We start from the raw sequence: 288,358 nt of genomic DNA, 5'->3' as shown, positions 1-288,358 counted from the left end.
GTATTACTGTATCTCCTAGGAGCCCCATTCATGGTCCAGGACCCCACTCTGCTAGACACTGTACAACTACAGAACAAAAATATGGTCCCTGCCCCAAGAAGCTTACAGTTCATTAGTGTACTGTTACACTATTACAGAGTATTATTAGTGCCTCACTTCCATGAGCACTAAATTCACTCTCAAAGTAAAAATAAAGTTATCAAGGTGAATAGGAGTAGCAACATTTTGGGCAGAATGGTGGCTGTCCCAGTAAAGGGTGCATAAAGTGGCAGGGGAGAGCACTCCCCTTCTATGCAAAGGGACTGGAGCCAAGATTTTCAAAAGTGACTTGTGATTTTATGTGCCCTATCTTTTTCATGCTGAATTTGAGACACTTTAAATGGGCTTGATTTTCAGTCTCTGCATTTTCTGAAAATGAGACCTCTTTAAGGTGCCTCAAGTTGGGCACCCAGAAACTGAGAAATGCATGCATCCGATGAAGTGAGCTATAGCTCACGAAAGCTTATGCTCAAATAAATTTGTTAGTCTCTAAGGTGGCACTTTTCTTTTTGCGGATACAGATCTGAACATTACCAAACTGTGAGGACATTTGTTCAGTCCATCAGACAGACAGGGTTGGCTATGAAATTCACTTCCCCAAAAATCCTGTGTTCAGTGGCTGGAATAAAATGAGTCCATCTTCTCAATCAGGTTCTGAGTAGCCAGATGACAGTATCACAAAAACAGCCATACCAACTGACAGTCTTATTATAGATGCTCAGGGCTGAATGGGCATGAAGACTAAACTATCTTCTCACCCCAAGTGTTGACCGTGCAGCTCAGATCTGAGGCACATTGGTGGGACACTACTGTTGCTCTCCATGCTAAACTTGTTCTGTGGATAGGGAGCTTCAGTCTCTAGCAGTATCAAATCTTCCATGAATACTATGTTCACTTTACAAAGAATAATACCTTGATTCTTGCAAGCCCTTGTTGTTTTGTATTAATTACACACATATGTATTTCCCAAGTTTGTCAGTAAGCCCCTAAAGTATGCCATAGACTTAGTTTTAGAAACATTTAGTAATAATAAGTGGTTCTCTACAAGCCATTTACAGATCTTGTTAGTGTGACTGCAGCATCTGCTTGCTGTGTTCTATACATACATGTAAGTTTGTTTTTCCATGCATATTCATGAGATAGGTTATTTATATACAGGATAAACAATAATAGACCAAGGCCTCTGTCTGCTGGACCCCAACAAAACTAGGCTGAAAAGAAGATTTAGTGCCTTTAGTAATAATATTTTCTTGGCAATTTGACAGCTTTGACCTACGCCAAGTGACAGCTTTAGGTTATACACAGCACGCTGACAACTTATTACATAAAGAATCGCAGTTGGCTGTCAGAAGCTTTTTTGGAATCTAGAAATATAACTCTGGCCAATGTTTATGGTAGTGGAAATGTGTTCAGCAATTTCTAGCAGGGCAGTTCTTGAGTGGCGAGGCTGAAAGCCAAGACTGATGGAGTTATTTGATTAAAAAAAAGTTGTACGCCTGTTAGGGGGCAGGTTTATCCATATGCTTTTGTATCCCTGGCAGCAACTCTACATTATAACTTATGACACAGCATGGACAATTATCAGTCTGTCTCTCAGGGGAAAACCAAGATAATGTTAATCCCAGGCAGAAATAACAGACTAACACTACCTGTTTTGTCTGAAATCTAAAAGTTTACAGGCATGGTGTAAAGAAATAATATGACAAGTTCTCATTCCTTGGGAGCAACTCAGGCACGCAATTGCTTTTTCTGTTGTCCTGTCACTGATAGCTTCAGAGACCAGCACAAGGAAGTTTCTCTGAATCACCATGGAGGATTTAAACAGAGAGGCACACGTCACTGAGGCTACACTTGACCAGAAATTCCCAAATATGTTTAAATGCAAATCACATTTAGCACATAGGATCTCTAGTGGAACATGGGCCTTCCTATTCACAATGCCTTAATCTGGCTGTGGCAACTGCTGTAATTGCGCACGACACTAACATCAGTAAAATATATTTTAGCTTCTTCTAATGCAATGTACTAATTTGAAATAAGGAGAAGGATTCAGCACAATGTGACTAGCTACCTCTCCACATGCCACCAGCAGATGCTCCCCAGACCACAGTTTTGTAACTCTTGTCTTGAAAATTACTTGTCAACTATAGTTATTGTAGAACACAGCAAGAAACTCCCTAAAGGTTTATTTGGGAACTGGTGGCACCCATTCTCCACAAACTGTATTGGCTGCCTATTGCTTAGCAAGTGCAATTTAAGGTATTAGCATTTATGGCCTTGAATAACTCAGCTGGTTGCAATTGTTGACGCACAAACTGAGCAGGGCAGTGGTGGTTCAGTGGTAGAATTATCACCTACCACGCCGGGGTTGTGGGTACAAATCCCAGCCAATGCAGTGGTGCTCTTCACAGGGCCCTGGCTATTCTTTTGTGGGTGTGGTTGGCTCGCAAGCCACTCCCTGACCTAAGAATTTGAGCACCAAGGTGTGTTTTACTTGCTGAGGTAGTTGAGGGAGCCTTTTGGCAGGGGTGCTGCTGGTCTTTGCCTCTTCCGACCTTTCTGAGGAGCAGTGGCAAAGGCCAGGAGCAGCTTCCTGAAAATTGTGCTGTTTCAGGTGGAGTATTAAGCCCCTTCCTGCTTTTAAGCTGGGGCCGTAGGATGTGCAAACATGGACTAGGAAAACTCCGGCCACCAGGTCAACCCACATGTACAATGGTGGTTAGGTCAAACTAACTAAGTTGCACAGGGCACAACATATTTCACAACCCTGAACTACGTATCTAGGTCAACCTAAGTTTTAGCTTTAGACAAAGTCTTCATAGCATCTTGACTTTTGATCTTCAGCTAACAGGCTGGTTTCCCGAATGTCTAACATTCCAAGAAGAACATAAAAAGCATCTGTTTAAAAGCACAAAATGAGACTGAAAAAGTGAGATTTGATATTTAAAATATGTGAGCCAGATCCTTAAAGTGTAAATTGTTGCTCCATTAAGAGCATTGAAATAAAAGTTCTTTTGAAACCCTGCACAGACTACATGGATCTTAGGTCTAACTAACCACTCAGAAATGAACTTGTCACCTTGCTCCTCCCACACAGGACAGAGAGGCCTGGGGATTAGTTGAGTTATGACTGCACTTAGCTCTAAGTGGTGGGTCTCCAGAGATTTTTATTTCTCTGGTTTGTAATAACAGCTTTGCTAGCATTTTTTTGTGAACTTTATAATTAGCTGCTACCCAACCACAAAATAGCAGTTTACTATCTAGGGACCTGATTTTCTTCCTGCAGGAGATGGGAATTTCCCATTGACTTCAGAGGGAGACCACTCACCTCACATCCTGAAGGGGTGAGAACTGGACCACATGTGTCTGTCTGATGTTAGGAGGATTTAGATGCCCAACTCCAGGTAACATTACAGGAAGTACTGTAATATGTTATCCCACTTAAAGCCCCTATGTATGTGTTAGGAAAGCAGGCACTTTGCACTCTGAATAAAAACAGAGCTTAAAATGGTACAATAAAAAACTTAAAATCCAGGAGCCAAAATCATCATATCTGTGTAAAGATGACCCATGCCTGCAGATGGGGGACGGTGGGGGCACAACCTCAGAACAATTGCCACCCCAGGCAGTCCCCACTCAGAAAGCAGTGGCCCCTCCCTGCAGCTCCCCACTGTTCCTCCACTTCTCCTTACAGAGTTAAAGCAGCTGCCGCTCCCTGCCCAGCGCAACTCACTCACCAGTTCAGCTGTCCCACAGGGAGGGGGCCCGGCTGCACTATGTGACTGAGCAATGTGTGTGGGGGGGAGGCACATGACCCTGCCCCCCATGCATTGCGTCTGACTGAGGACTTGCAGCTACAGCTACCCACTCTCTGGGCAGCCTATGAGCACAGCTGAGCTACAGCAGGACTACTTGATTGGTTGAGGAAGTCAGCCCCACAGCAACATCTGATCTCTGGCTGCTCAAGGCACATGTCCACCACTGTGATGTCTTTTGTGCCTGCCCTGTTCCTGGCTGCTGACTCCAGCTGCAACCACCAGACATGACTGCCTCTGCTCTGACCACGAGGCAAGTTCCTGGTTTGTGACACATTGATATCAATACATTTAATTCAGCGGAGTTACCCCAGGGATGATTACTGGCTCCCTATGACATTAAATAATATAATAATAATTAGCAATACTTAGGTCTTATATAGTGGTTTTTGACAATAACAACTTATATATTTATATTCAGAACATGACTTCACTATTTATATTGACTGCTTCCTTTTTGCATTTCTCTCACCATGAGCAATGAAAACAATGAATCAGTTTCACTTTTGTTATCATCTGTTTCACTTTCAGGATCCCAGAGCTGCCCTGCTGGGGTTACAAACATTACAAGGGAAACTTTATTCATTTTAAAACATCTGCTTCCATTTAAAATATTTTTAAAAAATCAATGAAACATATGTTTGTTTTAGAATCTGTAAAAGCTTGCTTTTTAGGAAATCTAAATTTTGTGACAAATTTAAGTTGACAGTATGCTTTCACATGGGGTGACTTTGAAAAAGAGAATAATATAAAACACATTTTAAAACATTTTTTGGTGTTTGTCCTGCTGATTGTACAGTTACTTATGCTTTTCTTCTCTTCCCTAATACAGGTTCTCTGTGACCCTGCAGAGAAGTATTTGTTAGCCTACAATTCTGATAGTAGTACAGTCTGTTTTGACAAATAATCATGATGTTATTAATTGAGGACAATGTTGCAAAATGAGGGAGACAAAGTGAATATTTATCAGGGGCACATGTTAAGAATGCCCACGTTATTATGACATGTCAAATTTGTAACTTGATTGCACATATAAAAAGAAATTCTAAAAAATCTGTGATTCTAGAGTAAGTTACTTTGCTAATGGCATAATAAGCAGTGTAAGGGCCTTATCCAAAGCCCACTGAAGTCAATGGAAGGACTTCCATTGACTCTAATGGCAGTACTGGATCGGATTCTAACAGTCTAGGACAACTTGAAATTCAGCCTTTTGAAGTCATAAAGGAATCCACCGTTAATGCAAATCAATGGGAAATTATTTTTCCAAGGATGTACCTGTGCTATACAACCTTCCACCTCTGATAGTCTAGGAGGAGGAACTATGTCATGATGCAATATAAATTGCCTAACATGGAATAAGAAAAGGAGTACTTGTGGCACCTTAGAGACTAACAAATTTATTTGAGCATAAGCTTTCGTGAGCTACAGCTCACTTCATTGGATGCATTCAGTGGAAAATACAGTGGGGAGATTTTTATACATAGAGAACATGAAACAATGGGTGTTACCATACACACTGTAATGAGAGTGATCACTTAAGATGAGGTATAACCAGCGGGGCGGGGGGGAACCTTTTGTAGTGATAATCAAGGTGGGCCATTTCCAGCAGTTGACAAGAATGTCTGAGGAACAGTGTGTGTGTGTGGGGGGGGAGGGGAATAAACATGGGGAAATAGTTTTACTTTGTGTAATGACCCATCCACTCTCAGTCTCTATTCAAGCCTAAGTTCATTGTATTAATTTGCAAACTGGATACAATTAACTTGAATAGAGACTGGGAGTGGATGGGTCATTACACAAAGTAAAACTATTTCCCCATGTTTATCTCCCCCGCCTCCCCGCCCCCCCCCCACTGTTCCTCAGACGTTCTTGTCAACTGCTGGAAATGGCCCACCTTGATTATCACTACAAAAGGTCTCCCCCCCCGCCCCCGCTCTCCTGCTGGTAACAGCTCATCTTAAGTGATCACTCTCGTTACAGTGTGTATGGTAACACCCATTGTTTCATGTTCTCTATGTATATAAATCTCCCCACTGTATTTTCCACTGAATGTATCCGATGAAGTGAGCTGTAGCTCACGAAAGCTTATGCTCAAATAAATTTGTTAGTCTCTAATGTGCCACAAGTACTCCTTTTCTTTTTGCGAATACAGACTAACACGGCTGCTACTCTGAACCTAACATGGAATGTTTCATAAAAATTATAGTTGGAAAAGACCATCTAGTGTTGCCTGCAGTGTATTAAATGAAAACAAATGGAGAGAAAACACATCTTTGACAGCTAAAATAGTAAGAGGAGTTAATTCAAATACCCGAAATAAAACTGGGTATATGTTCTGTAAGTCTGATGAGTTGGAAAGTTTCCCTCAGTGTGCAAGTTCCCCTTTGGCTTAGAATATTCACGTGGACAATTAAAACTTCCACACTTGGAATTCTTTTGAGGTGGCTCAAGGTTTTTTTGGTTTCCTGCTTAAAACTATGGTGTTTACTCTTATCTGTTGCGTAATTAGGGAGGAATTATTGAGTTCCTTCAGCTCCTTCTCTTGGATTAATTTGGTCAAGTGGACCTTATTGTCATAAGTTGTGTTTTTTGGTTACCTCTGTACCTATTAGCCTTCAGGCCAATGCTGTTTTGATGCATAGGGCCACTAGGCCTGCACTTTTGAGGTGAGGATAGGAATAAAAAGGGAAATGAGTTCTTTTGTTCCTTATTTTAAATCATACAACAATATATTAACTTCAAATAAATTAGAAAACTATGTTCATGATCACTTCCATATGATTGTAAGGAGGGTGGCATTGACAGACCGTGGTCTTTCCTTTATTCCATGATGCAAATCAGTGCATGTATACCGCTTTGGCAGGCACTATATAATAAACATAGACAAGCCATTTAAAATTGTCTTCAGCTGATCGGACATACAGCGCCATTTTTCTCCCATGTCTGTTACATTCCTGACCCTAATTATGAAATGCAGGAATCAGAGATGAAAACAAAGTATCACATTTCACATAATATGAGAATCTTTATTTCATCCAAGTTCAAAGTAACTATTGAATACAAAATGGGCAATATCTTCTCTTTCCAGTGAACAGAGCTTCAGATGAATTAGAATATAAATTGTATTGTGAGTTAGTATCTTTTCTGTTTTGAGGAGTCAGGGTTTCCTTAGAAACAGGAAACAAGTAGTCTAGCAGCAGACGCTGATGAGGACGAATATGTACACTATCAATTAACACCTTGTTTCTTTCACAAGTTCAGTTATATTTACAACACTGCTCTGCATCAGTGAAAGCAGATAGTTTTGTATATGCATCAAGGCTGTGAGAGATGCATTCTCTGTGATACCAGACAAACAAGAATTCATACCATATGTCTAGTTCAAGAGTTTTGACCGATTTAGAGCAAATCCATAGTAATTTCCCACTCGGCTGGGTTAGAGTGAATATTGTCAGTGACCAGAAATAACAAAGGGGAAAGTGGGCAAAGTTTGCCTCTATATTAGATAACCCCAAACCCACAATAGTTGTAGCAAATAGCAAAGCTGTTTTCCTGGCTTGGTTGATTGTTTGCACCTGAATTCTATGATGCTTGTTTAGGCAGGTTTTAATAAATCCTGCTAAATATTTCCAATTCCAAGTGGCAGATCATCTGCTTGAATCCTAATATTTGATGCCCAAAAGAGTGCATAGCTTGAACATGTTTAAAATGCATCACCAGCAACAAAAAAGCAAAATCTCAAAATCTAACAACATCTGGGGCTGTTTCTACACAAGGCCTTTGTGTCAAGGATGTGCCTTTGGCCATCCCTGTGAAAATCTGCCCAAACTGGCCAGATTAGAAGTCTTTAAAAAAAAATTGCAGTTTGCACATGCTCAGTAAAGACATCCTAGATCTTCACATTTTAAATCCCCAAAGCTTCCATCGGCACTGAGCATGCTCCAGCCCAGGGCTGCAGGGGTCTGAGCAGAATTTACCCTGCAACTGCAGTTCCCAGCTGCTCTGGGCTGTGCCAGATCTAGGTCCAGGCACCAGGCAGGGAGCCTGTCTTTCTTGTGCTCTCAGTATCCCCTGCTGATGCCCAGGCGCTGTGGAGGAGAAAGCTGATTGATTCAAATGTAGAGGGGACAAGAGACAGACCTGGTGGGGGGAAGCAGATTGAGAAAAAGAGCCTGGTGGGGGAGACTGAGTTGGAGAGACTAGGACTGGTTGGGAATGGAGACAAGGACTGGGAACTACATGTGGAGAGACTAGGATTGGCTGAATAAGGATACCAGAAATGGGAGCCAGGGATGGAAATATGGGAGTCTGGGAAATTGAGCTGGGGAAGAGACTCGGATTAGCTGGACAAGGGAACCAGTAGGGTGGGAAGAAGGAAGCTGTAGGAAGGGAAAGGAGGCAGAGCTGACAAGGAGCCAGGATTCAGGACTAAAAATGGGATTGGCAAGGCAAAGAGTGGGACATAGAGATTGGGTGGGGGGCGGGGGAATCTTTGCAAGCATAAAGGTCTGCCTATGCTAGTCCTATTTCAGGAACAGGCCCCTATATGCTTTTTTTTTTATCTGACAATTTTTCAGTAGCTCTGGATAAGTTAAATATCCTTTACTTGCCACATGTGTATCAAAAATAACACTTGCTATGCTGTCTTCCATTTTGAAATCATCTAATCTAAACCATTAAGTACTTTCACATTGGAGGGGGGCGGTGCAATGTACATTGTCTTTATTTGGTGATGCAGTTCTTCTTGCTTGTTTGATTTTCCTTTTAATTTGGTTTTTACTTTAAGCTTGGATGCCATGAAATTGTCACATAAAACCAGAAGCATATAAAGGCCCAATCCTGAAATGGGAGCTGTATGGGCAGATGCTTACGCCTGCAAATATCCTTTTGCAGGCTTGGGTCCTCAGTTTTTGACACTTAAAATCCAACACTTCAGTTTCAGTCCAGCTGGAAAATAATTCATTGATTGAAAGAATCTGTTTATTGATTGGAAGCATACTTGCTCAAATTTTGAACATTTCTAATATGTTGGCGGGGGGGGGGGGCAGTTATTGTTGATGTGCACACATAAATGCCAGTATGTTTAGCTGTACTATAGCTTCCAGATTTGTTTGGATATACACTATAGTATCAAGCTAAAAAGAAATGGAAGTGATATCATAGTGCCTTCAGCAGCTTTTAAACATTTCAGAGAATGAGAATTTAAGGACTTGTTGATAGGCAACACTATACAGTTCAGCAGGGGGCACATCTGAGTAGAGCAGTAATGCAACTTATGTGACTCTTCACCTGGTTTATTCCACTCCTATGAGTATAATTGATGAGGATTTAGTGTTGCATTTAAATGGCTTCAAATTGTAAAAGGACTGGCCTTCATATTTTTTAAAGCAATAGAGATATTGGATAGTATTTGAAAGTCTGAAAAATGGGAAGTACTATGGATGAAATCCTGGCTCTAATGAAGCTTTGGAATGAAGGGAATGATACAGTAAATGAACAAAACTTACATCAAATAATAAAATAATCTTCCATTGTAAAATAACACTTATGAGCCACATTCTTGGCATAATCTTATAGGTGAACAAGGAATGGAGGGCCCAGGGGCAATCAGAGTCTTGGTGCTACCACTTTCTGAGCACAAGTGGTGAGGGAGTGTTGATTCTGCCAGCATCTGTATATGTTTTAAATAGGCAGAGGTGGATCAGATCGAGTGCTAAGAGAAAACACACCATTTAAAGGGTGCACTAATTGTTGCTCCTCTGTGTGCTGCCCCAGCAGATTCGGTGTCTATGTTCTCTGCAGGTTGAACGTCTGTGGGAACTTTCACAGTAGTTGGTATTTTTTTCTCAGAACGCTCTTTCTTATAGTAGTAAAAAAGTTCAACAAAAGTTTCAAAAATATTAAAATACTTTAGCCAAATCATTTTATTAACAATGTAAAATTGTGATTTGTGAGTTAAAACTACTGAATGAGTTAAAACAAAATTCAGCATGAAAGATTTCACATCAGTTTTTACATTTCAAAAGTCTTGTCTCTAGAATGACCCATCCAATATTCTTAAGGCTTTAATTAAGAGCAGGGAGAAAGCTAGGATTTTGGCTCAGGATAAATATTCCAGACTTGAACAGAAGATGTTGCTTTAATGGCCTGGACAGTATCCAGGAAGTATGCAAAGGCTAGCAGGCAACTCTGACAGCTAATATATCTGACAGGAAAGAGCATTCCGGCCAATTAAAGAACTGGGACAGAAATAATGGTTTGTCACTGAATGTGTAACTGAGGCCAATTGGTTCAGATTAACCAATGGGTTATCTTTTGTAAGTGAATTTAAAGGTCACAATGAGCAGCATTTAATGGGTAAAAGATAAAAATGTTAAATTAATACGGAGGCAAAAGATTTTCAAATGCTAGACATGGAGATAAAAATTAGCTTGGCAAATCATACAAAATCACATAGAGTGCACTAAGCAAATTGCTCTTATGGCAGAAGGTCATAACTAATATATGTGTGGATAAAGGTATGAATTTCTAGCCATTATGAGAAGCAGGAGGGATGATCAAGTGCTCACTGGCAAATGTTCTCCTGAAGGCTTTATTGATGTAAGCAGAGTCAGAATGAGCTCTACCCAGACATCTGGTGGTGAGCTGTGGAAAAGGACATCAGGGGCTGATCTCATTTGCATGGGCACACCCACCCTGTCTAACATGGTGGACTGCCTACCCAAATGGTCACTTTGTCTCCTGTGGGATCTCCAGTCTCTTTGTTAGACTGGGGCAGGAGTAATAAAGGGTTGCTATCCTGGTTATGTGAATCAAGGACAGTAGAACTGTATTTGGCATTTTATGATGGAGGGATTCGCCCTCAACTAAGTAGCACTCGCTACGCAAGGGACATGGGTTTCAAAACCCAGTGAATTGAGAGAGGCTGGGGATAGGTATATGTAGCTGGTAGTATGGGCCTTTTCTGAGGGCTCTAAACACTACTTTGATCCCTCCTCTCTCTACTGTGTAATAATACAGCTAATTTTAAAAAAACAAAAGGAGGAGGACTAGTAGCACCTTAGAGATTAATAAATTTATTTGAGCATAAGCTTTTGTGAGCTACAGCTCACTTCATTGGATGCATTCAGTGAAAAATACAGTGGGGAGATTTATATACACAGAGAACATGAAACAATGGGTGTTACCATACACACTGTAATGAGAGTGATCACTTAAGATGAGCTATTACCAGCAGGAGAGCGGCAGGGGGGAAACCTTTTGTAGTGATAATCAAGGTGGGTCATTTCCAGCAGTTGACAAGAATGTCAGAGGAACAGCAGGGAGGGGAATAAACATGGGGAAATAGTTTTACTTTGTGTAATGACCCATCCACTCCCAGTCTTTATTCAAGCCTAAGTTAATTGTATCCAGTTTGCAAATGAATTCCAATTCAGCAGTCTCTAATTTCAGCTAATTTTGACTCCATTAGGAGTCTTGTTACTTACTGCTAAGCTGAAATCACTGATACCTAGGTCTAAGCATTGGGCCTACTTTGGGCTAGTGGTACACCAGTATTGAGGCTCCTCTACTACCAGCTAAACTCACTGAGAGCTGTGTTAAGGGGGGGGGGAGGAGGGGCCGGGCTGAAAACAAGTTGGCAAGTGGCTAGCAGGACAGCTAGCGGAGAGGTGTGGAGCAGATAGCAGGATGGCTTGCGGGGAGGAGTGGACAGCAGGATGGCTAGTGGAGAGACGTGGGGAGTGGAGTGGAGCAGAGTGGATAATACGGCGGTTGGCGGAGAGGTGCAGCTGGCAGTGAAGACTGCAGCAGACCCCCATGGAGAAGCATGGCACTTGGCCATCAACCCGAGCCACGGAGCATACCTCCATGGAGGTATGGACCCCCCATACCTCCCTCTACTTCCACCCAGGCTGGGAGGTAAACTCTGCAGATGAACTTCTGAACTCTGGGGGCTCAAGCCAGTTTTGCATTGTGTTATTGAAATGGAACCCCTAGATACTGAACCTGGCCCTTGTTGCTGCCAACTCTGACAGGCAGAAGGGTTACATTATTAACTAACAATTGGAAGCATATAGGCATATGGCCAACCCACCACTGTGTACCTGGGGAGTGTGGGGCTCTGTTAGGTGGTTCTAACTTCCAGTCTTACAGTAAAACATCTGTGAGTGCAGTTAATGGCTGATCAGTGGCAATGCTGACTGACCTATGAAGAGATTATTTCAGAACGGATGGTTATAATTTAGATGTGCCAATCAAATCCCTCTGAGGGAATACATGTTTATGGATCCCTCAAGGTGTTTCTTCTTCATTTCTTTCATTGGTCAGAGAGAGATAAGGTTTGCCATTTTCATGAATGGAATGCAGCCGCAAAGTCCATGATCCTCGAACACCTACTGGAAACACAGGGCTATTTATATGGAGGACTTGTGGCTCTGTATTGGCTCTAGGAGCCCTGAGGCTCTGTCCACTCTTCTTGGCAGTTCTGATCCACTGATACAGTGTTGTCCAGGTCTCTGTAGCTGGAATCCAAAAAGTGTGGCGCATTATCTGAACCATATCCAAACCTCACCTCACCCATTGTTGTTGGCACTTTCTTCCTAATGTGAAATGGCTTTTTGTTCACCCACACCCCTCACATAGAGGTTCTGGATTCTTGTCTTTGCAGATCCGTTGCTTGAGTGTGTTATGCTGCTGGGAAGCCAGCTTGATAGTCTGCTCCCCTCCACTGGCAGCAGTTGCTCCTGGGGGTTGCAGTGCTATGGCAACTTAATTCAAGTGACTCTTTATGCTATTACTTGAGATAAGGTTCATAGTGGATTTGCATATAAGTAGGGCTTAAATTAGGTCGGAACTGTCAGTAGCAAAGCTCTGGTAAATATTTTCAAACCTGTGGGGCTGAAGCCCCAAGCCCTGGCACGCCCCACAGGGCTGAAGCCCCAAGCTCCAGTGCACCCCACAGAGCTAAAGCCCTGAGCCCGACCACCCCGACACAGGGCAGAAGCTCCGATCTCCCCCGCACAAGCCCAGCGTCTGAAGCCTAGTCACCCCCCATGCTGGGCCCTGGAGTTTTTATAGCATCTTGGGGTAAGGGGATAGGGAGGATTCTGGGAAAGACTCTGAGAATTTAAGCCTGCATATAAGGCGATAAATGCCCATAGCGGATGTTGTTTTTTATCTCTTTATGAAGGAACCACAGAGGTATGATGGTGTCCAAATAACTATAAATAACACGCAAGGTCTAGCTATATACATACATGCTGTTCTGGCAGGGTTCTGAAACATAAAAGACAGTGAGGGCCACTAGAGGATTCTCAAACTATTTAAAGGGATACTAACCAATTCCTATTCACTAGAGTATGTAATTAAATACTGAAGCAAAGTTTTGAAATGTGAAAACCACAAAAATTGGTTCTTGCAAGTATATACCCCGGTGCTATGAATATCATTCTTATTACTTTATATGACTCAAATAAAATGCTGAAAACACACTAAAGTATCTATTGTTTTTTTGTGGAGTTTTTGATATTCTGTACTTCTCAAGAGACTGACCTGTGTGTGTAACGAGTGATGGAGTAAATTGATAAGTTGCTGATTCTGAGCCAAATTTTCAATAGGTGAATGTGAGCATATTAAAAAAACACGTGCATACATCTACAGAATTGCACGCATTTACCACATCGGTTTGTGCAAATAAGGTAACTATGCATGCAAACATCTATTTGACCATGCCGGTATCTATACACATGCACAATCACTTAACTTTTTCATGCACAAATTCAGCATTTTTTGCATACTGTCTTTAACTTCCACCCATGTGATTAAAGGTTGAATTGTCATTTGTGCGAGTATAATATTTCACTTTTTTGGGCCAGGGTTGCCAGCAACCTTTTTCTTGTTGTGTAATAATAGGTTTGTTCTCCCATTTATGGGCACATAACTTTCATTAATGCTCATGAGAGGTTGTGCTTGTGCATCTAGTGGAGAATTACTTCTACATGTAAGGGAGAAAAACCTTTAAATAATATTTTCACCCCTTGATATATTAATTTTTTAATTAAAAAAGCAACAACAAAAATATCTTGTTAAAATTTTTCTGAGATTTTTTCTAACAACTCTTTAGAAACTGAAAACAGAAATGATCCCTATGATTCCCACACACTTCACTCCAAACTCACTGGTTTAGATTAAAACATAAAATAAATGTATTAACTACAAAAGATAGATTTTAAGTGATTATAAATGATAGCAAACAAATCAAAAGAGAAATAAACAAAAACACAAACTAAGATTAACCTACTAGAAAGATAGGATTTGAATTAACAGTCTCTCACCCTCACTGATGATACAAGATTGCAGATTCTTAAGGCACAAGCTACACTTGCTTTGCAGCTTGGAATCCCCAGGTGTTTCATTCACAGGTTAGAAATCTCTTTAGCCTGGATCCAGCACTTCCCCCAGTTCAGTCTTTGTTCCTCAAGGGTTTCCAGGAGTCTTCTTGTATAGGGATTAAAGAACAACAGATGATCTCACTCCCTGCCTTAAGTAGCTTTAGCATATAGCGGGAACCCTTAGTTTCAAAACTTGGTTCCCAGACCGGTTTGTGTAAAAATACTGACATCCCAAGCTGGCGTCCAGAGTCATGTGGTCTGGTCACATGCCCTTGCAGTGTTACAGCAGTCATTATTTACAGGCTGGACTTAACATTCACAGGAAAGTTAAGTTATTCCACAGTCCATTGTCTTTGTTGATGAGCCATCAGCACTGTCTGGCTTCTTCATTGTTGTATCTGAAAGGCTGCCTTTTTGTGTTTTCCAGAGTAAGCCCATTTGAAATACAGATCCATAATCAATATTCATAACTTCAGATACAAAACTGATATGTGCATACAAATAGGATAATCCTATTCAGCAAATCATAACTTTTCCAATGACACCTCACATGACTTATACAAAATGCATAAAAATTATGCCATAATCATATCATAATAATATAACTATGACAAATATGGGATGCAGTGTCACAAGGGGTTTAAAGGGAGGCTTGATAAAGCCTTCAAGAGCCAAGTTAAGGTTCAGCTTGGTGATGGGATTCCTTATTATGAGCTCATGGGTTAAATTATTGAAAGTGTCTAAGGATATGTCTCCACTACAATTACAAATATGCAGCTCTCCCCTGCCAGCTGACTCAGGCTCACAGGACTCAGGCTAAGGAGTGTTTAATTGCAATGTAGACTTTGGGCTTTAGGACTCTGTGAAGTGGGAGGGTCCCAGAATTGGAGACCAAGCTGGAAACCTCTACATCACAATTAAACAGCCCCTTAGCCCAAGCCCCGTGAGGGCCAGCCATAGGTGTCTAACTGCAGTTGAGACATACCCTAAGTCCCATTTTCAAAGGTACTTAAGTGCCTCTTTGCCTCTTTAAGCACATAAATCTGCCATTTGGGTGCCACTGACTCTTTGAAAGCCACTGCTCAGCTGCTGCCTAATCTTGTAGGTGCCTGAGTTCCTGCTGATCAGCATTCACAAAGCTGCTAAGACCTGAAACTGCCTCACTGATAATTAGCTGCTCAGTGGCCTAGCACAAACTGAAGCCCCGAATGCTGCAGAGTGGGGTTCTCAAACGAGGTGGAGAAATGCCTATCTTGCCAGTGGGGCCTGATTCTATAAGTGTGCTCTGAGCCTGTCTAAGGCCTGGTTAGTGTCAGACCCCTGCAGCAGGAGGGCCGCATGCAGTCCACCGATATATAGAGTTCCCACCTCTGAGGGCCAAAAAAACCAGGACATCCGGGATGATTTGAGCCCCTAAAATAGGACAGCTGACAGAGTGTACTGAGAACCCTTACAGATTCCTAGGACAGCTACCTCAAAAAAGGGATGTTCCTAGGAACCTGGACAGATGGCAACCCTACTGATGCAGGGATAAGGGGCCAGCACAGCATTCATACAAAAGACAGCTGGGTGCACAGGAAATGGAAGGCAAGTGTGAAAGAGGTATCAGGTCTGAGCAGAGGAAAGAGTTAGGGGTTTTGGCTGCTAGGGCATGGGCCACCTGAACAGCTGACCTGGCTTAGGTGCCTAACTCCAAAAGAGGGTTGAGAGCTGAGGATCCTGAGCAGATGGAGGTGCCTATGTCTGGCCTAACAACTAGATGCATTAGTTCAACCACAGAGCTGAGTCTAGGGGCAGGCAAGCAGAGCCTTTGCCCTGGTGCTGCTGGGCTTTCTTTTTTTCTCTCTCTGATTAGATTGGCCAGCTGTTTTTGCTCTGCTCTAATTGGCTGGCCTTTTCCCCCCCTGCCACAGGGGAAGGTGGGGACACCACATTTTGCACTCTAGCCAGCAAAACGGCTAGGGCCACTCCTGGTCAGCCACTTAGGTACCTGAGCCCCTCTCCTGTCTCCACTCCTTTTCTTTCCATTTTACTCCTTGGCAAGCTTCAGTGGCTCTCCATTCAGTTTGCTGGCTTCTGAAAATTCCTGCCTTAGGTGCCCAACTCCTCTCATGCATTGTATGGAGAGCCTGGGCACCTGCTTGGGGCTGAAAATTAAACTGGGCAGCCGGCTGCCTAGGGGTTAGGTGTTTCAACACTGAACAGAGCAACACCTAAGTACTTTTAAGGATCTAGGTCTAAGTACCTAAGTCCCTTTTGAATATGGGGCTTAAGCTCCTAAGTCATTTAGGAGCTTTTGTAAATTTTCCCCTAAGTTTCTTTGTCACCACTCAGAGGAAAAGAGGAGTTTGTGTGAGTGAGAGAGACATGAAAACACACAAAAAATATGTATTTAACCTTTGCAGTTTTATGCAAAGTAATCATTCTGTTTACAAATGATACTGTAGGTTTGAATGGTGGGTGTATTACATTTAAGGCACCTTGTCTTAAATATATGGATTTTACAAAATCTTACCTGCATCAGCAATCAGAGTAGTCTTTCATGGGACGCAAAAACAGAGCTCAATCAAAAAATATGATACTCATTGGAGGAGGAAAACGGGTAAAAAGAAAATCATAATATTGAAAAAACAAGTAGCATCTTCTTGACCCAGCTGTCCTTGCTAGTTGGTGACTTGTTGTTTTCCCCTTTCCTTAACTGTCATTGTATCACTGCTTCTGTAAGCAACTCAGTCTGATTAAAAGCAATGTGGTGAAACTCGCCACCTCATTACACTCACTTAGATTGAGTTCTGTTAGCCAGCATTTACTGTTCTTAATAACTGCCACTTAGGATTTGTGAACCCCCTATTGGCATCTTGGTATTTTTTTTGTCTTACTTTGAAATTTACATGTCTTCAGAACAACTAAAATTCACAAGAACAAACTAATTAATGGATTCCAGTTTTGACAGCTACAAGAAGACAGATGAGAAAGTAACATGCTCCTGGCAGCATGTTATCAATTGGGAGGCAACAGTGCATTCCCTCTATGTGGTACAGTGAGCTGGAACAGACACTGACAGATGACACAGCTCTTGACAGTGAAGCCTGTACAAGCTGACAGCTCTGCTTGCAGTCAGTCAAGTCCACATTTTGCACTGGAACTGAACCAACTTGATTTGCAGAATATGCTTTCCTTTATCTGCTTTCTGAATGTACAGTAGGTGAGAGGAATAACATTTTCAGGGCATTTACATAGAGCAGTGGATCCCAGGACCTACTGTACTACACTAAAATAAATAAATAAAATTTTAATATGAGTAATAAAGAAATAAAAAATTTTTTAAAAAAATTAAGAGCCTAAGAGACATGCTTTGTTTTCTTTTTTTTTTTTTAACCTTTTGTTTTTGGGGGAAAAAAAGTTTCTGTCTTCATAATAGGCTGTCAGAGTTTGTTAATTTGTAAGGTAGATCTACAATCTGAGGATGAAATTCAGTCCCAGGGCAGAGGGCCTGACAAATTCTCGAGCCTTACTTAACCCTGTACACTGAAGGCATAAGTGGAGCAGAGACTTGCATGGGTCCTTCATGCAGGGGTGAATTACATCCTTAGAGCAAACTTTTCCTCTCAGATCTACATGGTGTATCTTCTCTCCAGTATTTTGCTCTTTTCAACTGTACCTATACAGAAGTATACCTAGACAGAGTCTGCTTCTAAAGAGAACAAAACAATGAAGTCAATATCCACCTTATTGATTAGAATTTTGTCCTAATGAGGAAACAGTGTAGGTCATGAAGGACTGAGAGTTCTATTAAGGGAAAATTCAAGTTTTACAGGTCTGGTGACACAATATTATGACATGCTATGACACCTCCTCCTTTTTTCGCATACAGAAAGCCACTCACACTAAGACGTAAACTGATTACCAAATGAGGGGACATGAAAAATATGAGAATATGAAAAAAAGCTGAAGGATTCTGAATGACCACACAGTTGCCCTACACACTTATGTTTGCCCAGGTTTTGGAATATGATACTATGCATTGGAAGTATAAATTTATACTGCTTGTATGATATACCCCCTATGTTCACCTACACATAATCCCACACACACCATTAAGGCATGGTTGAATGTTAGAACTGCAGACATAATCAGCACATTCAGGATGTGATTTTTTTTCTTTTATCCCAAATAAAATAGCAAAGAGTCGTTTCTGAGATAAGATAAGGTTTATTTATCCTTAGACTAGGCCCTGACCCCTCAAGCACATGAGCAATTCCATTAACTTCGATGGGACTATTCACATGGTTAATATTATGCATATGCTTAAGCGTTTGGCAGGATCAGGGTCTAAGTGCACAATTTGTGTTTTATGTTTCTTCACCTTGATTCTTTTGTGCTTAAGCCATCCCTTAGTGCCATTATCGAAAAAAAACTAAATAAATTCATGGAGGATACATAGGTCCATCAATGGCTATCAGCTAGGATGGGCAGGGATGGTGTCCCTAGCCTCTGGTTGCCAGAAGCTAGGAATGGGTGACAGGGCATGGATCACTTGATGATTCCTTGTTCTGTTCATTCCCTCTGGGGCACCTGGCATTGGCCACTGTTGGAAGACAGGATACTGGGCTGGATGGACCTTTGGCCTGACCCAGTGTGGCCGTTCTTATGTTCTATGTTCTTATTATTTAATATGGATTTGCATTCAGTGTACCTGCATTCAGTATTGTTATGTAACTTGCTGCATTTTCTAAACACACAATGTGTTTTCCACTGTTTAAAGCCTGAAAAGAGAGAAAAGTTCATAGACAATTATAGCTGTAGACAAAGGACACATATAGAAACCAGACACATGAATTCTAAGTTCTTGTTTTCAGTTGCTTATTGAACTTCAAATGTCTATTTTAGCCTAGAAGCAAACTAGTTTGGAGGGAGGTAGCTGAACATAGAAAAAACCAGTGATTTTCAACATTTGTTTTTCCCTGACAGGAACACAGGATTTACTGTACTGAATCAGATCCTTGAACATCTATCCTGCACCTGGGTGTTAGCTAATGGAGACAACCGATAGAAAAGGCAGGTTATGCACGTATGACTGGGTTGTTCTTTTTCTCTAAAATCATATTAATGAAAAACCTTTTAAAAAATGCAAACAGTAAATAGATGTGAAGTGCAGCAATAACATTCTTAATTTGTAGTTGTTGAGGATGAGATGGGGTCATCTAAAAGATAATGCAATTGGTTTATACATTTCCCAAAAATTTCTATGGCTATATACAAACATTCTCAGGGAACTGGAAAGGAGGCTTTATAAAAAGGTTTTTTGGGCTTTCTTCAGGATGGTATCCTAGAACTGGCTATAAAAATGGCTCTGTATGATAAGTTCCTCATTTTATTCCCACACATGTGGAATTGAACAGCTAATTGACTATAATTTATAATGAATCTTTCAGAAAGAATCCAAAGAGAAGTTGGAATGTTCAGAGTCCTACTCAGACAATTGACAATATAGTCATGTAATGATTTTTTTAAGGAGTTTGTTTCTATATTGACCATGAGAGTCACAAATCTACACACACAAAATAGAGCAAGATCACTAAGCAAGCAATTTGTGAACTCTGCCTGTGTAAGTAAGGAGCTGAATCCAAATTCAAACTAGAGCCAAATGAAATATTTATGAGTATGAGTAGACAGATATTTACACAGAGAGACATGGATGTGGACAAATTCAGATATCTGGGAGGTTTTTTTATGATCAGAATCTTCCTGGATTTCTCACTTTAGATATATTTTAAATGGTTTATATTTATATTTTTGCTGGTTTAGATAGATTTTAAAATATCTTGAAATTTCACATTGCCTGATAAAGTCAGATGGCAAACTCTTCCCAATAAAATGACACATTGTATAACATTGTAAAGGGCTATAGAGCGTAGTCTCTTAACTTCTTTAACTTCATAATTGCATGCACGGTGTTGTTTTCTTTGATTCTTAGGAGCAGGTTCTCTTAAAGACACTACAACCATTTCTTTCTGAACCCTAAAAGACATTCAATTGTTATTTAGAGCCTAGTTACCAAGAGAATCTCAGTGAGATGAAGATACCTCAAACCAAATCCTCTGCTAGTGTTTTAAATGGGTACAGCTCTAGTAACTTCAGTGGAGCTGGGCCAATTTAGGCAAGCAGACAGTTTGGCCTCTTTTCTCTTTGTGCATTCAGATTACAGAGATTAACTGAATTTATACTTCAAATTTTAGCATGCAAGGGAGAAAAGGAGAGTGAAAATAGTGAAAGGAAAGACAGCACTTACCCCCCTTTGACTCTGTACCCTCCTTTTTTAAAAATAATGTTTTATTGATTTTTTTCCCAGTAATAAACAAAGAAACCAAGCACATTATAGAACATGCCCAGTATACGAGAAAAACAAATATGGGTATATGTAGCGAGGAGGCATGGCCACCTTCAGAGGCTGATGCGGAGGGAACACCGCAAGCCTCCTGGTGAGCAGAACCAGGAGAGCCATGCCCCTCATGCCGGAAGCTGAGGAGCGGAACAGGAAGGAGAAGTATAAAAGGCCGGACCAGCAGCTCAGTTGGAAGAGAGCTGCTGAGGGAGATATATGCTTCTTCCCCACTGAGGATCTGCCTCAGCTTCCAAAGCGCCCTGCCACTCCTGATGCTGAGGAGCTGCTACCATTACCCAGGGGTGAAAGTAAGTTAGAGGACTTACCGGTACGCTGGAGTCCTGATCGGGGGCGTGGCCTCAACTGGAAGAGGCAGGGCCTTAAATCCCCGGGTCGTTTGAATCTTGATTTAAAGGGCTAGGGCTCCAGCTGCGGTAGTGGCGGCTGGGAGCCCGGGGCCCTTTAAATCACCCCCGAGCTACCAGCTGCAGAGGTGGCTGGGAGCCCCGGGGCTCGGAGGCAATTTAAAGGGCCCAGCGCTCCAGCTGCCGCTGCTGCAGCAGAGCCCGGGGCCCTTCAAATCACTGAGGAGCCCTGGTGGCTCTCGGCTGCCACCGCTACCCCGGGGCTCTGGGCTCTGGCAGAGCTTTAAAGGGCCTGGGGCTCTGCTGTGGTAGCAGCTGCCGGAGCCCCGAGCCCTTTAAATACCCGCCTGAGCCCTGCTGCCCGAGCCCTGGGGTAGCGGTGGCCAGGCTCCATCGGGGATTTAAAGGGCCTCAGGGCTCCAGCCGCTGCTACCCCAGGGCTCTGGCAGCAGGGCTCTGGTGGGGATTTAAAGGGCCAGGGCAGTAGCGGTGGCTGGAGCTCCGGGGCTCTTTAAATCCCCGCCAGAGCCCCCCTACCCCTACCCCAGGGCTTAGGCAGCAGGGCTCAGGCAGGGATTTAAAGGGCTTGAGGCTCCAGCCCCCGCTACCGCCCCGGCCCTTTAAATCCCTTCCAGAGCCCCACGGCTGCTACCCCAGGGCTTGGGCAGCAGGACTCAGGCCTTTTAAATCCCCGGAGCTCCAGCCCCCACTATCCTCCCGGGGCCCTTTAAATCCTCGCCTGAGCCCTGCTGCCGAAGCCCTGGGGTAGTGGCGGTGGGGCTCCGGAAGGGATTTAAAGGGCCGGGGCAGTAGCGGCGGCTGGAGCCTCAAGCCCTTTAAATCCCCGCCTGAGCCCTGCTGCCAGAGCCCTGGCTGGAGCTCCGGGGCCCTTTAAATCCCTGCCGCAGCCCCGCTGCCGCTACCCCAGGGCTTTAAATTGCCCTCTCGGAAAGCCGGTCCTGGTACGGCGCACCGGCTCTTACCAGAGCGTACTGGCTTACTTTCACCTCTGCCATTACCCTTGGCAGTGTATCCCAGAGAGACTGAGGATGACCCTTGGATTCAGGTAAACCTGAGGGGGAGACTAGAAAGGAGCCCAGGGGAACCAGACTACTGTCTGCCTGTGGTGACACTGGAAACATGGTCAGTATGTTGCAGGTGGATTCCCCACTGACCCAGTGGCAGACCATTCTGCCACTGTTAGGGACTTGGGCTGGGATGTTGCAGAGTTGGGCAGGCCTGTGTCCCCCTATCCTTGCCACCCCAACCCTGGAGTGGCAGTACTCCCCCTCCTTAGGCCAGGAGGCCTGTGCTACTCAGTCATCCCTGCCAGAGTCCCATAGACTGTGTTTGGGTGCTTGTCCCTGCTGGAGCCCCATAGACTGGGCTGGTGCTACAGCTCTGCGTGACTGCAGGCCAGAGACCTCGCTGTTTGCTGCCCCGCCCTACTTGAAGCCTGGGCTCCTAAACTGCTACAGCTCTGCCTGACTGCAGGCCAGAGCCCAGACTGTTTGTGGCCCCATGCTGCTTGAAGGCCGGGGCCCATCAACTCCTGCTAATTCCCCCCTTTTCTTTGTTTTGAGAGTACTCTAGCAGACCAAACTGTGAGGAGGTGTGCAGTGGCGTAGCTAGGTGGAGCGAACAGGGGCAGCGGACATAAAAAAAGGTGCCACCTGCTTGTACTCACCAGGCGGCACTCCAAGTTCTCGGCAGCACTGAAGGCCCCCGCCACTGAAATGCCGCCAAGGACCCGGAGCGCGTGAAGGCCCCCGCCGAGCCGGAGTGCATGAAGGCCCGTGCCGCCGAGGAGCTGGAGCGCGTGAAGGCCCCCGCCGAGCTGGAGTGCATGAAGGCCCATGCCGCCGAGGAGCTGGAGTGCGTGAAGGCCCCCGCCGAGCCGGAGTGCATGAAGGCCCATGCCGCCGAGGAGCTGGAGCGCGTGAAGGCCCCCGCCAAGCCGGAGTGCATGAAGCCCGTGCCGCCGAGGAGCTGGAGCGCGTGAAGGCCCCCGCCGAGCTGGAGTGCATGAAGGCCCATGCCGCCGAGGAGCTGGAGTGCGTGAAGGCCCCCGCCGAGCCGGAGTGCATGAAGGCCCGTGCCGCCGAGGAGCTGGAGTGCGTGAAGGCCCCCGCCGAGCCGGAGTGCATGAAGGCCCATGCCGCCGAGGAGCTGGAGCGCGTGAAGGCCCCCGCCGAGCCGGAGTGCATGAAGGCCCATGCCGCCGAGGAGCTGGAGCGCGTGAAGGCCCCCGCCGAGCCGGAGTGCATGAAGGCCCGTGCCGCCGAGGAGCTGGAGCGCGTGAAGGCCCCCGCCGAGCCGGAGTGCATGAAGGCCCGTGCCGCCGAGGAGCTGGAGCGCGTGAAGGCCCCCGCCGAGCCGGAGTGCATGAAGGCCCGTGCTGCCGAGGAGCTGGAGCGCGTGAAGGCCCCCGCCGAGCCGGAGTGCATGAAGGCCCGTGCCGCCGAGGAGCTGGAGTGTGTGAAGGCCCCCGCCGAGCCGGAGTGCATGAAGGCCCGTGCCGCCGAGGAGCTGGAGCGCGTGAAGGCCCCCGCCGAGCCGGAGTGCATGAAGGCCCGTGCCGCCAAGGAGCTGGAGCGCGTGAAGGCCCCCGCCGCCGAAGACCCAGAGCGCCGCTGGGTGAGTAAAAATTAAAAAAGGCGCCACTTGTGCTCAGAGGGGGAGCAGGTGCTCCCCCCGCTCAGGGGTGAAAGTAATTCTAGGGACTTACCGGTACGGGGCTGGGCTGAGCTGGCTCTGGCCCCCAGAAGGGGCAGGCCTCGGGCAGCAGGGGCGGGGCTGGGGGCGGTCAGAGCCAGCCCCGGCCCACCCTGTATCGGCAAGTGTCTCCTTCCCCCTCCTCAGGATAACAGCAGCAGCTGGGGGCTCTGGCAGCGGTTTAAAGGGCCCTGGGCGGTAGCGGCGGCCAGAGCCCTGGGCCCTTTAAATCGTCCCCAGAGCCCCGCCGCCGCTTCCCCAGGGCTCCAGCAGCAGGGCTCCGGGGACTGGGCTCCGGCCACCACTACCGCCCCGGGCCCTTTAAATCGTCCCCGGAGCCTGCCAGAGCCCTGGGGAAGCAGTGGCGGGGCTCCGGGGACGATTTAAAGGGCCCAGGGCTCGGCTGCCACTACCGCCCCAGGCCCTTTAAATTGCCACCCCAGCCCAGCCGCCGCTACCCCAGGGCTCCGGCAGCAGGGCTCTGGCACCAATTTAAAGAGCTGGGGGCTTCAGCCGCTGCTGGGAATCGCAGGCCCTTTAAATTGCACCTGGGGAAGCTGATCCACCCCGTACGGCGCACCGGCTCTTGCCGGTTTGCCGTACCTGGGCATACCGGCTTACTTTCGCTTCTGCCCCCGCTCCTCCCCCCCCGGCTACGCTACTGGAGGTGTGGCCTCCCTCAGAGGCAGATGCGGAGGGATGGCCATGCCAGCTTATAGTATATTTCTACATATTTTTAAAGGAAAGGTATTTAAAATAAAGATTGGATGTTCAAGGAGACATGCTGTGGTTCAACCAGGAATCAATTCAGGGAAGTCCTAGGGCTTTTGTTATATTGATGGTCAGATGATCACAATGGTTCCTTCAACTCTTATAATCGATGAACCTTTTAATTCATCTTTGAGTGATTGCAGACATGTATCCCATTCAGGTGTGTGCATGCCCAGCACCAAAGCCAGAGAATTTTGCCTAGTAGTACCTGTCAAGGCAGTGCTCATGCCCTTTCCCTCAGAGCCCCTCCCATGGCTACATAAGGGTGGGGCCGCCCCATCCCCTAGTTCATTCTCACCACCTATGGCTGGAGTTGGAGTGTTCAGTGTGATTTTATCTCACACTTACCTTCACAGTTTGTATATAGTTCTAGTTAGTTAGTAGGACCTTTTAGTCATAACAGTTAGTAAGTTGTGGTAGTTAGGTAGGTAGTTTCTGCTGGTGGGATGCCATCACTGGGTTTAAACATTGTTCTTCATGTGGGGTAGTGTCACCAATAGCAACCCATACTCTTGATATTTATTTTGCATGGGGGAAGGGCATGATAGAGAAACGTGCTCCATCTGTAAGTCCTTTAAAAAGGCTTGTAGAGACTTAAGATTAAAGCAGCACCTTCATGGCCTGCTTTGGCACCGGGGACCACTATGGAGTGTCAGGGCCCTCAAAGGGTGCCTGAGCCAGTATGGACTGGGACTCCTTGCCCAAGCTAGGATTACTTTCCCAGAAGGAAAAAGGATCGCTCTCCTTCATCAGATCCCCCAATAAAACCCCATAAAAGGAACCAAGGCCGTTCCAAAGCTTGGAGGGATTCATCTTTTCCCTTGAGGGGAAGTATTGACCAGCACAGAGAGTCTTTGGGTACATGGGATAGACCTGGGCCATCTTCCCAATTTCTGGTACCAACTCCGGCAGTGCCTCAGAGGCATCTGTTGAGTCTAGTGCTGACGACAGAGATTGTGGCATCATCGGTTTCCACTCCGACTGCATATCAGGTAGCAGCAGATTTGCTCTGTTAGTCCCTGAATTGCTGCATATTCAGGCAGGGGCTTCTTCCTCGGTGCCCTCAGCTCCTCCTGGACTAGTGGCAGACTTATCGTTGTTGCTGGCACCACTGTCCGCAGCACAGTTTACGCCGGGTGCAGGTATGCAGTGAACTTCCTGTCAGTGTTACGGGGGTCGCTAAGGCAGATGGACCCTTTGGTACCGAAGCCTGTTCTGATGCAGCCAGCATCTGCAGGGCTGGTGCCTGATTTTCTTCAGGACTGGTGCCTGTTCCAGGACAGAGTATGAGTTCAATGTCGGTACCAGTATTCAAAGAGCCAGTGACTGTTCCTTTGTTGGTACTGAAGAGACCATTGGCTTGGATCATAGATGATGCAGGGCAGTTAGTGGTCCCATCAGGAGCAGCTCCCTGCCACCATCAGACTACTTGGAGGGTTCTTCAAGTGAGCTCCGATGTATCTTCGTCACCTTCTGGCTATTGTGATCAGTCTCAAAGTTGACCAAGGCACAGCGGGGGTCATAGGCATGACCAGGACTGTTCCCACGCTAGAGACAAGGGCTCCTGGCCTAGCTCCTGCTGGCCACTGCTGCCGTATCCTTACCCTCAGTGGCCTCTTTGGAATCCCTGGGAAGTTCCTCATTTGGCTAAATCCTAGTCGTCTGCTTGCCTGCCTCTCCTATCGTCTCCTCATGAGAACCAGCAGTCCTTCAGCCACAGGCAGAGGGTGCTCCCTCTGTGTTAGAGTATCCTGAACCCTTGGGACTGTTGGAGGTGAAACCACAGGAAATCCCTTTGGTTCTACCTCCATTGTTCTCCTCCTCCCCAGACAATGCTGCAGTGCCAGATTCCTCCTATCTGATACCAGAAGATTTCAAATCATATAGGACCTTCTAAGATAGATGATCTCAGCCTTGGGGATCCAGGCCACGTTTGTTCAGGAGAACATTCATAAGTTCGTGGATATCCTCCAGTTGTCAGCTCCTAGGAAAATTGTTCTCCCTATAAATAAGGTGATATTAGAGACTACCTCATTAATGCCTATGACAAAATATATGGACAAAAGACACATTGTGCCTATGCAGAGCTTCAAATGCTTTTTCTCTCATCCACCACAGAATTCCCTGGTTGTCATGACAGCAAATGAGAAAGTGAGGCAGGGAAGATATAAATCTACACCTAAGGGCAGAGAGTTGAAAAGGCTAGATCTGATGGTGAGGAAAGCTGACTCCAACTCTCCCTTGCAGATGCACATTGCCAATGAGCAAGCACTAAATATGACTTTGTGAACTGGGATGCTATGTCCAAATTTGTTGATAAGTTACCAGAATCCTCCAGGGAGGAGTTCCAGGTTTTTGTTGCAGAGGGCTGCAAGAGGCCAATGTCAGCTCTGGATATAGTGGTTGCTTCATCTAGGCTCATGGCCTCAGCCATTATGATGAGAAGGATCTCATGGTTGCAAAGCTCTGGCATAGCTCCAGAGATCTAGCAGAGCAGAGAGGACTTGCCATTTGAGGTTGCCTTTTGTTCTCTGAGAAAGCTGACAAGAAAACTGACATTGCATTCCTCTATTGATTCCTGAGCCACTCTGTGCTTCTTGGGGATTTATTTCCAGGCCATAAGGGAAAAAAAAGCCTGATTCAATTACATCATGTAATGGGAGACAGCTAAAAAGTGACAAGTTTTTAAGGTGCTTATATACCAATACTAGAAGTCGAAATAATAAGATGGGTGAACTAGAGTGCCTCATATTAAATGAGGATATTGATATAATAGGCATCACAGAAACTTGTTGGAAGGAGGATAATCAATGGGACACAGTAATACCAGGATACAAAATATTATTGGAAGGACATAACAGATCATGCTGGTGAGGGAGTGGCATTATATGTGAAAGAAAGTGTAGAATTAAATGAAGTAAAAATCTTAAATGAACCAAACTGTACCGTAGAATCTATATGGATAATAATGCCATACTTGAATAATAAGAATAGAGCAGGAGGGATATATTATTGACCACCTCACCAGGATGGTGATAGTGACTGAAATGCTCAGGGAGATTAGAGGGGCTATTAAAATAAAATCTCAATAATGGAGGATTTCAGCTATCCCCATATTGACTGGGTACATATCACCTAAGGATGGGATGCAGAGATAAAGTTTCTTGACACCTTAAATGACTGCTTCTTGGAGCAGCTAGTCCTGGAAACCACCAGAGGAGAGAAAATTCTTGATTTAGTCCTAAGTGTAGCACAGGATCAGGTCCAAGAAGTGAATATAGCTGGACCGCTTGGTAATAGTGACCATAATATAATTAAATTTAACATCCCTGTGGCAGGGAAAACACCACAGTGGTCCAGCGCTGTAGCATTTAATGTCAGAAAGGGGAACTACACATAATGAGGAGGTTAGTTAATCAGAAATTAAAAGGTACAGCACCAAAAATAAAATCCCTGCAAGCTGCATGGAAACTTTTTAAAGACACCATAATAGAGGCTCAACTTAAATATATACCCCAAATTAAAAAACACAGTAAGAGTACCAAAAAAGAGCCACCATGGCTAAAAACAAAGTAAAACAAGCAGTGAGAGGCAAAAAGGCATCCTTTAAAAAGTGGAAGTTAAATCCTTGTGAGGAAAATAGAAAGCACCATAAACTCTGGCAAATGGAGTGTAAAAATAGAATTAGGAAGGCCAAAAAAGAATTTGAAGAACAGCTAGCCAAAGACTCAAAAAGTAATAGCAAAAAAATTTAAATACATCAGAAGCAGGAAGCCTGCTAAACAACCAGTGGGGCCACTGGACAATCAAGATGCTAAAGGAGCAGTCAAGGACAATAAGGTCATTGCAGAGAAACTAAATGAATTCTTTGCATCGGTCTTCACGGTTGAGGATGTGAGAGAGATCCCCAAACCTGAGCCATTCTTTTTAGGTGATAAATCTGAGGAACTGTCCCAGATTGAGGTGTCATTAGAGGAGGTTTTGGAACAAATTGATAAACAATAATAAGTCACCAGGACCAGATGGTAGTCACCCAAGAGTTCTGAATAAACTCAAATGTGAAATTGCAGGACTACTAACTGTAGTCTGTAACCTATCATTTAAATCAGATTCTGTACCAAATGTCTGGAGGAGAGCTAATGTGATGCCAACTTTTAAAAAGAGATCCAGAGGTGACTCCGGCAATCACAGGCCAGTAAACCTGACTTCAGTACCCAGCAAACTGGTTGAAACTATAGCAAAGAACAAAATTGTCAGACACATAGATGAACATAATTTGTTGGGGACAAGTCAACATGGTTTTTGTAAAGGGAAATCATGCCTCACCAATCTACTAGAATTCTTTGAGGAGGTCAACAAGCATGTGGACCAGGGAGATCCAGTGGATATAGTGAATTTAGATTTTCAGAAAGCCTTTGACAAGGTCCCTCACCACAGGCTCTTAAGCAAAATAAGCTGTCATGGGATAAGAGGGAAGGGTCTCTCTTGGGTTGGTAACCAGTTAAAAGATAGGAAACAAAGGGTAGGAATAAATTTCAGAATGGAGAGAGGGAAATAGTGGTGTCCCCAAGTGGTTTGTATTAGGACCAGTCCTATTTATCATATTCATAAATGGAAAAAGGGGTAAACAGTGAGGTGGCAAAAGTTGCAGATGACACAAAACTACTCAAAACAGTTAAGTCCCAAGCAGACTGTGAAGAGCTACAAAAGGATCTCACAAAACTGGGTGACTGGGCAACAAAATGGCAGATGAAATTCAATGTTGATAAATGCAAAGTAATGCACACTGGAAAACATAATCCCAACTATACATATAAAATAATGGGGTCTAAATTAGCTGTTACCACTCAAGAAAGAGATCTTGGAGTCATTGTGGATAGTTCTCTGAAAACATCCACTCAATGTACAGCGGCAATCAAAAAAGCAAACAGAATGTTGGGAATCATTAAGAAAGGGATAGATAATAAGACAGAAAATATCACATTGCCTCTATATAAATCCATGGTACTCCCACATTTTGAATACTCCATGCAGATGTGGACGTCCCAGCTCAAAAATGCTATATTCAAATTGGAAAGGGTTCAGAAAAGGGCAACAAAAATTATTAGGGGTATGGAACGGCTGCCATATGAGAAGAGATTAATAAGAGTGGGACTTTTCAGCTTGGAAAAGAGATGACTAAGGGGGGATATGATTTTTTCACACAATGCACAGCCAAACTGTGGAACTCCTTGCCAGAGGATGTTCTGAAGGCCAAGACTATAGCAGGGTTCAAAAAAGGACTAGATAAATGTATGGAGGATAGGTCCATCAATGGCTATTAGCCAGGATGGGTAGGGATGGTGTCCCTAGCCTTTGTTTGCCAGAAGCTGGGAATGGGTGACAGGGGATGGATCACTTGATGATTACCTGTTCTGTTCATTCCCTCTGGGGCACCTGGCATTGGACACTGTAGGAAGACAGGATACCAGGCTAGATGGACCTTTGGTCTGACCCGTATGGCCGTTTCTATGTAAGGAGACATCACTTTGCGAGCCAACAACAACAGCAGCAGAAATATTACTCTCAGCAATATTTCCATCAGTCCCCTTTCCCTACAAGGCAGCAAGATTTCCCCAGAAAAGTGCACTGTCTGGGTCTAATTTTAGCCATGCAGCCTGCCCTCTGCCATCTTCAACTAGACAGTCTATTGGACTTGAGTCCTGAGATCAAGCAATCTATTTGGGAACATCACATCCCCATCCTTTCTAATCTGGGACACGTTGTCCTGCTTCTACAGAGCTTGGGCAGCTATGACTATGGACAGATTACGCCACTGTTTTTATCCATCCCCCGCCTCCTACCCCATCCCTTTACAGGGACCCAGCAGGTGCAAACCCTGTGTGCTCTGTGACCACAGAGGAAGTTTCTCATCATCTGTGTATAAAAAGATTACACTCCTGGTATTTCCTGATTCCCCAAGTCCAAGGGAGGAGTTAGACCTACTCCCAATCTCCCTGGTCTCAACAAATACATCAAGTATTTGAGATTCTGAATGGTTACCCTGACTATTTTCTTCATGCACTGAATCACAATGACTGGTTTGCTGCTCCAAGATGCTTATTTCCTTGTGGGGATCTTCCCAGGCCAGAGGAAGTTCCTGAAATTCTTTGTCACTGAGCAATACTACCAGTACACGGTTCTTCTCTTTGGCCTATCTTCAGCCCCATGTGTCTGTACCAAATGCATGATCGTAGTGGTGGCCTTTTCCAAAAAGAGAGGGGTTCATGTCTTCCCATAGTTGGACGATTGGCTTGTGATGGGCACATCCAGGGAACAGGTTCTAAGTTATGTCCAATTCACCTTGGACCTTTTTGATCTGCTTGGTCTGATCCTGAAAATCAACTCTGATTCCAACTCAAAAAAATCAGATTAACTGCGGCCATACTAGTCTCTCCAAAGTTGAGGGCCTTTCTCCTATGTGAACAATTCTTGACAATTCAGTGCCTTTGTCTGGATCTCATTCTTTGATCGAGGTCTGTGTATGCCTGAGGTCACAGGCCCATATGGCCACATGCCCTTATGTGGTACAACATGCGAGGTTGCGTCTTTACATTATTCAGTTGTGGTTTGAGGTTGGTCCATTGCCTAAGTTGCCAGTCACTGGACATCTTTGTCCAAGTGCCCCTAGAGATACGGGACTCACTACAATGGTGGACAGCAACACGTGTCATAGGTGGGGTACCTTTTACCCACCCTCCACTGACTAGACCAATACGTTGGGGAGCACGTTTGGAATTGTTAAAGATTCAGGGTTTGTGGACACAGCAGGAGGCCTCCTGTCACATCTATGTACTGGAACTTTGAGCAATATACAGTGCCTGTTGGGACTTTCAGAATCAGGTCCAGGGAGCCACATACTCATGGACAATGTATTGTGTGAACAAGCAGGGAGGAGCCCTCTCCACCCAGCTTTGTCAGGAGGCAATAAAGTTCTGGCACTTTTGCATCAAGGGAAACATCATACGCATGGTGGCTCACTTTCCAGGCCCCCATAACCAGCTAGCTGACGAACTCAGCAGGGCTTTATCAGACAATCATGAGTGGTGCCTAAAGAACAGTGTGCTGAGGTCCATTTTCAGAGAATGGGGCATGCCTTCAATCAACATATTTGCAACGATGAGCAACAGGAAATGTTATCAGTTCTGTTCCTGGGCATGGCTCAGCCCTGGATCTCTAATTGATGCTTTCCATCTGAATTGGGGAGTGGACCTGATGCATGCCTTCCCCTCTATCCTTCTGATCCATCCTGTTGTTCTCAAATTGAATCATACCAAATTGATTCTGATGGCACCAGCCTGGCTAAGGCAATATTGGTTTTGCAGCCTTCTTACCCTATCAGCTTGACCTCCCAAGTCTCTCCCTGTTCTGCCCAACCTGCTAACTCAACATCACGGCCAGGCTGTTCATTGGACATTGGGCAATCTGCACTTACTGCATAGATTTTGCATGGCTAGATGAGGAGGAAAGGCAATGCTGAGAAGCAGTTAAGGAAATTCTGCTTAGTAATACAGAAGACCATCTATAAGGTCTGCCTACTTGGCTAAGTGAAGATGTTTTTTTATTTGGGCAAAGATTAAGTAAATTCAGCCCATGTCAGCTTAGATTCAGGATATTTTGGACTATTTGCTTCAGTCCTAGCTCTTAGCTCCCCAAAGGTTCACTTGACCACAGGCTCAGCTTTCTATCTTCCCATCCAGGAAAAGCTGGTATTCTCAAATCCTATGATAGTGAGTTTTCTGAAGGGTATTATCTGCCTATTTCTACCAGTGAAGGAAATGGGGTTGTGGGATCTTAATATAGTGTTGGTGGCACTCATTCATCTGACTTTTGAGTTAATAGCAACATGTTCATGTTCTCTTTTCTCCCATAAAACAGCTTTCTTGATGGTTACAACATCTGCAAGATGAGTCAACAAATTGCAAGCCTTAATGGCAACTCTCTGTATACTCAATTTTTCAAAGACCAGGTGTCATTGCAACCACACAGGAAATTTTTGTCTAAAGTGGTGTCTCATTTTCACCTTACACAGGTTATTTACTTACCTATATTTTCCCCCAAGCTACACACAGGTGTGGAGGAGCAGCATCTACGTATGTTAGATGTAAGGCTATGCTTAGCATTCTACTTAGAAAGGACTAAACCCTCTCAGTCTGCACCTCAACTCTTTGTCTCCTGTGCTGATTGGATGAAGGTCAACCATCTCTGCACAGACCATTTCCAGGCAGATATCTTCCTGTATTACCACTGCTTCTGAAGAATCTCAGATAACTTCTCCACACTCATTAGATGAGGAGCCAAGCAACACTGATTGCATTTCTTAGCGATATCTCAGTCATGGACATTTGTAGGGCTGTGACATGGTCTTCTGCACATATTTTGGCTGCACATTATGCTATCACTAAGACATTGAGATTGGATGCAGACTTTGGGAAGGCACTTCTGTAATCGCTATTTAGATAGACTCCAAGCCCCACCTCCTATGGAAACTGAACGCGAGTCCCCTGAATGCAACCACTCGAAGAAGAAAAGACAGTTTCTTACCTGTATCATAACTGTTGTTCTTTGAGATGTGGGTGCAGACATGTATTCCATGACCCACACTCTGTCCCCTCTGCAGTTGAGTCTCCAGCCTGAAGTTTCAGTGTGAAGGAACTGAAGAGGGTTGGGGTGACACTGCCCTTTATAGCCATAGGAGGGGCTATAAGGGAAAGGTCATGAGTTCCCTTACATGTACTGCTAGGCAAAATTCTCTGGCTTTGGTGTGCTGGGTGTGCACACACCTGAGTGGCATGTTGTCTGCATCCATATCTTGAAGAAAAATAGTTACGATACAGGTAAGTCACATTCTTTTACATTTCCCCCACTTTTTAGCCCCACTGGATTATGCTGCATTATACCAATGAAGTTACAGGTAAATCTGGGGTCTGTGATCTCAGCGCCTAGCTCCTATTATGGAGCCCAGTGAGCTAGGCAGACAGTGGTGTAGTTGCCGCGGTATGCCGCGCCACACTGGTGCACTGTCGGGCCCAAACAGGTGTGCCGTAGAATTTTTTGAAAAACTACACACAGGATGGGGGAGGGGGTATGAAGGGGGAAAGCTGCCTTCTTATTGGCCACCTGCCTCACTGCCCCACCTCCTCCAGTGGCAGAGCAACCAACTGGAGCTCAATCTCTCTCTCCTCCCCACTCCATTCCTGTGAGCAATGGGTGGGCTCCTCTGCCCCTCCCTTTCCCTCCTGCGGCCGCCAGCTGGGGAAAGCGGGAAGCATCTGGAAGGGGAGCGGGGACTCTCCTGCAGCCCCCCAGGATTGGTAGGGGCGAAGAACCTCAGGAGAAGCAGAGGTGGGGGGGGGGGCTGAACTGGTGGGTGGGTGCTGAGTGTGAAGTGGGGGAACTGGAGGGGCAGAACTGGTGGGGCATGGGGGGGGGAGAATTGGTGTGAGGTGTGGGCTGGACTGGTGGAGGGTGAGGACAGAACTGATGGAGGCTGGGGCAGGAGTTCCATTTAGGGAGGGCAGAGGCTAGGTGGGGGTGGGGGAGCAGATTTCTGCCTTCCATTTGGCCTTGCACCCTGCCATGTGGGGCCAGCCCATGTCCTCCTAGGGGACTTGGGCCAGCCAGAGTTTCCTAGGGGCACGCAGAGAAACGTTCCTGGGGGGTCAAGCGGTGACATCAGGTACTCTGTGTGTCTAGGTCCCCATGTGGGCTTGGTAACAACCACCGCGCCCTCCAGGCTCAGGTATGTAGTCCATGGTGCCCGCGAAGCACTGGGTGTTAGTGGCCACAGTGACCATGTAGAACGGCATGGCCTGGTCCAGCCCAGTGCACACACAGCCACAAGTAGTGGAGCTGCCTCCAGTGTGCCAACTAGAGAGTGCACAGCCAGGCCCTGTAGCAGCAGCAGCACCCCACACAGCTACTCCCTGCACCCTGAGCTACACCCCTCCCAGCACACAGCCCCTAGCTACCCCCTCCCTGAACCCTGACCTACCCCTGCCTTGGTAATTTTAGCCTGTGAATGTGAAGCTTCAAAACATGGATATCAACTAGGCTATTGACAATTTTGCCAAGATGAGACCATGGTGTTATCCATTGTTTTAGCTTATATCTGGGGTGTGTTTTGTTTGTTTTCATTAGTTTATTTACCTTTAAACATTCATGGAACAAATTCCATGCATCGTTGCATCCGATGAAGTGAGCTGTAGCTCACGAAAGCTTATGCTCAAATAAATTGGTTAGTCTCTAAGGTGCCACAAGTACTCCTTTTCTTTTTGCGAATACAGACTAACACGGCTGCTACTCAGGTACCCAAGTAGCCCCTGGAATCACGGTTAAAGTTGTCCCCCCCTCACCAAAATGTTAAATGGTGCCCCTGGCCAGGGTGCGGGGGCAGAAGAATTGATCTGGAGACTGGAGGCACAGGATTGATTTGAAGGTTGGGGGCCAGAATTCATTGCTGGGCAGGGGATTGACAGATGTGGGGGTGAGCACTCCTGCAGCAGGGGCCAAAATCCTCATACCCAATACATGTGGCAGCATGGGCAGCACTAACACAATCTCTCTCTGGGGTTGGGCAGGGGCAGTTCACCAATCATAGACAGACTAAAAAACCCAAATAATTTGTAAATAACCACGTTTTGGGGGCCAATCTCCTGATTTGTTGGGATCTGACTCATCTATTTTTTGATCTCTTGAGGTTGGCAATACTCTGAGTGGAACTTAATTATATTGCATTTAAAAAGAGCAGAGAAAGTTGCACACACTTGGGAAGACTATTTTGGGAATGAGAAAAAATGATTAATTATTAATTTCTTGTCATCCCAAAATATTATTCTCAAGTCCTTTTCTCCACTGAGCATGCTTTTGTCCAGAGTTCTCATTTAGCTTTAATGTTAGCATCCACTCTGTTGAAAATGTTAATTCTGGCACAAAAGATCATGGTCTAACATTTGCTGCCATGGTTATTTTGATTTCAACCCTACTAGCCTTGTTCTGGATTGGCTTGTGAATATTCATCAGTTCATTTGGAGACAATATGAATCATAGAATCACAGGGTTGGAAGGGACCTCAGGAGATCATCTAGTCCAACCCCCTGCTCAAAGGAGGACCAATCCCCAATTTTTGCCCCAGATCCCAAATGGCCCCTCAAGGATTGAACTCACAATCCTGGGTTTAGCAGGCCAGTGCTCAAACCACTGAGCTATCCCCCCACCCCCATATGGTGGTATACCTCAAAATAATTAAAGGTATCAAGGTGTGCCACGGTAGAGAAAAGGTTGGGAACCACTGGTGTAGTTCCCGATCAATTTTGGCTAGAGAAAGTTGAGAAGGGTAGTTGATGTACAATAGTGAGAAAACTTTCAAAGTTCTCATGAAAGCCCTAGGGTTCAGATGTACTTCATACATATGAATTCTATGGCTGAATGTTTTCCTATTACATTTATATTATGGTTTTTATTTTCACTATTGTCAGGGTTCCTTCCCCACTCTTAACTCTAGGGTACAGATGTGGGGACCCGCATGAAAGACCCCCTAAGCTTATTTCTACCAGGTTAGGTTAAAACTTACCCAAGGCACAAAGTCTTTGCCCTTGGATTAGGTAAATCGCTGCCACCACCAAGTGATTTAACAAACAAACAATCAGGGAAAGGACCACTTGGAGTTCCTATTTCCCCAAAATATCCCCCCAAGCCCTTACACCCCCTTGTCTGGGGAGGCTTGAGAATAAACAAGATGAGCACAGACCAGCCTTGGATTTTTAAGACTCAAAAAACCCAATCAGATTCTTAAAAAACAGAACTTTATTAGAAGAACAAAAAAAGATAAGAGAACAACTCTGTAAGATCAGAATGGAAGATAATCTTACAGGCAGTCAGATTCAAAACATAGAGAATCCCTCTAGTCAAAACCTTAAGTTACAAAAAAGACACAAAACCAGGAATACACATTTCCTCCAGCACAGCGAATTTCACAAGCCAAAACAAAGAAAACCTAACGTATTTTCTAGCTAGATTACTTACTAACTTTACAGGAGTTGGAGGGCTTGCATCCTTGATCTGTTCCCGGCAAAGGTATCACACAGACGGACAAAAGCCTTTCCCGCTCCCCCCTCCAGATTTGAAAGTATTTTGTCCCCTTATTGGTCATTTTGGGTCAGGTGCCAGCCAGGTTACCTGAGCTTCTTACCCTTTACAGGTAAAAGGATTTTGCCTCTGGCGAGGAGGGATTTTATAGCACTGTATACAGAAAGGTGGTTACCCTTCCCTTTATATTTATGACAACTATACACATTGATTATAAGTCTTTTTAAACACATCTACGTATTAACGTTAGACATCAGTGAGTATAAATTAGAGGAGCCAGGAGTGGGTGTAACTTATGCTAATTTAGATTCCTGAATGAATTTATCTGATTATGTGTTGTAAGTAGAAATGTTCACTATATTCAAACTGCATTAAGAAACATAAAAGCAGCTTTTTGATAAAGATAGGACATGTCTCTTATACATAACCCTCTATTTGCTAGGTAAAAATGGCAGTTTCCTTCTCAACATTTAAGATGTGCAACAAGACAAAGAGGTGTTAAAAATACAAAATCCACTTGTCCCTCCAGAAAGGAATGAGGTGGAGTATTATATTTTGTGGTGCCTAGGCTGTATGCTGTCCCTCTGCAGAGGATGAATTTTACCCTGGAAGAGAATTCAATACTAATGAGGAAATCAAGAAACTCAGCTTCTCTAAAATGTCTGTTATTCGAAGCAGTATGTGTTAGACCACATGTTGGAGGATGTGGCTTGTGGTTAAAGCACTGGATTGACACTCAGGAGATGTAGGTTAAATTTTTGTCTGCCACGGTGACCCTGGGCAAATTGTACATGTCTCTGTATTTCAGTTCCCTATCTTAAAAAATTAGTTAACATTTCCTTTCTCACACCCTCTATCTTATCTAGTTACATTGTAAACTGTTAGTCAGAGACTCTTTTACTATGTGCATGTACACCACCTAGAATAATGGGGCCCTAATCTCACTTGGAGACTGGGCACTATTTTAGTACTAGTAAATAATATGGCAGGCTCCCTGCTGCACCCATTCTGGATGTAAATACAGGATTTTCCATTACAATCAGTCTAGTGCCTTTTAGGAGCACTATGGTATTTTCATTCTAAAATATATATAAGAGGTCTGTTTCAAGAAGTTTTCCACAATTTGCTTAAATACAGATCTTTATTTATTGTGCTTGTTCTCTATAATATGCAGTGTTGGAACTGCTATCTGTAATCTCTTTGTTGATTTTGATTCTCCTGAAAAGAATTTTTCTTATAATGAAAAATAACCAAAGGGCTTTCATTCAGGAAAATATGACAGGCATTTGAAAGTTTGGTATACGTAGGAGTAATATCCTTTTGTACTGCTGTGTTTAGAGAAAATTGCATTTAACTCTTTTATTGCTGTATCAGACCTTAATAATCTTGAACTAAATGTGGTAGACACTATGGTTCAAATTATGGATGCAGTAGTGTAGGTGCACTGTGGGAAGGAGGTGCCTATGTACACCCCCTCCAGTGCTCCCACAAAAAGGCAGCCATTATAGAGCTGCCTGCTTTCCCAAAGTGTATGGGGGTGAGGCTACTAATAAGCAGTGCTGAGCCAGCAGTGCTCAGTGCCCCCGAAGAGACATGGCTAAGTGGAGTGAGAACCTCTTCATAGAATCATACAATCATAGAAGATCAGGGTTGGAAGAGACCTCAGAAGGTCATTTAGTCCAACCCCCTGCTCAAAGCAGGACCAATCCCCAACTAAATCATCCCAGCCAGGACTTTGTCAAGCCGGGCCTTAAAAACCTCTAAGGATGGAGATTCCACCACCTCCCTAGGTAACCCATTCCAGTGCTTCACCACCCTCCTAGTGAAATAGTGTTTCCTAAAATCCAATCTAGCCCTTCCCCACTGCAACTTGAGACCATTGCTCCTTGTTCTGTCATCTGCCATCACCGAGAACAGCTGAGCTCCATATTTGTTGGAATCCCCCTTCAGGTAGTTGAAGGCTGCTATCAAATCCCGCCTTACTCTTCTCTTCTGCAGACTGAACAAGCCCAGTTCCCTCAGCCTCTCCTCGTAAGTCGTGTGCCCCAGCCTCCTGATAATTTTCGTTGCCCTCTGCTGGACTCTCTCCAATTTGTCCACATCCTTTCTGTAGTGGGGGGGCCCAAAACTGGACTCAGTACTCCAGATGTGGCCTCACCAGTGCCGAATAGAGGGGAATAATCACTTCCCTCAATCTGCTGGCTATGCTCCTACTAATGCAGCCCAATATGCCATTGGCCTTCTTGGCAACAAGGGCACACTGCTGACTCATATTCAGCTTCTCATCCACTGTAATTCCCAGGTCCTTTTCTGCAGAACTGCTGCTTAGCCAGTCAGTCCCCAGCCTGTAGTGGTGCATGGGATTCTTCTGTCCTAAGTGCAGGACTTCGGACTTGTCCTTATTGAACCTCATCAGATTTCTTTTGGCCCAATCCTCCAATTTGTCTAGGTCACTCTGGACCCTATCCCTACCCTCCAGCATATCTACCTGTCCCCCCATCTTAGTGTCATCTGCAAACTTGCTGAGGATGCAATCCATCCCATTATCCAGATCATTAATAAAGATGTTGAAAAAACTGGCCCCAGGACCAACCCTGGGGCACTCCGCTTGATACTGGCTGCCAACTAGACATCGAGCCGTTGATCACTACTGGCTGAGCCTGACAATCTAGCCAGCTTTCTATCCACCTTATAGTCTATTCATCCAATCCATACCTCTTTAACTTGCTGGCAAGAATATTGTGGGAGACTGTATCAAAAGCTCTGCTAAAGTCAAGATATATCATGTCCACTGCTTTCCCCATACCTACAGAGCCAGTTATCTCATCATAGAAGGCAAATAGGTCGGTCAGGCATGACTTGCCCTTGGTGAATCCATGTTGACTGTTCCTGATCACCTTCCTCTCCTCCAAGTGCTTCAAAATGGTTTCCTTGAGGACTTGCTCCATGATTTTTCCAGGGACTGAGGTGAGGCTGACCGGTTTGTAGTTCCCTGGGTTCGCCTTCTTCCCCTTTTTAAAGATGGGCACTATATTTGCCTTTTTCCAATTGTCCGGGACCTCCCCCAGTTGCCACAAGTTTTCAAAGATAATGGCCAAGGGCTCTGCAATCACATCAGCCAATTCCCTCAGCACCCTCAGATGCATTAGATCTGGAGCCATGGACTTGTGCATTTCCAGCTTTTTTTAAGAACCTGATTGCTTTTCCATTGTTCTTAAGATCCAAGGGTTTGGGTCTGTGTTCACCTATGCAAATTGGTGAGGATTTTTATCAAGCCTTCCCCAGGAAAGGGGGTGTACGGTTTGGGAGGATTTTGGGGGGAAAGACATTTCCAAGCGGGCTCTTTCCCTGTTATATATTTGTTAGACACTTGGTGGTGGCAGCAATAAAGTCCAGGGGCAAAAGGTAAAATAGTTTGTACCTTGGGGAAGTTTTAACCTAAGCTGGTAAAAATAAGCTTATGCAGGTCCCCACATGTGTACTCTAGAGTTCAGAGTGGGGAAGGAACCTTGACAGATTGACAGAGCCAGAAGAGTACCCAGAAGTCACCTACTACAGGACAGGCCCAACAAAGAAAATAACAGAATGCCACTAGCCATCACCTTCAGCCCCCAACTAAAACCTCTCCAACGCATCATCAAGGATCTACAACCTATCCTGAAGGATGACCCATCACTGTCACAGATCTTGGGAGACAGGCCAGTCCTTGCTTACAGACAGCCCCCCAACCTGAAGCAAATACACACCAGCAACCACACACCACATAACAGAACCACTAACCCAGGAACCTATCCTTGCAACAAAGCCCCTTGCCAACTGTGTCCAATATCTATTCAGGGGACACCATCATAGGGCCTAATCACATCAGCCACACTATCAGAGACTCGTTCACCTGCACATCTACCAATGTGATATATGCCATCATGTGCCAGTAATGCCCCTCTGCCAATAACATTGGTCAAACTGGACAGTCTCTATGTAAAAGAATAAATGGACACAAATCAGACGTCAAGAATTATAACATTCAAAAACCAGTTGGAGAACACTTCAATCTCTTTGGTCACTCGATTACAGACCTAAAAGTTGCAATTCTTCAACAAAAAAACTTCAAAAACAGACTCCAAGGAGAGACTGCTGAATTGGAATTAATTTGAAAACTGGATACAATTAACTTAGGCTTGAATAGAGACTGGGAGTGGATGGGTCATTACACAAAGTAAAACTATTTCCCCATGTTTATCCCCCCCCCCACCCCCCACTGTTCCTCAGATGTTCTTGTCAACTGCTGGAAATGGCCCACCTTGATTATCACTACAAAAGGTTCCCCCCCTTCCCCCGCTCTCCTGCTGGTAATAGCTCACCTTAAGTGATCGCTCTCGTTACAGTGTGTATGGTAACACCCATTGTTTCATGTTCTCTATGTATATAAATCTCCCCACTGTATTTTCCACTGAATGCATCCGATGAAGTGAGCTGTTGCTCATGAAAGCTTATGCTCAAATAAATTTGTTAGTCTCTAAGGTGCCACAAGTACTCCTCAGCTTTTCTAAGTAGTTCTTAACCTGTTCTTTCACCACTGAGGGCTGCTTATCTCCTCCCCATACTGTGTTGCCTAGGCCAGCAGTGTGGGCGCTCCCCTTGTCTGTGAAGACCAAGGCAAAAAAAGCATTGAGTACTTCAGCTTTTTCCACATTATCTGTCACTAGGTTGCCTCCCCCATTCATTAAGGGTCCCACACTTTCCCTGACCTTTTTCTTGTTGCTAACATACCTGTAGAAACCCTACTTGTTACGCTTCTTGTTACCTTTCACATCCCTTGCTAACTGAAACTCCAGTTGTGTTTTGGCCTTCGTGATTACACCCCTGCATGCTCAAGCAATATGTTTATACTCCTCCCTAGTCATCTGTCCAAGTTGCCACTTCTTGTAAGCTTCCTTTTTGTGTTTAAGCTCACTGAAGATTTCACTGTTAAGCCAAGCTGGTTGCCTGCCATATTTACTATTCTTTCTGCACATTGGGATAGTTTGTTCCTGCACTCTCAATAAGGCTTCTTTAAAATACAGCCAGCTTTCCTGGACTCCTTTCCCCCTCTTCCCTGCACAATAGCTTGTGCTATTGCGATCGTGAGGTATCCAACTTTTCCAAAGGCATAGCAAGGATAGCTTGTGAGCATTCTCCTCCGTGAAACTGGGAAGCCTTTGCAGGCATAGAGGGGCCAGCTCCTCAACTGCTGCACATCAATCTAGCTTCATTGATGTCAGCTGAGAATCTGGCTGAATGTCTCCAGTAACTTTCTTCATAATACATCAGGTCTCCATCCTTTTCAGCACAGTCCTAAATCTAAGAGGTCTACTAGAGTTCTATATCTAAAAGTTTTAGAAGGAATGGGACACTGGGCCATTAAAGAAGATAAACAATAGGGGACTCTTTGCCTCCTTTACACCTTCTTTATTCTGGCTGCTCTATTGGCCATCGTGCCCTCCAGTGTAATTTAGAGCCATCTCAGGGGCTGTTCTAATGTATGACAGCCTTGCATGCTGCTTATAGTCTTCAGCCCAGGATAACCAGAGTACTGTGAACATCAGCCCACGTTCTCCCAGCCCTGATCCACCATGTCCTGCCTCCACTTCACCCCTTGCATGCCCCTACACTGGAGGCTGCACAGAAGGGTCACATAGGACTGCCTACATCAGCCTTAGTCATCCCTGTGCTTGGGGAGTTCCCCAGGACTCACTGAAGCCTCTTTACACTGCCAGAGTGATGTCAAGGGGCAACAGTAGGGACCAGAATTTGGCCCATCATCAGAAAGAGCCCAGGCCAGTTAACTGAAGGATGTACCATGAAGGAGTCAGACAAAGTCTTTCAAATAGGGTCTCTTTCCACTAGAATTCAGTAGTTTATTCCAAAAATAGGGGTATTTTAGTATTTATTTATTAAAAGCACACTTTCAGATTTTTTACATCTAAAATAATGAATCCCTTCCTGGATTTCAGCAAGGATGAGTTCTGTAGGATGGTCCTCAGACTTTCAGACTCATACGAGGACAGATTTCCCATTTCCAATCAAATCCCCAACAACAAAACCGTTATGGCTTGCTTAAGCAAAGAAAAGGTGGGTTTTTTTAAATTGTCACTGTGTCTCAGACCATAAGACATGGTAGCTTGTTTATAACAAGGTGGTAAATCACTTTCCAGTTGCCTCTGGCCATAAACATATATCATTTGCAAAAAAAAACCCCTCCCATCTTGATTTGGAAAAGTTTGTTTCCAATGTGAGCCACAATCTCCTGTTTTCTCACTTCCTGTGGGTAAATCTCACCAAAGAGGTCATTTGAATAGCCTGAGGGTCTAGAAAACTGAGAATTAGTCAACACACTTACTGTATTCAGTATTCTGAGTGCTTTCTGGAGAAACTAAACTTATTGCTACAGGAGAACCAGAGTGTTCAAGAAAAGGTTGTACTGAAAAAATAACCTTTATTTTAGAATGTGAGTATCAGACAAATAGCTGGAAGCACAGTAAGGTAAGTGATAGACCAATTTGAGCTTCATAAATTCTCTAGCACCATTGCAAACTATGACCGTCCTCCATTTAAGATAAAACAGAATACAATGGCAAATGTCTTGCTTTTGGGAGTAGAAAAATAAAAGGAAGTTACTAATTTTCTAGTTTCAGAGAGCTGCTTTCTAAATAAAGATCAGTTTATTGACCTAAAAATTGACTCACCTTAACATTCATCTCACAGCATGCAGTAGCTCATGTCTTTAAAGCCTCAACCAGTTCTTGCAGCACACTGTGTATGTGTGTGTGTGTATAATTGAAAATAGACTGATGTATGTGCCCCATATCATAATAGGAGATTGTCAGACAGATCCATTCTAATGAAACTCTGTCATTCACCCTAATTGGGGGGTTTATATTATACCTGGAATTTAATTTCACTAAATTCTCCTAATCCCTTTGGGAAAAGATTGCACAGAAGATACTGTGGTGTAGTTTGTTGCAACTAAAAGTGAAATGCAATGTCTTGACCATATGACATCTAATGCTTTGAACACACCATGAGTGAAATCCTGACCCCACTGGACCCAATGTGTTGTTCATGCTGGCAATTTCCTGTGAAATCTGCTACATTGTGGAACATTCTGCCTATATCTACAAAATTAAAAATTAATGGCACATTTCACTTAAAAATTAAATGTATGCCAAACTTGTTCAGTAGTTTCTACTATAGCATATTACAGATCCCAAACAAACATCTTTAAATGGAAAACAGTGCTTTTGGATATCACTATATGATAACATTACATGCTGGTTATCATTACAGCTTCATTAAAATGCAGCTTGAAAGAGCCTGAATTAAATTATTTAAAAATGGCAGTTCTGATATGGCAGTTTTAGGGTACTTTGCAAATCTAGTTTTAATTAACTGATTTCACTACAGATATTATAACTACAAGTAAAACACGTTTACAAAAAGCTGTTGTCTTTTAAATTTTAAATCTACTGGTAAAAACCTTGCCAGATCTTTGGATAAATAAAACGTTGCATCTTCTTATATAGCATGAGTGTTAATTGGATTTTTCTTGTCATGATTAAGAGTAATAGCAGAAGCTGATCTAAAACAGCTCCTTACAATGCACCTTACTGGTACATTGATATGACACTTTCACTACTACTGCTGGCCTGATTTACTCTTTCCCCTAGGTTTGCATAGTACTGCTATGTTTATCTGTTGCAGAAACAAAGACCAATGATAAATAATGCAGGAAGTATCCTAATTATGAGGGCAAAATACTGATGGAATTTTAAATATTATTTTTACCAGTGGACTGTAGCCATGTTAAAGTGAGGAGATGTAATTGCTTGATGAACTAAATTATGTAGTCTAAGCAGAACATAGTGAGCTGGATGAATAACATGCAAGTTATTTGAATAAATAAATATAGTTCAATGACTAAAACTTCTGAGGCTAATGGCAGGTAGAAACAATTATTATTTTATTTAAAGGGTATTACAAATACCTGACTTTTAGTATCTACCAGTTTTCAAATAGAGACAACTAAAATGTACAATCTCTGTGGGTGTTTTAATTGGCAATTATCTATGGGTATATAAATCTGATGTACCATTTGGGCTTCCTATTAAGGCACCTGTGTTGAAAAGCGGGCTCTGATTATTTGCATTATCTCTTGATAATTAATAGATTTTACAATTTAAGAAATGTCCTTTTTGCATTACAAGTAACACCTATTTTTAGCACTTTTTACTGAGCCTGATTCTCATGTGCACTGAGGGCTCTTTACACTATGGAAGGTAAGTAATTTATGCTCACTTTGAGGCCCTTTTACACTGCCAGATTGGTGTAGCGGGACCACAGTGTAAATGAGAATCAGGACCATATTGTTTTAGTTCTGCATGAACATCAGGGTACCGAGATTCTTTGGTCAGTTTGAGATGGTTGCTATTGTCGCCCCCTTCACACTATATATAACTACTAAATTTGAAAGTGAAGCAATGTAAGAAGCTGTTACTAACCTGTTCTGTAACTGTTGTTCTTAGAGATGTAGTGCACACATCCATTCCACTTTAGGTGTGTGCTCGCATAGTGTACAGCTGTCAGATTTTTCCCTCAGCAATACTTGTCAGCTCAGCATGAGCAACCTCTGCTGCCTTGCAGCACCATCTGTAGGCTGCCCCCAACTTCCCCTCAGTTCCTTCTTCCAGAATAGACTCTGATATAGAGAGTGTCAAGGTTTCTTCCCCCATACAAGTTCAAATGGTGAAAACCCTAAACTAGGATGTGGTACAGCTCTATAGGCAAAAAGCAACTGCTGCAATGCTAGGTCCCAATCATTGGAGTGCTCATTTACAAATTTACGTATCATGGCCCCCAAAGTTCCATTAAGCTTCTCCACCAGGCCATTTGTTTGATGGTGGTAAGGGGTGGCAGCCAAGTGATTTACCCCATGAGCTTCCCAAAGGCTTTCCGTAGTTCCTGCCAGGAAATTAGTTCCTGCATCTGTAAGGATGTCGGAGGGCCAACCTACCCTAGCAAAAATGTCTGTTAGTACCTGGACACACTTTTAGCCCTGGTGTTGCTTAGAGCTACTGCTTCCAGCCATCGAGTGGCAAAATCCATGAAATTCAGTATGTACTGCTTTCCTCTGGGTGTCTTTTTCGGAAAAGGACCCAGAATAGCCACAGCTACTCATTGAAATGGAACCTCAATGATGGGGAGTGGCTGGAGCAGGGCTTTGACCTGGTCTTGGGGTTTTCCCACTCTTTGGCACACCTCACAAGACTGGACATAGGTAGAAACATCCTTGCTCATTCCCTCCCAGTGGAACGACTTTCCCAAATGGTCTTTAGTTCGGTTCACCCCAGCATGGCCACTAGGATGATCGTGGGCCAAGCTCAAGAGCTTTACCTGGTACTTAGTTGGAACTATCAACTGTCTCTGAGGATGCCAGTCTTCCTGGTGTCCACCAGAAAGAGTTTCCTTGTATAAAAGTCCTCTTTTTACAACAAACCTGGATTGACTAGAAGAGCTGAGAGGCGGTGGGTTGCTCCGGGCCACCATCCAAGCTCTCTGGAGGCTTTCATCTGCTTCCTGTTCGGTCTGGAACTGTTCCCTTGATGCTGGAGACGTCAGTTCCTCATTGGATTGTGGACCTAGGCTTGGTCCCTCTGGAAGCAATGCAGGTGATGGGGCTGTTTCCATTGACTGTGAACCACTCTCCACTGATGTACTATGTTGGGTTCAGGCTCTGGCTGAGCCTCTTATATAGGGTTATCTGCTGCTGCCAGTGCAGGTTCGGGGGGGCCCTCTGGTGTTGGGGTTGCAAGTACTGGATTCAGGGCCAGCAATGCTTCTGGAGCTGGTTGTTCCGCCGGTTCCAGTTCTGGGACTGGCTCTGTCTGGGTCTCTGTGACTGGATACACTACTGGTGTTGCAGACATTGGCATGGGGTCTGGTTCCATCACCTCTGACCGAGTCCTGGTAGAAATTTCCGGAACAGAGCTAGGTGTGACAGCTTGCTTAGCCTGGCTGCGGGTGACCATTCCCACCCTCTTGGCTAGCTTCACATGATTGGCCAAGTCTTCCCCCAACAGCATGGGGATGGGATAATCATCATAGACTGCAAAAGTCCATGTTCCTGACCAGCACTTGTACTGGACCGGCAACTTGGCTGTAGGCAAGTCAAAAGAGTTGGACTTGAAGGGTTGAATTGTCACTTGGACATCTGAGTTGATTAAATTGGGGTCCACTAAGGAAGCATGGATAGCCGACACTTGTGCTCCGGTGTCCCTCCACGCTGTGATCTTCTTCCCGCCCACACTCACAGCTTCCCTCCACTCTGAGGGTATCTGGGAGGCATCTGGGCCTGAGGACCTCTGGGGTGATTCTGGTGCAATGATCTGTAGTCTGTTGGGGTTCATGGGGAAGTTGGCCTTTACATGCCCCGGCTCGTTACTTTTAAAACATCGCCCAGCTGACGGGTCACTGGGGGGAGGTGCGTTGCTGGAGAATGGTGTGGTGGGACAATAAGGTGTCTGGAGTGTAGGTGGGGCCTTGGGCTGCCCCCAGTAGTAGGGTGTGGTCTGAGGGCGTCCCTTCTAGTATCCGCTCCAACTGTGACCAGGGTTGTTTCTCTCTCCTCCCTTCACCCATTTTGTTCTGGTTTGCCCTGCCTCTCTGGTGGTCTGGGACTGCTCGTATTGATCAGCATAAGAAGCAAGACTTCCTGCTGAGTCCATTTTCTTATCCTATAAACACTGTTTTATATCATCCTTGGACATATTCAGGAATTGCTCCTGTATCATCAAATCCCACATTCCTCCAAAGTTAGATACAGCCCGTCCATTGAGCTATTCATCAAACAGATCTGTCATCTGTTTTACATAAGCCACATTACTTAGTCCAGGCCCTCTCTTAAAGGTTCGAAATTTTACTCTGTAAGTTTCAGATATAACTTGAAATTGCTTTAAAACCAAATCCTTGAATTTATTATAGTCAGAAGCCTCATCAATAGGCGTCTTATTGAATATGTCCAGAGCTCTTCCAGTCAATTTTGCAACCAATGTGGTCATCTTGTGAGCTTCAGGAATTTTATGGAGTGTGCACAGTCTCTCAAAGGTGAGAAAATATTCAGCAATATCACTGGATTCATCATACTGCGGACATAGTCGCTCCCATTTGTGGATTGTTGGGGAAGGATTGTTAGGGTTATCCGGTATATTCTGCTGAGCCTTTGCCTTCTCTATCTCCAGTGCATGCTTCCTCTCTTTTTCCCTCTCCTCCATTTCTTTTTCCTTTGCCTCCATAGCTCTCCTGTGGGCAGCCTCCTGGGTTTTCTCTGCCTCCATAGCTCTCTGGTGGGCAGCCTCCTGGGCTTTTTCTTTGGCTTCCAGTCTGGCTAACTCCAGCCTCTGTTTGTCTTGCTTTCTGTCATCCTAGCCCGTCTGTTTTTAACCTAGTTATTCCCGAGAGTTAGAAAAAGAAAAAATCCTGGCTTTTAAAATTTTGCTGTGCTGTAACCTGATACCTTTTGTCTCTGATGACTGTTCTCAGCTTACAGAAAAATCCTTTGTTATGGAGCTGCTCTGTCCCCAGGCAGAGACACAGAATCTGCAGCTGCAATCACCTTTAAGAAAACCTTTTAAAATCCTGCTGTGCTTCTGGTTCAAAATGATCTCTGGTTCAAAATGATCCCACCGCTCTGCCATCATGTCTAGGTTCCTTCCCCACTCTGAACTCAGATGTGGGGACCTGCATGAAAGACCCCCTAAGCTTATTCTTACCAGCTTAGGTTAAAAACTTCCCCAAGGTACAAACTTTGCCTTGTCCTTGAACAGTATGCTGCCACCACCACGCGTGTTAAACAAAGAACAGGGAAAGAGACCACTTGGAGACCTCTTCCCCCAAAATGTCCCCCCCTGCAAGCCCTACACCCCCTTTCCTGGGGAAGGCTTGATAATAATCCTCACCAAGTGGTACAGGTGAACACAGACCCAAACCCTTGGATCTTAAGAACAATGAAAAATCAATCAGGTTCTTAAAAGAAGAATTTTAATTAAAGAAAAGGTAAAAGAATCACCTCTGTAAAATCAGGATGGTAAATACTTTACAGGTAATCAGATTCAAAACATAGAGAATCTCTCTAGGCAAAACCTTAAGTTACAAAAAGACACAAAAACAGGAATATACATTCCCTCCAGCACAGCTTATTTTACAAGCCATTAACCAAAAGAAAATCTAGTGCATTTTCTAGCTAGATTACTTACTAATTTAACAGGAGTTGTAAGGCTTGCATTCCTTATCTGTTCCCGGCAGAAGCATCACACAGACAGACCAAATCCTTTGTTCCCCCCTCTCCAGATTTGAAAGACTCTTGTCCCCTCATTGGCCATTTTGGATCAGGTGCCAGCGGGGTTACCTTAGCTTCTTAACCCTTTACAGGTGAAAGGATTTTGCCTCTGGCCAGGAGGGATTTTATAGCACTGTATACAGAAAGGTGGTTACCCTATCCTTTACATTTATGACAGAGGGAAAGGAGAGTGGGTTGTGAAATGGACATATGCAACATATCTAAAAGAACAAATAGTTACAGAACAGATTAATAACCATTTCTTCTTCTTCGAGCGATTGCACACGTCCATTTCACAGTAGGTGACTCACAAGCAGTTTAAAATGGAAACAGACTCATGGTCTAGCTGAATAAGGATTGGAGGGCCACACGAGCAAATCTGGCATCATCTCTGGATTCTCATTCTCTGAGAAATGGCATAGTGGGAGGCAAAGGTACAGACTCATGACCAAGTTGCTGCCCTGCTAATGTCCAAGATGGGCATGGGAATCAGAAAGGATGCAGAAGCCGCATGAGATCTGGTTGGATGGGCTAATATCCTACTTGCGGGTGTTACTTTAGCCAACTGGTAACACAAATGAATACAGACAGAAATCCATGAAGAGATTGTTTGGGAGGACACACGACAGCCCTTCATTCTGTCAGCAATTGCAATGAGCAGCTGTGAGATTGACCTAAAGAGCTCAGTCTGATCCAGGTAAAAAGCCAAAGCCCTTCTAACATTCAGATTATGGAGCTTTTCCTCATCTTTTTGTATGAGACTTTGGAAAGAAAGTTTGTAAGTGAGTTATTTGATTTAGTGTGAAAATTGGAAACCACCTTCATAAGGAACTTTGGGTGAGGGCGAAGGTAAACTTTGTCTTATAGAAAACTGTGCAGGGAAATTCTGCTGCCAGAGCCTGTAACTCCCCCACTGTCCTAGTTGAGATAATGGCTACCAAAAAGGCTACCTTCATTGCAAGGTGTAGCAACAAACAGGATGCCAGCGGGTCAAAGAGTGGACCCAGCTTTCTTAGCACTAGATTGAAGTCCCATGGGGGGAATAGGCTCTTCCATCTGTGGGTACAACCTGTCTTGTAAATCCAATAGACACTTAAGTGGAAAACAGAAAGCGGTGATCCACTGAAGTGTGGAAAGCCAAAATCGCTTCCTGATGAACCCTGATGGAACTAATGACTAACCCGTTTCAGAATTAACAGATAGTCCAAAACATGATGACTAGGATCCTGGAGCAGGGAAACACCTTTCTGATGGGACCAGATGGAGAACGTTTTCCATTTTGCCAGGTAAATGCTGCTAGTAGAAGGCTTTCTATTTAGAAACATTTCCTGCACCTCCCTTGAACAAACCCTTTCCAAAGCGGCTAGCCATGAAGCATCCAGGCTATTATAAGGAGAGAGAATGTACCCATGGTCCTGGGATCTCACATCTGAATCTAGGGGGAGAAATAGTGGAGGTTTAACTAATAGGACCATCAATGCCAAAAACCAGTGTTGTCAAGGCCACACTAGAGCTATTAGCATGAGATGAGCCTTGCCTTGGTTGAACAAGACTCTGGGTTGGAGAGGAATCAGAGGGAAGGCATACAGTAGGTTGGTCAACCAGAGAAGGAAGCCATCTGTCAATGAACTGGCCTGTGACCCCTTGGGAAAAAAACAGATGGCATTTTCTGTTGACTCTTGTTGCAAACAGATCTACCTGGGGAGTCCCCCCAGGGCTGGAAGATGTATCTAGCCACATCCAGACAAAGAGACTACTTGTGGTGATCGATGCATGACCTGCTTAACTGATCTGCCAGGGTAATCTGCACTCCTGGAAGGTATGCAGCTCTCAAGTGAATGGAGTTGGTTATGCAGAAACCACAGGAGAATTGCCTCTTGGCACAATCGAGATGACTGGGCTCCTCCCCGTCTGTTCACATAGAACATAACTACTGTGATATCCATGATATGGAAGGAAGGCCAAACAAGCTAGATGGATAGCTTGCAGTTTCCTGATGATTATATGTGTTTTCAAATGTTGAGCAGACCAAAGACTTTGAGTCTGGAGGGATCCCAGGTTGACTCCCCAACCTAGGGCCAATGCATCTGTAACTAAGGTAAGGTCTAGCTGTGGGGAAGCAAAGGGGAGCCCCATGCAGACATTCACAGATCTGTCCATCAGTCCAAGGAGAACAAAACTTGCTCTGATACTTGAACCACCATGTCTAGAGGGTGACAGCTCAGGGAATACACCGAAACTACCCATCCTTGAAGTTTTCTGAGGTGCAGTCTGGCGAGTTCAACTACATACGTGCATGCCATCACATCCCCCAGAAGTCTGAGGCAGTTGCACACTGTGGTGACAGGATGTGCCTTCAGGAATCTCAGCTGTGAAAAGAAGGCTTTGGTCTTTGTAAAGTCGATAACCTCTCTGATGAATTCTATTTTCTGCACAGGCATCAAAATTGACTTTTTCATGCTGATTATAAGTCCTAGAGCAGGGGTCCCCAACGCAGTGCCCACAGGTGCAATGGTGCCTGCCAGGGCAGTTGTGTGCGCCCACAGGACACCGTGCTGCCGAAATGCCACCACCGAGCACGGCCACCAGAGAACCATCCGCCTAAATGCCACTGAGAAGTGTTGCCATTTCTCAGTGGCATTTTGACGGCGACACTTCTTTCCACTGCTGTTTCTTGGCGGCATTTCGGCGGCGAGGTGGCTGGCGCCCACCACAGTCTTGTGGGAATAGGAATGTGCTATTCCCAGAGAAAGGTTGGAGACCACTGTCCTAGAGTATCAAAGGTTGACTGGATAAAGGCCACATTGGACAGTACTTGAGACCTGGAACAGCCTCTGATCAACCATTTGCCCAAGTAAGGGAACACGTGGACTCCTGACTTTCTCAGGAATGCTGCTACCACTGTCGTGCATTTTGTAAATATGCAAGGTGCTGCTGACAGCCCAAATGGTAGCCCTGTGAATTGATAATGGGACCTGTTTATTACAAACCTGAGGAACATCCGGTGACTCTGATGGATTGTCACATGGAAATGCATATCTTTTAAGTCGAGGGCAGCATACCAGTCCTCTGAGTCTAGAGAAGGAATAATGGAAGCTAGAGTTACAATCTGAAATTTTATTTTTTTCAGTAATTTGTTTAACACTTTTAGATCAGGCCCTCTTTCACTTTTGGGATGAGGAAGTAGCAGAAATAAAAACCTTTCCCCTTAGATATTGGGGAACTTCCTCTATGGCCCCCACATGAAGGAGAGATTGGACCTATTGCATTAGCACTAACTTTTGAGAGTGGTCATTGAAAAGGGATGGGGAACCAGAATAGGAATGGGGAACAGACACAAACTGAAGGGGGTATCCCAGTTCCACTGTGCTTAAGACCCACTGATCCAAGGTGATGTAGGACCAAGTGTGACAGGTTGGATCACAGAAACCCCCTTGGGGCTACCAACTGATTGCCAAGACTACTTCTGTCCCTGCTTTCCCTGCCAGTTTGGGACTCCAGCACCCTGTCTTGTTGAGCCAGACATGCCAGTCTGCTTCAGCCCAGACCCAGGGTCTGAACTACATGCCCCAAAGCTGCAGACTAACTAAAAGCAACTTAAGAAGTGTTCCTGTCCTTGACACTCAGATGCCCAACTCCCAATGGGGTCCAAACACCAAATAAAGCAGTTTTACCCTGTATAAAGCTTATGCCCCCCGCCAGGTATTAATACATACTCTGGGTTCATTAATAAGTAAAAAGTGATTTTATTTAATACAGAAAGTAGGATTCAAGTGGTTCCAAGTAGTGACAGTCTGAACAAAGTGAATTACCAAGCAAAATAAAATAGAACACACAAGTCTATGTCTTAGAAAACTGAATACAGATAAAAACCTCACCCTTAGAGGAATTCCAGTAAGCTTCCTGTTACAGATTAGTCTCCTTCTAGTCTGGGTCCAGCAATCACTCACACACCTTGTAGTTACTGTCCTTTGTTCCAGTTTCTTTCGGGTATCCTTGGGTTTGGAGAGGCTCTCTCTTTAGCCAGCTGAAGACAAAATGGAGGGATCTCCCAGGGGTTTAAATAGACTTTTCCTTGTGTGTGGAGACCCCCTCCTCTCTCCTATGCAAAGTCCAGCTCCAAGATGGAATTTTAGAGTCACATTGGCAAGTCACATGTCCATGCATGATTCAGTTTTTACAGGCTTATTCACGTGTTACCTTGAACGTCCTCATGTAGACTTCTTATGTGGATTGGAGCCTTCCGATCCACTGTCCCTTAAGTGCTTCTTGATTGGACACTTAATTTGCACATTCCTTTCTCAAGAAGCTGACCAGATGCTTTACAAAGGCTATTTAAAAATCAAGCAAGTACACAGCCAATATTCATAACTTTGAATACAAAGATGATACATGCATACAAATGGAATGAATAGATTCAGTAGATCATAACCCTTACAGAGATAGGTTACATGGCATATGTAGCTGTAGTGGGGTGGTCACCTGCTCCTGCCCTGAAGGGCTTGAAATCAGCCCTGGGAGAGGGCTGTGACTGGGAGCAAGCAGTTCCCAGGCTGATTGGGGGACGCAGGCTTAGCTGTGGCCATGCCCCAATCTGGGCTCAGCTGGCCCTTATAAGAGGGCAGTGGGCCAGGAGCAGACAGTCTCCTCTAGCTGTGGAGGGAGATGGGCCTGGCTGCTGGGGAGCTTGAGAAGGTACTTGGAGTGGAACAGGGCTGAGGAAGGCCAGAGGCCCTGGGCTGCTCCAAACTGGAAAACCCCCAGGCTGCAGGCTTGGCAGATGGCCTAAAAAAGGGTACTGGGGTTGCAGGGGGCAGCCCACGGGTAGGCAGAGGCAGCAGGTCCAAACCCCCCTTGCCTGTGATGATTGGCTTATGCACTGCAGTCCGCCCCAGTGTGTGGGGGCTCAGTGGTGACTGGCAGTAGCCAAAGACTGAGGCGAGGTGGGGGTAGTGGGTGGGGGTTCCCCAGGGAGGGGAGACCCAGAGACTGTGGGGGTACTGCCAGGGGGAAGCACCCTGGGTAAAAGGGGCACCGGGGTCCGGGAGGGACACAGGGGCCAGTGGCAAGCAGGACACCGGCCTGCAGAGGGTGGTCCAGAAGCTGGAAGAGATAATTCCCTGAGAGACCAGCAGGAGGTGCCGCAAGGGTGAGTCCCACCCCTTGACAGTAGCATAAAACCTATTCCAGTTTTTTCATATATACATTCATAAGCATATTTCCATAAAGCCTAAAGGGGGGCACCATCACACCAAGCACTTAGGAAGTGGGATAAACAGTTAGCAAATAAAAGGGAAGGAGAAGACAGTACTCTTAGTACTGATAGTCTGTCCTCAATCAACACATCAAAATGTTTGCTTAGACACGCTAGCTTGTCTAGCTGAACTGGTAGCTACAGAAAAGGAAGGTGGTGGTTGTTGTCTCCTGTAACCTCTGCTTTTTTTCCTTGGATAGGTCTTGGGAATGAGGAATAAACCATGGGTACCATTGCGACTGTTGCAGTCAACACTGCTTCCTTTTTGTCTCTAGCATATAGATACCCAGTGACTTAAGCATCTCCCTTGAGTCTTTAAGGCTATGCAGCCTATTATCCATCGTCACTGTAAACAGTGATGGACCCTCAAATGAGAGGTCTTGGATGGTCTGCTTGACCTCTTACTCCTGACAGGATTCGGCACCCCTGCGGGAGTGCAGAATTCAAATGGTCTGCATATTTCTGTGCCTCCTTCCCCCCTGCCCCCGCACAGAAGTATGCAAAAAAAATCTGCAGGGGGACATGCACCTCTTCCCAGGCAGCGCATCTGTTCCCGCATGCCTGGAGCAGCCCAGAGATGCAAATCACTGTAGGGGGAGGGGGGCTGGGCGTGTGTGCCTGAAGGGGAGATGTTGATCATCGTCATGGGGCGGGGCAGGGCATGCGTGCCTGCCAACAAGTGAGAGACTGTCCCTCTCGCTTGCTACTGTGGCTCTCAGGGGCCCGTAGCGGATAGGATTTTTTATTATGCACAAGGCAGGCTCTGTCCCCGAAGCATAAATGTAGCAGCCTGCCTGCATAGTAACATTGTTAATGTTGCTATTGTTAGTTAACTGTTCCCATTCTCAGTCAATTCCCCCAGGAGCATAAAACCTATAAAAGTTTTAAGGCCCCTACATTGCCACAGTGATGCAAAGCCTTATACATGACAGTAAGGGAATCAGCTAGGAAGATCTATGTGCTTTCTCACTTTTTCCCTGTGCCAAAGTGGCACAATGGGGTTAGATTACAGCTCAGGATTTATTTTATTTACCCATTTTTTAAAAAAAGACTCTGAGGGCAAATAAAACATTTACCAAGCAGTCAATAAAATGTCAGGACAATCAGAAGCAAGCACTTCCCAAAGTACCCAGACCATCCAAGACCAGGTCCAGGACAATGATTAGCAAAACTGTATGACTTTCATGTGTGAAAGTCTGAGCAATTTAGAATAACATTCTAATTTTTTTTTAGTTTTGCTGTTTGGTGTTCTGTAATGTAATTTAAATGAAAATCCAGGATTATAATTGGAATGCAAAGTATTAGTTGTCAAGTGTTTGTAACTTAACTTTCATATGTTTCAGAAATGCTGAATAGTTATTGTGACTTTTTTCTGTATTGTAGTTTAAATAAATTACCAAAACAATTGAAACTAGTGTGATTATATTGCATTATTTTGACAAATATACAAAAATATGCAGAATTTTGCAGAATTTTTAAGTTTTTGGTGCATAATCCCCCCAGGAGTAACCTCTGTAGGGAGACTGTATGACTGCAGTCAGAAACGCTGCTGCATAGTAATGGCCAATGCCATATCATAGGCTGCAGAGACAACTGCATCCAAACTGGCCTGGAGAGCTGTTCTGGCCACTAGTCTGCTGTCCTATATCACAGCAGCAAATTCCAGCCTCACCTCATCTGTTAGCCTGTCCTTGAATTTAAAAACATTATCTCACACACAGGGTAAAGTTGTACCAACCCAGCAGAGCCTGCTAGTTTTCAATTCTATAAGTAGAAACCCTCTTGTGGAATAACGCTTCCTTCAAAATAAGTTCAGCTTTGTTGATTCCTTCCACCTTGTCATCGACGTCTGGTGATCCTGTCTCTCTCTCTTGTTAGCCATTGAGACCACTAAGGAGCCCCAAGAGAGATGACTATATAGGTGTTCAAATCCCTGAGAGGAGATGTAGAACTTCTGTTTTACTGTCTTTGCGGTAGGCAGAAGGGAAAACAGGGTCTGCCACAACACTTTGACAGGCTCAAAGATAGCCTCATTGATTAGGAGAGCTACTCTGGAGGGTCCTGCTGTGGCTAATATATCTATCAGCCTATGTGACTTTTCACAGACCTCTTCCACTTGAATATCGAGCACCACAGCCATCCCTTTCAACAACTCCTGATTAGTCTTATAGTCACTGGGTGGGGGAGAAGCACTGTTCACTATCACTCTCTCATCAGGTAAGGAGGAAGAGGAAGCCAAAGGCTGTTGAGAAGTAGCCTCCCCTAATTCCTCGATGGGTGGACCTCCTGGGGGAACTTCCTCTGGACTGGTATTGGTCTTGGTACTCAGAGAAGGCAGCTGCTGACTCTGGCTTGGATGCTTCTGATGCCTATCCCAAGAGGCAGATGGCGGGAGTGTGGGGGATGAACTGCATGCCAGTGGGAATGCCTAATTCATAAAGGCCACTGGTATGGTACTGGGATCGCATTATGCTTAGGCCACTGGTCTTTGTGCAATTGCCAATTTGTGGCTCCAGTGGGTACATAGGCACCTGGCCTGAAGGCACTGTCAGTACCACATGGTGTATCAGAGCCGGAATATTAGGCATCAGAAAAGTAGATACCAGTACCAGGCATGAAGCACTCTGAATGGCTGGGGAAACCAGCACCAAAAGGATTAGAAGTTCTAATGCCACTGCATATGGCTCCAGCGTTGATGGTACCGGGATCAAGTCCTGCACCAGTGGTTGGACATTTAACATGGCTGCCTTCCCTTCAGGGTTCAGTCTTGATGGTCCCAGCTTAGGCTCTGGAGTCAATGACCCTCCCTTGATCCAAGACCTGCCTCAAGGAGTACTTCTCCTTTGAGTGCACTCCAGTGTCTTGAGTGCCCTTGTCTCTACTAGATCTTGGTGCTGAAAATTTTGAAGATTCTGGTACCTAGTCCCTGAAAGTCATGTAGTGTCACTTCAGGATCACCAGGGACACAGAATGGCTTCTTGGCTCTGTCAAAACAGGGGAAGCACTCCTCACCAACTCGGACGTGCTTGGTGCTCTGTCTGCAAGAAGGCTCTGGAGGTGGATGAAGAGCCACGAACATGAAAAAATGTTTGAGCCTAGTTGCTCTGTCTTTTTTAGAACAGGGTTTAGCATCCCTACAGATGTGACATCTGTCACTCATATGAGATTTCCCCAGGCATTTGAGAAAGCTGGGGTGTGGGTCACTCACAGGCATAGACTTAGTACAAGAGTGGCAAGACTTGAAACCCAAAGACCTATGCATGATCACAATACTGGCCCTGGTACCCATGCAGGAACCAGAGAAGTCACAATCTTAAAAGCTAACCAATCTAATCTATTACACTAATCTAAAAGAGACAAAACAACAAATGGGTACTATATACCCAAACAAACAGGGAAAGTCTTTCCAAGGCAAGTACACATGCTCCAACAATGGTCACAGGCGATAAGAAGGAACTGAGTGGAGTGGGGGTCACTAAGCCCTGTATACTTGTTCAAAGTGGCACAAGGCAGCAGAGGGTGCTCACGCTGCCCCAACGGGTACCACTGGTGGAAAAACCAACAACTGTGCACTAGGTGTGCACACACCTAGAGTGGCATGGACAAGTGCAATCACTCGAAGAAATTTTTTAAGCTGGGAGAAAAATGTCTCCCTTTCTATTGACTATTTCTTTGCAGCTAAGAGATGTGTACAATGTGCAATTTAATCCTGTTTAATCAATCTTTGTTACAATTGAGATATTTGTTAGCTTTAAGATAATATTTTCAGACACATACGTGCACAAACAACACCACAATGAAAAGGAAACACATTCATACATAGTATGATATCCATAATATATGTGCATACATTGCACCAATGCAAGTTTTTAAAACTTTCTAAATTATGCATGATGGAATGGGTGTAAAAAGATGATAACAGGAACTCCTGCCTGCCTAGTGCTATGCATTTGGCAATGCACTGACATCATGCCTATTGCCATGCACTATAGAAGATGATAGGGTATAATTGTTGCTTGCTCATTTGACTGAACTCCAAAACTATATCAAATAGCACTTAATTATATATATAAATACCATGACAGAAGAGAACTCACACTTGAACAGCTCAGTGTAAGCAAGGACATTTAATAATTATACTACTGCTGTAGGTGCAAACAGATAAGTTGCTGCTGTTAATTAGTTTGGAGTTTTATGCTTGTGATATCAGAAGTAGATCTGACAAAAATTTGTTTGGAGTTTGGGTATGTAGTTTTACTCTAGCTCCATCTGGTCCATGCCCTCTGATTAGCCAGAACATTGGCTGGTAGTTTGAGGGACACATTTGATAACTGGCCAAGTATAAAAGTCTATTGGAGGTAAAACAATGCCCACCCTTTTACAAGAGGATCATTGTTGCTTAACAAAAAAGCTCTCTAGCTTATTTGAATGTCAGCAATTCAGAAAAGTTGATGTTTGGAGCCATCAAATAAAATGTTTTTGTGAAACAGTTTATTATTTCAGTGGTAATTATTCGAATCATTCATGGTAAAGGATGTTTGCTAATGAGAGCTTGGCTGCTGCAAATTCCAGGGAGACTGAATGCTCTTTGTGCTGACAAAAAGGCCCAAATCACTGGAGAGCGACTGACTGGACAAATCATTCATCTATGCAAATGCCAGCTGAAATGGTCAGACGCATTTATTACCCTGCTCATTATAGTAAACAAGGCAGGAATCATGACTGGCAGTTATCAACTTGCCCTGAAGTATGATTTGTTCTCCTACCACTATTTAAATGAGAGGAAAAAAGGCATGCCACCAGGGACTTTGTCGGTTTATAAAAGAGTAAATGTCACATAGCCCAGTGCTTAAAGACTTTTGATTGACAAATGTTTTATTTGACATATCAAACAATGATGGTTTTCATATCTAATAGTCCATATTTGTTAGCAAAATCTTAACCCTTTGAGGAGTGACAACTGACTTCTCACGATGCTCCAAAACTGAAATCCAGGTAAAAAGTTAAAGTACAAGTAAAATTAAATAACTCTGCACCTAATGTGAAAGCAACTAAAAATACTCTTCAGCTGGTGACAGGAATGACTCAATGTTTTATCACAACACATATACAGTACTGTAAAAAGTTGTTCTTAACAGAGGCATCAAATAAACTGTTGACCTACTTTAGTAAGTATACTACTGGTGTTAATGCCAGAAAAGCTAAATAGCATATGTCATAGTGAAATGTAAAACAGCTGATCTTTTTTCCTATAAAAAAAAGATATAAACGCGTTAATTTATTCATCATCTAACCATATACCACTGAACAAATATCTATAATTTACTCTCCTAACAAACAAATACTTTCCATAGTTAAATTCAAAAAGGTCTAGAGTGTTCTAAATAGGCCCTATTCTGTCCTCAAACTGCATAAGAAACTCTACTAATACCATTGGGAATTGTATGCATTTACCAAGGGCAGTATATGGCCCAATGTGTAGGAAATTTGTGTTTCTTCAGTGACTACTTATAGGTGTTACTGTGAAAAAAATAAAAATAATAAATGGAAAAATAGAAGTCAAGGAGTATAGAAATCACTAAACAAAAGAGGTCTTGAATTTTCAATATTAGACTCATTTGATTACTATATGTTGTGTACTCAAGTCTCTGCAATGATAGCATTACATAGTAATAGCAGTGCACAAGCCAACACATTACATGCTACTGTGTTGGTGATTTGTCATTATTGTATTTTGGCCTCTTTATTACATGAGTGGTTTGAAGATCATTTTTATGCTTCTAAGACCCTTTTACATGTTTCCAAACTGATACATCCCATGTTATTAAATGGGAATGAAATGCCATGTAACTAAATGATGTACAGCATATCATTCAGTTACGTTATATTCACCCATTGTATATGGCACAATGGTCATGTGGGGAACACTCTGTACCTCTGCACCGCCTTTTAGCAGGCTGGTGCTTACTTCCCATGCTGAGGGTGTGGAAAAGTCTGCATACTACATCCCTGAGAGGAAAGAAACCTTTCATCAATTCAGAAGTGGTATGACAGACTCCAAAGAGAGCCCATCAAAGTGATATACATGCCCAAAGTCAAACAGGAAAACTGGCAGAGCCAGGAATTAGCACCCAGATCTTCTGATTCCCAGATACATGCTCTGTTCACTAGAGCATGCTAGGACCATTCTGTCCTCTACCTACAGAGAATTTGCTACATACTGAAAATGGCTCATCATAGCATCTAGTTGTTAGTATTTATCTATTTTGGGACCAAACTTCTGTTGGTGAGAGAAACTAGCATTTGTGCTTACACTGAACTCTTCCTCAGTCCTGGGATGCACTCAGAGAGGATGTCAACACTGCAATTAAAAACCCTGACTTGGCTGGCCTGACTTGGATCGGGGAGCTGTTTAATTGCAATGTATACATTTAGACTCAGGCTGGAGCCTGGGCTGAAGGACCCTGCAAGGTGAGAGGGTCCCAGAGCTCATGCTACAGTCCAAGCCTGAATGTCTACACCTCAATTAAACAGACCCTTAGTTCAAGCCCCGCCGTAAGCCCAAGTCAGCTGGCACTGGGCCATCTGCAGGTGTCTAAGTGCAGTGTAGAGATATCCAGAGTGTCACCGCTAAATACAAGGTGGAACAGATTGTTTAGCATAAGTAGTTAACATATTTCAAGGGACCATTCAAAGTGAAGTGGCCTGTTAACACTCCTCCAGTCATGGGGGGGGGGGGAAGGAAAAAATATATATCTATTTTAGTTAACTACTGGAATAGGTTACCAAGGAAGATGTGGAATCCCTGTCATTGGACGTTTTTAAGAAGGTTAGAAAAACATCTGTCGGGGATGGTCGAGGTATACTTGGTCCTGCCTCAGCAGGGGTGGGGAGGTTGGACTAGATGATCTCTTGAGATCCCTTCCAGTCCTACATTTCTATGATTCTATGCTGTCATAATTTGAAGGCCCCTGTTACCATAACAGAAAGGATTTTTTTTGCCATGTTAGCTATCATCATTATGGTTTGGAATATAGGATTTGCTATTCCAGGCTGAACCAGTTTTCCATCAAATCTAGTATTCTCTTTCCAGAGATGGCTAGTCCTGATGCTTCAGAGGACAACCCTAGTAACCTACTTGGCCAGTCAAGCAATACTGCATTTTACGTGGGAGGAAACAATTCCTTCCTGAATTCTGCAGCAATCAGCACACATTCTGAAGCATGACATCTGATTATACCCATGTTAGTATATAGAACTACAAATGTTCTCCCTGATCATAAAAAAACCACAGCTGAGTATTTTGCTTTCTAACCTCCTGTAGTGGTGAATTTCGGAGGCTGACTACTACCAGTGTGAAAAAGTATTTCCCTGCATTGGTTTTTAATGTAGCTCCCATTTACTTCAAGTGATTTTCTTGTTGTGCTATGGGATCCCATGATCTCTTATCATCATCTCTTGTTCATTGGTGTACCTAGAGTATCCCTTTAAATTGTCGACAAACCATTTATTTACAGGAGTTCCTTCACCCCGCTCCTTATTCCCCTCTTGCCATCACCCTGTACTCCATTTTCCTCTATCTTTCAAAAAACAGGCAGTGTTTAAATATCTCCATCTGTCCATCCCTGCTGGATGCCATCAATCTGCTTCAGACCTGCCACATCATTCTAGAGCTGCAGCTTCTACAAGTCTTGAGGTGCTGTCATAGGTTGCTGATTTAATAGAGTGGGAAAGGCAGACAAATGGTGGTTAGCAGCAGAGGTAGGACAAGGCAACAGAGCCCTGTAAAAACTATAAATAGCATTCTTGGCATCAAGGATTTTAAAAGGAAAAGGAAAGGTACTAATGAGCCTGGGAGAACCACCTGCTCTTCAGTGACACTCCTGGCCTCCACCTTCTTCACTGGAAAGAAAGTTAAAGGAGCTGATTATTATAGTTCAGGAAGGTTTCAGGATTAATTTTCAGGGATGTGAAGTAATCAACATTTTCTCAAGCAGTTAGTATGTTCAGTCAATAACAATGCCACCTTCAAGACTAACTGTGTGCCCTGAATAAGTGATAATCAAGAAGGCAGGGACAGAACAGCCACTCTTATACAGGATTATGATATGGGGGTGGGGGGAACTCAGCTAGCAGGCCAGTGATGAATACCTTTTAAAAATGCGTTTTGCGGCTAATTGCAGACAGTAAAGAATCAGGGCCTTTGTTGGTTAAGTGGAATGTCTTGGTGGCCCCTTTATGAAGGAGGAAACCTGAGTTCAGATACAGATAGGCAAGCAGTCCATTTTGGATCCGGATTCAGCTCTGCTCATGCAGGGACTGCAGAAGCTATTGCATCTCTAGGGCTGCAGTCTCTCCTAAGTATGTCCTCCTAAGGAAAAGAAAGAAAATGTCTTTGCTTAGGAAACACTAAGATAGAACAACCCAGCAAGACACACACAAAAAACCCCTATTCCTTTAGTCTTTTGGTAAATTAATCACAAAACCCTAAAAACTAGGCCTCTAAAAATAAATTGTAATAATCTTTGAATGGAAAATTCTTTAGCTTGGTTCCTTATTTTGTGCATTAGCTAATTAAGCATAGCAACAGTACCTGACTTTTGAGTCTTAGGCATGTAACATGTTGGGCGAGGTGGGGAAAATTACAGGAAGAACTGACTTGACTATGATCTTGCTTACACAAATTTTACACTGGTGTAATATCCATTGCTTCAGAGGGGTTACTTCTAATTTAGATGGATATAAATGAGATCAAAATCAGTTCCTTTCTCTTTGTGTTGGGAAACCAAGTAAAATGTTAAAACTAGTCATGATTATGTGAAATCCTTGGCAAAAGTGTTGAATAGCCGATAACTAATGGTTTAGGACTTGTTACTTTGAGCACTAAGATTTAGTTTTTTGAGGTGTTGCATCAAAGTAATATGTCCCAGCCATGAGTTAATCAAGAAAACTATACATAGGTCTTCCCGAACATATCAAGAATGAATCCACAGAAAATGAAATAATAGAATACACAGATTTATAGGTGCATGACTCTGTCCTACTTAACTCATTCTGAATACATCAGAATCTTTAAAGTTTCACAAGAATGGCAGTTTTATAGATAGGACACAACCGCCAAGCAATATACCAAGTCCCCCTTCCAAAATGATGATGATGTATTCTAAGATTAGATGGAAATATGATATTCAGATTTTATAACCAAAGTAGAAAACTCCAGTGTAATTAAAAGCGATAGCGTAACAAAACAAGGTACTCTATAGTTTTTAAGATGGCATGGTTCCTTGGCATTTATGGTTCAATTTTTTAAATGTGCGTGATAAGTTGCACCCATACATGTTACATAGGTCTGTACAAAACAAGTAACTGGCCATTGTTGTTCAATGTATATATGAAGCCACGTAACAAAATCCTTGCTAAACACAGAAAGTTGATGATACCCAACACTGGGCCAGATCCTTGGATGTGTTGTGCCCTCTCTGCACCACACCACTAGTAAGTATATTTATTAAATAGCTCAGGGAGGCTTATCCTGGCACAGGTATGATCCTGCAGTGGCATACATCTGATGTAGGCATATATACACAATATGCCTTTAATGCTGTTGGCATAGCAGGAAAATGGGCCTGGTCACAAAAAGGGGGTCTAGTAAGAACATGTGTACAAAGATGCAGCTAACTCTTTGGCCCCTTTTGGCAATTACAAGCATATATAATTTGGAGCAGTGCCTGCTCTATCACACAATACGTAATGGTGGAAACCAGAATCAGGGCAGCACAGGTTGGAGTTGCTTGCCAGTTTTACACAACATGCCTAAGGTATGTCCTTGGATATAATCCTGTATCTTTGCCCTATAGATCCTTCAAATTGGGTCTCTGCTGTAGAGGAATACTTAAATGACACAGTCTCAATTCGTTTCACTTGACAATCTTATCCTCAACTGGAAAGGCCAAACTCTTGCTTTTGGATAGAGCTTATCTCGCTTGAGTCTCCGCTTGTTAAAGAGCTTTGTTCAGAGGAAATTAGTCATGTTTTTGGTTCTTAGATGCATCTGAAGGGGTAGGATTTCCATGATTGTCTCTGAGATCACAGGCAATCACCATTTTGCTGTGGTTGGTCATATAGTGTGGAACTTGATCCCCCTCTCTAAAATATCCCTCATTTCATCCCTGAGGGATGTGTGCTGCGGTGAGCAGCTGCGTGTGTTTGGGGTTATTGTATATACTGATTGTGCTGTTGTGTGGGTGGCCGTGTTGATTTTTGTCTAGGGGGCTGTGCTGGGAGATTTGTGTTGATTTGGGCAGGTAGCTGTTGGGCCAGGCAAGTTATCATATGTGCAGTCTCCCTCACACAACAAATGAAATTAAGGCATGCAAATTAGCTGTAGAGCAAGGGTGGTGATTGGTTGAGTAACCTCTGATATCACAGTAGTCGAGGAGGCTTGGCATGCCATAGATACATGCCTTACAGTTGTAATTTTGTAAAGTCAAAGAGGCTGAGAACTTAAAAACAGGATGGTTACAGACTGTGAAACCCAGTGATGATTCAACCTGGTGATATTCTGAAGAAAAAGAGCCCTCAACCATGCTTGTAGCTTTTTCCATCACTTTACACTGACTTTACAGCCATAATAGGCTCCCGTGTGACACACAGTGACAAACATGGAATCTTATTATATAGGTGTCCAAATACTTCCTAGACAAATTACAGGGCTTATCTATATGAACAGTTAGTGCTCACTAGCCTGTCATGTTCTAACTGACTGTGTTCCTGGGGCTGCACACTAAAAGTTCCCTAGTGCACTTTGATCTACACTGCTTTGAAATAGGAGTAGATCAAACTTTCAGTGCACAGTAGCAGGGTCCACACTGACATTTAGTGCACAGCAGGCTAATGTGAGGTAGGTTTACCCTCTAACTTGCCATGAACTTTTTGTATAGACAAGCCTACAGAAGTCAGAGCAAGATGTGGGCCCTGCCCCAAAGAGTTTATCATCTCAATTTTATATGTGACAGAATGAGCAAGGGAGACAAGCAGTGAGGAGGTGGTAGAAAGCACTAGTGTTCAGCAATATGATCAGACACACACTCAGTTTAGGCACATGCCCATCTTGGTGGTTCTGTTTTCTTTATTTTTAAAATAAAAATACAAACTAAAAGACAATATAGTGAATATTACTGATGGCACAATGTAAAATAATTGAGTATTCATAGGAGAGTAGCAGCTTGACCACCAGAGTAGCAAGAGAACTCCATGCAAAAGGGGTGGAAAGAAAAAACAGACATATCTCTGGAGAAACAGATGAATGGAGATAAATACTTCTCTTTCTCTAGCTGCAGCTTGTCATAGAAAACCAGTGACTTTTTAGGCCCTGATCATTAATACTTACCGATATGCTTAACTTCACTCAGTGAGTAGTCCCATTGATGTAGCATATTATCTCTCATAAGAACGGCCATACTGGGTCAGACCAATGGTTCATCTAGCCCAGTATCCTGTCTTCCGACAGTGGCCAGTGCCAGGTGCCCCAGAGGGAATGAACAGAACAGGTAATCATCAAGTGATCCATCCCCTGTCACCCATTCCCAGCTTCTGGCAAACAAAGGCTAGAGACACCATGCCTGCCCATCCAGGCTAATATCCATTGATGGACCTATCATCAATGAGCTTATCTAGTTCTCTTTTGAACTAGCCTGAAAGAATAAACCTGATTTCACATATCAGGCCTAATTTAAACTGCACATGTTGGTGCAAGAAGTAGTGAGATGCTGGGTTAATATCCTGTATTCAGTTGTCAGTGGGGGGAGAAAAACATGGCTGTGAAGGAAGTTGAAAACAACTCCCACCGATGTCAACGATTCTGAAAACACACACGTTACTGCATTAGTGTTATATCAAAACACTTCACTGTGTTGACTGTATTTAAAAAAAACACTGAAAATGTAGGATTTCATTTTAAAATATAGTGCTTTGCTGAGCAATAGCACAATTTCAGGCTTTGCAGGTCCTGTTTGGAGCAGAAATCAGTGACTTGGAGTTGGGTATTGTTTTAGTGTAATTTCACAGAAGATGCAGAGATCATAGAAACAAAAGGGATGGAAGGGACCTCAGGAAGTCTAGTCCATCTCTCTGTGCTGAGGCAGGATTAAGTGTACTAGACCCCCCCGACAGGTGTTTGTCTAACCCATTCTTAAAAACCTCCAATAATAGAGAGGTTGTGAAATTCCCAGATTATCTATTCCAGTATTTAACTATTCTTATAATTAGAAAGTTTTTCATGATATGGAATTTAAATCTCCCATGCTGCAAACTTAGCGGATTACTTCTCGTCCTAGCCTTGGTTGACACGATCACCACCCTCTTTATAATGTTACATATTTGAAAACTTATGTCCCCTCTTAGTCTTCTCTTCTGTAAATGTGCTCTTTCTTTCAACTTTTCCTCCTAAGTTATGTTTTCTAAACCTCTTTTCATTTTTATTGCTCTTCTCTGGATTCTCTCCAATTTGTCCACATCTTTACACTTTCTTAAAGGGTGGTTCCTAAAACTGGGCATAGTACTCCAAATGAGGCTTCACCAGTGCCTAGCAGAGCGGGACAATTGACTCCTGTGCTTTTCAATAGGCACTCCTATTAATACACCCCACAACGACATTTGCCTTTTTCACAACTGCATCTCATTGTTGACTCAGATTCAATTTGTGATCCACTATCCCAGAGGCGATGCGTTGGGAGACATGGGGGTCAAGTGCCCACCCAGATTGGCCGGCCGGGGGTGGGGAAGAGAGGGGTTCTGTCCTTCTCTCCCTGCACTGCTCCCTCAACACATTTGGCTGCTCTCCCTGGCAGCTGGGTGGGGAACGGGACAGAGCCACTTCTGCCTGAGAGAGCGTGGCTGGGAGGTGTGTGTGTGTGTATGTGAGAGTGAACCTCCCAGGCAGGCTTCCTCAGGCAGAAGCGGCTCTGTCCTGCCCTCCTCCCGGCAGAGCGGCCAGATGTGCGGGGATGGGAAGCGCAGGGAGAGAAGGACAGAGAGCCCTCCCTCCCTACCCCCGCAGGTAATGTGGGGTGGGGAGAGTGTTGCAGCCCAGGGCTGGGCGCAGGGCGGGAGGGGTCACTGGGCAGGGGAGATACATGGGGTGGTCACTGCCCCGCCCCAAACTATGGGGAGGTACCAGTCGGCTATGCTATCCCCCAGATCCCTTTCTGCAATACTACTGCCTAGGTAGTTATTTTCCCCATTTTGTAGTTGTATATTTGGTTTTTCCTTCCTAAGTGCAGTACCTGTCTTTATTGATTTTCATCTTATTGATTTCAGAATAATTATTCAATTTAATCAAAATCATTTTGAGTTGTAATCCTGTCCTCCAAAGTGCTTGCAAACACCCTCTGAGTTCAGTGTTATCCACAAGTTTTATAAATGCACTGTCCACTCCATTGTCCAAATCGTTAATGAAAATATTGAATAGTACTGGATCCAGGATAGACCCCTGTGGAACCCCAGAGATACTCCCCCCACCTCCAGTTTGACAGCAAACCATTAATGAAAAACCAAACTCAAAGACTAGTTTAACCAGTTTTGCACCCACCTTACAGTAATTTCATCTCGCCCCCACTTCCATACTTTGCTTATGAGAATGTCATGGGAGATTATGTCAAAAGCCTTACTAAACTCCAGATATATAATGTCTACAGCTTCCCTCCTATCCACTAGGCTGGTTACACTGTCACAGAAGGAAATTTGATTGGTTTGGAATTATTTGTTCTTGACAAATCCATTTTTGCTATTACTTATCCCCCTATAATCCTCTAGATTTGAACAAATTGATTGTTTAATGATTTATTCCAGTTTTCTTCCAGGTACTGAAATTAGACTGACTGGTCTATATTTCCCCAGGTGCTTCTTTTCCCCACATTTTGAAGCTAGGTACTTTATTTGCCCTTTTCAAGTTCTCTGGGACCTCTCCTGTCCTCCATGAGTTCTCAAAGGCAATCACTAAGGTTCAGAGACTGCTTCAGCTAATTCTGTAAGTATTCTAGGGTGAATTTCACCAGGCTCTGCCAACTTGAATACATCTCTTATCAAAATATACTTTAACCTATTCTTTCCCTATTCTGACCTGAGATCCTCCACCCTTCTTAATATTGTGTTAAGCATCTGCTGACAATTAACCTTTTAAATGAAGACTGAAGAGGAAAAAAGGCATTCAACACTTTACCCTTCTCTGTGTCATCTGTTACTTGCTCTCCTTTCCATTAAGTGATAGACATACACTTCCCTTATCTTTCTCTTACTTCTAATGTATTTATAGAACCTCTTCTTAATGCCTTTTATGTCCCTTGCTAAGTGTAACTCATTTTGTGCCTCATTCTTTCTGTTTTTGTCCCTATATGCTTGCATTATTCTTTTGTACTCCTCTTCAGCGATTTGTCCAAGTCTCCATTTTTTGTAGGATTCATTTTTCAGTTTCAGGTCATTAAAGAGCTCCTGATGAGCTATGTTGGTCTCTTATTATTCTTCCTCATTCCTCTGCATTGTGATAATTTGCTCTTGGGGATTTAATGTTTGTGCCTCCATTGTTGTGCCTAATAATATTTATGTATTTACACCATGTACAGTAAAAGCTGTTTTATCCAGCATGTTGGAGGAGTGGGGGGTGCTGGTAAGTTAAAAATGCTGGTTAACTAAGACGGAGGGAGTTTGGGTGTGTGTGTGGAGCTGCGGGGGGTGCAGGAGGGGGTATGGCACGTGGGCTCTGGGACGGGGCTTGGGGTGCTGGATCTGGGGAGGCGCTCACATCGGGCAGCTCCCCACAAGTGGAAACCTGTCCTGGCTGCTCCAAGAAGGAGATGTAGAAGGAGGCTCTGCGCACTGCCCCTGCCCCATCATGAGTGCTGGCTCCGCAGCTCCTATTGGCCAGGAACTGCAGCCAATAGGAACTGCAGGGGTGGCACCTGTGGGTGGAGGCAGCATGAAGAGCTACCTGCCGTGCCTCTGAGCAGCCGGGACAGGTCACTGCTTATGGGGAGCTGCCCAAGGTGAGTAGTCCCCAGATCCTGCACCCCCTCCCATGCCCCAACCCGCTGCCCCGAGCCCCGTCCTGCACCCAAACTCCCTCCCAGAGCCCACACACCGAACCCCCTCCCGTGCCCCAATACCCTGCTGGCCCCACGCCAACTGGACAATAACTTGGGCTTTTGATGAAGATCAGAAATGCTGGTTTATAGAGCTTTCCGGTTGGTGAAGAGCCAGATAAAACAGCTTTTACTGTACATAAATTCTGTTTCATTGAACAGGGTGGTAACAAATGACAACATAGGCGATTCCCTTTTACACAAATCTTAGGTAAGGCAACTCTGCCCTGTCTCCAGAAACAGCTGTCTTGTGTACTTCTCTTTCGTCTAGGCCTCACACAAATCTCACTGCTTCACAAGCAGTTTTCTCTTTCTGCCTCCATCCCTGAGTTTTACATCAACTGATTTTATACACACCACAGAACAACCATCTGATGAGGAAGAAAGGAAATTTTGTTCTTTTACTATCACTGGTTGAATCTGAGACAGCAACCTGGATATGAAAGTTCTGTAACCCATTAGCAATCCCATGATCCCTCCAGTACTTCTGTCAAGGTTCCTTCTCCACTCTGAACTCTAGGGTACAGATGCGGGGACCTGCATGAAAACCCCCCTAAGCTTATTCTTACCAGCTTAGGTTAAAACTTCCCCAAGGTATAAACTATTTTACCTTTTGGCCCTGGACTTTATTGCTGCCACCACCAAGCGTCTAACAAATATATAACAGGGAAAGAGCCCACTTGGAAATGTCTTTTCCCCCAAAATTCCCCCCAAGCCCTACACCCCCTTTCCTGGGGAAGGCTTGATAAAAATCCTCACCAATTTGCATAGGTGAACACAGACCCAAACCCTTGGATCTTAAGAACAAGGAAAAAGCAATCAGGTTCTTAAAAGAAGAACTTTAATTGAAAAGAAGTTAAAGAATCACCTCTGTAAAATCAGGATGGTAAATACCTTACAGGGTAATCAGATTCAAAACATAGAGAATCCCTCTAGGCAAAACCTTACGTTACAAAAAGACACAAAAATAGGAATATACATTCCATTCAGCACAACTTATTTTATCAGCCATTTAAACAAAACAGAATCTAACGCCTATCTAACTAGATTGCTTATTAACCCTTTACAGGACTTCTGACCTGCATTCCTGCTCTGGTCCCGGCAAAGGCAACACACAGACAGAGAGAACCTTTGTTTCTCCCCCCATCCAGCTTTGAAAGTATCTTGTCTCCTCATTGGTCATTTTGGTCAGGTGCCAGTGAGGTTATCCCAGCTTCTTAACCCTTTACAGGTGAAAGGGTTTTTCCTCTGGCCAGGAGGGATTTAAAGGTGTTTACCCTTTCCTCTATATTTATGACAACTTCTTTTAAAAAATACTAGTTACATCTTAGTTTTAAAATCATACCTATAGATTGACAACTATCATGAATACTGGTAAAGTGAGTTCTGTACCTGGTATAGCATGGTAAGCATTTGTGTGTATGTAATACTAGCAATCCAGATGTTGGCAATGATACACTATTTATATGAAGGTATTGAGGAAATGACTTGCATCTTTCAGTCTTTTATTCAGAAACTGGTGTTTGAACAAATCCACATATTACAGAAATCATAGTTAGCAATGGAAATAACTTTGTTGCTTCACAGATTATTCAAGCATTGCAGTGAGTTACTCTGATTCTTGCAGTCCATGCTCTTTTCTCCCCCTACCTTTAGGCTTTCTTTTTCTTCAGGCTATTAAAGACGAAGGACCCAATAACTTACACTTTCTTCCAGCTTGTAACTTACATCAGTTTAGTCTCTTACTCCCTTAGATTCATTTCTGATTTGGTCCAAATATTCTGACATTCTCCCAAAGTAATCTAATGTTCAACACCACTACTAACAGGCTTTCTTCTGTCCAAACAGAGAAAGAAGAAAAGCAGGGTGCTGAGAATCAGTGGCAACACTCATACCAGATTCAATTCAATAACAGCATCTGCAGGAGAAGATTAAAGAGATGGTAAATATTTTGTCATTTCTATCAAGAGTTTAACTTGTTTTGCAAGATATCATATAAATATTATGTTGTGCCAAGTTATGCTATAACAGTATAACAAATATAAATTGATTATATGTTATGAAAGTGAACCCAAATTTTGTATACTGTTTATATATAGTAAGTGTCCTAGTTTACTGGCAACTGAAATTCTAGGATGCTTTAAATACATTTCAAAACCCTTTGGTACAATCTTTATCTTTCTACATAAGTATTGTATTGAGAACTGTTTCAAAATGTAGGTCACTAATGTTTTCTCAATATTCTGAGATTCTTGTTTCATTAGTTAGCCAGACAATAAAAATATCAAATTAAATTATGCAAAAAAAATTTTAAAATGTAAGCAGGGTCAGAATGAGCTCTATCCTGACATCTGGTGGTGAGCTGTGGAAAAGGACTTCAGGGGCTGATCTCATTTGCATGGGCACTCTCATTTGCATGGGCACACCCACCCTGCCTAGCATGATGGACTGCTTGCCCAAATGGTTACTTTGGCTACTTTGGGATCCCCAGTCTCTCTGTTATTGGGGCAGGAGTAATAAAGTGTTGTTATCCTGGTTATGTGAATCAAGGACAGTAGAACTGTACTTGGCATTTTATGATGGAGGGACTCGCCCGCAACCAAGTAACAGTTGCTCGGCAAGGGACATGGGTTTCAAAACCCAGCGAATTGAGAAAGGTTGGGGATGGATATGTGTTTCTAGTTGTGTGGGTGTCAAGCACTACTTTGACACCTTCTCTCTCCACAGTATAATAACAGAGCTAAATAAATAATTTTGGCTCCATTAGGAGTCTTGTTAAATGCTCCAGACCTGAAATCACTGATGCCTAGGTCCAAGTATTAGACCTACTTTGGGCTGGTGGTGCACTAGTACTGAGGCTCCCCTACTACCAGCTAAAAAATCACTGAGAGCTGAAATCACTAAAGAGCTGTGTTAAGTGAGGGGGGCCTGACGACAAGTTGGTGAGTGGCTAGGACAGCTAGTGGAGAGGCACAGAGAGTGGCGACCGGAGTTGGTCGGATAGCAGGGCAGCTGGTGGAGAGGCATAGAGAGTGAAGCAGATAGGTGGGCAGCTGGCAGAGAGGAGCAGACAGCAGGACAGCTAGTGGAGAGGCACTGAGAGTGGTGAGCAGGGTGGCGTGGAGTGGATAGCAGGGCGGCTGGCAGAGAGGTGCGGCTTGTGGTGAGGACTGCAGCAGAACCCCATGGAGAGGCATGGCACTCGGCCGTCGACCTGAGCAGCGGAGCATGTAAGATGCCCCCCATACCTCCCTCCACTTCCACCCAGGCTGGGAGATAACCTCTACAGATGGACTTCTGAACTCTGGGGGGCTGCACTGACCAAGGACAGAAACTGTGTGTGGGGGGTGGCTATTGGGTTGCTGGACTTAAGACCCTGAGGGGAAAAGGACACTGCCAAACTTACTTGGGGGTGGGTCTTTTGCTGATGGTTGGTGTTATGAATCCTGTTTCTGGTGTTTCCCCAACATAATGCCACATTGTTTCCCTCCTTTCTTAAAAGGCTTTTGCTACACTCAGACTCTGTGCTTGTGAGAGGGGAAGTATTGCCTCTTAGAGGTGTCTAAGGGGGTGGTATGTAATTGTCCCAGGTCAATGGGTGAGGGGTCGAGCCAGTTTTGCATTGTGTTATTGAAACAGAACCCCTAGATACTGAACCGGAACCCCTAGATACCCGGCCCTTGTTGCTGCCAACTCTGACGGGCAGAAGGGTTACAAAAATATAAGTTTAGGGTTTCATTTCTGTTTCCAAGTTATATGCACAATCTTATTTCAACCTCAAATATATGTCCTCTATCTCCCTTAGTTCCTTGTGCACATTTGGGAGTTCTATAATTGACTTCAATGGGAGCTTAGATCTGCTCTGCCACCAACCAGCCTATTTCAAATACTGAGAGTGCAACCTCCCCTCTCTCTATGAGTGGTCGTGTAATCAACTATAAATAAAGTATAGCTTTGCTGGACAATGCAGGGGACGCTGGGCTGTGGCTTTGTCCTCTCCCCACCCAAACTTCTGTGGACAGTCTAACAAAACTATCTGCACTAGATAGCCCCACTCCTTATGAGCCACCTGTACAGGGGATGAAAAGATCAGGGGAAAGGCTCCTTACAGCATCTCTCGTGCATCAATCCACACAGGGCTCGGCACAAACTAGATCTTAATATGTAGATGCTTTTTTAAATAAGAGAAGAAACATTGCTATCCCCAGTAACCTCAAAACCTCATCAAGGGGAAATCAATTCCTCCTTATAGGTTCTGTGGAATCACTAGTAGTAAGTTCGCTGCCAAACTGTAAAGATGAACTTCATTCCTTATGGGGTTCTCTATGTCTCTTTTCTAGTATGTTCGTGCTGCCGCAACAGAGGAAGCACAAAGTTAACCCACAAAACTTATTCTTAGAATTATGAAGCTTTGCCGATCTTTTTTTTTTTTTTCAGACTAGGGAAACTACAATTAACTGTGATTCACGTTGGCTTGTTTCCCCATAAGAATTAAAGGAGTACTTTTGCCGAATGGAAAAAGATAACACCAGTAGGGAAAGAAATATTTGTAAAGCTTCCAAGAAGGTATTACAAATAATATAATAACCACCTCCCCATAAGTACAAACTATGGCCCTGATCCTGCAATTTGTTACATCATTGGGTTCTCTGCTAAAGAAGCAGTCTGCCCATACACAATGAATTTCAGGATCGGGACTTATAAAGATACTTGGCAATGTTCTTTATGTAGATATTCCAGTTTCACAGGTAACATAATACATTAACATACATTTGCCATTTTTTGTTCATTTAACCTTTGATTGAATAAACCACTCTTATTAGATTAAGAGCCAGACAATTCATGCTAGATTTATGTACAATTATGTAAGGGAAAAGGAGAACTGCACCTTTGTTCTTTTTACCTGCTTTGTGTTAGATATAGGTTTGAATACCTTACATCTCCTGACTCAGCAGTTGTCCATAGAGATCAAATGGAGTAGTTCTGTTAACATTATTTTAAATCTTAGGCCTAATTTTCCACTATCTTGTATGTGAAATGGGTCTAAAATGTCATTAAATAAGAATTCTCCATTCACACTAATGGTAGTGTTTTATGCCCGCTTTGCACAGGTGCAAGTAACTACACAAACTGCAAGGCATAAAAGAACCAGATCCCTTATATTTTCACCCTTTACAACACTTGCATGAAATTTCTGGAGTTGCTGGGTTACTTGAAATGCACAATGAAAGTAACATATAAAAGGAGACATGAAGATTCAGCACCTGTTAGGAACATGTGAGGATGTTGTTGGCATTGATTTACTTCTAGGCACTTTTAGCAATGTTCTAGACCAGCACTTATAAGGATCTGGGGACTAGAACCCATATCTGGGGCAACTGATATTCTCATGGGGAGGCTATGCAGAGGCACAACCAGGAACACTGTGGAGAGTATGTGCTGCAAGAAGTACGGCCCAAGAGACCCAGAGTGTCAATATCCTGCAGCCCTCTGATTGGCCAAGTGCCCTTGCTTAGCTCAGGAAGTTGGCCAACCACACAGATTTTGGCCTACTGCAACACCAGATTTCGCTTTGTTTCCTGATCTCTGATTCCATACCACACAACAGAACCACTAACCCAGGAACCTATCCTTGCAACAAAGCCCGTTGCCAACTGTGCCCACATATCTATTCAGGGGACACCATCACAGGGCCTAATAACATCAGCCACACTATCAGAGGCTCGTTCACCTGCACATCCACCAATGTGATATATGCCATCATGTGCCAGCAATGCCCCTCTGCCATGTACATTGGTCAAACTGGACAGTCTCTACGTAAAAGAATAAATGGACACAAATCAGATGTCAAGAATTATAACATTCATAAACCAGTCGGAGAACACTTCAATCTCTCTGGTCACGCAATCAGAGACATGAAGGTCGCTATCTTACAACAAAAAAACTTCAAATCCAGAGTCCAGCGAGAAACTGCTGATTTGGAATTCATTTGCAAATTGGATACTATTAATTTAGGCTTAAATAGAGACTGGGAGTGGCTAAGTCATTATGCAAGGTAGCCTATTTCCCCTTGTTTTTTCCTACACCCCCCCCCCCCAGACGTTCTGGTTAAACTTGGATTTATGCTGGAAGTGGCCCACCTTGATTGTCATGCACATTGTGGGGAGAGTGGTCAGTTTGGATGAGCTATTGCCAGCAGGAAGTGAGTTTGTGTGTGTGGGGGGGGGGTGAGAAAACCTGGATTTGTGCCGGAAATGGCCCACCTTGATTATCATGCACATTGTAGGGAGAGTGGTCACTTTGGATGAGCTATTACCAGCAGGAGAGTGAGTTTGTGTGTGTATGGGGGTGGGGGAGTGAGAAAACCTGTATTTGTGCTGGAAATGGCCCACCTTGATTTTCATGCAGGTTGTAAGGAGAGTGGTCACTTTGGATAGGCTATTACCAGCAGGAGAGTGAATTTGTGTGTGTGGTTTTTGGAGGGGGGTGAGGGGGTGAGAGAACCTGGATTTCTGCAGGAAATGGCCCACCTTGATTATCATACACATTGTGAAGAGAGTGGTCACTTTGGATGGGCTATTACCAGCAAGAGAGTGAGTTTGTCTGTGGGGGGGCGGAGGGTGAGAAAACCTGGATTTGTGCTGGAAATGGCCCAACTTGATGATCACTTTAGATAAGCTACTACCAGCAGGAGAGTGGGGTGGAGGAGGTATTGTTTCATGGTGTCTGTGTATATAATGTCTTCTTCAATTTCCACAGTATGCATCCGATGAAGTGAGCTGTAGCTCACGAAAGCTCATGCTCAAATAAATTGGTTAGTCTCTAAGGTGCCACAAGTACTCCTTTTCTTTTTGCGAATACAGACTAACACGGCTGTTACTCTGAAATCTGATTCCAACCTGACTCTGATCCTGATCCTTGCCTTTCGATTCTAACCTAGTGTGGTCTCCAGTCCCCAACCTGACTCTTGTTTAGGGTTACCATATTTCAGCTTCCCAGAAAGAGGACACTACGAGGTTGGGGAGGACTGGGAGCTGGAGTGGGTATTTGGGGTACTGGAGGGGTGTGGTATACTGAGAGGGGTACCTGGGAGGTGCTGAAGAGGGTACCTGTGGCTTCACTTGTGAGGTGGGGGGCAGTGTCACTTTCTCTCATGGTGGCAGAGCAGCTGGAGCAAACCCAGGACACAGCAACAGCTGTCAGTCAGCGCCTCCCCGCGGGACTCCCTCCCAGGGCTGGCAGCTGGGCCCTGGATGTGCAGGATCCGGTAGCTGTGTCCACAGGGGAATGGACCAATCAGCTGCAGATACAGGGGAGGGACCAACTGGGAACTGGACCAATCAGGGTTCTTTCTGAGCTACAGCATCTGCTCTGCAAAAATCCAGGACATTTCCTGTTATTTGAAAAATCCGCCAGGATAGAGGACGAAGGTGCTCTCTCTCTCTCTCTCTCTCTCTCTCTCTCTCTCAAAAAAAAAAGGCAATGTCCTGGAAAATCAGGACGTATAGTAACCATATTCGTGTTTACAGGACCTGTCCTTGCTATTCCTCCAACTCCTGGCTGGAGACTCCTTTCCCTTGTGGGCAGACAGCAGGCTGACTGCTGTCCTGACTGCCTGGTCCCTTACAACACTGCTGCAAACTAAAACTGAAAACAGCTTACTCAAGTTATTTAAATTTTTAAAAAAATCTTCAAAATGGTTCTAGCATGTATCATGTGATTCTGTGAGTTTGTTCAAGAGCTCTTGTAAAAAAATTAAAAAACATTCTCTAACTAAATTATTACAAAAATAAATCTGTTTATTTAGAAGTACGACAAGAAATAAGTTACTCCCATAGACTCATTACTCAATGGTCAGAACTTTCAGAGGTGTACACTGGATAATAGATCTCTAAGTCCAAAAGTGCCAGATTCCCTAGTGTACCAAGCAGCACTCAGCACATCTGGAAACAGGAGGGAGACATATGTGGCCTTCCACCACTCTTCTCTGACCTCTTCATGAAAGTTGGAGCAGCCTCAGGAAAGCAGCCCATGGCTGGTAGTGTGATCTGGAGGAATGATCACAAAGTAGAGACTAAGAAGATCTTGGCCCTGGGCAAGTTCCTTCATCTTTTGGTCTTTTTTCCCATCTGTAAAATGAGGATAATGGTACATATCCACCTACCTCAGAGTCGCAGTAGATGTTATGGGGATCAAGTAGTTAAGAAACATAAGAATGGCCATACGGGTCACACCAATGGTCCATCTAGCTCAGTATCCTGTCTTCTGACAGTGCTTCAGAGGGAACGAACAGAACAGGTAATCATCAAGTGATCCATCCCATGTCGCACACTCCCAGATTCTGGCAAACAGAGGCTAGGGACACTTCAGAGTATGGCTTTGCATCCCTGCCCATCCTGGCTAATAGTCATTGATGGACCTATCCTCCATAAACTTATCTAGTTCTTTTTTGAATCTTGCTATAATCTTGGCCTTCACAACATCCTCTGGCAAAGAGTTCCACAGATTTATTGTGTGTTGTGTGAAGCAATACTTCCTTTTGTTTGTTTTAAACCAGCTGCCAATTAATTTCATTTGATGACCCCAGTCTTGTGTTATGAGGAATAAATACTTGTTTTACTTTCTCCACACCAGTCATGATTTTATAGACCTCTAACATATCAGCCCTTTGTCGTCTTTTTTCCAAGCTAAATAGTCCCAGTCTTATTAATCTCTCCTAATATGGAAGCTATTCCAAACTCCTAATCATTTTTGTTGCCCTTTTCTGTACCTTTTCCAATTCCAATACATCTTTTTTGAGATGGGGCGGCCACATCTGCATGCAGTATTCAAGATGTGGGCGTACCATGGATTTATATAGAAGCAATATGATATTCTCTGTTTTATTATGTATTCCTTTCCTAATAATTCCCAACATTGTTAGCTTTTTTGACTACTGCTGGATATTGAGTGGATGTTTTCAGAGAACTATCCACAATGACTCCAAGATCTTTTTTTAGTGGTTTCAGCTAATTTACTTTATATGTATAATTGGGATTAAGTTTTCCAATATGCATTACTTTGCACTTAGCAACACTGAATTTCATCTGCCATTTTGTTGCCCAGTCACCCAGTTTTGTGAGATCCCTGTGTAACTCTTCACAGTCTGCTTTGGACTTAACTATCTGGAGTAGTTTTGTATCATCTGAAAATTTTGCCACCTCACTGTTTACCCCTTTTTCCAGATCATTTATTAATATGTCGAACAGTACTGGTTCCAGTACAGATCCCTGGTGGAAACCAGTATTTATCTCTCTCCATTCTGAAAACTGACCATTAATTCCTAGCCATTGTTTCCTATCTTTTATCCAGTTACTGATCAATGAGAGGACCTTCCCTCTTATCCCATGTCAACTTACTTTGCTTAAGTGTCTTTGGTGAGGGACCTTGTCAAAGGTTTTCTGAAAATCTAAATACACTATATCCACTGGATCACCCTTGTCAACATGCTTGTTGACCCCCTCAAAGAATTTTAGTAGATTGGTGAAGCATGATTTCCCTTTACAAAAACCATGTTGACTCTTCCCCAACAAATTGTGTTCATCTATGTGTCTGATAATTCTGTTCTTTACTATAGTTTTAACCAATTGAAGTTACGCTTACCGACCTGTAATTACCGGGATCCCCTCTGGAGCCCTTTTTAAAAATGGTATCACATTAGCTATCTTCCAGTCATCTAGTACAGAAGCTGATTTAAATGATAGATTACATACCACAGTAGTTAATTCCTATACAGAACTTTGAATATACTGTGTTATATAAAAGATATTATTCTTGCTTTTCTGAGACTACTGAGGTTGAAATACGCTCTCCTGCATTTAAAAGAACACAGTGGAAGATTAACATGCAGGTGATTAATAAATTTCATCCTGAACAAATTTTCCCTAAGGGTGTCTCTCTCCATGTCCTCCCAACCTTTAATCTTCAGGTTATGTTACCTTTGCAAAAATCACCTTATAGCTTCCTCAAAGTTATCCTTTTTATGGTGGACAGGATGGCATGCTGTCCCATAGGTGGAGTCATCATAGGTGTGACAAAGGCAGAGTGTATATCCATAAGTATGCTGGGGAATTGTTGGGAAGAGGACACAAATAATTCAGAGTAGGGGGATCTCAACTTTCCCTTCCCCCGCCCCCCGTCCTTCAGACTGCTATGGAATAACCTATTTTCCTTTCTGTAGCTCCCAAACCAATCACTTTCTTTTCCCTTGCCCCCAAATCCTTTCATATTTTAAATATACATTAAATAAAATGAATATGTACTTTTGAAAATGTCATGAATTATACATTTCCTATAATTATATATGGCAACTATTTATATTCAGATTTCCTCAAGTAGAAAATCATATGGGCTCGGCCCTATATATGTATAAATGGAACTGTCTTGATCATAATGTGTGCAGATGTTCCAGCACGTGCTGATAGGTGGCTGCTTGCTTCTTGCTAGGTCCCACTAATTGGTGATTGCTCCAAATGTTTTCAGTTTTTATGTTACCAGTCAAAAGCATGGTAATAGATATTGGCTCAGAAATCAGTTTTAGAGCAATGACACCCAACTTCATATACTATACTCTACCATAATTTCTTAGGCCCCAATCCTGTAAACTGCTATGGCCACAGATGTTGGATCATATTAAAGAAGTTCTGTATTAAAATCACAAATGAGTTTGATTCCCCATAGTTTAAATTCCAGGGTATTACTAATTAAGAGGTCTCCTGGTTTGTGGTACTGTTTCTCTCCCTCTGTGTGTGAAACTTGCAAGCTGCTAATTGCGTTAGTACATTCTAAGACAGAGTCTGTTCTCAAAGCAATTCACAGAGAGAGACTCAAAGCAATACTCTAACAACAGAAACAGCACCCAGAGACTCCCCGCCCTTTTGTTGTATTAACAATTGTGATTAAAATAGAGATAGAGGATGGATGTGGATGGATGCTTGGTGTGGATACGAACTGAATGATCAGGGAGGTGCCAGCCTAAGAATCCAGTGTCCATCGGCTGAAGAAGGCGTCAAGTGGAAATAACCAGAGGACCCCCGGAGGGAAGACTGGAATCCACCCAACAGCCTCAAGAATGGGAGAACCAAAGAACAAGATAACATCTTGGAGCCGTCAGGAATGTGCTATCTGCTGATTGATTCAGCAACAGCATGATGAAGCAATTCCCATAGACTGGCATAGGAAGAAATTCCTATAAAAATAGACTCTAAAAAGTGAGAACTTTGGGATCTGATTCTGCAAAGGAACTTCCAGGAGCATCAGATGAGCATCTGACAAGGCCCTGCTCCCTCCTCATGTCCAGGCCACCTGGCCAGTGGCTTGGCATGAGCAACTCTAAGGCTGGAAACTATGATAACAACCTTGCAGAACCTGTGTGTGTGTGTGTGTGTATATGAATGAATGTGTGAATAAATATGAGATTGAATGGAATGTTATAGCTGTAACTAACTGCTTACTATGATTCTTTCTGTATTCAGAATAAATGTGGTATTTTGCCTTTTCCTCTTTAATAAGATCCTGCTGGTTTTTATTTTATTGGTATAACACAGAGAGCCCAGTGCAGTCAGTGCTATACCTTTCCCTCTGAGGATGATTTTAGGGGGTCTCAAAATATGCCTCACAGAAGTCCAGAGTTAGCTAGGAATTAACTAAGACTAAATCTCAGCAAGATGAAAATTATGTTGATTGGTTTGTGTAGAAAATATGAGAGAGCAGTATTTCACTAGGCCTCTCATAGTATCTCTCACTTCAGGTGACTTATGCAGGTCACAGTCTAGACACTGATCAGAGCTGATATTACACAGGATTTGCAGGTAGTCACAGCTGCTTATGATCATCTTCAGAATATTAAACTATCCGTTTCTCCTACATGCTAATACAATGACTGTGGTGTATGCCTTTGTAACATTTGTGTTGGACTACTACAGTATACTGTAGGCTACAAAAGTAGGTTGATTAGATGCTACAGCAGAATATGGCAACTTGATTATTCAGAGGAACAGGAAGGCGTGAGAGGAGAGTCTGCCAAGAAGTTTCTGTATTCACATCACTTGCCTATTTGGACCCAGAATGTGTTCAAATGTTGGCTTTAAATTTTAAAAATGGATTGGGACCCAGCTGTCTCACAGAGCTTCTGGCTCCCAGCATATCATTTCAATGGCTAAACTGCACGGGGTGGGGCTGATGGATGCATTTTTTGGCCATGCAAGAGGACATATTGTATTTTTGCTGCTGCAATCCCGAGATTATAGGATATCTTCATGTTCCACCTAAACAGGCAGGACTGCAGCTGTAGCAGCTCCTTTTAATTCAGATTTTAAAATCTTATGTTTTAAAATATTTTACATGGTGCTGTTATATAAATATGATTGTATATTGCTTTTATTTAGTTGTTTAAGATTTGTAATACATCTGGTGCTTTTTCAGATTTGTAATACATCTGTAATACATTTGCTGGTGCTTTTGCAGACAAGCAATAAATAAAATTAAGAATAAAAACTTGTTTCCTCACTTATTAAAGCTCTCTTTTGATCACCTGTTCAAAACAGAATAGGTTATCTGTCTCTTTTCTAACATGTCTGACCTCAAAGCAATTGTGCAACCACTTGCTTCTAGAGCTTTGCATTACATTTCTTCACACAATTTTCAGCTGTCAATTTGTTCTAGTCGCTTGCATATGAAATGAACATATTTGTTCACATTAAAAAAAGGACTGATCTGTTAAATGGATAACAAGTATAGCCAATTATAATAGTAAAGATATTTTTAATTTTTTTTTTGTAGAACATAGACTCCCAAGCTTCGCTCTATAAGCCAATCTGCAATAGGGGTCAGGAAGAAACTTCCCTGCGGGCAAGTTGTCCCATAACTGCAGGGTTTCATGTACCTTCCTCTCAAGCATCAAGTGGCCACTGTTGGAAACTAGATATTGGTCTAGATCAGGGATTGGCAACCTTTGGCATGTGGCCTGTCAGGGAAATCTGCTGGCGGGCCAGGACAGTTTGCTTACCTGTAGCGTCCGCAGGTTCGGCCAATCGCAGTTCCCACTGGCTACAGTTCACCATTCCAGGCCAATGGGGGCTGTGGGAAGGGACGGCCAGCATATCCCTCGGCCTGCGCCGCTTCCCGCAAGCCCCATTGGCCTGGAACGGCAAACCCAAGCCAGTGGGAGCTGCGATTGGCCAAACCTGCGGATGCTGCAGGTAAACAAACTGTCCCAGCCCGCCAGTGGATTTCCCTGACAGGCCCCATGCCAAAGGTTGCCAGTCCATGGTCTAGATGGTCACTGGCCTCATCCCACATGGCAATTTCTATGATCTCTCCTTCGCAACTTAGAATTAGCAACAGCTAATTCTAAGTTTTCTAAGGAAAAGAGACACATGCTTGGCATGCTACCAAATTCAAGCATAGGGGAAGCAAACCATGACATTTATTGTATAATCTTCCACACTGAGACCCCAAGAGAGGCACATCCAGTCATTGGTGCATCTTAATGAGTTCAAATCAGGGCTGGCCTTATGACCCCTGGGGCCATAGGCGCCAACTCCATGGGTGCTCCAGGGCTGGAGTACCCACAGGGAAAAATTAGTGGGTGCTCTGCACCCACTGGCAGCCAAGCTCCCTGCCGCACCCTACCTCCTCCTTTGAGCGCGCCGCATCCCCGCTCCTCCACCTACCTCCCAGCGCTTGCTGATGCCAAACAGCTGTAGAGAGCTCCGGGAGGGAGGGGGAGGAGCGGGAACGCTCAGGGGAAGAGGCGGGGCCAGGGCCGGGATTTGGAGAAGGAGTCAGAATAGTGGCAGGGAAGGGGAGGAGTTGGGGCGGGGACTTCGGGGAAGGGGTTGGAATGGGGGCAGGAGGGGGTGGGGCAAGGGTGGAGTCAGGGCAGGGCCAGAGGCAGAGAGGATAGAGCACCCACCGGCCTCAGTAGAAGTTGGCGCCTATGTCTGGGGCCACTAAGCAGCAAGATAAAACAGGCCCAGGAGGGCCTGTGAGCAGCTCATGCCCAGTGAATTTGGCAGGATTTGGGAAACCACGCCGGGGCTGCTAGAGACACACAGGATCCCCACAGTTTGCCCAGTTGCAAACCTCCCTAACGTTGTCACTGGTCTGGCAGGGTTTGGGGCTTCCCTGGAGGCTCGACCCCAGCGTCAGGTCACCCCACCAGACTCCCAAGAGCTTCCACCTCACCGCAGGATGGAGAAAACCAGGAGCACATGACCCAGCCCCAACAGCAAATAACGGGACCTTGGACGGGACGGTCGGGACATGTTGGGGCCAGAACAGGTCGCTAAGCGCTCGGGGCAAGAGCCTCACACACCCCGCCCGCTGCTCCAGCTCAGGACCTAAACACAGAACAGCTTGAGTGGCCCCCACGTCATCACTTGCGTGGGCGGGAACAACCAGTCAACGGGCTACCCCGCCATACAGGCCTGATGCCCCCAAAGCCATGGAAGAACGAGGTGAACACAGCTGCCCCTCGAGTAGAGGTCCCGCATCTCCACCTGGGGTGGGACGGGGTTGTTCCTCGTCGGCTTCCATCCACTGTAACCCCCGCGTGCCCCTCTTTCAATCTGCAGTAGCCAGTACCAGATTTACCACGGCACTGGGCCCACAGTCCAAAGGGGGCCTGGTCCGCTCTTCTCCGCTCCCCCCATGGGGGCAGAAGCTTGGTGCTGCCAGATCCTTCTGCAGTAGGGCAGGCTCTACTGGCAGCAAAGCTCCTCCCCCTACATGCTACGTTCCCTCCCCCCGCCCCCCTGCTGCGGATCAACTGTTTGCCGGCAGGAGGGAGGGGGAAGAGCCGAGCCTCAGCACATTTACTGCTCGGGGGAGGAGGCGGAGAAGAGGCGGGGGTGGGGCCTTGGGGAAGGGGCTGGAATCAGGGCATACCCCCTCTAGCTCTCTGCCGTGAGAACCCCCACGACCCCAGCCCACACCCTCAGCCCGCTGCCCACGCTGACACCTGCACCCCCCTCACACATCCCCAGCCCCCTGCCATGACCCCTGCACCCCCCACACCCCTCCAGCCCCCTGCCATGACTCCTGCACCCCCCTCACACACCCCATCCCCCTGCCCACCCTGACTCTTGCACCCCCTCACACCTCCCCAGCCCCCTGCCCTGACTCCTGCACTCCCCCAGCCCCCTGTACCCCCTCACACCCCCCCAGCCCTGACTCCTGAACCCCCCCACATCCCCACCCCCATCCTGAGTACCAAACAGGAGCTCCTGCAACCCCCCCCTTCCCACCTGCACCCCTTGCACCAAACAGAACCTGCCCCAGGTAAGCACTCCACACCCCAACCTCCTGCCCCAACCCTGAGCTCACTCCCTCACCCTAGCTCCTGTCCAGACCCTGCACTCCAACTTTTTTTACAATATTTGGAAAGATCATTAAGTGGTTCGTCGAGACCCTCCGTGATTTTCAAGTGGTCTGTGGAAAAATAAGTTAGTATACAAGAACAATCAAGGTACCTCACTTTATTTTCATTTACTTGCTATTACTTATAGGAGGAGGATGAAGAAAAAAAGAAATGAAAAATGGGGGTGGGGGAAGATAAGAGAGAATGTTCTTTTTCTTGGCTGGGTCCCAAGGAGGGGCCCCCAAAATGAAGCTGAGCACAGGGCCGGGGGCCCCCACTAACTCTAAATCCACCACTGGTTGTCATGTCACCTGGGCTGGGGATACTGTGTCAGCTGATCCCCACAGTCTTCAACCTACCTGGGCAGTACAGCAGACATGGCCCTGCCCATTAGCTCCCTTCCACTCCCTAGCCCACCACCCCCCCTTGCTTCCCACCACTTAAGGCAGTGGTTCTCAAACTGGGGGTCAGGACCCCTCAGGGGGTCACGAGGTTATTACACGGGGGGTCGCGAGCTGTCAACCTCCACCCCAAACTCTGCTTTGTCTCCAGCATCTATAATGGTGTTAAATATATAAAAAAGTGTTTTAAACTTATAAGGGGGGTTGCACTCAGAGGCTTGCTATGTGAAAGGGGTGACCAGTACAGAAGTTTGAGAACCACTGGCTTAAGGCTTAGCCCTCTCACTTTTAAAAATGATTGCTTGCTCCTCCTCCGGCTTTTCTGGCAGCCCTGTTGCCAGGTATCCAGTTTTAGACTGGAAACTTCAGTAGAAAATGGGACCTGGGTGTTCAGTTAGCAGTGCTGACTGGAAAATAAAAGTCCAGTTATAGGAATAACCACATTCGTCTCCGCTCCTCCCACTCCCAACACCCACCCCAGAGGGCTGGAAGAGAACCTGTCCTGCTGCTGCTGGATGTCACAGAGTATCATGGAGTGTGGGGGAGTCAGTGTCCTGCACACACCCCTCCCCCACCCCCCTACTTCCTGTGATTCACTGTGACTCTCAGCCAGCCAGTAAAACAGAAGGTTTATTAGACGACAGGAACACAGTCAAATCGGAGCTTGTAGGTATGGAAAACAGGACCCCTCAGTCAGGTCCGTCTTGTGGGGTAGGGAGCCCAGACACCAGTGCTGGACCTCCCTCCATTTCCCCAGCCAGCTCCAAACTGCAACCCCCTCCAGCTCCTCCTCTGTCCTTTGTCTCTTTCCTGGGCCAGGAGGCCACCTGATCTCTTTGTTCTCCAACACCTTCAGTTGGCACCTTGCAGGGGAGAGGCCCAGGCCATCAGTTGCCAGGAGACAGGGTGTTGACCATTCTCTGTGCAGACAGCATCACATCTGCCTAGGGCTCTGCAACAATCACACACCCTTATCCCACCACCTACCCGTGGGACGCTCCTACCCGGCCCCTGAGCTCCTAGCCCAGGAGGCTAGCCCCAGACCCCTCCCCTGCTGTCCCCCCTCCCCCGCAACCTCAGCTCACTGTGCCACCGGTGCAATGCTCTGGGTGGTTGGGTGGCGAGCTCTTGCCGAGCAGCACAGCTGCAGAGCCGCGGCCTAACCCGGTGCTCTGTGCTGTGCGGTGGCGTGGCTGGCTCCAGCCAGCGGCACGGCTGCCTGTTCTGGTGCTCTGGGCAACACGGCCGTAGCGCCACCAGCCACCGGTGCTCCAAGCAGCGCGGTAAGAGGGCAGGGAGCAGGGGGGGTTAGATAGAGGGCAGGGGAGTTCGGGGTGGCGGTCAGGGGGTGGGGAGGTGGATAGGGGTCGGGGTGGTCAGAGGGCGGGGAACAGGGGGGTTAAATGGGGGCAGGGGTCCCGGGGTGGTAGTCAGAAAGGAGAGGGGGGCGTTGGATTGGGTGGTGGGGGGCAGCCAGAGGCAGGGGTTCCGGGGGCAGTCAGGGAGAAGGGGTGGTTGGATGGGGTCGGGGCCGGGGCAGGGGCGACAGGGGGGTTGGATGGGATAGGCGTCCCTGGGGGGGGCCGTCTGGGGGCGAGAAATGGGGGGTTGGATTGGGGGTGGGGGCCGGGCCATGCCTGGCTGTTTGGATAGGCACAGCCTCCCCTAACAGCCCTCCATATAGTTTTGGAAACCCAATGTGGCACTCAGGTCAAAAAGTTTACCTGCCCCTGACCTATGTACTTGAGAAATGCATAGGGGAAACTGAGGCACCCACACAGTATTCAGAGAAAACATTAAGAACATTCCCACTTTGTCATGCTGCAGGAGGGGCAGCTCAGTGCAGAGAGAGATGAAGAGACTAGGCTAGAACCAGGGAGACGATAGGGACCCGCTCTTTGTGGGCAGGAGTGGGGGGGGGAGATCCTGTTTACCCCCATCCCCAGCCCTGCTGCACTTGCCGTTTACCCCTGGCTGGCCCCTCCCTTGCTCCAGGGACCAACCCTAGCTTCCGCCCCCTTGTGCTTTTGCCCCCAGCCCCTTTTACAATCATTCCCCGGCGGGGGGGGAGCCACAAAAAGCGAATCTGCCCTTGGCAGCGGCAGCAGCCCCATCTGGAGCGCCCGCGGTAGAGCGCCCCGCCCAGCCCGCGTGACCGTTATTCTCCGCCCACGCCACCTAACCAACAGTCGAGTGCCCCCCGCGCTCTGGCCACACCCTTTAGATCCTCCCCTTCCCACGCAGGCAGAACGTACGGGGACCATTTCGTGGCCCCGCCCACCACGCTCTCCCCTCCCCACCCTGCTACCCAGCGTGACCGCTCAGGTCCTGCGGCGGCTTCTTCCCGTTGGGACCCCGCCTTCGCCCCGCCCCTTCCTCGATTGCGCGCGCCGGGACTCGCGTGTGGCTGGTGTCAGCGCGCGACGCGGGCCGCTCCGCCCTGCGGACGGGTACGGTGACTTCTCTTCTCAGGCAGGGGCGGAGGGCTCGGGCGCGGCCTGCTCGGCTGCCGGTCCCGGCCGTTGTGTCTGTTCGGGGCCCCTCCCCTCCCTGTGCTCGGGCTGGGCGGGGCCCGGCCCCGTGATCAGTGCCGCGCTCGGCCTCCGCCAGCCCTCCCCTGCCTCGCTCTGCCAGCCGGGACCCCGCGCCCCTTGGCTTAGCCCTGCCCGGCCACTGCCACCATGTCTCCGTCCTAAGGCTGCCTGCGGTGGGCCCGGACTGGCCCTGCGCTTTGCCAGCGATGAGTCCTGTGTCTTCAGCCTGGCTGTGCCCCCTGCCCCGGAACAGGCCCTGCCACGCTGACCCCTGCCCGAGGCCCATCAGTGATAGGTCCACTCGCCACCCCTACACCGTGCACTGGCTGTCTCAGCTGCCCAAACCCACCTACTCCTCCCAGTGCCGAACTCCTATCCCCCCCGCACCTTCCCGCTGCCCACCCCACCTAGCGCCCTCCCCGCACCTTCCCACTGCCCAACCCACCTCTCCCTCCAACTACTGGACTGGGGTTGCCAACTCTGGTTGGATGAATTCCTGGAGACTTTATCATGTGACATAATTAAACATTAATCTGTAATTCCTGGAGATTTGGCAATCCTGCCTGCCCCTCCCAGTGCTGAACTCCTACCCTGCCCCCAGGATCATAGAATATCAGGGTTGGAAGGGACCTCAGGAGGTCATCTTGTCCAACCCCCTGCTCAGAGCAGGACCAATCCCAATTTTTGCCCCAGATCCCTAAATGGCCCCCTCAAGGATTGAACTCACAACGCTGAGTTTAGCAGGTCAATGCGCAAATGACTGAGCTATCCCTCCTCCCCTCCAGCTTCCAAACCCATCTTCTCCCCGCCCCCTCAAAGTGTTGAACACCTACTCCTCCCGCTCTTTCCAGCCACCAAAACCATCTGCTCCTCCCAGTACTGAACATCTACTCCCCCAGACTCTTTCCAGCTGCCCACCACCTTACTGCTGAACATCTACCCCACCGTGGCTCCTTCCAGTCACCAAACACATCTGCACTTCCCAGTGCTGAGCACGTACCTACCCACCTAAGTTCTTTCCATCTGCCAAATCCATCTGTATCTACCATTGCTGAACCCCTACCTACCGAACCTCTATCTGCCTGCTGTATTTACCCACACGTACCCGTGCTCATCTCAGTAACCCCATCTTTTCCTCAGGGAAAGCTAATTCTTGCATTACTAATACAGGACATAGTCAAACCTAATGTGCTTTCTTCTCCTGATGTGATGCATCACCTTAGGAGGCATGTGTACGTTCCATACTGTTAATGAAAGTAGATCACCCTTCCATAACAGATTCCATGGAGAAGTAAGATATGGCAAAATGCACATTGTGTTACTAGTGTTCCAGTGAATGCTAGAATTTCATAGATCTTCACACAACAGCCGTGGGCAGTAGCAAAATGGTTAACCTGATTGCTCAGAGTTTGATTTTTTTTTTTTTTTATAGTACATTGATGCCCAGAGGCCCAAGCTGGACGCACATCATTCAGGGGTACAAACAGCCAGTGAAAGACAGTCTCTGCTCCAAAGAGCTTGTAAGCTAAGATGGGACCAGGAGTATGGAACACAACAGAAAGAGGGGACGTTAGGAGGAAGATGAGTTTGACAGTAATAGGGATATAAGATTATACATATTCTTAGCAATGTGTAGAACTTGGAAGCTTCACATTTTTTAATTGCTGTAAAAAGACTGTAGATTAGTGGTCCCCAAACTTTTAATGTCATGGTCCCCCTTACCTGTAATGGAATCTCTCTGCGTCCCTGCCCCCTGCTCAGGGGCCAGGGCCATGGCCGGGAATTGGGCTGTGGTCGAAGCCGGAGCTACAGCTGGGGCCATGTCCAGAGTCAGGGGACTGTGTCAGGGCCGAGACTGGAGCTGGAGCTGGGGCTGGGGCTGGGTGGCACTCCCTCCTCGTAGCCCAAGCCCTGCCATGCCCCTCCAAACTTTCCTCCGTGTCTCCCTAGGGGGCAAGTCCCACAGTTTGGGGACCACTGCTGTAGATTTTAAAGTATTTGCTTTTTGCTAATTTAATATAAAAAAGGATTTATCCAGTGTAGGTGGTTATTTGATTATATATAGGTTTTTTAAAATAGCCAAGTCACTTTTATATATTTGTGTACTTCACTCTATGTGAATTATTATTTCTTATTTAAAGGTCTGTTGGTCTACATGTTGCTGAATGAACAGTTCCCAAGAGCAGTGAGTCTGCCCCTGAGAGCTAACAATCCATGAACTATGCAAATACGGTGCTACTGAGCAACAGGTAAAGATATCCAAAACATTAATTCACAAACTAACTACAAAGAAAAAGCAATGCAATAACTGGAAGAAAAGGTGAGGACATAATTGTGCTAGGCGTTACTTGTTAAAAGAAGTACTGAACCAGATTTGGTGAGTTTTTTGTTTGTTTGTTTGTTTTAGTGAAAGAGAGGGAGATTTTGTTTTGCAGTGACTGGGAGGATATTCAAAAATGAAGGGTGTTGGTGTGTAGGTAAACTTTTAGGTCTTGTTGAGGATAGAATAAAAACTGTTTAACCTAGTGTAGACAGGGCAAGTTATATTTTAACACATTAGGTGGTTGAGGTAAACATTAAGAAACAAGCTTGGGTTTACCTTGACCAGATAACACATGTTAAAATACAACTTGTGCTATCTATACTTGAGTGTTAAAACATATTTAATATCCAGTCTTGCCTTAATGGGAGGAGAGAGTCAACCAATACAGAGGTTTGAAAAGAGGGATGTGATAGAAGTTATACACTCTGACAGTTTGACACTACAAATAGTAACCCACACACTTCTGAATAGTTCTTGTCGTGTTACATTTAGGATTTTAAATAGTTAAGATTGTCATAATATTGAATGTTTAAATAGTTTTTAGGATGTGTGAAACAGCTGTTTTTTTATGCCAAAACACAGTATATGAAATTACACAAATGCTATCTGAGTTTGAAGTATTTAGTATGAATCTGTTATACACAGTTTTTGATGTCAGTATGTTACGTTTAGATGTTCCTGGAATCTATGTAATTAACGTTAGGTGATGCTAATCTGTGGTACGACTTTAGTATGGAAGGATTTAGTGTCCCCTCTGTGCATCCATGTGTAATGATAATTAACAGATTTCCCCTTTGCCATCTTTTATCTAAGGTGTACGTATTAAGGTCCATTAATCTTTCTTCATAGGTCATGCCCTCCATTCCTGTATATTCCTTGTAATTTATCAGTGTTGGTAGGGTTTTTTTTTATAGCGAGCAGAACAAAACCCTGCATAGTACTCCCCAGTGTGGTATTAGCAAGGCTGGTGTAAAGAGGAGTTATTACTTCTCTGGCCTTAAAAAAATTGTGTTTTTCCCCCCTATATGTACATACTAGTATATATAGTATTCACTTTTCTTGCAATAGTATCACTTCTCAAGCTCATGTCTAGGAAATATACTGTAGGGAGCAATCCTGCCCTGGCACTGGGATGAACTAGATGACCTCATATTTTTTCAGACTCTAATTTCTGTGATTTGTTGTGTGCTGTCACTCCAGACCCTTCACTTTACTGCTCTCAAAGCAACAATATTCAATTTTTTTCTTTTGCGTGTTGTTCTGATGGGTCAGTGACTCATGTTGCACTCATATGACCTATTTTCCCCTTGTACAACAAAAATGATTTGAAGGACTGGTAAACTGACTTTGAAAGATTAAGTGAATTAAATAGATAAATTGGTCACTGATATGGGAGGTTGGTCAGAGGCCAGAAAATGACTGTGTATATGTAAACCCCAAAGAAGGGGCTAACATAGTCCAAAGGAGTGTAACTAACCATAATGATCTTGTCTGGGGTGAAGACTGGATGAAAATTATTATTGTGCATCAGTGACTTATTTTCTCTTGAATGCTCTGTTTTAACCTGTTTGTGATTCATACTTTCTCTATAAAGTTACTGGAGTACATCTATTCTAAGGGAAACAATAAATTCCACACTGAAATGGCATTCTCTGCAGAGAATTCTGACTTTACTAACTCGCTTACACAGAATGATTTTATAATAAATGTAATGGTTCAAATTACTTAATATTAACACAAACATTTAGAAAATAAAGGATTTTGCATAGAAATTGCATTTCACATACTGTTTGAGTAGTAAAGATTAGGAGAACCAATAAAATCAATAAATTGTAACATGTTATTACCTCCATCAACCTGAATGGTTATCCAAAAATTTGAGGTCTTGAGGGTTGTTCCAGTTATGAGGAGAAATGGGTGATGAAATGAAGTATTTTTTCGATGCAACTCTGTCTACTTATAAAGAATATGCGAAGACCTTTTTTCCCTGAGTACAGTAGGAATCGAAACTTTGTCTTGTGTTTTGCTTACGGTTCTAAGCCTCTTTCAGCCAGCACTGAACTGAAAAAGCTTTCTCTCTTGTTTTTTTCTAAGGGCCATGCTCCCAGTGCTTTTGCAGTGTCCTTGGATTTCTGCTCCTTCTCTGAGTTCTTCTCTGGTGTTTGTCTGTCTTTCACAGACATACAAATCCTCACAAAACAATAACCAGCAAAACCCCTCAGTGCACACACAACTTGCCTGTGCCTTTGTTTTGGGTGGTGACATATACCTGTGTTTTTCGTGGAGGCTGCTATTGTTTGTTATGTTGTTCCATAAAGATGCTTAATGGCTGATTAGGACTGTCCTTCAATGAAGGGCGGTGATTATGCCTAACCCATAACAATATTTTGCAGTAATACAGCATCTCTCATCTAGGGATTTCAGAATACTTTACAAGGGGAATTGGCTCTCAAGCATCTTCAGTAGAATCTCCATTACAAACACCTCAGGAATGGAAGTTGTTCGTAACTCTGAACAAAATATTATTGTTGTTCTTTCAAAAGTTTACAACTGAACGTTGATTTAATACAGCTTTGAAACGTTACTATGCAGAAGAAAAATGCAGCTTTTAACTATCTTAATCTAAGTGAAACAAGCACAGAAACAGTTTCCTTATCTTGTGAAATCTTTTTTAAACTTTCCCTTTATTTTTTTTTTTTAGTAATTTACATTTAACACAGTACTGTACTATATTTGCCTTTTTTTCGTCTCTGCTGCTGCCTGATTGCATACTTCTGGTTCCAAATGAGGTATGTGGTTGACCGATCAGTTCGTAACTCTGGCGTTCGTAACTCTGAGGTTCTACTGTATTCTAATCCAGGAGTCTTGATATCTGTTTCTTGCTCTAACCACTAAATAACGCTTTATCTCCACAGAAGCATAGACCCTCCCTATTAACAGAGTCTTTCTCTTAAGGTTCTATTCCAAAATTTTAAATCACGTATTTCACTAGTGTTTTCAGGCTTTATAGGGCACATGCTGTACATCGCTGTTATTACTAAATTCTGTATTTTTGCTGTATCCTCTACAATGTTTCCAGTGTCTTTCTAATCTGGTATTATAGGAGAGGGCTACAAAATTGGTTCCAAGTAGGCAACAACTAGTTAGGACAAAGGCAGTTAGGCAGTAGGACAAAGTAAAAACTGACATAGGCAGGAATTGATTTACACAGAATCTTAAAGGTGGGAATGAAACTTACTGTCGAGAGCAAGAGGAAGCTAATTGTAGGAACTGAAGAGAAGAGCGTTGTTTCAAAGCAGTGGATGATGTGAAGGATGGTGAAAGAATTTTGGAGAAAGGAGGGAGAAGGGATGGTTTAGGAGCAACACGTAGAATTCACTTTTTGGTTATTTTTGGTTGATGGGGAATGGGGGGGGGCGGATATCCGAGGTTAGGTATGCAAAGGATAGCAAAAGGTTTTAGATTGAAAAGAGGACAGGAAAGATTAGGGAATCTAGCAATCGATTATTTGTATAGGTGGTAGTTGAAGGCCTGAGAGTGGGTGAGGTTAAAGACCTTTAGGATACATAATTGATCTATATACAGTAACTCCTCACTTAAAGTCCTCCCGGTTAACGTTGTTACGTTGCTGATCAATTAGAGAACATGCTCGTTTAAAGTTGCGAAATGCTCCCTTATAACGTGGTTTGGCAGCCGCCTGCTTTGTCCACTGCTTGCAGGAAGAGCAGCCTATTGGAACTAGCTGGTGGGGGCTTGGAACCAGGGTGAACCGGCAGCCTCCCTATCAGCTCCACTTTCCCCTAAGTTCCCTGTGCAGCAGCCGCCCAGCAGGCTACCAATTGCCAGCAGTTCAGCTATCCCTCCCAACACTGCCATGTGCTGCTCCTGCCCTCTGCCTTGGAGCTGCTCCCTGGACCCTCCTGCTTGCTGTGCGGGGTGGAGGAAAGAGGGGGGCTAATCAGGGTGTCCCCCTCCCCCCTGCTCCTTCACCCGGCTTACCCCATTTCCATAGAGCGGTGTGGGGATGGGGCACCACAGGGCTCTGGATGGAGGGAGCTTCCTGGCAGCAGCATCTGTCTCAACTTGCTGATCTACTTAAAAAGGCAGTGTACTTAAAGTGGGGTCAGCGTACTTAAAGGGGCCTTGTGCATCTCTCTCTCTCTCTCACACAGGGTGTGTGTCTCTGTCTGCTCTGCTGTCTTGCCTCCCTCCATTCCTGTTGCCTTGTAGAGTGTGAGGCTACATTAACAACAATGGGTTAACCCTTGAGGGCTCAGCTGATTGCTAGTTCATCATTTAGCAGTAAGGCCTTCCCTGGGAAATATCCCATCCTCTGACTTCACCACCTCAACCAAGCTTCACAATCATCATCACTGTGTACCAGTATTAAATTGTTTGTTTAAAACTTATACTCTGTGTGTGTGTGTGTGTTTATATATAAAAAATATAGTCTTTTGTCTGGTGAAAAAAATTTCCCTGGAACCTAACCCCCCCCATTTACATTAATTCTTATGGGGAAATTGGATTCGCTTAACATCGTTTCACTTAAAGTTGCATTTTTCAGGAACATAACTACAACATTAATTTCAGAGTAACAGCCGTGTTAGTCTGTATTCGCAAAAAGAAAAGGAGTACTTGTGGCACCTTAGAGACTAACCAATTTGTTCGAGCATAAGCTTTCGTGAGCTACAGCTCATTTCATCGGATGCATACTGTGGAAAGTGTAGAAGATCTTTTTATACACACAAAGCATGAAAAAATACCTTCCCCCACCCCACTCTCCTGCTGGTAATAGCTTATCTAAAGTGATCACTCTCCTTACAATGTGTATGATAATCAAGGTGGGCCATTTCCAGCACAAATCCAGGGTTTAACAAGATCGTCTGGGGGGCGAAATAGGTTACCTTGCATAATGACTTAGCCACTCCCAGTCTCTATTCAAGCCTAAGTTAATTGTATCCAATTTGCAAATGAATTCCAATTCAACGGTTTCTCGCTGGAGTCTGGATTTGAATTTTTTTGCTGTAATATCGCAACTTTCATGTCTGTAATCACGTGACCAGAGAGATTGAAGTGTTCTCCAACTGGTTTATGAATGTTATAATTCTTGACATCTGATTTGTGTCCATTTATTCTTTTATGTAGAGACTGTCCAGTTTGACCAATGTACATGGCAGAGGGGCATTGCTGGCACATGATGGCATATATCACATTGGTGGATGTGCAGGTGAACGAGCCTCTGATAGTGTGGCTGATGTTATTAGGCCCTGTGATGGTGTCCCCTGAATAGATATGTGGGCACAGTTGGCAACGGGCTTTGTTGCAAGGATAGGTTCCTGGGTTAGTGGTTCTGTTGTGTGGTATGTGGTTACTGGTGAGTATTTGCTTCAGGTTGGGGGGCTGTCTGTAGGCAAGGACTGGCCTGTCTCCCAAGATTTGTGAAAGTGTTGGGTCATCCTTCAGGATAGGTTGCGAGAAGTTACTGTACCTCTTGTTGAAGTTTTTTTACCCTGCTTGGAAGCCTGCCTCTGCTGTTTAGGATTCTGCCATTCTCCCAAGGACCACTCCAGTCCAGAAAAATCACCCCCCTGAGTGCAGCAAGTCAGAGTGCTTTTAAGCACTAGTGTAAAGAGTGCGGCTCTCAGCGCTTGGAGCTAATCCCCTCGTGGAGGTGGATTACCAGGAGCACTGGGAGAGCTCTTTTCCAGCACTTGCGCGTGACCATGCTCGCACTTCAAAGCACTGCCGCGACAGCGCTCCTGCGACAGCGCTTTGACGTTTGCAATGTAGCCATGCCCTTATTCTGGAATAAGTCTCCACAGAAGGAGTTAATTCAGGAATACCTGTTCTCCTTTAAATTCACACCCCACGTTAATCCAAATTAGCTTCCCAGTGTGGACAAGCCCTTAGACATGATTCCCTTTAATTGGAAATAAAACATATCCTAGGTTTATTCCTGGACTGATAACTGCATATCATCTGTCCCTGCTGATTTACATATGATTAGTGTAATTCATTCATTAGCTGCTTATCAATCCTTCACACCACCATGACCAAATTTTCATTAGCGTTTAATGCTGTATGATTCTCAGTCTTTTAAAAGTGAAGCAGAATAGTTACTACAGCTGTCTCATAGTCCTCATACTTGATTAATTCTACTCTATAATAGTGATCCCTTCTTCTCCCTTTTTTCTTAATGAAGATTAATTATGAAATCTCTTATTTAACTCTTTTGGAACTCTCTTCCTTCTCTAATGTCTAGACTAACACATTTTTATGAAATTTATCTATTCTGTGGCCCTCTGTAGTATTACTGTAGTATCTCAGTGTTGTCACAAACTTTAATATATTTACCTCAATATCCCGCTGAGGTAGGGAATGCTATTATCCCCATTTTACAGATGGGGAGGTAAGGCACAGAGAGACTGAGTTGTCTGAGATCATACAAGGGTGTCTGGTGGAGCAGGGACACGAACCCAAGTCCTAGGCTAGTGCCTAACCACCAAACCATCCTTCCTGTCCTGTTGCCTCTCCTTTTCCCATTTTTTCCCCATTCCTTATGTTTGTATATTTACTTTCTAATTCCCTACAGTCCATTCACATTGTAATCTTGCTTTTCAGAGATACCTATGGTTTGGATCTTCTCCCTTCGTTTAGAGCACTGGTCCCCAAAATTTTTCTGTTGCGCCCCTCCCTTACCCAGTCTGCATCCCCCTGGGAGTTGCAGCCGGCGCTGGGAGTGGGGCCGGGAGTAGGACCAGAGCCGGGAGCATGAGCCAGGAGCCATAGTTGGGGCTGGGATTGAGGCCGGAGCTGCGGCTGGGGCCGTGGACAGGAGCGGAGTCACGGCTGGGTCTGGAGGTGGGGACCGAGCGGAGCTGGGAGCAGAGTGGGGCTGGGTGGTGCTCCCTCTCCACCGCCCATAGGGGCTGACTCGAGCCTCGCCGCATTCCACCCCCTTCCCCCGAACGTTCCTCCATGCCCCACTAGAGGGGGCGTGCCCCACAGTTTGGGGATCACTGGTTTAGAGACTGGATGGAAGATTGGCATATTTTGTGCATCAGGGATTCTCAACCTTTTTCTTTCTGAGCCTCCCCACCTTCTCCAAAAGGCTATAAAAACTCTACGGCCCACCAGTGCCACAAGAACTGCTTTTCTGCACATAAAAGCCAGTTAAGGTGTATCAAGCAGGATAATTGCCCAGGGCTCCACACCACAGGGGTCCCTGCAAAGCTAAGTTGCTCAGGCTTCAGCTTCAGCCCCAGGTGGCAGGGCTGGGAGCCCCAGGCTTCAGTCGAACATAGCAGGGCTTCAGTTTTCTGGCCTGGGCCCCAGCAAGTCTAACACTGACCCTGCTTGGTGGCCCCCCTGAAACCGGCTCACGGCCCCTCAGGGGGCTCCGGTACCCCGGTTGAGAACTGCTGTTGCACATGACACATTTTCTCTGGGGAGTGGTCTTTCCCATCAGTGATCACTTTTGTTAAATCATCCTATTTCATGGGGTTGATAGCACCCTTGAATGATTGCCTGACAGCCCTGTTTTAGGTTGTTTTTTGATGGTCCAAATGAATAAATCTGTCAGGAGCCACTCAGACTACTTCAGTAGAAAGATGTGATGTTGTACATGCATGACAAACTGAAAACTTATGCAGATTAAACTGACGTTTTATAAATAAAGATAAGTAGTCAGAAAAGTTTATTTTAAGAAGTTAACTTTTACTCAACAGATCTGTTCTCATTGTATATTCTGAATCACATAGTTTCTTTTGTTGATAATACTTAGTGCTTTTTACTCTGTTAGTTTTCCAGAGCTAATAAAGTAATGGGTGAATGGCTAGATTGTTTCTAGCTTACACATTAACAGAATTGTTAATTAAGTTCCACTTGCAGAATCTTTCTTGGGGACTAGCTAGAAAGGACAGGGGGTAACATTCAGATCATGGACTCAATTTGCACAGTTGGCAGTTAAAAAAAAAAGTGTCTTTGTACTTAAACTGAAGTGTGCATAATTGTGGGGGGGAAGGTACTCTAATATACCTTTTAAAAATAATTATTCATTTTAAGGTTTTATTTTAAGGTACCCTAATATACCATTTTAAAAATAATTTTTCATTTTAAGGGTTTATTGCCTGATAGTCAACCAATCAGGCTCTAGTGCTTGTGGCCCCCAGTTAATCAATCAGGCTTCTGTGCACCTGGCCCCCATCGTTCTGATTAGTTTGCCTCTAACCTCCATCAGTCATACACAGGCTCTACATTATAATATAAATAATGTCTACAGTTGACCCTATATCCAACATTTGCCCCAGATCTCTTACAGTTTGTCTCTTTATCGAGTCTGATGTGTCTCTTTTAAAAGATATCGGTCAGCAATGAAAAGTAGGACTAATAAGAAAACTTTTTGGCTAGCGCCCAGATTCAAAGGCTTTTATTCAAAAATTTAGTTTATTAAGAGAAACAAAGCAAAAACTACATTGAAAATTCAAAGGACATAAAAGCTAAACCTGTGTGAAATTTGGCCACCAAGTTTTAGAGAAAAATTAGGAATTTATTTTATTCTCATTTTAGAATAAACGCCTACCTATCGTGCTTCCAAAAGCATTCTGTTTGGGTCCTTATACCATACTACTTCTTTAAAAATTTAAATTATTCAACTGATTTTTTTGATAGAGGAATAGAGGAATGAAAGCTGTGCCACGTTTCTGGAGAAGTTATAGCCAAACATCTACCAGAACACACATCCTGTTAATGTTACAAATACAATCACAACTATGGTTTTGCAACTCTTATATAAAAGGTTAACTCAGTCTTTGTTTCTTTTTTGGTACAGTATATACTCATTCATAAGCTGAATTTTTTTGGTAAAAAAGTGAAGAATTAAAGAGCAGGGGTCAGCTTATCAACTGATCTACACCAAAATTTGACGATTTTAAGCTCTGTTGAATTATTGAAATAGATATCTAATACATTGTCATTTTGTTTACCGGGAGCATTTGCAGGCAGGGAGCCCCTCAGCTCCCAGTGGCCGCGGTTCGCTGTTCCCAGCCAATGGGAGCTGCGGGAAATGGCGGCCAGCATGTTTCTTGGCCCGCACGCTTCCTGCAGCTCCCATTGACTGGGAACAGCAAACCGTGGCCACTGGGAGCTGAGGGGCTCTGTGCCTGCGGATGTTCCAGGTAAATAAAACATCCCAACTTGCCAGCAGCTTATTCCGATAGGCCAGGAGCCAAAGTTTGCCAAGCCCTGAAATATAGGGTCGACTTATGAAAGGGTCAGACATTTTTACCTATCCATCTTGGGGGGATCGGCTTACAAACGAACGGGCTAATGAATGAGTATATACGGTATGTCCACTCTGCAGTCTTTCTGTGGCTGAACTGTTTGCGTGCTTACTCCCACCATGCTACCTAATTTTGTTTATATCAGTTAATTCTGGGAAAATCTGGACAGTTATTCCATACTGCCAAGTGACCAGATAGCGCACACATGGATCAGCACGGATCCACCAGCATCTGGTAAAAATTCACTCTTGGATGTCCTACTGCACAGAGAGTAGGACAGAAAGAGGAGCAGTCAAATATTTTTGTATATGATTTTCTAAGAGATATGCTCTAGCGCAGTGGTTCTCAAAGCCGGTCCGCCGCTTGTTCAGGGAAAGCCCCTTGCGGGCTGGGCCAGTTTGTTTACCTGCCGCGTCCGCAGGTTCGGCCCATCACCGCTCCCACTGGCTGCGGTTCGCCGCTCCCACTGGCCGCGGTTCGCCGCTCCAGTCCAATGGGGGCTGCGGGAAGGGCGGCCAGCACGTCCGTCGGCCCGCGCCGCTTTCTGCAGCCTCCATTGCCCTGGAACGGCGAACTGCGGCCAGTGGGAGCCGCGATCGGCCAAACCTGCGGACGTGGCAGGTAAACAAACCGGCCCAGACCGCCAGGGGCTTTCCCTGAACAAGTGGCGGACCGGCTTTGAGAACCACTGCTCTAGGGTTATTTGGGGGAAGGTCTATGGTCCATTATAGAGGAGACCTAGATCAGTGGTTTTCAAACTGCAGGTCGCAACCCAGTACTGCGTCGTGGAATGTAAGGCACTGGGTTGTGACGGCTCTGGTCAGCACCGCTGACCGGGCTGTTAAAAGTCCCGTCGGCGGTGCTGCCCAGTTAAGGCAGAATAGTCCCTACCTGTTCTGCAATCGTGCTGCGCCCCAGAAGCAGCCAGCAGCAGGTCTGGATCCAAGGTGGGGGGGCCACGGGCTTCCGCATGCTGCCCCCTCCCTGAGCACCAGCTCCGCACTCCCATTGGCCGGGAACCAGCCATTGGGAGCTGCAGGGGGCAATGCATGAGGGCGAGAGTTGCACGGAGCCGGTTGTGCGTCTTTGCCTAGGAGCTGGACCTTCCAGGGCCCAGTGCGGTTTGCAGTGCCAGGACAGGCTGGAAGTCTGCCTCTGCACCCCGACTGCGCTGCTGACTGGGAGCTGTTGGAGGTAGGCCTGAGCCCTATCCTGCACCCCACACCCATCATCCCTGGCCACACCCCAGAGCATGCACCCCCAGCCCAGAGCCCCATCCCACACCCTGAACCCCCCATTCCCATCCCCGCAGCCCTCACCCCCACACCCTAACCCTCTGCCCCAGCCCTGAGCCCCTCCCACATCCCAAACCCCTCATTCCCAGTTTCGTTGGGTCATGGGCATCAACAGTTTTCTTCAACTGGGTCGCCAGAAAAAAAGTTTGAAAACTGCTGATCTAGATGATCATAATGGTGTCTTCTGGCCTTGGAATCTATGAAATCAGTTACACAGCCATGATTATAAAACTGTTTGAAAAAGAAAACTGTGTTGAAAAAGAAAACTTTATATATATTCATATGAGTGACCCATTGATCAGCCTCAAATGCAAGTCCACATACATATATTATGAATTATGATTGCTAGTGTTATGTAATTTAATAGGAAAATTATATATACAACATTATCACGAAGTAATTATAAATACTTAAACAAAACATTTTTTTTGATAAATGGGAATTATTACCAATAAGTACATTTAAGAATTCTTTAAAAAAAAATCCAGGTACAGAAATTGAGATAACAAATGCATATAAATACCCAGCAGTCCATTGAAAAGTTGATGTGATGAAATACCAATTTTTTTATAATTGATAAGGATGTTTGTTTACTATTGGCATTGTAAAAACTTATGTTAACTGTTAATGTCCTTGGGGTTTTGTAAATTACGTAAATAGTAAAGTACATTGGTGCTTAGCAACCTAAATTTGTTGGGCGAAGCAAAGATTTTTTTTTTTGTAATTCTGGTATGCTCATTTTATTTTTGTACTTGTCTAAAAAAGAAAATATATAAAATAATATTTAATTGAATCCAAACTGAAGACATTATCTTTTATCTGAGGTGTTACTGACTGGCGCACAAGAGAAACTGAACTCTAAAAGGCAAAGACAGTTGGCGATACTGACTTTTGTCCAAGGTCTTGGGCATGGGGGATGTGGTGTGACTGCAGCTTCCCTCTTCAAACAATGCCATATGACTGATGAGGGAGTTGTCAGAAAACCAACTGATCTAGAAGGCATGTGGAAAGTTTGTAATGTGAATTTTGCTACATTGTTCTAGAGCATGAATACCAGACAATTAAACTAGCTATACCTAAAAATGAAACTGATTTATGTATTTTAATTAGGGCTGTTGATTAATTGTTGTTAACTTACACAATTAACTAAAAAAAAATGAATTGTGGTAAAAAAAATTAATCTCGATTAATCACAGTTGTAATTGCACTGTGCAATTCATAGAATAGAATACCAATTAAAATTTATTAAATATTTTTGGATGTTTTTCAACATTTTCAAATATATTGATTTCAATTACAACACAGAATACGAAGTGTACAGTGCTCACTTTATATTATTTTTATTACAGATATTTGCACTGTAAAAAAAGATAAAACAAGTAGTATTTTTCCATTCGCCTCATACAAGTATTGTAGTGCAATCTTTATCATGACTGTACAAATTACAAATGTAGATTTTTTTGTTACATAACTGTACTCAAAAACAAAACAATCCTAAAACTTTAGACCCTACAAGTCCACTCAGTCCTATTTTTTGTTCCGCCAATCGCTAAGACAAACAAGTTTGTTTATATTTACAGGAGATAATGCTGCCCGCTTCTTATTTTCATCCCCTGAAAGTGAGAACAGGCATTCGCATGGCACTTTTGTAGCTGGCATTGCAAAGTATTTACATGCCAGATAAGCTAAACATGGATATGCCCCTTCATGCTTTGGCCACCATTCCAGAGGACATGCTTGCATCCTGATGATACTCATTAAAAAAATGTGTTAATTCAATTTGTGACTGAACTCCTTGGAGGAGAATTGTATGTCCCCTGCTCTGTTTTACCTGCATTCTGCCATATATTTCATGTTATCTCAGTCTTGGATGATGACCTAGCACATGTTCGTTTAAAGAACACTTTCTCTGCGTTTTGTGAAATCTGCAGTGAAAAGCTAACAATGTGAGATTTCTAAGGATAGCTACAGCACTCGATCCAGGGTTTAAGAATGTGAAGCGCCTTTCAAAATCTAAAAGGGTCAAGTACGGAGCATGCTTTCAGATGTCTTAAAAAAGCAACACTCAGATGTGGAAACTACAGAACCCAAACCATCAAAAAAGAAAATCAACCTTGTGCTGGTGGCATCTGACTCAGATGATGAAAATTAACATGCATCAGTCTGCACTGCTTTGGATCATTATCGAGCAGAGCCTGTCATCAGCATGGATGCATGTCCTCTGGAATGGTTGTTGAAGCGTGAAGGGACATATGAATCTTCAGCACATCTGGCATGTAAATATCTTGCAATGCCGGGTACAACAGTGCCATGCAAACACCTCTTTTCACTTTCAGGTGACACCGTAAACAAGAAGCAGGCAGCATTAGCTCCTGCAAATGCTCAGACAGACAAGTTTGTTTACGATTGGCTGAACAAGAAGTAGGTCTGAGTGGACTTGTAGGCTATAAAGTTTAATGTTTTTTATTTTTGAGTGCAAAATTGTTTTTTTTGTACATAATTCTACATTTGTAAGTGCAGCTTTCATGATAAAGAGATTGCACTACAATACTTGTATTAGGTGAATTGAAAAATAATATTTCTTTTTTACGTACAAATATTTATAATAAAAAAAAATAAAGTTAGCACTGTACACTTTGTGTTCTGTTATAATTGAAATCAATATATTTGAAAATGTAGAAAACATCCAAAAATATTTAAGTAAATGGTATTCTGTTATTGTTTAACAGCTCGATTAATCACGATTTATTTTTTTTAATCGCTTGACATCCCTAATTTTATTTGTCCAAGTTGTGTAAAATGCAAAAATAAAAAACATAACTGGTGAAAATGATGCTTGTTTGAGATATATTAAAAATTATTCTATGATATTAGTCATATAGGTAATAAGGGATTTTTCTAATATATCTGGAAACCTTTTAAGATAGCAGGAAGAACTGCAGTTCTAGAGGTTTTTTTTTTTTTTAAAAATCTTCAACTTGTGCTTAACAGACATTTGAAATAGAAGTAAATGATTAAGAATGATGAGGGAACACCAAGATGCGGTTTTATGGAACTATTTTAGACAGAAACCACATTATGATTAAAGCCAGAAAAAGCACTTTGGGCCCAATCTAAAGCCCACTAATCAATGCAAAAACCAAGGCTTGAGCCTTTTTTCATCAATTCTAAGGCCAGAAGGGACCATTGTGATCATCTAGTCTGCACACACAGGCCACAGAACTTCCTCAAGTTAATTCATAGAGCATATCTTTTAGAAAAATAACCAATCTTAATTTTAAAATTGCCTGTGATGGAGAATCCACCATGACCTTTAGTAAGTTGTTCCAATGGCTAATTTCTCTTAAAAATGTACACCTTATTTCCAGTCTGAATTTGTCTAGCTTCAACTTTCAGCCCTTGGATTGTGTTACACCTTTTCTTGCTAGATTGAAAAGTCTGTTATTAAGTATTTGTTCCCCATGTAGGTTAATAACTTTATACTTGGCTGGCTTTCACTTTACGGGGGGTATGTTTACATTGCAATCTGAGGTGCAATTGCAGCATGTGTAAACATATTCGAGCTAGCTTTTATATAGCTAGTGCAAGTACCAGTAGCAGGGAAGCCACAACAGCAGGGACTTTAGTGTCTGCTAGGCACTGAATCATAGAATCATAGAATATCAGGGTTGGAAGGGACCTCAGGAGGTCATCTAGTCCAACCCCCTGCTCAAAGCAGGACCAATCCCCAATTAAATCATCCCAGCCAGGGCTTTGTCAAGCCTGACCTTAAAAACTTCTAAGGAAGGAGATTCTACCACCTCCCTAGGTAACGCATTCCAGTGTTTCACCACCCTCCTAGTGAAAAAGTTTTTCCTAATATCCAACCTAAACCTCCCCCACTGCAACTTGAGACCATTACTCCTTGTCCTGTCATCTTCTACCACTGAGAATAGTCTAGAACCATCCTCTTTGGAACCACCTCTCAGGTAGTTGAAAGCAGCTATCAAATCCCCCCTCATTCTTCTCTTCTGCAGACTAAACAATCCCAGTTCCCTCAGCCTCTCCTCATACGTCGTGTGTTCCAGTCCCCTAATCATTTTTGTTGCCCTTCGCTGGACTCTCTCCAATTTATCCACATCCTTCTTGTAGTGTGGGGCCCAAAACTGGACACAGTACTCCAGATGAGGCCTCACCAATGTCGAATAGAGGGGAACGATCACGTCCCTCGAGCTGCTCGCTATGCCCCTACTTATACATCCCAAAATGCCATTGGCCTTCTTGGCAACAAGGGCACACTGCTGACTCATATCCAGCTTCTCGTCCACTGTAACCCCTAGGTCCTTTTCCGCAGAACTTCTGCCTAGCCATTCGGTCCCTAGTCTGTAGCTGTGCATTGGGTTCTTCCGTCCTAAGTGCAGGACCCTGCACTTATCCTTATTGAACCTCATCAGGTTTCTTTTGGCCCAATCCTCCAATTTGTCTAGGTCCCTCTGTATCCTATCTCTGCCCTCCAACGTATCTACCACTCCTCCCAGTTTAGTATCATCCGCAAATTTGCTAAGAGTGCAATCCATACCATCCTCCAGATCATTTATGACGATATTGAACAAAACCGGCCCCAGGACCGACCCCTGGGGCACTCCACTTGACACCGGCTGCCAACTAGACATGGAGCCATTGATCACTACCCGTTGAGCCCGACAATCTAGCCAACTTTCTACCCACCTTATAGTACATTCATCCAGCTCATACTTCTTTAACTTGCTGACAAGAATACTGTGGGAGACAGTGTCAAAAGCTTTGCTAAAGTCAAGAAACAATACATCCACTGCTTTCCCTTCATCCACAGAATCAGTAATCTCATCATAGAAGGCGATTAGATTAGTCAGGCATGACCTTCCCTTGGTGAATCCATGCTGACTGTTCCTGATCACTTTACTCTCGTGTAAGTGCTTCAGGATTGATTCCTTGAGGACCTGCTCCATGATTTTTCCGGGGACTGAGGTGAGGCTGACTGGCCTGTAGTTCCCAGGATCCTCCTCCTTCCCTTTTTTAAAGATTGGCACTACATTAGCCTTTTTCCAGTCATCTGGGACTTCCCCCGTTCGCCACGAGTTTTCAAAGATAATGGCCAATGGCTCTGCAATCTGGGTACTGAGTAAGTACCCAGAGTCCAGGACAGGCTTGTACAGTAACTCCTCACTTAAAATCGTCTCAGTTAACGTTGTTTCATTGTTACGTCGCTGATCTATTAGAGAACATACTCATTAAGAGTTGCGCAATGTTTCCTTATAACGTTGTTTGGCCATGAGGGCTTGGAACCAGGGTGGGCCGGTAGCCCCCCTATCAGCTCCCTCCACCCCTCAGTGCCTCCCACCTGCCTGCAGCCCCGCAGATCAGCAATTCCTCCCTCTCGCAGCAATTAGCTGTTTTGCAAGTGTTCAGGAGGCTCCGCAGCGAGGAGCGAGGATGCGATGCGCAGCCTCCCTCCTCCCTTCCTGTGCCTCCCACCTGCATCAATCAGCTGTTTTGCGGCATTCAGGAGGTTGGGGGAGGAGTGAGGACATGCTCGGGGGAGGGAGTGGAGTGGGGGCGGGCAGGCGGGCCTGGGGCAGAGCCAGGGGTTGAGCACCTGCCGACACTTTGGAACAGCAGAGAGAGTCAGCCATTCTGAAAAAATAGCTCCAGTTATCCATGCCTTCTTACTGGATCTCCAAATGACTGGAAGGTGTTCCTTTGAAAATCCCTTAAGAGCTTGTGGTGTTTCAGGTTGGTACCCTGCCAGCGGTTTCATCTTCATGTCTCCAGCAGCATTACCACCTAGAAGGTATACATGGAAGGAATACCGTGCCAAGGAAAATCTTGATTTCAAGATTTTCTTACTTATTGATAATGCACTGGCTCATCCAATCAACCTGGACAACCAGTGTGAAAAAGTCAAAGTTGTCTTTCTGGAACCTAACATCACTCATCCAACCCATGGACCAAGGAGCCATTGCTGCATTTAAGGCGTATTACTTACGCCGTACTTCTGACCAGCTCATCAGAGGCACCAATGGGGAAGGCAAGCCTATGATTCAGCAATTTTGGTGTGACTACAACATCCGCAAGTGCATCGATAACATCGGTAAGTCCTGGGCTGAAGTCACTCAAGCATGCGTGAATGGTGTGTGGGGGAAGTTGTGGCCTGACTGTGTCGATGACTTAAAAGGATTTAAAGATGTTGTCCCCGCTATGAAGAAAGATATCCTCAGCTTGGCCAAGAAAACAGGTTTTGATGAGGTGGAAAAAGCCTGTGTTACACAACTTCTGCAATCACACGGAGAAGAGCTAACCAATGAAGATCTGATGCAACTAGAGGTGATGAGAGCAATGGAAGAAGACAGCCAAGAAATAAAAGAAGAACCAACTCATCGAAATTTGACTGCCAAACATCTTTCTGAAGCTTTCCAAATGATTGAAGCTAGTTTACAAATCCTTATGATGACCATCCTAACAGGGAACGCATCTCCAAGTGGTTAGGAAATGAATTACTATAAAGACATTTACCAAGAAAAAAAAAGGAAAGCAAAACAACAATCTCTAGATGTATTTTTTTGAGTTGGGAAAGTTCAGGAAGAGGAGCAGCTGGACGATCCACCCTCTGATTCCACCTCCTCAACCAAGCTTCACAATCATCATTGCTGAATACAGTATGACATTATTTGTTTAAAATTGTTTAAAACTTGTACTGTATATGTATATAATGTCTTTTGTCTGGTGAAAAAAATTTGCCTGGAACTAACCCACCTTGTTTACATTAATTCTTATGGGGAAATTAGATTTGCTTAACATTGTTTTGCTTAGTCTAATTTTTCAAGAACATAACTACAAAGTTAAGTGAGAAGTTACTGTATAGTTTGCACTGAAGCTCATGCTGTGGCAGTTTCACTGCTATTGGTAATTGTACTATCTCTGTTAAAGCTAGCTGCCATATGGTGCAGTCACAAATCTAGTTGCAATGTAGATATACTCTAAGTCTTTTGAAAACTTTTAAATGGTTGTTTCTCTGATGGTCCATTGAAAATAATCTTTCTGTCTTTCTTTCATCTATTTTGGCCTTCCGACTGTGTGCTGTCTCTAGTAGCCTGCACCCCTCAGTGACGAAACCACGTTGGGATAAGGACTGAGCATTTGTCGTCCTACTTTATTTACCAAAAAAAAAAAAAGTGTCTAACAGTTTGTCCAATTAATAAATTACCTTTGCTTATACTTAATAAAAAACAGAGCCCTTGAAATTAGGACTATCGAATAGAAAAACTGATTTTTAAAGACATCAGTTGTCCATTTTGCAGACAAATAATAAATCCTTAAACTTTAATCTGCAAAGTTACAAAATGTTTTGGTACGTAACAGTAACACGTAGTGTCTAACACAGTGGTTCATGACTAGGGCTGCAAGGCGCTATAACTAATATAAATAATAATAGATGTACAAAGACACTTTTAAAATTTGCTTAATTTTTTGTGGAATACGCACTTAGCATATAAAACGAACAGCTGATTTTTTTCATGCCAGTGCCTAGAACTAGTGTGTCATTATCCATTATGTTCACTGATTTTTCAAATAATTTATGGGCACTGGTTCATAGTCTTCTCAATTCCCAATCTACAGTTTTCCAAGGAGCAGTGAATATAGAACTGGGGTGATGATTTGCAAACTGCTGGGGAAATTGGGTATGGTATAGGATCCTACAGAGTGGTATTACACTCACAGGTAGCTGAATCTCATTGCAACTTCCGGCTTCCGCTTTAAAACTAGAAACAAAATATGGGGGGGGGGGTGGAATTTGTCAGAAGTAAAACACAAAACACTAGTTAGAATCAAATTTTGGAATTTGCACCTGAATTCTAATGATTTTAAAAATAAAAAATACGCTTTTTTTTAATGACGTTTCCTCATCGGAGGCATCTTGTAAAGTGCTTTCCTTTCCCTTGGGGTGCTGCGCCACACAGGTGAGGCTTGTGGAGGAATGAAGGGTGCAGATCTGATGATCTATTCTAGCACTTATTTCCTTTTTTAATCTTTAAATAAGGCATGTTAGATCAGGAGAAAAGAATCCAAAAGAAGTGTTTTTTTTTACGTAGTCCTAGTCTTCAGTTAAACTTTTAATTCGCCCCAGTTGAAAAAGAGAGAACAGCAACTTGTTGCTTCCTTCCCATGTCTCTTCCAAAGGCCAGGGCCTTTAGAACACCTTTTTGTTTGGCTTTGGCTTCCCTACAGACCTCAGGGCTGAGCCAAGACAACTTCTTATGTTTTCCCTGCTGTGGTAGGTGCCAAATGTAGTTCAAGTTGCGATAGCGAAAGCTGGTGTAAAATCTGATTTTAAGGACAGAAACTAGACCAACAAAAATTGTAGGAGGAGGAAGAAGAAAGAAATAGTGAACAGTTCCTCAACATATGTTTTCTCACTGTCAAATATAGGAGCGGAGGCTGCAGCCTGCCTTTATCTTACGAAACCTGCACTGTCAATTGCTAATAGTATTCTGACAAAAAGGGGGCTCAGTGGATGCTACCCATATATGTATGGGTGTTGATTTTTTGGGTTGTTTTGTTTTTGAAGTTGGGGTGAAGTGAGTTACACCAGAAAAACAAAGGTTGTATGACTAAACAAAGTATAGTCCCAACTGCGACTTATTTCAAATGGTAAATGTGCAGTTGGCCCGCTAGAACAGCAGAGGCATTAGGTTAATGATTTGTTAGTGTTTGTCCTGAAGTAGAAGTGCAGCCACTGTACGCCCCAGTGATTAATACAGTACACGCCCAGTAAATGTCTGCTGCAGAAACACTTCATCTATTTTAGGAGATGCTTAGTCATCCTTTCTCCAGACTCCAGCACTGCTCTCCTCTCTTTACCACTGAAGCCAGTGAGCAACAGTTAAACAAGATTTCAGTGGAGCAACAAAGTTAGTTGTATTTTTTTATTATGGTGGGAAGATTAATTTTGGTATGTCTTGCTTCTTGATAAGCTGTAAGGAAATATTTTGTTACTAACAGAAGACTGATTATATTGGTAAATCTAACAGTTTTTGCCTTATAGTTGTTTTGTGCCTGCTAACTTTGCCGTGGGGTTTGTAAGATAATCTTTATTTGTAGGAAATCTAATATGGACATACCCGTTTCGTTAAAGTGACAGATTAAAAATTACATGTTTTCAAACAAATTTCTTTACTTGAAGAACTTTTAAAACCTAACTCTTCTACCAGTTATACTAATTGTTTACTTTTTGCATGCCAGTCAGTCTGGACAGTGAAAACGTACTCCACTTTTTTAGTTATTGTCAGATTTTAGTCACCTTAACTTTATGGTTCTTGTGTGCTAGTTCAGTGTTTTCTCTTCATCTCATGCTCTCTTGTTAAAGCTTACTTTTCTAGGATATATCTTATTTGATTAGAAAGTAATCCAGAATAAGCATACAGTTTACATAAAGTACGCTCTAGGATAACTGCTGAAATGTGGTTTTGTTTGATAGATTAGACTATTGCTGTAGGTATTATACTTGTTTTTTGTTTTTATATTTGTTCTAGTTAGAAATAGTTTTCATGGCTGCAGTGTCCAGGTTTAGCAAATTTTGAATCTAATACAGTAAATATATGAACCAAAATGTCTTCTTTTTTTCAGATGTAAAACACCGTGCATATAGACTTCTGCTTCTGACACTGTCACAGAACCCTGAACGCCTACCTTGTGTCATGGCTGTATAGAAGACATCCTGCTGATATTATTAATGGACTCCAATGAACATCATTTTGGAGTCCACTGACTTTTATATCAGGGGTGCATGCTCTCATGGACAACATGAAAGGGTAGTGCTGAAAGTTTTACATTGAAAACAACATTTTTGTTACTACTGCAGGCTGATTATCTAACATGGAAAATAGTTAGTTTAGTTTTTGGCTCAATTTAACTTCCAGAAAATGGCCTTTTTTTTTATTCAGTGGCCCTATAGAAACCACTTGATTTTAGATTTTTAATGACAACGTTGTCTTAAGATGACAAATTAGAATGAGTAAAAGCAAATAGGTTTCCTACTGGAAAAATTTTCTGTGTTGACCATGTTTAGCCATTCTGTTTTATTCAGCTATTTTTTTGAAACATCCCCCAAAGAGTTAATGCATCTTATGTAGGACGCCTGACCTTTTGCAGCTTCATAATTCATATCTAGATGTCACCGGTGTTTCCCATGTTAACAGTTCTCAGCATGTTTTACTATATCTGCCTTCGGCGCCGAGCCAGGACAGCTACAAGGGGAGAAATGATGAACAGCCGGAGAGCTATTGAATCAAACAGCCGAGCCTTACCTATCAATGTTGAAGTAGTCCAGTATGCCAAAGAAGTGTTGGATTTCAGTTCTCATTACGGTAGTGAAAACAGCATGTCCTACACCATGTGGAATTTGGCAGGTATTCCAAATGTGTACCCCAGTTCTGGTGACTTCACTCAGACTGCTGTGTTTCGAACTTATGGAACTTGGTGGAATCAGTGTCCTAGTGCCCAGTTGCCATTCAAGAGGACTCCACCTAACTTCTATAGCCAGGACTACGTAGAGCTTGCTTTTGAGGAGCCAGTTTATCCCACAGCAGTGCATGTTCTGGAAACATATCACCCTGGGGCTGTAATTAGGATTTTGGCTTGTTCTGCAAATCCATATTCCCAAAATACACCAGCTGAAGTAAGGTAAACTTTTACTGAGTATCTCTCTCTAACTTACTAAATAGTGCAACCACAAAAGAACGTTTAAGTTGGGTTTCAGTCTTTACTTTCAATGTCTGAGTACTTTATATCAGACCCACAAATACGTTGTTTACTTCAGTATATGTTTGAAGCAGTTTTATTTAGGGTACAAGTTTTGGTTTCCAACATTGTTTAATATCAATATTGTAGTGTTAGATTATTTATTGAGATCATTTAGGGTCAAAGCTCATGCAGGTTTCATTTGTATAATAATCGTTCTTCTAACAAGCCAAACCTACAAATAATCTATATGGAACTTTTGGTAAAAAATAGTTACTATGCATATACAGTAACTTGTTAATTAAATGACGCTTCTCTGGAATTTTTACTTTCCCCCAAATAGTGAATTGTTTATACAGTGTTCCATTTTGAGGTGAAGATTTTTGGAGTTACTGTGTTGTAAGGCAAAATGTGCCTATTGCTCAAAATTTATTTTTAAGTTTTGAATGTAATCCTTATTTGCCAAAACAACCTAAACTAAATTTGAGAACAAACAAAATAAAAGTTTGCTTGTGAGGTGAACCTTTGTATGCTATGTTTTATCTTAGAGTGACTAGTTAGGCTAAAGTAATATGTTCCTGAAAATAGCTTATAATGGAAATGCAGGAATAAATATGTCCAACTTCAGAGTATTAACACTAGCCAGTTCCTCCAACATTTTCATATCTTATGATATTAAAAACTTTCATAGATGTGTATGTACTTCCTTATATTTAAGATCTTGAGCTAATTAAATAAGTGGAAACTGCATGATTCTAAGTGAGGGCAGCACTTTCAAGGTATTGACTTCAGATTCTGTGGCGTTACAAACTTGTTAAGCATTTCTAGTAAGTCTTTTGCACTAATGTAGTTACAGATGTTTGTTCCTTACCATTCAGTGTGGCTCACTAGATGGGGCATTGGACAGGGAGTTGGGAAACTTGGGTTCTTTTCCTGGCCATTTGACTGGTCTGTTTGATGATCTTGATTAAATCACTTAGTTGCTGTGCCTTCTGTTTCCCCATCTATAAAGTGGGGATGATACATAGCTCCTTTGTAAAGCATTTTGACATCTGTGGATGAAAAGTGCTATCTAAAAGCTGAGGGTGGTAATATTATATAGCAAGAATGAAAAGGAAGAAATTCTATCCTCAGTGTTTCACGTGCAAGCTCAAAAAAAATATCAACTGTATGAAGATGTAGGGCTAGATTTTCTCTGGTGTCAAGAACCATTTGGCACAAGGGTGGGAGTGGGCCACCGGCTGGTCAGTTATATTTCCCTAATTTTGAAACCGTAGCTTCTTCAGCTCTGGCATAAATTAGAGCAGCCTAGTGGAGCACAGCTATGCCGATGAGCATAGCCTGATTGGGAGATGCGTGGCGCAGGAGCCAGCTCAACTGGCTTTATGCTAGCTAAGAGTCTCTCCCCTTTCCTGAGGTAGTTTTCAGAGAGTCAATTATGACCAGATTCTAGCATCTTTGAGCCACCAGGGATTGCAGTAGAGAATCTAGCCTCCAACCATCTCTAAAAGCAGCCATGTTAGACAAATGTTAGCCATTTACAAGTCTTGGAAAAATCCACTCCCTGTTGTGAATAGAGCAAGAAGCTTTCCTGGGCAAGTGCCATCAGCTTCTGTAGAGCTGAAACTTTAATTTTTTTTTGGGGGGGGGGGACCCTTAACCTCTAATACTCTGTGATTGCAAAGATAACTTTCCAAATGAGAACCTAGTGCAAACTGATGCAGTCTGTTGTTCCTAAATGTTCAGACAGATAGTTTGTGTGTCTGCTGTTATTTATAGCTTTGTTAAACACAGAAGAGTGAAAACTAACGGGAATCTTGTCAGTTTTCACTCCCACTATTAGGAACTCTGGGCAACAATGAAATTTACAGTCTGCTTCTGGAACTTTTAAAAGCTATGTGTGATAGTAGAATTGGCACCATGGCCTTTGATGGGGGAGGTGGACCCAAAAATAGAGAGTAGGATGGGATGGATTAGGTGTGTGTTTGGGGGGGTCACCACTCGTCTCTATTTTTGGGTTCACTCCCCAGTGAAGAGATACAATGCCTGATTCTGCAGTCGTTCATAGTTTTTAAAAACTTAAGAAACAGAATAAAACTGACCTATTTTTGCAGATTCACTGCTGCACTCAGAGTTCTCAATTACAAGACCTAAGGGTGGAGTGAGAGGTTAAGGGGGAACAGAAAGAGAAACAAAAAAATATAGGGGAGGAAGTAAAGCACACACTTTAGGGGAAAATAGAAAGGGTGTAAAGGGCTAGAGAAGGCGAAAAAGATAAGAGGAAGAAAGCACTGAAAACAACATGGGGCAAAGCTATATAATGATCAGTATAGGATAGAGAAAAAGTGGAGGTGGGCCAGGGCTGGAAAGAAGGCTTAACAAAAACAGAGTTACTGTAGTAAGTTCATTTTAAAAAATGCATTAAATTTAAAATAATACATTACAGTCTAATATAGTACACAGTAAATAGTACACAATATTTTATACACTGTACCTCTAAATTGAGGACTTTGGAGGGGCCTGGCCGTGCAGGTAGTCCTTGCGTTAGTAGGTTTTTATGTCCTGGCTACTTAAGTGATTCAGTTAACCAGTACATTTTGGGGGCTAATTGGTTCCCCAAACTCCCTAATTAAGACTTCTTATGTGGGTGCATAAACTGTAAAAGGTAGATGTGTGTGTGTCATCATGATGTGTTCAACTGTCACAATTTATTTTGTGTTGTTATATCAGTGTGCTAATGCAATTGGGTGTAGTTGTTTATTTAAATTTTCCCCGTTTATTGAATAAATATCTGTATACTTGAAAAGTAAGAAATTTGAGTTCAAAGAACAGCAGTAGGCCAAACAGTTAACATTTAATTCACTGCGTTTCTAACCATGAGATGAGAAAACTCAAAGCATTGTAATGTGCAAACCATTTGTGGGCAGGTACACTGAAAAATCAGCTTTCAGTCTTCATGAATTTGGGATCCAAACTAGAAGCCATTCATGGTCTATCAGTTTGTGTTAAAATATTTTCAGTTGTCTGCCTATGCACTGCTGATGTTTACAAAAGTAGATTTTTCTTTATCTCTCTTTGTTTTAATTACTCATATATGTCACGCCCCAAAATTGGTTTACTAATTTGTTTGGCAATATTGTGCTATAATAACAATATCTAGGATAGTAATGAAAGGACTGAAAGGAAATAATGATATTGAGTGTTTTTATTGATGTAAAATACCATTAGTTTATATAATAACATCTAAACTTTGAATCCATTTAATTCCTTTGCTCATAAGAAATAATATGCCTTTTAATTTTAAAAAATCTCTTTAAAAATTCTCTCTTGAAAGCCTATTACTTGATCAGATTGATCTTGGCTGAATAAGCTAGTTACTGAGGTAGATTGACATAAAAGGAATGAAAGTTGCCTACTAAACTAAAGGAAGTTATAAAAGGAGAAAAAAATAGTGAAAATAATTTACTCAGGCATAGCAAACATTTAATGATAGGTACCACTTTCCTCTTGAGTTTATGGCATATTCAACAGTTACTTCAGTTTGGTGAATTAGGGTGACCGAGGAGTGATTTTCTTCTCTTTCCTCCACCTCCCAAAAAGCCATTCAGATGTGATCTCCACAAAAATAATTCTTCTAGTTTTCTCTGAGACAAACCAATCCAGGCCTGTTTACTCCAGAGGAATCAGAATTAAAATATTGGACTAATTATTTATTTTTATTGTAAATCATAATGAAATGTGTTTGTATAAAAAGGCAGAATGGATTATGGATTGTGCCTAGTTACTTCATTAACTATAGATTATTGGACAAATATAAAAGTTTATAAAGTTGAAACATTGTTCACTGAGGTAGGAAAATAAGGGCCTGATCCTGCAAGCGCTTGCTATCAAGTGTAGTGCTTGGTTTCAGGGAGACTACTCAAGCAAATAACCTGAATTTTTTTTTAAGATACAGACATACCCACACGCTGATGAAATGCCTCAAGTACTGCTAATTGAGGAAATTATAGTAAAAACTTCCAAGTACTAAGCTCAATTTTTTTTTTTAGAATTTAATTGGTAAGCATTCATTTGTGCAAAGCCAACACCAAGAGTAGCAAAGTGTTGGCAGGATTGTACCTTAAGTTTTGGTCTGTTTTATTTGATTTTTCTTCCCCAGATTTACATAAAATGTATTTTGTCCTGTGTGGGTATCCATTGTTCTCTGACTATTCTCTTTGGACCAGTTTCCCCATCTGAAAGGAGATAATGATACATACCTCCTTGGTAATGGACTTCGAGATCTCTGGATGAAAAGCTCTGAACAAGAGTTAAATATTATTTCTGTTGGAAATTCCCTTCTTGGAAGTAAACAGAAGATCCCTCTTCTGATATATATCTAAAAATATATATCTAAACATAGATATATATATTTTTAAATCAAGCTGCTTTTTGGCTCCACTTCTGGCATGTTTGATATATTGCAGTGACATTGACAACCTAATCTTTTGCCTCTGTGGAAAGCTGATGACAATTCCTCAGGACTTTGTGGCCCTCTTTTTTTTCAGGCAGGAATCTCCTGGGTTTTGGCTTCCTCCAACCTAGCAGCAGTTTGGTAACTAGAGGGCAAGTCCTTCTTTAGGATATCATAGGAATTAGAGAATTTCCTTGTTTTAGAATTCCTTACAGCTAGCAGCAGCAGAAGGAAGGAGGCAGGGCACTAAAATCACAGATATGTGGGGCTGGACCTCAAGGTCATTTAATCTAGCCTCTTACACTGAGGCAAGACCAGGTATACTTAGATCATCCCTGACAAGTGTTTGTTTAAGATGGTCTTGAAAACCTCCAGTGATAGGGATTCCACAATCTCCTTTGGAAGCCTATTCCAGAGCTTAACTATCTTTATAGTTAAAACGTTTTTCTAATATCTAACCTAAATCTCCCTTGCTGTAGATTAAGCCTACTACTTCTTGTCCTACGTTCGGTGGACATGGAGAATATTTGATCAGCAGCCTCTCTATAACAGCCCTTAACATATTTGAAGACTGTTATCAGGTCCCCCCTCAGTCTTCCTTTCTTAAGACTAAACGTGCCCACTTTCTTTAACCTTCCCTCATAGGTCAGGATTTTTAAACCTTTTATCATTTTTATTGCTCTCCTCTGGATTCTCTCTAATTTGTCCACATCTTTGTTAAAATGTGGCACCCAGAAATGGACACGTTATTCCAGCTGAGGTCTCACCAATGTCAAGAAAAGAGGGGAAATTACCTCCTGTGTCATATATACAACACTCCTGTTAATATATCCCAGAATGATATTAGCCCTTTTCCCAACTGCATGACCAAGTCTTCAATTTGTAAAGGTAGTTTTGAATTCTAATCCTGTCCTCCGGCCTCTCCCAGTTTGGTGACATCTGCAGATTTTATAAGCATACTCTGCACTCCATTATTCAAGGCAGTTAATGAAAATATTGAATAGTAGCGGAACCAGGACAGATCCCTAGAACCCCACTAGATACTCCCCCCCCCCCCCCGTTTGACAGCTAACCATTGATAACTACATAAGCTTTTAAATGGTTGTGTTTCTGATGGTTCATTGAAAATAATGTCTGTTTCTTTCTTTCCATTTTGGCCTTCTGTCTGTGTGCTGTCTCTAGTAGCCTGCACCCCTCAGTGATGAAACCACGTTGGGATAAGGACTGAGCATTTGTCATCCGAGTTTATATACCAAAAAAAAAGAGTCTAACAGTTTGTCCAACTAATAAATTATCTTTGCTTATACTTAATAAAAAAATAGAGCCCTTGAAATTAGGACTATCCAATAGAAAAACTGATTTTGAAAGACATCCATTGTCCATTTTGCAGATAAATAATAGATCCTTAAATTTTAATCTGCAAAGTTACAATGTTTTGGTACTTAACAGTAGCACATAGTGCCTAACACAGTGGTTCAAGCCTAGGGCTGCTAGGCGCTACAACTAATATAAATAATAATAGATTTATCTTAGTTGTAGCGCCTGGCTTTTCAGATGTACACAGCCAGTTTATCACCTGCTTTCTTTTAAATGAGACTAAGCATGACTGCAAGATCCAAAGAACAGATCTGTGTGAGCAGAAGTAACGCTCAAGGTGTGGGGTCCCACCCAACTGCCACTTGTGTTGAATTTTTTTGCCCGAACTGTACAAGGGAGTATGAAAATCTCTGTAGTTTGGTCTCTCTTCTGCTCAGAATCTCAGACCCATGCTGTCTCTCTTTATAAGTTTTCAAAGATGTCATCCAAGGGTTCTCTTTCTAGGAACAGTGCTCTTAGGCATCCATCCCTAAAGCCTCAGATTATTCTATTATTTAATTGAACCTTTTGAGCCCCATCCCATACTCTTATACAGAACAGTTTGTCTCAATTCCTCATAGGAAAAAAGAAGCCCTGCTTCTCCCTCTCCCTGCCCTGTGGAACTCCTTAGGCATCCAGATCTTGTGACTTACAAGTGTTTCTGGCTGCTTTGTTTTTCATTAGTTACCCTGGGTCTCCTTCTTTCCAAGTACAATCATAAGAAGGGAGGCATTACAAAAGTTCCAACCAGCCTCTTATCTGAGTAGTTGTCCAACTATCACCAGCATTTGCCCAAGTTATTAGTGGGGAAGAATGAACTGTCCTGTCCATGTCATACTTGGACCTATCCAGGTGATGAGGGTTGCCTTTTTGTGCAGAGTAAGGTGGATGGGCTGATGGATCTAATTTTCTCTTCCCTATACTTTTCCCCAGATCCTAGTTGGTTAGAACCCTTCCAAGATGTAAAGATGGAAGATAGTTTCTTTTGACTTTTTCTTATACCAGAGGCTATGGAGAAGATTGTGCACTCTGAATGGCCAAATCCAGAGTAAAAAGATCTGCTAGGAGAACCGCTCAAAAATGCTATACTAAGTGTAGCTAGGCCAAATGAGTAAATTTTTCCGCCTCTTCACTTTTAACACCACCTTCCTTCAGTTTCTCCAGGACCACTCTCTGCACTGGAAATTTCTAAGCCCAAGGGCCCGTAAGGATTTTGTGGACCAAAAGATTAACTGTTTGTTCAAGAGGGGCTTTGTGAACATAGGACCATCTATGCCCGGAGTAGTTAGCTCTGTAAACAACTTTGTGCTTCATGCACTGCTAAGAAGTCCTGTAGTTGTTTAGAGAGAGTTCTCATCCAGATTCTGCTGCTGCTGCGCCGCTGCACACTGCAGTAAATTGCTGCTTATACCTTTTAGGCCCAGACACTGCTGCTGGCGCTGTCTGCTTCAAGCTCCCTTTGATGGGGACAAGCTTTTCAGGGAGTTGCTTGAAAAGGCACTAAACGGCTCTTCAGATTTGAACATGATCATACCTAACCATTCCTCAGCCTGGAACTCGAGCAAATTTCAAGTCCTTTTATCATAACTGCAACTTCCAGCAATTCCAGAATCCTGTATCTCTTCTGCTCTACTAGATCCAGAAAATACTTCCTAAAGTATGAAAATACTTCCTATACTTGTCAGAGGGTTGGGCAGTTTCTTCTTGGACAGTGAAGCCCTGCTGGCTAAGGAGGAAGACTGAAGAATTTTTTCTCCTCCTGGATCAGACCAGGTGTTCTACATTAAAAGTCCCCTTAAAATATAAAAAGTTTAAACATTTTTCATCTTCTGTGGGTGAGCTATTTTCCACTAAAGACTGTTGTTGATATTTCTTGCTGCTCGCTACTCTCCATCAGTATTAGTGTGACAGAGCAGCATGCACTATTTAGGTGAAATTAGGTATCTTACCTGTGTCTTTTCCTAGTAGGTACCCACTACTTTATCAGAACTCACCATGTGCTTATTTATTACCTAGTTTTTCCTTTTTTTTTTTGGTTTTCTGGGAACTGGTACAGTCTTCATTTGTTTATTAAGAGGTCTGGAGAATGAGAAAACATTGTAGCAAAACTTTTCAGTTCATTTCTTATTAAATAATGGAGGATTTTCCCTCTGCTTTCTTGGTTGGACAGTTGTGGGTTTTTAAATTATTTTTATACTCTGTTAGTTCTTAGTCTTTAGAGTGCTAATCCTGCACTGAGATCTACTCATCCCCAGGTGGGGCTCCCCAAAGACACAGAGGTCCACCCAAACAGAGCTCAGTGCGAGACTCTGCCTTTATCTCCTTAATCAGCGCTCTGTCTACGTTCTCAAAATGGCTGTAATAATTCAAATGTACCAGTAGGGCAACTTGGGCCTCTCTACCTACCTTCTCCTCACCAAAACCAAACAAAAAAATTTCACACAATAAGGATCTTCTTTATTGCCTCCCTGTTCAATTGAAGGAAACTGGGAGAAACATTTGTAGCCGAGGAAAAGAAGTTTACCTTTTTTCTCCCCTCCCAGTAACTGTGCTCTAGAGATGCCACTAGTTTCTCCATTTGAATCAGTCTCTTAAAACTTTCCGGTTGTTTGCATTTTGTTGCTGTCAGACTGGAACATTGTCTTTGTACTTAAAGGGGAGCTGTCATCTCAGAAATCACTTTTTTATCTGAAGTTTTTTAACTTAACTCCTGTTACAGTAGCAACTTTGATTACTAAATCTGAAAGGGTAAAAAAATCCTCCATTTTTCGATTGTTTTGTGGTTGACAGTTTCACTTTCCATGCACTAGTATGGTGACATTCCACTTCAGTTACTGCTCTTGGAGTTCATGCTATTTCCCAATCAGTCTGACAGTGTGTAACAAGGAAAGTGTTAGTACTTCACAGTATATTTGGTGGCTGCTATGCAATTATTTCTCATTTAGTAACTTAGTTTGTTATGCATTTCTTCTTCATGCTAAGGTCCACAGATCCATTTGTAGCTTGTGAGCAGAATCAGACCTCTAGGTCACTGGCAGCAGGGGCATGCCATGTCTCCTAATGTTCCCTCCTTTTTTTTTTTTCCTGCCTCCCCAGTGGCTGGCAACTCAGCCAGGCCTCCCAGATGCAGAGCTTTCCTGAGGGAAATTCCAAATATTTTTTCAAATTGTTAGATTAGCAGTTTGGCTCAATAATGTGTCTTTAATTCTCAGCGGTGTCCGAGGGCTTCATTTGATTTTGGGGGAGACTGCCCTCTCATCTCTGCTTCCCCTTCTGAGGTGTTTGCCGCAACTGGTATTCCTAGAGGTTTCAGGGAGAGAGCTAGACTGAGGATGCCAGAGGCAAAAGGAAGGGTGTGAGTCTCCTGCTTCACTCCCTTATCTGCTGTCTCATTAGGAGAGCTCTGTGACAATGTGGGTAGAGTGCAGTTTCTCTCACAGCCAAGCCAGGACAGGGTCCGTTCTCCCTAAGTAGGAAAGGTCCCAAGCAATATTGGAGAGGTCAGTTGTGCTGGGAAAGTTGCAATCTAGGCTGGGCAAGGACACCTTGATCCCCTCCCTGGTAAGTGAGTGCTGTGCTCGAGAAGTGCTGGATATGCAGTAAGAGGCCATTCCGGCTTCCAAAAAAGTGCCAGAACAGTTTCTGGAGCATTCCAGTAGGACTCAAAACTGCCCTCCCCCAAGCAGGAGAGCAGGCAGGCAGGCAGGACTGGAAAAGAACTGAATTGTTCCCAGCCTCAGTTGTAGGTTGCCATGCCTTGCCACTATTCCACCTCCTGCCCCGAGCACATGGCTATGGAGTGATAAGAGGGAGGGCAGCCCAGGCGCTGAAGAACTGCTAGGCAGTAAAGGACCTCTTAGCCCACTATTTCTTTCTATCCTGGGCTCCATTTCATAAGGCCAGAAGGCTTCTCAGTATGCACCAGCCAAAATCTAACCTGGTATCACTACCGAAGAGAAATGTGACTATTTTCCCTGGTGTTCAGGGACTTGGCCCTTCTAATGAGGGAAGATTTTATCTGAAAACAGTGGGCTCCTCACTGTATAGGCTCTTCACAGTCAGGCATCATGTCAGCCTCCTCCTTTGGGCATAAAAACCCTCAGATGGCATCAGGCCAACAAAAATAAATATATGACTTGTCGTCTGACACCCTAAGTGCCACTGCATGCTTTCACAAACAATGCTGACATGGGTGGACAGTAATGCAAATATTGTGCTTCTCAACTTAAAAATTATATGGCCTAAGAACTTCTCCTGTGAGGGAAAGAGTGGGATTCAAATTTGTTTCATACAAGTATATGAGGTTTGGTCCTTTGGATCAGAAGCTCAGACAAATCAGTTCCTAGCTATCTTAGTGGTACGGTGGGAAACTATGGAGAGCTGAGGCAGAAAAATTAAATTCATAATCCTAACATCTGCCAGATACTATAGACAGGAATGCAGGTCATATGGGAAATTGAAGCAGCCCATGAAGGACAACAGGAGAAAATACCTCTTTGCAAGTGGTAGCTAGAATAAATGATGACATGTTGTTCATTTTAAGAACACTTTCACTGCAGATTTCACAAAACGCAAAGAAGGTACCAATGTGAGATTGCTAAAGATAGCTACAGCACTCGACCCAAGGTTTAAGAATCTCAGGTGCCTTCCAAAATCTGAGAGGTATGAGGAGTGGAGCATGCTTTCAGAAGTCTTAAATGAGCAACACTCTGATGCGGAAACTACAGAACCCGAACCACCAAAAAAGAAAATCAATGTTCTGCTGGTGGCATCTGACTCAGATGATAAAAATGAACATGCGTCAGTCCACACTGATTTGGATTGTTATTGAGCAGAACCCGTCATCAGCATGGACCCATGTCCCCTGGAATTGTGGTTGAAGCATGAAGGGACATATGAATCTTTAGCGCATCTGGCACATAAATATCTTCCGATGCTGGCTACAACAGTGCCATGCAAATGCCTGTTCTCACGTTCAGGTTACATTGTAAACAAGAAGCTGGCAGCATTATCTCCTGCAAATGTAAACAAACTTATTTGAGTGAGTGGCTGAACAAGAAGTAGGTCTGAGTGGACTTTCAGGCTCTAAAATTTTACATTGTTTTATTTTTGAATGCAGGTTTTTTGTACATAATTCTACATTTGTAAGTTCAACTTTCATGTTAAAGAGATTGCACTACAGTACTTGTATTAGGTGAATTGAAAAATACTATTTATTTTGTTTTTTACAGTGCAAATACTTGTAATCAAAAGCAAATATAAAGTGAGCACTGTACACTTTGTTTTCTGTTGTAATTGAAATAATATATTTGAAAATGTAGAAAACATTCACAAATATTTAAATAAACGGTATTCTATTATTAACAGTGCGATTAATCGCAATTCATTTTTTTTAATCGCTTGACAGCCCTAGTTTTTATTAATGAATAAAATACATTTATTTAACTACAAAGAGATATTTAAAGTGAGTACAGGTATAAGGCATTAAAGTGAGAAGTGGTTACAAGAGAAATAAAAATAAAACACTTTATAAATTTAACAAGCTAGACTTGGTTCAAGGTGAAGTTCTTACCACATCTTCCCAGAAACATTTCTGACCAAATTCTCAGGCCAGAATCTGCTAGCAAAATCCAAACACTGTTTCTTTTGTTGTTTTAGGTGAAAAAGAGAGATGGAGAGGGAGAGAGAACTTGGGGTGTTTTTGCCCCTCACTGTTGTAGTTCAGTCACCCTGGGAAATGCATTTAACTTTCCTAGTTATAGTTCATTTGAACAGTAAAGAAGGCAACATGGTGTCTGGTGGTGAAAGAGAGTGTGCATGCTGTTTCTTCTCCTCTGTTTGCTGAAACACAGATTTTCCTTGTCTCCTGTCTTAGGACCCTGTTTACAACTTTTATATAAATTGAGATGCACACATTTCTGTGTTTAGGACTTTTCCTTGTGCAGGACTGTGTGATTTTTGAACATGAGCTAGTAACATCATACAGGGGGATTTTATAACTTAACACATAATGTTGCTACATATGTTTCACTATGATATTATTGACCAGCAAGTTGTTAGTTTTCAAATGGTACATTACAACGGATATTTTGTACAAAGATTATTGCAATGGTGTGTAGGGTGTGAATACAAGGATGCATTCAATCACAATAATCTACCATGTTTTAGATATCCATATTTAAAGGATGCTGCTGCTTTCCATCCTGCAGGCACACTTCTATGAAATCCTGTTGTGACAGCTCTGTGGACCTTAGCGTGAAGGAGAATAGAAGAATTTATCCATGTTTATCTGAAAATTTCCCTTTGGGTAATAAAATCCGTAGACACAGCCCACTTTGAAGACAAATGGATCATTCAGAATAGAGATGGAAATTAACATCCAAGGATTTGGATTTGTTGTCATTAGGTAGAATTTATCATGCTCTGCAGTAGGAGAAATTGTATATTTAACACAATCTGTAATTTTAAAAAGTAGATATGAATTAACCTGGCTGGAGTAGTAATGTCAGGGGAACGTCAGGAGGTGGGGCATTCCCCCACTGCCAGTGACTGCCAGGTCTGGTTCTGCTGCCAAGCTGAAAGCAGGTTGAAGTACCCAGTGTAACTGATCTGTTGACCTTATTATTGAAGGAAGGAAATTTTCCTGTAAGCATGGATACATGTTCCTATTCTGGATTTTAATTTTGTCAAGTGAAATTTTCAGGCCTTATTTGCACTGAGTAATTTTTTTTAGTGGAAACGTTGCTCACATTTTATTTTCTGTTTAGCAGGACAAGTTAATTTTCCAGTATTGGTATGAGTAAACAATATTTTGATTTGTCTAAATATTCAGAAGTAGTTATCATCAGCATATACTTGTTACAGATTCAGAGTGCTGTTAGCTTCTATCAGAAAGGAAGCCCAATTACTGCAGAGTCAGTGTCAGGTATCTGAGACCAGTGTGACAAAGCTGAGGTGAGATCTTTGAAGCCAGGACAAGGATAGTCAAAGGTGGGAGGAAGCTACAATTGGTGAAAGTTAACTGGATTTATATATAGGATGCTGAGAATGCTGCAGATACAATGCCACAGGAAACAGCAGCAGTAGCTGTTGTAGGTTTCCCTGTCATCAGTCTACCTGTTCAAGGAAGCAGAAGGAGTGGGAGCGGTGTGAAGTAGCAGCTGTGGCTGGAGCACCTGTAAAACCCCTCCCTCTGACTTGGAGTATGCAGAATACATTTAAAGAGCAGACCTCTCTCCATTCCCAGGCCTGTCTACAAGGCTGGGGAGCACTGCAGGCTTGGTGGGGATAGGGCTTCTCTTCTTTCTCTAGACTACTCCATGTGTGGTTTGCTGCTGGTGACACTGCCATTCACTGAAGGAGGTGCATCAGAGCGGATGTATGAATGGGAATTCGTGCATCTCCTGGTACTCCTGTCATTGGGCCCATGTACTAGCAGGGGAAGATAAAAATGTTCAAAAAATGCTTGTTACAAAAAGAAAAACATCAAGAAATTTACAAATGATCAAAGATGACTTGAAGTTTGTGTTTTTAAATTCTTATCCGTAACATTGCAGTAATGAGTAGGGCTCTGCCAAATTCATGGATGTGAAAAATGTGTCATGGACCATGAAATCTGATCTTTTGGGTGGTTTTACCCTATACTATAAAGATTTCATGGGAGGGAGGAGTCCAGTGTTTCTCAAACTGGGGATCCTGACCCAGAAGCGGGTTGCTGCCTTCAGAGCTGGGTGGCTGGAGAGTGGCGGCTGCTGGCCGAGGACCCAGCTCTGAAGGCAGCAGCACAGAATTAAGGGTGGCATGGTGTGGTATTTCCACCCTTCTGCGCAGCTGCTGGTGGGGTGCTGCCTTTAGAGCTGGGTGCCTGGCCAGCAGCTGCCATTCTCTGGCTGCCCAGCTTTGAAGGCAGCACCACGGTCAGCAGCAATGCAAAAGTAAGGGTGGCAATACCGCAACTCCCCTAAAATAACTTTGCAATCCCCCCACAGTGCCTTTTGGGGTCCAGACCCCTGCAGTTACACCACCGTGAAATTTCTGATTTCAATATGTGAAATCATGAAATTTACCTTTTAAAAAAAATCTATGACCATGAAATTGATCAAAATGGACCATGAATTTGTTCCCTACTAAAGAGGCATTTCACAATGAATGACTTCGAAGAGAAATTCTTGCTTATCTGCTAAAAAGTCAACAAACTAGAACTTAGGCACTTTAAAAATTGTCATTATCTGGATTATTAACTACTCCTATTTTAATGACTTTATGCTATAATCTTTAATATATAGTTTTTTGTTAAAAATGTGCTTGTGGGGAGGGGAATTAGGAAGAAGTTTTGGCTAAGTATTTGTATGGTTCTTCATGTGACCCTCTGTTCTATATTTAGTATATATGTACTAATATATGGAGTTTACCATACAAGGTTATTCTCCTTTTTACCACACTTGCATAAATTGTGATATGTTACAAGGATTTGTATGTTTGTGTTAGTAAAAGAACACATTTGTTTGTTCATGAGCACACATCCTATCAGTCACTAGTGCAAAAGAAGTACAGTAAGTGTAAAATCTTAATATGTGATGAGCCTGTTAATTTTTTTCTTTTTCAGATATTTATGGAAGTCTGGGGAAATAAAGCAACCTTAACTGGCCTCTCAGCCAAGTTCCTAACTTACTAAATACTTGTACTTTTGCCAGAGTAGCACGTTGTGCGTAAGTTCAGAACTTACATTAGTAACACATCTTTTTGTATTAATCACTGTATTATATGTGCAATTTTTCTTTTGTAGGTGGGAAATCCTTTGGTCAGAAGCACCTACCAAGGTGAATTCTCCTCAGGCTCGCCAGTTCACACCTAGTATTAAACAGATTGACTTTCCCACAAATCTAATTCGATTGGAAGTAAATAGTTCCCTTCAGGACTATTACGCTGAATTAGATGCAGTAGTACTACATGGTGTGAAAGAGAGACCTGTACTTTCACTTAAGACTTTGATGATACATATGAATGATTTGGATGAAGATGATGATGATGATGAAGAAAAGAATGACTGTGAAATGGATAGTCTTAATAAACAGTTCAGCGTTTCAGCCCTCAGGGAATGGACAACTAATGGGTATTTTGATAAACTGCCTTATGAGGTAAGGAAAAAATGCTTATTATACTAAAATGGAATTGTCTCAACCAGAGGGCAGAAATGCTGTATAGTTACTGATCCAAAGCTATTTTTTTTTCCTCACTGATTATGCAGTTCCTTGCATTCTGGTTGTGGGTGTGTGATTTACATAATCATTGTATAGTTATTTCTCAATAGTCATATAATAAGTGACTCCGTATACTTTTGGTGGTTGTTATTAGCCAGTCAGTGTTCAGGTAACCAGACTGTGAGCATGTACATTTGAACTTAGCTATTACAAACCCTCAGTTCTGCCTCTTGAACTCAGAATTTTTCATCTGTTTCCCAGTAACATGCACACTGCTGTGGCTTTTCATTCCTTTCATTTGAAAAATTCCAAACTGTACATGAAAGAGAAGGAAAAATACTAAAAATCAAACTACTGAAATAGAAATCATTTTAAAAATAGTTTAAACCCTCCATCTTTCCCCTTGTCCCTGTCTACATAGGGCATCAGGACTCTTGTCCCTAAAATAATTACTATACAACATATTTGTATTTATTGTTTGTATTGGGGAAAATCTCGGCATCTTCCACCCAATTCAATGTTGAAACACAACACAAAATACACTAAAGCCACGATCTCCAACCTTTTGCATATTATTTTGAAAAAGTCAAGAGGTCACAATCAGAGTCTGTCCTGTTCTAGTGCATTTGCGGATCCCCTCCTCTGCAACACGGAAGACGCAGGAACCACCTGTAAGTTCTATGGGAAGAATACACTCAGCATGGGGAAGTCACCAATAGCTTTAGGGCCAGCAAAGACAGCTCTTCTCCCTTCCTCCCTGTAGTCCCCAATGCAGAGGGTATATTGGCCGTGGGGAGTGGCTGGAATACACTGTGCTCAACTGTTAGTACACTGTGTTGGGGATTATAGCCTTCTACTCAGATGATAGCTGTCTGTAGGCTTCCCTTATCTGTAGTAAGGGAGAGAATTGGGGAATCATAACTGGTACTGGTTTCCAGCTTTTCCTTTTTCTCACCTCGCTTTGGATGTGCTGGCTGGTTGGGGGAGGGCGGAAGGAGCCATCCTTTGCTAGGCATTCCCCGGGACTCAGGCAAGCTCTCCTTGGGCTTCCCAGACCCTGGCAAGGAAGAAGGCAATAGAACAGGCAGTTACATTCTCCTTCCCCTGCAGTGCAACAGCAGCTACTGAGAGTGCTTCTAGCTGGAATCGGAGCTGCTCTTGGTGTTAAAGGGGAAATGCTGGGAGGTGGTGTTCTCTTCCACCACCTCCCCAAGTTTGGAGCTGGTTCAATCACTTTCCATTTTAAAATTGCAGGGCGTGGCTCAGAGAACAAATTTTTAACTCAGAATCAATTACAAAGTTTTTTTTCTTAACACAGTCACCCCTGAGGGCCAATGTATAGAATCTAAAGGGCCAAGCTGGGCACCAGTGCATTATAGCTATTCTGGGAAGAACCTGGCTGAAGGGAATGAGTGGGGACGGAGGAGATAAGAGAGGATGTAAGAGGAAAGTAGTGGAGATTGTGGGAAGGGGAGCAAGGAGGAGGGGCCAAAAGGGTTGAACTTTTAAAAGAAAATAGTTTTCCTTTCAGCTCACTTTGGTTTCTGTAGTTTTTCTTTTCATTTAAAGTTTTTAGTATTAAAATACAACATTCAGTGTAAAGCGGGTTCTTCATAATAATTGTGTGATATTCAAACTCTGGGCCCCATTCCTCACTGTTTCCTTATTATAATCAGCTCAGTATTCAATCTGAATTAATGGGGAAATAGCTGTATTCCGGCCTAAAACATTTTCAGGCTGTCACACAGAATAGTTTAGTTTTATATAAATATTTTGTTACTCCTAATATCTCAAATGCACAAAACCCAGGCAAAACATTTTATTGTTTTGAGTGTACTCTGGGACACAGACTGCCCCGGAAAATCTTGTCATGTATTATTGTGTTCATTATTTTTTTTGTCATTTAAAGAAAATACTTCTTAAACTAGGAAAAATGTGTTTAAAAATAGGTCTGTTTTAGAAAGGATGAGCAAACTGATTTGCAGTATACTAGTCCGTTGGATTAACAAAAGGCTTCTTTTGGTGGTCACATTCTTATCTAGGCCCTTAAAGGTATCAGCAAAGAAATGTTTTGGATCCATTTCTGTTGTGCCTATGAACTCCTGTCTCATATTTGTGTGTCTCCATTTTTCTCTCCTTTCAGTGTACTGCTTTTACCTGTTTTTTACCCATTTTTTTTTAATATGTTGGGTTTCATGAATGCATTTATATGGTCTCTCAGGTATCAAGGACTTTTATGTTTGTGTGTGTCCAGCCCCTGATCCATCGAACACTTGCAGCGTTCACAGATTTGCTGCTACCAACCAAACAGAACACCCCAGCTTACCGGTTTCACCTCAGATCACATCTCTCTGCTTGACTTACATTTGATTTTACTATATACATATCTAAGTTTATTTAGCAAAGCACAGAGATTCCAGTAACAACAAGTAGAAGTATTGGAAACAAATGGTTACATATAAAATAAAATCACAGCAAGCATTCTAGAGCCTAGACTTAATTAACAAGATACTCTCATGCCTTGTAGAGTATTGTACATCCAAAATCCATGTAGCACTTTATAGCCAGGTTATCTGTGACCATCCTTTCAAGACAGTCCATTTGCCTCCTACGTGAAGGGTACCATGTGTTCCCTTGAACCCCAAGATATATGAGAACAGTCCTTTTTCTTTATTAATAAACAGGACCCCTCCCTCTTGCTCTTTGTTTCCTCCTGCAAACTTCCTCTCTTGCAGATTTTGCAATCTCTCAGTTCACCTGACCTAATATGCAGATAGACCTATATTGTGAGACATATAATACACACATGACCAGACAGGGAAATAGGTATCGGTTACCTCTTGCCTGAAAATAACATTTCCAAGCTATTTCACCTCCTGGTGGTCTGCCTTAACTCCAACACCTTGAGAACATAATTTTTAGTATAAATACATAACTCTTTAAATATTATCCAGACACACATTTCTTCCCCCCCCCCCTTTGTGTACTCCATTCTTTAACTCTAGAAAAGACACTGAAAATTTTGCAGTATGTCTTTTTCACGTCGGTCAAAGCCTGCATCCTGAGGCACATAGGTGATGGAAGTTGCTTGCTCAGTAAGAATGAAAGCCCACTCCATCTGAGTGGCTTTGGCAACTTGAGTAAAGAAAAACATCAGTGGACAAATTTTGCAAAGCAGTCAGTTGACACTCTCTCCACACATTTACTTCGCATTGAATGTATGTGCATTTGCTTATAAAACCTTTAGTCACATGGTACTTAGGGCTGTATATTCCCTCTTAAGGAGCCATTTGCTATAAGGATAGAGAGCTGGAGTATACTGTCGCCCCTTCCTGTCTTTTTTTCATCAGTGCTTCTAGTACACACTTTTTTCTTGATAGCTTGTCCATGCTCCCTTTTTCACAGCTTAGGTGCTTGCTGATGTACTGCTGTAGCAGACCTGGTCATGGAGATGGAAAATTATAATGCCATTTACCTGATAATTTCTTTCTGGCAACACAGACTCTCACCCAGAGGAACTTTGTTCTGAATAAGGAGCTAATGTAGAATCCAGAGTCTGTGCAAATTTGACTCAGTCTTGGAAAGGAAAATATTGGTTAAACGAAATTGTAATTTGCTTTTGCTCAAATTAAAATGCTATTGCTGAATAAATTTACTGTAGATAAACACAGTACATTTAAGTATCAGGGGGTAGCTGTGTTAGTCTGGATCTGTAAAAGCGGCAAAGAGTCCTGTAGCACCTTATGGACTAACAGATGTATTGGAGCATAAGCTTTCGTGGGTGAATACCCACCTCGTATCTGAGAAGTGGGTATTCACCCACGAAAGCTTATGCTCCAATACGTCTGTTAGCCTATAAGGTGCCACAGGACTCTGCCGCTTTTACAGTACATTTAGTGGTTACAGTATTGTTTAAAGATATATTCCAGGCATTGAAGAGCTAAACAGTCTGATGCGAAATTGGTTCTTACCTGTATGAACCAGTAGATTTTCATCAGCTCCAGGGAGTTCAGAAGACAAACACTAATGTGACTTGGCCCTCCAGCTAAGCCCCAAACACAGCTCCAAATGTTACCAAGTCTGATGAGCCAGGATACCTGACCACCACCAAAAGGGTGGTGGTGGGGAAAGGGTACAAAAAATAATGTAGGGATACATATAAAGGGGCATATTCGTAGTTTATCATGATCGGCACCCAAAGTTTTAGTCCCATTTCCACATAAGTTCCCTTACCTTTCTGGCAGGTCCACAATTTCCTTGGGAAGCAGTCCTACCTCTGACACCAAAATGTGAAAGTGAACTCTCAGGTGGGGGGAAAAAAGAAAATCCAGCTAGTTGACTCCAATTAACCAGTCCTCCCAGAGGATGCTGGCAGCGAGAGGGGCCAAGGGTTTTATATAAGCCCAGACCTAGCTCATTCCATGGGGGAGAGAGCAGAGTCAACACCCAAGGAGACTGGGAGTCTGAAGGAGTGCCACGGGAAAAACAGCTCCAGAAAGGGGTAGGAGGAGAGACTATCACCTTGGGGAAAAGATTCTGAGTTTGGCTAGAGTTGAGGCATGCCTTCCTAGGAAACTGGACTTGCCTGAGAGGTAAGAGAAGTTATTGGGAAATGGGACTAAAGACTGGGTGTAGATGATGATAAAAGGTGTGTATCAGGTTTTTAGTTTATAAGTATTCTTACATTCTCTCTGCTGTCCTTTTCCCCCTCATCCTTTCTGGGGTGGTCACATCATTCTGGCTTACCCGCCTCGGTGACATTTGTAACTGCAGAATTTGAGACTTAGCCAGAGGGCCAAGTCATGTTAGTGATTGTCTGATGAACTCCCTGGGGTTGGTGAGAATCCGTCAGTTCATAACTTTATAAACACCCTGTGCCTTAATGGAGGAAGGGAAATGTTATATACTGTATTTCTGTAATCTTGTATATACATCTTGAGCTCATCGCAAACAACTGAGTTGCTGCAATGTGAGAACATGGGATATGATGACAAAATGGAGATGTAGGATAGATGATTATCTTTACTGTGTATAAAGAGTAACCTTTTCCTTTTTTTCTTTTTGAGTTTGTTCACTGATAATTCTTTAGAGCTGTGAGTGGAGACTTCCAAACTGGTGCTTTGAATGCAGGTTCAATATTTGAATGTTCATGCTGTTGTTCGGCATATATTGGTCTAACGAGTTATCCTCTTTAAAAGCAGGGTAATCTGTACTTTTTCATTTTGGAAAAGAGAAAAAGTATATATCCGATTTGTTATAATTTTTTTTCTGTCTTATCCTAAGAAAACAACTCTCTTTTTGTATTCTGTTTCCTTTCCGTTGAAATCATATATCGGTTTTAAATACCCTCTGTTGTTTTGCTTTGTAACAAAGATGGCAGCTGCCATAATTCTTCATCAGTGCATAGTAAAACAGTTTGAAGGAAACTCCACATGTCATGAGATTAGTTTTCAAAAGCAGATATTCAGTTCAGCTGCGTTCTGGGAGTTGTCCTGAACACAGAATAGTATAGCACATCACATATTCATTATAGTATCAAATTGTACTTTATGCTAGGATACACACACACACACAGAGCAGGTTTTTGACAGACAGCAGACTCTAGACTAGCAATGATTAATGATGGTTAGCCTGTAGGCTTAGGACCTGTTATTTGTTTAATCAAAAGTGAGCAAAAAGTATTTACATCTCAATGTCATAATCTTAGGCGTGGGCTACACGGGGGGAGGGGGCGGGGTTCGAACTAAGATATGCAACATCAGCTACGCTATTCGTGTAGCTGAAGTCGAAGTATCTTAGTTCGACTTACCTGGCCATCCTCACGGCAGCGAGTTGAGCGCAGCGGCTCCCCCGTTGACTCTGCTTACTCCTCCTGCCGAGGTGGAGTACAGGCGTCGATTCGGGGGTCGATTTATCGCATGTAGTTGAGAGGTGATAAATCGATCCCCAGTAGATCGATCGGCGGATAGTGAAGATGTACCCTAAGTGACATTTCATTATCCTTTTTTTTCATTTTAGATATTACAAAATACTCTAATTTTAGTAAATAAAATAAAATGTTGGGATTAACTTTTCTGGTTAAGAGACTGATGTAGTAAGAGATTTCATCTCAGGTGGTATAGAGTTAGTGTTCTGTCAGTTAGGAAATACTTTTAAAATAATTAGTTTAAAGGGACATTGGTGAGCTTTTCATAGTCTTGCCACTGTTTGTCATGCTCAGAAGTCAAAGTATTTTTTTCCATTTAGCCAAACTTTGATGTTCTCCATCTCCAGTTTCATTACAGTTGAAATTAATGTTAATTTATCAGAAATTATGTCAGCATAATTCTGGAAGTAGGTTTTGCTGACTTGTATTCCCTTTGTTGGTCAGGTTGCCCGTTCAACAGGAGAGCACTATAACTCACTAAAGATCTTAGATGAACAGTGGATATTTTACTGCAGTGGAAAAAAACTCGGAAGGAGTGTGACTATTCAGAAAATATATATTTATGGTGGATTATAAAAAATGGAATAGGTGAAAGCTTACAAGCACTGCTATAATTTTAGTGAAAGCATATGTTTTAGAAGTATAATAGAAGCACACAAAGAACTTTGTTGAGCAACTGTAGCTCTAAGTGCATTTCTTAACAATGCAGAAATCAAGGAACTTTAGTTAAGCCAATATTAATGTCATGCTACCTCGACTCCCATGAAGTTATCATTCGTATATCACAATACCTAGAAGCACTAACTCCTCAGCTGTGCAATATATTTCCTTTCTATTGCAACATGTAACCGACCACAAAATGCATGTTCAGTTCTTCACAGTCTCATTGAAATGCACAACCTAAACTCCAACCTCAGCTAGTTAAAAAGAGTTTCCCTGTAAACGTGTACTAGTGAAGTCTGTTGTTTGTACATGGAAGAACATTAAGACTGCAGTTAAAGTTGTGTGGTTGTAAGGAATTGAATGTGTGCACAAATTGTATTGTTTGTATGTTAGAAATTAAAGGACGTGTGAAGCTGAGATTGAGTTTGTGTTTATTATATCTGAGTACTGAATCTAGAGCAGGGTGGGAACCAGATGTTTCATTTTGCAGGGAATTTTGTGACTTAGAAATTTCTTCCATTCTGAAACAGAACGCACAAAAGTGTTGAAATGTCCTGTTAAATGAAAATCTAGTGGGGGGGGTTCATTTTGGGTTCATAGAAATATTTTGTTTTTACAAAATTGAAATGTTTCATTCCTATTTTGATTTGATTTTGTAATATATAAAATTTAAAAAACTGAAATAAAAAAACATGTTCAGTAAAGGTTAAATGGAGCAAAACATTTATTTCAATTTTTGTTTTTAAGCAAACTTTTTTTGTCAAAACTGGCACATTGTTTCTAAATGTTTCGCATTCAACAAATCTGTGTTTAGAGGTCAATAAGTATTCTGTTGGAAAAAATTTTGACGGTCTCTAAATCATTTGCCTTTATGTGTTTGTGTGTGTTAATGTTGACGTAACTGGAGATTTCTTTAATTGTTAGTGAGTGTAATGACTGAATGTATTTTCTATCCATCTTTAATCTAACAAAAGTTTTTGTGTGGTAGTTTTCCTTCCCCCCCTTTTTAAATGAGTATCCATATTTATATTTAGCCATGTTTACAAGTGGAACAAGGTAGGGAAAGCAAGAGTAATTGAAATAGGGCATTATAAGGTGTGTAGTAGGGCTCGGGAGGCAGATTGGGGAGTATTTTGGAGTCATGGCTGTTTGCTTTGGTACTAGCTAAAGAACTTGTGTTCAGAGTTACATCTGGCACAGGGAAGGGATGAACCCCAAGCACAAAGCAAGAATATGATTAGTCTAGGTCTAGGAAAAAAGAGTCAGAAAGTGGGAGTTGTACACTGGTCACATATACTTAGTTGGACTTCAGCCAGAACCATGGGGCCTGGGAGGTGTAGGGCTGAGGCTGAAGCATAGTTGAATCTTACAGCAGGGAACAGAGGGCTAATCCACGGAAGATCAGGGAATGGGGAGATTGGAGCAGAGCAGGGGTGCTGGAACTATTTGTATAGTGGGGGTGCTGAGAGCCATTGAACCAAACTGTAAACCCTGTATATGACGGGAACCACTTCAACCCCGGGGGTGCGGCAGCACTCTTAGTTCCAGCACCTATGGAGCAGAGTCTAATTGTTGTCTGTTGCAAATGTGCTACTAGTTGAAAAACAAATGCAGGGAAGAAGAGAGAGGATGTCAATTCAGTCTCTGATCAACTCAAACAGCAGACTGTGAAGGAAGCTATGTAAACATAGGGTTTACATTTATACAACTGTTTCAATTAGCTTGGGTAAGAAGCTTCTTAATAGTCAGAAAGCTTCTGTTTCTTTTATATGCTGAACTGCTTTTCCTCTGTTGCTTAATGTTATCTAACTGATAAGGTGGTGATTTCTTATTTAATTGTTAATCTATGGTTTATTTGAGGCACTACTTGAAATAAAAATATTAACTTTGTAATTACAGTATATTTTCTTACTGCTTTGCAAGTTTCCCTTCACATTGTGAATTCTGTGATCTGTTTTTTGTGTTTTTAATGTAGCTCATTCAGTTGATATTGAGTCACCTTACAGTACCAGACCTGTGTAGACTAGCACAGACTTGTAAGCTACTATATCAGCATTGCTGTGATCCTCTACAATACATTCACCTCAGTTTACAACCCTACTGGGCAAGGATAAATGACACATCTCTGGAATACCTACTGTCTCGCTGCACTCTCGTCCAGTGGCTGAATTTATCTTGGACAGGAAACAGGGGAGCCATATCTGTTTCTGGATTTAGCAGGTCAGTGCTCAAAATACTGAGGTATTACAGCAGGCTCTGTTTTCTGAGATGCTGTTCAGTAGTTTTGTTATTAAATATTTAAAAGTCTTTAGACCTCATGCTTGTAGGAAAAGGCAGGCATGCAGCTTCTTTGTGTTTTACCATGAAGGGCAGGATTTTTTGATGTAGGAAAATATTCACTTCAATACATTTTCCAGCTAAAACAATAAGAAATTGTATACAACGATAGAAGCCATATATATATATATATATACATATAATATATCTCATCTGCGCATGCCAAATGGTACATACAGAAAAAGTTTCTCTTAATAAGACCTCATGTTAACTTTCTTCTGTAATATTGAGACTCCTATTGTAATTATGCTATAAAAAATCTTTCACAAATAATACATTCAAAATTGTCCTTGATATAGATGAAGCCATTAAATGTCCGTATTTTGGAATTGCTGTGATATTGAACTGATTATATTTCTCACTGTGTACTGTATGAAAGAGAACTGTCAAAAAGAGGTCCTGTAAATTACTAAAGCACAAACTCAGATATATTACTGAAAGTCTGCTTTCAGCGAATTGATAAATTTAGTGAACTAGCTCATGGACAGAGCTAGTAAGTGATGTATGGGATTATATTTTCAGATCATTCATTAGGCCAGGATCCAGCAAACTGCTTCATATTGGGGGTGAGTCCCTGAGCCTATGAAGAGTCTCACTGAAGTAAATGAGTCTCCGTGTGGGCAAATGAGTCAACCCATGTGGAGCAGCTTGCAGGAGTGGGACCCTAAGTAATCACTGGAGTGTAATGTAAATTAAAATATTTTCACATGCACCTTCATGCCAAACTGGAAAAAATGACTATGTACTGGTAGTAGTTCATTAAAAACAGCTAAATTGCAGGGACACTTTTCTGTACAACCACTATGTTCCTGGCTTGCTAACATGTATAATTCTCTGCTTTTTTGCTCATTTGCCTTAAACAGTATCTATCAGGGCACTTCACTGTAAACAGAAAATGACTTCTTTAAACAAAAGATAACCAGCTGATGAAAGCTGAACTTCACTGATAAAACAGAAATGTTTAGTCTAATGTAACTTTTTTTCTGTATATTCTCTCTACTCACATATATTCATTTCTGATACATTTTTGCACTACTGCAAACCCTTTTCCCTTTCGGAGTACAAAATACACTGAAAATTCCTCTTTTTTGCTAAATATCATTCAAGATGCATGTCTCCTTATATGTAGATTTATAGGAAACAAGACATTACATAATTTAATATACAAAAGCATCTCCTAATGATGGATGTGCGGTTAGATACATTTGGTTTCTGCTGTCATATAGATTCTCAGTAGTGTCATTTCTATTAACTCAGCTTGTTGAAAACTAGAAGTGCGTGCAAGTTCAAGCTTATATAGATAAACAGTACAACTTTCTTTTTTTTTCATATGCAGTACAGATTAACCTCCGAAAATCTAATGCATGATATTTAACTGTATTAGTTAGACATTGGTGTTATTGGTAGTGGAATAACTGCCCAAATTCAAAGGATTACAAACTCTGCAAAATAACAACATGACATTATTGGTCTAGGATAGGGTTCATTTACTGATTGGCCCTTTTACTTGTCCATGGAAGTGATAGCTGCAGTGATTTCTAGTCAGCATTCCCAGAATAAACACTAAATATTCATAACTTGATTAATGAATAATCTGAATAAGCATAGCCTATTTATGTTCATAAGTGAACAAGATTTATTTAGAACAATTTTAAGAAAAAAGTGTTCTCTCAGACGATTGCTAAATGATCTGTATTTTTAGGAGTTATGCAGAAAAAAGGCATGCAGCCAGTTGGGTTTTTGGGAGGTTTTTTTGGCCGAGGCTTGTTAGTCATGCATTTATACCAGACCCTTAAGAATCAGGACTAGTGAACTAAATTATTGGTTTTATTTAAATATACCATTTACGCAGGATTTTCACTCTTGAGTAAAAATGTTCTATCTTTTTTATGTTTTGGCCAGTTTTTTGAAAGATTTTACTGTGAGGACACATATCTTGAAGTGCTCTCTGTTTTATCTCTTTTGCTCTGTAGAGATGTCTTTCTGTTTTTATAAACAATTTTAAAAAGACAAAGTTTTCTGTTTCATCACTGGGCATTGACCGGTTTCTGTCATTTTCTGGCACAGAGAAAGGGAAGTCTGCTTCCCATTTGGTTATTGCTAAATGAATTTGAGTGTGTTTTAAGGGAGCATAGATGGTAGAGGAGCTCTCATTTCTCATAGGCATTAGTGTGAATTCCTTTTGTAATATGGCCACTTCCTAGGTAAAGGTGGACCTTCCTGAACAGAGGAAATCTATCAAGTGGCCTTTTAGCATTCCACATACAGCTTCACGTGCCTCCATTATCTGGATGTTGGACCTTCCTCTGATGCAGTTTAAAAATCATATTGTAAACAAATTACATTCTCTATCAATTTTACTAATACTACCTCAGATAACTTAAAGTGAAATATATTTTAAAAATCAAATATTTTGCTAAGTGTGGGTGAAATTCTGGCCTCATTTCAGCCAGTGGCAAAACTCCCATCAGGGTGGATTTGATTTAAATCAAATTGATTTAAATCACTAGTCAGGAAGATTCGATTCAATCATGGATTTCTACATAAAAGTGCATTCTTGTTGGTTGTTTTAACCTTATTACATAGTCTTCACAACTCAGAGATAGATGTAGGTTTCATTTTTAGAAGGTACACACTATATATTTTTAAAGTGATTTATTTTGAAAACTTTTCAGATTAGTTTTACAGCTGTATCAGAAAATGAATGATTGGTTATTTTATTTACCAAAGGTAGTTGAAGCAGATATTTATGAAATCACTGGGAGGTGAACTATCTCCAATTCAACAGGTTAATCATTAATATTTGGAGGATTTTCTTGCTATGCTGTATTAGGAGGAGAACATCACCAGACAGACATTTAAATTGTTTTATTCAACTACGTTATGTATTCTGGATTTTTTTTCTTCAACACCAAACATATAGTATTTTAACAAAGCAAGCCTATGAATTTTTTAATTTAGTTAAACATTCAAGTTTTTTAAAATCAGGTTTGTTTTTGTTAAAATTGCTTTTAACTAAAATAGTTAAATGAAATATTTAAAAAAAATTAAATCGACTTCGTGTCATCTAGGTCAACATGAGAAACTTAAAATATTGGCTTCCGCAGCTAACTCAGTCGTCTTCACCTTCATTTTCCTGTTCATAATCTGGAAAAGAAAAACAAGCTTTCCTGCTTTTTCAGGTCCCACACGATTTCTCAATTTAGAATGATTAGTTCAAAGGAAGAAAATATTCTTTCTACACCGACAGAAGAAGCTGCTGCTGTTAAAAGTGAGATTATCACTTCAACACTCTCTGAATCCAAATGCTAAAGTGACTTCCACCAGTTCACTGGTGTGACTTTCTTTAAAACATCATCAGCAAACCTATTTCTTGAATGGTTCACCCTTAGCTCTGAAGTTTATTATAGTTAGCATTATGGAGGGATGACTGCTGGATGTCCATGTCATAGCCAACTCCTCTTCTTCAGCAGTTAAGGTCTGACCCTGGTACCAAGTATTGAGAATATTTGCAAGAAAATGAGCTGGAGATAGTGCTTGTCCCATTTGTTTTTTTAATACTTGTAATTTAACTCTGTCATTACATATTTCTCTTTTTAAGATCTCACTCAGTTCCTTCCAAATTTCAACAGCGTCAGCAATAGAAGAGCTATTTCCCTGCATTTTGTTCAAGGCTACAGAAATAGGCTTCAGGATACTCAGCATATGTTCAACATTTCTCTTAAGCCCAATGTTGAGAACTTTGGCTGTGAGAGTGCCATCTATTTTTTCAGGATTTTGTTCACAAACTGTCGTCAGATTAGGCCAGTTCTTGATATAGTGCTCAAAACAGTCCACTGCTGAGTTACATCACAGGTCTTGTAGGAGACTTAGTTTGTTTCCTCCAACTTTTTTCAGAGCAGCTGCTGCAAAGTTGTTGTTATGGAAGTATTTTGCAACTTCAACAACATTAGGCTTATTTCTGAAACACTGAAGTCTTTGGCTAGGAGGTGCACTGCAACCATATGTTATTAGCTTGGGACTCTCTTCTAAATAATTTTGTCTCATCTTGGATGCATTTGCAGCATTGTCTGTGACCAAGCTTCATATTAGACATTTGAATTTTTTTTCACAGTTTCTTATAGCTTTTACTGCTGCTACTTGTAAGTTTTCTGCTGTGTGTGCATTTCCTGATGTCTCAATTGTTTCTGTAAGGAAGACATTCCCTTCTTCTATTGTCCCACAAGCACATACAACAGGATCATTGTGGACATTGCTCCATGCATCAAGACTCAGGTTAATAATTTTACCGTCTAGACCTTTTGCACACTGCTTAATTCCTCTTTCATACACTTTATCCAGCAGTTTGCCTGCGACATCTGCTCTGTTGGGTGAACTGTAGCCTGGTCTTAATGACTGAACCATGTTAATGAAGTGTGGGTTCAACTTCTCAATCATACAGAAAGGAGAGTTTGTTGCATAAACAAACCGGGAAATTTTTTCATCAATTACCTCTTTTTGTAATCTGCTGGTTCTTATCACAAACTTATCTATGGTTGTTTCTGGATGATGGAGATTTTTTTTTCTTTTTGCTACAGTTGATATACTGTGGCTATATGACATACATGATGTAACTGAAACACTATCATTGGCAGATAACTCTGAAACTATAGAAAATAATGGTGATCTTGAAAGTGGATAGTCTTCAGAATCCTATATGTTGAGGATGGCTTCTCCCAAACAAAATAAGTCAATACAGTTATTTAGTTACGATTACCATACTGCTCATTTAGTATTACTCATTGCATTCATTGACACTCAGTAGTACTTTAAAAGTAAAATTGTAAAAGGAAGATCTGCCTATTTCAGCTATTTATTTTTTATCACAACTGCATCTAAAATGATAGAACCATAGAGTAACAACTATATTTTTTGCTCAAACATGAGAAGTCAAGAATAGTCCAGAAGGAAGACTGGCGGTCCTTAAGAAAGAAATATGAAATAAAAAAGTTTACCAACCTGAAGATCCTGCATGTTCAGACATGTTCCTTTCATCATCTTCAACGCAGTTTCCTCCTGAGAAGGAACACTTCTCATGATGTTGTTTCATTCGGCAACCAAGCCTTGCATTTCTTTGTTGCACTGTTTGCATTTTGCACGCATGCCTGTCTTACCCACAGGTAGAGGAACTTCATTAAATTATTCCCAAACCGAGTCTCTTTTACAGCTTGCTGCCATTATAGGTTTTCCCTTCTAGTGAGAGAATGGTATGATAGATCGCAAATCAAAGAAGGCTACACTCAGAAAGACCTCAAGACTTCTGGAATATGCTGTTCAGACAGTTTCACTTTTGTTTCTACTGCCTGTCCCTCCCTTCTCACATTTATCTGCAGACTTCTTTTCCTTGTCCAGGTCTATTCCGCCTACAACAATCTTCTATTCATTGAACTTTTTGAAACTTTGCACTTTTAGAGAAAGGTAAGGCACTTTTTGACTCTGTACACAAATTTGCAGAGGGACAATAGGGTTGAGGTCTGTTATTTCTATATATATTATTTATTTAGTTTAAAACATTTTTGCTGTTAACAAGCATGTTATCTCTGGAGACACAAATCATCAGTTTGAGAAATGCAAAACTAAGCATCTCTGATGGTATCTTCTAGACTGAGCACTGAGTCCCATTGGGTAGATGGAAAGATTGACCTAAATAATCTATACAGAAGCCCCTGGAACCCCACAAAATTGGGTCCCTAATCCATGAACTATTGGAACTCATTTACAAAACTTTTCTTAAACATTACATGAATATGTCTCATACTGTAGAATTAGAATTTATAATCCCTATTCCATGATGAGATGTTTTGAGCTACAATGTAGCTTAATTAAAACTATCTTTAGATAGGTTTTTTTCCTCAAAAAGCATTTTATCAAAAAAAAATCCAAATTAAAAAAAAAAATCAGATTTTTTTTTTATTTAATCATTGCTTTTTATCCACCCTGACTCACACTGACTTCTGTGGGGCCAGGATTTCATCCTATGTAATTTAAATTGACAGCATTCCTCTAAAATAACCATATGTAAATGACTTTTAAGAAACGTTCTTTGTTTATACTTTGATCAGTTAAACAGGTAAGTATTCTTGGAAGTCATTATTTTAAAATGTAAGGGTCTAGAAAAAATGGAATAATTTAAGAAATCTGACTAAAATAAACTTTGTCATGAGATGATAGAATGCTTCAGGCACGTGAACATCCTGAGGCAAAGCTGACGGTAATTTAACTTATTGATAATGTCCATTAGGGTTACAGAAGAATATCATAACTGTTTCACTTCAGAGTATTACAGAAAATAACTAAACTCCTATAATTTGGGTAGAAATAAAGGGGGGAGGGGAACTGAAATGGAAAAAGGAGACATAGCAGGTATTAAAAAGTGAGATGAGTATTTGAATAATCTGTGATGTATCTATGCCAAAATGACAAGTATGGAGTGTCAGCAGGAAGAGACTATGAGAAGTCTTATAACATAAATAACATTATTATTCAGTTGGTGTTAGAGACGTAGTAGATTAATTCACACAACTGGAATGTCCGTGTAGATGGACATGACCTGCTCAGGAAAGTAAGGCAAGGGATCAAGTGATGCTGTGAAATATATCAAGACTCTGTACAAATGAACTGAGGTGAAAAAGGAAAAATCCCTCTGGATTAAAGGGACCTTATCAACTAAAAATTACATTTGAAAATCGGTTACTTTATCTTTATACATTAGATTATTAAAGTGAAACAATGGAAATATCCAATTTACATATTGGCCTTTATGCTCTTTGTTTACTTTTTAAATTTGTTTTATACAATGAAAATCATTAAATTGGTTATACTTTCAGTTCTTAGTGTTGCCATGTTTACGTTTCATGTACTGAAAAAAGGCCCACCAAATTGCTGACAGATATAGGGACAGTTGTAGTACCTGAAATTACTTTTAACTTGCTTGTAAACCTAGCATAGCAGAACACAGAATTGTCTGTGTTCTTGAATTCTAGGGACAACTATTTTTTGTTTCAGAGGGTAGAGGAAACATCTAAGGCTAGCTATTTTAGAGGTGGTATTAATAGCTTGGAAATGGTGTATTAGTTACCTTAATTGTGTGGAGTGCAAGTGGGTTTTTGTTTTTTAAGGAAAAAAACAATCCAGTGAACTTTTTTCAGCTTAATCCTGTTTTAAAACCTTAATGACACTCTGAAGTATTTGCATGAATATAAGGTATGCAAAAGTTTTTTGACTCTAGAACATTCAGGATTTTAATTACAAATCTGTGAATGAAAAATTTATTAACAGTCAGAACAGAAATGACAAGAGTACCAAGGTTCTACCATGCCTAGTATGAAACAGCGTTCTAAAACTCTGGAAGCCAAGAGAGGAGTTGAAATGGGTGAAGTCATTGGTAAGGGTACATTTATGTCGCGGAGATCACAGAAGTCATGGAATCCATGGTTTCCAGAGACCTCTGTAACATTTTCTGCTTCAGTCCCAGGCTGGGGCACTGGAGCCCTCAGCCAGTGAGGGTCATGGCAGGGTTCCAGCAACTGATGACAGCCTCCTGAGAGGGCCCCCACAGGGCTCCAGTGACAGGCGACAGCCCTCGCTCGGGTGAGCAGCTGGGGATGTCCAGTTTTTTCTTCGGGAAATATGGCCACCCCGCAGTGCCCAGCCACCATAGGTGGGGGGAGGGGTCCCCCTGCAGTGCCCAGCCACCATAGGTGGGGGGAAGGGTCCCCCTGCAGCTCCCAGCCAACACGGTGGTGGGCAAAACCATGGAGCCGCAACAGCCTTGGGTGCTGGATCCCCCACTTCTTCGAGTGTTGTCCCTGTGGGTGCTCCACTTCAGGTGATGGTGCGTCCTGGTGCTATTGATCAGAGATTTTCAGTAGCAGTGCCTGGTCAGGCCGCACGTGCGCAGCAGCTGTCTCGCGGTGCCATTTGAGTCTCTTCAGTGTGCGCATGGCCCAACCCCCTCAGTTCTTCTCAACTGTCCTCGGCTGAAGACAGAGCTCAGGGCAGTGAGACAGCTTCTTCCCCTAGAGATAGAAAAATAGATAATTAGATAAAAATTGCTCAGTTAAAAATATTTTTCCTTGGATAAGTTAGTTAATTGTTTGTTAATTGGAAAAAAAACTTTGTTTTTCTTCGTTTCCAAGTTCACGACTCCCTGTGGAGCACGATCCATTAAAAAGGGTCCTGAGTGGACCAAAGCTTACTTTAGCCATGTCAAGCTCCCCTGGCTTCAAAAGTTGTGGCTCTTTCAAGGAGGCTATGCCACGCTCTGGGCACTCCCTCTGCATCAGATGCCTCACGGACACACACATACCATCCAAGTGCATCCACTGCAACAATTTGAAGGCGAGAGCCAGGCGCGACTGGGATCTACGCCTCAAAATGATCCTAATGGAGAAATCACTCCAACCTGGATCTGAGAAGGACACCCAGAAGCCTTCTCCTAAGTGCTCTCCAACTCGGTTTGAACCAACCATGAGCACAGCTCCACCCTCTCAAGAAAAGAGGAAGCGAGTCTCTACCTCTCCGCAGAGGGAACCTCACAGAAAGAAATAGTCCCCTGTGAGGTCATTGCTAGTGGTGCTGACGGTCCCGAGAGTCAGTACCTTCAACTTTCCCAGCACCTCCACCATTGGACGCACCGCTCATAGGAACAAGGAGTCGAGACCGCAAACATGCTATGTCTCCTCCTTGGCACCGACAGTACTGACGCCCATGTTGGCGATGGTGCCGGCCATACAACCGCCACTGGTGTCGACGCGTGTCTCAGCGCCACCACCTTCCTCGGCAGCATCGCCTCCCCCAGCACCCACAGATGGCACCGCAGTGGGGCCACCGGCCCTGACAAAGGCGAAAGAGAAGATGCCTAGACACCCAACGTCTACTACTAAGATATCGGTACCGCACTCACCAGCACTGCAACAATTCCTGACTCAGAGGGACATCACTTTTGCGTTGGTGCCAGAATCACCTCTCCTCGGCACTATCACACAACCAACTTCGGCTATGACACCATCAATGTTTAGTGACAGTGATGATGAGGACCAAGAGGAGGGAGTGTTTTCACCATAGGGCTCGCCCACACCTCAACGAAAACCTACTGGAGGCACAGTGCGGCATAAAATCCACCAGACACAACCTTACTATCCATGGTATGGACCCCCATGGATGGGTACTCATATGGCATTCCCAATGCAATGGCCACCATGGGACCCCTGGGCAGCATACAAAGCCCAATATGCTCAAACCTCCTCACCGCCTATGGTATAGCTCCGGTCCCCTTCTGTATCCCCAGGGCCGACAACATCAGTAGCCACGGAGGAGATGGGCAATGAACCAGAGGAAGAGACTGCCCCCGAAGCAGTGTCACCTGAACATAACTCTTCCTCTTCTCCAGATGAAGCCATCATGCCAACTCCACCTACCATGGCTGACAACTTTAAACAATTTCAAGAGCTATTCAAATGCATAGCGGTCAGCCAAGACATCCCTCTAGAGGAAGTCCAAGAGTACCAACACAAACTATTAAAAATTCTACAATCATCTTCTGCGTCAAAAATTGCCCTGACCATAAACAATACCATCTCCGAGCCTGCAGAAACAGTATGACAGACCCCAGCCACCGCCCCACCAACATGCAAATGGGCGGACCTTAAATATTATGTTCCAGCCAAGGGCATAGACTTCCTGTTTGTCCATCCACAACCAAATTCTCTAGTGGTGGAAGCAGCAAACCACCAGGACAAACAATCCCAACACCACTCTACGTCACAGGATAAAGACCACCAGCGTCTAGACCTCTTAGGTCGCAAGGTCTACACCTCCTCAATGCTACAGTTCCACATTGCCAACTACAGTGCTCTCTTGGCTAAATGTGACTTTGACAATTTTGGGAAACTCTTTGGGTTTACTGCAGACATACCAGAAGACAGGAGAGCACAATTTAAATCAGTCCTGATCGAGGGACAATTCGTGGCCCATGGCCTTACAGGGCTTCCTGGACAGCACCAATTCTGCAGCCCTTACCACAGTTACAGCGATAGTGATGCGCAGAGACTCATGGCTGCTATCATCTGGCATACCAAAAGAGCTCCAAATAAAGGTTGAGGACCTACTTTTCAATAAGGACAAACTGTTTTCAGTTAAAACCGATGAAGTCCTATGAAGGACTCTCTAGCGACCCTTCGTACACTTGGCATATATACACCACCCCCAAAAAAGAAGCGGTACCAACGAAACAAAGATACTCAATATACCCGCCCTCAATCCAGGCCGTACAAGGCAGGCAGACACAGAAATAGACCACCTCAGTGCCAGCAGACACAACCACAACAAGCAGTGTCCCAACCATCAGGGAACAAACCACAGTTTTGAAGGCTTGGTTGAGGGTCTGAATGACTTCCCCTTAACACCAGCACCTACCTGCCCATTTGGTCACCGCCTACAGCATTTTTACCAAGCTTGGGAGCATATTACACACGAGACCGTTGTGTCTTAGAAGTAGTTCATTCAGGCTATTCCATCCCTTTTACTTCTTGCCCCCCTGCCGTCCCTCTTCAGGGACCGTTCTCGCTAGCACCTTCTAAGACTGGAAGTAGATCGTCTACTACAGCTAGGGGCCGTGAAATCAGTACCAACGCAAAACAGAGGAGGAAGACTTTTTATTCTCACTATTTCTTGACCCAGAATAAAAGTGGTGGATGGCGACTGATACAAGACCTATGAAAACTCAATAAATTTGCACACTCCCCAGAATTGAAGGTGGTTACCTTAGGTACAATAATCCCAGTGCTGGAACAGGGGGACTGGTTTTCAGCTCTCAACCTGCAAGATGCATATTTTCACATCTCAATACATCCGGCTCATAGACAATTCCTCCAGTTACAGTGGGACATGACCATTTCCAGTACAGTGTGCTCCCATTTGGACTGTCCACGGCACCCAGGGTGTTCTCCAAAACTCTTGCAGTAGTTGAAGCTCACCTGCACGAACAATGGATCATATTTTTCCCATTCCTAGATGATTGCCTTGTCAAAGGACACTCGTACACAGAGACAGAAACAATCACACGACTGATCATCAATCTCTTCCAGAGACTGGGGTTGCAAATTAACTTTCAGAAGTCCATATTGATATCCACAACTAGAATTCATCGGGGCACACCTGTACTCAACTCAAGTCAGAGCTTCACTACCTCATGCCAGATTCCTAGCCATCAAACATCTCATAGAACCATATCCATCTGTCCATGAATTGAGGCACAGACATGCCTACAATGACTAGGACACATGGACGCACCATTTTCATGGTAAAACACTCCAGATTATACATGCGATGTCTCCAGGGCTGGCTGCATTCAGTATACAAACCCACCAAACACAGTCTCAACATGATGGTAACACCACCGACCAAGGTTTTAGCATCCCTACAATGGTGGACAAGATGAGAGAATATCTGCGTAGGGGTTCCCTTTCACCACAGATCTTCAGTCACAACAGATGCCTCCCTACTGGGCTGGGGGGCACACCTGGACCACCACACGACACAAGGCAGGTGGTCAACACCAGAAGCACGCCTTCACATAAACCTGCTACAACTCAGAGCAGTAGGATATGCCTGTCTTCACTTCCTATCACTCATAAGAAATTAATCAATTTGTGTGATGACGATGTTGCATGAATGTTCTACATCAACAGACAAAGGGGGGCCCAATCCCACTCCCTGTGCACCAAAGCCATGAGACTATGGAACTGGTGTATCCAGCACGACATTGACATCTCAGCTTCTTACCTACCAGGATGCCGAAACGCCACAACCGACACATTAAGCAGATGGTTCTCACAAGAGCACAATGGGAACTGAACCCTAGTGTCTTACAACAGATATTCTATCAATGGGGTTTCCATCTATCAACTTAGCAGCCTAACTGTTGTCAAGTTTTTAGTAGGCATCACAGCAAAGGAGAGTTTTGAGGATGGATTTGAAAGTGGATAATGTGGTGGCTTTGCAGATGTTTATGGGGAGCACCTCCCAATCATGTGGGTTAGCATAGGAGAAAGCATGAAGGATTTTGTTTGAAAAATTAACAAGTGGGTAGTAGAGGCTGGCATCATGGAGAGGCGAGCACTGAGAGTTCAACAGTGAATGAAAGATGATAGGTAAAGGTGCTTATTAACTGTGAAGGCCTTGAAAGTGAATACAAGTTGATGCTTTAGAGAAGAGGGAGCCATTGGGGACATTCAGAGAAGAAGGTAATGTGCTCTAAGTGACGGGCCAGGAAAATGATTTTTGTAGCAGCATTGTAAATGGATATGAGCGGGGTGAGATTGCAATGGTATAGACCCAGTATTACATGGAGACGGTAAAATGGTCAATAATGCAGAAAAGGCAGAAGAAGAGTGTTCAATAAATAGTTCTCTTCAGTATTTGGAAAGTAGGATGAGATACTCATATCATATGAGGACAATAAAGTATTTTTCAATCCAGTAGTAAACAAGGAAAATGTTAAACATCATTTCCTTATAGATAAACATTTCTAAATCATCAGGCCAGTACAACTTGCACCCACCATCCTAAGAGTTGGCTTTGTAAGTGTGAGGGGGGGTTGGTTTTATGAACTTGCCTTGGTGCAAGTAAGATTTTAAAGCTGAAATCTAACAAACTATATTTGCCAATTTTATAAGCATTAATGCCAATATTAGAATGTAGTCTAATAAGATAAACCCTCTTTAGTGAATCTAAGGAGCGTTAGTTTACTAATTTAACACTAGGTTCTTTTTAGGTAAACTTTCATGTTGAACAGTATTTTTCAGATGAGGACACTTGGCTATTCTTAACCAGTCAACAATTTATTAATTTACCAAGAACCACATCAGTATACAATCAGCAGTTCACCAGTCAAGTGTAGATACAACCAATGTTCTAGATACGTACTGAGCACGCCAAGACAGTCCCATAAAGCAATTGTTATAGACTAGGATTGAGGCTGATAAGTTATAGGCTCAGCAGGAACAATCCAGATTACTTCTGGCACTCTTAAGAGTGTGGTCCCTGCTATTTGAATACAGGGAGTCCTCCGACTTACGACACAATTCATTTCTCAGAATTGTGTTGTAAGTCGAAACGGCTTTTCCCATAGGAATCAATTTTATGAAGGGGGGATTAGTTCCTGAACCAAGGCTTGATACACTATTTTCACCACAATAACCCAGATTTTTGTACTAAATGAATTATAGATTACTAATGTTGCAACATCAATATATTTACTGTACACTGTATTTTATAAACAGCATTCAAATAAACATAAACTCACATATGCTGCTCAGAACACTGGCAACACAGGCTCAGAAAACCAGGGGAATGGCACACATGCTGCGCCTCAGCCAATCACTGTTCAAGCTTTCTGATTGGTTGAGCCCGGGGCCGGGAGCCAATCAAAAACAAGAGGCAACCCTATGCGGCAACAAGCTACCCTGCTGCCCTGAAGCCAGTCAGAAGCGACCCGTTCCAGCTCCATACCAGTACTGTATAATACAACCAGGAAGTGATTTCAAGCAAACTTTATGCAAATTGAACGTCATAAGGGTGAAACAAGCGTTGTAGGGGCAAAATGGGCAGTCAATTGAAAAGTGTCATAAGTCTGAAGACTTCTGGTAGTTTGATAGTTTAAATTTGTCCCTTTCCTATCAAAGAAATCACTTAAAATTGATTTCTCTCTCTCAAGCCAGTTTGCCTGGATTTATAAAGGAGAGCATGCATACAGAATTAGTTAGTTCTAAAGTATGGTTACTTGAGGTCTCACTAAAGAGTGTAAATTCAACAAGACAACCTTTAGTTATTTATATTAAAGATAGAAGAAGAAATACAGTCATTAAAATGAAATCTCACCACTTCTCCTTATCCTGGTAACCCTGCAATAGGGGAATAGTCCTCTCCATAGGGCTTGCCTGGGCATCAGTTGTACTTCTGGATTTTGCCGTTTCTTTGTAGGTTCAGCCAACTCTGGGGTCCCACATGGATGGTGATCTTCGTTTTGTATACCTTGATTCCAAAGGGCAACCCTCCAATTTCTGTTGGACACTTGTCAGCTGAGTGATCAGATTTCTGCTCTGTTTCTCTGCTGCTTCCATCAATATCCAGTAGATGGCATTGGTGTGGAACAAATTTGTTCAATCATATTCTTATCGGAGGGTGTTTGTTTGATTCATTTCAAAGATTGTATTTCAGCACTAGCCCACATTAATTGCAATTTCCCCCTTTTTAAGCCTTTTATTTTAATTCAGAGTTTTGCCCTAGTCAGGTGTCCATTTCTCTTAATGTTCTCTTTCCTTCTTGCAACATACAACTCATGCCACTTCTACGGGAAAACACTCATTCAGAAAGAAAACAAAGTCCCCTACTAAACCTACTGGACATGGTCCATACGTTCTTTGATTGTACTAAACATTTCACATCATTTAGGTCTCACAACAGAAGATACTATCTACATAGAGAGAGAGAGAGAGAGATCTGACTGACAAGGCAAACAAATGCATAGTTTGGGGTGAAGGCAAGGTGGTTTGGATTTCTTGGGGTAACAAGCTGTTAGACCAATGTGACCTTCAGTTTTCTGGGTTTTACAGCTCAGTTTCTCCCACCCATCTCTTTATCCACTTGCATTGTACATTGGGCCACTTTGTCTAGGAAAGCAGGGTATTACTTTGTTTGGTATCCTTTTGAGACTTTTTTTCAGCTACATTGAGTGGGAGAAAGACTTTATCCGTATGTAAATTATGAGAGAGTCATGCCTATGGTATTCTCTTTTAGCTCGCTTTTTGGTCTCTCTTACTGGGGAGTGAAACTCATAACCTTAGCTGATCTGTAGGTCCTTAGAAAAAGTGTCTCACGTGATGTGAATCATTTTCTCACTGTCTTTACTACTTAGGTGGAGTTCAGTAGTAGGTGGGTCCTATTTGGGGATAAACAGAGGTGCATAATTTTTCTTATTTTTGAGGGACATAAGGAAGTAATATTTATCAATCATTCAAGGCATATGTTATCGATACTCCTTACAGTTGATAAGATCTCTGGCCTGCTGATCTTAATTTTTAATAGATCTTGGAGTACCTTGGCTATTCCAGGAGATTGGAAGAGTGCTAATGTTGTGCCAGTGCTCAGAAATGACTAGCAGGATGACCCGGGTAACTGTAGGCTGGTTAGCCTCAAATCAGTCCTGGAAAAAATACAGTTACAAACACCAGAGTTCTGAACTGACCAGTCAACCTCACACCTCATTTGGAACTGGAAGTATGCAATCAGGCAGCAGTAGAGACCAAAGAAAGAAAATACAGTACAGTACTGTGTTAAACATAAACTACTGAAAAAATAAAGGGAAAGTTAAAAAAAAAAAAAATTGACAAGGTAAGAAAACTGTTTCTCATTTCATTTAAACTAAGATGGTTAAAAGCTGCATTTTTCTCCTGCATAGTAAAGTTTCAAAACTGTAGTAAGTCTATGTTCAGTTGTAAACTTTTGAAAGAACAACCATAATATTTTGTTCAGTGTTAGGAATATTTCACAGTTACGAACAATCTCCATTCCCAAGGTGTTCATAACGCTGAGGTTCTACTGTAGTGGAAAAGCTGATACAATATTCAATTGATAAAGAATTACAGGTAGGAATATAATTAATCACAGTCAACATGATTTTATGGAAAATAAGTCTTGTCAAACCTGGTTTCATTCTTTGATGACCCTACAAGTTTGATTAATAAAGATAACTCCTTAGATGTGATATATTTAAACGTTTGTATGGCATTTGACTTAGTACTGCATGGCATTCTGATTAAACAATTAGCACTATACAATATCAATAAAGCACTCATTAAATGGATTAAGATCTGGCTAATGGCAGATCTCAAAGAGTAGTTGTCAGTGGGGAGTCATCATCAAATGAGAGTGTTTCCAGTGGAGTTCTGCAGAGATTGGTACTAAACCTGATGCTATTCAACATTATCATAAATGATGGGAAAGTAAATACAAAATCACTGCTGATAAAATCTGTGGATGAAAAAGATTGGTGGAGTGGTAAATAATGAGAACAGGGCAGTCATACAGAGCAATCTGGATCACTTGGTAAGCTGGACTTATTCAAACAAAATGTATTTTAATGCAGCAAAATGCAACGTTATACATCTAGGTATAAGGAATGCAGGCAATCCCTATGGAATGGGGACTGTGTCCTGAAAGCATTGATTCTGAAAAGGGTTTAGTGGTCATAATGGACAAGCATCTCAACATGTGCTCCCAGTGTAGTTCTTAGGCAAAAATGGCTAATGTGATCCATGGATGTATAAATAGAAATAGTGAGTAGGGGTAAGAAGTTGTTTTACCTCTGTATGTGGCACTGGTGAGACTGATACTGGAATACTGCATACAATTTCGGTGTCCACATTTTAAAAAGGATGTTGAAAAATTAGAGAGAGGGTTCAGAAAAGAATCACGAAAATGATTTAAGAGTTGGAGAAAATGTCTTTCAATGAAAGACAAAGAGCTCAATCTGTTTCGTTTATCAGAAAGAAGACTGAGAGGTGACAATTACAGTATATAAGTATCTTCACAGGGAGAAAATAGTGGGTACTAAAGAGCTCTTCAGTAGAAGAAGGCATAACAAGAACCAGTGGCTAGAAGCTAAAGCTAGACAAATTCAAATAGAAAATTAAGCATTTTTTAACCATGAGGGTTAAACTGGAACAAACTACCAAAGGAAGCAGTGGATTCTCCATCTTTTGATGTCTTCAGATCAAGAATGGATTCCTTTCTAGAATATATGCTTCAGTCATACAGGTTTTTGGGCTCAATACTGAGATAACTGGGTGTAATTAAATAGTCTGTGATATAACACAGAAGTCGAATGAGATGATCTAATGGCCATTTTTGGCCTTAAACTCTATGAATCTATGACATAGTCCTAGAAAAGCCTACTAGCTATTCTTATTTTTCAGTCATCAGTGTTGAATATGCTAGGTGGTTGTTTCTCATCACAACTGTAGTGAATGTGAAAGTGACCTGACTAGGGTTCCATCCTAAGCATCACATTGTACAGCTACTTTATTGACAAGCAACTCCCACAATGGTGGGGCTTCTCCTTCCTTTTAGGGGCGATGGTACTTCCAGTCCAAAAGGAAGATGCCTCATTTTCCCTCTTAATCCATGTATGTCTTGCACTAACTGGTTAGGGGGAAAGGAAATAGACCCTAGGGCTTCCCCTTTCGTCTTGCACGCTAATGGAAAAAATGAGGAAGAAGGGGACATGGGATAGGGAGAAGGACAAACTGATGAACAATGAAAGGGAGAGTGAGGGAAAAGGAGAGGAGGGTGATAATGTAAGGTATGGAATAAATGAGGGAAAATGACTCATTGCAGAGAAAGAAAGGGAAGGAAAGGAAAGGAAGGATGGGATGAATGAGTGAATGGCTAGATTAGACTCCTTGCAGAAAGAAAAGGCTTAGAGACTTGATCGTTTAGACACTATGTGAAGGAAGCCAGGGAGTTCAAGTGTCCTATTATTTAGTATGCTTGGGGCATGTCCCCCTGGATCCTGCTTCTCTTAAGTGTCCAGCTTCTTCAGTACCATAGGCAGTTTTAGCAAAAAATAAAAATAAATCCTACTTTAGCCAACACCTGTTCAGCGGCAACAGTATGAGCCTTGTTGTTGAAAAGGCTCTGATAACTTAAAGCATTTTTCCACTATATCAATTAAACACGTTCAGGAGACTTTAATTGGCTTGATGCTAAAAATGTCTGAAGCTATGGCAGCCTTAACTGCACTAGGCTTTTCATGGTGCAGCTGCATTGGTGCTACCACCAATAGGTTTTTTTTTTCTAAAATACTCTAGAGTTGACAAATTTCCAAAGCAGGCATCTGCCCCCTACTTATAGGGACTCCAGGAAGCACTGGGGTGGGCTGAGCTAGTCTCTTCTGTTGGGGGAACAGGTGAAACTTAGAGAATATTAAAATATATATGATTTTATACAATATCAAACTTGTAAACCTTGTGATTGATTTGCATTTTGAAGGTTTCCTTTGCAATGAAAAGGAACTATGAGCTTACTACTTTTTTAAAGAAAGCTTAGATTAGATGGAACCGAGCTTGTAGAATTCAACAGACCTCCGACAGAAGTTGTTGTAATGCATGCAGAGACCCTCACAGTTTCTAAGTGTTTTGAATATTCAGTCTCTGATAGCTTAAACCTTTTTACACCGACTTCTGTGAATTAGTTCTCCTTGAATCATAGAATCATAGAATATCAGGGTTGGAAGGGACCTCAGGAGGTCATCTAGTCCAACCCCCTGCTCAAAGCAGGACCAATCCTCAATTTTTGCCCCAGTTCCCTAAATGGCCCCCTCAAGGATTGAACTCACAACCCTGGGTTTAGCAGGCCAATGCTCAAACCACTGAGCTGTTCCTCCCCCCCCCCAAATCCTTGAGGATTAGTGTATTGTAAAACAAGCTTTAAATTTTTACATTGTTCGTTTGAACTTATTTGTGGAAAAAAGAAATAGAACAATTTTTCTAACAGTGATGAAACACTAGTTTTTCTCAGATCCTCTAGCTTTCAAATGTCTTATCCAATTAACCTCAAACTTTCTCTCTCACACATTTTTCTCATGGGCAGAAACTTACTACAAGAAATTTCAGGCAGAAAGTTGGAGGCCAGTGTCAAAATCAGACTTGCAGTGGTCATTTAAAATTGTAACAAAACAGGATCACTGTTATATCTGGTTGCATTTGAAGTCACTAGTAACTGGTAAGTCACAAGAAAGGAACAGAGTTCAACTTAGTTTGCAGGGCTGGTAGTAAGAAATTTTTTTTTGTAATTTAAACAAACACACCACCCTTTTTCCAAACCCTTTTCCCAGTAGAGTTGTGGTTTTGGGCTGCTCTAGTAACATGAACTGACCACTTGGCAGTAATGTAGTATTTTCTGCTTTTTTTACCTTTGTTAAATGTAAACCTTATTGCAGGCCCACCGACAGCAATTCCAGGCCCCAGGGCAGAACAGTCAGTGGGCCCCCGCTGGTGCCCAGCGAGCTGCTGGCTGTGCTTCTGGATGCACTCTTCCGGCACAGCCAGGGCTTCTACATGTGCCTATCTCCCTGCCAGATTCTGCTGCTCTCCCTGGCGGGCAGGAGCCCAGGCAGGGAACAGGAGGGAGCCGCTTTTAACACCGGCCCCTCCTGGTCGCTGCTCTGCAGCCCTGCCTGGCAGCTACCTGAGAGAACCTGGCTGGGGAGGAGGTGGCTTCCACTCCCCGCCCCTGTCGCGGACCCCAGCATCTGAGCCTGGGAAGGGAGCGGAATTCACCTTCCTAGCCAGGCTCTCTCAGGCAGCTACTGCGCAGGGCTGCAGAGCAGCATCTCAGCGGCTGGAAGGGGCTGGTCCTGCCCCTTCCACTCCTGGCATCTGTGCCATGCATTGCCCAGGCCCTTTCCCACCCCCTTGCTCCTCACTCTCCCCCAGTGCCTCTAGCATACTGCCAAACAGCTGATGATGGTGGGCGGGAGGCACTGGGGGGGAGGAGGACAAGCTGATTGGCAGGGCCTGCTGCTGGCAGGAGGTGCAGGGGAGGAGGGGCCTGCCAGTGGGTGCCCAGGAGCCCTGTGGCCCACACAGGTTATTTAAAAGGGCCCAGGGCTCCCGACTGCCACCGCCGCTGCTACCGCGGCAGTGGTGGTGGCCGGGGGCCACAGGCCCTTTTAAATGGTCCAGGCCCCTGGGCAGTTGCCCCCTTTGTCCCCTGCTGTCGGCATGTCTGCCTTATTGTATGATTCATTGGAGAACACCAAAAACTATCCAGGATATGCAACATTGTTGAGTGAATGTTGATGGAGTAAACATAACTTTTGGAATATCTTCACTTTTGAGTGCTTGATCTCTTACCTTGACATCAAATTAACCCATTTTTTAAAGTTTTTTTTCCATTTAATAGATTTCCTCAGGTGTGCCATTACCCTCTGATCCCACTGAGGGTTACCAAAAGAAACTACACCATTTGCTCAAGAAACTCCCTGAAAAAGCACAAGAACAAATCCGCACAGACACACCCCTGGAACCCCGACCTGGGGTATTCTATCTGCTACCCAAGATCCATAAACCTGGAAATCCTGGACGCCCCATCATCTCAGGCATTCGCACCCTGACAGCAGAATTGTCTGGCTATGTAGACTCCCTCCTCAGGCCCTACGCTACCAGCACTCCCAGCTATCTTCGAGACACCACTGACTTCCTGAGGAAACTACAATCCATTGGTGATCTTCCTGAAAACACCATCCTGGTCACTATGCATGTAGAAGCCCTCTACACCAACATTCCACACAAAGATGGACTACAAGCCGTCAAGAACAATATCCCTGATAATGTCATGGCAAACCTGGTGGCTGAACTTTGTGACTTTGTCCTCACCCATAACTATTTCACATTTGGGGACAATGTATCAATGTATACCTTCAAATCAGCGGCACTGCTATGGGTACCCGCATGGCCCCACAGTATGTCAACATTTTTATGGCTGACTTAGAACAACGCTTCCTCAGCTCTCGTCCCCTAATGCCCCTACTCTGCTTGCGCTACATTGATGACATCTTCATCATCTGGACCCACAGAAAAGAAGCCCTTGAGGAATTCCACCATGATTTCAACAATTTCCATCCCACCATCAACCTCAGCGTGGACCAGTCCACACAAGAGATCCACTTCCTGGACACTACAGTGCTAATAAGCGATGGTCACATAAACACCACCCTATACCAGAAACCTACTGACCACTATACTTACCTACATGCCTCCAGCTTTCACCCAGACCACACCACACGATCCATTGTCTACAGCCAAGCTCTACGATACAACCACATTTGCTCCAACCCCTCGGACAGAGACAAGCACCTACAAGATCTCTATCACGCATTCTTACAACTGCAGTACTCACCTGCTGAAGTGAAGAAACAGATTGACAGAGCTAGAAGAGTACCCAGAAGTCACCTACTACAGGACTGGCCCAACAAAGAAAATAACAGAACGCCACTAGCCATCACCTTCAGACCCCAACTAAAACCTCTCCAGCACATCATCAAGGATCTACAACCTATCCTGAAGGACGACCCATCACTGTCACAGATCTTGGGAGACAGGCCAGTCCTTGCTTACAGACAGTTCCCCAACCTGAAGCAAATACTCACCAGCAACCACAGACCACACAACAGAACCACTAATCCAGGAACCTATCCTTGCAACAAAGCCCATTGCCAACTATGTCCACATATCTATTCAGGGGACACCATCATAGGGCCTAATCGCATCAGCCACACTATCAGAGGCTCGTTCACCTGCACATCTACCAATGTGATATATTCCAGCAATGCCCCTCTGCCATGTACATTGGCCAAACTGGACAGTGTTTACGTAAAAGAATAAATGGACACAAATCAGATGTCAAGAATTATTCAAAAACCAGTCGGAGAACACTTCAGTCTCTTTGGTCACTCGATTTCAGACCTAAAAGTTGCAATTCTTCAACAAAAAAACTTCAAAAACAGACTCCAAGGAGAGACTGCTGAATTGGAATTAATTTGCAAACTGGATACAATTAACTTAGGCTTGAATAGAAACTGGGAGTGGATGGGTCATTACACAAAGTAAAACTATTTTCCCTTGTTTATTCCCCCCCGCCACACACACACACTGTTCCTCAGACATTCTTGTCAACTGCTGGAAATGGCCCACCTTGATTATCACTACAAAAGGTTTTTCCCCCCCCCGCTCTCCTGCTGGTAATAGCTCACCTTACCTGATCACTCTCATTACAGTGTGTATGGCAACACCCATTGTTCCATGTTCTCTCTGTATATAAATCTCCCCACCTTATTTTCCACTGAATGAATGTATCCGATGAAGTGAGCTGTAGCTCACGAAAGCTTATGCTCAAATAAATTTGTTAGTCTCTAAGCTGCCACCAGTACTCCTTTTTGCGAATACAGACTAACACGGCTGCTACTCTGAAACCTGTTATTTTTGACAGTGTTCCAAAATTTCCACAGAAACCTATATTTCCCTACTTTTTAATTGATATGATATGTGTTTTTTCCAGGTTCCTGAAAGTTTGTGGCTCTGAACTAGTGCGCCTTGAGTTGGCTTGTGGCCATTTCCTCAATGAGACTTGCTTAGAGGTCATTGCTGAGATGTGTCCAAACCTTCAGGAATTAAATCTCTCCTCCTGTGATAAGCTACCACCTCAGGCTTTCATCCACATTGCCAAAGTGTGCAGTCTTAAGCGTCTCATCCTTTATCGAACAAAAGTAGAGGTAGGAACAACTATTTTTAACCTTTACAAGAATTATTTTGATTCCTGCTAAAATTGTAAATGTTTTAATTAACAGTTAACAAATTAAAATCGTATGAATAATGCAAATAAAAACTGATATATTTTGTATTTATCAAGGTAGTTTCTGGATTTTTAAAAAATAGTAGAAATTTACTTTTTTCATCATTTTATAATCCATATACAAAACTGGTGGTCTTTCCTGACCTTTCAAAAAAAAAAAAAAAAAAGAGTGCCCTATTGAAGTCTTAGTAACAACTCCTTACAGTAACAAAATATACGGGAGGGCTACTACTACATTTCAAAATATTCAGACCATTAATTACAAACTGCAATTGACAAAATAAATGAGCAAATCACATTTTGTGATGTACCAGTATTGTTTAGTAATTAATTTGCTAATTATCAAAAATCACTTATCTAGAATGAGTTATTAATTTGTAAAGTTCTACTGGATTTTTTTTATTGTGTCAGGTATTTATTTTAGGTATTGGACCTGAAATATTTTTAGACAGAGTTTTCGCATATAATTATCCCTATTGCAGTTGAGTAGTTCTGTAAAGTAAACAGTGCAGTACCAACACTGCCTAATTTGTGTTATTTCCCAAAACAAAGGTAGTGTCACATTTTTAGAGCCTATATCACTGTCTTTTTATGTTTGTGATTCTCTAAGTCAGAACTCATTTTCTAGTCTGATTCTGACACTGTGTCGCTGTGCTGCTTCTTATTCACACCACATTGTAAGGTTATAATCTAGCTCTTTAGCAATACCCCTTAAACCAGCGTGACCTTAACCCAAGAGACCAGTTTAAACAGCTAAGCATGCACAGTGTTCCAAGTTGCTCTATGTTTTGAGCCTTGTAATGAACAAATGAGAGAGAAGGAAGGTGTGGGGGGGAGAGAATTTGAACACACATGTCTGTGTTCCAACTTGATCAAATTCATCCTTGGCATTAGACAGTGGAACTCTCACTGAAGTCAGTAGGAGTGGTACCAGTTTATGGCAGGACTACATTTGACCCTAAGTGTTAACTTTACACACATTGAACTGAGTTTGTTCAAACTTGATTTTCTTCTATGAGAACTATAAAGCAAGCCATGCTTGAAGTTCATAGCTTCAGTTGTTTTTTAAATATTGCGCTTGCATTACTCAGTTTGAGGAGAGGTGATAAGGAAAGCGCCACCAAAACGGAGGAGAAGAAGGGAATGAGCTAGCAAAGGGTGAGGTACTATTGTGGCTGTGCTATTTGCATCCTGCCAGAAGTGCAAGTTTCTCCCCTCTAAACTGGATCAAATACAGCTAGGCTTGGAAGGATTAGATTTTTATTGGTAAATGTTGGTAAACGTTGATTTCACCATAAACACAAACTGACAAAAATATTTATATTGCTAATAATCAAAAATTGCAGATAGGCAAAGAAAGAAAAATGCTGTTTGAGAATTTATTAGAGCTGGATTTAAGGATATTTACTTTGTATATTTTGACATGATGTTGCCAGTTTGGGTTTTAATGGTTATAAGGCTTTAACTTTTTGAATCTCAGCATCTACTGTCAATGAATAATTGCCTGACAGCCCCTGTTGCCTGACATCCCCACAATTTCCCACAACTGTAATAATTTGAATTAATACAAATAAAAAATGATTTAAATGCATAATTTTATGCCACTGTGAATTTAAATAGATAAAAATAGAAAAAAATGCTTAAGAATAAACATCGATGTTATCCTTCAAAATTATATTAAAAAACCCCAAATTTTGTCAAGCCTAAATACAGCATATTTATCTTGCATGTGTGTCCCAGGAACCATGGGGCTTGTGTTAGTGTCCACTGCAAGTCTCTGCATGAACTAGTAATTTTCCACTAAGGTGGTGTTGGAGACACCGAGGCTAATAATACTCAGTGACTCTAATATCTTCATTGAGGACATCTCTTCTGAGATAGTTCAGGTTTTCATAGCCACTATCCCAGGTAGTTTCTGGCTCAACTCATTTATCTGGCCACATTCTTGACTGGTGTTTGCGTTTGGGAGTGGAAGTGGGACAAGTGAAAATTTTGGCCAGGTGTGGTATTCTGCAGTTTCAGGTTGCAGTCCTCCTCTCCATTTAGGACTTATTTTGATGGTCCATTCTTGGAGGTTCGTTGAACTCTAAGTGTTTCTGGATGGCTGTGAGGGGAGATATTTTACCAGCAAACTCAGTCTTTTGATGGCTTACTTGGACAATATATTGATCTTTTATCCTCAACCATAGATGAAATGCCCCTTAAACACTGTCACCCTCTAAGATTTGTCCCCACCCACTCCCTTATTTAAAGTACCCAGGAAGAGTTATGGATTGGGATGTCTACAGAATACTGACAACATCCAGTTCTATAGATCTTTCATCTGACCCAGCCAAAGTTTTCAAATGTTCTGCCTAGTATTTTCAGTGGAGATTGGAACATGGATGAGGGTTCAGTGGCTTAAATTCCATCTAGATAAAATGAGAGATGTTGGTAAACTGGGAGAAGGACTTAGAAGATATGGCAGGGTTTATATCTGCCACTTTAAAGAAAGGTGTGTTCCCACTATTTATTACTACAATCTGAGAGTAGTGTTGGACCCCTAGCTGCTGTTAGATGATCATTTAAGACTCATATATGTCTGATGAGGAGATACTAATACCTAGCTCATATATAGCACTTTTCAGCCGTAGAGATCTCAGTGCTTTAAATTCCCATTTTACATAGGTGGAAACAGAGGCATGGAAGTAAATTGACTTGTTTCTTGGTCACCCAGGAGGCCAGTGGCAGAGGTGAGAATAGAACCCAGGTCTTCTGAATCCCAGTTCAGTGGTCTGTCCGCTAGGCCTCACTGGCTCTCTGAGATTGCAATAATTTATTTTGAATGCTGACTACTTGCATGATCCATACCTTTGTTACAATGCACAGCAGTAATCTAATTTTACTGTATGTGGGACTACACCATATATCAACTCAGGACCTGAAGCTAGTGCAGAAAGCGGTTGCTCACTTGTTATGTGAAATTTCTCGCTCTGAGCTCATGATCTACACTGGCTGCCTGCTGGTTTATGGGTGGAGTTTAAAGTGGTATTTTTGATTTATAAAGTTCTAACGGGCTTGGGACTGTCTGTCTGAGGCACCATCTCTCTCTCCAGACCATATTGCCACAATTATGATCAGTGGATGTGCGTAAGCCAGAATCCCTTTTATTTAGAAGAGATGGAGCCGCTACTGTTAGAGAGTTCTCTGTAAGGAGCCCTTAGCTTTGGAATTCATGCACCACTCTCTCATCTTCCATTCCAAAATAACCCAAAGCTGTTGATCTTTGGGACATACTTCAAAGGTCATTTTTTTCTCACAGGCTTTTGGGAAGGAAGTGGTGATCTGGGGGCAGGGATCTGTGTGCCTGGAAGCTAGTATTTTGGGCTGGGGTGGGTTTGTTCTTAATTTAGGTAGGCTGATGGCTTTGGTTTTGTTTAGTTTAGTGTGCTTGCATTCTTAACATTTAGCAACGTGCATTGAGTTTTGGATAGGTGCTCTTTAATAAATGGTGAATAAGTGTAGATAAGAAATTTTGTCAGGGTATGACAAAAAGTGTTGTAGTTTAAAACCAACGTTTTGGTTTGGTGCCAGAAAGGGGCATACAATTGAAGTTGCATAGGGAGCCATAATTTGTGTTTTGGAGGTCCATCTGAATATTGTTACATCCCTATTATCCGTCAACATCAGGTGGTACAGTAATCAAATCTTAGATACTTAAGTAGATCTTTGTTAATTTATGGAATGAGAGCTGTGTTGAAGTGGTTAATTACTACTTTATATAGTCTTACTGACTCTCTTGTTCCACAGCAACTGATCTCAGATTTTAAATGTTAGCTAACAAGGAATTGTAAAAAGCTACGGTATGATCTGAAAACGACAGGGAATTGTATTGTTCCTGGCTACAGTTTTGTGGAATGTAATTCCAGATAAATTGTTAAGATTAAGTGTAGAATTGTCTGAACAAGTATATGCTAAAAGATCACTAGAATTGTTAAGATTAATTTTCATGACTGTCTTTTTCTATAGACTGTATATGTAGGTAGTTGAAAAGAAATTTAATTTAGAGGCAAACCTACTTATGTAGACTGTCCTATTTTGTGAGTTGTGTGTAGGTGCTGGTCACAAACTATTTACATCACACAAAGTAAATTTTCTAATAAATTACGTGAACTAATCAGGCAGGAAACATGTGTGTTGCTTATGGTATAGGAAGTCATTTATCAACTCAAATTTCTTAGCCTGCAGGAAATATACTTTCAAGGGGTAAAGAAAATGAGGATGAAGATATAGCGCTGGCACCAGTGTGCAGAGAATATCAATTTATGGATTAATCTTCAGGAAGCTTTTATGACTAGCATTTGTGTGTCCAATAAAAATAAAAATGCTTCTGAGTGTGGCAGAAGTACAGTGCTGTCTTTTTACAAAAATGGTCTCCTTTTAAACAAATCTTCCACTGCATTTACCGTAAGTAAATTTTCCTTCAGTATTTCTCCAGTTTGAATTGGTGTCTCATTATACCAGTTGCTATACAAATACACAAAAAGACATGGTTTCTGCTCTGAAAAGCGTAGTGAGCAAAAGGGTAAGGTGTTGTTTACATTCAGGTTTTCGGCAGTTCTCTTACTGACACCCTAGCAGTGGTGCAGCTCCACTAGTGCTAGGAGTGATTGAATGCTGGCATTTTTACCACTGAGTCATCTAGACTTACTCTGAGATAACTGTTGAGACTGAGGCAGACAGGAAGATATCAGTAGTATGTTGCTAGTAGTTTGTGTCAGGAAGCTTGATGTTGAGATAACAATGACGATGTTACCAAAAGTCCCACCTTATATCCATGTAACAGAAAAGGAAGTTGTTAAACTAAATATTTGCCCTACCAGCATCTGGATTAACCCCTTCCAACTTCTCACCCCCCAGCAGGAAGCCCCACTTTACTTAGAGAGGGAAAAAATAAGTTTTGATGTCTGGCCTGGAACCCCTAAACCAGTGACTTAAGAAGCAGCATCCCTAGAAATGATAAAGAACTGCAACTAAAAATGTGAAAAAATCCAAAATGCTGAGTGGGCAAAGAGCTGTTCAGAGAGACTTGTTAAGGAAGAGTAGATATTTGTAAATCTAAATGTTAACTAAAACACCCAATGTTTTAATTGGAGACGCTCTTATCCAAGCCCCAGCCAGCTTCCTGAGACCCTCTTTGCCTAGGAAATGTATGGCAGAGAGTGGTGACTAAAATGGTTAATGGAATGAGTGGAACAATATGACAAGATTGTAAAAACTAGAATAAATTATTAGAACATGTTTAAAAAAAACATTTGACTGAATTATTCAAAATTAGGAAGAGGTAATGAGAGATGATCATTCCCTCTCTTACCTCATTGTATACTGTGGGACAGTGAGTAAAATTAAAGAGCAGTAACATTAAATCAGACGAAAGGAAATATCCTGTCATACATATGGGCAACCTACAGAATTTACTGTCACAGAAAATCAGCAAGGTAAATACTGTGGCTGGATGTTTTAAATGTAGTGAGCATTAAATATTATATGAATAACACTTGGCTATGCAAGCAAAAATGAATAAAAATATATCAGAATTCAAGCCATAAATTAATCTGCTGGAATTAGAAAGAAATCTCTCCTTACATACGGCTTTGCATAAGTGGCTAAGAACTTAGTGCATAGTGAGAAGAGTGGTCATTTTCCACTGAAGCATCAGGTATTTGCCACTGTTGAAAGCAGAATACTGTACTAGAGAGATCAATGGAAAGGTGCAGGATGACAATTTCTGTGTTAGTAACGGAGAACTTGGAAATATGCATAAATAGCACAATATACCGAAGGATTCATTGTCCTCGCTATACTTAAGTTTATGGATTTTGCATGCCATTTTATGGGTCTGGACATGGTCATTTAGCTCTGTCTGGGAATAAATGCAGTGCAACTAGTTCTCTAGTAGTACCTTTCTTGGGTTGTCTTCTATAGCTTTTATTTATTTATTTATTTAATTTCTGTGCCTTTACAATTAGAATATTTGTACTCTGTTTGCTATTCTAGGTATTAGTCAATATTACACATTTATAATAATGGTTATCATAATAGTGAATAATTTTTGTGTGAAGCTGTGGGCGATGGTTCATGATTTGTTCCTAATGTAGAAGTATAGAGTTTGGGGATAACCTATAATAAGATTAACAATATATTATACAGTATGAACATGAATCTCAAAATGATTCTTACAGTTACTTGTTATTCTCAGCGTTCGTGTTTTTTCTTGAATGGATAATGTGTCTTTGTATTTAAAATCTTTTCCCACTGTTTCTGAATTAAAGATTTTGTTTCTAAGGCTATCTCATCAATTTCAGTGTAGTGGAGAAATGGTTAGCGTTCGGAGTTTATTATTTGTTTCTCATTATTTGTATTTGATTAGTTGCTATGCAAACGTATTAGAAAACAAGGTTCACATCCAGAGGAGTTTATAATCTATGGCCTTGATCCTCCAAATACTTAAAAACATAAGTTGTCTCATTAACTACTCGTGAATAAAGTTACTCGCGTGCAATGCTGTTTGCAGGATCAGGTCTAAAGCTTACAGCGTGAAGCTCACAACACCCTTGTGTGTGCAGGCATTCTTATTCTCCACATTACAGTAGGGAAAGTACTGCACAGTGAGGTTCAGTGATTTTGCCCAAGATCATACAGGAAGATATTCTCCGTCCTGTGCCTTAAGTACAAGATTATCGTTCTTCCCATCTAATGAAAAATATATTTCCAAAATGCCCTTTAAACTTATTGTAAGTTATTTGTTCCTAAAGCCTGTTAAATTCTGAAAGTGCTTGAGTCGATTTGTAACTTTTCCCAAAGAAGCCTAACAGTCACATTTAAAAAAAATTATATCCTGCTAACTTAAGACCACCATTATGATTCTGGGATTTTTGTGCTGATGGTCTTGGTATTTGCTGATACGTGTCTCTTTAATGTTTATTCATTGAATACTCATTCACAGCATAATTTCAGCGCTTGCTGGCACTGATGCATTTCAAGTGCACAATGAACAATGAAAGTATTATTGTGTACAATAATTTGACAATGCACATCATTATGATTTGGGCATGGACATTATCTTGATCTAGTGCATATCTGGAAGTATTCTTTGTGCATATATACTGTAGCCAAAATTATATTTTAGTTAGATACCAAATCCACAATTACAAATTAGAAAAAATTGTGACAGCATCCTTGTTAATTAAATATTTGTAGGTTGTAATGTGAGAGTATATATTTCATGTTACAAGATACTCTAAACATTCTTAGCTTATGAGTGGTGAGACAACAAAAGTTTTCATTTTTACTGCAAATACAGTTTTATAATAGTTGAAATATATGAATTTGCTAAATTAAAATGCCTGTACAACACACACACGCTTTTTTTGGTTTTACATTTAATATGAGTATAATACTTACGAATGGTTCTCAGTTGGTAGAAAGGCCTGGTGCAACTTGGAAGTTTCAGCAGCTTGTGGAGGGGGCAGTTAGGGCTTACGCCACTGGCATAAGACCTGAGAAACATGTTTTCTCTTGTTTTTTCTTAAATGGCGAGCAGTTAAATAGGTAATATTGACATTAAAATTTTTCTACTTACATTTCAGAGTTAACCCATCTACCTGAATGGATCAATTAATACCCCTTAGAGCTGTTGTTTCAGGCTATCTTCAGATTCAGTCAGACCTAATTAAATAGTTTATATTCATGTTTTCAAGGTTCTTTACATCCAAAAGGATTGTAGATAAACAAAAATTAATGAAAGCTGCAGCACAGTTTCATAGCAAGAGGTGGATTCCATGGCAAATAGATCAATCATGGAATTCATAGGGCCTTAATCATGCCCTTGGTGTCACCCATATGACCCTACTGAAGGCTAATGTCACTGATTCCCTACTCTGAAGAGGATGGATGGGGGTTACACAGGTGTAAATAAAGATATAATTTGACCAGCAGAACAAAACCAACACACTGATACCTGGATTATATATAGAGGTTACAACGGCTGTTAAAATAACTTAAGTGTTACCTGGCACTTGTGGTGCTAAGTAATTACAGAGCACAAAGGCACCTATTACATATCCCAAATATTAAGATTCAGATCATACCAATAGCAGGCAGGCACATGTTTGGTTTTAGGGCCCTGAAACTGTGTACAGTGATAAGACCCTCTTCCATGTTCTCTGTCCTTCCCGGTAATGTCCTTCGCTGATCTGTTCCTAAATCTGTGACCAAAGGTATGGGAAGGAAGGCCACAAAACTAACTTCTACCACAAGATACTCCTTTCTGTCAAAAATACAACATTAATAACAAATGGTCCCATAGCCAAAGTGCACCATAAAAGGGAACTTACTTGAAATGGGAGATTGCCCACATGCAACTTTTAACTAGGGCTGCCACAAGCCCATCTTTCACCAGTGTCTCCCTACTATCGTGTCTCAAACATCTGCCCTTTAATCCTAGGCACACCAGTATGGTCCCAAAGGGATGCTCCAGGGAAAGGCAAACCTCCCTTCCTAATACTAATTTAATCAATTTTCTGTAAAGGAAAAAGTATGGCTACTGTATTCAGCCTGAGCAAATGATTGAGAATTGTCCATAATGATCTCTAGGTCCAGAAACTAACAACACACAACCTAAAGTACAATTTTGTATATGTTAGCCAAGGGAAAGTAACCCTCTACAAACTCTAAGGTGTATAGCAAGGGAGTAAGAGTAGTTACACCTGCACTGGGAGAGGCCTCCTGCGTCTGGGAAGAAGGATGATCCAGTGGCAAAGGCGCTAGCTTGGGGCTTACAAGACGTGTTCTATTACCTGCTCTACCACAGACTTCCTTTGTGGCCTTGAGCAGGTCCCTTAGTCTTTCTGTGCCTCATTTCTCCATCTGTAAAATGGGGATAATAGCACTTCCCTGCCTCACAGCAGTGTTGTGAAGATAAATACGTTGAAGACTGATGCACTTAGATGCTATAATAATGGAGACATATAAGTACCATAGATAGATGCATGGATACGTACTTGGAACTTCTGCTACCCCTTTGATGCAAGCGCTTCTGGGTTGCTGGGAGGCCAATCAGTCTCCAAGACACCAACCTCCTCCCTCATCAAGCAACAACAAAAATGGGTGATTAAAGAGTGTAAGATATATTTAATTAAGATATATGGAGCACCATATCACAAGTCACAGCAAGGCAAGAATAATCATTTTGTAGAAGAAATGCTGCACAATATATGAATAACAAGTCAATCCCAAGAGAAGTGTTATCCTAGCTGGTGCTTTAATACACTCATTGATATAGGCAGCTGTCTTGTTGAGATCTAAAGGTAGATCAGCAGTGCCATCCATAGTTGTGAATGCTTTACTTCCCAGTGAAGTGAAGTTAACCACAAGGATGTCAGAATGTAAAAATGAGAACTTTTTAACAAAGAACAAAAAAACCGTGTGGTGTCACAATACCAGGTAGCTCTGTAGCATGTGTCTAAAGCATTTTTGCTATATGCAATATATATAACTTTGATTCCTGCCCCCCTCCCCCCCCCCCGACTAAAGCCCCCTTCACGTTAGATCAGAGAATATAATGGCTTAAATGTAAAGCTGGCCTGGCCCCCTCTCAGTTCTTAGTTGGCATGCAGTTCCGTGTGGTTCACTGCTTGCAACATGGGTACTGAAACAGCACACAGAAAAGTGAAAACAGACTAAAATATATTTCAAATTAATCCTTTGTAGTTCATGTATTCCTCACCAAAGTATAGTGCTGAAAAAGGGAGGGCAACATTGATAGTCATGCAGCAATCTAGATCCAAATTAGGTTTACAGGAACCAGGCCATAAGGCTATCTAGTTTTCAACTTGAATATTCCTGTAGCACCTAAGACCTGCTTTTTCTGTCAGAATTACTCAAGTGTTCAACCCGGGGGACACATGGTATTGAAAATAGTTTATAATGGAATGATGCTCTACTTTTTGTTAGGCAGCCAAACACTATGTAAATTTATCTGAAATTCAGAAAACATGCTGAATTACTAGCTTGCTTTAAAAACAAAAATGGAACCTAGTGATTCTAGTATCATTAAGATTCTGTATGTTTCCTTTATAAAACACTGCCATTCAATCTTTAACTAGCCTACTTGTTTCTGAGTATTGTAATACATACAAGTATGTAACTTCAAACTGATCTTTGCCTCCTACGATATCTTGGACTCAGTACGATAAATTAAGATCAGACTGGAAATCTTAATTTCCTTGCTTGAGTTGTTTTAAACTAGACCCTTATTTCACCTTTGTATGTCTGTTGTTAATATATTCTATTCCTCTTTCAATAAGAGTGGAATTTCCTTTTGAGAATAACGTTAGTGCTACCAAAATTGTTCTTTTAGAAGCTAAGATGCAATAATGATAGTTGCCTTAGAAATACCTATGGTATATAACAAAAGTGATATAATGTGATATAACTATATAGATTTACCCATTGTGACTTTAAAATAAAAGAGGCATTTAAGAGAAACTACACAGCATCTGCTACTCTGGTTTAGTAACTAAAAAAATACAGACAAAAACCATAATTCTTTCTAAATCATCTCTCAACATACAAGTTGTTTAATAAATTCTGCCAACTCCCTTCCCCTCTCCCAATTTTGGCTGTCTACTCATTACTACACAATGCCAAAGAGTGGGAAGAAATTTAGTTCCGAATTACTAAAAATATTTAAATTAATAGATTCTGGATGACTTCAGATAATCCCAACAAGATTAGCTTTTAGAATAATTGTCTAGGTTCTTTTTGTCTAAAACTTCACTATTTGCATGTTTAAAATCATAGGCGGTATAATTGTTTCTTCATGATGATAATAATAGCACCTTTCATCTTGTAGTAGAATTGTGTGCTGTCTGACCTGATTTCCTGCACATTGGCATTTGCAATGTGGTTGAATATGTTCTTTGCTAAATCTAGGAAATCAAGATTCACTTACCTTAGATAAAGCTCAGTAAAAGCATCACGGATTATGATTGTCTGTTTTCAGATTATTGTGTTTTGCTAGCTGCTTTCCCCAGAAATGCTTGTTTTAATATTTATGCAACTGAGATCCAAAATAGGAGAATAAGGGAATTTTTTTTTAATATTGTGGGATAGTGTATGGAAAGGGGTATTTGCATCTGATTTTATTGAAAACTCCTTATGTCTAGTCTTGCCTATTGAAATTAGTTGTTCCAGATTTATATTGATTTAGTGTGGAATTATATTTTTAAAAAATGAAGCCAGAAGCTTGCTGCCATCACAGACTGCTCATCTGAGAGCTGAACTTGACATAAGAAAAGGAAAGCTGTCGCTATTCAGTAAGATACTTCTAGATGTCTAAAAAGCTGAATTAATGCTCTTAACAATGTGATTTGGTGAGCCTTGCTGGAATTTGATTTATTGTTTCTCTGCAGTAGTATGGCAGAAGTTACATAAATTTGAAATAAGGAGTAGAGGTTAGAATGCCTTATAAGACAGGCCACTGTTTCTCTCTTGAACAGAATTTTCTCAGTCCCCTCCATGTCACAGTTTCACAGTAGGGGCATTCCCCATCTCTAGAGCAAATGGGGCAGATAAGATCTTTACTCTGAGCCTGGTCTTAGGATCACCACTCAGAAAGAATATTTCAGTATTCTGTGCCTTCAAGCAGCATGCATGGAAGACTCTAAGTCTTCCCTTGTAGCAGAGCTTTCACAAAATGCTCAACTAAATGTCTTAGTTTCTTCATTGCCTTTGAAGTTTATCTCCTCAAAACTGCTAAGCTAAAAAAAATCATCTTTTGGCTTTCTGAGGAGGATCTGAAGGAAGGGACCTCTTTTCCTCACCCCCTTCAGAAATGGCAGACAGACAGCAAGCCAGCTCCCAACCCACATATGGGCAGAGTCAATGTTGAGAAACTGGAGCATGCTACAGGAAAGCCTGGCTTGTGCTGGTGTGTGGGTGAGATGCATGCTGAGATAGTTGAGCAGCTTGCATACAAGCTCCCTTCACTGAGACCAGGCCAGAATCAGGGGCATTCAATTGAAGGTAAGCGTTGTTTTTTTTAAAGCTCCCACCCCATAGTTATGGGACTCCTATTCTCACAGCTTGTAAAACCAGGAAGGAAAATTTCACTGGAGTCTCCTGAATCTTAGGAGAGAATCTCAGGGAAAGAGCCTGTGACTGTCGTCTTCCCTCCCTCCACAGGGTGCAACCTGGAACTAGGGTACAGTTGAGCCCTCTGTCTTAGCAATCTGAGTTCCCCCTTGCACTGTGACATTGTGACAAACTGCAAAGTCCTGCGAGCTTGCACTTACACCAATACGCATGAGTAGGGACCACACCCAGCTGTGTTTATGAATGCTCTGGCCAGCCACTGCATGAACCAACAATAGAGAGACTTCAACCAAAATACCCCCCAGCTATGGACCCTGGAGCTGTACCGTCCTGCCCTGGTCAAAAGCCTGACCAGTAAAGATTATTAGTCACCCAGTCTCCGCCTCCACTCCCACCCCCTGCGCGACGTGGAGAGAAATATGCACAAAACCTTTAACTGAGCTGAGATTTTTCCCCAAACACTTCACTCAAAAACACACTGGTTAAGAGAAAACATAAAACAGGTTTATTAACTACAGAAAGATAGATTTTAAGTGATTATAAGAGAGAGCAAACAGATCAAAGAAGATTACTTAAGAAATAAACAAAATGCAATCTAAATCTTATACACTACACAGGATTATTTTGAATCAAACAGTGCCTCACCCCGTTAGATAGTACAAGCAGTTTGTAGATGTTTTATACACAGGCAGGAATTCTCTCTTCCAGCCTGGGACCAGCACTTTCCCCAGGTCAGTCTTTGTTCCTAAGGTGTTTCCAGGTGTTCTTATAGAGGGAGTGAGGCACCTTGGTGATGCTACTTTCCCCTTTTATAGTTTCTTCCATAGGGCGGGAACCCCTTTGTTCCAAGCCAAGTTCCCAGTCCAGTTTGTGGGAATAATACAGTTACCAAAATGGAGTTCAGTACCATGTGGTCTGGTCACATGCCCTTGCATGCCTCACTGAATCATAGCAGCCATTATCCATAGGCTGCCTGAAGCATTTCCAAGTGAGAACAAGCCTTTTTCATGGCCTATTGTTTGTGCTGATGAGCCATTAGCACTGTCTAGCTTTGTTGTACCTGAAACACTAGTTGTGGGTGTTACCCAGAGCAAGCACATTTGAAATACAGATACGTAGTCAATATTCATAACTTCAGATACAAAATGATTCATGCATACAAATAGCATAACCATATTCGGCAAATCATAACTTTTCCATAGACACCTCATGTGACACATCTTGTACAAGATGACAAATAATCAAGATGTAATATAATTATATCATAATCATATTACTGTGGTGAATATGGGGTGCAAATTGTCACAGAGCCCCAACAGCGACCCAGAGGATGAAATTCCTGCTCCCAGCCAGCACATAGGCGTGGTACATACTGAGATGGCTAAGAGGCACCCCTCCTCCCACAAGCTGTTTTACCTGAAATATTTCAGATGCCGTGAAAGGTGCCAGCACTTGTGACCTTTCTTATACTAGTGAGTTATTTTGTCTTCAGTTGCTCCAGCTCTGTCCTTGTTCTCGGTGGTCAGTCCCTATGCAGCTCAGACCGAGCAGCAGGGATCACCTTCCCTGGGAGAATCATAGGACTGGAAGGGACCTTGAGAGGTCATCTAGTCCAGTCCCCTGCACTTGTGGCAGAACTAAGTGTTATCGAGACCATTTCTGGCCTGTGTTTGTCTAGCCTGCTCTTTAAAATCTCCAATGATGGAGACTCCACAACCTCCCTAGGCAGTTTATTCCAGTGTTTAACCACTCTGACAGTTAAGCAGTTTTTCCTAATGTGCAACCTAAACCTCACTTGAAGTGCCTACCTCCTCTCCCTTTCCAGTTTCCGGTGGTCCCCACAGGAGCTCATAAAGTGGTTACTGTTTTCGTTAGGAAGACATTCAGGAAATGTGTCTGCAAACTGTCTTTTCAACTCTCCCTCACACAGGTCCCCTCCCCACTTCTCTCAGGGTTTGGCCCAGATACTGGTGGGGGCTGTTGCTCACAATCAGCTCGTAAAGAGACAGTGCAAATTTTAAAATCCCTCATGAGAATCTAAAGAGAAGAAGAAATCTCTAAAGCTGGACCTTTGACACTGTTAAACCAAGCTTTCCAGAAATATACTTAAGGGGGGAGGGTCTTACTTCACAGGTGCTTATGATTTTACAAAATGAATCACTAAAAAACAAAACACAAACCCCTTCCCTACCTAAAGAGTTGAAAAAATGCTGAGTAATTCCTCAGGTAGTTAATGACAGTGTGATTAAGGTGGAGTGGGAATTCTCTATCAAGGTTTACTTATACTTAAGGTAGGACTAAAAGGCCTTCATTAATCTGCATAAGGCTAAGCCTGCTGCAGCCTCCTTAGTAGAGGGCATAGTCATACCAATTGAGGGAGGATTTCCTGCCAAACCCCCAAACAGGAGAATAAGATTTTCACTCAGACTGAATTTGTATACAGCAGCTTTAGCCCTGAGACTATTGGCTGCACACTCTGTGCATATCTGTGCTCAACTGGGAGGCCATTGTGAGCATGCACGTTCACGCATACACACCAACAAAAAAAAAACACCCACAAAAACCCTACTACATCAAATCTACTTTACACTAGATTTTCCTAGGAGATTTCTTAGAGACTAAGAAATTTATTTGAGCATAAGCTTTTGTGGGCTAAAAGCCACTTCATCAGATATATATATATATATATATACACACACACACAGAACATGAAAAAATGGGTGTTGCCATACCCACGATAACAAGAGTGATCAGTTAAGGTGAGCTGTTATCAGCAGGAGAAAAAAAGAAACCTTTTGTAGTGATAATCAGGGTGGCCCATTTCCAACAGTTGACAAGAAGGTGTGAGTAACAGCCGGGAGAAAAAATAAGCATGGGGAAATAGTTTTACTTTTTGTAATGACCCATCCACTCCCAGTCTTTATTCAAGTCTAAGTTAATGGTGTCCAGTTTGCAAATTAATTCCAATTCAGCAGTTTCTCGTTGGGGTCTATAAGTTGTTTTTGTTGTAGTATTGCGACTTTTAGGACTGTTATTGAGTGACCAGGGAGATTGAAGTGTTCTCCGACGAGTTTTTGAATGTTATAATTCTTGACATCTGATTTGTGTCCATTTATTCTTTTATGTAGAGACTGTCCGGTTTGGCCAGTGTACATGGCAGAAGGGCATTTCTGGCACATGATGGCATATATCACATTGGTAGGTGTGCAGGTGAACGAGCCTCTTATAGTGTGGCTGATGTGATTAGGTCCTATGATTGTGTCCCCTGAATAGATATGTGGACACAGTTGGTAACGGGCTTTGTTGCAAGGATAGGTTCCTGGGTTATTGGTTCTGTTCTGTGCTGTGTGGCTGCTGGTGAGTATTTGCTTCAGGTTGGGGAACTGTCTGTAAGCAAGGACTGGCCTGTCTCCCAAGATCTGTGAAAGTGTGGGATCGTCCTTCAGGATAGGTTGTAGATCATGGATGATGTGCTGGAGAGGTTTTAGTTGGGGGCTGAAGATGATGGCTAGTGGCGTTCTGTTACTTTCTTTGTTGGGCCTGTTTTGTAGTAGGTGACTTCTGCGTACTCTTCTGACTCTGTTTCTTCACTTCAGCAGGTGGGTACTGTAGTTGTAAGAATGCTTGATAGAGATCTTGTAGGTGCTTATCTCTGTCTGAGGGGTTGGAGCAAATGCGGTTGTATCTTAGAGCTTGGCTGTGGACAATGGATTGTGTAGTGTGGTCTGGATGAAAGCTGGAGGCATGTAGGTAAGTATAGCAGTCAGTAGGTTTCCGATATAGGGTGGTGTTTATGTGACCATCGCTTATTAGCACTGTAGTGTCCAGGAAGTGGATCTCTTGTGTGGACTGGTCCACGCTGAGGTTGATGGTGGGATGGAAATTGTTGAAATCATGGTGGAATTCCTCAAGGGCTTCTTTTCCATGGGTCCAGATGATGAAGATGTCATCAATGTAGCGTAAGTAGAGTAGGGGCGTTAGGGAACAAGAGCTGAGGAAGCATTGTTCTAAGTCATCCATAAAAATGTTGACATACTGTGGGGCCATGCGGGTACCCATAGCAGTGCCTGACTTGAAGGTATACATTGTCCCCAAATGTGAAATAGTTATGGGTGAGGACAAAGTCACAAAGTTCAGCCACCAGGTTTGCCATGACATTATTGGGGATACTGTTCCTGACGGCTTGTAGTCCATCTTTGTGTGGAATGTTGGTGTAGAGGGCTTCTACATGCATAGTGGCCAGGATTGTGTTTTCTGGAAGATCACCAATGGATTGTAGTTTCCTCAGGAAGTCAGTTGTGTCTCAAAGATGCTAGGAGTGCTGCTAGCGTGGGGCCTGAGGAGGGAGTCTACATAGCCAGACAATCCTTTCTGTCAGGGTGCGAATGCCTGAGATGATGGGACATCCATGATTTCCTGTTTATGGATCTTGATTAGCAGATAGAATACCCCTGTTCTGAGTTCTAGGGGTGTGTCTGTGGCGATTTGTTCTTGTGCTTTTTCAGGGAGTTTCTTGAGCAGATGGTTTAGTTTCTTTTGGTAATCCTCAGTGGGATCAGAGGGTAATGGCTTGTAGAATGTGGTGTTAGAGAGCTGCCTAGCAGCTTCTCATTCATATTCCTACCTATTCATGATGATGACAGCACCTCCTTTGTCAGTCTTTTTGATTATGATGTCAGAGTTGTTTCTGAGGCTGTGGGTGGCGTTGTGTTCTGCACGGCTGAGGTTATGGGGCAAGTGATGCTGCTTTTCCACAATTTCATGTCGGCGGAAGCACTCTATGTAGAAGTCCAGTCTGTTTCGATCTTCAGGAGGAGATCAGATCATTCCTGATATTCCTATGGCAAAAGGGTAATAGTAAATATGTTTAAAAAGCAACTTACAGGCCGCTTCCATAAATTGTAAAGAAGCAATCCCATTCCCCCAAGAAAACAACAATCAACTCAGTGTTTTTCTCTTAAGTTCTTCAGATCACTTTTACACTTCACAAATATTTTTGTTTTTCAACTGATCTTTTTCATGAACCAGCTGTGGACATCCTTTGTATAACTTTCGGCTTTGTGTTTAGTTCTCTCTCTGTCCATTCTACAGAACAGTGAAACTGCAAAATCTCTTAAGCACATTTTTTCCCATCATCTGATAACCAGCATTTTCTAACCAGCTAACTAGCATTTTCATTATTGAAGTGTATATGTATTCTCTGTTCAATGAGTGCACATCTCCCATTTACTGTATGCCTCAAGTAGAAAAATCTATTTTATATACTCTTCATTTGACTTTAATTATTGTCTAGAATCTACAGAACACTGAGTTTTTGAAATATTATGAGTATTTTAGGTTGGCTGAATGAACAAAAGACCAAACTAATGGTAACATCAAGAAACAGGCTAATCTAGTTATTTAACAGTATAGACATTGAACAAGTAGACAGCTTCTTCTACTTGGGTTCCCCTATAACAGATACCCACTATGAAGATGACATCAAGAAGTGGATATCTACTGCCAGCAGGTTGTTCACGTGCCTGACTAAAAATGTTTGGAAGCTTAAATCACTGTCCTTAATATCTTAAACCAGCTTATGTACAATGCTGATTGGATCCATATTACGGTTGTGAAATATGGGTACTGATAAAGTGTCTGGAGCAAAAGCTGCCAACATTTGAAATGAGTAGGGCCCTATCAAATTCACAGTCCATTTTGGTCAATTTCACGGTCATAAGATTTTAAAAATAATAAATTTCACGATTTCAGCTATTTAAATCTGAAATTTTATGGTGTTGTATTGTAGAGGTACTAACCCAAAAAGGAGTTGGCGGGAGGGTCGCAAGGTTATTGTAGTGGCGGTTGTGGTACTGCTACCTTTACTTCTGCGTGGCTGCTGCTGGCAGTGCTGCCTTCAGAGCTGGGCAGCTGGGAAGCTGTGGCTGCTGGCCTGGAACCCAGCTCTGAAGACAGAGCTGTTGCCAGCAGCAGCACAGAAGTAAGGATGGCATAGTATGGTATTGGCACCCTTACTTATGCGCTGCTGCCAGCAGAGCTGTGTCGTCAGTCAGGAGCCACCGCACTCTGGCCACCCAGGTCTGAAGGCAGCAGCGCAGAAGTAAGGGTAGCATGGTATGGTATTGCCACTCTTACTTCTGTGCTGCAGCTGATGGGGCACTGCTTTCAGAGCTGGGTGCCTGGCCAACAGCTGCTGCATTCTGGCCGCCTGGCTCTGAATGCAGTGCAGAAGTAAGGGTGGCAATACCACGACTCCTCTAAAATAATCTTTAGACCCCCCTGCAACTCCCTTTTGGGCAGGACCCCCAATTTGAGAAACGCTGGTCTCCCCGGTGAAATCTGCATAGTATAGGGTAAAAAGCACACAAAAGACCAGATTTCACGGTCCGTGACATGTTTTTCATGGCCGTGAATTTGGTAGGGCTCTAAAAATGAGAAAACTGCATTGGATCCTAGATGAGACAAGGCTTGATAGGCTTAAGATATTATGACATCTATAGAAGACTGAAACTGCAGTGCGTGACTACAGTCATCAAAAGGCACCAACTACAATGGTTTGGCCATGTTGCTAGAATGATCCCCATACTGATTGCCTAAAATTGTTCTCTATGAAAGAGTGCACGGTGAGAGGGGCTGTGGATGTTTAAGGAGACAGTGGTATAACACAGTCTATAAAACCATCCTGGCAACCCCAGGCTCAAAACAGACATGGGTGGAATCTGCTTATAACCTCAGTTGTACCCAGCCTTGGTGTTGGGGAGAGAAGGAGGAGGTGGTGATTTCTGCAGGGGCACATGAGATGAAGACAGATGAGCATATATCATACGTTATATCAATAAGTAATTACAGTACAAGTAAGTAATATAAAATGTATAATACATAGACAACTGTGGAGGAAAATTAAGGGAAACAACTTAGTAGTAACCTTGAATATGTCTGCACTGTAATCAGAGGTGTGATTTGCATCTCATATAGGCATACTCACACTAGCTTTAATCTTGATAGCTTGTTAAAAATTACATTGACGATGCAGCCATACAAGCTTCAGCATGGGCTAGCAATGCAAGTACCCAAAGTTTAGATAGGTTTGTACAGCCTGTGCTGAAGCACATGCCCAGGGCCGGCTCTACGTTTTTTACTGCACAAGCAAAAAAAAAAAAAGATGGCCAGAATGCCGCCCCTGGAATTGTGCCGCCCCAAGCACATCCTTGCTTTTCTGGTGCCTAGAGTCAGTCCTGCACATGCTGCTGCATCTTGATTGCAGTTTTCAACGAGCTAGCTAGATTAAAACTAGCGTGGGTACACCTACGTGAGCTGTACGTTATGCCTCTGATTGTATCACAGACATATCCTTTGAGTATACTTGTTTTAGTGGATGTAACTTACACTGTTAAGGGCCTTATTTAGTATCAATGTATGATGAAGATTCATACTATGTACGTTACTGGGAGGATGAATCTTTTCACATCTATGGGTTTTTAAGTGTAAATGTTCCACTGAGATTGAATAAATTTATAGGAAGTACACGTTAATTCAGTTTTGAGAACCTTCATTTCTTCCAGGCCATCTTGTTCAGACTTTGAGGGGGGATCATGAGTGACCACCAAGCTTGCCTATTACACTGAATTCATGAAGATTTCAAAAAGGAGCATTCTTATAGCAGTATAGTTCTTTGAATTATTGTCCTCATGGATTCATCTTCTAGTGTACATGTGCCCCATGCACATGAGATCAGATCTTTTTGGTAGTAGTGTCCATTGGGGACACACCTGCATCTCTGATGTCCTCATACATCCTGTAGGCCTTAACTGAACACAGACAGATATATAGCTGGAAACCAGTCTGGCTCACCTGTGGTTAGTATTATCAAAATAGATCTTAAATTTGTAAGAATGTGGTTAGTGATTAGACTTCATGTAATGCTTATACGATGCTGCATGTATTAATCTCACTTATAACATCTGTACCCCATGTTATAACGTTATATTAAATGTTTACATTGTAATCCTCTGTAATTATGTAAGTCATCAAACAGGAAAGGAGCATTAATTAATGTAAAATGCTGGCTTCCTATGGAAGACATTAGGCCCTGCCCACCAAGAAAGCCCACTGAAACCAAATGAGCCGTTGTGCAACATCAAAGAACAAAGACTTTGTTGATTGCTCCCCACCCTCCACCACACATGAGGAGGAGATGTGCACAGGGACTTGTCCCTTCAGCTTGGACTCTGGGGGAAGGGAATAAAAATCCCTGACAGGAAGAAACTGCATCTCTATGCTGCTTAGACTATGAGGGGCAAGGATTACTAAGCATAAATAAAAGATACACAATGTTTGGCCTGGGTTAGCTCTAAAGGACATACAGAGTTTGCTTATTGTAGAAGCTTCTATTACCTTTTTGAAACCTAAGACTGTAATTCATTTGTGTGTATATGTTGACCTACTTTAACTTTGTAAAGAACTCATATTTTTCTTAGTTAATAAATCTTTCGTTGATTTATTGAAGATTGGCTACAAATGTTGTCTTTGGTTTAAGATCTTAGGTACAATTGACCAGGGGTAAGGCACAGGTCCTTTGGGACTGGGGGGGTAACCTGAATATTATTGAGATTTTTTGTGTAAGGGGTTCCTTATATCAAAAGCAAGCCCACCTAGGTGGCAAGATAGATTGGAGTACCCAAGGGGACTGTCTGTGACTCCATGTTAAGGCTGCTGTAGTGCCTGAGGAGTTCACACTTGATACTTGGTGAAATCTAAGTACAGAATTCACAGCCTGGTTTTTAACAGTCTGCCCTGAGGTTGGTACTCATACTCCTGAGCCACTCCAGACAGCTTGACAGGCACTGAGGATGGAGTGGGCCCAATCACTCCTTGACACCTGTGGCAATGAGATGGAACCCCAGCAGGATTTGCTTACTCTGCACACTGTACGATTGCTTGTCAAGCTAGTTATAGTAGTAACATGTAGTTAGCACATTTAATATTAGTTTTATGCACGTTAGCAAGTATATATAAATTAAGATTTTTATATTAGTTTAGGGGATTCCCAGTACCAGGACCTTAGCTGTGACGGGTGAGACTAAATCCTTGAAAATTAGAACTTGCCCCAAGAGATGGAGAATCCACCACTTCCCTAAGTAGTTTGTTCCAATGGTTAATCATCTTCACAGTTAAAAATCTGTGCTTAATTTCCAATTTGAATTTTTCTGGCTTTAGAGTCTAGCCATTGGTTCTTGTTATACTTTTCTCCACTAGATAAAAGAGCTTTTTAGTATCCAGTATTTCTCACTGTGAAGGTATTTATATACTTTAATCAAGTCACCTATGTCTTTTTTCTTTGTTTTTTGGAAACAGATGGAGCTCTTTAAGTCTCTCACTGTGAGGCATTTTCCTCAACCCTCAAATAATTTTTGTGGCTCTTTTCTGCACCCATTCCACTCTTTCAACATATTTTTTAAAATGTGGACACCAGAACTGTATGCCAAATGCAGAAGTAAAATCACTTGCCTTCTCCTTCTTATTCCCATTTACACAACCAAGGATTGCATTGGCTAGGGTTGGTCTGCCAATCTGGGTGGATTGGCCTCAGCCTTAGTACCAAATCTGTTCCCTCAATGGGAGATGGAGATTGCTTTTTAACACTAGTCCACAAAGACTTCATATTTTTCCTTTATCTGTTCAGGTCTCTGTTTACACTAAGTGACATACACCCTTGTGCACAGCTGCAGTATAAGTTTCATGCACTACTTAAGCTCTCAAAATAGGGTTTCAGTGGGACTGAATGGTGCATATGCTATGAGTAGGGCCCTACCAAATTCACGGCCATGAAAAATGCATCACGGACTATGAAATCTGGTGTCCCCCCCCCCCCCCCCGATATCTGGTCTTTTGTGTGTTTTTACCCTATACGACACAGATCTCACGGCGGAGACCAGCATTTCTCAAACTGTGGGTCCTGACCCAAAAGGGAGTTGCAGGGGGTCACCAGGTTATTTTAGGGGTCACGGTATTGCCACCCTTACTTCTGGGTGGCTTGAGAGAGGCGGCTGTTGGCCGGGTGCCCAGCCCTGAAGGCAGCACCCCGCTAGCAGCTGCATACAAGTAAGGGTGACAACACCATACCATGCCACCCTTACTTCTGCGCTGCTGCCTTCAGAGCTGGGTGGCTGGAGTGTGGTGGCTGCTGACTGAGGGCCCAGGTCTGCAGGCAGCAGCACAGAAGTAAGGGAGGCAGTACCATATCATGCCATCCTTACTTCTGCGCTGCTGCTGGTGATGGCTCTGCCTTCAGAGCTGGGCTCCTAACCAGCAGCCACTGTTCTCCAACTTCCCAGCTCTGAAGGCAGTGCCACCAGCGGCAGCAGCATAGAAGTAAGGGTAGCAGTACCGCAACTCCCCCCGCTACAAAAACCTTGTGAACGCCCTCCCACAACTCCTTTTTGGGTCAGGGCTCCTACAATTACAAACTGTGAGAAATTTCAGATTTAAATATCTGACATCATAACATTTATGATTTATGATAGTCCTGTGACCGTGAAATTGACCAAAATGGACTGTGAATTTGGTAGGGCCCTAGCTATGAGCTGGCCCTGTGTACAGGTTGAATTTAATTCATTGTAAATGTTGACCAATAATATATTTCCATGTACTTGAATCTATAGAAAGTTTTAAAGTACTAGATAATACCTGTGACATCCAGAAAAGGGTTAATCAGCTCTCAGCAGTTGCTATGGGTGGGTAAGTCCTCAGCCCCACAGGGCAATGACCCACTATTAAGAGTTTGTTCTAGTGATGTAATTTAATATCCTTACCAACTATGAGCCTGAACTAAGCCCCTGATCCAAACTCCCCTGAACTCAGGTAATGGTTGAAACCCGAATCCAGATCGGGTCCAAATTTTGCAAATGGTCCATATATGTATCTATATAACAAGCTGAACCAAATCCGCAGCTTCAGTACTCCTGAATATTGGGATCTGTATAATTGTCATCCTGATCTAATTATTATCGCTTGAATCCTTCACTGATCCTTGCAAGAAGTTATGATTGGTAGTGTTTCCATGGAGTAAATCTGCACTACTGGCAGTCAAAAAAACAGAACTGCTAAATACAAATCTGAAAACATTTGCACCTCGAATTTAAAAAAGGCTTGGATTGGAAGCAGCCTTAACTTTGGTTTTAGAATTGCCAAACCAAAACTTGAATGACAAGCCTTTGCAAAACCATGGTCTCTTTAGCCTATCTCTAGCTGTAGTGGTCTCGTGTCCAGTACAGAGAAGTCTCCATCTTGGCCAAGCTTGAAGAAAAAACATAATTTTGTACTCTACTGAGCAGACTGGCCAAACCTTGTAGAGGTCCTGGGCACTTGCACATCCCATTTATGACAATGGAAAGTTCATGTGATTAATATCAATCTGCGTTTGGCATAGATAAATATAGGCCATGCAGAGGGGCACCCATGTCACAAAGCAGAGTACTTTACCTGGAACTCCAGTTAAATATAATGATAAATGATAAAGACACTTAAGCATCTGATTAGATACAAAAATTACTGGGCCATTAGAGTTCTGCCAACAAAGGAGAAGCTGATTTAATCTCTTTTAGAGAAACGTTTGTTCTTCTTTGAGTGCTTGCTCATCTCCGTACCATGTTAGGTGTGTGTGCTCGCCACATGCACCGGTGCTGGAAGTTTTCCCCTCAATGGTATCCATAGGGGACTGGCTCTGGTGCCCTCTGGAGTGGCATGCCTATGCACTGGTATAAGGAACGACGACATCCCCACCCATCCCCTTCAGTTCCTTCTTACTGCCAGTGACGGTGCTGGAATGTCATCTTGCCTTGGCAAGTGTTTCTTCCAGTGGTTTTTTCTTCTCTACCCATTGTGTGCATCGTGAGTTACTTATCTAACAGCTACATAACTAGTATCAGATATGTCCGACCTGGGTTGGGGAGCCCACCTCAGAGCACTAAGAACTCAGGGTTTGTGGTCCCAGGAGGAACTATCATTGCACTTCCACATCAGGGAACTCAGGAACATCAGTTTGGCTTTCGAAGTGCTCCTTTCTCAGGTGTTCAGTTAAGTGGTACAGTTGTTGACGGACAACACAGCCTCCATGTTCTATGTCAACAGACAAGGGGGAGCAAGGTCAACAGCCCTCTGTCAGGAAGCCCTCCATCTGTGGTACTTCTGTATCCAGCATGCCATCCACCTAGAAGCTCTGCATCTCCCTGGAGTCTGAAACATGCTAGTGGATCACCTCAGGAGGTCATTCTTTTCTCATCAGAAGTGTTCCCTTCACTCGGAGATCATCAGGATGATCTTCCAGAAGTGGGGGATTCCCCAAGTGGGCCTGTTTGCCACCAGGCAGAACAGGAAATGTCACCGATTCTGCTCCCTACAAGGTCTCAACAGCAGCTCGTTTTCCCACGCATTTCTCCTGTCATGGATTTCTGTTCAAGTTGTGAACGGCATTTGAAAGCACCTTTAGACACCAGACAATGTAGTTTCCTCCAGCTGAGAGGAAGAATATTTTTTATTCTACTGTTCCTGATATAGAGGGGAGATATGTCCCCCATTTATACCCCTTGCTCTCCCTTTTGTGAGCCTTACTGGTGTGATAAAGTCCAGGGATTGCCCATACAAACACAGACCCGAAGGTTCTCATGCAGAATATTCTTTGTATCCAGTCCTATACCCTTATAGTATATAATCTTGTCCATTTTGGGCTCCTTGGGGTATGCAAAAATCTAAGACAACTTCCTCCCCTCCAAACCCACCCAAGTTAGATCTCCCTCTCCTTTAAGACATCTTAAATCTACTCAAGAGGATCTGTTAGCCCAGTCCCATAGGAACATGACAATGAGGAGAAACAGCAACAGGAGATAAGATTAGTTGATTCCAGCAACAATATCTTACTCCTCACCTGCTGAGGCACTGATCCCTGCTACTTCTAGCCAGCTGGGTGATTTTAAGATTTACAATGCATGACAGACACCTCACAAATTCCAGTGGAGGTGACATAAGAAAAGTCCCACAAATGACAGGACATTCTGCATGCCTGGTAGGGTTGTTGGCGTATCAACAATGAGTTAATAGAACTGCCTAAGGACCTGAGCCAGTAAGTGTTATCAAGCACTCTGAGTATTTTTATACCCACCCAGTCCCTGGATCCCTTGGTGGTTGTAGCAGCAGTGCATGAAACATCTAAACGTCAAGGGCCTCCAATTCTGATACCAAAGAGAAGAAACTTGATTTATTTGTCAGGAAGGTCCACTATTCAGCTTGCCTCCAGATGTGCATTTCAAATTTTCAGACACTTATGTTGAAATGTGACTGGAATCACAAATCATAGAGAAGCTTCAGAATGAAAGAGAGCAGCTGAGATTCCTTAGTGTCTGAAGGGTAGTTAGTGGCTTGAACATCTTGGCTGATTGCTTTTAACTCTTCTGTCAAGGCTGATTCCCCACTCTGGCACTTTGAGTGCAGAAGATGGGGGCCCGCAAGGATTCTAAAAATTAATACTTGCCACTCCAGGCTGGTATTAAACTCCCAAGGTTACAGCTTTTCTCTGACCTTGGATGGGTAGATTCTGCCACCACCCAAGTGTAAAAAACCCCTTTGGGAACCCAGGAAGGACACTTGGGAATTCCTTCCTGTGGGGTACCCTCAAGCCCTTACCCCCCTCCCCTCAGCCTGAGGAAGAGCTGAGAAAGAAAAACAAAGGAAATCAGCTGTTGCCACCAGCTAATTAAACAACATGTGCACAAACCTCTTAGGACACAAAAATCCAGTCTTGTTCTTAAAAAAGGTAAATTTTATTAAAAACAAAAAGAAAGAAAATACATTGGAACTTAGGTTATTGCTAGATTTAAAAAGAGCAAATTTTATAATTAACCATCAAGAATGGTTTTATTGAGGTCCAGCTTAATGGTTACAAGCAAAACAAAAGCATTTGGGGGTTAGCACAGAGGTGTCCACAAGCCATAAAGAAAGAAGCTTTTTACAGCATAGTTCCAGCCCTGTCCCTGTGAAGGGTTAAAATTTATTGCTAATGTAATAACCTGGTATATGGATTTGTGTTTAGGCCCAAAGTTTAGAGTTTGGTTAAAAGGTTAAAGGCCTAGCAAATAATAATTAGCTAAGAGAAAGCAAAATAACCAAAATAACCTTGCTTTTGCTAAAATATGCCTGGTTAGCAAAACACCAAATGTTGGGGGCAATAACTGTGTTTTATTTAAAGTTGCAAATAAAACAAAAAAGCCCTGTCTTTGTTGTTAGGGGGTTTTTTTGTAGGAAAATGTGGTTTTTTTGCACATTTAATTTTGAGTTTATAAAAGGCTTAAGCATGTTAGTATAAGATATGGCTTTTTTTTTTACTTTTTTTTTTTAAACCAATGTTTGCCCTAAAACACAAATAAACAACTTGAAAAACAATTTTTATTGCTATATGCTTTCACTGTTTCTTTGCTTTTACCCCTAAATATGTATCCGTTAAACAATCAAAGAAGCTACTTCATTCCTATGAACCCCAAATCAAAATTCAACATATATATTTTATACTAATACATTAGTTAAATGTTAATTTGTTAACTTAAAACCATGGGCAAAAACATTATGTAACCTTTGACCATTGGCTACTCTGCTGTCGTGTCTTGCTGCTAAACCTATCCAGGAAAGTAAAACTGCCTACCCCGTCACTTTGCCCCGCCCATGGAAAATCCATATATTCCATTGTAATCAATTAACAGTGTCTCTAAGCCTAATAAGCAAGGTAACACTCCATCAGCGCTGTACATAATAAACTCCTGTGCTTAACCTCTACACAGTGTAAATTTATGTCCTTCACCCTGCTCTCCGGGAGAACAACACAGACAGACAAAAGGGGAGTCTTGTTTCAATTTTAAAAAGTTCTAGCCTTCCCACTGGCTCTTTTGGTCAGGGGACCACTCCCTTCCTTTTACCTATGGACTTTTTTAACCCTTTGCAGGTAAAGCAAGTAGAGAACAGCTACTAACAGGGAGTTTATAACTAACTAACTGGCTGGCTGGGTGTCCATAAAAGGTAGCTCCCCCTCCCCCACCTTCATTTATCATATCTTCTGATATGACCACTTCCATTGCAATGGCTCCAATCTTCTGGAATACTTTGGGAAGTCCAACTAACCATCGAGGATCTCCCATTTGAAAGTTACAAACTGTTTAATGCACCAACTGACAAAACCTGTAATTCTTCAAGGACCCGAGAGCCACCCTCCAATCACCGAGCATATACATATCAGCCTCAACAAGGATATAGGCCAGCCCTCAAAGCTCCAGCAGACGGATGCCCTCTATTTCTTATTATTACAACCTCAGAGAACATCAGAACCGTGGAAGAAACAGAGGTTCCAGCACAGAAGGTCCTCTGCCTCTTCTGTTGCTACCTCACAGCAGCAGGTTGTATGCTAATCAGATCCATTTCAGAATCTATACATTGGAGACATCCCAACAGATTAACTGTCACTTCAAATTCCTGATGGTGAATCTGGCCATCATAAGTCCCTTACTGGATCCCCAAGACTGGTTTGCAGCTCTTAACCAGCAAAATGTCTACTTTCACATTTTTTCATCTGGCCCACAGGAAATGCTTCAGATTCTGAATAGGGATGCCTCATGACCAGTCCTGCCCTTTGTTTTTTCCACAGCACCAAGGGTATTTCCCAAATGCTTGGCAGTTGTGGCAGCTTATATTAGGAAACAAGGGGCCCAGGTATACCGATACCTCAACAATTGGCTTATCTAAGGAAGATCACCCAAACAGGCAACCAACTTCATTCACTTGATCTGAGAGCTTTTTACTACACTGGGACTCGAGATCACCAAAGGAAAATCCAACTATTGCTGACTCGAAGTATAGAATTCACAGGAGCTATGTTAGTCAATCTCAACAAGAGCTTACCTACCACAGGAGAGGGTCTGCTCCATAGTGAGCCTCTGTGATTTTCTGCAAGCTCACCCAGAGCTATCTATATGAACATGTCTCAGACTTCTGGGTCACATGGTGTCATAAAAATAAAGGGAAGGGTAACCACCTTTCTGTATACCGTGCTATAAAATCCCTCCTGGCCAGAGGCAAAACCCTTTCACCTGTAAAGGGTTAAGAAGCTAAGATAACCTCGCTGGCACCTGACCAAAATGACCAATGAGGGCACAAGATATTTTCAAATCTTGCGGGGGGGGAGGGGGCAAAGAGTCTGTCTATCTGTGTGATACTTTTGCCGCGAACAGATTTTGTTTAATGGCTGGTAAAATACACTGTGCTGAATGGAATGTATATTCCTGTTTTTGTGTCTTTTTGTAACTTAAGGTTTTGCCTAGAGGGATTGATTCTCTGTGTTTTGAATCTGATTACCTGTAAGTATTTACCTTCCTGATTTTACAGAGGTGATTCTTTTATCTTTTCTTTAATTAAAATTATTTTTTTAAGAACCTGATTGCTTTTTCATTGTTCTTAAGATCCAGGGGTTTGGGTCTGTGTTCACATGTACAAATTGGTGAGGATTTTTATCAAGCCTTCCCCAGGAAAGGGGGTTTAGGGCTTTGGGGGTTATTTTGGGGGAAGATGTCTCCAAGTGGGCTCTTTCCCTGTTCTTTGCTTAACACGCTTGCTGGTGGCAGCATAGGGTTCAAGGACAAGGCAAAGTTTGTACCTTGGGGAAGTTTTTAACCTAAGCTGGTAAGAATAAGCTTAGGGGGTCTTTCATGCAGGTCCCCACATCTGTACCCTAGAGTTCAGAGTGGGGAAGGAATCTTGACACATGGCCTTCTGCAACTGTCACACAGCATGCAACACTCCATGCAAGAGTGGTTGCAATTAGTATACCTACTAAACAAGCACCAGATGTACATGAAGATAAAGGTCCAACAAGAAGTCCTCTCTTCATTACAATAGTGGAAGAACCCATTTTATGTGTGCAACAGAATACCTTTTGCTGCACCTCTGCCTAATAAAATACTGGTGATAGATGCCTCCACTCAGGGATGTGGCGCTCATTCAGGTCACCTTCATACTCGGGGGCTATGGTCCTCTCAGGAAGCTCATCTCCACTGAAACCCTAGAGCTCAGAGCTATCTACATGGTAAGGCATTTCTGTCCTTGCTACAGGGATCCATGATCCCAGTGGTGATGGACAATACAACTGCAGTGTAGTAGGTCAGCAGAGAGAGAGGAGCAGGGTTACCCCCTCTCTGCCAAGAAGTCATTCACCTGTGGGCCTTGTGCATTCATCATCAAATCACACCCATGGCTCTGCATCTTCCAGACTTACAAAATGCCCTAGCAGATAACCTCAGCAGACAATTTCCAGACAGCCATGAATGGACTGTCAAAGGCTCAATTCTGAAAAACATCTTCACAGGTAAGGATGTGCAAAAATAGACTTATTTGCCACAAACCAGAATAAGAAATGCCAAGTGTTCTGTTCTAGAAGTGGTTTGAGCCTAGGCGGTCTGTCAGATGCCTTCCTCATCTTATGGACACCAGGGACCATATGTGCCTTACCACCCATTCTATTGATATCAAGGTTTCTGAGGGAACTCAGGCAAGATTCAGCCTTAATGATCATGGTAGCCCCAGTTTGGGTCAGATGATTCTCCTCCAATCACATTACCTGTACTACCCAACGTGATTTTGCAAAACGAAGATCAGATCTTAAAACGATATCCTGCATCTTTACATCTGACAGCTTGAATGCTGGCTAGCTGACTGCCAGTGAAAGAAATTGTTCAGCTGAAGTCCAGAACATCTTAGTATAGCAGAAAAAACTCTACTAGACTGACCTATACAGCAAAGTGGAAGAGGTTTTCTGCTTGTGCAGCATGACATCACCTTTGAGTCCCTGTTACTGCTATTTTGGATTATTTGCTAGCACTAAAACATTTGGGATTATCCATCAGATCCCTAAGGGTATATTTAGCAGCAGTATCAGTACATCCTCCTCCTATTCAGGATCATATCCTATTTTCCCTTTCTGAAGTTGCTAGATCTTTTAAAGGCTTCATTTGTGTGTTTTTCCCCTATCTGGGAACCCCCTCCTTGAGACATCAACATAGTAGTAACTGCGTTAAAAGGACTTCCTTTTGAGCCCCTATCAAATTGTTCTTTATACAGTCTTTCTATGAAGATTGCCTTTTAGATGCTCAAAAAGAACAGGAGAGTACTTGTGGCACCTTAGAGACTAACAATTTTATTTGAGCATAAGCTTTCATGCTATTACATCTGCTCAGAGGTCCTTTTTTAAATAGTTATTTTCATTATTCTGATTTAGTAATCGATAGTAGACCCCTACAATGAGGTTACCCATATTTTTTTATTTTTTTTATCTTTACCCAGAGACTCTCAACTGGTCTGCTCCTTCTGGACCTCAGAACACGTGTGTGTGTGTGTGTGTGTGTGTGTGTGTGTGTGTGTGTGTGTGTGTGTGTGTGTGTGTGTGTGTGTGTGTGTGTATACACACACACACACCAAGTCTCAGTAATGCCAGTTGTCATAATTTAGTTTATGTACTAATACTTCCAGTTCTTCCTGTTTATTACCCATACTTCCTGCATTTGTGTGTAGACATCTAAGATGTTGAGCAGATTCCCTCACTGATTTCCATCTTGTTGCTCCTATGACCCTATTTTAATTTTCCATGCCTCCTGCCCCTCCCCAACATCTAACCCTCTTTTAAAGTTGTCTTTTGTTTATACTTACTCACCTGCCCCCACTGAACCTAGTTTAAAGCTGTCCTCGCTAGGTTGGTGAGTCAGTGTGTGAAGATGCTCTTCCCCTTCTTGGTCAGGTGGGCCCCATCTCTTCCCAGTAGACCACCTTCCCAGAACAGTATCTCATAATTGAGGCTTCTGATGCTTTCCCATCGACACCATCTGTGTAGCCATGCATTCATCTCCAGGATGCACATGTCCCTTCCTAAGCCCTGACACTTAACTGGGAGGAAAAATGGACAAGAACACAGACATTTTTCTTCTAAAAGTTTAGTACAGAAAATAAATTAGACTAATCTTATATATATTACTAATATACATACACAGATAGCAGACTAGTTCTCCTTTAGCACTTCTAATTAACAAGTTGTTTTGTCTTTTATATTCAGCTTTTTATTTTCCTCAGTGAAGAACTATTACAAATACTGTAGATTTCCAAATATTATGTTGCAGTATGTTGTGATATTTATTCCTGTTTATGAACTCTCATAGGTTTCAGAGACTACAGAATACAAATTATCATATCTTTAAAGGGTGAATAAAATGTTTTAAATGTAGCTCACGTTTATTTGTAGTTCTGTTTATCCACAAATGGATGACAATTTTGGTTTCTTTTGCCTTCTCAGTTTGAGTATATTTCAAAATTACAAAACAAAATAAGGCAATACAGTGTAATATAGTGTAGTAGAGTGGTTTTATTTTTTTTAGTAGCACAAATTTTCATGACAACACGTAGCCTCACCTGGTCTTATGGAAATAAAACTGAATATTTAAGCATATAAACATTCTGCAAGGTACACCTGATTCTAATATAGTTTCAGATTCTTTTAGTTGTGTGGCAGTATTCTGAACAGAATGGCCATGTTAAAATGGCAGAAACATGACTGTAAAGTAAACGTTATATTCATTTCAGTCTGCATGTTGCTAGTGACAGGTGCTCAATGGTTGTCAGTACCCTTGTCAGCACAGAGAATCCTTTGACATTAAAGTCCCCAGTTCAATCCTGATGCTGTGTGACTCTATTGGCAGATCCATCAGGCTGTAGCTGATCAGTGAATGTCAGAGCTGTTGCTGTTCTTCTGCGATGTCACCTGTCCCTAGTGTTTTTGGTTTGGCCTTGCTTGTTGTTTGAACTTACCACACTTTCCAACAGCTCTCCTGTGGGAAATGAACTGATAGGTCATGGGAATATAGGTATCTTTAGGGCATGCAAAATCTCATCCAAAGTGACTTACATAAAGGCTTGTAATGATTACCTTGGCTTAGAGTCAATCAATGGTTAGAGTGCTTAGGGACTCATTAAATGGCATTTGTGGTGTCTGTAACCTAGGTTTTGAGCTGTATTTCAGGGAAAGTGGTGACAGCCTTTAATGTCTAATTGACCTCTTCTCTTTGATTCACTTTCCATATTTGCCTCTGATGTGGTCCCCAATGGCAGCAAACAGCACTGCTCAGCATTCTGAACTTCTGTTCAGAGCTTCAGCACCTCAGCCTTGGTAGCTGTGTCATGGTAAGTAACTGAAGTCGTGTTTGTGTGTGTGAGAGAGAGAGATGACTGAGACTGAACTTACTTTTCTTTGTTTACAAAAGTATTAAAAGATAGTTTACTTCATTTGCTTATCTAACATTAGCCTTTATTCCTATAGGGCAAAAATGAATGTGTGTGTGTTTATAGGGACACTGGCCAGTTTTGCAGGCCTAAAATTTAGCTCACCATCTCCCCACCCCTGACTGTTTGTAAAGTGAATGCAGTTCTTCATATGTTTCCAAAATTAATGTTTAATGTTCATTTTTATTGAAAACAAATATACATTCTTGGAAGCCTGACACTCATGAACGACCCTACAGTAATAAATCTCTGTGTATACAGAATGAGTTAGTTTGAGTGGAGATATTTTTAGTCACAGGCTTCCCAGGGCTATGGGTTTTTTTTTTGTTACGTTTAAAAAAAAAAAAAAAAAAAAAAAAAAGGGAATTGCTGATGGAGAGGTCCTTCCTAAACAATGTTGTACCTGAATGCCAGAGGCAGACATAGAGGGGGCCTTATTTTGCAGCTGTCTGTGGCTATAAATACAGCAGAGTACTTAATATGCGACTTGATGGGCTTCTCCACCCAATCAGGAAGCAAAAGAAAGGAAGAGCTGGATAGACCTCCCCCAGTTGGCTTAGCAGAAACTGGAGGGAGCATTACCAACTAGCTCTTCCAACAGTCTAGACTTCCTATCACTCCTTTGATAGTGGGTTATATTGCCCATACAATGGCTCACTTCTTCATTCCCCCTAACTTCTATAGTGGGGACTGGCAGTGATTCCCTGAAGGCTAGATCCAGGTTCAGCCTTTGTTCAGCCTTGAAAAGGGATGAGACTTATTCTTCTGTCCATATGCAGATGTATGAGCACTGTTTATTTTATTAAGTGCCATTAAACCACCAATAGCTCCAATTGCCCCTCTATATAAGCAGGACAGACCACTGTCAATGAAACTTAATTACCCTTTGGGGGAAAAACAGCTCTTACAAAAAATGCGCTAGCAATGCAAAAAAGAATGTTGAGAAGAAAATCAGTTTTGGTTATAGATTTTAATTGGTCTTTCTTATTCAGTGTGTAAATTTTAAAAACAAAAAAAGTTTAAAAACTGATGGAAAATTTACCTTGCCATTGTCTTTTTTTAAAAAGCAGAATGAGACCTGTCCAATGTGGTGATGAACTCCTCTCCAAATTCCTTAGAAATGAAAAACACTGAAGACAGATCAATAGATGTATTAGCAAACAAAGCTGCTTGGGTATAACTGGGAATACCGATATATAAGAAATGGTGCTTGTTTTCTTCACAGATTGAAGACTATGACCTGATAGCGAGTATGATGGGAGCAAAGTGCAAAAAACTGCGTACTCTGGATTTGTGGAGATGTAAAAACATTACTGAAAATGGAATAGCAGAACTGGCTTCGGGATGTCAGCTCTTGGAGGAGCTTGATCTTGGTTGGTGCCCTACACTACAAAGCAGTACTGGCTGCTTCACAAACCTTGCGCATAAGCTCCCAAACTTGCAAAAGCTCTTTCTTACAGCCAACAGGTCTGTGTGTGACACGGACATTGAAGAACTTGCCGCTAACTGTACTCATCTTCGGCAGTTGGACATACTGGGTAAGGAAACACATGAATAATTGCATTATTGTTTTTTCATATGCTGCATCCTGGTAGGAAGCGAGAACTAGATATTGCATAAAATAAGACTTAGTTCCAGATCTTAAATATTCTTTAAAAAAATAAGTCCCAATACAATAAAATTAAAAATTACTAAATTGCTCTAAGGTCCCATTTTGACTTAATCAGCCATATGGCTTGACTTAGTTTGGCAAGCAGTATCATAAAGGTAATATTAGAGTAATTTAGTATTCTAATAAGTTGGTCTTTTTTACTAGGATTTTTAAGAGTTACAAATTCTTAAAGCTTGTTTGGCTGAAAAAATCCTTGTGGTTAATGTCACTGGTTTTCCTACGCCTTTTTTTCCTTTAATGGTATTTGTATGGAGTATGATAGACTACATTTATAAAGTGTGAGTCTTTTGATCAAATAAGCAGACTTTTCTTGCAGAATACACATCAGGCAGAATAGAATAATATTCTCCATTGCTTTTGTCACTTTTACTAGAAGATAATGTCTCTTTTAAAGTTAAAAAGTACTTTACAATGCAATTTACTTGTGTTTTCCACTGATGCAGAAAGGAAAAAAAGTAACTTTTTGCAAAGCTTAAATTTCTAGCCCTTTCTAGCTCTTACAGATGGTAGTACCTTTCACAATCTGAAGTAAAATATGCTTTAGACTCTTGAATGAGGAATTTGTGAAGGGAAAAGAATCTCTACAAAACGTTACATTTATCCTGTTAGACTGCAACATGTGGTTTCATTATTTAAAATGGTGGAAAACTGCACACACTGTCATGAGCAAAGATTTCCTTTCGTTTCTTGTACATTTGATGAATATTTTCATGGGTTTAGTTGAAAGAGGAAGATAGAAGCCTAAAAGGAAGCAATTAAATTAATGCAATATGAATCATGAGAAGAACAAGTTTTAAAATTGATTCTGCAAGAGGCTGAGAATCCTCCATTCACATTGCCTTCAGTAGGTGGTTAGAGCTATCATAATCTCACAGGACTGGGCTTCGCGTGTGCAAGAAAGTTTACAACATGGCTTCTAATTGTTAAACACCCCTTTAAAGCTCGTACATAAATACCATATAACATGGTTTCATGCTGTTGACCTATGGCCAACATCCAACCAGCATTAGGAAGAAAGGAAAACAGGTGAAAGTTCACTCTTCCCAGAACAAATTGATCAAAACCTAAACTTGTATGTGTTTTGTAGTCTGTGTGACAGGTTGCTTCCCTTAGGATGCTACTGAGTCAGCCTATTCTGCCAGCCTGGGTCCTCTTTACCTGGCCTTGCTGGGTTAGGCTTACAAGCCTCTTCCAGCCAAACACATACGCAGGGTCACACCCAGATGCACAAAGAGACAGAGATCCGCTCTGAAAAGATTCAGCCTTAGGGGCTCCAACACTCTGGTGCCCACTTCTTTTTAGGGATACAAACCCAAAGGTTTTATGAAATTCGCCCCCTCCCTCAATGTGGAGGGAGATATGCACAACAACTTCACCCCCCACCCCCGCCCCAGTTAGAAATGACATAAACTGGATTACATTATAAACAAGAAATAAGTTTTTTAACTACAGAAGGTGAATTTTAAGGGAATATAAGAGATAACAGACAGAACAGATTACTGAGCAAATAAACCAAAGTCCACAAGCTAAGATCAATGTACTTAAGAAACAGGTTACAAAATGTAATTTCTTACCCTAAATGTTGTTTTAGGCAGGTTGAAAAGTTTCTGTGGTTCAGAGTTCCAGTTATATTTCTTTTCAGACTGCACCCCTGTCTCAGTCTGGACTCCCCAGCTCCCCTCCCGACCTACCTTCCCTTCAGGTAGCTTTAGCAGTCTTTCTTCTTGAGCAGACAGACCATGGAGAAGAGGAGCCCCCTTTGCCTTCCTCCCCACCCTTAAATAGAATTTACATATGGCAGGAATCCTTTGTTTCCCAAACTTGACACACACACCCTCCCCTTCCAGTGGAAAGTTACAAGAATTCCCAGGTAATGTTTAGTATCAGGTGACAAGACCACCTGGCCCTGTAGTATCACAGCATTGATGGGTCAGTGGCTGTATGGAGTGTCCACAGGAAGGAATTTTCACAGTCCATTGTCCTTGCTGATGGGCCATGTGCCCTGTCTAGCTTTTCCATTGTTGTACCTGAAGTAGTAGCAGAGGGCGTTACCCAAAGTAGCGTAGCTGAAATACAGATACATAGTCAATATTCCTAACTTCAGATACAGAAATTATACAGGCATATAAATTGGATAATCACATTCAGGAAATTATAGCCTTTCCAGTGATACTGTACAAAACCCACCTTGCATAAAGTATAACCCACCTTGCATAGAGTATATCTCAAATCCATATTATACGCATATTTCCATAAAGAATATGGAGTGAAATGTCAGTCTGTTTTAAAATAATCTGTTTTGCAGCTAGATTAAAAAAGGCATATTTCCTGGTCATACAAACCAGATTTCCAAGAGCCTTACTGAATAAAGCATTTTATAAAAATATACGTTCTTTTGGCCACCCACTCTCATGCTTATCTATTATGATGGCATTGTTTCTGCCCACAAATCGATCTGACCTTTTCACTAGAACAGAAAGGCCGAGCAATGAATAGTTTGGTTGTTTACCCTGTATAATGTCTGCAGGCTGTGTTTCCTCTTTGCCAGCAATGAAGGTTTGTTGCCACATTCTCTCTTAATATTTGAATTCACTTGTTAAGACTTACATGCAAAATAATATCTGAACAGTGAACAGAAAGGAACTAAGCTCCTGAGCACTTACTGCTGTTAACAAGTCAGATTATATTATAGCATATATTATAGAAGACCTTTCATGGTGAGACCACATGTGGAGTTACTACTATATCCAGTCCACCTATCCTGAAACTATTGTGGTGGCCTATTCATGGCAGTTGTTATGGAGACAACTTGCTAGGAGAGTCTTGGAGCCTAGTTACCTAACCTGGCAGGGGATGCCTCAACACTTCCCAAGTACACTGCATCAGCTCTCTGTGTCTAACCAGTGAACAAGTCCCTTCTATTGTAGGCATTACTGAAAATCTGGTGGTTTCCTTGGTCCAGTCCTCCCACTCCCAGCAGCGGCAAGGACCTTAAATCATATAACAAGATGGCAGCTCAAAAATAATGAGTCAGACTTTTTTTCTTTTTTATGAGTTTTCTTTTTTATGATCAGACTGTGTTTTGGGGCCTAATTTCTGAAATTTCCTTGCACGCTCCCAATGTGTGTGGCAATTTAACACTGTTACCAACTCTAACGAATATATAATAAGGCAGTTTTTGTCTCACTACAGGAGTTATCACTGGAGACCCCAAGTGAGATTGGGACTTCATTGTGCTAGACACTATACATACACATAGTAAACGACAGTTTCTGCACTGAAGAGTTTACAATCTAATGTAAACCATAGTGGTGAATTTGTGACATGGGAGATAAAACTGAGACTCATTAAATTTATCTCATATATGGCTACCATTAGATGGGGAAACTTTTATGAACTGGGCTAGGTTCAAGCTGATGACTTACAAGTGAAGGCTCCACAGCACACTAGCAATGCTCGTAAGTGCTAATGTTAACACCATCGTGAATGAAGCTTGTTTTCTGGAAAGATATGTTTGTTAAGTCCAGTTCTGAGCTTTTGGGTGCTTACCTCAAGTAGGGTCCTCCTCTCTGACACACAGGCAAGATCTCCCACACATTGCTCTTAGTCTCAACCACAGACCTTATTTTTAAAGGGAAAACCTCCCATTAAGCAAAACCAAATAATCAAAATGCAACATTAAAACACATAATAGCACAACATCCAAATTAACTTCTTAATGTTTTTCGATATAAAATCATTCCAACAATTACTCCAGGGTCTTTACACTAACTTTTATATATCTATGTGTAGTTTTCTTTTCATTCCTACCCGGATCATCTGCAAGTTTTGTATCCAAAACCTTCAGATCCACACCACAGACCTCTTCTATTTCATCTATAAGAGTAGCTGGTGGTAGAAAGCATATGGTTGTCTTCTGTGGACTAGCTAATACAAAGAGTCACAGCACACACATTGCCAGTAAATTACACAGGTATTTGTGAGACAGCAGTGGAAATCTGGGCATTGTGTGAGGAAAATATCTCGCTCACTCCCCCAGAATTGTGGGAAGCTGCAGCTTTCACATTATTGTGAGACTGTCTAAGCAGAGACCAAAACGGCATTTCTCACAATAGATTCACAAGAGTTGGCAGCATTGACTTGGTTTCATTCTGATATTGTTAAAGCCTGTAAACTCAGCAGGGAAAACTCCTCCTGTTCCAATTAGAGCATTAACTCCATGGTGGCTTTGTGGGCAGACAAAAATGAAGCCTCTTTTGAGAAGATTTGCTGGCTGCAACCAGTTTGATTCATTCATTTACTAAGTATTATAAAATTAATATCTTGTCCAAATTGGATGCTGTTTTCAGTTGCTGGGTCCTGCAGTTTTGTTCTTTACCTGCAGGGCCACATGTATCATGCAATTATGTGACCATGTAAATTGCTGCTTAACTGTGGATTATGCTTAAATCGGTGAATAATGTGCTCCAGAAAATAAATTCCCATTAAAAACAATATTAAGGCCATGATCCTTGTCTGTGGTCTAGCAATTCACAGTGCAACTTGGGAGGAGGTGGTGATATAAAGGTAAGTTTTAGCCACCATTGTGCTTCCTCAGCAAGCTGTGTGCTGGGGCTGTTTCCCCAGTATAAGAAGCACAAAGGGACCATTATGGGAGATGGAGATCACAGGGGCACAGGAAAGCCTTAGACACATCCCCTTTCCCTACCGGCTGCAGGAGATAGATGGTGTAGGAACCATCGCACCACCTTTACACCACTGGAGGATCCCCCTGTACAAGGATGATCCTACTATGACTGGCTATGTAAGCATTTGAGCTACAATGATCTTGTCTTAGTGCAGCTAGGTTCTGGCCTGAAGCCACTAGGCCAGGGATCGGCAACCTTTGGCACGCTGCCCGTCAGGGAAATCCTCTGGCGGGCCAAGTCGGTTTGTTTACCTGCCGTGCTTGCATGTTCGGCCGATAGCAGCTCCCACTGGCCGTGGTTCACCGTCCCAGGCCAATGGGGGCTGCTGGAAGTGGTGCAGGCCGAGGGATGTGCTGGCCGCCCTTCCCGCAGCCCCCATTGGCCTGGGACGGTGAACTATGGCCAGTGGGAGCTGCTATCGGCCAAACCTACGGACACGGCAGGTAAACAAACCGGCCCGGCCCGCCAGGAGCTTTCTCTGGCGTGCCGCGTGCCAAAGGTTGCCAATCCCTGCTCTAGGCCTTTTAGTTATGAAGATAGCCTCCAGAATGTGAACCATACGCTGAGCAATTGTCATATTCTGGCGTGCAACGCAGACCAGTGAGGGGTTGTGGCAGCACCTGCCCCACAACCTTGAGTGCGTCACAATGCTTTCCTGTTGTAGCTCCCAACCTGGACCACTCACAAACAGCCAGACCGCATGCAGGTCACACCCTGAATGTCAGTGAATAGCTGCAGCCCTGGTCCAGCTACTCTGACCCCAGTAGCCTATCAGAAACACTCCAGTCACACTCTGGCTTCTGCCAACTTGGGTAACTACCCAACACACTCCCTGTCCCAGATTTTCCCAAAAATATGTGTTCTGCACTGTCCAGCCCTTTCCTAGGCAGTTCAGATATTAAAAGTCTGTTGCCCCTGTAAAGGATCAATATTCAACAGTTTGCTACTTTAACTGGTGTTACCAAACAGTTCAGTTGAAACACAACATTGGATTAGTTTAGATTTAAAAAAACCAAGTTTATTTAACTACAAAGATATAGGTTTCAAGTGAGCACAAGTATAGGGTCATAAATGATTACCAAAAAAAAAGATAAAATGCTTTCTAGTAGCTAAAACTTAAAAAGGTACACTTGGTTCAAGGTAAAAATCCTTACTGCATGTTCCCAGTGGTGTGGCTAGCCAAATCTCAGGTCAGAATCTTCCCCCAAAGTCAAAAGGCTGGTTCCTTTGTCATTTTAGATGAAAGAGAGAGAGAGAGTGCTTGGGATTTTCTCTCCTTTTCTTTTATAGTCCAGTTAACTTTGAAGTAGATTCTTCTGAGGGTTACCCCTCAAAGCAAAGTTTATTCAAACAGTAAAGAAGGCAACATGGAGGTGGAGGATGAGGCTCCATGTTGTTTCTTCTCACCTGTGTTTGCTGAAATGCAAATTTGCTTTGTCTCTTGTCATCTCCTCTCCCTGCTGTCTCGAGGACCCTGTTTACTGCTTATATGAAAATTTAGGTAAACACACATTTCTTTATTCAGGATACTTCTGCTCTGGCAGGATTGTGTGGTTTTGAACACGTGATAAGAACATCATACGGGAGGATTTCATAACTTTACATATAAATGGTGCTACACACATTTCACCATGATATTTTTGACCAGTGAGTTATTAGTTTTCAGATGATACCTCACAAGGCAAATTTTGTATAAAGATTATTACAGTAGTGTGTAGGGTGTGAATACAGGGGTACATTCGGTCGCAGCAATGCAATGTTGTCTGCCTGAATCTGCCAACAGCCTGAAATGATAACTCTGAGAGATGGGAACTGCTCTCCTTCATCTCATTGTTAACTCTGAAGTCAGTCAACAGTTTGAATGTCAACATTGCTGATTGTTTTAACAGAAGCCTCAAACTAGTATGTTCATTTTTCATTGTTGTAGGTATTGTCAGATTCTGACACAGGATGCACTGGGGCAGCTATTTACTACTAAAGGTTCCTGGCAAACCCTGCTCCCCAAAATTTACAGCCACCTTTGCACTGCACAAAAAAGGGGTGATAAAGAAAAGCTGAATACCCTCTTTAGTGCCAAAATAATCAACTCCCTCCTAGTTACCAAAACACCTCCCATGCCTTCCTGTGTGCCAAAAGCCCCAACTGTCCCCTACCCAGCTGTCAAAATCTTCAGCTTTCCCCTGACAGCTTCAACATATAGTTGATCACTTGAAATACAAAACTTTGCAGCAAATTTAAATTTGAGAGCAGTGTAGAATAAATTGAATTGAATGTAAAATAAATAACGGAATACTGTGCAAATTGGAGTGGTCTGGGGAGTGAGGTGAGAGCATTTGTGGGAGCAGTGCCAGATAATTCCAGGGTCTCTGCTACATGACTTAAGTCTAATATGTTGCTTAGGACACAGAGCTCTTTGTACATTAACTGGTCTTCTCAGTTATGTGCTCTCTAAAATTATTGCTAATGTATCTTTGTGATTTTATGTATTAAATAGAGGCAGATGTTTTCAATTAAACATTTGAAACATTTTGTGGAGTCTGTTGATGTGTCCCCTGCCATAGAATTTTGGGCTTCAAGAATTTTCCTGAATTGCCTCCTTGATAACTACCATGCATGGGTCTTCCCAACAGTGCCAGGCTAGATGGATCGGATATATGGGAATGCTGATTTTACAGCTAAGGAACAAAATTGTCCCACTGAACAATTATTGCTCTCTATTGAGCCAGTGCCAAAGAATTTTGCCAAGGAACAAATTGAACAACAAAGTAAAATGACAGATTTTTAAGACACCTGCTGTGCATTTGTACGAAGTAATGGGCACTTAATCGAAGTAACAAAACTCTAGTAAATAGAGAAGGGCCCAAACTAAAATCCCATGTTCAAATCCCTCCTCCCCTCAAAATCTTGTACCAACCTGTAAAGGTAAATATCATAAGATATCCCTTCTATGAGGGACAGAGGAGAAAAGATGTGCTGTACTTATCCTTTTAACATTTTTAATTTTTTGAGAAACATTCCTAATTGTACACAGCACAGGTAATGTTAAAAACATAGAAGATGTCATATCTTTTATCCCACAGTGATCTGTTTGTGGAGCTTGTTCACAAAAATGACTTTTTAGCCATAAGAAATGTATTTCTATTACAGTTCATTGTCTGTAGGAAAAGTTCACAGTTCTTTAAGAATTCTGATGTGTGTTAAAATCTATATTCTCTATTATCCGAATCCAGCTCCAACTAAAGCCAATAAATTCCATTAACTTCAGTTAGCATTAGACTGGCTCTTAATAGCATGCATTTGTTGCAGCATTATATTACAGTCAGTGAAGGGGGGGCCGTGATGTAAAGACATGGATTTGGCATGACCTTTTGCTACGAACTCATTGGAAAGTGGTGGTGTCAGAGCACAGTATCCAGGCATCCAGATTGAGGGGGGAGGGAGCCACCTTGCATTTGCAATGTAGGTTCAGATCCTCCCGTCAGTACTCATAAAAAGTTCCCGTTGAAATCTTGGAGTTTTTCCGGAACAAGAAGAAAACTGTGGATTTTTTTTTCTACACAAGTTAAGCCATGGCAGTCCCACAGACTTTCTGTGGTCAAAAGAGTGCAAAAACTCCCTGAAAAGAGCCCTTCATTTGAAAGGTAGTCAAAATAAATGTAGTGAAATAAACTTTAAATGAGGAGTAAGGTGTAGAAGATTTCTTGCTACAGCATAAACTGGCAGTTTTAACAAAGGTTCAATTCACATTAACTTTTTTAAGTGATCTTTTCTCTTTTGTTTTTAAACAGGGACAAGGATGGTAAGCCCTGCATCTTTAAGAAAATTGCTGGAGTCTTGTAAAGATCTTTCTTTACTTGATGTGTCCTTCTGTTCACAAATTGATAATAGAGTTGTCCTCGAACTGAATGCCAGCTTTCCTAATGTGTTCATAAAAAAGAGTTTCACTCAGTGACTCACTACGTATGCTGGTATGGAATTCATTTGACAGTGTTGTTTCCTGTGAATTTGTGATTACATTTTTCTTCAAAAAAGAAATTAAAATCTTCCATAAAATAGAGGGAAAATGTTAACTATATTCATGAAATGAGTACATATTATGTATTTGGTGGGGAGCTCTTATTCTCCTGTATCTAGTAATTGTTTTCCCTTTGTTAATTGATGGCACTTTGTGTTTAAACAGCCACATATGTGGCCTAAATTAGAGAAGGTGAAAAAAACATATTCTTGATGCCCTTTTTAAAAAAAATGTGTACAATAAGATGCATTAAAATCCAGGTGAAAGTGGAGTTTTAACATTTTGCAATAGAGGAATGATGGGAGTGTCTCTGTCTTATAGGTTGTAGTGTTTTAGTTTTGGTCTGTGGCATTAAGACCTTGTGATCTGGCCTGTAATGGGCTGTTTGAAAATTGTTCAAGCTAGTGTAAGATCAGACTAGACTGAAAAGCCACTTTTTTCTCTCCTTTTGTTGACAGTGACTGGTATCTATTTTAAAACTCTGATGTGTCTGCTAAGAGGTTTTTTTCCCTTCAAATGGATGAAATGCGGCAATGTTTTACAGTCCAGCTTAAATGACACAACAGATAAATGCAAAAACCGACCACATGAGTTTATAGCAGAAACTAAAAAGAAAGAAAACTACCTGCTTCCTCCTGTACTGGATATAAAATTTGTGTCAGGTACTTCTTGTCATAACTGATAACACACAGAAAACCCAAAAGCAATTTTCTTTTCAAATTTCTATTATATCAAGGTGTGTTGACTTGTGGTACATCTGCCTTTCATGTGAAGTACAGTAATAGTGTTACTCAGGATAATGTATTAGAAACTCTTCCTTAGTTGGATACATACCTACTATCAGGTTTAAAAACAAATATTTGGTGTTCAGTAAAATCATGATGAAAATGTTGAGTTTGTAAACCAAAGGCAATGTGATTTGGCTATGTACTAATTTATTCTGAGATGGGTTGCGTTTTTTTCACCACAAGAGATAATATCTTTGATAATCTAAACTCCCTTAGCTGCTGTTAAGTCTTTGGAGGAGAGAGATGATGATGTTAGTGGATGAATGGTTTTCTTCTACTTTTTGCATTTCTCTGAATGAGACATTCTTTCCTCCGTAATGGCACCAATGCTATTGTGAATTGGTATTTACATTATGTACTCATATTTGCAAAACTTCTGTCTCTTTAGACACTATTAGTGAACACAGACCACCAGATATGATCTCTCATTTGGGATCAGCTCCATTATTGCCACCTTTATAGCAGATGCTGTACAATGTTTCTTCTTGTCCATTGGAAAAATAGGCATAACATTTTGCGTGGAAGAAGGCCGTCACTACACAGAAGATCATCAGCAAAGAAAATTGAAACTGATGCAGTAAATACCTGTCCACTGGAAGAGAAGTGCCTCAAAGCATCAATGAACCAGTGACCTCTATGGACCTAAATTAGTATTTCTGAACTCTTCATACCAATGCCAGTGTTTTATAAATCATTTTGTGAAACAACTAAAGACCATTTTTCTGCTTTTATAAACCTCCATTCTGATTTAAATTGTACAGAATCTTGTAGAAAATCCCAAATCCAAAGAAAAGTGCACAGATGTCTGTCATTCACACACAGATGTCACCATATGATTTTTAGCTAGGTGCCTCCATTCTGTTTGTCTTTCAGGGTACTAGAGCTATTTAGACATGTTTCAGTCTAGACATCTCTTCAACTGACAGATATCTGTCCTAGAGTTGCTCTGTGCAAGGTCTCATTTTATTTTGGGAGTGCTTCCTTCTTTCAACAAAGTTTTTACTTTAAACTTATTTTAATATAATGTATTTACAATGTATTGAATAATGTCCAATATATAATGTAAACCTATTTTAATGTAATGTATTTACAGTGTATTCATTGTAAATGAGAATTAAACATTTATGTCCCAGTTACAGGAGAACTCAAGTTCAGATTATGGGTGTTCACAGGTATTGATGTTTTAAAATAAGTATTGTTTTTGTTGTGAAATTTCACTCCTCGGGGTGCATACCAATTTTTAACCTTATTTTTCTTTTAAAAAATGCTTCTTGGATTATATTTATAATTGTAAATAGAACTAGATTTGTTTAGCATAGATGTAGTGGTATATTTTATGCCTTCCAAAGTACTAAAGTAGGTGATTAGTCTAGTCTTACTTCTGCACGTAGGAATCATTTAAAGGATAACGTGTAAAGGCTCAGGGGAGGTTGTCAGTCTTTTTTGCTTCATTATGAAGTATAAGGAAGGTCTGATTTGATTTTTGTTTTTCTGTTCTGTCTAAAGGATCTATTTCTGCTTGTCCCTTACATTCAAATTTCAGTTTGTGTCTGGAACACTCTGCGGTGACTGGCAATCTCACTGGATTATGTTGTTATACTTTCTGATGAAGTGGAACCTAATTAATTAAAGGGAGGTGATTTTTTTTCAGACTGTTTAAAACTTTTTGGGTTTACTAACATATATTTACCTTAAATAATGGAGAACTACCTGGGGAAAGTGACATCTTTGTTTACAATTTGATACCCTTAACTCTTCAGTTAATGGCTGAAGCACAATTTTTATATCTCCAAGAAGTCTTCCAGCAAAAAGAGGGGATACCAGCCTTGGCATTCCTGATATTTCTAAGGTAAAAAGCGAAAAAAACACTTTCAGGCCTTCCTTATACACCATAAAGAAGCAAAAATACGCTACAATCTCAATTTTAATTTGATGTTACCTCTTAGGATTTTATTATTGATCATCTTATTCAAAGTTGTTCAGCAGATTTTTATTTTAGAGTATTTCTGAAACATTGAAATTGGGTATAGAGCCTGGTAAAGCTTTTCAACCAGCTAGCTACCGAGAACAATCTAGGAATTGCTATTATATTGTCACACTTGCATCATAATAGTTAACACTGTCAGCGTTTCCATTGTAAAACATTATTTCACTGCACCTGGGGACTGGAAAATACCTGGAATTCCTCTTTATCCACATTTCGGGATCAACCTGGTCAACAGTTGTGCAGACTTTCCCATGCTACGTTGCCAGTGTGCTTCAGGGTCTATCTACATGACTGCTACTCTGGAATGAATAAGGGTTTTAATTTAAAGATGAATAGCTATTCCAGAACATATTTCCGACCTTACTGCTGTGTTAAAGACCCATGCAACCAAGTGACGATGCAAACTTCTGTAAAATGGTCAAACTAAACAAACTGGAAAACATAGAAAATACTATATTTGTCTTCTAGTCTGTCAGTTTGACACGTATGATTACTATAACAATAGCAGAGATGTGATATTTAAGTTAAGTGTGTTCCTACAATCAGAAACATTAACTGTTGTAAAGTTGCATAAAACACAACTGTGTGATCCCATGACCCCCAGGACCATTGGGTTTTTAGTACATAAATAACTCTGTGTATACTCTTAAAGGGTAACCATTCTGATCACTTCTGCAGGATATTAAATCTACTAAAGTAAGATGAAATGTAGCGCTTGTTGCTAATACATACGGTTTGTTGTTTTGGTATGTGTATTCATTGCTACTCTTTTCCAGACATTAAGAGAACTTTGCTTTCAGATATACTCCAGCTCCATATTAGCATGCAAAAGTGTTCATATTTTAATGCACATGCAAATACCATATTAAATACTTCAAACACTTTCATAAGGAAGGTGATTGGTTTTAGGACCTCAGTAACTTTACCACTGAGTTGAATATGTTGAAGCCATCTGTGCACTTGTGTTAGTTGTCATGAGAGCATGTGCATCATATGTTCTTTTATGAGGTGGAAATCATTAAAGATACACCTCAACTCTGCCATACATTTTACAATTTTTAAGAGAAATGTTACACCCATTTGACCTTTTTAAGGTTCTTAAGTTAATTGAAACACACTCTTAGGGTTTTGAGCTACTTAGTTTTTCTTTAAATATATATCTTATCTGAAATGCTGCCATCTTGTTCTGCTGTGAAAAATATAAAATTTAAGCTTTTAATTTGTATTTAAATAATTTAAATCCCATTGATTGTGTCACTAAGGGTGAAGAGGGACCTATTAATTTGCCCATCTTTGTTTGTGTCTAAATTTCTATTTGCCAGAATTGATATTTCTCTTTATAGATGGAGTGTAGAGAGGGAGAACAGCTACACAAAATCTTGCCTCATTGTGTTTTTTTAATCAGAATCCTAAGAGCTTAACGATTTCAGTAATTACTTCTAAAACTAGCCACGGTTGTTAGCTGTATGATCTTATTAAATTGTAATAATTGTGTTACCTTGGGGTCCGATCATGGAAAAGGCTGTGGAAGACCAAATGGGAAGAAATTTTGTGTTTCCACTTTGTGGGGAATGAGAGGGTCATTACCCTATTGCTCTACGGCTAGGGGGGAGAAGATATGGCCAGTAGTAGATTCGTCACTATGAGAATCTTCTGGTCAAACACTTTCCATCCCATGGAGGATCAAAACAGAAGCTGTGTTTGCTGCTGCTATCTTGAAACTGCTGTAGAGCAGGTCCATTAGTACTTTGTAGTTTGTGGGAGAAGAATTCCATCCCTACCCCCATACAGAATCTCTTCACAAAGCTCATTTCTGCAAGAAGGAACCTGCTAGTCTGGAATGAACTGTTCCTCATTTCCTTGAATACAGCTAGCTCTGCGCTTCTTAGTAGTTTGCACTCTGTTCCCTGTACCAGTCTGTCTCTATCTTATGGGTGAAAGAGATCTCTGCTACTACATGGATCATCATGGTGGTAACAGCTTTAAAGAGAGTCAGACAGTGGCACAGGACCTGTGGATCTGGCATAGTCCCTTTCATGGCTAGCTTCTTTTGCTCTGTCTGTTGCCTGAATTCATCCCCTATCCCAAAGAAGTGTCTTTCTTCTGTTGCGACCACCATTTCTAAGCAGGCAAACTGACCACTGTAAGGTTCACAGGACCAAAACAGGAGGAGAGGGTGCACTTGGGGGTGGGGAGCTGAGAACTCCTTTTTCATCCCAATTAAATCCATCTATCAGCCTGCTGACCTCTGCCTTCTAGGAGGCCTTCTGGAACATAAAAAGTTCCTCTTTTCCCTTCACCCAATCTGCTCCTTTCTCAGGAGCCAGGAATGGGTAAAGATGCCTTCTGTATATTTTAGGAGACTTAGAGTACCCTACACCCTCCCTTTTGTCAAGAATGTACAAGCAAAAGACCAAGAAGCAACACTATTCTCTCTACCCATTGTGAGTTAAGCAAGAGGTTCTCTCTTCCACTGAGCATCAGAAAGGATGCATCTTAAAGACCGTAACGAGAACACTAGATCTGTTATCTAGAGCTATGGATTCTATGCTGAACATGACACAGATGGCAATGATACCTGCCCTGAGAAACTTGCAATCCAGAAAGACAGCCCCCAAAAATCAGACTCACTTGTTGAACCTAAAGGAAGTTTCTATTAAAGGATTTGGGTTTTGTTTGGGGTTTTGTTTGGTGAGAAGCAGCACTTTTTATTGGCATAGGTTAGCATGAGTAGATATTTTCTGATAGTATTATGCAAAAAACAATTTGGTAACAAATTACATGTTTCAAGTGTACTGCTCTGTAATGTGCTAAAAATTACCATAATTATGTTATACAATAGGGTAATAGTGTCTCTATATAATATGAAACTTAGGTCAAGGATTTAATATAGAAATCCTTATCTTTGTATACTACTATTTTAAACCTGATTGTGCTTTGTATGTCTACCTTAAAAACCCACTAATTCTTCACTGAGAATTTTGAAAAGTATTGGATTTTGAGACAAGTTTGGATTTTGAGACAGTATCGTATTTTCAGTATTTGTTTCCCTGTATTTTTTTTTACAAGAGGCGTTTATATAAAACAGGATAACCATTGCTCTGGTTCAGCTTTTCTTGCTGCTTAACCTCCCATGAAACCACAGTCATTTGTTACATTAGAAGCATTGGCTACACTGGTTGACAATGAGCTGAATGTGGTATCAGACTGAATTTGAGTTCAAATGAAAAAAAAGGACATGAGGTGTATGGGCTGCCATCCTTTGCTCTAGTAGGGTCTTCTGGGGGAGATGCTATCGGTTGAGCTATTGCCAACAAAAGGTCGGGGCGAATTAGCAGGGATATGTGGAGCAGCTGCCAATCCATTTCTTCTTCCTTCAGTAGGTGTTATCCTCTCTGAACCATTCTGCCTCCCCAATTTTTCTTTCAACTAGATAAGACGAACTTTTGCATGTAAGCCGTGTTTTGAAGTGACCTGAGCTAAATTCAAAATAATATCTTTATGATTGAGATTGCAAATTATTACCAGTAGTCCACTGTCTAGTCACCTATGTAACATGGTTGACAGTCTCATCCTTGTTTCTACAGGTCAGGTGCCCACATCACAAAACCAGTGTTATATATGGTATTAGGATGAGATCCACAAAGGGATTTAAGCCTCTAACTCCCATTGGTTTAAATGGCAGTTAGGAGCCTAAATACCTGTGAGGATCTGGACCTTCATGGCTCCTTTCATTCTTGATAGAAAGATCAAGAAATAAATGAACATGAAGACTAAACTCATCCTTGGTGGTGGTCCTTCCAAAACACAATTGAGGCACAACCAGTTGCCTGGGGAATGTGGGGAAGCTTGCTGCCCATATTTATCCTGCTTTGTGGATAAAGAATTGCATCTTTGGGCTTTTCAGACCCAACATCTGAACTGAGCACTAATTCACTTTAAAGAAGAAAGTTTAAAATAATATTTGTGACTTAATATGATTTGTTCTGTTTTCAGCCCTATATTTTTAAATGACTTAATTTCGTCTGGGGAAGTCTTCTAATGCCTTATATTACTAGCCTGAAACTGGTTTGCTTTTGTTGTCAAAATAAGTGAATTGCATATTTATGCATTGATTGTTTTTGTTTAGTAAATTAAGCCTATTTTGTTCTGACATCGTTTTGGACCGGGTAATGTCTTAATACTATCAGATGTTGTACAAGTGTATTTTATTATTTTCAGCTTCTTTGTATTGCTAATAGTTTCATCACTTTGATTTGTCAGTATCTGCTAATATACAGATGATAGAAGAAATGTGTTAAAAACAAGACATTTATTCTATCTGTGGTGTTTACCTTACTTTACAAAATTAATTCATTTCCTTTTGACTATGTATTGCAAAATACCAAGTGTGCATAAAATAAATAAATACAAATCAGAGGAAAATAATTTGCCTAAACTAATTAACTTTTGAACATTGGATTAAAATGACAGAGAAATAAAACACTAATTATGATCTGGTGTTCTGAAGAACAATTTGAACATATTCTTACCACTTTTCATTTAAAAAAACCTTCAGTTATTCCAGATGTTTTTTAGATCCAGGATTGCCTGAGAGCTAAATTGCCCTGTTGCTGAGAAAAAAAATATAAAATGAAATGTGGAGATTATAATTCTAAGCATTCTGAGGCTTCTTTACAAGAAAAAACAATTGCTGAACTTCTTACAAGGACAAAATGTAATAGCTGTTGCAGCTTGCATCTGCCCTGTGATAGCATCATTCGTGTTACTGTATTCTTTAAATATGTAGAGAATATATTTTTGAAAGAGTATTGTGGAAGTTCAGATAAGTGTGATATTTACTCTGACCTCCTGTGTTATACAGGAGGTCAGAGTAGATTATCACAATGGGCCCTTCTGGCTTTGGAATCTGAGTTAGAGGACACAATGCTAACCATAACTGTCATCAAAGACAAATAGTGTTCATGATGTTAAACACAGTTTTGGCCTGGTCTAACTGTTGACATAATGCTGACCAACACTTATGTAACTTACAATCATGTTGAAACACAATAAAATGATGTGATGTAGATTAGCCATTAAGTCTAGTGGGAATTGAGGGTACCCACTGCCTCACAGGAAGTGCTTAGCACCTTTCAGGATCACCATAATCCTTAAAATTAAAGCCTTTTCTATACTAGGCTTTGTTGCCAAGATTTCCCCATTCCTGTCTTCTCCACCAGTGGGAGCAATGGTGAGTGGGCTAGTGCAGATAAGATGCCAGTAATCACTGGTGTTTTAACCTTAGTTTCGTACTTACTGTGAGCAGCTTTAGAGGACATGGTGCTTAAAATTCCAACTACTGCCTGGAGCCCTGCCTACACTTGCATTTCCACTGGAGGTGTACCACTGGTAGAAATAATGTGAAATTCTTGGAAGAAAAAAATCAAGCCCAGTGTAAACACAGCTACAGGATAGGGAGAGTAAGCTAGAGCTGATCACATTTTCAATCAAATGAAATTTTATTGAAATATACTGTTTCATCAAAACTGAAATGTTTTGTGAAGATATATCAGTTTTGACAAAGTTTACATCACAGAGAGAGAAACTGAGCAGGCCTAGTGGTTAGGGCAGTGGCCTGCAATGTGGGAGATGTAATTTCAAGTCTCTGATCTGTCTTATTCAGTGATCTGGGATGAAAAACTGCTCTGAAGCAGAGCAGGAACTTGAACCTGGATCTCCCACATCCTAGGCCAGTGCAGTAAACACAAGGATGGATAGGGACACAGTCTTGGTCAGAAAACAGAGATTTTGACAGGTCCATTTTCACTAAAATTTTTGAAAGGTTTTGCTTTTGTTCCAATGCAGGACAAAATCAAATTTGAAACCCCAAATGTTGCTGCAGAACGGAATTGTTGCTCTCTAGTCAACTCTAGAGCATGCCATCACTTCCCATCCCCTTCCAAACATGGCTTACAGTGAGTTCCCACATTTATTTAATTCACCTGCTCCTGTTAATGGTTTAGGAAAGCATTAGTGTACGAACTGTTAGATTCTGAGTTTAGAGTTGTATTCTTGTGTCTCTAAGGAAATTTCTTAAAGCAACTTTTCATTTCTAACATAGTACAGAAGTGTTCAGCCTCACTTAGGTGCTTTTGTCTCACAACTTTGCCTCAGGCCAATGTCATTTCAAACATGTCAAAACTATCATCCAACACCCATCTTACTGCTGTTACTGTTTCTAATGATAAGGAAACATAAATACAAGACAGAACCCTGCTTCTTCACATCTTACTTGAACAAAACACCTGGTGATACCAATAGGTGTTTTGCTTGGGCAAGGATGATGTTTGAGAACTTGGCTTCTTCATCTCCTATTTTGATAGAAGACTATTTCTGAATTTTTCTTCTATGTACAGTATTGAGAAATCAGCACATGTACATGAAGGTTGGTGGTGTTTCTATATTTCTTTATATGGTGTGAGTGATAACAGAAATTGTGTGACAGCAGCAGAGCCAGACTAACCTATTTAAAGCATTGTAATTGTTTTTAATGCCTGATGGGTTGCAGCACCATTCATTAAATATTTAGTATAAATGTGAAAGTAATGGTAATGTGTATCTCAATGCTGGGTCCTTTATATTTTATCCATCTAGAAGGATGGATGAATGAATCTGAAACCATTTTAATTTACCCTTGTACTTTCATATAAAATTGGCAACCTTATTTGAACTCATTTTATAAATAGAAAAAACAATAGATTTGATACAGCACGTGTTGTAGCTGTTGGTACACATAGTCTATGATGGCATGTTTGATATTATCTGGCAATTTCTGTTCTAAGTATGTTTAATATTTTTCCACAGTACACAAGAACTAGGCATTCAAAATTATTTAACATTTGAACCCTGTGATCTTTGAAATGGCCATGCAGTTTTAAGCTGCCAGATTTCTGTAAGAGTAAAATAACTAAGGTTTTGCCCACATTTCAGGTACCACCATATTTTTGTAATGAGGTTATGACTCTCTCATCTGATGCACTTACACAAACACAACGTGAGTTGTATTTACACTTCAGCCTTTTTGCATCACAACAATGGATCAGCCATATTTATGCCTCCACACCACCTAATGTGCTTTCACTGGTGCTTTCTGGGAAAAAGTAACCACCTAGTGCCTAAGTTGGGGATTGTGTACATGTCCTTCAGGCCCTCTGAATGATACCAGCAGTATATGCAGCAATGCATACTGTGATGTCACACCTTAGAGTTCTGGGATGAAGGATAAGCAGCCAAACTAAGTACACAGGTAACTCAGGAAGTCCTGTCATTGCTTCAAAAAGCCAGTATGCTGAACCATTTACTGGCAGAGAAGCACCCACGTGCCTTCCTAGGCCTTTGACAAAGTCAAAAACATTGTTAGCCAACATGTTTGTTAAGTGAATTTTAGTCACATTGTGTGTGGACCGAAATGTATTTAGAAACAACCATGCCACTAACTGGTTAGAAGTTAAGGGCCTGATTCAAAGCCCTCTGCAGTTAATGGAAAACTCTTCTTGACTTCCATGACATTGTCTCAGGCCCTAATTTAAAAGCTGTAGAGTGAACAACCCCTAATTTAAATAAATTATCCATATTAAAGAGTGCACTAAGTTGGCAAAGAGACATTCGGTATTCTGGAAAAAAACATTTTGTTTTTCTGACATTGTATCCATTGGCAATTTAATTTGTGATTTTTGTAGTTGCATTTTTAACATAGGAACCCTGTTACTAAAGGATGAAAAACACCTTTGACTACATGCACAAAGGGACTTGGGCATCCAACTACCTCTTTAGACACCTAAATCCAACATTTTGGCACCACTGAGATCCTCAAAACCCTTGCTCAGCTGCTGCTTAATTCTAGATACCTAAAAGCCCTAGGTGCCTGAGTTTCAGCCAGTAAGCATGTGCACCATTCTCTCAGTTTAGGCACCTATCTCACACCTAAACCCCACTGAGATCCTCAACTAGGTATCTCCCCACCTATCAACTCGCATGCAGGGTCTTATCCAGTAGGCATGCTCAGAGCATGCCTAAACTCTCTCAGAACAGGTCAGGGGAGGAAGGAAGAGGCAGCAGTGTACCTTATGTAATCTTCAGTCCAGTGGTTAGGGTACTCACCCAGAAGGTAGAAGACTAGGGTTCATTCTCCTCCCTCGAGCCTGAGGTGGAGACAGGGTATTTGAATTTAGTTTTCCCACCTGTCTGAAAGTTCCCTCACTACTAAGCTATAGAATCATTCTCTCTCTGTCTCAAACCACATTTAACTATTTATACATACTGGAACAGCTACAACAAGAAGATTGAGAGGGACCCACACCATAATATGCCAAACCAAGTGGCTGGGGTCCTCATCTGAGAGTTGATCTCTCTTCTCCACATCAAGTAAAGGGGGGAAAGGGTAATTGAGTCCCAATCTCCTGCATTCTGGGGAGTGCTCTAACCACTCGACTAAAATGTAGAGTCCTCCCTCCAGCATTTCTTTAAAAAAACGCTTTGATGTCTAACTGAGAATCCCAAAATGATAATCCCTAGCTGAGAATCCCAAGCAGAGATAGATGCTCCATCCAGCCCAGACTTAAGTGACTAACTCCCTGTGTGGGCAGGTTGTAGGCCACACTGCTCTCTTCAGCATTTCCTATTGGCCACTCCCCACTCAGTTTGCTAGCATTTGTGGTTCCCATTCTTATGTACTTAAATGTCTCTGTGCATTGTATACTCCTGGGGGAATTCTGTGCCAGTGTGCAATGCCGAATTTGTGCAAAATTAATGTTCTGCACAGAATTTCATTCCCCCTTCCCCCCTGCAGAATTGGTGCCACAGAGCTCCTGGCCACCACTAGGGGCTACTGGAGCTCTCCAGCTCACAAAAACAAGACCCTGCTGGGGGGGGAGGAGCTGGAGGGTTCCCAGCAGCTGCGGTTCCCAGCATGTCCTGAAGGAAGGAGGCAATGTACAGGAAATGCTATACAAGCCCGGGACCCAGCATCAGCCTGTTTCTCTCTCTGGATTCCTGGGCTCTGGGGATAAGGGATGCAGGTGTCTGGGCTGGGAAGATGCCCCGAGGCTGGACTCTGGGTGAAGGGGTGCAGTGTCTAGGTTGGGGGGGTGCTATGGGTGTCTAAACTGGGGGAGCCCCTGAGTCAGTTCTGAAAATGGTTGTGTGCGGTCTACACGAGCACTTAGTACAGTTTAAACTGTGATTGGTGTAAGCAACTGTCAGTCTTTCCTCATTAAACAGTACTGAAAATAGTTGTCTGGTCTACACTATCATATTTCAACACCTGTTCAAGGGGATCTATTGCTGAAAGTGGTTCCAGTTCCTAGCATATACAGGAGTGAAATGTCAGAGAGCTAAACTGTATTTGTAGCCATGTCAATCCCAGAGCTCTGTGTGGCTCGAAAACATGTCTCTCTGACCCACAGAAGTTGGTCCAATAAAAGATATTACCTCACCCACCGTCTCTCTCGAGAGCTAAACTGTTGAACATGGCATTTTGAAAATAGGTAAAATTAACATTTCACTGGGGTAGGTAAGCTATAGTACAGAAAACTTAAGATACAATATTCCTAGATGAGATAAAGACATTTCATTATGATTTTGTTTGTGTTAATAAATTCCCTCAAGTATTCATGAAATGTTTGTATACAAAGTTATCTGACCCAGCTACTGGAATAATGAGGCTTAACATGTGCTGTTTGCAGTATTTGTGTGTTTTTCTTTTCTGTATATTTTGTTGATTCTGATGTGGTGGTATAATTATTTAGGGTGACTTGCAATTACCTAACAATCATACCTTCTATAAGGCATACAGCAGCACCCTATACAAAGCATAGGCCAGTTTATTTTCTGTGGATTACATACCAAAAATTATATGAACAGTTTAGTAGTTAGAATTAGAGACTGGGAACTGGAAGATCTGGAGGGTTATATTGCTGACTCTTCTCCCAGCTTTGCTGTGTAACCTCTGGGCAAATTGCAAAATCTCTGCGACTCATATTCCCTGTCTGTGAAATGGGGAAATATTGATCATATCTTCTAGTAGTGTCATTAAGCTTAACTATGAAGTTCTCAGATTAAGTATGCTTCACCAGAGCACAGCATAATAATTATTTTACTATCTGTATTAGCCAAGGAAAAGAAAAGGGATTTAAGATACCATAAATTTCGGCACTGATTAAATCTTCAGAGCTGCATTGCAGATATCTGTTTGTTTCTTTGTATTTGCCCCCTTCTACTTTTTAATATTTTAATCACTGGGGAGAGGCCAACAGCAGCCTTCAAGTTAAACTTTAACCCTAGGCATTCTGCTATTCTCAAATAAACACAGGCCTTCACACCCCTGTGTCTCCCTCATTAAAGATGGTAGATCACCAGAAAAGGGGCACAGTTTGAGAATAATTAATAATTTGTCAAAGGAGTGAGTACTTCTTCATATTCTGTCACCTGATAGCAAGAAGGAAATCTTATGCTGAAATAAAGAGCTCCTTTGAGTCTCCTCAGATAGGTGGTCAGTAGGGAGCTGGCCAGCTACAAGCACTTTCACACATCTTTCAATCCAATCAAGAGTCCAAATACAAACTCCCCAAGCCAGAGATGATATATAAATGTATGGCCCCTGCATGAGGAGTTTAGGCCCATGCACCAATTAATAGATTACATTCATCCATATATGCAGATTATCTGTGACAACTATCCAACCCATATTTTTTAATGTTAATATCAAATCATCCAAGTATACTTTAATGGAAGTTACTAATAAAAATTGAAAATAGTATTTGCTTTACTTAAATGTTTCAGAACATAATTTGCGAGAGATTGTGAAAATGTACCATTTCTTCTGCACTAAGAAGGAGAATAGAACTCCCTAGTAACTTTCCTCAGGGCAGCATTTTCCCCAGAAGCGTCTCTGGGGATGGCCCTTTAAATCTGGCAGAGTCAAACAACTGCAGCCCTAAAGTGACCATTTTGTAGCTGTTGGCTGCATCTCTCTCCCAGAGGGAAAGTACCTCTTATGTTTTCCTTTATTGCTGAAGAGATGGGCACAGTCTTGTAGACCACAGCAGAGTGGAAACTGTTTATAGAAACAGTGATGTGGTATCTGTTGGTTAAGTAAATTGTAGTGCTGGAGTACACGCATTTTGTGATTGTAACAGGAAAAGGAGTTGGGCAAACACACTGTATGTATAAAAATTATTCTTGCTGTGTTGGCTAAGGTGTTAAGATCCTGCTGGTCCATCAGGATTGCTTGTTCCTCACGTTAGAACATTCACTATTGTCATATTCTACTATAATGATACTTACCAATTCTGTAGTGCTTTAAACCTGAGCATCTCTGAGCACTTTACGGATATTTAGGTCCTGATTCAGCAAAGCCCTTAAGCTTATGCTTAACTTTAAGAACATGCTTTAATTTCATTGATTTAAGAACATGTGCTACCCATCTGTGTGTCTGTAGTCACTTGTCTTAAACTTAGATTGTAATCTCTTTGAGCAGGGACCATCTTTTTGTTCTGTGTTTTTACAGTGCTTAGCACAGTGGGGTCCTGGTCCATGACTGGAGCTCCTAGGTGCTATGACAATACAAATAATAAATAAGAAGTTACACATGTTTAAGCACTTTGCTAAATTTGACTTTTAATCCTTAAAGCCCAGACCTAAAATCTCTGTGAGATAGGTTTACATTTGGAAAAGCCTGTGACTTGCCCAAGATCAAACAGCTATAAGCTCCGGACCATACTTTGTTTTTATCCTGTTTAGTAAAAAAAATTACTAATAATTCTAGTCTGGATTGGACAGCTGAAATCAGGCATGTAGACAAAACTACTATCACTGGACCTATACGTTGCATAGATATGGATTAAACACTGACACTATTAGCTAAAATTGCAGGGCAGGAAAGGTCAACCACATCCAGTTCCTCAGACTCACTATGGAAATCCAAGGGGAGAGTATGTTATGAATCCTAGTATACTTTTATCATCCTAAGTGTTCCTGAAACTCTTTTTTAGGCTCTTTTCTTCTGCTTCAAAAGGGTGTATAATCATAGTGGTATCCTGTCTACTGTAGACTGAGCTATATTAACAGAACACATTTAATTTAGGGCTTAGATGGAGCTATAGTCCCTTTGTACCAATCAATAATTTATCCACTGTTTCCCCTTTCTGTATTAGGCAATGCTTTTACATATATATATAAAATAAGTATTAAATAAAATTGGGTAAATATAATCAGAGTTGATCATCTCAGTATCAGTTATGGGCATGTAACTGATATTGAGCTGATCAACTCTGATTATTTCCACCCAATTTTATTTAATATTATAGTGCTTGTCCATTTGATTCAATAGCCTTATTTGTCTAGTCTTTCATTTTCTCTCTCAACTACTTAATTTTTTATTCTCTGCACCTCAGTTTGCTGCTTGGATTAGTGGGAGACTGAGACACCAGACTGAATATCACTGAGAGACGGTGTAAAGTTCAAACGGTAACTCTTTTCTACCTGCTTTGGTGAACCAAATTCTGTCATAGAATTTTGAAAAGGGTTTTGGGGGTTTTTTGTTTTTGTTTTTTTTTTACAAATACTTATAATGGGAGTAAAATAAACAGCTTAGGTAGTGTAACAAAAGCAGTAAAGATATGAAACCAATGGTATTATTGACAAAAATATCTGAATGGGAATCTGTAGAAAGGCTTAATAGCCACTGCAGATACAGCTCATTGATGAATTGGTAACTCTAAAGTCATTTGCCATAAATACAAGCAAGAGACGAAAACTCCTGAAAAACATTTGCATTTTAAGAGAGAGGTTTATTAAATTCTAATAGTGTTTGTGTTTCCTTTGTATTGCAGAGTAGTTGGACAGAGGAGGGCAGCTTACTTGTCCCAGCACAATTAGACATGGGATGGAATCATGGTCCTATTGAATTCCATGGGAGTTTTGCCATTAACTTTAATGGGGCAAGAATTTCACCCAACTCCTTCCATTGAACTTGATAAATGGACCTCAGTAGGGACAGAGAGGTAGGCCAACCCTCAGTACATTTGAAAATCTCACTCATAGAGTCCAAACTCAGAGAAGTTGAGCAAGCAGGACCTAGTTGGAGCAGGAATGATTTTCTTAAGCAGGCCAGGAACATATGGTTGTCAGGAAATTTTGATATATTTGGTGAAGAGTTAAGTCTTAAAACAGCAGCCTGGCTCAGAACCTGAAGACAGCTGCTTACCTGAAGTTCTGTTGTATTATATTTGTGAGTTATCAAAATTATCTCAAAATCCCTGTTGGAGAGCGTAGATTCTTGCCAAGAAAATTAGACTTGGATTGCAATCCTGGATCTTTGTCTACTCATTTATCTCCCAACAAGGAAATAAACCACTGGGAACTGACCGTTGAGCCTCCTGGAGCCTTCAGCCATGTGTTCCCCTAATTCAGGAAGCACTTAGATTGTGGTGCGCTGATGGGTGTTATAGAAAAACTGTAAATTGAGAGAAATTTAAAGGACACTTTATTTGTGTTTAAAGTTTCTTGCCCTTTTCCAAGGACAGATCAATTTGAAAACAGAAACCTGTATAAACTAATAAGGAGAGTTGAACGGAATAAGCAGCTGGGTTACATTTCTGCAGCTGGGGTTAGAGAGTGCCGAAACTCTCTACACCTATACCAACTTTGTATGAAAAATGAGTCAGTCACATCTAGAGATATCTCTAAGAATCCTCTGGCTCCCCCCACCCACAATTTTTAAACCAGCCCTGTGCATAGATGGTTGTGGTGTTGTTTCTTGAGGGGAAGGATGTAGAAGCAGAGGGAATTGTTTCATGGGGCCTGCCCAAATATGCTAAGTCTGGCTATGAGTCCGCATCTTTCCTCCCTGCCAGAAAATAGCCTCTCAGCTCTTTTTCAAGAAAATGAACTTCATTTTTGCAGGGCTCCTGGAGGAGAGAGTAGCAATTTGGTGGCTCTGGCTTGCACATGGACCTGCTGTAAATGGCCACGCAGGAGCTGCAGAGAAGGAATGACCATCAGAAATGGCCTATATTCTAGGAACCCCTGAGGTATGTCAGTCTGTTATTCCTGCAGCTTGAAAGAACATAAATCATTCCCCTCTTTTGTACTCAGACTTATGCTATTCCTACAGGGAAGCATCTTACCAGGAGAAAGCTGACTCCAGAGTGCTCAGCCTCTATGGAGCTGGAGAAGGCCTTAGCTAGGCAAAGGGATGCCCTTTTCTTGCACTGGATAGTCCCTACCTGAATAGGCTGCTGATGGCTTCCTTCATGCCCCAGCCAAGTTTTCTTCCTTGTCCCTCGGCGTGGAGGGCAGCACCCCGCTGTGCATATTACAGCCCAACGCCGATTGTAAGGGGCAATGCTCTGCTGCGGCCAAGGTATTGATTCAGCCCCTCTTGTTCTGCTTTTCGGGGACCTACCTCGCTGGCTGGCTAAGGCCAGAGAGCACTTGCCCCTGGTTGGGTGTGGGGGCAAGGCAACCTCGGGCACGCATGTGTCTTCCCCACTGCTGGCTCGCTGCTGCCCCTCGCGTGCCGCGGCTCGTGGCCAAAGCACGTCCCCAAAAGTTGTCCTGGCTGCTGCAAGCCACGCGCGGGCGCCCATCTGTTCTGCCGCAGATCTCCGCGTGCGCCGTGCAAACGGACAACAATCGCACATCGCGCCTGGAGCCGTCACCCCGGCGGGGTGCAGAGCCCCGTGTGCACTCACCACTGCGGGGGGGTCTGTAACGTTGTGCGTTACCGGTTACAGCCAGGATCTCCCGGCTCAGCAAGCAAAGGAGCGATTAAATATTTACTGCTAGCTGGGCCCTGCTTTTCGGAAGTGTGTTCGTGTTGGGGGGCGCGGATATTTTGCGGGGAGTCATGTCAGCTCTTGTATATCCCTTTGTCAGTGCAAGCACTCCAGCAAGAGAAAGAAAGGAAAGTCTGAAAGGAAAGGCAGAAATTAAAGCAATCAGAGGGTTGGGTTTTTTGTTTGTTTGGGGTTTTTTTTTGCAAGCAGTGTTTCCACTGATTGTGTTTTACACCGAGATAATTCGCTCTAGAATTAGACCTTGGAGAAAACTTTACAACAACAGTAACAAAAAGCAAGAGACAAAGAGTCCGCATGATTACTGGGGAGACCGCATAACTTAGATTCACCCTCGAGATAAGAAGAGGAAGTGAAACTCATTAGGGCTAGTGAATAGACAGGGCTCTCGCTGAATTGTTATTTAGATACCTTGCGAAGGGAAGGTCGAATTAGTTGATCAGACTATCGAACATGTTCCGGAATTGAAGGTTGATGTGAAAAGAGATAGCGAGTGGTTGAGTTGAATGAGTAGTTCCCCTCCGCAGCCCTGCTCCTGGCATAAGAAAGGGGAATCGCTAGACTGGGGGTGAGGACAGGTTTGCGTAAAACGACCTCTCCCGTTTGTTTGTTACCCGTGGTCGCGGATGGTTAAGTAAATACCAGCTGCTGCCCCACGAAGAGGAGTACAACTGTTCGCCCTAGAAGGGCGCCGCTGCTATCGTGATTAATGCAACGGGATTAATTCAGCTGTCGCTTTTGGACCAGACAAACTCAAAGACCTGATCCAAAGCCCCAGCCTTAGTCCAATAACCAGAGATTTAAACGGACTTTGGCTCAGGCCCTAAACCCTGAACTGGAAGGCAAACTATTCCTGCCGTGATGGCCATCAAACTCAATGTAGTAAATATTTCCCCCTCTAAGTAGCTATTCACAGATGAATTCAAACTTGCTCGTGTCTCCGACTGGGCAGTGATGCAATAATAGAGCCGGATTCTGTTGTAAAATAAATCTTTCCGGACCTCAACCCAACACCCCCCAGATGAGCGCACGTTAAGTACTTTGCTTCAGTACCATCCAACGCTGCAGTGGATCTGAGGGGTTCCGTTTACTCTGCCCCGCTGAAGAGCACCCCCCCCCCATGCCGGTAAGGAGGGCGCAGTTTTCTGAAAATAACGTTCTTTGGGAATCGGTCCACCTGGTGGGCGGCCACTGGTTACAACCTGCCCCTAGGGACAGTACCCGAGGGCCAGCCGCTGTCAGGCGAACTGCTGCGTGCTGAAGTTCCCCCGAGCCCAAGCCCTGCGCTGACTTCACGCCAGCCACATCGGGGCCCCGCCAGCGCCCGCCGGGCACCAGAGCGCAGCTGGCCCAGGGCGGGTGTTGTTCCATCTGGGATCGTCGAGTTTTTTCAAATCCGCTTCAAAGCGGATCAGGAGCTTCAAAAAGCTTCTCACCTGCGCTGTGAGACGCAAAGCGCAAGGGGCTCTGTGACCTCGCTGGCTCGCCCTGCCTTGGCGGGTGTGTGTGTGTGGGGGGGGGGGGGGCAGTTCCTTCGCCCTTCCTTCCACCCACTGGGGTTAAGTTTCATGACTCTAGCCCGGCTGCAGCCACTGGCCAGGCCTAGGCTTGCCCGGAGCTTAGCCAAACGGACACGGGCCCATCGAGGGTTTTGCTCAGATTTGAGCAGGCGAGAAGAGGCAGCGCCAACGCGCCAATTGCAGCTGTGGCCGCTGTGGGGCGCCCAAGATCCACTTTCTGACCTCCCTGCTGCCGGGAAAGAAATCCCCCCGAACAGATGCACCGGGCAGGGGCTGAAGGGGAGGGGGGAGCTTTATTGTCTAATACACTCGCGGGGGACACTTTGTTACATAACAGAGCCACCGAGGGGGGAGGGGACAGCGTGGCACAATACACTCTCCGGGAAAGGATAAATCCGGGGCCGCTCCGGCTACAGCAGAGCGCCTTAATGGCCGAAGGGCACGGACCGTCCCTTGGAAACACCTCCGGCAGCCCCGGCTCCAAATGCTGCGAGTCTCTCGGGGAAGGGGGAAGCAGACTCTCCCCCACCGCCTTCCTAGGACTGAACCCCCAGGGGTGCCTGCCCCGCCCCAACTCCCAGCAGCAGCCGCCTGGCTCGCGCAGGGCGCTCTCCCTCCCTCTCCCCCGCCCCGGGGATCCTCCCTGCCTGCAGCCGAGTCCCCTGAAGCAGCTTTGCAAGCTCCCGACCGCGGCGGGGGGGCTCTGAAGGGTCTGGCTGGCCGGGGAGGCATCGCCTGGGCTAAAGAGCCGAGCAGCCAGGCTTTCAATGCGGGGCGGAGCAGCCGGGTCCGCTCGGGGCTCTGGACTCTCCAGCCCCCGGCAGCCCGGTGCAAAGGCGGAGACGCGCTCCCCCCAGCTCCCGGCACCAGCAGCAGAGGAGCCGGTTTCACCCGCGCCACCGGCTTGGGGGCGGCGGTTTTAAGGAACCTCAGCAGCCGCGGGGTCATTGGGAACAGGCTCTTTGAGGTTCTCCTCTTTGTGCGGCGTTTCTTAGGGCCGGGCACTCGGGAAAGGGTTATGGACGGGGCTTCAGAGCCCGGCTAATCCTAGTGTAAATGTAAGCAGGCTAGGCCGGAGAGTCCACTATGGAACGCCACAATTTCCTTCCACATCTGGACGGCTACGAATTCACTGGCCGTTCCCCCCTATGTATATGTACCAAACCACAGCAAGGAGGGGAAAGCCACCAATAAAAGCGGCGTGTTTCTTATTCAGAAGTAGCCAGTCTCTGTTTCTGCAAACGGAGCGGGAGGCGAGTTGCATCCAAATTGCTCGCTTTGTAGTATCCTCATTTTCAGGGCCTCGCAGATAAACACCAAAGGTAAAAACAAAAAGTCTATTGGATCAATAGGCAAGATGGTTATTTAGATAACGAATTAATCCCCCTGCTGGACTTGCGATGCTCAACTTTGAACCCCTTCCCATTCTTAAAAAAAAAAAGTGTTTAAAGAAAAAAGTCTCCAACGGGATTAAGGGTTTAATTACAATTCCCTATCGAAGTAACGTGTTTGATGAACTGATCTTATCAGTTAATAGTAACATTAATTTAAAGCTTATGAAATGGATTTCCAGAAAATATACTCCAGATAGCTTTTTAAAAAGTAAATGCTACGATCATTATACGCCAAAGCACTGAGGAACGGGAGCCCGCATTGCACTGTATGGGCTACAAGGAATTATTGATGATAGTTCGAAATCTAGCGTTTAAAATATATCTGTATGGTTCGGGCAAAAAAAAAAAATCTATCCGAAAAAATGGAAGCTCTTTCAAGTTGGGGGAACAGATCAAAGTTGCCGCTCACCGAGGTTGATAATGTTCATTATACTTTTCGCCCGCACTATAGTCAAGAGAAAAATAAAGTAATTGGAACATGCATCAACAGTTTCCCATGATATAAGAGTTAAAAGAAGTAACAGAACTAATCACTGTCTCCTCAAATCAAGTAGAAAACATTTCAATGCACTAATTAGAGTAATTAGAATAATAAGACTGCCTATATGTGGTAAGACAATGTGTACAAACAACTTTATTTAATGTATACTGGTAATCAGCGATGCGTGCGTGCTTGAATGCTTAGTGCGATAAAACTAACCCCCGTCCGCCCAAACAATCAAATACAAATTAGTTTAATGATTGTGCCTGCTTGAATGTCTTAGAAATCCACAGGCAGAGGGAAATAAATAGCACCATCCTTGTTTGTATGTCTCCCCTACTGACCAAGGAGCTGATGCCTCCATGGACTTGGCAATGAATGACTGCAGACATGAATGAACCAAGGAGGGAAAGAGAATTAATGAATGACTCAGGCAGCCTAAGACAAGCCCTAACTTTCATAAGAGTCTCTTGCAAGTTCTGGGGTGAGGGAGAGAGGGCATTTTACAAACAGTTTTGCAGCGTGGCCTCTGCCCGAGTTTCTCCCCTTAAACACTAAAGCCAGAACTGCCACCCTTTTAGAACTAGCCAAGAAATCTCTACCGCAAGCCACTGGCAGCAGACCTACGGCCTGGCATCCTTTTAATACGCTCCTGATCGGCTTTTTTAATTTGTTTTAAATATCGTTGTTCCAGTCATACGGGCTGTCTGACCACCTCCTTTTGCCAGTGACCTCTCTACATTACTCAAACGCGCCTACAATGCTGATGATAACTCTCGCAAACACTAGTTGGGATAAGATGCAGTTGCTTTGGTTAAATTCTGCTATTCTAACGGTCAGCTATGCCCCTGAAATCCTTGGGGGACACAGCAGAGTCGTAGCGGAGACTTATAGAGCAGACAAATTGCATGCACAATATGTTAGTCTAACTTCATTTTGTATTCGCCTGATTACTTGCCCGCGTATCCGGAATGGGGTACAAACAGCGTCGCAGAGTAAGGACATTTTCCTTCCCCCTTTAGGTTTCATGAAGAATAAGGTCAAATTTAGCTGGCCGAGCTGGGTCAGGGTCCTACGTTTGAGTTGTGAAACGGGTCTATTTTAGCGTGTTTTCCATTTGTAAATTGATTTTTATATTTGATTTTCCTTTCCCGGTCTGGCGTGTGGGCCGCTGTCAGCTACTGTTGTTTGCATCCTGCTTAAAAGCTCTTTGGCACACCCAGCAGAAATGATCAGGAGCATCCCATTGTGTTTTACCGCAGTTTCGTTCGGGGTTTAAAGTCAGCACGATGGCTGCTCCAAAGCGCCTAATAACTGCGATCACCTTTCCGCTCATTCCCCTCCCCGCCCCCCCGGGTAGTTTATTTTGAACAAAGGGTACACATTTCCCCCAACAAGGATTTTAGGAGATCTCGCTCCTTTTGGCAGCCCACTGCAAAACTGTCTCCACCCTCATTCAGTGTAGCCCGCAGAATTCTACATTTTTGTCCCCGTATGGACTCGATTTACCGCCCCCCTCCCCCAAAGGGGAAACGGGACTAGCCTGTGCCATAATATTGGCAGCGAAAATCCGTTGCTATCGAGAGACTCCTGCAAATCTGTAGGCACAACATCTCCGATGGGTTTACAGGGTGTGGTATAGGCTCAACTTTATGGGCTGCATATGGCATAGCCAATCCCCCAGTGTTTGAAGCGCTGTATGAAAGCTGGGCACAACTGGGAGTTTATAAGACAAGGGTTAATAGACGCTTATGTTTATCTTTATGGACTTTGTAGCTCTCGAAAAGGGACTTTTAACTTAGGCTAAACTATTTTATTAAAATCCACGCAAAACAATTTTGACTATTTTTACCGCCATGGTAACTTTTTTAATGAGAGGCATACATTGGGAAGGAGCTTGTGCTTTTCTCTTAATGCTTTCGAAACTATGATTACCCTCTCCCCTTCCCCCCCCCCCCCAACATGCTCTTCAAAGTACAACAAAGTGCATCAACTGCTAGGCTGAATGCTGCTGAGCTGTAATTTGATTGCTGTTGTTTAATACATTCGGAACATAATGGAGAGTCGACTGTAGTCTAGGGAGGCGAGCGTACAAATACTCGAACTTCCAAGTTATTGAACAGAACTTTGTAGGATTGTGCTTTTCCATTTACAGATTTAAAAAGGAACTTTTTCAAGAAAAAGGCGTTTCCTTCCAAAACAATGTAACCAAACACTTAACAGAGGCGTCCCCCCCGTCCCCCCTCCCCAAATATCGCTTTCGATTAGCAGGTTTCCGAGGGAGGGTAAAACTGCCTCCGAATTAAAACACTTAAAACACTCATTTAAAAATATCCCTAAAGAAAATTGTAGGCAACTTTTCCTCCTTTCCAGAATAGCACGGCATCACAATGCTTTAAAGGAGCCCCTCTCTTTTTAAAGGACGGGGGGAAATCTGTATTAGAAAAGGGAGCGGAGATTTGTTTATAACCGACAGTTGATTTTCATTTAAAATATTTGCGGTAAAATCTCAGTTCACCAGCTACATCCCCCCCAAACCAACATATTGTTCAGAGAGTCGGCTGCCAATGGGCACTTACGGCTCCCCCTTCTTTCTGTGGGAAAAAAAATCTGTGACATCTGCCTCTTTTGGGGGGTATTTATTTGGGTAATTCTAATGCGCTAACTTTCCATATTTTACACATACAGTTCATTCTGCTCTCAAGACGGGCTCACCATAATGGGCAGCTGTATAAAGATAATTTTCTCTCCCTACTAGAATGGAATATGCACGTTTTCCTTGAACACCAGAACAAAGAGCTATAAAAGCTCCGAAAGACGTGGGTGGAATAAACTTTAAGAAAGAGGTGGATTTCTGCTCCTCAGTTAATTGGTCTCTCTGTAGAGGATCTGTCCTTGATTTACAAATAACCCATTTTAATTATATCAAAAGCAAAAACGCCATGGACAGGAAAGAAAGAAAGCGACACAGGCTGCGACTGAATTTTTGTTGGGGGTTTCTTTGTTTTGGAGTTTACAGCTGTGTAAAATAAATGACAGAGTTAATTCAAAGAAAGTGAACTTTGTCGCTGTTAAAGCCAATCTGGTGGAGAAAGAAGAAACGAGCGTGCTAACATAAATGTGTGTGTACATAGCCACATATGGACATAGTTAGACCCTGATTTGCTCGCACGCGCATATGGCCTTGTAGATGTATAACCCATTTTAAATGAGTGTAATTTACATATTCACTTGTCACATGGGGCAAACAAAACGTAAACATAAAACTGCAACTTAAGAAAATAATAAAAATTCGGCAGAGCGAACCAGCTTTCGATTTTCTTAAAACACCAGGATAAAAGGAGGCATAAACTCCCCTTTTTAAAATCTAGCTTTTCTGCAGGTTCCTATTCGATTGGGTTTGGGCCGCAAAAATTGTGCTAGTCCACAGGATCTCCAACAACCGTACTGTAGCTCCTTTTTCTGTTTTATTTTTAAAATAAAGCTAAACTGAATATAGGGTTTGGTTTGTTTTAGTCTATCTATAGATCTCTTTATGAAAAAGAAATTCACGAGCAAGTACTGCAATAGCCTGGCCTTATCATATATATATCTACCAAGCCCCTCTTCTGCATTCCACCAAGGCTTCTGCAGCCAATTCGCTCGATATTGGACACTCTTTCTCGTTCTTTTTCTCTACAACTACCGCAGTTCTTCCCCTCAACCCCTTTCTTCGGTTAGTGCCTAGGACTCAGGCTGGATTTCTAAAGCCCCCCCCCCCCCCCCCAAACCAGAAGATCGAGGAATGAAATGAGAGCCGAGCCAAGCCATTCTCCACGCAGAAGTGAAACTTACTCCGCGGGGGTCTGGGTTGCAACCAAATATTTGGTGTTGCTACTCAGATAATATTGGCTGCTTCTCAGCTACTCGGTGCCTTAATAGAAACGGAAAATAAAAGGCCTTTATAATAATAATAATAATAATAATAATAAAAATCTAATTCTGCCTGCAGGCTTCGGCCTCCTTTAGAGGGAGTGAGCAGAGGAAATCGCATCTTGTTGTTGAGATCTGATCTATAAAGCAAGGTCTCTGATAGAAATCGGTGCTTCAACCCAGCTCTAAACCCCACATAGTGTTAAGGTGCTATATTTCCTCTAATCTGCAGGAAACTCTGCAGCCCTAGTAATTGTTTTTTGTAATTTTTGCTTAATTTACCAATAGCAAAATAATGATCCAAAGTTCCTAGTTTGCATGAATGGGGTGGGGTTTTTTTTTGTTTGTTTTGTTTTTTTTTGTTTGTTTTTTTTTTTTTGAGGGGGTGGTGGTAAAAGCTTGTTCATTGTGGCTAGAGGGGAAAAAGTCTTTGGAAAGATGCTCATCTCCTTCCAGTGCTACTCTACTCTGTGTTTAAAAAAATAGTCCAGTTATCAAACTCCGGTTAACCTGGAGCTGCTCAAACTAGAGGTGCAGGGGCTGGAGTGGGGAGGCAGACTGTTGCTCAGCTATGAAAGGCAGGTATCCATCAAAGTCACATCTTGTCCAGCTGCCACGTGATTGTTTCGAGTTAACCAGGGCCTGTTGTCAGAAGCAAATATTTCCTCCAAGTCCACCGAAATGTCCTGCAGAGGGCAGATGCTGCTTGTTTTCTGCAGACAGTTCTCTGGAATATTGACCTAGGACTTTAAATCCATACCCAGCTTAAACACTTTACCCATCAGCATGTCTGTGGCCACAAAACACCTCGCTCCCGAGCTACAGATAAGATCATTTAGCCGAATCTGTTTGGGACGAGTGTAGTATTGACTAGGAGTTAGAAAAGATGATGAAATCTAACACGCCTAGAAACTAGCGTTAAAAGGGGGATATTGTATTTATTAAACCGAGCAAACCAAAAAGGATTTTAACACATGAGCACGTGTTAACACTGCTCAGTTTGATTTCGCCCACCAGTAAGCCAGGCTCCAAAAGGGGCTCCTTTAGCATGAAGCTCTTTCACTTGAAAGTGACCAATTTGTTACAAACAGCGCAGCTGTATCTAACCGCCTCCCCCACGCGCCCGCCATCGCCATTACTAGACTACTTGTTACTTTTTTATACAGCATTGTTCCTCTATACGCTCTTCAGGGCCCCTGGAACCAACTAACACTTCGCTTTCTAAATCGATTCAAAATTCAGCTCGTTTTCCCAACCCAGAGAGACAGTGTACATGTCAACACTGGGCGTTCTCGGCGTGTGCATCCCCCCCAGAGGTCACTGGACAGCTCTTTTCTTTAAATCTAGTTGTTTTTAACAGGACTCCTTATAATTAAGCTCCGCCTTTGCTCTTAAATTAAGAGCTGACTAGAGAGGAGCAAATATTCGCCACCTCTCCCACATGCTTTCAACGAGAACGGGACTGCTGGCTTCGAAAGCAGAGCTCTTTAGAGAAGCAGCAAAAGAAGGACACTCCTACAATCATGGGATTCAATGCTTAAAAATATACTGCCCCGGTTAGATTTGGCAAGACAAACTGAGAACGGCCTCGTGTGCTAACCTAAAAGACTCTGGACGTTATAAACGGAGGACCTGTCGATATATCCAGAACACTTACTCCAAAATCCCATTAAGTACAAAGGAAGTACAACTCAGTATAGATACTAGAGCGTTCGCCTCCCTTCAGATTTTAAGAACTATGCAAATCAATGCTATCTTTAAAAACAAATTACAGATATTTCAATAAGTAGAACAAACTATGAAGGTATTGTGCATTTCTGTTTTATGTAGATAATAAAATATTACTTTAACATAAATATATAAGGATCTCTGCGTTTTTATTTTTCCCCACAAGCACATCCAAATGTACCAAAACAAAGTATTTTTAGAGACGGAAACAAAATAATAATTAAAAAAAATTACATCCCATATAGATTTTGTTTACCTACTCATTTAAAGCTACAGAAAAACAGTTTCCAGAACCTGTTTGCTTTAAAAGAAATAAATATACATTGAGGCAGGCCACTTAAAAATGATATGAAAATATTTCCCTGGGTAGCATTTAAAAAAAAAGAAACAAAGAAAAATAGACAAAGAAAACATTTAAACTATTTCTGCATTTCAAAGGACAAATATTAAACATATATACATAGTGGTAAGGTTTGCGTGGTAACTTTTTTATTATTATTATTTTAAGTAAACCTATTTAGAGTTAGAGGCTTTTTCACAAACATCCTCTGAACTCTGTTTTTCTGACCTTACCCACATATTAATGTGTCTGAAAGTTCATTTCCTCCCTTTACCACTGGATCTGCCCTGATCTGAATCTTTCACTGGGAGCGAGTCCTCAGCACTCTAAATAGCAAGCAGCTGCATACATCCCCCCCAAAAGCTCAGTGCCTGTACCATTATGACCATCGTTGGAAAAAACAGAATAAAGGCAAATAAATACGCCTAACAGAACTCGCCATTTGCTCACCAAGAACATAAGAGACAACCAAATGTGACAGGCGCTTAAAAAGCCAGTAAGAAACGTATTCTAAAGTCCTACCTATTGAATTCACTGTTGAGCTGATCGAGAGAATGTTTCACATGTTTTTCTCCATAATTGCCAAACACTCAGCTAAGCAAACTTTTCAGATTATGAAAAAGCTTTTTTTCCCTATGACAGCACCCTTTTGTGCTGATTACATAGTTCATGTGTGAATTTGTACTTAGCACAGTGTAAAGTCCCCCCCGCCCCGCCATCTCCTACACAGCCACTGTTTCAAGTTTTCTCGTCTGTACTCCCCTCCATAGCCTTTTGTGTTTGTGTTTTTGGAAAGTTAACCGTTTCCCATCGAGCTAATGTCAAGAAATGCACTTTAAAGCTATCGACGAAGGGGAGAAAAGAGGAATTGAAAATGGCATTTCCCCACTCCCTTTGGTTCCCCCTCCCCCAGTGAAAGAGACAAGGCTGCCCAACTTAAACTAGTCCTTTCGTGCAATGAATGGAGCAGCGAGTTGAGCAAAGGGCGTGGGGTTTTTATATATGAGCGGAAAAATAAATATGGGAAGTAAAGCAACAATAAATGCACTAGAGATATGCAGACAGAACCGTGTGCTAAGTGTTACGTATATATATGCAAGTTCTCCGTTCTTTCTGTTTATAGCTTTTTGTTGAAACTGCTCAATAAAACCAAGTTTAGAGGCTGACATCAGCACATATACTCCCGTGCTATGTAATTAGGAATAGTAAAAGCACACAGAGAACTTTACATATGGGGTGTCTGAAGTTAAATATCCCCTCCTCCCGGTTTTCTTCAAAGTGTCACTTTCTTTCTGTTGGAAAACTCTGGACATACATTTAACCTCCACAACATTTCCTCCGAGCGCTTTCACAACGGGCCTTCCTCCCTAAAATGAAGCAATTAGTCTCTATTCATTTTTCTTTTACTGTCCCCAACCCCGAAACACTGCCTGAAAATGAAGTTTACGTTATTGGTTTTCATTATTCTCTTCCAAACTGGACGCTTGCCTCTGAAGGCACGTCTTAAGCGTTTGTGAGAGTCAGATCTCTTGAAAGTGGAAGTTGTTTGTTTATATATATTTGCTATGGTAAATGGAGAAAATAAACATTACACATATGTAAGAAGACTTGTTTATAACAAAAGGTCACATATACACATTAAGAAAGCAAGGGCTATAACACAGTAACATTTTGTAGACTGGTCAATGGTTCCCTCACGCTCACCGTGGGAAATGCAAGTCATTTGCAACATCAAGGTCGGAAAAAAATGTATTTGTTAATGTAAACTTCAATTTTCTTGCAGTGCAAATTCAAACGGTTAAATACTGTCTACATCAAAAGGGATTTATTTTTTTATTCCTAATGGGGAGCCACATCAAATAAACACAGCAGCATGTGCCTATACTGAGCATCATTCCAAGATTAAAGCTGCCTTTGTGTTTAGCAGGGCTCAGAGTCGGTTCCATTCTTGTTTCGTAATTAATTGAGGGTTTTTTTGTAAAATTTTCTCTCAGTGCCTGACACTGTGCGTGTATCTGTCTGTCTCGCGTCTGTTTGTGTGTGATACTCACTCCACTCCATTGCATGGGCACTCGCCTGTAAAGATCAAAACACATCATTTCACCTGCTACCGTTTGCGGGATAGTCCAGTGCAGGTTTTTGTATGTGTGTGTCGTTGTTCTGTTTTTAAGATAGGAGAAAACGTTAAAAAAAAACAAAACAAAACAAAAAAACAATCAAAAGTTGGGGGAGTGGGAACGGGGGGGACGACAATTCCCCCCCGCCAACCCCCATGTGAGTTCACTGCACAGGCGTCTGCACCCCGTGGTGTGGTGGAGTGTCCCTACTTGCCCCATATACATCCTCGGCCCCGGGCAGAGTCCCTCCCGGGGGAGTCATGCGTTTCTCTTTCTGTCTCCTGTTACAAAACCACACTCGCACCACCTCTTTCTCCAGCTGTAGGCTGTCCGCCAGCGAGGTGATCTCCTGGGCAGAGGGCTTGGGGCACTTGAGGAAGTGGCTCTCCAGGGCGCCCTTGACGCTCACCTCGATGGAGGTGCGCTTTTTCCTCTTGCGCCCCTGGGCTGCGATCTTGTCTATGCTGGTCGGGCTGCCCGAGGACGAGTCCGCCTCCTCCAACCACTTGTTCAACAAAGGCTTCAGCTTGCACATGTTCTTGAAGCTCAGCTGCAGGGCCTCGAACCTGCAGATGGTGGTCTGCGAGAAGACGTTCCCGTACAGGGTGCCCAGGGCCAAGCCCACGTCCGCTTGGGTAAATCCCAGTTTGATCCGGCGCTGCTTGAACTGCTTGGCGAACTGCTCCAGGTCGTCCGAGGTCGGCGTGTCCTCGTCCGAGTGGGGGTCGTGGTGGCCCCCGCCGCCGCCGCCCCCGGGGTGCTGCTGGTGCGGAGGGTGCGGCTGCGGGTGCCCCCCGGGGTGCTCCCCGCCGTGGTGCTGCTGCTGCCCCTGCTGCTGCTGCTCATCGTGGGCATCCCTCAGGCCGTGGTGGTGCAAGCCCGGCTGGCCGGAGCCCAGCATCCCGTTGACCGTGAAGCCCGGCGGCTGGGAGTAGAGCAGCCCCGCTTGCCCCCCGTTGGAGGAGGCCATGCTGGGCGGCAGGTGAGCCGAGGCGCCCGTCCTCCATGCCCCGGCGGCGGCGTGGTGGCTGCCGGCGTGGTGCACCAGGTGGGGCGGTCTCCCCTGCTGCTGCTGCTGTTGCTGGTGCTGCTGGTGCTGCTGGAGCTCGTCCCCTCGGCCCCCGGGCTGCACCACCGAGGGCTTGATGTCCTGCTGGCCCAGGGGGCTGGTGGACCAGGGCGAGTCCCCGCCGCCGCCGCCTCCCCCGCCGTGGGACAGCGCCGTGATCCACTGGTGAGCGTGGCTGAGCGGGTGCCCGTTGCTCTGCAGCGTGTAGTCCGCCTGCACCAGCGTCTGTGCATCCCTGTAGCCGGCGCCCGGCTGCATGCTCCCCGGCGGCTCCGCATGCACCATGGAGGAGCTGGAGGTGAGCAGGCTGTAGTGGTTAGACGCTGTGGTCGCCATGACTCTCCGAGCCGGACTGATCGCTCTGGTTAAAGGAGCCGCGCATTTGACAGCTACTTTTTCGCCTCGGGCTCCTCTCTCCTCTCGCTCCCCCCCAAGTCCTCTTGGCAGAGCCCACTGCAAAGGCACGCGTCCCGGCTCCTCCCTCCCGCGCCCTCCCATTGGCTCCCACCGCTTTGATTTACGTGGAGACCTCTAGCAACCGGCTCCGGCGGAACCGCCGATTGGCCCCAGCCGCGGCGCCGACACCCCGCCCCACAGCCGCTCGCTCCCTTTTTGTAACCAAACTCTGAGGGGGGAAAAGGCGCTTGGTTGCCCGCAACCACATGGACGGGGGAAGGCGGGGGGAAGATGCGGGGGAGGGGGAGGATTCTCCGCGCCCCGACAGGAGAAGCAAGTACGCTCCACTCTGGCCATACACGATGCAAGTCCTGGAGGAGATGCACGTTGTTCTCCTGTTGCTTGCATCATTGCAAACCTGCCTGGCTCGTTGCATGCTTTAAACGCTCTTTGCTGTTGTGCACGCACGCGCTGCGCAGAGCGCGAGCTGTTGAGTGGGCTATCTTTAAGCACGGCCTGGATTGGAAGGATGGCACTGGTACAAGAGTGAGATCACTTTACCACAGTAATTTGTTCGCTCTGTAAGTCACACTAGCGCTTCATCAATGCTGCTCTGTTGACTCGTGATGAATTCCCTGCCCCCCCCCCGCCCTTCCTCCATCCACACGCCGACTCCTTACGATTTTTTTTTAAATGCAACTTTGTTAGCGACAGTTTAAAAATGAACCAGAGCCTGCCGGTTTGTAGATACAAGGGAGGCGTTGGAAAGATCCGAGCGGGTGCGATTCCGCTCTAGTCTTTACACCCAGCAGCCCCGGGGAAACTTGCGGCTCCCGTGCCACAATACAAGAGGGTGATGATGCCGGGTGCTGCCGCCCTCTGGGGAGGGCAAGAGGCTCTGGAAATTCCCAACCTGCCCCAGCAGCAGGTGCTACCCGGGACAAAACACCCAGCAAAGAATTCCAGGGCTTAATACCTTGCAAATCACAAAACCACGGCAGTCCGGCGGTGTTAGGCTTCCCCAGGCGCTGGGGGACAGGAGTGTTTACAGATCAGCTTCAGCGACTCCGTTTTCTGCGCGCTAACAAAAAGATAAACAAGTTGCTGCCCGAACAGGAAAGAAGGACATGGTGGAACTGAATGCGGATCTCTTAGGCATGAGCGGTACTCGGGTTAGCCGTGGTAAAGAGTTCATTTCCCATTTTTAAGTGGAAACCAAAGCTTCATCTTGAAAATAAACCACTGGGGGGTAGGGGGGCTGCGCTGTAGACTAAAAGTATCTTAATCGAAATAGTACAGTAGGGCAGACTGGAGAATTTATTACTACTAATAAGAACTAGCTTACTTCTGAGAGTTGTTTATAAATCACCATACTTAACATACAGCCCTTGAAAGACGATTTGGCTGGAAATATTCCTCCGTGTGAGTGTGTGGACGGGCTGGTGCAAACATATTCACAGCACAAAGAGGCTCTTTAGTGTTAGGAAACAAGGGCCCGGGCAGGAGTACCTTGCTTAGTTAGTTTAGCGGCATATTAAGAGATTGTTCAGCCAGGAGTCAACTTGGCCCAAGTGAAAATCATTGAAGCTGCAAGGAAGGGGAGATTCTGCTCGAAATTTTTCCTCTTCTGTGGTGTGAGGAAGGCAAGCAAAGGGGCAATGCTGTCTGCTCTGCAGGTATCCATGAAAAGTCAGTTTATACTTTATGTCTCTGAATTCTTTCCACGGTAGAAATCATAGTTTTGATCGTGTTTTAAAGACATTGACAGTTTGATGCTGACATGCTGGTGCAGTTTGTCCAAATGAGGTACTTTATAGTCCATTGGTGGATATAAAAACAAGCAAAACCTACAACAAACTTCCACTAAAACAACCAACAACGCCTGAAGAGAATCACAGCACAGCATACACCAGGAGAAAAGCACTGTTCTTATTTCCTATTGGGCGGAAGTGCTTTTTCAAGGCTGAATTTGAACTGGCTTTCCTTCAAATACCTAATAAAAGTACTTCAGGACACAGGCTACAGAATGGCTTATTTGCAAGACTAGTTTTTAAAGTGTGTTTATGTGCCTCGGGGTGGTTACAAGTGTTATCCTTTGAAAGTCAACGAGAAAGCCACTTCTGCCATAACCTAATATGTGTATCTCACATATTTACCCCCAACTAATATTTCTATATGGCGAAACTTACCTCTCAAGTGGACAAACACACAAGACACTGAGCAGAGAGCAGGCACCATACATTAGAAGTTCTGTATACGGTGAAGCAATCTGAAATCAGCCTTATGCAACTTAAAAGTTCTCTGCGTCTCTCTCCCTCCCCCCACCCCTCCAGTTATACACAGACTAAGAGCCAGGGACGATGTATACAATCGCTGTTCCGCGTGTTTAATACCCCTAATAAATCACTGGCAGATATCAAAGGCTCCTGGCAATCACACAATTGCAAAAGTATGAACACGGTGTAAAACCCCCTTTCCCCCTACTTCTCCCCCTCCCCCAGTGACATTAACATCTATACGTTCACAGCTGGAAAGAGCGCGGAGTGCGAACGGTGAATTCAGAGGCGATGCAAACTCCGCCTCCTCGTCCCCATCATCATCATCATCATTGTTATCCCTGTCATTAATACTGTTTCTTAAGCATCCTTAACTCCCAGCTCCCCCTGTGGAGGAAACCGCTACCGGAGAGCTCATGAGCGGGGATTGTCTGCACCTCCGTGGTTCCTGTGCGACTGGTGCTGATTTCAGTTTGAGCCCCCAAATTGGGGCTGGTTTAGGTCCAGGGAGCTCGGGATGTGAAAGAGACAGTCATGTGTCCCCTTTCTTTGGTAACTGACCCTGCTGGATTAGAGGGCTCCGGAGCCTTTATTTCCTTTCTCTGCCCGTATAAAAGCAGGTTGAAGGTGATGCAGTGTCTTGGGCAGACACTGCAGTGTTTTGATTCAGCTCAGCCCTTTTCACTGTTCAAAGCAGCTGTTCAAATACTAGGGCTGCTTACTTTGACGTGAAGAGGATTTTCAAACAACCCTAAAAAGCTTTGAACTGACAGGCCTCCTTGATATCTCCTTCATTCCAATACAGCTACCCGAGAATATTATCTATAAAACACATATAGGCTCGTCTTAAATGGAGCTTTCTCCTGCATGGGAGGTGAGCTGCTGCACACTCGCAAGGTACATTGCATAGGGAATGGTGGTGGGTTCAAAGCATTGGTCCTGCTGGGACGTTTAAAATCCAAGGCGAGCTACCGCATTTCCTCGGGATATAGTTTGTGGACTCTAGCCCTTTCTTGTTAAATATCTTGGGCTGTTGAATCATCCTTTTACTTGAGCTGTCTTAACGCTGACACTCTTTGCAAATCCAAGCCGTGCGGAGAGAAAGCTACATCTACTCGGTCAAAATACAAACACTGATCCTTTCTAGCAAGATTTTATTTCTAACGGCCCCTTAATGCTCAGGGGTTTAAGAGTTCTCTTTTTTTTAAAAAAAGGTTCCTCTATTTAGAGGCGAAAAGCCAATTTTAAACTGTGCACCCAGTGGCTCGAAATCGACGCCGGCAGCTTAAGAAAAAAACCTCTTCTAAACTTCGATTTTTTTGCTCATGCATAGCTAGTTTTAGGGTGAAATCATTAAGAAGTAGCAATGCACTCTACGATTTGCCAAAATACTTTTTCTGGTGCAATAAACACAGATCCATGCAACCGAGCCTGCTGCTGCCTTTAAAGGCCGAGTTGGGAGATTTGTGCACATTACTAGGACGCATTTAATGTAACTATTGTGAGATGCGACTGTTTTGATCTCTTGTTCCCTTTTTAACCTTTCTGTATGAACCATTCAATCCTGCGCTTTCTGTAGGTCTTTCCAGTGTGGCTCGAAGGAGCCTGATCTCGTGGAGAGACCCAACACATGAATGGAACTTCAACTTTAAGGGCCTTCAGAGGGACAAAACTGAGGCCGAGGCTTCACAAGTGATTGCTTTAAAAAAAATCCAACCTACACAAAGAGGCAGCTGGCTGCTTTAATGAAAACTGCCTTAAAGCTGCAAGAACTGCAGCCTCAGGGATGTATTTATAAGATGACTCAAAAGCTACACTTTCAAGTTGCTTCTCCTCAGGGTAGGTATAACAAACATATTTAACTAAGATATCTAAACAAAATGGACAGAAACTGATAACTTGGATTGCACAGGATCACATTACCCACTGAAATTAAAACCCATAGTTTAAATTGATTTCTCCACCTAGCTGCATCAGACAAAAGAATATATATTTTTTCCTGCTAGAATATCGATTCGCCTAGAAGATAGAAAGGTGTAGAATAATAATGATGAAAAAAGTTTCTGAAAAGTTTGTATTAATGTTCATTTCCAACATTCCCTGCAACTCTATTCTTCTGGCCACTTCATTCATATGTGGCTATTCTATTTTATCTGTATCACTGTTTAAACTAGTAGGATGTAATGTTCTAAGTTCAGTATTTGAAATTAAATAATTTGAATTCCCGGATATTAATCTTTTCCCTTCATCCTCCAGTTCTGAATCTTTGTCATTAGAAATGATCCACCCTTTGTAGTCCGCAAGTGAATATTTTATAGACAGATACCGCTATGAAGACTTCTAACACAACGTCAACCAGTCAAGCTTAGCTGTTGCAGGGATTACTTTGAGTAATTTATCAAAGGAACGCTGCTAAATTTGGAGTGGTGAATATGAGGCCTGGAGGGGAAAAGAAGCAAAGAGGACAAATTCCATCAGTTTGTGAGATAAATTCTACTTGGAGTTAATACAGCTTGTTTATATTGAAGTCTCAGAACTAGAACAAGATGCGATTGGCAGAGTTGCTTCATGCAATTTAGTTTTCAGGAGGCTTGCTGTTAAATGGCCTCCCAGCCACATAGTTTAAAGAGGGCTTCTTTTAGCATTAAAGCAGGTGAATTGGTAGCCAGACAGGAGGGGCTCAAACATCTTTGATATATTAAAGTGTTTTCAACCGAGACCTTTCAGAAACTAAACTGGAGCTTGACAGGGGGGAAACAGTCTGCTTTACTGACAAATAAAATAGTTCCTTTCTTCCCCCCAATAATCAAATAAACACATACACTAGGAAGAGCCCAAATATAATATTATTCTACTTAACTCAGGGAAATGAGGTTTTCTTACATAAGTTGCATTTTCGGTATGTTTTTTAAAAAAAGTGGAACACGATTAAAGCTTCTATTCTGAAATATATTGGTAGAAGTGATCTCTAATGCCATGTTAACCTCCTCAGGGTGGAGGAGAAGCCGGGGTTTACTCTTGGTGGTGCATATGCGTACAATAGAAAAATCCAGTCAGTCTTGAAAACCTGAGCATGCCCTGCACTTCTAGACCTCAGCAGCTGCAGGTGATGGCAATAATGCATGTCACAAAGCTTTAGCCATAATAAAAAGTTGGAATGGAGGAAGAAATGCTCGCTGAGGTTGGCCGTGGGAATATCTGGGGGGAGATGGGAGAGAGAAAGAAACCTTGCCACAGAATCAGCCCAATAACGACCCCTTAGCCCTTCCCTGGGAGTTTTACATGATAAGCCAAAGGCAAAGGATGACAACTTGACGCTGCAGATTTCGCAGGCCCGCTGGGGGCTAGCAGAGGAAAAATGAATAGACGACGTCTTCCAGGCTTGGCTCGGAACTCCATGGACCTTTCAAGAGCTTACGGTTGTAGACACTGGGCCCGATCCTGCTCCTATTGAAATGGGGGTAGGATCGGGGCCGCTCGTTTCAGAAGGGAAACCTGCTTAGTGTTTTCCACCTATTGTAAGATAGAGGCAGGATTCCCGCTGCCCAGCCCGCCGTGTTTTTCGGTGCGTCTATAAGGAAAGGCTAGGAGCGGCGACCCTCGCAAGCGGTGGGTGCGAGCAACAGACTTTGGCTCGGCCTGGGCGCAGAGCGTTGCCGCGGCGGCTCAGCGTGCGCTGCAGGGAGAAGCCGGGCGCTGACTTTCCTCCCTTGGCGGAGGCAGCTGAGCGGTTAGAAAGTTTCTTTGGCCGGGCTTCGAAGAGGAGGAAGAAGAGGGAGGCAAACAAGGAGGCCGGGCCATTGTCCACAGAGGGTGCATTTTTGCCAGGCTGCCGTTGGTTGCTATAGTGAGGGGGGGGGGTGGTGGCTGGGGAAGCCACACAGAGCAGCATAGTTCAGCTCCCTCCGCACTCGCCAGCCCCAGTGAGCAGCGCTCACCACCCCCAACCAAAATAAAAGCGCCCCCCGCCCCGCCGGCATCCCAGGCCCCTCCCTGGGTACTAGCCTGGTGCTCAAAGGCTGGAGGTGAGGGCGCACTGCTAGGTAGAAGTAGAGAGGGAGATGCCCTGGTTACACAGCTGGGGCATGAGCAGGCAAACAGGCTGCTGTAGTCTGCGCCCACAAGCAAAGCAACCCCTTCTTTCTGCTTTATTCACCATACCGGTTTCTCATGCTTTAGTGAAAAGCAGAAATCATGGTCACTGCAAGTCCAGTTGGGATTCAATAGCTCCTGACAGTGACGCACAAACGTGCAAGGGTGAAGAATGCTAGATTCATAGCAAGGAACATTACACCTGATACAGCCCCTATTCATTCGATCGCAGCGGCTTCCCATCCTGCAAATCATCAGTGTCACTGATCCTGAAACGAGCTTCTTGTTGTTTAAATAATTAAGCGGGGGTGGGGGAGAAGAACTTTACTTCTTCGATGCAAATGACCTGCTCTTTAATTTTAAAAGAGACTCTTATTTTGCAGCAGTGTTGTTTTTGTTGCCTTGCTATTGAACTTTGAAAACAGTGTGGAGTGGGAAGGCAATAATGAAGGGTCTCCAAGGCTGAAGATTTAGTTAAGTGTGCGCCTCGAGATGGCGAGAAGAAAGTTAGTTACTTAGTTAACTGAGAATTATTCACCTTCTGAGATCGTCACAGCAGCTTGTCCAAATGACAGTTTCGAACTGGGGTGAGGGAAATTTTCAGTTGTTTTTTCCAGGACAAGTTATACTGCAGCTGAAGGAGAGAGGTCAGTATCTTTTCAAATCAATCTGTCTGCTCCGTACCCATATATTCCCTGTAAAGGGAAAATCTCCAACTTTGTTCCTTCATCTGTTCTGCATCATCTGAAGTAGACAGTTCTTTAGATTGCATGCACTTTTGCTCTCGACCAAGTGAAACTTTACAGTTATATAGAGTTATCTGAAATGAGAAAAATAAAATAAAAGTATTCTGTTCCAATCACGTCGGAGAATTGTTCTTTTCTTGTCCCATTGTTATTTTTGATCTCGTTTTCGACTTTGTGGTTGATAAGTTTTTATTAAAAAAAAAAAAACCTTTACAAGCCATCACTTAATGCATTATTCACATTTTTTAAAAAATGCTTGAAAGAAATCACGCTAATGAAGAGAACATTTGTAGCAATTTAGTGATAATTATCAGAATCACCAAATATTCGCAAAGGCTTTAACATTACGTGTTGGAAGAAAAGCAAAACACATTATTTTAATAGTCTGATATGCAAACTATGGACCATTCAATTACATGGCTTAATAATGCATACATGATGTGATCTTGTTATTGGGATAGGAAGGTCTGCAATAATTCACTCCAAAGACCAAGTGTGCTCTTACATCCAGTAAAATCCATTGCCATGGATCAGGGGCCCCTGCCAAACTACATTTAAGAGAATAAAAATTAATGACTGAGAATTTGAGCGTTAAATTAACATTAATTATATGACCTGCCTGCTGGAAAGATTAAATATCTTAGGCCCTAATTAGATAACGTCTCCTCATACATCAAACAATTTCCATTTCCAGATTTCAGTATTAAAATGCAGAATGGGAGACCAGTGTTGTTTTCTCTTAGTCTCTTTCAGCGCTAGCACGTAAGATCTAAATACCTTACCAACCTTCTCCTGGAGGGTGGGGTTTGCAAGGGTGAAAGAGAGTCCAGGGAATATGTTTGGGTCAATGTGTTCTTCAAGTTGAATTTCTTTAACTAATTCCGCTGAACGTGTCTAACAAATTAGCGAGAGAACTTATGAACTAATTTTAGTAGCTCGAGAAACACCGAGCCCCTGCCGCGTCTTAAGAAGAGGAGCTGGGAGTCCAACTACTGGAAAGACACTTTGGTGTTTCAATAACTGAATGTACAGCGGGGTCTTGGGGCAGCTGAACTGCTTAGTTTGCTTTATTAGCAACAGCCCCTAACCCCCACGCCGACTGTAGAGAGGACAGCCCCAGCGGAGTTCAAACGGAGATTAGCTAGCCGGGTAGCTCTCTCCTCCGGGAGGTGCACGGGACACGTCCTTCGGAGGGTTCTTCTCTTTACATTGACACTTCACAGAATGCGGCACTGCGCTCCCCCCGCGCCACCTCATCCACCCCCCAACCATATTTTCTGCCCTTGTCAGCAGTTCATTTCACGACCACCTCCCGTCTGTCTCCAGCGGCCTCGCCGCCCGCGCGCGCCGTTGCTGTGAAAAGGGGGTGGGCTGGTCCTCACGCGGGACTCCTCGCAAGGCTGCGCGGCTGCCGGGTGCCGCGCCCATCGCTGCGGCGGGGACACGTGGCCTTCAGCCTGGGGGCGGCTAGCTAGCTTTGGGGAACGGTGCGTTTTCCGGGCGGGGGGGCAGAAGTCGGAGGGCTAAAGGAAACAGCTCTTGTTTGTCACCTCCTTCCGTCCCGAGGGTGAGGGTTTCATTTCAGCCGCCAGACAAAAGGATCGCCGCACAGAAATGCCGGGGAAAGCCCTCCCCCCTTTTTTAGGGGGGGGGGCATGAAAGTGCCAGAGAAGAAAGTTTAGTTGCAGACTTCCGTGCCTGCGTTCACATTTCCGCTCCGAGGTCAAGTTTAAAGCGGGCCCTCCCACTCCCGGGGAGGGACCCAAACGGACCAAAGAGCAGACACCTGTGTTCCCTTCGGCGTAGTCGAGCTGGGTAGAGCAGGCGGCTAGATTACAGGGGTTCGGGTTTCCCGTCAGAAAGCTGGGGTTTAACCTGGCACATTTCCACCTTCTCCAGGAAAACGCCCAGGACCATTTTCTCCTTTCCAGGAAAAAGGGGCTTGTAGGACAGAGGGGATGCAGCCGGGTGCAGGCGCAGGGGAGAGCGGATGCAGGGTGGGCTCAGGGCAGTGGGGATCGGGTGCATGCCAGGGAGAAAGAGCGTGTGTGCGCGCGCGCAGAGCAGAGACCGTGCAGGTGTTTGCGTGTGTGCAGGGCCACGGGGGTACGGGATGTGTTTGGGCAGAGGACAGGGAGTGCAGGTGATTGTGCGTGCGCAGTTGACGCCGGACAGAGTGTAGTTTGTGTGCGCATGGGGAAAGGGGGAGAGCGTGGGGTGTGTGCGGGGGAGGGGAGGGGACAGAGTGGGGGCTGTGGGCGGGGGGAGAGGGCAGAGTGGGGTGTGTGCGGGGGAAGGGGCAGAATGGGGCGTGTGGACGGGGGGAGAGGGCAGGGTGGGGTTTGTGGGCGGGGGAGGGGGCAGAGTGGGGTGTGTACAGAACTGAGCGCTCGCGGTGTGTAGAGAGGAGGGGGCGGGAGGGGGCTCGGTACTGGGCTGACAGGTGGAGCGTGTGAGGATCTGTGCGGGGTGTGTGTGCAGGGGCGTGAGCGGGGGCAGAGCTGGGGTGCGGAGGGAGGGGCGCACGGGTCGCGGCAGGAGCGGGGATCTACACCAGTGATCAGAGGACAGGTCGGAATGGGCGCCGGGAAGCCGCGGCTGGCGAGGGCGGGCGGGCGCCGGGCGCACTGCAGGGTTTGGGGCGCGCAGCAGCGGGCGGGGAGCTGGGCGTGGCGGTAGCAGAGCGGGTGTTCCGGGGAGGGAGAGTGGAGAAGGGTTCAGGGGCGGGAGGTCGGGGAGTGGATCTGCAGGGGGCAGCGAGCGTGTGTGAATACAAGAGGACGTCGGGGTGCTTGCAGGGGCCTGCCTGTGCGCCATCCCGGCGCAGAGCAGGAGTTTACTCCCTTGAACCCAAGGATGTGTCTGGGGGCAGCAGCAGGCCCTGGGCGCAGAGGAGAGGCAAGCACGGGGGTGCGCGGGGGGACGTGTGTGGCTGGGAAGGGGATGCCACGGTTTATTGCTGACCAGGCTGCAGAGCCCTGGGGGCGTGCACGGGGTATGTCCTAGCGCCCACCGCAAGATGGGTCCGGGGGAGAAATCACAGTAGTGTCCCTACCGGGATGGGCAGCTGAAGCGGGGTGATCGGCGCTGGAGGAAGGAAGGCTGCTGCTGACCCGGAGCCAGCGTTCCTGCGCTCAGGAAAGCATGATGCAGGGGAAATGAGCTGTGGGATTTCCCGATCCCTCAGAGGAGTTGGGATTCCACTTCTGCAGCGCCCTTCGGAGGCGGTGTAGAAGACACTTGCCTGCAGATTTCCCTCCCCGCACGTTGACTTCTCTGTCGGTTTCCTTCCAGACTTGCTTGGCAGCAGATGTCAAAATGAATCTGGACTTTCCCCTGTATTGGACGATCGACGGCTGCCTCACCCCTCCCTGTACGCTGATGACCCTGTGCTCTCACTGACTAGATACGGAAACAATGACGCCTAAATCCGCACTAAGGACGCTGTCTATATACGCACTTCGAATCCAAGCAGTGGGACAGTTACTCAGCCCTGGTCTACACTAGGACTTTAGGTCGAATTTAGCAGCATTAAATCGATGTAAACCTGCACCCGTCCACACGATGAAGCCCTTTATTTCGACTTAAAGGGCTCTTAAAATCGATTTCCTTACTCCACCCCTGACAAGTGGATTAGCGCTTAAATCGGCCTTGCCGGGTCGAATTTGGGGTACTGTGGACACAATTCGACGGTATTGGCCTCCGGGAGCTATCCCAGAGTGCTCCATTTTGACCGCTCTGGACAGCACTCTCAACTCAGATGCACTGGCCAGGTAGACAGGAAAAGAACCGTGAACTTTTGAATCTCATTTCCTGTTTGGCCAGCGTGGCAAGCTGCAGGTGACCATGCAGAGCTGATCAGCAGAGGTGACCATGATGGAGTCTCAGAATCACAAAAGAGCTCCAGCATGGACCGAACGGGAGGTACGGGATCTGATCGCTGTATGGGGAGAGGAATCCGTGCTATCAGAACTCCGTTCCAGTTTTCGAAATGCCAAAACCTTTGTCAAGATCTCCCAGGGCATGAAGGACAGAGGCCATAACAGGGACCCGAAGCAGTGCCGCGTGAAACTGAAGGAGCTGAGGCAAGCCTACCAGAAAACCAGAGAGGCGAACGGCCGCTCCGGGTCAGAGCCCCAAACATGCCGCTTCTATGATGAGCTGCATGCCATTTTAGGGGGTTCAGCCACCACTACCCCAGCCGTGTTGTTTGACTCCTTCAATGGAGATGGAGGCAATACGGAAGCAGGTTTTGGGGACGAAGAAGATGATGATGATGAGGAGGTTGTAGATAGCTCACAGCAAGCAAGCGGAGAAACCGGTTTTCCCGACAGCCAGGAACGGTTTCTCACCCTGGACCTGGAGCCAGTACCCCCTGAACCCACCCAAGGCTGCCTCCTGGACCCAGCAGGCGGAGAAGGGACCTCCGGTGAGTGTACCTTTTAAAATACTATACATGGTTTAAAAGCAAGCATGTGAAAGGATTACTCTGCCCTGGCATTCGCGGCTCTCCTGGATATACTCCCAAAGCCTTTGCAAAAGGTTTCTGGGGAGGGCAGACTTATTGCGTCCTTCATGGTAGGACACTATACCACTCCAGGCCAGTAACACGTACTCGGGAATCATTGTACAACAAAGCATTGCAGTGTATGTTTGCTGGCGTTCAAGCAACATCCGTTCATGTGTTATCCTCAGGAGAGTGAGATATAATCCATGGTCACCTGGTTGAAATAGGGTGCTTTTCTTCAGGGGACACTCAGAGGAGCCCATTCCTGCTGGGCTGTTTGCCTGCGGCTGAACAGAAATGTTCCCCGCTGTTAGCCACAGGGAGGGGGGAGGGTTGAGGGGGTAGCCACGCGGTGGGGGGAGGCAAAATGCGACCTTGTAACGAAAGCACATGTGCTATGTATGTAATGTTAACAGCAAGGTTTACCCTGAAAGAGTGTAGCCAGTGTTTTATAAAATGTGTCTTTTTAAATACCGCTGTCCCTTTTCTTTTCTCCACCAGCTGCATGTGTTTCAATGATCACAGGATCTTCTCCTTCCCAGAGGCTAGTGAAGATTAGAAAGAAAAAAAAAACGCACTCGAGATGAAATGTTCTCCGAGCTCATGCTGTCCTCCCACACTGACAGAGCACAGACGAATGCGTGGAGGCAAATAATGTCAGACTGCAGGAAAGCACAAAATGACCAGGAGGAGAGGTGGCGGGCTGAAGAGAGTAAGTGGCGGGCTGAAGAGAGTAAGTGGCGGGCTGAAGAGAGGGCTGAAGCTCGAATGTGGCGACAGCGTGATGAGAGGAGGCAGGATTCAATGCTGAGGCTGCTGGAGGACCAAACCAGTATGCTCCAGTGTATGGTTGAGCTGCAGCAAAGGCAGCTGGAGCACAGACTGCCACTACAGCCCCTGTGTAACCAACCGCCCTCCTCCCCAAGTTCCATAGCCTCCACACCCAGACGCCCAAGAACGCGGTGGGGTGGCCACCGGCCAACCAGCCACTCCACCACAGAGGATTGCCCCAAAAAAAGAAGGCTGTCATTCAATAAATTTTAAAGTTGTAAACTTTTAAAGTGCTGTGTGGCATTTTCCTTCCCTCCTCCACCACCCCTCCTGGGCTACCTTGGTAGTCATCCCCCTATTTGTGTGATGAATGAATAAAGAATGCATGAATGTGAAGCAACAATGACTTTATTGCCTCTGCAAGAGGTGATCAAAGGGAGGAGGGGAGGGTGGTTAGCTTACAAGGAAGTAGAGTGAACCAAGGGGCGGGGGGTTTCATCAAGGAGAAACAAACAGAACTTTCACACCGTAGCCTGGCCAGTCATGAAACTGGTTTTCAAAGCCTCTCTGATGCGTACCGCACCCTCCTGTGCTCTTCTAACCGCCCTGGTGTCTGGCTGCGCATAACCAGCAGCCAGGCGATTTGCCTCAACCTCCCACCCCGCCATAAACGTCTCCCCCTTACTCTCACAGATATTGTGGAGCACACAGCAAGCAGTAATAACAGTGGGAATATTGGTTTCGCTGAGGTCTAACCGAGTCAGTAAACTGCGCCAGCGCGCCTTTAAACGTCCAAATGCACATTCTACCACCATTCTGCACTTGCTCAGCCTGTAGTTGAACAGCTCCTGACTGCTGTCCAGGCTGCCTGTGTACGGCTTCATGAGCCATGGCATTAAGGGGTAGGCTGGGTCCCCAAGGATACATATAGGCATTTCAACATCACCAACAGTTATTTTCTGGTCTGGGAATAAAGTCCCTTCTTGAAGCTTTTGAAACAGACCAGAGTTCCTGAAGATGCGAGCGTCATGTACCTTTCCCGGCCATCCCACGTTGATGTTGGTGAAACGTCCCTTGTGATCCACCAGAGCTTGCAGCACTATTGAAAAGTACCCCTTGCGGTTTATGTACTCGCCGGCTTGGTGCTCCAGTGCCAAGATAGGGATATGGGTTCCGTCTATGGCCCCACCACAGTTAGGGAATCCCATTGCAGCAAAGCCATCCACTATGACCTGCACATTTCCCAAGGTCACTACCCTTGATATCAGCAGATCTTTGATTGCGTGGGCTACTTGCATCACAGCAGCCCCCACAGTAGATTTGCCCACTCCAAATTGATTCCCAACTGACCGGTAGCTGTCTGGCGTTGCAAGCTTCCACAGGGCTATCGCCACTCGTTTCTCAACTGTGAGGGCTGCTCTCATCTTGGTATTCATGCGCTTCAGGGCAGGGGAAAGCAAGTCACAAAGTTCCATGAAAGTGCCCTTACGCATGCGAAAGTTTCGCAGCCACTGGGAATCGTCCCAGACCTGCAAAACTATGCGGTCCCACCAGTCTGTGCTTGTTTCCCGAGCCCAGAATCGGCGTTCCACAGCATGAACCTGCCCCATTAGCACCATTATGCATGCATTGGCAGGGCCCATGCTTTCAGAGAAATCTGTGTCCATGTCCTGATCACTCACGTGACCGCGCTGACGTCGCCTCCTCGCCCGGTAGCGCTTTGCCAGGTTCTGGTGCTGCATATACTGCTGGATAATGCGTGTGGTGTTTAATGTGCTCCTAATTGCCAAAGTGAGCTGAGCGGACTCCATGCTTGCCTTGGTATGGCGTCCGCACAGAAAAAAGGCGCGGAATGATTGTCTGCCGTTGCTCTGAAGGAGGGAGGGGCGACTGACGACACGGCTTACAGGGTTGGCTTCAGGAGGCTAAAATCCACAAAGGGGGTGGCTTTACATCAAGGAGTAGTTCAGGCAGGACTTCACGGAGGGTTCCAATAAGAAATGGTGCACCTAAGTTATTGTTCTTATTGGAACAAGGAGGTTAGCCTGGCCTCTGATTGATACATGGCTAGATCTACCTCGCTGCACCTTCTCTGTGCGTGACTGCAGTGTGACCTAGAGGAATGAGTCCCCTAGACAGGGGAGAAGGCAAATGAGTACAAAACAAATCTGGTCTATTTCTTGTTTTGATCCACTCCATCTATCTTTTACATCTTTGGCTGGCAGCAGACGGTGCAGAAGGACTGCAAGCCATCCACATCTCATGGCTGCTCGGCAGAAGATGGCACAGTACGACTGCTAGCCATCCTCATCTCTTGCCTGCCTGGCAGAAGATGGCACAGTACGATTGCTAGCCATCGTCATCTCTTGCCTGCCCGGCAGAAGATGGTACAATACGATTGCTAGCCATCATCATCTCTTGCCTGCCCGGCAGAAGATGGTACAATACGACTGCTAGCAATCCGTATTGCCTGCCTGCTCACCATTAGACGGTTCAATACGACTGACTGCAGGACTAAAGAGAATGACCTGGTCAAGTCACCAAAAATTTAGTCCCTGCGCCCATGTCTGCCCAGGCGCTCCCAGCCGACGTGGCCAGGAGCACCTCGGACATGACGAGGACGGGTACCAGTCATACTGCACCGTCTGCTGCCAGAAGGCAATGGGTTGCTGCTACTGTGTAGCAATGCCGTACCGCGTCTGCCAGCACCCAGGAGACATACGGTGACGGTTACCTGAGCGGGCTCCATGCTTGCGGTGGTATGGCGTCCGCACAGGTAACTCAGGAAAAAAGGCGCGAAACAATTGTCTGCCCTTGCCTTCACGGAGGGAGGGAGGGAACGGGGGCCGGACAATATGTACCCAGAACCACCCGCGACAATGTTTTAGCCCAATTAGAGTGCTCCATTGGGCTGCTCTGGACAGCACTCTCAACTCAGATGCACGATTGTTTGCCGTTGCTCTGACGCAGGGAGGGGCGACTGAGGACACGGCTTACAAGGGTAGAGTTCACGGAGGGTTCCAATAAGAAATGGTGCACCTAAGTTATTGTTCTTATTGGAACAAGGAGGTTAGCCTGGCCTCTGATTGATACATGGCTAGATCTACCTCGCTGCACCTTCTCTGTGCGTGACTGCAGTGTGACCTAGAGGAATGAGTCCCCTAGACAGGGGAGAAGGCAAATGAGTACAAAACAAATCTGGTCTATTTCTTGTTTTGATCCACTCCATCTATCTTTTACATCTTTGGCTAGCAGCAGACGGTGCAGAAGAACTGCATGCCATCCACATCTCATGGCTGCTCGGCAGAAGACGGTGCAATAGGACTGCTAGCAATCCATATTGCCTGCCTGCTCACCATAAGACGGTTCAATAGGACTGACTGCCGGACTAAAAAAAATGACCTGGTCAAGTCACTAAAAATTTAGTCCCTGCGCCCATGTCTGCCCAGGCGCTCCTGATCGACCTCACACAGGCGACCAGGAACACATCAGACATGACGAGGACGGCTACCAGTCGTACTGTACCGTCTGCTGCCAGAAGGCAATGGGTTGCTGCTACTGTGTAGCAATGCCGTACTGTGTCTGCCAGCACCCAGGAGACATACGGTGACGGTTACCTGAGCGGGCTCCATGCTTGCGGTGGTATGGCGTCCGCACAGGTAACTCAGGAAAAAAGGCGTGAAACAATTGTCTGCCCTTGCCTTCACGGAGGGAGGGAGGGAACGGGGGCCGGACAATATGTACCCAGAACCACCCGCGACAATGTTTTAGCCCAATCAGAGTGCTCCATTGTGACTGCTCTGGACAGCACTCTCAACTCAGATGCACGATTGTTTGCCGTTGCTCTGACGCAGGGAGGGGCGACTGAGGACACGGCTTACAGGGTTGACTTCACGGAGGGTTCCAATAAGAAATGGTGCACCTAAGTTATTGTTCTTATTGGAACAAGGAGGTTAGCCTGGCCTCTGATTGATACATGGCTAGATCTACCTCGCTGCACCTTCTCTGTGAGTGACTGCAGTGTGACCTAGAGGAATGATTCCCCTAGACAGGGGAGGAGGCAAATGAGTACAAAACAAATCTGGTCTATTTCTTGTTTTGATCCACTCCATCTATCTTTTACATCTTTGGCTGGCAGCAGACGGTGCAGAAAGACATATTGCCTGCCTGCTCACCATAAGACGGTTCAATAGGACTGACTGCCGGACTAAAAAAAATGACCTGGTCAAGTCACTAAAAATTTAGTCCCTGCGCCCATGTCTGCCCAGGCACTCCTGATCGACCTCACACAGGCGACCAGGAGTACCTCGGACATGACGAGGACGGCTACCAGTCGTATTGTACCGTCTGCTGCCACAAGGCAATGGGTTGCTGCTACTGTGTAGCAATGCCGTGCCGCGTCTGCCAGCACCCAGGAGACATACGGTGACGGTTACCTGAGCGGGCTCCATGCTTGCGGTGGTATGGCGTCCGCACAGGTAACTCAGGAAAAAAGGCGCGAAACAATTGTCTGCCCTTGCTTTCACGGAGGGAGGGAGGGAAGGGGGGGACTGACGATATGTACCCAGAACCACCCGCGACAATGTTTCAGCCCCATCAGGCATTGGGATCTCAACCCAGAATTCCAATGGGCAGCGGAGACTGCGGGAACTGTGGGATAGCTACCCACAGTGCAACGCTCCAGAAGTCGACTCTAGCCTCGGTACTGTGGAAGCACTCCGCCGAGTTAATGCACTTAATGCACTTCTGTGGGGACACACACACTCGAATATATAAAACCGATTTCTAAAAAACCGACTTCTATAAATTCGACCTTATTCCGGATGTCTTCCTGGGCGTGGCGGTGTCAGGAATTGAAGACCGCATTACACCTGTCTCCACTCTGGGCTAATGCTCCATTTAACGACGGTGTCACTGATCAGATGTGTAGTTCATTGGTGCTTATCCCAACAGGGACCTTTATAGATTTCGAAGGTGAGGGTGAGGGTACCTTAATAAACTGGGAAAACGTTCTCAACATATATAATTACAGTTTTGGTACCTCTGCCGAGGGGCTCAGTTGGTCCCTGCAGCCCCTGCATATCCCAGGTCACTTCAGCATCATACATTTCCTGTTGAATTTTACGGCTAAATCCTCACTTGAGTAATCCGTACAACAATTAGCTCAATTTTTCTTCAATGGGACTATTTCGGGAGCAGGGATTACTCAAATGAATAAAGATTGGTAGGCTAGGCCCTTCACTGACTTTCCATTTAGACAGGCACTTTAAAGCAAAAGTTGAGGGAAGCCCTGAAATAAATATAATCAAAGCAATACTATTAAATAGATACCAGCTATAAAAGGAAAGGAGAAACAGAACCACATGTCAATTTCACCCTGCATTGTAATCTTGCAATTCAGTAAGAACGTAAGAATGGCCGTACTGGGTCAGAAAAAGGTCCATCTAACCCAGTATCCTGTCTTCCAACAGTGGCCAATGCCAGGTGCCCCAGAGGGAATGAACAGAACAGGTAATCATCAAGTGATCCATCCCGTCGCCCATTCCCAGCTTCTGGCAAACAGAGGCTAGGGACACCATTCCTGCCCATCCTGGCTAATAGCCATTGATAGACCTATCCTCCATGAATTTATCTAGTTCTTTTCTGAACTTTGTTATAGTCTTGGCCTTTGCAACATCCTCTGGCAAAGACTAACCGTGTGCTGTGTGAAAAAATACTTCCTTTTGTTTGTTTTAAACCTACTGCCGATTAATTTCACTTGGCAACACCTAGTTCTTGTGTTATGAGGAGTAAATACCACTTCCTTATTTACTTTCTTCACACCAGTCATGATTTTATAGACCTCAATCACATCCCCCCTTAGTCATCTCTTTTCCAAGCTGAAAAGTCACAGTTTTATTCATCTCTCCTCATACGGAAGCCATTCCATACCCCAATCATTTTTGTTGCCCTTTTCTGAACTTTTTCGAATTCCAATATATCTTTTGGAGATGGGGCGACCACATCTGCACACGGTACTCAAGATGTGGCCGTACCATGGATTTATATAGAGGCAACATGATATTTTCTGTCTTATTATCTATCCCTTTTTTAATAATTCCCATTCTGTTCACTTTTTTGACTGCTGCTGTAGATTGAGTGGATGTTTTCAGAGAACTATCCACAATGACTCCAAGATCTCTTTCTTGAGTGGTAACAGCTAATTTAGACCCCATCATTTTGTATGTGTAGTTGGGATTATGTTTTCTAGTGTGCATTACTTTGCATTTATCAACATTGAATTTCATCTGCCACTTTAAAAGTGGCAAAGAGTCCTGTGGCACCTTATAGACTAACAGATGGCTGTTAGTCTATAAGGTGCCACAGGACTCTTTGCTGCTTTTACAGATCCAGACTAACACGGCTACCGCTCTGATATCTACCACTTTTTTGGCCAGTCACCCAGTTTTGTGAGATCCCTTCGGAGCTCTTTGCAGTCTGCCTGGGACTTAACTATCTTGAGTAGTTTTGTATCATCTGCAAATTTTGCCACCTCACTGTTTACCCCTTTTTCCAGATCATTTATGAATATGTTGAATAGGACTGGTCCCAGAACAGATGTTTGGGGGACACCACTATTTACCTCTCTCCATTCTGAAAACTGACTATTTATTCCTACCCTTTGTTTCCTATCTTTTAACCAGTTACTAATCCATGAGGGGACCTTCCCTCTTATCCTGTGGCAGCTTATTTTGCTTAAGAGCCTTTGGTGAGGGACCTTGTTAAAGGTTTTCTGAAAATCTAAGTACACTATATTTACTGGATCCCCCATGTCCACATTCTTGTTGACCCCCTCAAAGAATTCTAGTAGATTGGTGAGGCATGATTTCCCTTTACAAAAACCATGTTGACTCTTCTCCAACAAATTGTGTTCATCTATGAGTCTGACAATTTTCTTCTTTGCTATAGTTTCAACCTGTTTGCCAGGTACTGAAATCAGGCTTACAGGCCTGTGATTGCCGGGGTCATCTCTGGAGCCCTTTTTAAAAATTGGCGTCACATTAGCTATCCTCTAGACATTTGAAGCTGATTTAAATCATAGGTTACAGCCTATTGTTAGTAGTTATGTAATTTCACATTTGAGTTCATTCAGAACTCTTAGGTGAATAGCATCTGGTCCTGGTGACTTATTACTGTTTAGTTTATCAGTTTGTTCCGAAACCTCCTCCAATGACACCTCAATCAGGGACAGTTCCTTAGATTTGTCACCTAAAAAGAATGGTTCAGGTTTGGGAATCTCACTCACATCCTCAGCCGAGAAGACCGATGCAAAGAATTCATTTAGTTTCTCCGCAATGGCCTTATCGTCCTTGAATGCTCCTTTAGCATCTGGATTGTGCAGTGGACCCAGGAGTTTATGCTCCTTCCTATTTTCCTCACTAGGATTTAACTTCCACTTTTTGCTGTTTTGTGTCTCACTCCTTCTTTTACTTTGTTGTTTAGCCATGATGGCACGTTTTTGCTCCTCTTACTATGATTTTTTAACTTGGGGTATACATTTACGTTGAGCCTCTGTTATGGTGTCTTTAAAAAGTTTCCATGCAGTTTGCAGGGATTTCACTTTTGGCACTGTATCTTTTAAAGGTGGTAGCCAAAAATTGAAACATAGCATCACTTTACCTTGGGCCCCCTTCATTCTCGTCACCTGATCATTGGCTTTTAGATTCAGTTTAAATAGAGTTTATATATATGTTATTGTTCTTTCTGAGAGCTTCAGACTTTATCGAAAACATCCACCTTTTGCCTGTTACTGTCTCTTTCTCACTCTCTGGACTGAACTGATAACAAATGAGGTTTACTCCTATGTTAAATGACAGCTCAAGGGACCCAACCTCCTCTGAGCAGACAGTGACTATATGCACTGTTTCACTATGGGCTCTGTGCCCAACTCCATGCATCCCCATCTGCAACCTTCTGAGTTTGAACCTGGCAGCAACGCCCCTCTTTGTGTCCAAAAGTTGATGGCTAATACACAAGACAATCTCTCAAGAGACAGTCACCCTTCTCAGGCAAAGGACATATGCTTAGTCTTTTAAAGTGTATAACAAATATGAATAAAATGTAGTGAGCAAACCAGGGGAAGAGAGAGAGAGAGAGAGAGAGAGAGATATGCACGAGTAGATGGAATATTAAATTCAAGAAGTTTATAAACTTCACTAGCACGTCTGACCATCCAATTCCTCTCCCCAATAACAGCCAGTCCCCCTAGCTTCTCCCCAGCAATAGTTAACAAACAACATTCCTTGTTGAAGGAGCAGGAATACACCCCCCAAACAAGAACGTGGCAAGCAGTACAAAAAGTTAGACAAAACCAAACCAGTAAACAAAAATCAATCTAATCTAACCTAGTTCAGGAGGTGGGAGAGAATTGCAGTCCTACTGAGATTATTCCTCCTTGCAGATGCCCTGAGTAAGCTGGTTTCTTTTTTTTTGAATATGGTGATGCGCCATGTTTTATATCAGGGGTGGCCAACCTATGGCTCCAGAGCCACATGCGGCTCTTCAGAAGTTAATATGCGGCTCCTTGTATAGGCACCGACTCCGGGGCTGGAGCTACAGACACCAACTTTCCAATGTGCCCGGGGGGTGCTCATTGCTCAGCCCCTGGCTCTGCCACAGGCCCTGCCCCCACTCCACCCTTTCCCGTCCCCTCCCCTGAGCCTGCCATGCCCTTGCTCCTTGCCCTCCCCTCCCCCCCTGAGCCTCCTGCATGTCATGAAACAGCTGATCAGGAGGAGAGGCGCTGATCGGCAGGGCTGCTGGTGAGTGGGAGGCGCTGGGAGCAGAGGGGCGGGGAGCTGATGGGGGGCTGCTGACATATTACTGTGGCTCTTTGGCAATGTACGTTGGTAAATTCTGGCTCCTTCTCAGGCTCAGGTTGGCCACCCCTGTTTTATATGGTTGGTGTGAGAGGTGGATAGAGTTTTTAGGCTGTTATAATTTTAAATTAATCCAGCACAGCACACTCACTGAACTCCGCCAAGACCCTAATCCTCCTTGATCGTTGTGGAGCTCCTTTGTGGAGAGTAAGGTCGGCACTAAAAACCCTGGCTCCAGAGTCACTGCAAATGCAATGATAGATGGCTGGACTTTTGCAGTTGTACTTGGCCTGCCAAAGGGCCTGATCTGGGCTAGAACAGTCAGGATTCCTTCATTTCTCCCCCATAGAGACCTTGAAAGGCAAACAGTCTTCAAGTGAAACATCTCAGATAATTCATGCACCATAATAATTGTATAGTCCCATTAAAGTGACGCAGAATAGTCAATTCTTCAAGTATAATAATTGCACCTCACAAACAAAACATATACTAAAAACATTAAGATAAACAAAAAAAATTATAATAAAATGACATACATTTAGGAGTAAACTCTGTTGCTGGAGACAACAGTATCTAGACTGCCTAGCTGAAAGCATATGGATCTCTATACCTGTGTTGGGCAGCAGAAATCAATTTGAATCCCTTTTCTGCCTGCAATGCCCATCACACTGCTTGAATCTGGCTGTGGAAGAATTTCCAGTTCTCCACTGCTCATACACTCGGTCAGTGTCTAATCAATAGCCAGCCTCACAGCCGAGACTGCACTTCAGCATAAATTGGTTCAAGGTGTCTTGTTCCAAATGCCAGACATAGAGAATTGGCTCTTTAGTTATTCTGTAACCCGAAGGTATACAAAATAGCTTCCTAACTGGGAATAACATTATCATAAACACATTTATGCCTGTGCTGGAAGGACAAGGTCATAACACATATTCCATAATGTCAACGGACTAGTCTATGATGGACTGTCCCAGACAATGCTTTCCAATGTCATATATCACAAAAAGGTCAAAGATCATGTAATTCTTGTGCTAGACTCTTTGTCAATTTATATTAGATCCCAAAGAATGGCAAGAGCAGCTGTAATATTTTGTGCCACATGGCACATTTGGTGCTATACGGCATGCATGTGAAGTGGAAAACATGTAAAACATCTATTTTTTTCCCCCCAACATGTCTCTAAAGCTGCAGCATGGCTCGCGGTAACTTTTTATATTTGGTTATGACACCTCAGCTTGTGTTGCTCTGCTTTCCACAACAGCTGTTGCCCTTCTGGAAAATGAGATTCTCTTTTTATTCAGCCAGAGTCGTTTTGGTCAGTTCCTAGGCCAGGGGTGGCCAACCTGAGCCTGAGAAGGAGCCAGAATTTACCAACGTACATTGCCAAAGAGCCACAGTAATATGTCAGCAGCCCCCTGTCAGCTCCCCTCACTCCAACCTGCAGCGCCTCCTGCCGCCGACAGCCTCACCAATCAGTGCATCCTGCTACCTCCCCATGCCTCCCGCCTCCTGTGATCAGCTGTTATGCAGTGCGCAGGAGGCTCTGTTGGGGAGGGGAGGAGAGCAAGGGCATGGCAGGCTCAGGGGAAGGGGTGGAGTGGTGGCAGGGCCTGTGGCAGAGCCAGGGGTTGAGCAATGAGCACCCCCCGGCACTGTTGGCGCCTGCAGCTCCAGCCCTGGAGTCGGTGCCAAGACAAGGAGCCGCATATTAACTTCTGAAGAGCTGCATGCAGCTCTGGAGCCACAGGTTGGCCACCCCTGTCCTAGGCTTTCGCCCTGCTTGTCCAGACCAGTTCAATCAGCTCTGCCTGAGATGGAGCCCCAAACTTCTCAGATCCAGTCTGCCATTGTATTGTAACAATCCTCAAGTGTTTACAGTGGGGGTGGCATATATAGAACCATTGTTTCCTTCCTGCTTGCTTTGCTTTACAGCTTCCGTCAGACTAAACCAATGTTTCCTTCAGTAAATATCCTAATAACCCCATCAACACAGAGTATTAATAAATTATTACAGAGCAGCTCCATGCCCATCACAGTTAATTTATGCCCTGAAGCATGACGGTTTTATGTTTAAATGAACATTCTTGGCTTTGGGTACCTTAGTTCCACTGGCAGAGAAAGACTTCCCTCCTTCATTCACCTCTCACCTGAATACATCCATGTTACCATAGGCAGGCTGGTAGTGCTACCTAGTATTAAAGTTCCCTGATAGGTCTCATTATAAGACCCTATTTTCCATTGCTTATAACTTTGCCAAACTTTAACTTTTTGGACTGCAATTTTCCATGCCAGGTGTCTGCTTCAGGCTGAATGGGTTTTTGGACCGTGTCAGCCAAAACAGCTCAGCCATTTTTGAGAATGAGGAGAGGAAAAATAACCCCATCATTTTACAATTTAATCATATCCTGGAGACCTTTTCTTTGAAAGGTTCTAGCTCCTTCATGCTTTGGCGCAGGGAATTTAAATTTGGCAGGAAGGTGGCCGTTGTGTCAGAAATGTGCCTTTTGCCATGCTGATGATTTGCCCAAAGTTATGAGCCTTTGAAAAAAATCACAGTTTGCACATGCTCAGTAGAGATTTCTTACATTTTAGCAGCTCAAGTCTCCAAATAGTCCACGTACATTGAGCATGCTTCATCCTCTCCCAGCTCCGAGTGCTGATGAGGCTGCACGTGGGCCATCAGAGCAATTGAGTGTGCTCCATTCAGGACAAAGCTATGGGGTGACGCTGGACTTTCTCTGTAATGGCTGCTTTGATGAGGGGCTGGGCACTGTAACCAAGCAGGGGATCCCTTGTCTCATGTGCTCTCAGTGACCCCCTGCTGGTGCCCAGGCAGCACAGAAAAGGGAACGGTTTGATTTAAGAACTGCCATACTGGGTCAGATCAGGGGCATGCACAGGAATTTAAATTTGACCCCTTTTGACGAGGCACATTCTGAGTTTGCTCTCCCCCTTCCCCAGCTGGCCCTGGGAGGAGCTCGCTGCACCCCCCACCACCTTGGGCTCTGAAGGAGCTCGGTCTTTCCCCAGCTCTGACAAGAGCTTGCTCTTCTTTCCCCCACCGTGCCCCACCCCGACCCGACAAGAGCTCGCTCTTCCCCCCACTGCCCTGGCAGGAGTTCGGTCTTCCTTCCCCCTGACCCCTGCCCAGTGCCTCTGGAACAATTTTAGTAGTGGTGATGCTGAAATCCAGCCCCCTTACCCTGTCCCTCCCCCCTTGCCCCGAGGCTGGGAGCAGGGCTGTGTCTCTGGGAGGAGGGAGACCCGGGCAGAGGTAAGGGGGCCGATGCCACAGCTGGGGGCAGGCACGGGGCCAGGAGCAGAGCCCCGGCCATGAGGCCAGGTGTGGGGTCCCAGGCAGAGGACCAGGTGCAGGGCCCCAGGAGCAGAGCCCTGGGAGCAGGGCTGGCAGGCCCTGGGAACGGAGGGCTGGGAGTGGAGGTAGGGCCAGTGTAGGACCCTGGGCCTGGGGCCAGTAGCTGGGACCTGAGCCCCAGGTGAGGTGAGGGGTTGTGGGGCGGAGGGCTGGGAGCAGGGCATAGGTGCTGCAGCATCCCCTGCCCTGGCAGGAGCTCACTTTTCCCTACATCCACGGCCCTGGGGCCAGAGAAGTTCTGTGCCCCTCAACAGTTATTGTGGGGCTCATGCCCCTGCTTGTTCTCCCATGTCCACGCATCTGGGTCAGCCCAAAGGTCCATCTAGCTCAGTATCCTGTCTTCCAACAGTGGCCAATGCCAGGTGCATCAGAGGGAATGAACGGAGCAGGTAATCATCAAGTGATTTGAATCCAGATAGGACAAAAGCCAGTCCAGGGGGCGGGAAAGAATAAACTGGGACAAGGAGCCTCTTGAGACTGGGACTGGAGTGGGAGGAGAAAGAAACCGTAATTTGTACGTTGAGTGGGGGTACTGGTAATGCAAGAAGATGGGGTCTCGGAGCTGCAGACGGGTGGTGGTGGTAGGAGTCTGGAACTGGTTGGGTAAGGAGACTAGGACTGGGTTTCAGAGGGAGGATACTGGGACTGGGAGCTGTTGAGGGAAACAAGTGGTGGTGAGAGAGACTGGTAGCCACTGGGGGAGGGGAACACACTGAGACCAGGTGTAAAGTAATGCACACTCGAAAACATAATCCCAAACATAGATACAAAATGATGGGATCTAAATGAACTGTTACCACTCAAGAAAGAGATCTTGGAGTCATTTCAGATAGTCCTCTGAAAACATCCATTCAGTGTGCAGCAACAATCAAAAAAGCTAACAGAAAGTTAGGAACCATTAGGAAAGGAATAGATAATAAGACAGTAACTATCATAATGCCATGTTATAAATAAATGGTACACCCACATTTTGAATACTGCATGCAGTTCTGATCACCCCAGCTCAAAAAAGATATATTAGAATTAGAAAAGGTACAGAGAAGAGCAGCAAAAATGATTAAGCTTATATATGAAGAGAGATTAAAGAGACTGGGTCTTTTCAGCTAGGTAAAGAGCTGGTGAAGCAGGGGGGAGGGGGTTCAAAAATAATTTTATAAGTTCCTTTAGGATAGGTCCATCAATGGCTATTAGCCAAGATGGTCAGGGATGCAACCCCATGCTCTAGGTGTCCCTAGCCTCTGACTGCCAGAAGCTGGGAATGGACAACAGGGGATGGATCACTTGATAATTGCCCTGTTCTGTTAATTCCTTCTGAAGCATCTGGCACTGGCCACTGTTGTAAGACAGGATACTGGGCTAGATGGATCATTGGTTTGACCCAAAATCGCCATTATTATGAGTAGCTCGGAGGGTGTGTGTGTGGGGGTGGGATGGGGGGGGCAGGTGATTAGTACTGGCTGGACTAGGAGGCTGGCACTGGGAACCAGGGAGAAGTGGAGGGAAATGGACAGATCTGATGGGGAGCTGGGGTGCACAGGAAACCTAAATTCCGGCATTTTCTAACTTTTGAGTGCTTGATTTTTCAATCTTAATGATGTTCTTTTACCGTGTTTTTGTGTGTAATGTATCCCAAGTGGGACTGGGCATTGTCTGAAGATCATTTATGTTAATGATGGAAGTGCAGTGTTACAACAATTACAATGGAAGATTGCTCCATGATTCCAGATGTTTTCTAAACATGTTATAACTTTGTCACTGGACTTTTATCAGGTCACATTTATTATCATCCAGAGGTTAGGCTCTAAAAAAGAAGAGTAGAAACTGTACTGTTTTTTGCCACTATGTCAGTGAAGTAAAAATCATATGACGTACATAATGTTTATCTCCTTTAGCTATCACAGTGATATATCAACCCGGTTGTTGTCTGCAACAAGTGATCTGTGATGTGGTAAAGATAACAGGTAGGTTGCATTGAGCAGCCACAAGTCAGGTGTATCACAGTCCTCTTCCAGATTTACCAGAAGTGGACAAGAAGTGCATTACATGTCTAGAATTTTGGAATGATGTTTTTTCCCTCACATGTTTTTTATAGCTGTTAGCAGACCATAGATCCTATTTGACTCTTCACAGAGTTCCTACATTTATAAGGGATATCGGTAAGTCATCATGTTCTGTTCTTTTTAATTTCTTCAAGCTGAAAGATGAGCCTTTGGTTATTTTTGAGTAAAAGCATTAGGAAGAAGGTTGCAGTTTTCCTTGGATTTATCTTTTGCGAGTCATGTGGGAACATTATCACTATCTTCATTGTTGACAATCCATTTTTATAGGACCTTGTAAAAGTTGCACTGTAAGGCGATGTCCACATGCAATCTGATCTCGTTGTTCCTGCGGCCCTGGTACCCTTTACATAACCAGATATATATGTGGGAATATATATAACATGTCAGTCCATCCACCTAGTTTTTCCACACCCATCTTTTCTGTATCATTTACATGGCTAAAGGGATGGAATGTCTTTTCTGCCTGACATTGCTGTCATTTCAATACATTTTGGGACAGGGGGATTCATGTCTATGGTGCCCTTGAATAAAAATGTCCCCTTTGCAGCCAGACTCACTGTTGCCAATTCTCATGATTTTATCACAGGCCTTGAGATATTTCATATGATTCTTATCCAGCCCCTGGATGCATGTGATTAGGTGAGAATCTCAGCTTTCATTTATTTAAAAAAAGTAAGTTTCTAGCCCTCATGGTTCCAGAGAAAAGCTTGAAATCATACCCCGGATACACCCAAAAGGCACAGAAATGGGGAAACAAATAAAATAAGCCACTCATTTATTATTATTTAAAAACTGATGAATTTTCAGCCAAGCTTATGATTTTATGAGGCCTGACTCATAAGATTCCAATGTTTGGGCTGGCAACACTGCGAGACTGCACCAGCCTTGGAGCTCTGTTGGGGTTAAGGCAGAAGTAGTATGCATGTCCAAACAGTGGAAATCTTTTGCAGCATGTTAGCTGTAGTGAAAGTTGCTGTGTGTCTGTTTCCCTGATGACACAAGGTTAGCCTCTGAAGAATCTATATTTCCTTCATCATAACAGAGAGAGGTTATCATTCCAGCTGCTGATTGCAGACCTGCCTGTGGATGCAGTGGGAACATTTCCCACTTAGTGTGTGACAACAGGTATTTGGTATTTGCTTTGCAAACATTCCCTTTGGGGGAAAAAGAGATTTTAAGTTCTTGCTCTTTCCCTCTTTCTATCTCTCTTTCTATCATTGTGTCCACATACCTGCCTTTATCATTTAATATTTACTAATGAAGTAATTGATTCATATCCTGGTTTCAGTTATATCAAATTCATTCAACATATGCCCTAGGAAGTTTAGGGTTATGGGAGAAGCATTGCTGGCATTTACTTGCCAGACCTGAGATGGCTTTTGAAAGATGACGTAGAAAGGAATTACAGTAGAACCTCAGGCTATGTCTACGCTACTGCAGTAATTCGACCTACGTTACGCAACTCCAGCAATGTGAATAATGTAGCTGGAGTCAATGTAGTTAGGTCGACTTATTGCGGTGGCTACACTGTGCTGGGTTGATGGGAGACACTCTCCCATCAACTTAGCTTACTCCTCTTGTTCCTGGTGGAGTACTTTGCCATCGATTTAGCGGGTCTTCACTGGACCCGCTAAATCAACCCCCAGTACATTGATCGCCGCAGCGTCGATCCCGCGGTAGCATAGACATAACCTTAGGGTTACGAAGACCTCGGGAATGGAGATGTTCATAACTCTGAAATGGTCGTAACTCTGAACAAAACATTATGGTTGTTCTTTCAAAAGTTTATGACTGAACATTGACTTAATACAACGTTGAAACTTTACTATGGAGAAGAAAAATGTGGCTTGTAACCATCTTAATTTAAATGAAACAAGCACATAAACAGTTTCCTTACCTTCTCATATAGTATTTTTAAACTTTCCCTTTCTTTTTTTTAGTAGTTTACATTTAACACAGTACTGTACTCTATTTGCTTTCCCCCCTGTCTGCTGCTGCCTGATTGCGTACTTCTGGTTCCAAAAGAGGTGTGTGGTGACGGTCAGTTTGTAATGCTGGTGTTCATAACTGTGAGGTTCTACTGTAGCTCTGTGTTGGAAGCTTCTAAGAAGGAGGAACAGTGGAATGAGTGTCTCAACAACTGTTTTTTTATTTCTCTCTCTGTCTTTTAATACCTATATGTTGATTTTATATTGGCACAGCTTGTGTTATGCAAAATGTGATTACTTTCTGGGGAAAGTGTTGGCAGGAACAAGGTTTAGGGATTGTAGTCTCAGATGGGAGGAGGGTTGTCTATGGGATATTTGATTCTTCTTGAGATAAATGGACACAATAGATGTCCATTTTCAGTCCCTTTTCCCCTGTGTTTCATTCGGGAGCTGACGTAAATATAATTGTAACCCTTCTGCCAGGTGAAACCAGCAGCAACAAGGGCCAGGTTCAATATCTAGGGGTTCCTTTTCAACAATACCACACAAAACCATCTCAAGCCTCCACCCAATCACCTGGGACACTTACACACCACCCCCTGGGTGTCTCTAAGAGGCAATACTTCCCCTCTCGCAAGCACAGAGTTTGAGTGTAGCAAAAACTTTTACTAAAAGGAGGGAAGTAACTCAGCATTAATTTGGGAAAACACCACAACTAGGGTTCATAAACATAAACCATGAGCAAAAGACCTACCCTCAAGTAGGTTGGGCAGTGTCCTTTTCCCCCCAGGTTCTTAAGTTCAGCAACCCAAAAGTCCCTTTAACGTGCCCATCCCTTCTCTGCACCCCACTTACAGTTGCTGTCCTTGGCCAGTGAAGCCCCAGAGTTCAGAGATTCATCCACAGAGTTCACCTCCCACCCTGTGTGTGTGTGTGTGTGTGTGTGTGTGTGTGGGTAAAGAGGCACCGTACACACTCCGCTGCTTGGGCACTCACTCATTGCCCCAGTGGCCGATTGCTGTGCCTCTCTATGGGGCTCTGCTCTGGCCGTCCCCACCAGCCGCCCTGCTGGTCACTTGCCATGCCTCTCCATCAGCCACCCAGCTGGCTGCTCACCAAGATATCTTCAGCATTCCCCACTTAACACAGTTCTTAGTGGGGGAGCCTTAATGCTGGTGTACACTGAGCAGTCTCTTGCAATAGAGAGACTGTCCCACAGTAGGTCTAATATTTAGACTTAGGAATCAGTGATTTCAGCTCTGCAGCATGTAAAAAGGGAAGAGGAAAGGTTAAATGGAATCTAGGCCCCTTAAACAAGCCCACACCCTCTCTCAACTTATTGGGCTTTGGAACCTATGTCCCCTGCCTAGCGAGTGCCCTTCAGTTGAGGGTGAGTCCCTCCATTGGGGTATGCCAGGTACAGTTCTGCTGCCCTCGGTTCACACAACAAGGATCACAACCCTTTATTACTCCTGCCCCAATGACAAGGAGACTGGGGATCCAACACCAGCCACAAGGGATCATATGGGCAAGCAATCCCATCATGCTGCGTACCTAGGCAGGGTAGGTGTGTCCATGCAAATGAGATCAGTATTTGAGGTCTTTTTCCACAGCTCTCCACTAGATGTCGGGGGAGAGCTCATTCAGACTCTGCTTACATAATAATAAAGATAAGTGCAAATTACTTCATGTAGGAAGGAAAAATTACATGCACAACCACAAAAATGGGGAATAACTGGTCAGGGAGTAGTACTGCTGAAAAGGATCTGGGGGTTATAGTGAATCACAAATTGAATGAGAGTCAAGAATGTCATACAATTGCAAAAAAGGCTAGTATCAGTCTGAAATGTATTAAAAGGAGTGTTTGTAAGACACAGGAGGTGTTTGTCCCTCTCCACTTGGTACTGGTGATGCCTCCATTGGAGTGCTGTGTCTACTTCTGGGTGCCATGCTTTAGGAAAAATGTGGACAAGACTGAAGAGAGTCCAGAGAAGAGCAACAAAAATGACAGACGGTTTAGAAAACCTGACCTATGAGGAAAGGTTAAAAAACGGGCACATTTAGTCTTGAGAAAATAAGACTGAGGGGGAACCTGGTGACAGTCTTCAAATATGTTAATTGTTGTTATAAAGAGGACTGTGATCAATTATTCTCCATGTCCACTGAAGGTAGAACAAGAAGTCCTGGGCTTAATCTGCAGCAAGGGAGATTTAGGTTAGATATTAGGTAAAATGTTAACTATAAGGGTAGTTAAGCACTGGAAGAGGCTTCCAAGGGAGGGTGTGGATCCTCCATCACTGGAGGTTTATAAGAACTGGTTGGATAAACACCTGATGGTCTAGGTGCTGGTCCCTTAGATCTCCTTGACACAATTTAGGAAGGCAATAAGCTGGTCCCTGGTATCGTATCAAAAAGGTTGAGAAACACTGGTCCAGGTTGACCTGGTCCTGCCTCAGCACAGGAGACTGGACTTGATGACCTCTCAAGGTCCCTTCCAGTTTCTATGACTGTATGATAGTTGAATAGACTTCTGGGAAGGGAAACCAGCTGGAGCCTATTAACTGGGAGAAAAGTGCTGTTCAACAGAAAAATGGGTGGTTGTTTCCTCTCTGATTGTTTTTGCTTCTGGAGATAAGGGAGTGTAGGGAAAGGCTAAAAATGGGCATATATATAGAGAGAGGACAGTTCCTTGTATGAGAGACTTTGTAGCACCTAACACAAGGGACTTGCAATCTAGGCCCTCATCCTGCAAGCTGCTCCCTGTGGGTGGACCAGCACCCACTGATTTTTTTAGGATTCTGTAGGGGTTTGTCTATGTAAAACTGCTTGTAGTTTCAGGACCTTTGCATATAACAAGAGACAACATGCTGAGAAAACAAATAAACTTGGAGGGAGAGAGGGACAAGGTAACAGTGAAAACAAATTTTTGCCAAAGTAAGTGTTGGTGTCAGCATGCCAACCGCCTAGCCATTGTCCAGTTTTAACACAGAAATCATATCATAAGCAGTCTAGTTTTCCAATGGAAATGAATGCAAGCTAATTGCAGGGGTCCAGGATACCGTGGTCTGAATTCCATCGTAAGTTACTAGCTCTCATTCAGTATAGTACATTCCAAATGCTGGCTTGGACTTGGGAATGCTTTCAGAGAAACTTGAATTAAATAATTATACTTGATTTATGTTTAAAAAGAAAATATGAAAATACTGCCTCCCATTCAAATAACTTAAAACAAACAACTTTCCTACAAAACCCACTTCACTCAGACTGACACATGACTGAGAGGAAAAAGAAAAAATATAATTATTTTCAGATACTCTGACTATTTAAAATCTACATAAAATCAATGAAGTGCAAGGAATGGAGGCCTGTTAACTTAATTTCAGTTTGTTTTGTGTGATAATTAATTGTAGAAAGTGCAGGTGGTGACACCTATAGATAAGGTTGCTTGACACTTTTCACTATAAGGCCTTGTTTTCAATTGCTTACACAATGTTGCCAATTTCCTTGATTTTGATGTGACTCCAGCAATATAAAATGCTTTACTGTAAGACCCCATCTCCTGGAGACAAGTGCATATGTGAGAATCTCAGCTTTCATTTTAAAAATAAAATAAGTTTCTAGCCCCCATGGTTGCAGAGAAAAGCTTGAAAATGAATCCCATGGGCACCCAGAAAGCTAAAAAAAGAGACGGCAAATAAAAAGAATCCCCGGTTTATTATTATTTTTTAAAATAATAAAAGGGTTATTCTTTTATTAAAGGTCTCTAGCCTGACCTTACATAGACCACAGTGGGAGCTAGCCAGAAATAGTTCAGGGTTTTCATAGGTCCAGTAGCCCCAATGCTTTGTACAATGGGTGCAGGGGGGCTACAACCTTGAACCTCATGGCGTCGCTGTGGATTTCACCTCCCCAAGCTCTTTGCACTCCAGGCCCAGGAATGCCAGTTCTATGTGCATGGATTGGATTTCATCCAAAAGGAAGAGATTGTTCTTACTTGTGTAATACTTTTAACTGAGGACTCGGCAAAGGCAGAATTGTTAGTTACAGGCTGAATATTCAATATTCTGCATGTACTGAGTCCTACGTGGAAATGAGTCAGTGCAGCAGGCAAGAAAATTCAGCATGTGGGTCCACCCACATTTTAGAAATATGCCACAAAAAAGCAGCCTCCCTACTCCACCTCCAAATTTCTCTCCGCCATCTCAATCTATACACAGAATGACCCACAATTTAGCTGTCCCATCTCCCAACAGACAGAGAATACGAGGGAATGTGCACGATCTATAAATCATTATAATGAATGCGTTCCCAGTATTTCCTATCCAGCAACAAGCAGGAATGACATGTAAGAAAGGAAAATAATTTGTTGGCAGATTTTTACAAATGATTCTGCCATGCTTTGGGATACAGTCTATGCACCATGAAAGATGGATTAGAATGTGAAGGCCCTGATCCTGCAAAGCTTTATGCATGTGCTTAATATTAAGCGTGTGTAGAATCCCATTGTACTCACTGGATTAACATATATACTTAAAATTAAGTCCATATGTAGGTCTTTTCTAGGTTGGGATCTAAAGTAATGTTATGTCAAGCCTGGCATTGACTTTGATTGGCTTTGTATCCTGCAATAAGTGCCCAAACTTTGAACTCTTATATAACATCATATAAGGTTCAGAGTCCACTGAATTGCCATCTGATTCAGACTTGTGTTGCTTATAGGAGGAGTTTTTGTTCCTCTCCAGTAATTTATCAGAATGCTACATAGCATTAGAAGCTATCAAAAAGCCAAATAGTAACTTCAGCATAAACCATAATATTGTGGCTATGTTTCCAGCTCTCTCTCTCTCTCTCTCTTTCTCTCTCTCACTCACTGCCTCTCTCTTTTATTTAAGTAAAACTTTTCTCTGTAAAAACAAAAATCAAGTTCATTTTAAGAAAATGCTTATGCAGGCAAAACATGTTTGCTATCTTTTACAGTGATGTTTTATGCATCAGTCAGGGTGTGGATTGTATGTGTGAATCAAAAAAAGAAAAATTGAAGTGTTATGTTGACAGATATGGATGGCGTTTGGGTGAATGAGGATTACATACCAAAATCTAATATGACCATAGGGTACACTGATCCACTGCCAAAATTAAAAGAGAAGGTCTGATCACAGGGTTGACAGCTGAGTTTGACCCAGATGCTTTATGGAATAAAGGAGTATTTTATTTGCTTCATCTGGCTTTCCCACAGTCTCAAATCAGCAATAAAATGGTTTAATGGAAAAGAGATGTCAAATGTAACTTTTCATTTTTAAACTATCTTTATATGAATCCACTTTTTAAAAAGACAAAGTAAGAAACTGAAGGAAAGTGTTTGTGTTCAACAAATAGAAAAGCTTATAAAATGAGCTTTAAGATTTAAGTGTTGCCAGTTTATGTACATATATTTTCCCTCCAACAATTGTAAAATACACAAAAGATTATGAAATGCTATTATAATTTTAGTTTCCCTAATATATTGTTTATGCGTGTTCCTTTATGAAGATGTTCAGTGTCAGAAATCACATATAATATATATGATACAGTGGCTTCTGTGATAAATATGCACTTTTATTAAATGACAGAAGACTAAATGAAACCTATGTACTGCTTTGTGTATTGAAGAAAAGTAAGATTGAATCCATCTAGTTCTGGCAGTGACATTTGCCTGCCTTCATGAAATGGTTAAATATTTTTTCCATTGGCTACACAGAGCACTTAATCTGCTGGAGTTTGGCTTGACTTTGTTTTGGCTGACTGTCTTTTTGAGAATTGTTTGTATCTCCGTATTGGACAGAATTTTCCGAGAGCTTTGGCATACCCAGCTGGGGCCAGATTTTCAAAAGAAACCTACATCCATGTACACACCTAAATAAGTGGCCAGATTTTCAGTGGACAGGTGCTGGATGCTGCACTGTTTTGAAAATTTGGCCACTTCATTTTGGTGCCTAAATGGGAATTTCTCTCTTCTGAAAATCTGGCCCACTGTATGCAATGAAGAGATGGTCACTTACAAGCTATGGAATAAAGAAAGTGCAGCAAAACAATGGGCTTTACTTGGAAAAACAAAGTCACACACTGTTCTGAAGAGAATATAAATGTTTTTCCACTGTGATTATGGCTACAGTAACTTCCTCCACACACAAGTTGTAATTTAAAAGTAAGGGTGAAAATGCTTGGGGATAGGTGCCAAATTAACATCTCTTTAGACCTGTTCCATGGCCCATTGAAGTCAATGGGAGTTTTTCCATTGACATCAATGGACTGTGGATCAGGTGTTTTATGTCAGCTTCCTAACATTGTTCTATCAATATGCTGGAGTCCTCTGCTACAGGAACAAATCTAAGGATGAAAAACTAGGTCCTGTCTTTGTGCTTACTAAGTCCTTGGTCTGTCTTTTGGGATTGCCAGTGAGTGCCAGTTGTGATGTGGATGAAGGCCAGTGATAGAATGAGAACTTCAAATAATTTCACAATCACTTTTTGTCACTACCGGACTGGGCCAGGTCACCATGAATGATCTAGAGGCCATATAGCTCCATTCTCTCAGTCCTCCAGCCCACCCTTCAGGCTGCATTATGGAAAACTTCACACTGCCTGAAGGAAGCAAAGGTATTAAAAAAAAAAAAAAAAAAAAAAGAAAAAAAGAGCCTCTAGGGTGAAATTGTGGCCCCAATGAAGTCATGGGAGTTTTGCCATTGATTTGAATGGAACAGGGGTTTCACCTTTAGACTAAAGGAAAGGAGTCAAAGCTTGTAACTGAAACCTTTGAATAAACCTTTCAATAACGCTTAGTATGTCCACAGCCACGAGCTAGTATATCCATCTAGCTACAATACTTCTGTTCATGTAAAATGATGAAAAAGTGCACCCTTAAGGATACTTACAGATTGTACAATGCTGTGTTGAAGCTTTTATTACATTGATTCAACTACTTTCCATAGGTTATGAAAAGTAATCTTTCTGTATCTCACTGAATTTGCATCTTGGGGGTGATTGATACTCTGCGAGAGATGAAGCTGACTTCTGTTCCCCACAACACAGGTGCGAGATGAATCCTAGTTTGAGATAGGCTATTATTTACTGCCAACGTTATTTCATAAATTCAGTTTCACATTTCTAATTCAGAATCATGTGCTTTGTATGAGGAGGGCTCTGTTATTAAGTCAGACATTTCTCAAGAAAACTAAGCCAAACTAGAAGACACCAGTAGTAGATTGGTTTTCCACCACTTCAGAAATGTGTGAAGTATTGTTTTATTATACATTAAACTGTGATTATGTGTGAAGATGTCTTCTGATCATGTCAATGGATGAGTGCCACTCTCCATTTAATTTAATCTGGGAATAGACCACTTTAAGTGATCCAGGGGATTTGTTAACAAGATTATGGAAGCATTTAACATACAAACGGAAAGATCCACCTCCCCCCCCTGCTAAAAATAGAGAAGAGTATTCAGCCTATCTGGTGGCTATACAGTTCTTGTTGTTAAAAAAATCAACACTTACCATGCAGCAGTATCTGAGACAGCACCAATTATGTCCCCTTCTAAGTATAAGGAGGTACTGTGGTATATCAGATATCATGGTGTGACTACTGTTGATTTTTTTAATGGTGGCCACTGCACTATGAAAATTAACTGCAGGTACTGGGATCACCTGACTTGTTTTATAACAGAAAAAGTGCATGCTGGCTGTCAGGTAGCTGCCTGACTTATACCTGTGATCTTCACAGCATACACTGTTGACCTGAATTTAATGGGTTAATTTAATGGCTCGCCATGATCGCATCTGACCAGAAGATTTATAGGTTCTTCTCCAATTCAGACTACGGAGTTCAAGAACTCAATGAGTTCTATAACGGGAAAAGATTCTCAGGGTGCTTGACAAGAACATGTGCACTGAGGACAATACCAAATTGATATCATCTTTATTGAAATTAACATAAAAATAAGAAATGCAATGAAACTTATAACTGCAAAACAGTAAAAGAATTCCAAAACTCCCGATGGTAACATTTCTGTTATAAGTATCTTAACCTAACATACTCACACCCTTCCTTGAGGACACGGTAATAGGAGGTGAAGGACCAGCCTCACTCTTGGCATGCCCGATTACGCGATGGTGCTGGCTTCCCCAATGGTTAGGAATGTTGAGTAGTTATACTATACTGCAGAAGCTGAGCTAATAGCGTGATAGACAATCGAATAGATAGATAGATGAGAAGATAGTCTATAGAGTATAGGAGAACTGAATGAAATGAATGAATGAATCAAAGGAAGAATTTTAGAATAGAGTCAACTCTCGACTTACAAGATATTTTATAGGATCCTGACCTATGTAATTTAGGCCCAACCTACTATACCCAAATCTTATTTCCATACCCTAAGATAAACCTGTGATGTGATGTGGATAGTTCTTCCCTTTGGTTCCCCAAAGTTCAGGGACCATTCTTATCTGTGCCAAAAGTTGCCAACTTTTATGCTGACATATTTATAACTGATTACACTTTTTGCTATATAGCAGATCTTACCAGACCTTACAGACCGGTAGGCTTCTTGCATTTCAGCATTTCAGCAAAACTTATTATTAGGAAATACATGCCTCAACACATCTTAAATTCTAAAGAATTAATACTGATAAAATATAAGAATGAAAGAGATTAATTTCAGAAAAAGAAACCTATTAATTGATACTGCTGGCTGGATTAGTAGGATATAATAGCTAGCAAAATAATCCTATGGGCTACAACACACAGTGAAGTTAGATAAAACCACAACATACTCTTGGTGGAAGATTGTAATGTATCTTTACTTTATTTTTTAGAATTCAGAACGACAACACACAAGAACCCCAAATCAGAGAAAGACCAAGCAGGTTGCTCTCCAAAACAGAGCCGCAATTCACCCCACCTTACCTTAGGTTGTCTGCAGACTGACTTTGATCGTGTACTTCCCCACAGAGCCTCCTAGCCTGCAAGCAGGACCAGCAGCTCCCTTACAAAGTAAAGAGAGCGTTTTTAATTGTAACCCAGTTTTTAATATACCACAATACCAAGCTTAGGGACACAGGAATTGCTTTCAGAAGTAGTGTTACAGGCAGTTGTGGTCTCTCGCCTTGCCTACAGGCAGTCTGGAAGGACAGAGATGCAGGAAACCCTCTAGCTGCAGAGTTTAGCAGTCATGAAACATCTTTCTTTTTTTTGTATACATTACCTTTCAGCTCCCCTTGGAATAAAATGCCTACATATTTTTCAGCTGGTATTTGGGATTCTTTCATAGTTCTGAATGGCAGAGTCATGCTCAGAGCCTCATCCTGTGAGGTGTAAATTACAGATGTATAATCTAAGAAATTTTCCAAAACACTGTGTTAAAAACCAGAGGTGCTCAAGCCCATGAGCATTATATCTGGGTCTTCCTATCTATAAAAATTCAGTTCCTATGCTCCTGTTACCACACCATGGAATGCCTTTGAAGAAAATTCTCTGACCCCACAGGCTCACTCTCCTTTTCATTTGTTCTCACCTACTTCAGCACTGTCATATTCCTTGCCAAACAGCAGTACTTTCCCCACACTCACTGACTCCCACACTCACAGTCTCCATAAGGTATTTGGAACCTTAGACCCCCCCCTCCCCCGCCCCTCTGGCCTCCTTAGACCATTTTACCCAAATGCTCGTCTCCCTTTCTATGGCCAAGTTTCAGGACTTGTGCTTCATCTTTTCCCTCATTTTCTCAGCTGAGTTTGACCCTGTCCATCACACTCTCTTTCTCTACATATTGCCATCCCTGGGCTTTCACAATACTGTTATTTCCTGGTTTCTGCTACTACCTCTCTGGTTGTTCCTTCATTTTTTGGTAGTTCCTCCACCTGCCCTTTCTCCATGGGTTCCACAGGGCTCTCTTCTTGGTTATCTCCTCTTGTTTCTTATGCCCTCTCTTGGGGTGATCACATTTGCTCACACCACTTGCGTTACCATTTCTAGGCTAATGACTCATAAGACCATAAGAAGCCATACTGGGTCAGACCAAAGGTCCATTTAGCCCAGTATCCTGTCTTCTGCAAGTGGCCAATGCCAGGTGCCCCAGAGGCAATGAACAGAACACATAATCATCAAGTGATTCATCCCCTGTCGCTCATTCCCAGGTTCTGGCAAACAGAGGCTAGGGACACAATCCCTGCCCATCCTGGCTAATAGCAATTGATGGACCTATCCTCCAGGAATTTATCTAGTTCTTTTTTGAACCCTTTTATAGTCTTGTTCTTCACAACATCCTCTGGACGAGAGTTCCATAGGTTGACTGTGCGTTGTGTGAAGAAATACTTCCTTTTGTTTGTTTTAAACCTGCTGCCTATTAATTTCATTTGGTGACCCCTAGTTCTTGTGTTATGAGAAGGAGTAAATAACACTTCCTCATTTACTTTCTCAAATCTACCTGTCTCCCTCTCTCCAATCCCACCTTTCAGCTGCTCTCTCTGACATCAAGATTTTTTGGCCTTTACAATCTCATGTACTGTAAATGAAAACATGTCATTGGTAGTGTATGGTTATGCTGTAGCAGTACAAGTTTAAACAGGGGCAGTGTATGGTTTTGCGACTGGCACTTACCTCACTGTTGACTGATGGAAGATAGCCTGGGTGGGTAGCATGACAGCTAAAAGCCTTGGTTTCCTGTGGTTTTCAAAACCATCTTAAAGTTATTATCATTTAACGCTTATACTGTCACAGGTTAACATGTTCAAAAGCACCTAAGTCCCGTCGACTTTCAAGGAGACTTAGAAGTCACTTAGGGCTAGCTTACCTGGGGGCATTTACTAATATAATTATACTGCTATAGTTATACTGGTATAACTGCCTGTGTGGACAAGTGTCCACATGGGCAATATAATAATTCCAGTATAATTATGCTGGTGAATTTTCCCATGTAGACAATCTTTTTAGATACTTTTGAAAATTTTCCTGTGGTGCTTAGAGGCCGCAAGCACATCTGGGTGCTGCTGTGCTGGTACTGAACAAACATATAGTAAATGATAATTACCGTCCTGGAGGTCTTGCACTCTACAAGACGAGCCATAACATGATGTGGATGAGACAAACAAGTGGTAAACAAGGAGGTAAAAACAAGGAGGTAAAAAATATCCTGGCTCTGCCGAATGTGGCAACGCATGATCAGCTCCCTCCACCTACTCTTACCATGGTCTCATTCTCTTTTTAAAATCTTTCTTCATTATTAGTAGCTCTAGATCAACGTTCACTTTCTACCATCCTTCCATTTGTGCTGTTGATATTGCTTGATCTCTTTATGTCATGCTGCTGTATTTGACAGAGTGCTTTACTTTTTAAGAAGAAGAAAAAGATACAATCAGTGAAATGGCCAGAGGCTTGCCAGTCCACTCCACTCTGGCAGTAGGTTGTCTGTAATGTACTGTGGGCAGTTCCAAAGTTATTCCCACACAGCGCTGCAATTTTCCTTGTTACACTTGGTTTGGAGAAGCAGCAGCAAAAGGTAGATTGGGCAAATTAGGAAATTGACCAGTGACCGATATGTAGTCCACTGGCCACTGGTGCACAAAATTTATGGTGAGGAGTTAGAAGTAAAGCCACAGAAAATAGGAAAGATCTGAATAGGAACTAACTCTGTACATGTGCCTCTTCTGCACAGAATATAGAAATATGTAAGAATAATAAAAATGCTTTACTATCTTACTTTCAAGATATATTATTAGCCTCCCAGGTGAAGCATAAGCACATTGTCCTGTTTTGTCCCTTCCTTCTCCACGTTATTATCTCATGTTGGTCACATCTTAATTTAGGCCCCACATCTGTAAAGGACTCCATCAGAATGGACCTTGAGTCCCATGTAGATTCCTACTGAAGATAATGGGGCGCAGTGTCTGTGTGGACAAATGCATTTGCTGGATAGAGCCCTAATGTGTAAGTTCTCTGGGTTGGGGAATCAATATTGGTCCTTGTTGTAAAGTGTCATGTACATTTTATGGTGCTCTACTGACAGTAAGAAATAATAAAATAACTAGTTTTTTCTCAGCTTGTTACTGCTTCTCTGCATAAAGCTTCATGACAAGCAGAGTAATATTTTTTTCCAAAAATGAATAGGCAACAAAGGAACACAATCCTGAGGTCAGCAGTAGTCATGCATTTTCTGAACAGTGGGTAGGAAACTACATTGTCATATCAGCGTAAAGATCACTTATTTCAAACCTGTGCAGATAACTGATTCGCTATGTACTTTAAACAGTCTCATGAAGGGTTCCATGTACCATAACTAGTTTAGAATGGACACTTGCATTCATACCAGAGTGAGTCCATATAGTTCCCTTGTATTATGTAGCTGTTTTATTTCACGGAAGCTACGTATAATGGGAAGCTGGAGGGAAAATGTGGATCATCTTCCAAACTACTCTTCTTTGATAGTATCTTCTGACACTCGGTCACCTTGTTGTTTGTTGCCAGGAACTTTCACAATCAGACCCAATGTTTCCATCTAAACATATCAGCACCAATGAGGTTAGGATGTCCAGTCTTGTTCCCGTGTTTGACACTGTGCAGCACATATTCTTTGAATCAGTATTTTCTGGCATTTTGTGCACCTGTGTAAACAAACCACCCTACCCTTCTAGCCTACTGCCTTCAGTGGCAAACTGCTTAAAAATAACTGACAATGTAATAGTGGAAGGAGGCTTTTCTTGACTTTTTTGTGGTTTGTTGTGCTTTAGGCAGTGACCTGCTATAGATTCCTGCTCAGCAAAGCTAAAGTCCTTTTTAGTACCCCTTCGTTTATCAATGAAAATCCTCCATAATAGTAAAAATCACCTGAGGAAAAGCATTTATCAAGCCAAGGCTAGAGTGGCAGCATAAATACCTGGAGGGAAATTATTTCTCATTTTCACCAATGTTTTGCCACTGCAAACTACTACAAGAAACTCCAGATTTTCTGCAGCACTGGAATATTTGAATGGATATAAGAAAAGGAGTACTTGTGGCACCTTAGAGACTAACCAATTTATTTGAGCATAAGCTTTCGTGAGCTACAGCTCACTCACAAAAGCTTATGCTCAAATAAATTGGTTAGTCTCTAAGGTGCCACAAGTACTCCTTTTCTTTTTGCGAATACAGACTAACACGGCTGTTACTCTGAATGGATATAGTATCACGCAACTCAATGATTCACTGTCACTGTAAATATAATTAGCGAACTGGTTATCCGGTTAGAGGTCATAAAGCTAAAGTTAATTACTAACCTGTTTATCCTACTCTAGGGATCAAGTACATAAATACAGTTAGAATCAGCTTAAAATGTAAGACATTTTACTGAGTCCATCATAGACCAAGGGGAACATTTTCAAAAGTGCGTAAGTGATTTAAGAGCTGAAGTGCCTACTTCACTTTTGAAAATGGGACTTAGGTGCTATAGAAAATGTTACCTCTCACCCTGTTTAACAGCTGCAGTATATGGGTCCAATCTCCAAATCCTTTCTTCCCCAAATAGTCTTTACTGTTATGAGTAACCCCACTAACATCAATGGGGAACGGTTTGCAGGATCTTGCTTTACTGTGTATCTTTGTCTTTAAATGGCAGGCAGCTACAAAACCTTACTCATACAAGTAGTTTGATTCCTCCGCCCCTGATTTGTTACATATTTTTTTTTTAAATTTATTATGTTCCAAAATCCTACATATCTGTAGAGCGCACTCCAGTTTCAGTTGGAGGATTATTACATTCTATTTTATTAAAATATTTGACACATGTGCAGACTTTGATTTTCAAACCCATATAACTTAGCCAAATCCAAACTGATTTTCACTGGGACAGTAAAAGTCACTTTTCCTGTCCCAGGACTATCTTCTTGTCAAATTTCAACGCTCTCGTTTCTGTGCTAGAGTGGTTCAAAAGAAAATTCACAAGATTGATTGATTTTATAATGGGAAAAATGTAGTTTTTTTTTCATATACTGAAAATGGCTGGATTACTTTCCCTCAAATTTTCCAGAAACTCTTGCCATCTGCCAGGGACTCACTGACTGTGGGACCCTGGAAAATTAAAATCTATGAGCAACTGAAAAAGAGAATTTATAATGGAAACACTTGGGTAACCTTAACTATGGCACTGACTTAGGAGAGCACCTATGGGCAAACTTAAATCCATCCGTATTCAGAAAAATGCTTTAACATGTGCTTAACTTAAGAATGTGCTGAAGTTCCATTGAAATCACATGCTTAAGCACATGCTTAGGCACTGTCCTGAATTGGGGCCCATAGATGTAGCTAACACTTCATTTATATTATCATAAGGAACATCATTTTCTATTCCTCAATAAAAACATGCTGGAGTGGTTTATTCATATTATTTAATAAGAATATGACTGACTGATCTTACAGGAAAGGTTTCAAAATAAGAGTAAGTTAATGGTATCATTTTATTATTCATGATCTAAACAGACAATGCATCCAACTGTTGTGTTATTTTGATTTGAATACGTGATTTGCCTCCGCCCCCAACAATAACTATATTTGGTCCAGGGAGGACTCAGATACTTCTATTAATGAGTCAGAATTATAAGATGTATCACTTAGGTAAAGATTCTTTTTGTAGGGTATACCATTATATAATAGATTGAATATCAGAATAATGATATGTTGTTTCATCATTTTATTTTGTGGAAACATTCAGCATTTTCCCCTGTAGCAGCACAAATGGAGATTCAGACATATAGCTATGAACTGTACTGTAGGTGGGAGTAAAGACATAATGCGGCGGGATGGTGGTGTTGAGCATTAATTGTTTGATAATGCATAAAGTATTTCTCTAACCCAAGACCCTGGTTAATCACAGCCTTTCCCTGACAATTTCCTTGTTCTGATTCTCACGCATTTAATAGTGTTAGTGAGGGGAGGGCCCAGGCAATATAGCTCACTGCTGTAAGCTGCTTATGTTTGTGTACATTTTTCTTTATGAATGTCATGTCTTTAGCAAGCTGTTTGCATTCATGTGAATTTTTCTCTCCTTAATTCTTGTCTGTCTACTGGCTTTATTATCAGAGGGTGGACACATGGATTCCAGCTGATGGCTCCACTGCCTTTATTCCTGCTGCTTCTTGTCAATGCTGTACCTTGGGTGTTCTCTTTACCTACGCCATCTCATTAGCCCTGCGCACACAGGCTGTCTCCAGATCTTGTCACTTCTTCCTATAGAATATCTTTAAGTCCTTTCCTCTGGCTGTGCCACTAAAACTCTTGTCATCTTCCAGTCTGACTAACATGGCCTGCTCCTGCATGGCAACTCCTCACCTCACCTAATGTTTATCATCCTGGACACGCAGGAAGAAAGGCAAGACACAAGAGATGTGGTCTAAGTAGGCCTCAGCTATATTATTAACTGTATTCTTCTGGCAATAACTCACACAGTGCAGGTCAATCTGTTCCATTTGATCGAGGGTTGCTGTCAGCCCCTCCCCCACAGCCCCTTATGAAGACCAACTACCCTCCCCTTGCATGAGGGATAAGGGACTACAGAAAGGGGGTTATCTCCTTGTTGTACCAGACTTGAGAGCCCCAACCCTGTTCCTCATCTTCTTTAGGAGATGCCTGCTCCACATTTAGCTCTGGAATATCAGGCAACTGGAGCACTATGGAATTAATTTTTGCACAGGACATTGGCTTGTCTAGTGTGTAGTGGCACCTGGACTATAGGGAAGACAATGGGTCTTCAAGGAGCTGCTGCACCCCCCCCCCCAAACCACAAGGAATCTAGCTCTCAGGGGATAGGGGAAGAAGGGTGAGGTGGGGAACCCCCCCTTAAAAAAGCAACAGCCCTGTTCTCCATGTGGGTTAAGACAACGGCCCCACCTTTGTGGCTGCAGGCCTGCATTCAAAACACTGCTGTTAAAATCCTCTTCCTCACCTGTTATCCTGAGCATGTCTCTTCCCTCTTCCCCAGACCTTGTGTCTCTCCATTGGCTCGCCCTCTCCACCCCATCAAACACAAGCCACTTCGCCTTTCCTTTAAGGCCCTGAACAACTTACCCCACCTTACTTATATTCTGTTATACCGTGCTGTGTCACTCCTCCTGTCAGTAAACAAGACATGGATGGGGTCATGCCTAGTGGTCAGAGCTGGGAGGAGGTGTCAGAGCTGGAATCAGGAATCCAAATTGGGGTGAGAACAAGGCAGGAGTAGGGCTAAGAACAAGATCAGAGGAACAACATGGCTAGAGCAGGACTGGGAGCAAGGCTGTAGCAGGCTCAGGCCTATAGAATCTGCTACCACTCCCCAGATCAGCTCCTGGCTTGTGGATTGGCTGGAGCCTAGCACAGGAATGACTTATCACTTCCTGTGGTTTAATTTGGCTCTAGTTCAGGGATGACTCATCATCTCCCTCCTCATTAGCCTCAGCTGCACATTTGTCCTTCTCTCCCACACATGACTTCGTGTAGCCTTCTTTGCCTATCTTCATACATAGAATACCCTGCCTGAACTAGCCTGTGAAACTACTACCCTCTCTTCCCCCTAATCCCTCCTTAAGACCATTTCAATTGCAAGGCCTACAAGAAACTGCCAACTGATAATGGCTAGACCATTAAGGATATCCAAATCTATCTTATTTAAACATTTGTTTTTATCTTTTTAATATATTTAAATTTTAAATAAATTTTAGCTGACTTGAAACCATCTAACTGCACACATAGTGAATCTATCTAACCATGCTTCCTATCATCATTACCCGTATTCTCTCTTCTCCTAGCCTTTCTGTTTGTTTATTACACCCATTTGTTGCAACTTGTGTTAAATTAGACTGTAAGCTCTTCAAGGCAAGGATCGTCTCTTGCAATACATTGTACAGTGCTTAGCACTGTACAGGGCCTCGATCCTGGTTGCCATATCTACTTGCTATTGTAACCCACACACCTCCTGGGTGTGGTATTCTATCCTATCTAGTGACACCAAGACACAGAGAGAGAGAGAGAGAGAGAGAGAGAAAGAGTGTCGGCTCATGCACTAAACTTCAGAGGTCCCCGGTTTGATCCCGCCCACTGACGTCTGTCGGCATTACACTACCACACCACAAATAATAAATAACAATAACCAGATTGGACAAAATACATGCATAGGGCCCAAGTATCAGGCTATAGACACTTCTACCGCCATGAGTTTGAAGTAGTGGATTTAAAGGGGCAGTGCAGGTACCCTAGACTGACAGAGGGTGTTGTCCCACCTACCACCCTGATGTAATTCTCTTGTGCACAGATTGTCTACTTGGGCAGTGAGCAAATATTTACAGTTGGCCCTATATTTTCAATGCTTTTCATTATCATTTGCTAAATATGTTACACCATGCTATTTGCTACAGTGAGTAGTTTTAAAACTTTTGTGTGGCTTGCCTCAACTCCTCAACCAGGAATTTCACAAATAAATCACTGTCTTTCAAACCTATTTGCAGGTTGCATCTGTCTAAAGTATGTGCGCTTCAATAAGTGTGGCTGACAGAGAAATTAAAAAGAAAAATCATCTCCCAAACAGAAACTAGAAGAAGCAAGCTGAGCTAACCACCACTGCATGTTATTACAATGAAAATACGCTTTGAGAAAGTATGACTGAAAGCAAAGGGGACATTTTTGTTTTTTTTCTGGATTCATTGGTACAGATTCTCAGCTGCTGTAAATTGCCACAGGGTCACCAAAGTCAATAGAACGATACTGATTTACAGCAGCTGAGAATCTGTCCTACTGAATTTTAGCCATCAATCACTGGAGTGTGTTGTTTTTATAGGCAGCAACTGCTGGTTTACAGTAATATATCTTGATACTGCAGTTCATTCACAATATACCAGGAGAAATAGCTAGAGAGGTGAAACTTTTTCTTTTGACGCTGTTTTTCAATGGAAAATAGGATTTTCAACGAAATGATTTTTTTGTGTGGGAAAATGGTCTGGTTTTCTACAAAAATTTCAACTGTGCTGAAAAATTGAACACCCAAAAAGTTTTCCATTATTCTCCTCTTTAGGTAGGGTTCCGCCACTGACTTTATCTCCCATGATACACCGTGGCCAAGGACTTCCATGATACATCATAGTGGCTCAGCAAGACAGAAGGCTGTGAAGCACCTTGGGAGCTATAATCTACCTAAGGAGCCCAGTCCATAGAAGAGAACAGGGGCATGAAGCACTGAACTATAGCTTCCATAAGGCTCTTTGGTGGTATTTCCTAGTCCGAGGTTTCAGTTGCACCTACAACTTTTTGGTTTTTAGCTGAAATTTTTCAGTTTTTAATTTTTTTGCTGAAAAGTTGAACTTTGCATGGACAACTTTGAGGAACATAATTTTGTTTTGTTTTGTTTTTTTCATCAACATTTTTATGGCAGCGGGGGGGCGGGGGAGGGAGAAGTTCATTTTCTAACCAACTCTAGTAATCACCTCAAGGTTTGTAGGATAGGCAGTTGGATCACTTTAATAGACACTTTTAAGGACAAAGCCTATGTTTTCAGTTAATCTAAAGTGTAGATCTAAGAACTGACCTTAAACTAAATACATTTAAGGGGAAGATTTCCCAGGCAGAAGTGGCTGTTAGCCACCTAAGTGTACCTTTGAAAAATCTCTCTCTCATTTCTTATAGTACATTTCCTTTTTTCCAGATCCTGCCTTCTTTGGAGAAGGCCCAAAATAGTGTGCAGCTGGTGTGACTGTCCTGTGTACAGAGAGGGCAAGAGGGACAGGACAGGAAGGAATCATCAATCCTAGGCTAGAATCCCAGGATATGTTACTGGCTGTTTCCAGGTTGTTAGAGGTCTGTGGCTGTATCCCATTCCCAACACTGTAAAAGTACTGCTGTGTCATCTTTTCATGAAAGGAAAAACCCTCATCATAGCACACAGCCTGACAAAGCAGGTTGTGTGCCAAGGACCTGACTTCCTTTCTGAGGTGCTAAGAATCCATAACTTCATCTGAAATCATCGTGGGTGCTCAACAACTGGGAAAGTCAGACTTTGAGTTCTTTGGATGCTCAGAGTGAAGGAATTCTCCAACCCAGCCCCCCAGAGCTGCAACACAATAGCTTAATAGCTGCTACGAAAGCCTCAGAGGAGCAATCAATCCCATGCATGCCATCTGGTCTCATTATCTTGGAGGATTTGGGCAATGACTAAAGGTACTTGTATATACGGTGACTCTTCACTACCGCAAAATACTCCTCCATGACAGGCTGCAGGAAGCAGAGGAGAAGAGCAGTGAATCGGAACAGTGGATCGGTGAGTACCTTTATTCACTGGACAGCTCCCCTGCAGAAGTGGTGTCTGCTGGAGGAATGAGGGGCACACTGTGGGTGAGCCTGTTCTACCCCATCCTCCCCTCCTGTGCAGCAAACCGCACCTGTTTTCTGGCCTTTCAGACAGGTTCTATGTGGCTGAGGAGGGATTGAACGGAATCCGGGTTGAACTAACTGTGTCAATATGCTCCTGATTAGGTGTCTTTAGAATGAATTCCGTGCTTTGATACCTGGGTCAGCAATAAGGGGTTTTCAGCATAAACCTTTATCTAATGGGCAACATGTTCATTCTTACGTGTTGTTATTATTTTTTTTATTATTATGACTATTATTATTTATTTGCACGTAGGACATTTAGCTTAATTTCTTCCTCTCTCTGTTCAGATGGTGGGGGAATCACTCCCTGGCTTGAAGTAATATTAGGATCCAAATGCTTCATAGTATATTTCAATGGCTTTCAACATCCCCACTATACAGATTGTCATACAGCTGAATTTTTCTAAAATGTAAAACAATTGATACAAACCAAAAGGATAGACTTGGTATTTTCACTTAACAAAAAATACGCTTTTAGGCCATTCCTTTCTTAATTCTAGCATTACAGATTATCTGATAGTCTACACTGGGCTTGGTTCTCATTTGCACTAAGACCACTTTACACCATTCTGGCAGTGTAAAGGGATCTTAAAATGGACATAAATTACATTTACACTCACTTTAGAGTCCCTTTGTACTGCCAGATAGGTGTAAAGCAGCCTTTGTGAAAATGAATCAGGTTAATTGATTTCAAAGGCAGTTTTACTTAAGTTTGTAGTAACAGGACTTCTTTTAGCTGATTTTAGTTTGTACAGTTTTATGATTAAGTTGTGATCCTCAATAACAGTTTAAATTGTAAAAACACACCTAAGATACATAGCCATTCACTCTGCTTTTCTGCTACATACAACACAACCCTATTGGGTGCTTTTCAAGTTTGGCTTAATTGTCCATCGATCAACTTGTTTTCAGTTGTGCAAAAGGGACAGTTCTTCATTAGCAAAAACACTTTGATGTTAAAGATAGCATTTTCAAATTTGAATAGAGCTTTATACCATTTAAATCTATACTGTATATCCTTTAACTTTTAAATATATGTTCAACAATGAAATCAATTTCAAACTTTCTTTATTTGATTCTAAATCAACCTTCTTTTTTAACCTAATCACAAAAAAACTAAATTGTAATCATGTGTTGGAAGCTGATATATTCTTTTGTGTAAAAGATTTTCCACGTTACCTTAGGGGGGTCTTCCCCGATAGGTCAGTAAGAGGAAAATTCATTTTTATACCAGACTGCCATTTGCCCTTTATGATTGGGCCATCTACCATTAGACAGCCACAAATAATGACAAAAGCTTTTACTACTGAGGAATCTTCTTCATTTGCACTGGGTTGCAAAAATCCAGGGGTTCATACTGGACTAGGCAATGTGGAAAAATATTACAGAGAATAACTCATGTGCAGTCATGTAACTCAGGATAATGAAAAAGTTATGATTAGTTTATATGATTCATTATTTTAAAAGTTGCTTCTATTTCATTATAATATCTTCCAGATTTTAAGGACAGCATTTGTTTTTAACTAAACTTTAAAAAAGCAGAATAATGAATCAAATTCCTTCCCCTAATCAAATCCCTTTGAGCTGAAAGCAACTAACCATCATCTATGTTCCTGAATCTGCATCCCTTACATAGGCAAAATTCCCCTTGGAGTCAGTGGGAGTATTGGGTGCACTAGGGATGCAGGATCAGCTCTTGAAAACAAAATGTCTGTACTGGCAGGATGGTAACTCGGGTATAATATTAACTTTACAATAGGCTACAGAAAATAAAAAAGAACTCTTGTAAATAGAAGACATATGCTATATATGCTCAAACCTGTAGTAGTTACCCTACACAGAAAGATAAACAAAGATCTTTTATATAATCCACTGTGCTACAACTTTCTGTGCAAGTGTATTGCAAATGAATTAGCACATCATTGTGAATGTTAACTGAGAATATTGTATTTATTTGAGCAATCCAGACATAGTAATTGATGAGTTTTAAAACTTGCTTAGGAGCCATGTGGTCTGGTCCAAAGTCCATTGAAGTCAATAGGATATTTGACTAAGATTATTTTTAAAATAATAACAGTTAAAAAGGATATTGTTTTTCTGATTTATGTCATATTGTATTGAAAGTTACATTTGTAAGAATACTAAAATAGCTTGTTACAATAAAACTTGCTTAAGGTTTCATTCTGAAATTATTGGTAAAACTATTAGAGATATTTGATCAAGACAATTTTAAGTGATACATACTTCAAAAGATAACTTAAATTAACAATTACATTTCTTGATTAAATATCTGACAAATTTACACACCTTTGGGGATCCAAATCTGCTGTCCTTGCTCAGGCAAAAGTCCCAATGAATGTTTTTCTGAAATGCATCAATTGCAGCAAAACGGAGGCTTTGAAAATTGGACCAGTATATAATTAAAAAACAAACAGTACAACTAATACTCTTAGCCCAATATTACATACTAACCATTTTCTTACCAGACCAGCAGTTTTTCCCCATCAGATCTTGACAGGATACTGACGTAAAAGGAGATTGTATTTGAAGTTCTTTCAAATGATTTTCTTTGTCTATAGCTATACTAGTTTGAAGTGTGTCCTGTAACTGATTTGTTGTCTCTCATTGCATTTTTATTGCCTTTCAGAAACAAGCAGTGAAAAATGCTATGTTACGTAGGTGTTGTGTTAAGGCGTTTATGTGATTAACACTTACCCTGCATGCTTCCAACATTCATCATTTTCATTTGTAGCAATAGCAGCTGAAGTCACCCAATATCTATATCTATCTATCTATCTATCTATTCCAAAAACCTAGTTTATTTTTCAGGGGGTTGTCAGAATTGGAGGGGAGGATGGGATTGTTGAAGTTAGAGAGGGAGGGCTGAATGGAAGGGATGCGGAAATGGAAGAGATGAGAGGACAGTGAGAAACCTAGTGGAGGGAAAGTGAGGTTGCAGTGGTAGGAGAGGGGTGGGATTAAGGGGAAACATCTATCAGTAGCAATACAGCAAACAAGAAAAAGTCCAGAACTTGGGTTTCTGAACTGAGGGCGGTAATGATGTCAGGAGGCTGTGATGATTCTGCCCAACTGTTCTTGCTCCTGCCCACATGCAGGTGGGGAGGGGATGCTACTGGACACTTGCCTTAGCGGGTTCTGCTGAAGTCTTGGGGTGGGGTCGTAGAAGACTTCACTTACCTCCTGTGCTTTCAGCTGCAGCTGATGCTGGCAGCATTGGGGAAGAAGAACAGAGGGTCTGAAGATTTCCAAAGCCTTGTGAGGCCCTCCTGGCTACAGCTGCTGGGCCAGGAGTCTGGGAGCAGGTTCTCTATTTTCCTGAAATCTGTCAGTTGGTGACTCCTGTAGCACCAAATTCTGGGGATGATTTTGCATTTGTTGCACACGCAGAATTAGAATGGACTTCCATGTACGCAGTGTAGTTGTAGCCATGTTGGTCCCAGGGTATTAGAGAGACAAGGTGGGTGAGGTAATATCTTTCTGTTGGTAGGCGAGACAAGCTTTTGAGCCACACAGAGCTCTTTTCAGGTCTGGGAAAGTTCCTTTCCTGAAGAAGAGCTCTGTGTGGCTTGAAAGCTTCTCTCTCTCTCTCACGAACAGATGCTGGTCCAATAAAAGATATTACCTCGCTCACCTTGTTTCTCTAACAGACTTCCATGGCAGCACAAATAAGACATTATGGAGTCCCTCATTAACAAAGATAGAAGGAAGTGTTTCCGGCTTCCTAATGGGTCCTATAGACATCATGGCAATAGGGCTTGAGAGAATTTACCCTAAAAACTTAGAGAATTTAATAGAGAATTATGTCTTTTCTGAACTGTTTTAAAACCAGCCTGTGGAATTGAAGAGATTATTATCCTTTGTATAGAATGGTATAGATTGGTTTAACATTCTATAGAAAGGCGATCATTCTCTATTAAAATAAAGGATGTTGAATTGAACCAAAACATTAAGCAAAAGAAAACAGAGATCAGTGCCTGCAAGGAATTAGCAGGGACAAAGCTACTGCTGGGAATGTAGCTGCGCTGACATCTGAGTATTTGACTTTAATAATTGTGTATAACATACGCCTGAGGGTATTATTACTGGACATATCATATAGTAAGGCCCTCTATAGACCTATGACCTTGAAACCAATGGAGTTTTGTAGATGATCAGGCTGCAGGATCATGCTGCAGCCAGATGATTTCAGCTGAGATTTTGTTTATAAATAGGTATCATGGGTAGAGCTAGCATTGATGCCTGTAGTTAAATTGACTAACGTTTTCTTTAAGAGTGCGTGTGTGTATAAATGTATATAAACATATATACATTTGAGTGCCATATTTATAGCACGGTGTTTAGAGTGTAAAGAATTAAATCAATTTTAGAGGGTGAGTCATGTAATTGCTGTATGGAGGAGGATCTCAAGAGCATCCTTGTTAAAATTCTGCCGCCTACCTGAAGGGAAGGTTGGGACAGTGCCACTGCCTCTAGTGGAGTTCCCTCTCTTGCTGCATACGGATCACGGAGGCCAGTGGTTCCCAGACTTGTTCTGTCGCTCGTGCAGGGAAAGCCCCTGGCGGGCCGGGCCAGTTTGTTTACCTGCCGCGTCCGCAGGTTCGGCCGATCGCGGCTCCCAGTGACTGCGGTTCGCTGCTCCAGGCCAATGGGAGCTGCTGGAAGTGGCGCGGGCCGAGGGAGAAAATGGCCGCCGCTTCCAGCAGCTCCCATTGGCCTGGAGCAGCGAACCGCTGCCACTGGGAGCCGCGATTGGCCGAACCTGCAGACGTGGCAGGTAAACAAACCGGCCCGGCCCACCAGGCGCTTTCCCTGCACAAGCGGCTGAATAAGTTTGGGAACCACTGTGTTAGTAACATGTAGCACTGTGGGTCTTGGGGCAGGGACAGAGAAGAGGTGTTAGAGATAGGGGGAGGTGTTGGGTCTTCCGACATTGCTATGTAGTGGCTCAATTTTTCTAAAGAAATAAAGAGACGTTCTCCTTCCCCACTTTGTTTATCACACTGCAATCCATTCTAAGTAGTTTTGTCACACAGAGAAACCCGAGAATAATTACCTACTTATATCTCTTGAATCTTTCAGGAAAGTTGCCATCCCAAATAAACATCCACTCTGCCACTAAGCTGTCTTGTTACAAAGTCCTAACAGCTTCCTGAAGAACGTGACATTTCAGATGGCAGGACGATATTATAAGTTAGTCTGTGCAATCTGTTAACCAGCCTGAACTCAGCAGATCTCTGGCAGTGGAAAATCCCACCCAGGGTGGGACTATAATGGTGCAAGCTGCCCCAAAAGCCTGCTCCTTCGGGAGACTCAGACAGCCACTGCAGTTTGGATAGTGAGTGGGGCTGGTCAGGGTGAGGTCAGAGCACCTGAAAGAGGCACTAATTCATTGATACGGCTGCCTGCAATCTCTTGGAGGTGAATGCCCCCAAAGGGGCAGGGGTAGTAACTGGCATCCCCTGTCACTCCTGATCTGAATTGTTACTATTATATGAATCGTTGCTATTATTGTAATGCTTATATGTGTCATGTTTGTCACAGAATAATTTTGCTCCAAGCAAATGGTCACTGCAATGCACTGAAACAATCTTGCACCTTTCTTCCCCTTGCACTAAAGACCAAAAGCTGCTCTCCACTCCACCACCAATGCAAAATCCAAGTAAATGTGCTCTTCATAGGGATATATGTGGGCCTGGGGATAGAAATTATCTTTCCAACTCAGCAGCTTGGAGTGTACAGCTGCTCTGCTGCCACCATTACACATCAGCTGCTGTTCCCTATGCTCCTCAGTATTCTGTTGGTCTTTGTAGTGGCAGATCCACCTCTCAAGCCTTCCCTGATCCCTCTTCCCCCTAACCATGATGGAGAGGCAGGCACTGTGAAGCAGAGCTCTGAGAACCCATCCTATACAGCTTCTCTATGGCCTGGTGTCCTGCATCCATCTATCTATCTAAGATAGCTACCACAGTAGCTGAGCGCCTCTCAGTCTTTAGTGTATTTATCCTCACAACACTTCTGTAAAGGAGGGAAGTGCTATAATCCCTATTTAACAGCTGAGGAACTGTGGCACAGAGAGGCTAAGGGTTAGATCAGCAAAAGGGACTTAGACTCATCTTTACAAAGCCTAACTTTTAGGTGGCCCTGCTGCCTACTAGAATCCACAGCCCCAAGTCAGGGGCCTAGGTCCCCTACATAATTCATGGGGAGAGTTCAGTGCCTAAGAATGGAACTCACAAAAGCCAGCAAGCTGAGTGGGGAGTGTCCTAAGGTAGCCAATAGGAAATGCTGAGGAAAGGGGGGTGGCCTAAATTTCATCACAGATCAAACATGCACAGTCTACTGAGGACCACTGCACTACCAGAGTGACCAGGCATCAGGTAGTTAAGTTCCCAGTTCTGGCTCAGTCCTGCAAATCCATGAATCTCTGTGGGGGCCCTGCAGATAGCGCCAAGTAGGGTCAGGATGTAAACTTTACATATTGATAGAGAGTTTGGGTGTATGGTGTGTTTTTGTCTATCCTGATAACATGGCTGAAGAGCATACATGCTGTTTTTGACTATAATGAGCAATTGAAGGAAGGCCAGATCTCAGTGAAACTATGACATCTTGCACAAAATCAAACCAGTTTATGCTCAGGATTTGGCACTGACAGTGCATATGGAATGCCTCTAGCCACTCTAAGTCTTACTTTGAGAGAGTCCAGGTTTCTGACCCATAGCACAATACAGGTAGTACACAAGTTTGAGCTTTGTCTCAGCACAAAGACGTTTTTGCATCCATAAGCAAGACATGGACTTCATGCAAGAGGTGGCAAAACCTATTAATTGAAGAACATTCAGTTTGCTGCAGCTGTTTGAACTCTGCTTGCAGCCTAGGTAGATGAACTGGTCAATGCTCTCCTTGATATTTGAACCCACCTGCACTGGGGGTTCTGGTGGCCCAGCTGAAATGTACAATCTCAAAGTGTGGGTGGTGTCTTGGAGACATTGGAGTATAGGGCTGAAATTCTCTCATTCTACACAAGCAAGGCAGCATTGTGGGTGTAGTCTTGACCAACCTGGATTGTGAAGTGTGGAGCAGCAAGTCCTAATATCCAGTCAATAGCTCAATAGAATAGAGCTGGGGCAAGATTACATCCCTGCCACACACTTGAGGTTGTGTAGAAATGCGGAGAGAGCTGTGAACCAATGCACACTCTCGCACTGGTACCAGTATGAAGATCACTCACCAGATTTAACAGAACATCTGGAACACCAACTCCTTTCTGCATGGGCCAAAGTGCTAACCCAATGACCAAATGAAAAGCCACTTTGATTTGTTATATGCCTGTGAAGCAGGCAGTTACGTTCTTGATGCAGCTCAGCCAGAAGCTGGAGGGTAAGGACAGCATCCATTGTTGACTGTCAAACAGTGAAACCTAATTGATGTGGATGACAATGTTTGTTAAGGAGTGGCTGCATCCTTTCAAGGAGAATGTGATTGAAGACCTTTCCAGGGACAGATAACAATGAGATTTGCCTGCAATTGCCACACATGGTGCAAGATCCTTTGCCCTTGTACAGGGACACTATGATGCCATCTTTCCATTCTACTGGTACTTTGCCTGTTGGCTTTTAAGAACAACTGATGAAGGATGATACTCACTGATTCCAAGGGACCTTTGAGCAACTTGGGTGGAATACCATCAGGCCCAGGAGCACATCTGTGCCGTAACTTTTGGAAGGCCTTTCATACTTCCTTGAGTGATGGAGGATCAGTGTTCAATCCTGGGTCTGCAGCTGTACTGTTTGCTAGGTCACAAAGCTCTAGACAATTATCAGAAGGTGCGTGGTTCAGCACACTTTCATAATGCAGTTTCCATCTGTCCAAGACCTCATCCATTGATAAACAGGGAGAGCCATCTGGTTTTGTGATGGGGATGTTAGAAGGCTGCCAGCTGTTCATAGCTGCCAGCCAGTCGCGTGATGGCTCTGTAGGCAGGACACATATTGTTGTACTTTAGGCTGTCCTCTGTTTTGTCAGCCTAGGAGTTGCTGTAGATCTCACGGTCACGTTTTCCCACGGCCCAGAAAATGCTTTTCAGCTGTTTACATTCTTGGACCTCTCCCTGCTTGCATGCTTCTGCTTTTCTTGCTAATATGTCAAAGACCTCTTCCGAAAACCCAGGTTTCTTGCACAACCATCTGAAGTCAATTGTTTCAGCAGCAGGATGTAATATAGCATTACATATATCACTCCAGGCAATCTCCACGTCATCTGACAGGGTATCAAGATTATGTACGTGATCCTTGACCGCCTATGCCTATCCTTGACCACCTTCACAGCTTCAACAGGGTCCTCAGATAGGCACCGTACAATGTACTGTTGGGGGATGTCTGGAGATGGAAAATGCCATGACAACAACTTGTCTATGGTCTGAGTTTGTTGGAGCTTCTGAGCTGATGAAGACCTTGTGTGGCCTAGGCCCCAACCCTCCAAAAGACTTAGGTGCCTAACTCTTGGTTGGAGGGAGGTTCTTCCCTCCACTTGGGCTTCACAGCTGTGAACCTCTCCTGGAGTTAGGTGCCTAAGCCAGGTCAGCCCTTTTTTGAAAAATAACTTCCCCATGATGGTGTTAGTGTGCCCTCTCCATACCCTATAGACCAGTGGTTAGAGCATATATGCAGGATGTGGAGACCTGGGTTCAAATCTCCACTGTGTCTGATTTGAAGCAGGAACTTAAACCTAATTTTTCCACCTTCCCAGTGAGTGCTCTAGTCATTGGGCTAGATATTCTGGGGACTGTCTCAGTCTCTCCTGTTGAAGCTGTTCTACTCTCTATATTTCATACTTATTCATATTTTTATATATTCACTGAAGCAGGGACTGGCGCCTGGGTCTCCAGGATAGCGCCCTAAGCACTGGGCTATAGACCTCTGGTTCCAAAATCTTTTGCTAGGGTGACCTGCCAACTGCATCACGTCTTTTTTTGTGACTCGCCATTACATATATGCACCCTCCACCCCAGCACAGCAACTCTAGCCCTGGCCCTCTGGGGAAGCAAGGTGACAGGGCATGATGGGGGACTGGATAGCAAGCCCACCCTCCCAGCCCCCGCCATGGCAGCTCCGGTCATGCAGGGCTGAGTCCGGCTATCTGCTCAGGGTGTCGTGACCTG

At 43.0% G+C, this 288,358-nt stretch overlaps 3 protein-coding genes across 7 annotated transcripts; 2 read left to right on the top strand and 1 right to left on the bottom strand.

Annotated features, from left to right (window-relative positions):
* The first annotated feature begins 87,481 nt into the window (after window positions 1-87,481).
* On the top strand, window positions 87,482-207,794 carry FBXL4 (F-box and leucine rich repeat protein 4). Of its 2 annotated transcripts, XM_074948145.1 has the most exons (10): window positions 87,482-87,616; window positions 89,842-89,949; window positions 110,242-111,297; window positions 125,949-126,300; window positions 134,928-135,172; window positions 157,448-157,661; window positions 190,058-190,129; window positions 191,454-191,766; window positions 200,377-200,556; window positions 201,062-207,794. In XM_074948145.1, the coding sequence occupies exons 3-9, from the start codon at window positions 110,786-110,788 to the stop codon at window positions 200,538-200,540; spliced, it is 1,872 nt and encodes a 623-aa protein (XP_074804246.1). In that variant the 5' UTR covers window positions 87,482-87,616; window positions 89,842-89,949; window positions 110,242-110,785; the 3' UTR covers window positions 200,541-200,556; window positions 201,062-207,794. The 2 variants fall into 2 exon arrangements, with proteins under 2 accessions (XP_074804246.1, XP_074804245.1); XM_074948144.1 differs by having other exon boundaries at window positions 200,377-207,794.
* A 17,930-nt stretch (window positions 207,795-225,724) lies between these two features.
* POU3F2 (POU class 3 homeobox 2) lies at window positions 225,725-231,274 on the bottom strand. The gene has a single exon (XM_074948139.1). It carries the CDS (start codon window positions 231,272-231,274, stop codon window positions 229,871-229,873), a length of 1,404 nt encoding a protein of 467 aa, XP_074804240.1. The 3' UTR covers window positions 225,725-229,870.
* Window positions 231,275-239,659: 8,385 nt separating this feature from the next.
* LOC141984775 (myb/SANT-like DNA-binding domain-containing protein 7) lies at window positions 239,660-243,811 on the top strand. 4 transcript variants are annotated; one of them, XM_074948143.1, is made up of 3 exons: window positions 239,660-239,773; window positions 241,581-242,715; window positions 243,295-243,811. In XM_074948143.1, the coding sequence occupies exons 2-3, from the start codon at window positions 242,160-242,162 to the stop codon at window positions 243,378-243,380; spliced, it is 642 nt and encodes a 213-aa protein (XP_074804244.1). In that variant the 5' UTR covers window positions 239,660-239,773; window positions 241,581-242,159; the 3' UTR covers window positions 243,381-243,811. The 4 variants fall into 4 exon arrangements, with proteins under 4 accessions (XP_074804244.1, XP_074804243.1, XP_074804241.1 ...); XM_074948142.1 differs by lacking the exon at window positions 239,660-239,773 and adding an exon at window positions 240,317-240,429; XM_074948140.1 differs by lacking the exon at window positions 239,660-239,773 and adding an exon at window positions 241,013-241,184.
* Window positions 243,812-288,358: the final 44,547 nt, after the last annotated feature.

Source organism: Natator depressus, chromosome 3, assembly GCF_965152275.1.
Source record: "Natator depressus isolate rNatDep1 chromosome 3, rNatDep2.hap1, whole genome shotgun sequence".
Lineage (NCBI taxonomy): Eukaryota > Metazoa > Chordata > Testudines > Cheloniidae > Natator > Natator depressus.
Note: the sequence above shows the minus strand (reverse complement) of the source record. Positions and strands in the feature narration are given on the sequence as shown.

Excerpts from the sequence above, each read along its gene's own strand:
- LOC141984775 (XM_074948143.1), top strand. The coding sequence starts at position 242,160 with ATGATGGAGTCTCAGAATCACAAAAGAGCTCCAGCATGGACCGAACGG. Across the intron at positions 242,716-243,294 it reads AGGCGGAGAAGGGACCTCCG|CTGCATGTGTTTCAATGATC; the intron begins GTGAGTGTACCT and ends TTTCTCCACCAG.
- POU3F2 (XM_074948139.1), bottom strand. The coding sequence starts at position 231,274 with ATGGGAGGGCGCGGGAGGGAGGAGCCGGGACGCGTGCCTTTGCAGTGG.
- FBXL4 (XM_074948145.1), top strand. The coding sequence starts at position 110,786 with ATGTCACCGGTGTTTCCCATGTTAACAGTTCTCAGCATGTTTTACTAT. Across the intron at positions 111,298-125,948 it reads AATACACCAGCTGAAGTAAG|GTGGGAAATCCTTTGGTCAG; the intron begins GTAAACTTTTAC and ends TTTCTTTTGTAG. Across the intron at positions 190,130-191,453 it reads GCCTTGGTAGCTGTGTCATG|ATTGAAGACTATGACCTGAT; the intron begins GTAAGTAACTGA and ends TTTTCTTCACAG.